The following is a 288,358-nucleotide window of genomic DNA, read 5'->3' as shown; positions in this document are numbered from 1 at the left end:
TGTCCCAGAAAGTCCTGTACCTGCCCGAGAGCGGCCCCTGTGTCCGTCGCCCCGCGCTCAGCAGGAGGGAGCGCTGTAAATCACCCCCACAATGGGGAGCTCTGTCCCAGCCGGGAGGAGAGCTGTCATAGGCAAACATCTCCTTCTTCACTTCACACAAAGCTGGTCTGACAGCCGCGGGGTGTGGACGCTATAAAATATATGTTTGTTTTTGTTTTATTTATTTTTTAAAGACGAGCGAGACATCCAACCCTCCTTTTCATTTTCTTTTTTCCCTTTTCATCCAGACAGGAAGAAAGCAGAGAGGGTGACGGACAGAGAAGAGATCACAGCTCGGAAGGTGCCATGGCGAGGGGGGTCACTCCACTGCCCGTGCAGGGGGGGGGGCTCATACATGGTCGCCCTACAGACTGTGCCACACGTCATGCCACTATAAAAACGTGTGTGTGTGTGCATCTGTGTGTCTGCACGTGTGTGTGCGTGTGAAAGAGAGAGTATGTCCGCATAGAGTACGGGAGAGAGAGAGGGCTAAAGTCCCCATACTTCATACTATAGAAATGACGCAAGAGATTATGTAGGATGGGAGTACCAGGTAAAACCAGCAGGTGGCAGCAGTGGACAGCAGAGTCCCTTCCCCAGCACACATGGGCTTAGCGTCGCACAATGGAGCGCTGTTCTGCTCTTTACACAAACTCCAGAGCACAAACACAGCTCTCTCACAGACAGAACAGACTGCAGTCTTGTTTTCCAGGGCAGCCTGTGGAATGAGATGAGGATAGGCTAACGTAAGAAGTGGCAGGGGGCAATGGCGGGGCGGGGGGGGGGTGCGGGGGTGCGGGGGCAGGGTGGCGGGAAGCACTTGTCAAGCCCTTCAGCCATGGACAACACACTCATGCCTAAGATTTAGCAGTGATATAATGGGTTAAATATTAGCAATAATGTGAAATATTTCAGTTTAAGGGTCAGGGTGTGTACAGCCATAGAGAATTCAACAGAAACCAAAAGCTGCTACATGGCCTTACCCTGTGTGAGTGAGTGAGAGAGAAAGAGAGAAAGAGAGAGAGGGGGGAGAGAGAAAGAGAGGGAGAGAGAAGGAGAGAGGAAGAGAGAGAGGAGGGAGAGAGATAGAGAGAGTGGGGGGAGAGAGAAAGAGAGAGAAGGAGAGAGAAGGAAGGGGAGAGAGAGCGTAGGAGTGATAGACAGTACTGTATGTTTCTGAGTGTGTGAGTGACTGAGTGAGGGAGTAAGTGTAAGAATAAGTTTTGAGTGAGTGAGTGAGTGAGTGGGAAGTGAGTGAGTGAGCAACTGCATTCGACACAGTCGCTGCTGCACAGTTGCTGCATTTGACACAGTCGCTGCACAGTCGCTGCTGCACAGTCGCTGCACAGTCGCTGCATTCGACACAGTCGCTGCATTCACCAGCTCTGGGTCTGCAGACGTACGGAACAGCAGAATGCCCTTTGAACAGAACCAGATCCTCGCGGGCAGAACTGAAAAACAAAAAAAAACAAACCCACAACGCTGTTCATTCCCAGCTGAGCCCACATACCTTCTCCCTGAACTCAGATTCCAACCAGTTCTCACACTCGTTGCATCGTGAAACATTTCTTATACCCTAATTACATACATATGTATCCCCCCAATTAAATTTTTTATACATTAACCAATTACATGATTAACAGTTAACAAGTGAACTGAATAACTCTGTCGAAGGGGCGCCGGAGTCTGATTGGATCACTGCAATTGAATTTGAGAGCAGTTGAAGAGTGGCCTTCTCAGCAAGGGAGCTAGCAGCCAGATAGACCCCCCGCTGCTCAGCACTGTCAAATCTGCAAAGATGCACCCAATCTGTGCAGCTTTAGAGCTGCAATTTTAAGTGCAATTTTACTTTTTTTTCCCCCCCAGAGTCAAGCTATTCACAGTCTGAACGATCTGCGCTGTGATTTGTAGATGAAAGGCGGTTTATCTAAGGTAGACATCAGACGGTCACATGACCTGGGGAAACGACAATGAAACGAATACGTGAAACGTGAAGGAAACGTGAAAGGACCCGCTCACGCGTGGAGCACACCGACCACACCCGGCGGGGGCGGGGCCACGGTCACAAACCTGTGATGTGAGAGTTCACACAGGCAGCCACACCTCCAACAGAAGGGGGCGTGGTTGTTTGTGTTGTCTGTGAGTTGGTGTGAGACCAATCAAAAACCTGGTCTCACACCAACTCATTCCATCAAATTATTTTTCTGAACCTTCATAGTACAGCCGTAATAGTACAATCAAACTGAAATAATTTAATACGAGCTGCCTACCACATTAGATGTAATCAAGCAAAAAAAGAAAAAGAAAACGCTCCTGTTTAATTACTGATCCTCATTTAAATCGGCAGGCTTGTCAATCATGCAAAACAACCAAAAGCAATTAAAACTGATTGAGGATCACGGTGGAATGCGAGGTGCGTTCTCTTCCGCCCCCCCCCCGCCAGAGAGCTTCGCCACGAAGGCGACAGCGCGGATCGGCGATAAGAACGATGCGCCCGGGGGTCACAGGTGTGTGTCCCAAACGTGCTCGTGCCACACGTTTAATTCAGAGATCCCTCCGGAAAACAATGACAAACCCCTGTCACACGCACGGGTTATGAGACGCATAGACTGATGAACCATCTGAGGTCGACTGGGATGACGACGCCCGCAAAACAAACTGATAAAGCTGTACTGCCCAGAGAATACGGGATTGGGGAGACTACCCCCACCCCCCTACGTCCTGCCTCCTCCCCCATCCCCCTGCCTCCTCCCCCATCCGCCCTCCCCCCCTCCCCGAAGCGTGACACCCCCACTCCAAAGCAGAGGTCACGGTGTTAACAGGCCGCCTGGACCCCGCTCTCTCCTCTGCCCTCTCATTGCAGAGTTCATTTAAACTTTGTCTCGGCCCGACCGGGTCCACAGAGAACCAGCTGCTCTAAAGAGGCAAACTTCTCAGAGGCATAAAAAGGCAGACGCCAGTGACTGAGTGGCCGGTCAGCCGTGGAGAGGATGATTAGCTGGTCTGGCTGAGAGAGACAGTCTCATGTATTACTTGGACAGGAACGACACCCCAGCTCTGATGAGTTCCAGCTGACCTTTGAACCTTAGATGATCGTGGAAGGTCAGTACCTTGGATTGTTATTACCTCTGCCAGTGGCCATACCACCACATATCCTTCTCATCAAAACCTTCTCATTACCTCATCAAAGGTGAACAGTGCACTTAGGGTTGGCAGATTTAGAATTTGTCAAAGCCAGACAACAATTGGAACTATCGAAAACCGACGGCAAACTAGGGGTAGGGTGGCCGCTGGCAACAAGTGTGCCTGATTTGTTCTGATGCAGCAGCAGGGAATGAATTCCACCGAAACACAGCGCACCCCTTACGAACTGATCAACGAAGATCCGACATCACACTTTTTAGGACCGTGAGCCAATGGAACCAAAGGAAGTTTAGCTGCGATTATTATATACTGTACGTGTCAGGCCAGGGAAGAATGTATCTGAGAGATTGTTTTTACGAGCCACGTGGCCTGTCAATCAAAGAGAGTCACTTCCTGTATGGGTCAAAAGAGTCTGCCATACCATGCTGTGCAAAACTTTTTTTTTTTTTTTTTTTGGTCCTTTTCTTCTCTCAGAGAAATATTTCCAAGGTACTGGTACCTCCGAATGACTCTTGCCTTTTGTGTAAGTTTGATGGCAATGCACACCTTCTCTTCTCCCCCACCCGCCCCTCCTCCCCGCCCCCGCCCCCCCCCCCCCCCCACCACCACCACCATCTGCAGCAGCCCCCTATTCGCCCAGAGGGAAGGTAATTATTTTCAATTGCATCCTGATAGCGGAATTATCCTCCGAATCATCTCCTGTTCTGGGCGGGGCCCTACCAGCTCTGATTAATCCTGGGTAATATCCACTTTGATCTATCCAAATTAAACGGGTCCTCTTCTTGTTTTTTTGTTCCCGTGATCTTCGGCTGAGTGGTAATTTTGCACTTTGAGTGGTTTTCATTACGGGGAAAAATGATTAAAGTTTCTCGTATGAGAGAGAGGGAAATGGCGGGCCTTGTGCCCTGCGGTAATGAGAGCAGGAACGTGCAGCTCAGCTTCGCACCTGGCCTTATTACTACACACACACTCGCCGTGGGTCCACTCATTATGCTGGCCACTCAATGGCACAGAGAACAGTACAGGTAATTGTAAACTAAAATTTTTCAGAATTCTTGCATTAAATGTGATATTCTTATTAGCGAACGCTACACAGTACAGCTCACTGGTATAGCACATCAGTGGTATTGTTAAGGTTTTTGGTTATGTTTTCATGGTTAAAAAAATTCCTTGTTTTCTGTCACAATCAGTTTTATGAGTCCAGCAATCCATCCATCCATCCAGTATCTATCCCCGCCTATCCTGAGCAGGGTCGCGGGAGGTGCTGGAGCCCATCCCAGCATACATTGAGCGAGAGGCAGGAATACACCCTGGACAGGCCGCCAATCTATCACAGGGCACACACACCATTCACTCACGCATTCATACCTATGGGCAATTTAGAGTCTCCAATTAGCCTAGCTGCATGTCTTTGAACTGTGGGGGGAAACCGGAGTACCCGGAGGAAACCCACGCGGACACGGGGAGATCATGCAAACTCCACACAGAAAGGCCCCAAGCCGAGATTCAACCCCACAACGTTTCATGCTGTGAAAAATAATTAAGCTGATAAAAAAAAAACTAAACCGTCAAAAAAAAAAGAAAAAGTTTTGCTTGAGAACAACCACAAAGGATGATATTTTGCAAACAATGAATCCTGTACTGGTTGATAACACTTTCATATTGATGCGCCTGCGTTCCATTACCATCCTTTAGAAAATCAAAGTAAAAGTAAAGTTCCTGTGCCTGACATAGGAATATATCATTCTGACGGCCCCAGGTTGTGAGCTGCAAAAGCATTTCTCCTTCTAAAAAAATGGAAAAAAGCTGACTGGATCAATGAAGCATTTAAATAAAATCCCTGCCGCACAGAGCTTCAAATTCTTCTACTCAACAGATCTGAGAGCACACTCAACAAGGCAAAACAGGAGCCTTCTCAACAGAATCAATATGACAGACCTTCACTGGTAAGGGAGAGTACCAATAACACTTACTGGCAGGAGATTTTTTTTCCTATTTGTAAGCTGTGAATGTCAAGAGCAATTAGACTAATATTAACAGAAATTCAGTCCAGCAAATGATAAGAACTGCAGACTAAGAAAGTCCATCAAAATTACAAAGCACATGGGGAAATTTATTTGAATCTGAATACAGTGACACCTTGTGGCTGTCATGAGCTACTTCCCCCAACCACAGTACCAGAGGGGGACCATTTCATTTCTAGGGCCGGTGTGTATGCTGGTTTAAGTCTAGATTAGATCACAATTAGAAGTTTCATGTTAGGACACAGGAACGGCCTTCAGTTGTCAACAAAGTTATCAAAAAGCGTGACTGGCGAATGATTGCGTTAATTCAATAATTAGGAGCAGAAGTTGACATGAAATTAAAAAAACGGAAATAGCCCACGTTGGACACCCCTGCTTTGGACATTTCAGGGGGGAAGCCTTTTGGCCAAAGGGGCTTTGCATTGCCAGCAGCTTAAACCACACGCAGTACTGCTGAGAAGAAATATCTTTGGAAACAATAGCTGATTACAAATATATTTACTGGCTGGAACCGCGCTCACGATTCCTTGCCCACGGAGACCAAACTAAATTTTTTTTTTTTTACTATTTTTTTCTTTTCTCCAATCTTTCATAATCCACCCACATGCAACACCTTCAAATTTCATGGAGGAGGTGCAATCAAAACAGAACAATATCTGCACCGCACACAACCCCATCACCGCTGAAACAAGTTTATTCCGAGTGTCACAAGACATGCAATGTTTAAAATGAGAGGGCTAATGAAAGCGCGGATTCTTTTTTAACTCGTTCTCACAACCTCTTACAAAAAAAAGAACAGGCGCAGTGCTGTGCCCTCCCGTCCTTGCACGAGTGTCATTTTTCACCCACGTCACCCCCGAGTGACCGCGAGGAGCGAGCCACGATTTATGTCCGGGGTACGAAGACAAAAACAAAAAAAGCCCTTGAACTATTTCTTCTTAAGCCCAAAACATCCATCTGCCGTTTCTCCCACCGTCGCCGGCCGTGCTCTTCACCCGACTGTGGCTCCCAGCCACAGGAAGGACAGACTCATTTCACAGGAAGGAGATTTACTCCAGCCTCCTTTAATACGTCTTTTCCCGGACAGCTTTAAGTATGTCTTGCGGACGCCTCGGGACCAGATTAGAGTCCGGAGCGCGGGCGCGCGGGAAGCGCGGCGGGACTCCGCGGAAAACGCTCGCCGCGCCTGGCGTCACCGGCTAACGGTTTTCATAAAACTCAAAAATGAGAAAGAAATTTAAAAAAAAAGATTTTACTTAATGAAACGAATGAAAAATTGAACTAATGGAAAATCAATCGTGAGCCATCCGAGACGGAGCTGAACCTCGGGTCACCCCCAGGGGCGCTGTGCAACATAGGAATCACTCCAGAGACAGACAGAAGGACACCGAGCTCTACTTTAACACGTACAGAAAAGTAGTGAGCAGCGAAACAAGGATTAGCATCCCTTTAATGTAATACAGCCCTCTGCATGACACAGAATGTACAAGCAGTGCTTCCAATAGTAGGATGACAATCCAGCCAGTCTCAGGCTGCAGGCACTTCACGGAGTTCGCAATGTCCATATTTTGCAAGATGCCATGAAGATTATCATCACTTTCTTCCATTTACACAACTGGATACTTACTGAACTAATTCAAATATTACCTTCAAACTGACCATGGCTCTCAAATCATTGGTCTTTACCTTACTAAGTGTTCCATTCCTTTCAATCAAACTCTTATTTAGCTTAATCACTGTCCTGCTCATCTGGCCTGCCTAGGTAACATACCCTCCTTTGCTTGGACAGTCTTTTTACAATCTTGTCTAATATTCCAGGCTGTAATCTACACTTTGTAATCAACCACTAGGATTATTTGCTCTGATATACTTTATCCATTGCGTCCCCATCATCATTTAGCCAAAGTAACTACAGACGTGGGGCTAGCCATGGGCCCCCTCTCTATAACCGGACTCCTCGTGCGATTTCTTTTCATTGGGCATTTTCTGCCTCCCTTTCAGTGATTTTGAGTGTGAAAGTCCAGGCTTTCCCATCTTCTCTAATTCCCCCCGCCCATTTCCTGCAAAGTATTTAACAGCTACTCTCCTCAAAAAGCGCAACAAAAATAAAACTGAACTGAATCGAGTTGAATTATCCATATCAATTAGAAACAAATTCTGATTTCTGAGGGGCCATGTTGTGATAGTATTATTTCCCTTTGATGATGTAAAGATGAGTGTTTTGGTGCCTATGCTTCGGTTCAAACGCTCGTAAAAAAGGACAGATTTTGCTGGAAACCCTTCAGCCATTCTTTCCCCCGCATTGCAACATGCCCTAGTGTGAGCTGGGGTCAACCCCTTAAAGCTTCACAATGGCTTATTTGCCTTTGCTAAATTGAACTCCATCACATAGTTTATTTTAATGACCTTGTACTATGTGAAGTAAGGGAACGCTATAGGCTTGAGACACTTGACAGAAACACCGTACACCATTCAACAGGCATGACTTAATGAAATGAATAGCAAGATCTGCAAAGAAAAGAAATGAAAAAAACAAGAGTGAAGAGTGTAAAGATTACATCCTCAGTGCCGTATATTTCCAGCACTGGAGTGTCACCAGGAGTGCCTGCATTTCCCTGGAGATGAAGGTATAATGAAGCCTTATGAAAAGGACTGATGAGTCTGTTATAATGTCTGTATAACCTGTCAATGTTGTTTAAGAAACACAATACCGTGACTTTCATTATAAACGAGACCCTCGGTCACAATTTTCTGCACCACAACATGATTTATGGGGTTTCTGTGTGAGGTTGAACCTCTGGCGCATTCATTACTGCAGTGTGTGTGCATGTGTGTGTATGTGTGTGTGCGTGGCACAATGTGTCGGTCTCTGCTAATGCAAGAGAAAGAGAACGAGAGAGATCAAATTTGTCAGACCAATTACCATTACTAGCATGACGAACAAACATTGCATTGCCAAAAAACTTTAGAGAGGTTTGAGAATAGTTGTTTGCATTGTTGTGTGTTTGCTTTGCCATTTTTAATCATAATTTGTTTAATGTCAAGCTCCATTTGAATATTAAATTGAGAAAGTGATAGTGTGTGTGTCTGTGTGTGTGTGTGTGTGTGTGTGTGTGCAAGAGAGAGAATCAGAGAAAGAAGAAAGAGAAACAGCTTGCAAAAGAAAAATAGGGAAGGTATTGTCAATGTGTGATGCACTGTCATCACTGATCGCCAAATTTAAAAAGCCATCCTCTATTTACCCAGTCGTCTTATTTATTTATTCAGAACCTACTCACTTCTGGATACGCGTACCCAGAGACAACTGAAAGACAACTAGCTCAAAATACGTAATGCAAACCGCAAACAGTACGGTCACTCACGGCCTCGTAATAATTACAGTTTTGTGGCATATGAGCGGTGTACGTAGCATGGTTGGTTGCCACAGGAAAAACGACGAGGGGAAAACAAAAGATAAACAGATAAATAAAGAGAAGAAAGCAGAGAGAGCAGAAGACAGAGCGGGGGGCTCACAACAGTCCTTCAGGCGCCGTAAACAGCGGCATCGTCGTCATAAACTCGACATTACCACCCGAAGGCCCGCCGCTGTCTGAAAAGTGATATACAAACTCCCGGGAAGTGCTGGGGAAAATATAACGGAACTAAAATGGGTAATGACACAGCGGAATCTCTGCCGTCGCCTGCTCCAGTGGCAGAGCCATTTCACTGCATGCAGGAGGATTTCCTGTTTCAGAATTTTACCACAATGGAGAAAAGGGCAGAGAAAAAAGGAGATTGACAGGGTGGTATAAATGTCTATTTTTTTTATAAAGAAAAGAAAAAAAATGCCACGAGAAAGTATTTGATCCTTTCCTGATATCATCTATTGTTGTATATGTGTCACACAGATTGGTTCTTAGACCAAATGCAAGACAAAATATAATTGCTCAGTGATTCCAAACTTTAGAAAGGTAGTGTATACATACATACATACATACATACATACATAGTATTGTTTCTCCTGATTAATTTTCCTGTTGAACTCAATGGAAAAAATATTCAGGAGAAAACAATGCTTGTAGTATCTACTGCATATCTGGCAGCAGCATGGTGGTTTGAGGCTCATTTGATACCTTGGACCCTTGATTACTTGATAGGTCACAGACATCAGGAAGTCATGGCATGCAAAGGATATGCAGCCAAATACAAAACATGACACTTTTATTTGACATTATGTTAATTTGTTTAAAACACTAAAATGGGGGACTATGTATAAAAAGTGCTGTAATTATACATGGTGAAACCAAAATGTATAAGAATACCCTTTAATACAAGCTCTGAGTCTGCGCTTTGACCACATGTGAATTGTTTGAGGATAAGGACAAGCGTAGAGTCAATACAGGCCAGTCATGATATGTGTAATTGGAGAGGGAAGACGGATTCGTACTTTTGGTTCGCTTGGCTGAGCGTATAAATAAATGATGAACAGTAAGCAACTGGCATAGGAACTTATCGCACTTGAACAACAGAACATCATAAAATATATATACTGGATGGGAAAAAGATAACCTTCACATAATGACTGCGGGCAGGAAAAATCTATAATGTTTCACGAAATGGATTACCCTCATAAATTAGATTTAGCTATTTAATAACTTTAACAGCATGATAACATTTACAGGCCTTGAAGTGAGAGTAGGTGTGGATGGGGGCATTGATAAGGGTTTGGTCAGGGGTCTTGAAAACAAATGCTTTTTTTTTTTTTTTTTAAATTGGTATACTCAATTACAAATCTAATTTCATTGATGGATTGCAGAACCTGCGAGATATGCAACTGAAAGGGAAGTGGCTCCATGTTTGGTAAGGGACTTTGCGGACAATGATTTTGTCATAATAATCACAATCATAATCCTGCTAACGCGGCAGTCGTGTTCTTCTGCGACGCACAGTTTTGGGGGAAGCCGAAGTCTAACGGCTCAAGGTCAGAACGCAGCTCCCCTCCTGGATGACCTGAAAAACAGCGCTCAGAGGCAATGCCTCCAGTGCATTCAGCGGGGCGTGTCTCATGTCTGGTGTGACGGAGTCAGAGAGGGCACCTGGGCTGGATATCAAACGACCTCAGGTGTTCGTGTGTTCGTGTGTGCCATTGCTATACGACGTCCTGAAGCTCTCTGAGGGTCCGAGAAGCGAAACCAACCAATAGCGACCGATAAGGAGGAGGATGTCTATGACAGCGAACAATACAGAGGGAGGGTGTCCGTGACAGCAGCCAATAAGGAGGAGGGTGCCCATGACAGTGATCAATAAGGAGGAGGGTGCCCATGACAATGACCAGTAAGGGGGAGGGTATCGGTCCTGAGGGCTGCTCATTACATACTGCCCCTGGGTGGACGTGGTGACTGACAGGTGTCCAGCCCAAGGTGCACTTAAGCCAATGCGTTTCATGCCACCAAAAAAAAATTACCCCAGCCAAATTAGCCATGGGGCCCGCTCATTGGCCGTCACACCTGGCGCCGAGACAGCCCCTCCCCCTTACAGTTTGAGAATGCCATCTCACCATCCATCTGCCCTCAAGGCACAGCCCTCTGCAAATCTGCTGCGTACCCCCCTTGGACAACTGAGCTCGACCAGTACATTTTGAGACCTCATCCCTCTCATAATGAACCAGATCAGATGAAGGTAGAATACAGGCAGCGTATCTTTTAAAATCTGTGTAATTCTGGGATCAGGTCACCTGACACCACACCTAGCACAGCACCCTACTTTTTTATTACAATACAATTATTTCAGTTTTTTACTTTTAACCGAATGAAGGATGAAAACTAAACTCTCTTAGCATTGACGGCAAAAAGCTGTTTAATTGAAAGAATGCCAGCTCCCTGACGAGTTCTCGCTGGAAAGACTACTTTTAACGGGGATTTGGTTGAAATCAACAATTAATTGGATCAGCATGTATTTAATTGCAGGCGCTGAACATTCCAAACCGGTACCCAAAAACCGAGAGAGAGAGGAGAGAGGAAACAGGATTTACACTGCATGAGTCTGCTGGAGGTAAACACACACACACACACACCTACACACATGCACACACACACACACACGCACACAGAAGGGCCAGTCGGATCCAATGCGACACCGAAGCTGTTGCCCATCAAAGCCAAAGGGTAATTGAGTCTGTGGGAAACTTTGTGTCCCAGGAAATTAGCTGTGCTGCAACAGACGATGTCGGCACCGGGGGCAGGGGGAAGCGCTCAAGGCGCGGCCGGCCCAAAACTGCGGGGGGAGGGCATCACGGGCCAGCGCCGCTGGCATTTAAAGGGGTGCTAATGAACGGCGCTTCATTTTTAATGGGCACCCCCCCCCCCCTCCTCCCCTCCCATTGTGAGTGACATTTGGCTCTGTGGACTGACAGGAAATCGCTCAGATGAATGACACAAATGACAGGAACATAAACTGCCCCCGGGGGGGGAGGGGGGGGGGGTCGAGGCGTTTTGACGGGTGGGGGGGGGTTTTGTCGTGGGGTCAGCCATTTTCCCTGTTATTCTTTTCACTCTGTTCAACAAAGGAGCGGTGTCTAATCTGAGGTGAAGCGTGAATTCCGCTGAAGGTTACACTACATTACCATACACGAGAGTCTAATGAAGTCATCTGCATCAATTACTCTGCAGCTGTCTTTAGGGAAAATGTGAGAATCTATTAAGGCTTCATACAGAAGGCAGGGTGCCGGCGGTCTGTGTAAATAATCAAAGCAATTAATTTAAACAAAAGAGGAGAGACTGAAAGAAAACGTTGATCTCTGTCAGTCCTTATCACACTTCAACAAATGCCCTTCATCCACGCACTTTCAAAGAAAACGGAGAATTAAGAAACTTACGCGCCATACGAGAAGGAATGATGTGAGGAATTAATCTTTGCGCTTGCTCATTACAAAAATTTTTTTAAAAATTAAAGACTAAAAAAAACAGTGCTTAGAATATAGTACAATAAAATTTACAATTCAAATGTAAAATTAGGCCAATAATCCGTAACAGCTACTGCTAAGATACCATGCATTTTGTGAGCAAATGAAATCGTTATATACTGGGGGAAATGTCGTAATGCACTGCATCGAGATACGGACCACTGTACGGTAACGGTCTCTGTCGTGGGCACTTCTGCCATCCTGGAATGCAACCTCAGCTCGGTGAGGCTACTGGGATGGCCTGCGGAAGGTTACCGGTTTAGCCCAAACCCTTTGGGTTGGTTCTTGGTTACCGGTTTAGCCCGGACCCTTTGGGTTGGCTCTTGGTTACTGGTTTAGCCCGGACCCTTTGGGTTGGTTCTTGGAAGGTTTCCGGTTTAGCCTGGACCCTTTGGGTTGGTTTTGGAAGGTTTCCGGTTTAGCCTGGACCCTTTGGGTTGGCTCTTGGTTACCGCTTTAGCCCGGACCCTTTGGGTTGGTTCTTGGTTACTGGTTTAGCCCGGACCCTTTGGGTTGGTTCTTGGTTACCGCTTTAGCCCGGACCCTTTGGGTTGGTTCTTGGTTACCGCTTTAGCCCGGACCCTTTGGGTTGGTTCTTGGTTACTGGTTTAGCCCGGACCCTTTGGGTTGGTTCTTGGTTACCGGTTTAGCCCAAACCCTTTGGGTTGGTTCTTGGTTACCGCTTTAGCCCAAACCCTTTGGGTTGGTTCTTGGTTACCGGTTTAGCCTGAACCCTTTGGGTTGGTTCTTGGTTACTGGTTTAGCCCGGACCCTTTGGGTTGGTTCTTGGTTACCGGTTTAGCCCGGACCCTTTGGGTTGGTTCTTGGTTACCGGTTTAGTCCGGACCCTTTGGGTTGGCTCTTGGTTACTGGTTTAGCCCGAACCCTTTGGGTTGGCTCTTGGAAGGTTTCCGGTTTAGCCCGGACCCAGTGGGGCCTGCCATTCCCAGGAATCCTGACGCGAGCCCAACTCTCTTTGCGTCGTTCCACGGAACATGGCTCACGGGAACAGCCCACCGGGAGACGGGCCTACGCAGTCCAGTTACGGCTAATGCGACAGAGAAAATGCTGGCTAAGGGCCCACCCTGCCGGCAAGGCATGCTAGAGTTCACCATAATATACACACTCTCCCATATAATGGGAAAAGAATGGCTCATCGCGACGCGGCTCCACAAGCACTTCCATTAGGAACGATGCTTTATCCGTCACCCGCCTTCCCCCTGCCGAAGGAGGAAAACAGAATTATGGGATATTGTTTTTTCCCCCCTCTTCGTAATGGCTGAAAGGGAAAGAGAGGAGCCATCAAACACAGGTGGCAGAGGGAGTGCGGGTGCTATTGACGCAACAGGGCGGGTATTGATTATAAATAACCATAGACGCCCTGGGAAAGCGGTGGATTGTTATGACCTTCGAGGTGTGCGTAGCCTGATGGGAGCCCAGTGGAATTGTAATGCCGGAGCCCCATGATGCCTCGCTTCTATGCGCCGCTACTGAAATCTCATTCCCACCATCTGAGAACATGTGATATAAGAGGACACACTGCATCACAATTTTCATGCACATCCTAAATAATGAGAGAACGCCCCCCCCCCCCCCCCGAACCCCCCCAACCCTCGATCTGAGCCCCACACACGCAGCTCTTTAACTAGCTACGGGCCTCAGTCAATCGAGGCAGCCAAACAACACCCGCGTCTCAGCTTCTGAGAACACAACAGCGACGGCAGGCCTGCCTTCAGAAGCGTGGGGACTTTTAACAAGCTCTTCTTTGTTTCTGTTCTTTGGGGACCCCCTTGAGAGCAAAGATAAACTTTTTTTCTTTTTTTTGCTTTGTTATGATTTATGCTGTGTTTCTGCTGCCTGCTGAGCTGTGAAAGCAAATGAAACTTAAAAAAAAAAAATTATATTCAACTGGAAATTAAATGTTTAAAATGAAAGTTAATCCTTGGAAAATAAGGTAAAATACATTTTAAAAAAATATCAAAAAAGAGAAAACTGAATGAAAAAGGGGCGGAGCAGCTCCAAGAGAGGAGGGAGTGCCTTTGGTACATTGTAGCGCGCACCGCGGAATACCCTGCGATCCCTAACCCAAACATGGAGAACGTACCTGAGCAACCGCCTCGGGCAAAATCGGGCGAACCGCTTTTTGGAGGTCAGACCCTAAGACCCAAACGCATAACCCGTTTATGCGAGGCTAAAGCAGGCAGACGGCGGATCGATTACGCCAACGCCTCTCATCAGCCGTCGGAGCCGCCGCGGCTTCACCCCGACACAACCTTTCAAACCGGCGGCCCCGGGGAAGGCTAACAGGCTAATAGGCTAATTAATGGCAGGACCTACCCGGCCTTTTCTGCTAACCTTTCCACAGGAGAATGTAAGGGGAGAGAGAGACAGTGAGAAAGAGATAAACAGAGTGAAAAAGAGAGAGAAGGACCTATTAGGAGAAGGACAAACAGTCCCAACTGCAGCTTAATATATTTCAGCTCACCATAACCTGAAGGACACTGAGTGACCATCCTAACAGACACAGGATTTAGTATTATTTATTATTATTTTTTCTTTAGATTATTTTTTCTCGTGTTGATTTAACATTAATATTGTTATTGTGCTGGGTTTTCTTTCCAGAATATTCACTGTTATTAGTATTTCACTGTGCAGATGTATTTCAGTTGATTTCTGATGCGTTGGCAATATTTACGGATGTATTTCCTACCAATAAGGCAACTTGAATTAGAATTTGGAAATTGAGAGAGAGAGAGAGAGAGGAAGCTGCATTTGCAAAAGTCTGTTAGACACACAAACGCATGCACACATACAAACATACCACGAGAGATATGGAGATATGATTTTGTCCCCACTGGAGTGCAGTATATTTGCTTTAGGCCACAGGTATATTATGGAAGCTGATGGAAAGTTCTGCTTAATTTGCACAAAACAGAGGGGGGGGGGCTGTTATTTAAACTGGAAATTGGCTGTCTTTGGTCCCTGTTGTCTCTGGGAGGCATACGGCAGCAGGCCTTCGCATTGGCCCATTATCATTATCCCCATAGTATCCTCCCCATATTTGCAGCATAGGAGGGAAGGAGAGAGGGATAGAGAGAAATGGATGGGAGAGAAAGAGAGGAGTCAAAGAGAGGTCAGGAGAAAGAGAGAGGGGGAGAGGATACAAAGAGAAAAACAGAGGTAGAGAAAGGAGGGGGGAGGATGGGGGTATAAAGAGAAAAGAATATACAGAGAGGGGGGAGGAGGGAGGGAGGGGATGAGACAGAGGTAAGGAGCTGAGCACCTGCGCTCGGAGGGAAAACACTTCTCAGATCTCCTGGGCAATGCTACATCACAACATAATTACCAGGAGGAGCCCTGCCTGCAGAAAAGGCCTCAGAGAGAGACAGGGGAGGGAGAATGAGGCCTGATCTCCTCAGAGGAGGCAGACGGCGGGCGGGGCGAGCGAGGTGGGCGGGGCGGGCGGAGGCGGGAGAGGAGCACGCTCAGATCGCAGCCGTCTGCGGCGCCCGGCGGACCGGAGCGCGCTCGCGCACTTCAGCGGGGCGCGGGCTGAGCCGCCGCCACCACAGCCGCCGCCACAGCCGTCTGGAGAGGCGATTCGCAGACCCCTCCTGGCTTTGAGCGCCGCACCTTTGATGTGGCTGATAAATATTGAAAGCGCGTGCTTTTCAAGGGAAGGAAAAAAAACAAGCATGGGGGGGGGGAGGAAAAAATTTCACGAGAACATATCGGTCTGGAAACAGATCAGCCCAGCCAACAGGTTAGCGAACACACACTTTGGCAACGTTTGGGAACATTCTGTCAGATTCCTCTCCGGTCTTGACATTGCATTTTGATGAGAATCTTCCCTGAACAGTCTTTGAACACAAAACAAGTTATTAAAATGTCACACTCTTTTAAAAAAGCAAGGAGGTGTTAATTATATTTTTAAAATGTTTAATGTTCCAAAGACAAGTACTGAAATGGCAGATTTGTTGAACTTTGATGAAATGTCCCAATAACATTTACATTAATTAATACTCCAATTATTTATTTTCAATTAAAACGATTTTGAAAGGACATCTTGGAGATATTTATTTTAAAATGTACACCTTGGAAACATTTACCCTAACATTCATGGAACGTTCTGGGAACGTTTTTTTTAACAGGGAGGTGAGACGAATAGACATATACACTCTAACAAAAAAAAAAGACTGGTGTAAGGTGAAAAGTCCACCTGTCACATTAGATAATCCATACTGAAAACTTGCACACTTAACTTGTCCTGAAAAACAAGACCAATATTTAATTAAACCGCGACAGGGAAGGTTTAGACCTGTAGGTGCAGACACTGCCCTTTCTGAGCGCTAAGTGGGACTGGCACATCTCACACACATTTTAATGGACGTTTATAAATGGAGCAACTTGCTCTGACGAAGACCTTTGGGTCGAAACATTAACTGTCCTGATTGAATAAAATATTACTCTTATTTTGGAGCATGAGCAAGTGTGCGAGTTTTGAAGGATGTTCTGTATGCGTGCCCTTCTCTGAAGTCCTTGACCAATAAAACCTGAGGGGGAAAAAAAATAAAAAAGTTCTAACCACAGTTAACCCAGATATGTCTCCAGAACAGAGAGGGGGATTACAGCCCTGACTAGCCACAGATATCCACTTCAGTTTTGAATCATTATGTGAAGGCGCTGCCATGTTGTTCCAGGTCCAAATCTGGCCACTGCTTTAAAAAAAAATGGCAAATGTGAACCAGTGGGCCCGGGGTTTAGATATTGGTGGAGAGGTTGGGACACAAAAAAACACGAAAAACCAACTCTGGCACGTCTATAGCTCTTCTGTAATCACCCAACGGCCACCTGTGCATCAGCAGTTGGTCCAGTAATGTCATTCTACATTTCTGCAACAGCCAGCACCCGACATTGATGCCACATCGAATTTCCATAAGACACTTTTAAGCATAGAGCCAAATGTGGCTGGCCGATGCCAGGGTCGAGCCGACCCACTGTCAACAACCACACTGATAAAACGGTGACCGTCAGTCAGCAGCCTACATCTGGCAAGGGATGGGGGCATCATGATGTGCCAACAATTAGGCACAGGCCGGTTTCCAACAAGCCACTTTTGGTCTAACTGAGGGCAGATATGGATGATTTTTGTTTGGATAACTGTTTGTGTGGGTGACTGTTGGGATAGCCAAACAGGAAGCCTATATTTGGTCCGCTGATGACACGAATACGTGCAGGTCTCCAGCACTCTCAAAGAACAAAAGGAAAGATCCCTCACCTAAAGCACAAACTGCATTGGGAAGTTATTCCTCCAAACTTTCAATGGCATTATTCCCTAAGAAAAAACACCATTGTGGCAAAAAATTTTTTACTTCAAATTCTTTGCAAGAGTGGCTTAAAGCGTAATAATGAGTAATAACATTTCTGCCGCAGACTAAACGAATAACAGCAGAGTGGATTGGCCGCTGCGCACAGCCCGAGTTTATTGGCCAGCGTGGGGAACATGCGGGCTGAGAGTCACATGCTTCTGGTCACAGACTTCCCGGACTCAGCGGGGAGCGTTCCCAGGAGGTCAGTTAAAGTGGGAAGAAGAGGGCAGTCACAGAGGGTGAGCGAACTGCATGATGGGAACACTCCCAGGGCGCTCAGCCAACAGATGGATGGTTTGGGGGGTAGGAGGGGCTGGATTGTGAGCGTGTGAGCGTGTGAGTGTGCGGGGGGGGGGGGGGGGGGGGGAGGGGTTTAACGGCAGATGAACAGAAAACACTACAGACACACAGAAGTCACAATATGAATCACTGGGACACCTTAATGACAAAGGCAATGCCTGATCAGAAGGAAAACATGGAGCTAAGCACTTTTCCATTGGTCTATCCACTTAAGCACCAGAGGGCAACATGGTACAAAATTGACACAAGATTATCAGAAGGAAAGAGGAAATGAAAAACCCAGAGCAACAGAGCAAATTTGAGACTGCCCAAGATCTGAAATTCAGCGAGTTTAAGTATCACTCAAAATGCAATAAAGGGCCCATAACACTGCATTCATGCTGACCACTGTCTCTCTACACTACAGGCCTCTCGGGGAAGGGGGTTCCTCGTCTGTCGAGGGAATCGTGAGAATGTTGCTTCTTTCTAAGCAATTAATCGTGAATAAAAGCTGTCCACTGTAAAACTGTCAGAATGCGCGAAATAAAATGAACTCAGCAGAGCTGCAAATTCCTGACCCGAGGGAATTTATTTTGAACCCGGTTAATTCAGCTGTCTGGTAGATTGTGTGATGGAAGACCATGAACTATACATTTAACACGTTTCATTTCGCTCTGTGCGGTCAAATGAAAATGCTAATGGAACGAATCAATTACTGGAAGCGAAGGGGGGGGGGGGGGGGGGGGAAGCAGAGGATGGAGTCAAAGTGACAAAGGGACTGAACCAATGCCATCTGTGCTGCCATCTCGTCTTCTCCACAGCCTCATCACTGAAAACACAACTGGCAGGCCAAAGCAGTGCTGAGCCACATATTCCGTCAGACTGACCTTTGACCTTTGTGCTGAAACGGCGAGTTTTTTAATTCAGCGTGCGGCAGCCTGGAGTACATGGACTGGATTCAAGCAATGTTCCCTCATAACTTTTATTCATAATCAAACACAAGTCCTATCTTTTTCATCGTATCTAACAAGTGACACTGCTTGGCAAGAGTAGCGAACAAAAAGATCACCTTGCCAGACTAAAACATTTGCATTTACTTGCATTTTTACGTTAAAAACGTAAGCATTGTTCATTGTATATCAACGTATATTTATCAACTCAATTTCACGTGTGTCATACAGAGCATAGTTAATTTATGTAGCCAACACCAGCTTTAAATCAACTTCAGTATAATAAAGAAATTATGATAAATCATGAGTAGCACGCTAAGTGCAGGGGTCTTGGGGTGTCTGAGCCCCTGTTGAACGGACTGACATTCCCCAGATGGCCAGTGATTCCAGATTCCGCTTCAGACCGGCAGATCCGTGCAGCAGCCGCAGGCGGTTTGAGTCGTGATCAGTCAGGAAGGGAGAATCTGACATGATTTTTGTGGGTCCACAGGCCCAGGCCAGATGCGGGTCGGACCGGAGTGCAACATTCACAATCTGGGCTGAAGGTGATCAGGTGTCCGTGCCAGAACCGGGGAGACTGAGCCGAGTCAGTGATCCAGCTCGGGCGTTGCCACGGAACTTGTCCGGACTCCATCCGGACCCGAGCCAGACTCATTTAGCTACCCGAGTCGTGTCCGGAGTGACAAACTTCTCACCTTCAGCATCGGCTCCAGCAGGTGCAGAGACCGAACGCAGGCGGGGCGCCGTACCGATGCCAGGATGTCGTCCGATCCGGGTCGACAGTTTTCCGGATTTATAACGTCAAGATACACGCCATTGCCTCAGTGTCTGAAACAAAGCCCGAAAAAAGCAGGAACCAATGAAAGCAGGTGAATCTAAATGCTGCAGTTTTTTTGTTTGTCCTCTAAAGAATACTTAATATGACAAGGTTCAGTCTGAAAATGCAACTTCATTTCTATTTGCCAGGGGCTGAAAATAGACCATGATAGGCTGCTGGACTTCTGATGTAAACAGTCAAGTCCAATGGCTTCTTTTTTTTTTATCAGAACCATCAGCTCAATCCCCCCTAACTTGAAATGAATCGAAAACCAATTCGGTGCTAAATATTTTGAAGCCAGCTACAATTCCCACTGAATAACAAATCCCTTCTCGGTGAACGGGTGGAGAGTTGATCTTGAGGCTGCGGGAGCAGACGATAAGGTCCTGTGCCCATTTCAAGATAGGTTCAGAGCTTTTTCCGATAAACCAAAATTCCCCCCTGTACGGAGCTGCACCCCCCCCCCCCCCAAAAAAAAAAAAAAAGAAAAAAACTAGCCAGGATGATGGACATGCCAGACTTCCACCTGCTTACAATGAGCATGGGAACAGCAACCTTAATTTCTGAGTAAGGCATTGTAATCTTGCTTGATCATACTACCCCGAACATGGATTTGTTTGACAGGTCCAGGTTCTCCATACAGCAGACTGAAGGTAAAGGCTTCAGAGCTTTCTGTCAGACTGAACCTCAGGAGACAGTTATGGGCACGAATCTCATCACACTTCTTACACCACCACAGCAAGCACGCAGCACAATGCTAATGCCATCAGTAGAGAAAGAAAGGGAATCAGTAAAACAGAAAAGCAGGACAGAGATAATGAGAAAGATGATAAACAAGAGAAAAGGGAGCGGGAACAAAAATACTACAAAGGCTGTTTGTACTTTGAAAACCATTTCATTTTTCCCCCATCACAAAGAGAGTTTTTGAGTTCAGCAGCCATCTTAAATTAACTTGCCAAACTGTGTTTGTGAAGGGAAAAATGAGTGATTGTATTGTCATGCATGACAAAATTAAGAATTGAGGAAAAATGCTGAATTTCTGAAACACTTGTCTGCAATGGCATGTTCAAAATTCCATTTTGTAGTTTTGCTTAAAATATAGCTTCCAGAAGCTGTTTTCGTATTTCATTTCTGGAGAAAGTATTCAATTTTTCCATTTTTTAAATCTAACTTTTCCTGAGAACAATCACTTTTATCATGTCCAATTTATTTGACCATTCATACATACTATCCTGTTTAAAAAGGCTTTGGCAGATAACAACTACATGAACCCCTGTGTCATTAATATACAGGAGGGAATAGGTTATAAACATGCAATAAATAATCAATAAATAAGTAACAAACCTGTTAATAGTGGCCAGGAGGTTGAGAGATTGCACAGGACAGTGCTTACAGAGAAATCCGTTCCATCGCCTTGCCAATGATGCAGCACAGCGAAATTAAATAAGATGAATGTTTATCGCTCACTCTCCTCAGTACGGGAGATATGCTGATGAAGCAAACAGCAGGAATCTGGACGTCACAGTGTCCTCGAGGGGGATTGGACGCGGCCGACCCAATGCCTTCAGTGAAATGGTGGATCACAGATTCAGGAGCCTATTGCTTTAGAGCGCCTGGTGCCCCTCCTGCAGGGCAGGAAACCTTAGGACATAACTTGCGTATCTTCTTTTGTTTTTTTTTTTTGTATGTTTTTACTATGAAACTTATATTTTTCTGCTGCCATCTTGACCAGGACTCCCTGGCAGAAGAGATATTGTATTTCAATGGGACCTTCCTGTTTAAATAAAGGATAATAAATAAATAAATAAATAATTTGATGGCACCACAAAAAAAAGACATGACTGTGATGACAATGTACAGTTTGCGCCTGTTCCACTATATGCCGTACATCTCCAAAAAAAAAACCTGGTCTTGAGAACAGTGAGCACTGGGAGGGGTTGACAGCACATTCTGAGGAGACAGTGAAGAAAATCTTCAGACTATATGGTGTGAAGCTGCATACAAAACCAAAACCCCTCGCCACTTCAAATGGCCCTGGTTACCGTTAGACAGCACCGAGTGTTCTGTGTCTGGACAGCCAACGACCACAGGGAGAACTAAAGCACAGCAGTGACGTCAGCAGAAGAAAGATGAACAAACAAGGTTGCGCAAAATAAAAGATACAGGTAATGTGGCATACTGTGCGCTCATAAAAGAGTAGGAGAATGTGGAGGGGGAGCTGTATCGCTGGTATGGGAAGGTTGTTAGCCAGGCCTGGTGCCATTGTTCATATAAATCAGAGGAAGATACTTATGCTTCTCCCACACTGTAGACTTACAGTTCAGGATAAGAGCATCTGAAGAATGAATATGTAATTTAGTTAGTCAGCTATGTGTCACAGGGAAGACTGCCACTCTCTCTCCCCTCTGTCTTTCTCGCTCTTCTTCTCTCCACCACTCACTTCCTCTGGCCTCCTCGGAGCTGGCTGATGCCATTGGAACCTCATGCTGATTGTCACTGCCCATCTGTCTGCATGTACACATCTTCGGCAACACCCACACACACACCCACGCATGCACACACACGCGCGCACGCCCACAGGCACACGCGCACACACACCCACATGCATGCACACACACACATACACACACACACATTCACAATGTCTGACTCCATTTTATGATGCTGAAGCTCTCTCTGTGTAACCAATGAAGGTGTTATGCAGCACGCACTGCTTTATTACACATATTTATCAATCTCACGCACACACTAACACACACCAGTGACATCCCAGGATATTGCTGATGCCCCAGCAGCCACAACTGAATAACCAGGTATGGCTCCAGCCTTTTCGATCTCATAGATATTAGATTTAGATATCAAGATATTAATTAAACTGCTGCATTGAGACAGTAAATTATGATATGGCTGGATACATCCATCCATCTTCAGTACATGTAACATTCAGGCATAGGATGCAGGACAGGGCTATGTGCTCAATGAGAAACCTGCCCAGCAAAGTGACCCATTTATTGATACCATCAAACGAGGATTCTTTTTTCCAATTCACAAATCCTTACACACCAGACTTATGAAAAGTACTCAAATTCACCTCATATACAGTAGTTGTATTATATAATATACCCTACAATAGTTTGTCAGCTGCAGCCTCAGCTAACTGTCAAAGCTCTCAGTAATTCTTAATTTTCCAATGAAGAGTCACACAGATGAACGTCCCCACAAAACTGCCTCTCCTGTACAGTGTAATTTTGCAACCAGCAGACAGATCGTCTGCTTCACACACACACACACAGAGTAATTCAGAGCTCAATTAGAGCTAGTTGCTTTAAGGCCAATCTTAAGTAACGAAACACCCGGTAAAATCTATTAACTGTCATAAGTAATCGCTTTCAGGCTGAGCTAATGGCATTCAAATTGGATCACATCAGATACTGTGACAGCTCTAAATGATTTGTACGCTTTGCTCCCAGTGGTGATTTAAATTTTTTTTTTTTGTAAAGCTGGCGTGTAATTAGCATGGCTAACACTTTCATTGACGTGAAAGACGGGGTCACTCCACAGACCAGCATCTGCAGCACCTGCCGTTCGGTCAGTCAGCGCCGGAACGTGCGATTCTGAGTGTTCTTGGACTTTTGCAATTCCAGTGCTGAAGCCACAAATGCCACAGGTCACAGATGGCAGCGCTGATGACAGCGGCTGAAAGGCCAGGCACGGACGTCCCAGGCGGAGGGGTCAAGAGGACAGGCAGATTACCCTCTCGGAATGGCAGGCTATGGACACAATACGATGCAGAGAGGTGAAAAGGGCAGGACAAGACTGGACGCTGACGGGAAATAAACTGTTCTGCAACACATCGACAGTCCCACAGCACCTCCACATTGCACCCTTGGTCACCTCAACACAGGGTCATGGGACAGCCCTAGCCATGGCCCAGGGGCATAATATGGGCTGTAATAAATAGAGTATAAGCATTATTTAATGAATGGATAATACAACAAAGAAATGTGCACGAATGTGGAACTGAACGTGAGAGAGAGGGCATGATCAAATACATATGGATAGGAATGAATGTGAGAATGTTGGTCTCAGAAGGAGAACTGTGGAAAATGAGCTTGCCTACATGAGTGTCTGGATCATAAAGGGGCCACCACTTGGACGCTCCATAGAAAAATATCTTGAGAAATGATAGGTACAATCATAAGATCACACACCATCATACAAAGCATCTTATTACTATCACTAGATTATGGGGGAGTATACTGTTCAATTTCTCTCTTCCGGGAGGAGTAAGAGGGTCTCTTGACGGAGGGGCAGTGCGTTATAGGCCTATGCCTGTCCAGACCTTATTTCAGCGAACAAAGGGAACTGTGGAATGTGGAATGCTTGCTCACGATTGTAATTTCAGCAAAAGAAGATAAGAGAGTCAATCTTGACGGAACATGCTTATACCTATGGTAGACATTAGTTTCAGCGAGCATGTCCTTGATAGTGGAATGCATTTGCCATACGGATTAGTACATTCTTGCAAATATAAGAAGAATAAAGTTCACAGTCTATCATGGTATAATATGCATAAATATTACTCTAGTTCATCAGTTCATGTTGTGATCTGCCTGTAGGCCAGCATCGTCATCCTGTGTTCGATATAGGTGTTGAATGTTCATTTTTGCTCTCAGTAACTTAACTGGTTATTGTGTTTATAAATAAACTTTTCACCTCATCTGCATCTTCTATCCAGCTCTTCTGCAGTTGCACAAATACTTAAAGTGCAGCTTATAAGACCCTACTATAGCCAGCGCATATGTCCTAGAGTGCTACGGTGTTCAAGACACTGTGGTGTGTATGCTTGGTTCTCAGAGTCGCAGCCTATACCTCACTCAGCATTAGATTCCAAGTCTTCAGGGGCCTCTGAGTACCGGGTTAGGTAACAAGTCTCAGGACTGAGTTTCTAGCAACAGATATCAAGTCTCAAGGGACCTCTGAGTACTGAATTAGGTGAGAAGTTTCAAGATTGAGTTTCTGAAAAGAGATTCCAAATCTTAAGGGACCTCTGAGTACCAAGCCAGATAACAAGTCTCAAGATTGAGTTTGTAGCAGCAGACACTGGTGCCAGGCATGGACTCTGAGATGCAGGTATGCTGCCCGGCACCAAAGCATACACACCAGGCTATCTCTGGGCATCTCATGTTTCTATAGCACCTTCCACCACTCTTCCTAACCAAATTTTCTGAACATTCTGGCTACAGGTCTTGAAAATCACATCACATAAATGTGTTTTTTCCTTTTTGCGATAAAATTCAAATACTTGCAGTGTGTACCAGGATGGTCAGCACACTAATGTCCAGAAACCGGCTGCCCATGGACACACTCAGCAGGCCTGGTGGTTGCCTGGACCTGATTGCTAATTGGTTGTGATGAGTAATTTCTGTTTCCGAGCAACCAGATATGCAGCTCTTCTGTTGAAAAGTCTCTGAGTGTTCTGAGGGACTTCGCTCAACAGTCCCCCACCTCTCCAGGGTGTGACATCACGTCCCCCTTGCTAGCACATACTGAAGATAGCACAGATCCAAGCCAAGGCATCCTCCATTTCATTCTCCTTCAGCAGCACCCAAAGCAGGCATCTGTTATGCTGCTGTACATTCATTTTACTGACCTTAATTTTACAGTATTTCCAATGAGCTCAAGTGTTCTGATCCTGAATGCTGGTAAATCTAAAGGAAGAAAAATCCAATGAACCGTTGTCAACTTAGGGCACGAAAGGAATAAAAACGAATAAAATAATATTTTTTATATTCCACAGATGAATATGAAGCAGAAAAACCCAACAGACCATGCCCTGAAGGTACATTCGTTTTTTTTTTCTTTTGCAGTAGTCTAGCACACTGTTAATAAATGAACAAATGCACTTGTAAACAGTGAAGCAGTGTGTCAAACACAAGAGTCAGGGCCATGGAGACTTTGCTGGATCCATCTGTGATAATGGTCGTATTTATATTCCAGGCAACAGACTGACGGCTTCTGAGGCGAATAAGGGCAGGAAGTCTGAAGGACAGGCTGACAGGGGGCCAGGCAAGGTCAGAACTGAAAGTTCTGCACATTTGTTTCTCAGGATTACAAAGGGGGCAACTGGTCCATTTAAACCCTTAGCTTGGCCCATAACCCCCCGCCCCCCCCACCCCCCCATTCCTTGGAAGAGTTGATGGGCGGAACACTCATCTGTCAATCACTCTGTGACAGATGATTTGACAAATGTGTGTGCAGGTTGGTTTAACGACATAATTGGGGGCTGTCTCAGCTGTCCTCCTGTCTTGTTTAAAGCACGGACAATTTTGGACAACCAGGCACTGTCAAGCAAAGGACAGTGACATCCCAACATTGGCCCTTGGATTTGATTGGCCAGCTCTTGTTTTTTTTTTTTTTTTTTGTATTTTTTAGAACAACAATGAGAACTTTTCTTTCAGCTCAGTGCTTAGATGGAATCCAGGGGATATGATGATGTAATTCTGTTGCAGATTATTATTATTTATTTTTATATATGTTTGCACTTACTTACTTCAATTAAAAATGATTTGCCGCTTAGACTCGGCCAAAACCTTTCTGCGGAAAGGCGGAAATGTGTTGCCTGTTTCCTGGCAACCAGCACACATCAGCAAATGACCCACAGGTGACCTCCTGAGCCAGTTTGAACCTACATGATTCACAAGCAGTCATAACTCATCAACATCAAAACGGGTAAAGAGGCATAACAACTTTCAGCAGAAGGATCAATAATCTGCACAGGAGGAGAGAGAGGCAAAACGGACGAAGCCGTGTTGGGCAAAGCGGATGAGATGGGGGTGAGAGCTCAGACAAACTGGCATAATATTACACTTTTCATATGTTTCAAGAAGGAATCTTGAGCTGGTTTGTCTTGGTGTGAATAGGGATAAACAAGGTATTCTTAAAGTAAATGAATATGGAGTCAGGGAACAAATAAAAGTGCACAAACCTCTGCAAATTGCAACAGAGGATCAGTATATAATTTTTCTTTTTTTAAGACGAAGGAAGCCAAGAACTGTAAAGAAGCCACAATGAACATCCCTGAATTTAATCAAATCCACCAAGCTTTCTTGGTTCTTGGCTGATTAAACAGCATTTTTGATAAAGGCAATTTAGTATTTTTTTTGTTTTGTTTTACTTGAGAGAACTCGAGGATGGATTTACAATAGACTGAACCTCCATAAAAGTTTCCATTTCACGCCTTAATCCAATACCAAAAACAGTTGCAGCTTAACACACTACACTGTCAGAAGAAAGGGTTGCAAAAGTGTCACCATAGAGGACTCCTCTTGAGTTCAAGGGCTCTTTGTCAGGGAAAAATTGTTCAATCTGGCAGCTTTCACACTTTTGTATCTACCAAGAGGGTTCCATAAAGAACTAAAAAGAGTTACCTCACGAAAACAAGTCAATGAGCTTAGTTGAGCTTAGTTGATGAAAGCACAGATTAAATCTGATTCCATTAAATCATGGAACAATATAATAATTAAAGAATAACAAAAATGTGGAAATAGTTCATTGGCAATACGGTGAGCTTCATAACATTTTGTACAAAAGATGTACTTTTTCTTGATTTGCATCTGTACTCCATAATTTTATATTTGTAATCAAACAATTCACGCATGGTCTGTACAATGCAAAAGATGATCGGCATTTTGGTACATATTCAATCACGGCACTGCTCTAACTGTCAGTTAGACTCAACTCAAACAGCCCGGACACAGTCAATATTTGCCTCAAACTTCTGTTTGTTTTTTCTTCTTCAACAACTGCTTCCACAGTCCACTCCATCATTATTTCAGCAGGTCCAGCCAAAATTTACTTGCTGATCTGTGGTTTTTTCCAATATCATCCTGCTTTTCTCCCTTAGCATTCTCTTCGATTCATCCTGCTGATGAGCTATCAGTCCTCTGGAGATGACAGTGCACAAATTAATTTGGTTAACTCGTGTTTTTTTTGTTTTTAATTTGCATTTTGGGGGTGCAAGTTACACTCAGAAGAAGTTGTTTTTGCATTTGGTTATATTTTGTTGAGGATTTTATCACCTTCCCAGATATTAAATCCTAGATATTAAATGTGATTTAATATTACATTCAGAAAAATGTTAATGTGTGTGTACACGCATACACACACATTGAAATATACCTACAGTACATTTACATATATATTAAATGTGGTCTTTGCCTCAATGCTATAGCACAGACTTTCCATAGAGCACGACAACATGTACGCACAGTGACATACCAGTGCACACGACACACACTGAAAAATGCATATATCAATGTATGGCATCAGAACTCACATACGGGGAAAGTGTGAAAACTGGTTCCCATTGGGATTCGTCGTATAAAGACAAGGAGGGAGGGAAAAGAATTCGGCTGAGAGAGAGAGCTGCAGCTGCTGTCTGGCCTCGAAGGCTTTGATACAAACACAGTCCTGCATCATTGATTGGCTCTGGCTGCCTGCTTTATGGATAGACGCTCCATTCTTGACAGTGCAAGACTGGTCTGTTATCGACCCAGCATGCAGCCACAGAATCTCAGTTTCAAGGCTGTGGACCTTTTTTATACATATATATATATATATATATATAAAGGGAATCATAAGCAACTGCCACTGTAAAATACGGTCCATTGTTGGGCTTTTTAAGTGTCTCCAGTTGCGAGTAAACACATTTTATCATGGGGCCAATGCACGCAAGCAGAATCGTCCAGGGTTCAGCTGGCAATGTGAAATGGTTTGTAGGAGGAAGACCCCCTTCACTCATACCACACAGAGGGAGAACCAGAGGATGGAATCTAATCTCAAACTTTGATCATTCATTTGCGCATTTCTTATGAGAGAAAGAGAGAGAGAGACAAGGAAAGGGAAAGAGAAAGATGGACGGGAGATAGAAAGAGAAAAAGATGGAGCGGGTCAGACAGATGGGGAGAGAGCGTGAGACATGAGGAGACAGAGAGAGAGCAAGAAAGAGAAAGAGGAGAAGAGAGAGAGAGAGAGGGGGGGGGCTTAGTGGACATCCATCATTTTAAGAGGATTACATCTGTGACTCACAGACGCCCATCTCGTTTCTGAATCGATATCCAGCGGAACATGAAAGCAAAAGCTCTCATTGAGCGCGGCGCTCGAGGGGGCCTTCAATCAGCCTGGCCGATCTCCCTATCGCGCAGCGGCTTGGGCCTGTCGTAATTAACCACGGGAAACTGAGATCGCTCGTAGAGCTCATTCCGCCGGGTCAAACCGACGCTGGAAACAGAATCTCAGGAGCCCGGCAAGAGCGCATTCTAAAGATTGGAACAGGTAAGACCCCCCCAACCATTCAACTAAGCTTTTTTTAATCTTGCAGATGTGGCATCAGATAAAGGATCTCCGCTTCGGAAGGAGCAAAACCGCCACGGACACTTCATCCTTTTCCTCAGGGGGGGAAACAAAAAACCCTTAATCTTCAGAGGCGCAACATCGGGTACTGCCTCTGCTGACCAGCTGGTCCGTCTCTCAGTGTGTTCTGATTGATTGCGATCGACGCGATGGAGAGGCGGTCCCGGATTACCCTCGACTCTTCTCCCGGATGAGAAGCCCAGCTGTTCAGCCAGGTTTGTGATGCAGTGAAGTGCACTTGAACTGATGAGAGCCTGCAAACAGTAAAATGAGAATTTCAGGAGGAGGCTGGCGTCCTGGGCACAGCTCTTCCACACTCCCCACTGTGAAAACCGCTGGAGAAGGGAGGAGGAGGAGGAGAAGGAGAAGGAGAAGGAGAAGAAGGAGAAGAAGGAGGAGGAGAAGAAGAAGAAGAAGAAGAAGAAGGATTATTTTCAGCTACATAAAAAATATCAAACTAAATAACACAGAATATTTATATCAGAGTGTAAAATGGGACAAGGCACCAATGGCTCACTACAGATAAGCAGCATCACACATTGTGTGTATATTACATGCGCCTGGTAATTTCTTCCACAAATACTCATTGCACGGCACTGACAAGTACAAAAGAAACACGGCCCGCGGCCAGACCGGAGCATGAGAGGCCCAACAAAGCCTTCAATACGTCTCAATAATTTATACATCAGAGAGAAACATCCTGTCCTTCAATTATGCATTAGCAATTCCCACAGATACCTCTCGACCGTTCCATAATTTTCAACGTCAACCCGTTCAAAGCGCACATAAATTAAGAAGAAAACACCGCGGGGGATAATTATGTCGCCCGCGGGGTAATTAGCGACCTCGGGAGACGATTAGCGGCTATCGGCGCGATGGGAGGAAAACAAACGACTGCTTGCCCGACGCGCGTCAGTACCCACAATGCACACAGAGAGAGAGAGAGAGGGAGAGGGAGAACGGCTGCGACTCGCACCGCTCGAGCGGGAATGATCAGCCGGCGGAACGCCAGCGAACGGGCGGGATGAACGGAGTCGCGCGCACGTGCGGAATTACGACGCGAAACGCCGCCGGGCTCCTGAGCAACGCCTCCACCTGACGTGTCAGCTCTGAGGAGAGCGACCGCGCTAAACTTCAACCCTGGGGAGGCGCACAGTCTTCACCGGATTTTGGCCACGACCGGCGGAAGTCCCGCTTAGAGTGAAAAGTAGACATTTAATGTGATGGAAGACTCTAGAACTGGGGGGGGGGGGGTGGGGTGCATAAGCAAAAAAAACAGCAGCTGTAATTTTAAAAGATTCACTGTAGCCAAAAAAAGGCCCTTTTGCTGTTTGAGGAAAGGGGGCACATGCTTCAGCTGGTATAACTGTGCATCCATGATGCTCTTACGACTGACAGTCTATAAAGCAACACTACAGTGCAGCAGCCTGAGTGTCAGTTCATTTACTGACAGGGAGAGGGAGGCTCAGTTTGACTGGCGGGTGACAATATTCGGGGAGGTAAGACAAATGTCCACCCGTCACCACTCAGACAAGGGAGGTTCACAGAGCAGTCAACCTAACATAAAAATAGGCGGACAGGTGACTTTTACCACCTTTTTCATCAAGGTGAGGAAAGAAAACGTGGCCACCCAGCGCCACCTCTCAGGACGGCAGGAGCTTTTTTTTTCAGAAATCTGCCTGTACTCATACCTGTGCCTTTTAACGAGCAGCCTAGCTCCTCACGAGGCCTGCTGCGACTGCACTTGAAAAGGGGGAGAAACTGCCTAACAGGAGCCTCGGCAACGGTCTCTGTCTCACTCACACTCTCTCTCTCTCTCTCCCTCTCTCTCTCCCTCACCACGGCAACAGGGATGGAGAAAAGGCTACTTTGATGTGCGCGGAAAGACAAAGGGTCCAGCGGTCCCGACGACGGGGACGAGGCCGCGTCTTGCAGAGCCAGACAAGCGGGGGCGCTGTGCTGACCCGGGATCCAGGACGCACACCCTAATTGCAGGCAGGAGCTGGCAGGAGGTCACGTTTAAAAGGGCCCATCCAAAAATAGACACGTTTTCTTTCCAGGGGAGGATGTTCTGACCGGTTTTGACAAATCTGAAGTGCAAAAGAACGGCGAAATAGAGTAGTTTTGGCTTAAATATTTTTTTAATAAAAAAAAAAGGGCGCTCAGCTACGCCCCTCATTTCCTAACCATGAGTAATCGCAGTTATGGGACAGACAGCAACACTTACTCACACTAAGAGGTAAATGCACACACATACTGTCCCACATCCACGAACACATATCCATACAAAAGAATACATAAACATATGCAGACAAACACAATAACAAGCAAGTGTTCACATACACACAATCATCTTTGTTACTTGCGCTTAGTGCTGTCTGCGAGTCACATTGTGCGAAACCACCTGACAAATGAAAAAAATGTGTAATATACGTAAAAGGCCTGACCTCACCGCGAAAAGGAATTATGGGTACATGATAGATTCGCAGTTTTATCTTGATGGTGAAACACACAGTTAGCGCAAAGGCCTACTGCAGCTTTTGGACCATGTAAAAATATACAGTGACATTCCAAGGTCATGCTTTGGAGGCTTTATACAAGGGCATTAGCAGTTTTTATGCCTATATTTAACAACAAGATATAATGACTACTTGCAGTTTCAGAGAGAGTGGCATGACAGCATGCGCAATGATTATCGTGTCCTGGAGTCAAGAAAAAAAAACTAAATGTGTTGCGAGTTAACAATACATTCTATCATTTGTTCCATTTTCATTTCCTTTAACAGGTATCAGACACACAGCTTCTGCTTCTGATATTGTTTGGCTGAATCCGGAAAGCTGTAATGAAACTCAATTTTAATACATGTATTTTTTCAGCCACCATTAATGCATAATTCCATTTTTTATTCATGTGTTTATTTGTATCTGTGTCTGAGCCATCCTAAAAACAGGGAAAAGAAGGATGTGATTATGTAACAACAAAGAAATACCATAAAATATATATATGTTAGTTTCTCCAATGAAGATGGCATGAATATTTCAACAGCTTGTTCTAAAACAGAAAATGGGATGTTTATTACCAGCCATTAAAGGGAGAAGCAAAAGAAAAATTGGCACCCTAAAGAAGCACATATCTCTGTTACAAAGCTTCTCCCTGTGTTTGCAAGCGATAAAGATTTCCATTTCCTCATTTTCAGAAGTGCGCAGTTTCCCCCTATCGGGAATGAAGCGATGACTCACTTCCATCGGTAACTGAACAGCCTATCAAAGGAGTTGATAAGGAGCCACCAAGACGTCTCACACCCAAGACGAGGTGAGGAGAACAGAGAGAGGAGTGGGCTCCAAATCCCAAAAAAAGCAATGAGGCAGGCAAACAAATATCTATAATTTCTGCTCGGATAAACACCCAGCTCGTTCTGCACCAGTCACATTTACCATTTTGCATGGTGTCTCCGTACACAGCGTGTGTTCTGAATGACTAGCCCCTGTTATGTGTATAACTCTGGTTGAGCACATGACGTTATGAGCAGTCATCAGCAGTTGACTATGTGTGCTTACTAATCCATGTCCATGCTCATTCAGCACAGTATTACACAGTATTCCATTATTATTATTATGCTTATACCGGTCATTTCCAGTAACCTAAATCAGATTTTTCAGATTTAAAAAGAAATTAGGGCAGGCGTATGTGTTCTCAGCTAAGCTGTGTATCAGGCCACAGCGCAACCACTAACACATCTAAAACTCACTAATCAGATATGAATATCAGAAAAATATTCATTAAAACTGAATAAAGATAAAAGCTGGATTCCAATTTCCAATTATGATTTTCATTTTTGTACCATTTTCACTTTTCGTGACTTAGATTTAAATAGATTTTTAATGAAAAAATTCACTTCAGAGGATACAGGAGCAGCATCTGTTGCACATCCCCCTCATGCCCAATGTGCACAGATCTCAGTAGGAGGGGCCACGGGTCGGACGGAATTAGGTCAGATTTAAGGCTGTGATGTAGGGCCGGGGAGATGGGTCTGTCAGTCTGGGGAGCCACGGTCAGGGGTACTGCAGCATGTCCCAGGCCAGCGGGTGCTCTGCCACCCTGCCAACCGCCATGCCGTCCACGCGGGGGGTCTGCAGTGGCTGCCAGTGTGCAAGGCCAGTATGCAGAACATCCCTCTCTCTCACCCTCTCCCGCTCTCTCTTCTGTCCATTCAGCCTACCTATCTGGAACACTGTCTATCCTTCTCTCTCACCCTCTCCCGCTCTCTCTACTGTCCATTAAGCCTACCTATCTGGAACACTATCTATCCTTCTCTCTCACCCTCTCCCGCTCTCTCTACTGTCCATTAAGCCTACCTATCTGGAACACTACCTATCCCTCTCTCTGACCCTCTTGCTCTTTCTCCTGTCTCTCTCTCCCCCCATATATCTAACTCTCTCTTCCCCCTCTCTCTCTCTTTCTCTCTCTCTCTCTGGTAGCTGGACTTAAGTAAAGTAAGTAAAGTGGAGCATGGCGATGGCAGCGTGGCCTATATACAGGGCACCTGCAGATTAAGCCCAAATCACGGCGTGCGGGACAGCAGCCTGAGCACCCAACACTGGGCACAGCTTAAGAGATGTGCGGACCGCAGAGTCACGACCCAGCCGCGACTTCAGAAGCAGCCTGAACCAGGGTCACCGCAGAGGAGGGACTGGCCTCTTTCCACCAGCCCAGAACTTCTTCATCCAACTACTCCCGGGGTTTAAAGGAAAAACTTGCCTCATTTCATTCAGTCTGTATGTCGCTACTCATATTTATTTGGCATTAATCTCACAAAACACAGCGTGGTTTGTTTTTCAAAACTATAAGATGCTCTTTTAAAATTTCCATCACGCTGGGCAAAATCTGTCTTCCATTTTGGCACAGCAATACAATTTTTTAATCAAAAGAAAAATCATGACAGGTAGCCGATATCGTGAATGCCAATGATGTAGCCTACGTGTTGCATTGTACAGAAAGGAGTTCGTTGTACAAACCTTGGTAGATACGTCTTGTGCAGCGCTACGCTCTGAGTGTTTGCGATATTATCTTCAGAGAGAAAAAATGATTCGATAACATTTTCAAGTCAATTATTCCGTAAAGAATGTTTCCCAGGTGTGAGGGTTTTTTTTTTTTACTGGAAAACAGGTGTGAAGCCAGCAGATGCCAAAAAGGAAACCTGGACCCTGATCCCACAGGTCCGCTGTACAAGCAGGGCTACTCAAACCTGAAGAAAGATAAGGGACTCGGATGCTGCCTCGCCGAACTATCGAGGTGTCTGGAGTGGAAAACGGTAGCAGCAAAGAGAAAAAAAACAAACACCAGCTACTCTCGAAGGAAAGAGTTGGGTGACGGCCCTGGTCAGCCCTGCTTAAACCTGGTCCTGAACGGTCAGCCCTGCTTAAACCTGGTTCTGAACGGTCACGGAGTTCGCAAGGCTGCACACTCCCAGTCCTGTAAGGCACTTGATCCACCTGATTCATCTGTCTGGCTTAAATCATCAGTTTAAATCACCTCCCCGGTGCTGAGAGTACTGGAAAGCCTAACAGCATCGTGCTCCCCACGCACCCATCGACCCTCCACCCCCAGACCTTCAGCTAAGTGGCCCTGATGAACACCATCACTCATGAGCAACGCCGATCCAAATAAAGCCTGACTAATTCCGCGGCCCGGCCTCGTCGAGGTGGAAATAAATTAATCTGCCGAGCCTTCCTGCCAGCGGGCGTGACAGCAGCCCCCGACGAACACAAAAGCTGTCCGTGTTCCAGCAGCAGTTTGGCGGGGTTCCCCCAGCACCCCGGTCCTGCAGCGTGATGTATTCAGAGATCCTGGCTATCGCAGATACACAGGGGGAGGGGGGCACCCCCAAGACCGAAGCCATTAGAACCAACCATACCCCCTTACCCCCGCCCCCCCCCCACCCCCCCACCCAGGGCCTCAGAACTCACACAACATACAGCTAACTAGTGCTAAAATATTACATTCTCTCACATTCCCATTAGGGTTTGTACCCACACAATAAACCGCTAGCTACCGCTAAAATATTCCCTTACAATTCCATCTACGTATAAATCCATACAATCATGCAGCAAGCCGCTGCTAAAATATTCCCTCTGTGCATGAACCCAGTGATGCATGATTACTGGCCCAGAGAATGGGACCCAAAACCAGCCGCCTACTCCGACGTGGCCCAGACCCTGGTACTGTTACAGCCCTGTGACAGATCACCAGTGCCCCACCCAGGTGAGCATAATGGCTTGGGACTGTGATTATAATGCCAAGGTTGTAGGTTCAATTCCCAGCAGCTGCTCTGCGGTTGTACCCTTGAGCAACGAGCTCAACCTGAACTGCTTCAGTAAATATCCAGTACACAGACATTGATTGTATATTTTTAAAAAGTAAGCTGTGTGGATCTCCATGGATCAGAGTATGTGTTAAACGCCTAAATGTAATGGGAAATGTATAGGCCTACTGTATGTAATGGGATGATACAGCTACAAACTGCTGGCCAAACCATGGCCTTTATCCTTGCTGTTCCTGTTGAAAGTGTGTGACTTTCTCGAAAGAATTTTAAGTCACTAATACAACTACGAGACAACATAAATATGGATCCTGGAGTATTTTACAAATTGAGGGAGATCTTCAGAGTATTCATTTGAATCTAGATGATGACTTCTGCTTTTTACTGGAAAAAAAAGTCATTTCGTTTCAATTTCCTAGTTCAAAAATTTCAAAAACCAATTATCCGCAACCGAGTAATTTCCCCAACCAAAAGCTTGCCTAATGCACTAGGCATGAATGCGCGGACCTGCAACACAGCACAAAGCTGATTTTAAAGCACGCACTCCACCTGCCTGGTTTTAAAAAGGCAATCAGTTCGGCAGGTTGAAAAAAAAAAGATAGTCATCTAAGACCTGCATCCATTCAGTGTGATAAGTCTGAAAAGAACAAGGGCCCCTAATTCCCAGGGGAGCAGTCAAAGGAGTGCTTTTTTTCATCAGCGCGTTCCCCCTTTTCCTCCTCAAACCGCTCCCTGCTTTTCTCTCGCAGGCTGTCGAATCACCATGACGACCGCGGGTGGAATTATTACGTGTCCCTGCATACTCGATAGCCTCGGCTTTGTTGCCATGACGGATAGGAAAGTGGAACATCTAACATTCCAATAAGGCTATTAATGTTGCACGCAATTCAGTCAGTAACAGTGTGTCCCCACGGTAAAAACCTGAAGATGACACACACTTTATTGCTCCCCCCCCCCCCTCTTTTTACACTTAATTTTACTTTTAAGATGACTTCTTAATTCCATTTTTTTTTTTTTATGTATTATTATTTACTTTCCTTTCAATTTGGAAAGCCCAGGTGAATTCACAGGGCCGTCTCTTTGGCTGCACCATCGCCAGTCGGCTCTGGAGACCGCAGCCAATCACCGGCTCTCCACTGAAGTACGTGCGGCCCGACTGCTGTCATTTTTCAACCAGCGGTCATTAGATTGGAGGAGTGCATTTCACTGACAAGACCGCACGCATCCAAACCACCGCAGGAATCGCTCTCTGTGGTGAGATCAAAGCCCCCGCTGCCCGTTCCCCTCCTCGCCTGGTGCATTATGGGGCTGCCGACCACAGCCTATACTCCTCGGGAGTTCAGTGCCCAACTGCGGAGTGCGTTCATGCACTGGAACCAGTCTTGACAAGATGAGCCACCGAACAGCACTTACTGCGGCATTAGTCTCTGCTCCTATTGCCATGGCAGGGAGGCCTAAGCCAAGATCAAGACTGGCACAGTATAGCCCACCTGCATTGCACCGAGAGTTTAGTAACTCCCAGTTTCCTTCAAAAGTAAAAAACCATCAACACAGACTGTCCTTACAAGCATTAATCTGCACACCTTCTGATCAATTAATTATGTAACAACCTAAAGTTCTAATAAATTACATGCAACACAAACACTTGTCAGGTCTAAAATCCTTGTTTTGGATATTTTCACAGTAATACTACGCTCAAATCTGGACTGAACTTGATCATTTTCTTTTGATCTGACAGATTGGTCGCGAGTGAACAAACAGCTTTTCCAGACGGCTGCTGAGGAATCCTTCAATAAGGTCTTCACCTCCAGCACAAAATCAGATAAAGGCCTACAGACCTATTGCAAAATGCACAAGTAGTAAACTGTCCAGCCATTTTACTGTGTCACCATGGCGACGGTAACAAACAGAACCACAGAATAATTATAACACAAAATTGCAGCTATCAGAGCTGACCCTCCAAGCCAAAATGTGAGCACAATTAAAAACGTAAACAGCAGTGAATAGCCACCGATTAATTTTCACAAAGTACCAATTATGGAAGGTAAAAGGAAAATGTGCTTGCAGACAGACACGGTTCGTTCTTTGTCTGTTTGGAGATAGGGCTCCTAAAAGCTTCAGCTCATTAACAAACCTTCAATCGTTTTGCGGCTTTTTAGGCAGCCGTGTGGTCACGCTGTGTTGAAGAGTGCGAATTCATTCATCCGACCGCTCCGGCGATGAAGAACGGGTACCAGGCGACCCGCGTTTCGCGAATTCTAACACGCCGTGTGACCGGTAATCAGCGCTGCTGTTTACACATGCGGTGCAAACTGAAGCACACGGAGCAGTGTTTTTATTGGAACGTGGCATGCGGCCGCATTCCCCGGTTTTAAAATACACTGGATACTGAAGGGCAGGGGTGGCGTCCCACTGGGAACGTGCTGTGCAGTCCCTGCTACGGGGTCTACAAAGAGCGATATGATTTCGGATGTCATCTCTTTTTCATTACTCTCCGGACCTCTCCGAGGGACCAGATGTTCATTGGATCGTTCTCCTCGTGGGGGGGGAGAGCAGAATATTTACAGCATCACTTCACATTATACCCACCCTCTTTGCCGTACCGTGCCGCGCCGCGCTGCGCCCACAATCAAACGCAGCTGCATTAATCAGTGAATTTATGGCTACAAAGCAGGAGCCACGTGGTGCATTTGTTCAATTTGAAAAGGTCTCATTTCTTTTACTGCGTTATAAAAATATGCTGCAAATGAATTCACGCGTGTGTGTTTATGCTAATGCAATGCCCGCATCTGGTATTAGCCCTACAGTAAACACAACGTTGAAGCTGTAATAGAACTCGTTCGCAGTGTTCGTTTGAAGTACTGCAGTACCACACTGACATGGAATTGCCTTGTGACAACTTATACTGGAGCCAACAACTTGATTGCTTTGCCAGTTCTGCTAAGAGGTTGGTTAACAGCACAAGAAGACTATGCAGAGTGCTGCTTAAACATAGCTCATCGTAGCTCTTGAACTGTTCTTCTCGGGCAATATTTAAGGTCCAGTTCGCCGTTGGAATTGTGAAAGGATGGTCTTTTCTAAAACTTTCCTAACTTGGAAGAAAAAGTATGAAATAAAGCTTGAATGGAGGCGCTGTTTTTAGACGGTGCCAACGACAAGCTTTCTCCATCTTCGAAACAAGTTCAGTATCATTTCATAATTTAAAACACAAACTGGATTTCTTTCATCGTCTTCACAGTCAAGTTCATCTTCAGCTGAAGAAGCCATGGCAGCAGTGAAGTTGGTTTGAACATAACGTGGAACATAAAATCCATAAAAATTCTAATTCAAGCAATTATCCACCATCTCCTCTAGTCAGACAGGTGAAGGAGTCTCCCACACACTTCATAAATAATCGGAATTCACTGTACAGTGCGTCAGCCTCATTTTATGGGACTGTCACTTTGTTTACACAAAAGGAACAATTATTCTGATTTACATTTACCGACCTACGCTAAAATACTCAACAAATAAAGATCATTTTAAAAACACATTTGCAAATCAAATTACAGTAAAATTAGTTCTGTTTCCTGGGATCCGTGAGTGGACCGTACTTAATGTCAGAGGTGTGGAACAGAGTATCACTTGATGCAAGTGATGCCGTTTTTTTCTTTTACTGCCTTTAAATATTTAATTTCACTCCTAAATTTCAAATGGAGTGCCCCCTGAGTTCCAAGAGAACACAAAATGCAAGTAGAAGTAAATAACAATATTAAATAGATTAAAGTGATTGTAGAAGTCTGGAATGACCTCACGTGACGGTACACTGGAATACAACTGATGGAAATGGAAACAGAAGTCAACTGGTGGGAGCCATGATTAACCCTAATTGAAGCCAATGGTAGCTTGGAAAACATCAGAAACCCCATTTAAAATTGATTAAAAATCAAGGTAAATATCACGAATACAATAATACAAATGAAAAATAATATGTTTCAGGTCATTTTAAAAAAAATCTTTCATTGAAAAAATATTAATATGTTTCTCATTTTTTAATGGCCTTAGGTACCCATGCTACAGTAGAAAATATTTGACTCATTCAAAATCATTAACAAACCTGTGTCCTAACCATTCTTCAAGCTGCTGAACACAGCTGTGAACTTGCCTTTTCCCTCAGACTTACCGTTTTCCTAACCCTAACCCTAGTTTGGGCCCTTAACCCTAATTGAAGCCAATGGTAGCTTGGAAAACATGCGAAAACCCATTTAAAATGTATTAAAAATCAAGGTAAATATCACGAATACAATAATACAAATGAAAAATAATATGTTTCAGGTCTTTTAAAAAAAAATTTTAATTGAAAAAATATTAATATATTGCACATTTTTTAATGGCCATAGGTACCCATGCTACAGTAGAAAATATTTGACTCATTCAAAATCATTAACAAACCTGTGTCCTAACCATTCTTCAAGCTGCTGAACACAGCTGTGAACTTGCCTTTTCCCTCAGACTTACCGTTTTCCTAACCCTAACCCTAGTTTGGGCCCTTAACCCTAATTGAAGCCAATGGTAGCTTGGAAAACATCAGAAAACCCATTTAAAATTGATTAAAAATCAAGGTAAATATCACGAATACAATAATACAAATGAAAAATAATATGTTTCAGGTCATTTTAAAAAAAAATTTTCATTGAAAAAATATTAATATGTTTCTCATTTTTTAATGGCCTTAGGTACCCATGCTACAGTAGAAAATATTTGACTCATTCAAAATCATTAACAAACCTGTGTCCTAACCATTCTTCAAGCTGCTGAACACAGCTGTGAACTTGCCTTTTCCCTCAGACTTACCGTTTTCCTAACCCTAACCCTAGTTTGGGCCCTTAACCCTAATTGAAGCCAATGGTAGCTTGGAAAACATCAGAAAACCCATTTAAAATTGATTAAAAATCAAGGTAAATATCACGAATACAATAATACAAATGAAAAATAATATGTTTCAGGTCATTTTAAAAAAAATCTTTCATTGAAAAAATATTAATATATTGCACATTTTGTAATGGCCATAGGTACCCATGCTACAGTAGAAAATATTTGACTCATTCAAAATCATTAACAAACCTGTGTCCTAACCATTCTTCAAGCTGCTGAACACAGCTGTGAACTTGCCTTTACCTCAAGACTTACCGTTTTCCTAACCCATAACCCTAAGTTTGGGCCCTTAACCCTAATTGAACCAATGGGCTTGGAAACTGAAACTTAAATTGATAAATCAGGTAATATAATACAATATACAAATGCAATATATGTTAGGTCTTTTAAAAATTTCATTGAAAATATAATATTTGCACATTTTTATGCCATAGGTACATGCTACAGTAGAAATATTGACTCATTCAAAATCATTAACAAACTGGTCCTAACCATTCTTCAAGTGCGAACACAGCTGTGAACTTGCTTCCTCAGCTACGTTTTCCTAACCTACCCTGTTGGCCTTAACTAATTGAGCCATGGTAGCTTGGAAAACTGAAAACCCATTAATTGATTAAAAATCAGGAATATACATACAATATACAAATGCAAAATAGTTCAGGTCTTAAAAATTTATGAAAAATTATATATTGCCATTTTATGGCCATAGTACCATGACAGTAGAAAATATTGACTCTTCAAACATAACAACTGTGTCTAACCATTCTTCAGCTGCGACACGTGTGAACTTGCCTTTTCCTCAGACTTCCGTTTTCTACCTAACCCTAGTTTGGGCCTTAACCCTATGAAGCCATGTAGCTTGGAAACTAGAAACCATTTAAAATTGATAAATCAAGTAATATACAAATACAATATACAAATGAATATTGTTTCAGTCTTTAAAAAAATTCATTGAAAATATTAATATATTCACATTATGGCCATAGTACCTCGAAATATTTGATCATCAAATCATAAACTTCTAACCTTCTTCAGTGCTAACACATGAACGTTCCTCAGAAAAAAATTTTCATTGAAAAAATATTAATATATTGCACATTTTTAATGGCCATAGGTACCCATGCTACAGTAGAAAATATTTGACTCATTCAAAATCATTAACAAACCTGTGTCCTAACCATTCTTCAAGCTGCGAACACAGCTGTGAACTTGCCTTTTCCCTCAGACTACCGTTTTCCTAACCCTAACCCTAGTTTGGGCCCTTAACCCTAATTGAAGCCAATGGTAGCTTGGAAAACATGAGAAAACCCATTTAAAATTGATTAAAAATCAAGGTAAATATCACAAATACAATTATACAAATGCATAATAATATGTTTCAGGTCTTTTAAAAAAAAATTTTCATTGAAAAAATATTAATATATTGCACATTTTGTAATGGCCATAGGTACCCATGCTACAGTAGAAAATATTTGACTCATTCAAAATCATTAACAAACCTGTGTCCTAACCATTCTTCAAGCTGCTGAACACAGCTGTGAACTTGCCTTTTCCCTCAGACTTACCGTTTTCCTAACCCTAACCCTAGTTTGGGCCCTTAACCCTAACTGAAGCCAATGGTAGCTTGGAAAACATCAGAAAACCCATTTAAAATTGATTAAAAATCAAGGTAAATATCACGAATACAATAATACAAATGCAAAATAATATGTTTCTGGTCTTTTAAAAAAAATTTTCATTGAAAAAATATTAATATATTGCACATTTTATAATGGCCATAGGTACCCATGCTACAGTAGAAAATATTTGACTCATTCAAAATCATTAACAAACCTGTGTCCTAACCATTCTTCAAGCTGCTGAACACAGCTGTGAACTTGCCTTTTCCCTCAGACTTACCGTTTTCCTAACCCTAACCCTAGTTTGGGCCCTTAACCCTAATTGAAGCCAATGGTAGCTTGGAAAACATCAGAAAACCCATTTAAAATTGATTAAAAATCAAGGTAAATATCACGAATACAATAATACAAATGCAAAATAATATGTTTCAGGTCTTTTAAAAAAAAATTTTCATTGAAAAAATATTAATATATTGCACATATTGTAATGGCCATAGGTACCCATGCTACAGTAGAAAATAATTGACTCATTCAAAATCATTAACAAACCTGTGTCCTAACCATTCTTCAAGCTGCTGAACACAGCTGTGAACTTGCCTTTTCCCTCAGACTTACCGTTTTCCTAACCCTAACCCTAGTTTGGGCCCTTAACCCTAATTGAAGCCAATGGTAGCTTGGAAAACATGCGAAAACCATTTAAAATTGATTAAAAATCAAGGTAAATATCACGAATACACTAATACAAATGCATAATAATATGTTTCAGGTCTTTTAAAAAAATTTTTCATTGAAAAAATATTAATATATTGCACATTTTGTAATGGCCATAGGTACCCATGCTACAGTAGAAAATATTTGACTCATTCAAAATCATTAACAAACCTGTGTCCTAACCATTCTTCAAGCTGCTGAACACAGCTGTGAACTTGCCTTTTCCCTCAGACTTACCGTTTTCCTAACCCTAACCCTAGTTTGGGCCCTTAACCCTAATTGAAGCCAATGGTAGCTTGGAAAACACAGAAAACCAATTTAAAATTGATTAAAAATCAAGGTAAATATCACAATACAATATACAAATGCAAAATATGTTTCAGGTCTTTTAAAAAAATTTTCATTGAAAAAATATTAATATATTGCACATTTTTAATGGCCATAGGTACCCATGCTACAGTAGAAAATATTTGACTCATTCAAAATCATTAACAAACCTGTGTCCTAACCATTCTTCAAGGTGCTGAACACAGCTGTGAACTTGCATTTTTCCCTCAGACTTACCGTTTTCCTAACCCTAACCCTAGTTTGGGCCCTTAACCCTAATTGAAGCCAATGGTAGATTGGAAAACATGAGAAAACCAATTTAAAATTGATTAAAAATCAAGGTAAATATCACAAATACAATAATTCAAATGCAAAATCATATGTTTCAGGTCTTTTAAAAAAATTTTTTCATTGAAAAAATATTAATATATTGCACATTTTGTAATGGCCATAGGTACCCATGCTACAGTAGAAAATATTTGACTCATTCAAAATCATTAACAAACCTGTGTCCTAACCATTCTTCAAGCTGCTGAACACAGCTGTGAACTTGCCTTTTCCCTCAGACTTACCGTTTTCCTAACCTAACCCTAGTTTGGGCCCTTAACCCTAATTGAAGCCAATGGTAGCTTGGAAAACATGAGAAAACCAATTTAAAATTGATTAAAAATCAAGGTAAATATCACGAATACAATAATACAAATGCAAAATAATATGTTTCGGTCTTTTAAAAAAATTTTCATTGAAAAAATATTAATATATTGCACATTTTTAATGGCCATAGGTACCCATGCTACAGTAGAAAATATTTGACTCATTCAAAATCATTAACAAACCTGTGTCCTAACCATTCTTCAAGCTGCTGAACACAGCTGTGAACTTGCCTTTTCCCTCAGACTTACCGTTTTCCTAACCCTAACCCTAGTTTGGGCCCTTAACCCTAATTGAAGCCAATGGTAGCTTGGAAAACATGAGAAAACCCATTTAAAATTGATTAAAAATCAAGGTAAATATCACGAATACAATAATACAAATGCATAATAATATGTTTCAGGTCTTTTAAAAAAAAATTTTCATTGAAAAAATATTAATATATTGCACATTTTGTAATGGCCATAGGTACCCATGCTACAGTAGAAAATATTTGACTCATTCAAAATCATTAACAAACCTGTGTCCTAACCATTCTTCAAGCTGCTGAACACAGCTGTGAACTTGCCTTTTCCCTCAGACTTACCGTTTTCCTAACCCTAACCCTAGTTTGGGCCCTTAACCCTAATTGAAGCCAATGGTAGCTTGGAAAACATGAGAAAACCAATTTAAAATTGATTAAACATCAAGGTAAATATCACGAATACAATAATACAAATGCAAAATAATATGTTTCAGGTCTTTTAAAAAAAATTTTCATTGAAAAAATATTAATATATTGCACATTTTGTAATGGCCATAGGTACCCATGCTACAGTAGAAAATATTTGACTCATTCAAAATCATTAACAAACCTGTGTCCTAACCATTCTTCAAGCTGCTGAACACAGCTGTGAACTTGCTTTTTCCCTCAGACTTACCGTTTTCCTAACCCTAACCCTAGTTTGGGCCCTTAACCCTAATTGAAGCCAATGGTAGCTTGGAAAACATGAGAAAACCAATTTAAAATTGATTAAAAATCAAGGTAAATATCACGAATACAATAATACAAATGCAAAATAATGTTTCTGGTCTTTTAAAAAAAAATTTTCTTTGAAAAAATATTAATATATTGCACATTTTTTAATGGCCATAGGTACCCATGCTACAGTAGAAAATATTTGACTCATTCAAAATCATTAACAAACCTGTGTCCTAACCATTCTTCAAGCTGCTGAACACAGCTGTGAACTTGCTTTTTCCCTCAGACTTACCGTTTTCCTAACCCTAACCCTAGTTTGGGCCCTTAACCCTAATTGAAGCCAATGGTAGCTTGGAAAACATGAGAAAACCCATTTAAAATTGATTAAAAATCAAGGTAAATATCACAAATACAATTATACAAATGCATAATAATATGTTTCAGGTCTTTTAAAAAAAAATTTTCATTGAAAAAATATTAATATATTGCACATTTTGTAATGGCCATAGGTACCCATGCTACAGTAGAAAATATTTGACTCATTCAAAATCATTAACAAACCTGTGTCCTAACCATTCTTCAAGCTGCTGAACACAGCTGTGAACTTGCCTTTTCCCTCAGACTTACCGTTTTCCTAACCCTAACCCTAGTTTGGGCCCTTAACCCTAATTGAAGCCAATGGTAGCTTGGAAAACATCAGAAAACCCATTTAAAATTGATTAAAAATCAAGGTAAATATCACAAATACAATTATACAAATGCATAATAATATGTTTCAGGTCTTTTAAAAAAAAATTTTCATTGAAAAAATATTAATATTTTCACATTTTTAATGGCCATAGGTACCCATGCTACAGTAGAAAATATTTGACTCATTCAAAATCATTAACAAACCTGTGTCCTAACCATTCTTCAAGCTGCTGAACACAGCTGTGAACTTGCCTTTTCCCTCAGACTTACCGTTTTCCTAACCCTAACCCTAGTTTGGGCCCTTAACCCTAATTGAAGCCAATTGGTAGCTTGGAAAACATAGAAAACCCATTTAAAATTGATTAAAAATCAAGGTAAATATGACAAATACCAATATACAATGCATATAATATGTTTCATGGGTCTTTTAAAAAAAAATTTTCATTGAAAAATATTAATATTTGCACATTTTTAATGGCCATAGGTACCCATGCTACATGAAAATATTTGACTCATTCAAAATCATTACAAACCTGTGTCCTAACCATTCTTCAAGCTGCTGAACAGCTGTGAACTTGCCTTTTCCCTCAGACTTACGTTTTCCTAACCCTAACCCTAGTTTGGGCCCTTAACCCTATTGAAGCCAATGGTAGCTTGGAAAACATCAGAAAACCCATTAAAATTGATTAAAATCAAGGTACAAATCACAAATACAATAACAAAGCAAAAATAGTTTCAGGTCTTTAAAAAAAATTTTCATTGAAAAATTAATATATCACATTTTAGGCATAGTACCCATGCTCAGTAGAAAATATTTGACCATTCAAAATCATTAACAAACCTGTGTCCTAACCATTCTTCAGCTGCTGAACACAGCTGTGAACTTGCCTTTTCCCTCAGACTCTATGTTTTCCTAACCTAACCCTAGTTGGGCCCTAACCCTAATTGAAGCCAATGGTAGCTTGGAAAACATCAGAAACCATTAAATGATTAAAAATCAAGGTAAATATCACGAATACAATATACAAATGAAATAATATATGTTTCAGGTCTTTTAAAAAAATTTTCATTGAAAAATAATAATATTTGCACATTTTGTAATGGCCATAGGTACCCATGCTGCAGTAGAAAATATTTGACTCATTCAAAATCATTAACAAACCTGTGTCCTAACCATTCTTCAAGCTGCTGAACACAGCTGTGAACTTGCTTTTTCCCTCAGACTTACCGTTTTCCTAACCCTAACCCTAGTTTGGGCCCTTAACCCTAATTGAAGCCAATGGTAGCTTGGAAAACATCAGAAACCCCATTTAAAATTGATTAAAAATCAAGGTAAATATCACGAATACAATAATACAAATGAAAAATAATATGTTTCAGGTCATTTTAAAAAAAATTTTCATTGAAAAATATTAATATTTTTCACATTTTTTAATGGCCATAGGTACCCATGCTACAGTAGAAAATATTTGACTCATTCAAAATCATTAACAAACCTGTGTCCTAACCATTCTTCAAGCTGCTGAACACAGCTGTGAACTTGCCTTTTCCCTCAGACTTACCGTTTTCCTAACCCTAACCCTAGTTTGGGCCCTTAACCCTAAGAAGCCAATGGTAGCTTGGAAAACATCAGAAAACCATTTAAAATTGATTAAAATCAAGGTAAATATGACAATACAATAATACAAATGCAAAATAATATGTTTCAGGTCTTTTAAAAAAAAAATTTTCATGAAAAATATTAATTTTGCATTTTTATGGCCATGGTACCCATGCTACAGTAGAAAATATTTGACTCATTCAAAATCATTAACAAACCTGTGTCCTAACCATTCTTCAAGCTGCTGAACACAGCTGTGAACTTGCCTTTTCCCTCAGACTCACCGTTTTCCTAACCCTAACCCTAGTTTGGGCCCTTAAAGGTCATGTGACAAGAGGTGTTGGGGGTTGGCTTGACCAATACTCAGTCAGAGGTTCAGCGTGTTAGCCGCTGATTCTTATGTGGCAATGAGGTGTTGTTGAAGCCTGAACTAGCCCCTCATCAGCGAACAGCATCCCTGACCCATTAGGCTTTGACAGGGGTGGGTAGGATTCCCGAAATCTCTGATCCCCCGCAGAGCGCGGTTCTGTCTGGGTAAGCACCCTACAGACCGCGGCCGATTTGTTAGAATCGATTTCACCAGCCACCAGTCAGCAAATTGATATTTCTTTCACTGGGCCTGCTTTGCGTATTTAGCCATTAGAGAAACATTCATCAGGATCAGACAGCCATGCTAAAACAGGCCTGGCTATAGGAAGCATTGCTCAGGACACTTATTTGCGGAAGGTTCTGAAGAGCTACACTTGACTAATCCCCAACACCAAACACCCCACCCCCTCACACGCAAACACAAACACACACACACACACACACACACACACCTCTGCTCTGCACTGCTCTGCTACAGCCCCGACCTGCAGGAGCCACTGGCTTCCACCCTGGATCACAAAGACAAGCCAGATGGGCAGCTTCACATCCTTAGCACTGATTGATCTGATCAGATTACTCTGGACCTCAATAAATATTTCAAAAGGAGATGGGATCAGTGGCAATGGAAGTTCTGTGCTTTGGAACAGCTTTTTCATGCATATTGAATGCATACTGACACACTGCAATACAGCATAAACTCCTACCAAAACAAAATCTCCGGGGGATAGGAAGTACAGAGGATGACAATTATGCAGGAGCAGTGTTTCTTGTTAAAATAGACAATCAGTGCATTTAATCCTCTTCACCCAGACAGAAAATATGATGGGGCCGTGCTTTGCAAGGGTGTCGGAAGAAGAGCAGCTATTTTTTAGTTTATTGCCAAGTGGAGGCTGTTGACAGGCCAAATAAATTAAGTTTTTTTTTATTTATTCAAATTAGGCCGAGGACATTATGCAAGCCATCAATCATTCTGACCCAGATCTCCAGAGACTTGTGGGAGGGTGGCATCTCCTGGGGAACTAAGGCATGCTGGGACTGGTTCTGTTCCCCCAGCATCCATTTGGACTCCGCCCCCTGCCACTCTGCGGCTTCCTCCACCACAGCCTGCAGCCCCCAGACCCCACCACCACAGCCTGCAGCCCCCAAACCCCACCACCACAGCCTGCAGCCCCCAGACCCCACCACCACAGCCTGCAGCCCCCAGACCCCACCACCACAGCCTGCAGCCCCCAAACCCCACCACCACAGCCTGCAGCCCCCAGACCCCACCACCACAGCCTGCAGCCCCCAGACCCCACCACCAATGCAATTACAGCCCTGCAACTGAATATCACTGGAACCAGGAAGCATCTTTCTCTCTCTCTCTCTCTCTCTCTCTCTCTCGCACACGCACACTCACTCACGCCAACCTTTCACTTGCTGGTAAAGTTTCTTTCATTTACTTAACACCAATCTTTTTGAGTGTGTGTGTGTGGAATAAACATACACACACACACACACACGCAAGCACGCAGAGTTCACTCACAGCTGGGTCTAACAGCACAGCGCAGACTGAGACACACCGCCCCCCTGACAGCGGGATGGATTTGCGCCCCGTCAGAATCCGCTCGCGTTCTTTTCACGCGGAGAGAGAAGGGGGCTAATCTATATTTATCCATAAAAAGAATCTCATTCCTGGCATTTAACTTCGCCCCCATTTGCTGGAGGCTTCCGGGAGGGAATGCCTCCAACAGCGGCACCTGCGCTCTTAGTGAGTTTATCTGTCATAAATGGCAAAATGTAAATGTGTGTCACGGGCGTACCTTCAGATTCCACTCAATGAACATGCCCAAAGTCAAACGCATTCCTCCACCAGCACAGTCCTCCCATTAAGTGAGACAATGCTAGCGACCAGTCTGCTATAAAATCTTCCCATTTCCTGTTTGTCTGTACAGTGTCTTTGTGATACTGTCTCTGAAAAAAATATAATTGAACCGAAGAAGAAATAAAAAATTGAAAAGCATAAACTTTTCACCATGTTGCAAACAAGAAAAGTAGTTTATTGGTGGTGGTGGGAGGGGGGTTCTAACTGACCCAAATTCTATGGTGACATATGCCAGAGTCTTGATCCAAATGAGATTCTAAACAGATTTATTTCAAACTGCATCTCTGTGACAGCAAATTAATTCTTAAAACCCCTTTCCGAAAAAGTCTGATTAAAATGAAAAACTTTCTTCTAAAGCTGCCTGGCCATCCCAGGTGGGAAAATAATCTCAGTCTTGCCATCAGCAGAATCCCTGGTGATCTTAATTTGATTCATTCCTTCATCTCGGTCTATTTCCAGCCCCATCAGATTGGGAAACAAGAGAGGATTCATCTCTCCCTTCACCTCAGCCGGCGCAGAACTCACAGATTTTTGCACTTGATAATTAAAACATCAAATCTGGGGGGGGAAAAGCTTTCTCTGCAGGAAATCAATATGTCCCTAGCCCAAGGGGCTTAGCTCTTAATTATTGTAACTGTGATCAAGGCAATAAGAATATCAAAAGCTTCATGAAAACGCAGACACCAGCGGTCATACCTTACCTTAGAATTCAGTGGGTGCCTGGGCTTTCTGCTTGGTCAGTTCCACAATGTAGCCATTCTCATGAGTTTTTTTTTCTCTCAAGCCGCTCAGCAAGGAAGTTAGCCACATCCACTGTCAGAGGAGGGTCCATGTCCTCACACTTGAAAATGACATATTTGACGTCTAAAACCATTAACATGAACAATGAATCTTGTGAACGGGAGTTATTTACACTATAAAGAATAAATAAAAACAGCAATTTGTGTCATCCTGCCGATAATTATGTTTTTTTTTTGTTTTGCAGTGCAGAGCAATTGCATTTCTGAGAAACCACAATATGAAGGCTATCACACCCTGGAGTTGTGGTTAAATCAAATTAGTTTTTCAGCAATCACTAACACCCACCCCCTTCGCTCCCTACACATACACACACACACACACACACTGAACCACAGCCTGTATAATATGCTGTCGCATAGCCACTCTCAAAATGTCACTGCCACTTGACGCTGGTCCATCATTGGTACAAGGAATGGGAACACCAGCACCCTAATGGACCCAGGGCAATTTGACTTAATGGCAACAATAAAAGCTGCAGAGCTCCTGGACATCCACAAGCACATGCAATCTGGCAGAGACCTCTGAGAGAACGACAACTATGCCCTGCATACCCGGAGGTGTGACGGTGGCCAGTGTGGGTCAATTCTATAGGTGTGGGAGGCTATGGACAAGTAAACATAAAGCCCAGCTATAGTGATGGATTAGTGCTGCACTTTTCGTCTGCTCTTTTCTATTTCTTTTTTTATTTTTTATTTATTTTTTTGTATCTTACATGCCAACAGTAGTTAACCAGAGATCGTAACCTGCACTTCCTTATTGGATTCATATCACTGTGTACTCAACTGTTGTGTGCTGGAGAGCTGCCAGCCGAGTTTCTCTTCGCTTATTGCCACTTGTAACTGATTGTCATGCGCCAGTGCGAAACGCGAGTATGATTAGGTGCTGGAGTGCATATTGTGTGCATGCGGGACAAATAAGCTTGAATGGAAGTGAGACAGGGAACATTCTGGAAACATGCCCCAGATAAACAGACATCCAAAGGCTGCCTTCATCTGCTGCCCCACATGCCTAAAACACCCACGTTCCATCTTGGAGCACTTAAGGAACGCTGCGGTCCTTTCTCAATAAAGACACAGTGGGGGGGGGGGGGGGGGAAGAGGACCGGAATGATCTTAATCAAAAGCCAACTGATATCTCTCTGTTATTTCAATTGCTATTGATCTCCTGTTCCATAAGCAATCTGAACCCGCCACAGGTCACCTGCTACAGGGTCTCATTGGCGATCGGTTGTGAAGAATTTCCCAGGTACGTCAGTTGGCCATATCAATACGGGCAACAGAGGGAGAGAGGGACGCAGCTGAGAGAGAGGGAATTTCATTATCCGTTTACCAAGCGTGCTGCATCGAGCAGCGCACCCTCCAGAGATGACAGATTTATTTTTTCCGCCAAATTATTTTCTGGAATGCCGCACCGCAACCGTCCGATTCCAACAGAAGAACGGTGCGGCTAATTCGGTGCGGGCTTTTCAATTTAATAACCCCGCCCCGAAGCCGCGGGTAGGAAGCGGTAACGATCAACAGCATCTTTCTATCCTTGTGGGGACATTTGGTTCTCACAAAGATAGTAACACGTGTCCACACACACACATACACCCGACTCTGTGTTTGCACAGCCTTTGAAGGTGAACACAACTGAAGATACAGGGACATCTATGGCAGCTGTTTCCCCACAGAAGTCCTGAATTGCATGATCACAGGGAAGTGGTTGCAAATCCCAAGTGGGTAAGCCACTTCTTCGCTGGGCAACAAGGAAGTACTGTGAAATAATAAAGTGAGTGAGTCAGCAGAAACGCTCCCTGTCTCTCTGAACTGAGTGGGTCAATTATGTAGGAAAATTTGATTGAAAGAAGAATGTATGTATATGTACATTAGTGTATGCATACATTCTGGAATAATGTATAAATGTATAAATTCAGGAAGAAGTAATATTAAGTTCATCTTGTATACATATGTGTGTGTGTGTGTGTGTGTGAGCAAGAGAGAGAGAGAGTGTGTGCACGCGTGTGTGTGTGTGTGAGAGAGAGAGAGAGAGAGAGAGACTCAACCAATTGAGAAAGGAATGTTCCAGTTTTTCATGTCCAAACTGCAGCCAGACAAAATTACTTCGCCCCCTGCTGGCAGTGGACTTCATTGCAAACTGTTTGTTTGTAACACGTCACTCACAGCATGGCTATTGCCAGAGCCTAAATTAAAACACCTCTCATCATAACAATAACAATAAAACAACAACAACAATAATAATAATAATAATAATAATAATACTTTTTTTCTGAAGCTGAAAAAGCTCAGCTAATGTTTTGTTGGACATTTTTTAATGGTAACTAGAAAATTCCTGCTGTGATTTCTTAAATAATGTCTTTCTTGACTGACTGATTCTCAACCACCACAATCATTGTTTTAGCAAGGATACATCATCCGCACTCTCCAACTCAAGTGACACCTTGGCCAGAAGCGGTTTTTTGATTGAAGAGGCACAGAATGGTGGGGCTCAGGGAGAGAGAGAGAGAGTCAGAAATCAGGCATTGTTCACACTCCAAAACTTAAGGCGATGGACAAACTGTGTGACACACAGTCTAAGGGCCCTGGGGGATCAAACACGGTACAGCGATAAACTCCGGTTTCCTTATGGGGGAAAGCACAAGCTCCGATTGGCTGAACTAGGGTCCTCCAAAGACAAAGCGGTTTGCTGATTGCTACCAACCCCCTACATTTTACAGTATTTAAATAGCTAATATTAGAAACATTAGCTATGTAAATGCCATGCTACCTTGTACGATTTAAACTCACGACACTGGAGGGGTGCCATTACATAAATACCCAAGTCCTAAAACTCGGCTCCGGCCGTTGGACAAATGGTGTGTTTGTGTGTTTAGAGTGGGGGTCCGGGGGGAACAGGGATCGCCAGGCAACACAGACCAGATCACCGCCTAACCAGCGCCTCAGGGCTATCAGCCTGAGCGGGCCGCTTCTTTACTCAGTCTACAGTCGATTAAGGAATGATTGGAACAGACAAAGCACTCAAATGCATTATATTCACACACCCACTCCGACACGAGAAGGTCTGAATGTTTTATGAAGCGGACGGGCGCGGCTGTCGGCTCGACGGCGGTTTAGCGTCCCCGGCCCGGTCTTGAAAAGCCCCTTTCGGCGCGACCGGTGCCAGAACTAATTTCGGTGGGCCGTTTGAGGCGTTAAATTTTAATGCAAAGATTCGCTGCGCGCGCTACGATGTCTCACCGGGCAAAAGTTTAATTTAAGAAAAAAAAGAAATATTTCCTAATGCCATAATAAAATTCGCTCAGACCTAATTTTTTGCACTCCCAGCAGAAGACATTCAGGTGAAATAAAGCAAAGCAAGCAGTTTGGGACAGGGGAACAGAACCAATTTGCTACACTGAGACCTTCCAACAGTCATAAGGATGTTCATCCCAAAAAAAAAGAAAGCATGCGGCCCCTTACTGCAACCTCAACCTCTCGCCGTAAAATGACCAGATTTTTTTTCAGATTTCCAATAGGCAGTCACAGCACTTTCATACCAGCTGAATTTTAACCACGCTATAAAGTTTGCCATTTACCTGAAACAAATTCAGATTCTCCCCCCCCCCAGCAAAATTCCAGAATGCTAAAGAATACATTTTGCCTTTACCCAACGTAGAGCGAGTTACGTAAGGGTCATTCATTTTCTGGAAAAAAATGCACTCGTGTCCAGCAGGCCGAATCATTGATGTTTATGCCACGCCATTCAGACCGAGCTGAAATAACGAGCATGCAAATTTGGAGTGCCATGTCGCCTTTTATGACCATATATTTAATTTGTCCATCCTGTAAATGAAGCAATCGCACTTTACAGCTGCACTGACAGAGCTAGCAGAGTCCATAAATCCCAAAGGTTCAAAATGACAACGTGTAGCCTTACGAGTGTCTGTGAGAACCCAACAGCACAAGGTCCCAGCTATCCGTTTGTAGTACAGATGCCAGTCAGGCTAACAAATGTGCTTAAATGGAAATAATAATTTAAGAACATTTATTGCAGAGGATTTGATTGGCTTTTGACCAAAGCAAAGTAAATTAGTTTTGAGGGGTGTCAAAGATGTACATCCCTTCATATCTCCCACAAGCATCACACACACAAGTACACACAAAACCAAAACCCTCCCATTGTGGTTTTTCCCAAAAAAATTTTTTTTTTTTTTTAAACGAAAAACTTGCAATTGCACACCTTGAGTAGACTATTGAATTGGAGGAGCACTCAGATTCAGTAGACATCTTAAACACAGCAACAGCAAGTACTACGGTGGCTTCTCTGTTTTTATTCAGTTCGTTGGTGTTCCTTTTTCATGGAATGCTGTTGGCTTCATTCAGGAACAGGCTTGCTTTTGTTTAAATGATTTAAAATTTCACAGAGGACAACTTGGCAGCTTTGACTGAATCCAGGGGTAAACCACCCACCGGCATAATTCCCAGACAAAGCGACCGTCTGTGAATCTTCAACAGTAAAAAAAAAAGAAAAAAAAAAAAAAATTCCATTTTGGGGAGCTGTTTTACTAAATTAATTATTTGCCAGAACCTGGACACCTGCCAATCAAGCACCTGCCTCTGGTGCGCTAGTCGGTCTCCAATGGCTGGTGATGTTTAGCAGGAGAGGAACGCCGGTGACTGCCAATTAACTCTGGGGTGAAAGCTGCGTGTGTGTCCCTATCCCCTGTATTAGTGCTCTAATGATGCAGAGGCGCTGTGTGCGTGTCTCTCTGGGGGGGAGGTTTGGTAAGACACCCTGATTAAATGTGCACTCAGCCATGTTAGCCTCCAAGTACAAATGAGGCTCAAGGGGGTGGGGAGGACTTGAAGGGGGGGGGGGGGGGGGGGGGGGCTGTGGTTGATCTATGAAGGCAAAAAAATGAAAAGGAGTCTTCAACCGTACGCAAAGCTGTTCATCAGGGGGCAGAACTAAGGCCTGGATTCAATCAAAACTTTTTGATTGAATCAAAAACAAACAAGTAAATAAACCACTAGTCTTTAATTACATTACATTACAGGCATTTGGTAGACGCTCTTATCGAGAGCGACGTACAACGAAGTGTGTAACTGTAACCGGGGACAAGTGTATTGAAAACCCTAGAGGTAAGATACCATTCATTAAATCATACCATTAGTCTTTTTAACGCTAAAAATAACTAGCCAATTTTAAAGGAATCTGACTGATGCCACAGTTTGGGAGGTGGCTTCTCGGCGACTAGATTTAATGTGCTTATTGAACAGTGTTTTTCTGTGTGACGGACAGTGGCTTTGAGTCAACTCAGGATGAAGCTCAGCACTGTGGTGCAGGAGGCTGGGAACAGTGGAAAAGCCAGGGTGATGCTCTGAGGCTCACAGCTGAATGGAGGACATGCTGGGGTTTGTGGAGATTTACTGTGAGCGCACGCCGGTTATCCCTGACTTGCTGTCTCAAACCTACCTTGCAGCTGTGACTCTGCAAACCTCCTTAAACTTTAGTGTATTAGTGTGTGGCTGCCTGTGTGCACATGGAGGGGGGGAGGGAGAGGAAGAGAACATGAGAAAGGGTGGGAGAGAGAGAGGGAGAGAGCAAGAGAGAGAGAGCGGGAGGCAGGGGAGAGGGGGAGAGAGAGGGGGACAGGAGAGAGAGAGAGAGAGAGGGAGAGAAAGAAATGTTCTGAATACTGATCTGAATTCAGAATCCAGCCACAGCAGACACCCAGACAGATAGATGGACAAAGCTGATGGAGAAATATAGAGAGACAGTTGAGTTGCAGACCGGTGGACTGAATGGAGAGGAGAGAGAGTACCGGTGTGTAGAAAAAATACACTTTCTTTCAAAGTCAAATATCAGACTATTTTTCTATACATCAGTCAAATGTTTACCTGCAATTAGCAACAAGAATAAAACATGAGACGATGCCAAGCAAAAGACAATCGAGGAAAGCATCTTTCACTAACGATGAAAGCGATCCTTTTCCTGCGATATGATGCTTGCCTAGTTTTGGGGGGATAGCTGGTTTCTCAGTTCTGTATTTGCCGTGAGTCTCATTTCTAAATTTCCATTATAAAAGCAGTTTTCACCTGGGCGGTCCAGTTCACAGATGCTCTTTAGCCAGGTTTAATTTGGGCCCCGTGGAGTGCCGCAAGGTTCTGTGCCCATTTGATATCCGCCTTAGCTGCGGGAGCAGACCCAGAAGGTGTCCGTTCCTCTCTATAGTGTCTCAGCCTGCCCGTAGCCTGTTAGCGAAGCAACAGAGCGCTCGGCTGCCGTTGAGAATCTGAAACGCGTGCATACTTTCTCTCTGGGATGTGAGTTCTCTCCCCCCCCTCCCGCCCCCTTCCCCTCCCCCCCGTCTGTGAGCGACTGATAACACAGTCACAGGAGACGTGGTGACTATCTCCGTCCCACACGGGCATCCTGAAAGGAAGGAGACGAGGCCAAGGAGGTCTCATGTGCCTACCTGAATCAAGAGGATCAGGTGCTTAAAAAGCAGCATCATTGTACCAGTATTATTATTATTATTATTATTATTATTACTACATTTTCCTCACGCGCAGACTTCACTCCTAATTGGGAGTCATGAGAAGAGCACATGCTCTGCGGACATCCACGTATCCACAGCAACCCCTGATTTCCGCATCCATGCACTCGGACCATACCCTCCCCCCTCTGTAGGACAGGCACGGCCCACCCTGGAGTTCATTGGGGTTTTCTCCTGCGGAAACATCAGCAAAGAATCCCAGAATGCACCGGCAGAAGACTCATTACTCTGGGTCCGAGAACAATCCCGGCGTGCAGCATCAAAAGACTCACGATTCTGGTCCTGAGGACAGTCCCGACACAACATCAAAAGACTCATGGCTTCAGCATGCGCCATCAAAACATTCTCAACCCCAAAGCTGAAAACAATCCCAGCATGCACCACCAAAATCCTACTCCCTCCTGTCTCCACTCTGACAGTAGTGCGCACAAAGCTCTTGACTTACAGGATTTGGAACTAGCACTCTCTTCCTAGAATTCGCCCAAACACAGAGAGTGGCCAGGCAGAGGCGGAGGCAGAACCGTTGTTGCTTTGCAGATAGCAGATGCAGGTGTGGTTCCGAGACACCATACAGAACTTTAGGCCATTAAATTAGGAGGGGCAGATATTTAAAACAATTCAAATTCAGTTCAAAATGGCATTATTATTATTATTATCAGCACTGTTGACTGTGGTCTATCTGACAGGGTAACATGAATAAAGGAACAAATAAAGACAGATGGAAATCAGTACACGGTATAAAATGAACTGAGCAGCCCTGCCCCCGTCCGCCCAAGGATGCCGAAATATTCTCAGCCTTTCAAAGAGACGAGCAGGCGCGGAGCTCTCCGGCTTCCGCGTGAGACCCGACTGCTGAGTCACTCTGACCCCCAGCGCCAAAGCCCTCAGCAAGACCTCTCATTTGGGCCTAAATGAGCTCTCTCCCACCGGCGCAAAGACAGCAGACACCCACACAAACACAGGACCGATAACAACCCCTCTGAAGCAGGAGAAGGCTTTGGTCATTTAGAAACGCTGTACGTGTTGCCGAAACGCAGCGGTGCCATGGGAACGAAGCGGCTATGCCCTCACAGCCTCAGAAGCAGGTTAATGAATCTCCCTCACCACCTTTGGGGTCTCCAGTCGCAGCAGACGCAAACCTCATTGCTTACAGTGTGATATTAATTAACTAATTAGGAGACACCCCCCCCTACCCCCATCCCCCTGGGGTGAAGAGCGTCCTACTGTGTGCACTCTCTTGGCAAGTCGCGCATCACTGCACTGCTCCCATGTGGCCTTGCTTCCGTCTCCGATTCAGCTGCAAAACTCTGCAATCTGTCTGGCTGTCTCGCAAAAGTGGACTATTTTCTTACCAATTACCCCTGCCCCTTTGTTTCTCTCCACCATTTTGAATTGCCAACTGTGCCTCTCGAGCTTGTGCTATGTCACCAGCACCCAGGAGCACCAGTGATTATTTTACATCCTAAAGTCCACACAGTACTACAAGATAGCCAGCGAATATTTTGCACCCTACAGTCCACACAGTACTACAGGCCAGCCAGCAACTATTTTGCACCCTACAGTCCACGCAGTACTACAGGAGAATGAGGTAGAGAGGCAAATCTCTCACTGACAGCTCGCGGCGTGCCGTAACTGGCATCCCTCAGAAACCTGGCCAACACAAACCGACCGTACAAATCGGATCCACTAGCACTGACTCACGGTCTGAATCAGCTGATGAATGAAGCTTTTACTTGAAAGGTCACAGAAATCAACGCGACATCGCCGGAAGAAACGGCTCCGCACACAGACCCGCGGTCACAAAACCCTTTTGTGGTTACTGAGCTCGCCGGGACGTCACGCGATTAAGAGCTTAATTCGCTTTTTTTCTCTGCGCAAATGATACCTTTCAGGAGGATTGGGCTGTTCCGCATTAGTCTCTCTGTGGAAATGGCCCCAGTTTAAGAGCAGGTACTGCGCCCGTTGCCCCTGGAGATCGCAGAGGGGGGTCTTAAGGAAAATCGAGCAAAATGCTAATTCTGGCACGCGTCTCGTCTTCCCCTGGCTCTGTCTGCCCGCACGCATTAATACGTCAATAACCCTCCCCCACGCTGAGCTAACAGCCGAAAGAAAGGAGCCTAAAGAAGAGATGAAAGGAGTTGGGGAGGGGGTTCAAACAATACAAGGACAAATCCATACAAGGACCTCCAGCAACATGGGCCTCTTTTCCTCTGGCTAATGACTGCTTTTAAGGGTGAGATGTGCCCCATCGCTGCCTTGAATCAGGCCACGTGTAGAGGAACCGGAAAAAAAAACAGGCAGTATGCAGCATTGTTTCATTTAATGGTTTTTGCCATTACAGAAACATCTTGCCATTTCACAAAAGTCACTAAAGTGTCAGCTTTGGACCCATTTCAGTATTTTTTCTCTTTGGGTGAAACAACTAAATGTTTCTAGATGGCAATTCATTTTCCTTGAATTCACATTTTCCGATGATGTAGCTTGGACTTAAAATTAAGCGAAAACATTAAGAGATCAAATAACTGTGCCAAACTGTGCTGGTGAGGAAATGTCAAACATTCAAGCATCAGATTTAAGGACAAACACAGTGTCTCCAAGCCTTCATGAGTCCAGTTCAGGAGGTCCAGGAGGCTACTCTGAGATGCAAGCCAAATGTATCCCTACACTTCTGCACAACACTAAGAAAAATGACATTCTTACAGATGTTTTCTCATTGGTTTCCAGGCCATAATAAACTGCACAATATAAACAAATTTCACAATTTATTCCTTTCCTTTCTCTTAACATTTAACACGTCAATGTTCCACATCCATTTTTCCTGTCAGTACCTGAACTGTAGACCTTGAATACTCAAAAATACCTGCATGAGAGCTGTAGAACCATGAATAAATAGCACTGAACCCCAACTGGAGACGTGGACATGATGTCAGGGTTACAGACGGGCGGTGGGTCCCATCCAGCAGGGTTACAGCTGGGCGGTGGGTCCCATCCAGCAGGGTTACAGCCGGGCGGTGGGTCCCATCCAGCGGGGTTACAGCTGGGCGGTGGGTCCCATCCAGCAGGATTACAGCCGGGCGGTGGGTCCCATCCAACAGGGGTAACAGCCGGGCGGTGGGTCCCATCCAACGGGGGTTACAGCCGGGCGGTGGGTCCCATCCAACGGGGGTTACAGCCGGGCGGTGGGTCCCATCCAGCGGGGTTACAGCCTAGCAGTGGGTCCCATCCAGCGGGGTTACAGCCGGGCGGTGGGTCCCATCCAGCGGGGTTACAGCCGGGCGGTGGGTCCCATCCAGCGGGGTTACAGCCGGGCGGTGGGTCCCATCCAGCAGGGTTACAGCCAAGCAGTGGGTCCCATCCAGCAGGGTTACAGCCGAGCGGTGGGGTCCCATCCAGCAGGGTTACAGCCGGGCGGTGGGTCCCATCCAGCAGGATTACAGCCGGGCGGTGGGTCCCATCCAGCGGGGTTACAGCCGAGCGGTGGGTCCCATCCAGCAGGGTTACAGCCGGGCGGTGGGTCCCATCCAGCAGGGTTACAGCCGGGCGGTGGGTCCCATCCAGCAGGGTTACAGCAGCGCAGCGTCTCCGCCCTCGCCCACGCCGGCGGTTTCCACACCCCGGGACTCCAGCCAGCCATTATATTAACACCGCTGCACCGTAATGACCCTCCCAGCCCTGCGAGGGACGGAGCCAGCCGGCTCCATCCGACGGTTTTTAACTTGTTACCGACGCGGGGATTCATTCGATTGAAGCCCGCTTCAGGTATTAAGATTCTCCGCAGACCGCTCCGGTTCTTAATTCCGCGTGTTTTCACGGCACCGAAAAGCACAAATGTAACAAACAAAGGGTACGCTGAGCCCCGACACACACAGGCTGTTATCAGGTCCGTTAAACACTTAATCTCTCTGTCCTTGCAGAGACAATGCACCTGATGCAGAACCTCAAGGGAAAGCATCTCACCTGATTCTGTGTTGCTGTAAATCAGCTGAAGTACTTCCCCTTGAGACCTCACCTACTGATGACTTCATTTTAAGGTCCCCTTCTCGTGAGAAGTATTGCACTATGTTACCTGTTGACAGCAGGCATGGGGTATTTATTTATTCATATGTTTATTACCATCTTTTCAACCAAGATGCATTTTTGTCTGTACAAAACCTGTGCAGCTGCATCCCGTAAATCCAGGAGTGTGAAGATAAGAGCAGAGCCGGCCGTTTCAGACTCTGCAGCGCAGTTGGGCTGCGCAGTTACTGCACAGCAGGAGGTCACATGCGCATGCGCAGCTGATGCAGCCAGACTGTAGGTATCCGACTCCCCAGAGGACATCACTGGTACACAATGAGACGTGATGCAACCCAGATTTCATTGGGTGCCACTACAGCCAATCACAAAGTTCCCTGTGCGGCTGCCAGTCAGGCAGCACTGCTGTGCGCTGGATTTCACAGCAAAGGCAGGAAACGTGACAGAACTGGGCGAGCCATCCAGCAGCACCCTTATGAAGGATTATTAACAACACACGCATTTATTCATAATAGTTGGGTTAAGCACTGGTAAAATTCAGAGCGTATTCAGAGCGTGTTTTTTTTTTTCTGACCTCTCGACCGGTTTCTATAGCTACAGACAGGTAAACGTGGAAAAACAGGGACCCAATTTGCACCGAAGGTCTCCAAACACGATGTTAAATCCAGCATTGCCTTCAACAGAGCGGATGCAACAGACCCATAAATTACACCGGGACAGAAAGACACAGCCGTATTGTCAGAGGAAAGCTTCTAAACACTTAACTTGGTGAGGACGCAGGCAGCAGGGAGCGTTTGCAAAGCTGAAGTGAGAATTCATGCAGATTCCACTCAGGGCAGGGGATTGTTTTCTGACAGTGTGGCATAACTGCAGAGGGACAGGCAGGCAACAAGACAATTAAAATGAAGGGAGGACAGAGGGTGACTCACAACACACACACACACTCACACACTACACGCGCACACGCACACTACACACGCACGCGCATACACACACACACTCACACACTACACACGCACGCACACGCAAACACACTCACACACTACACACGCACATTCACACACTACACATGCACACACGCACACACACTACACACACACACTACACAGGCACATGCACACACACACTCACACACTACACACACACACATGCACGCTCACATATACACACACACACACACACACACACACGTGTACGCTCACATATATACACACACACACACAGGTATGCACACACACACACAAAAACCCACACACGCACAGAGGCTATCATGTAGGCCCATTCTGCTTTGCAAACAGTCAAGATACCCCCTGTGTATTGAATGTGTTAAGACCAGTTTAAAAGCTCCTTTCTGTTTCTCCAAAAAAACTCAGATTAAATGCTCCCTGGAAATTACTAAAATAAATAACCCTTATAACATGAAGGGAATAACATCTCCATATCAAGTGCTAGTCGCAAACAAATTTTTCATTCATTTCGGTGATCGCTGAACTCATCAAACCATGTCAAAGACAAATTTTTACATTTTACTGTCATATTAAAATGTTTTTAGAAATATATATATATATATATGTTATTCACTCTGGAGATGCAGCCATAGATAATATAACAGCAAAGCAAACTACAAGGTTAACAGAGTTAAGATGAACTTCAAATCGATGGCACTGTTTATCAGCAGGCACATACATTCGTACACTTCTTCCTGGACTGGCTTCAATACCTAGATACGTCATAGTCTATTTACACAACCCAGCAATCGCACAATTGCCACATAAATTTGCTAAGAAAAAGTTCAAAGTTTAAAGGCCGGGATTACAGTTGCTGGTGTTCTCACCCACCTCTCTCCTGTCCCACCTTCCCATTTTCCCTCCCTCCTTCCTTCCACTCCATTAGATCTAACGTTGACCAATCAAGTCTAGAACAATCAAAGACACACCAAAGCATAAATAAAAACCAAGCAACTCTAAAGACTCCAAAGCGGAGTGACAGGACAATAGGGTCAGATTTGAGTTAGGTTCTTACATTATGAAAAGGGATTTATAAATTGAAGTACAGAAGATACTTTAGGTTCTTCCAGCAAAACCAGGGTGCTTGGGGGAAATGAGTTTGTGAGACTCTGTTTGCATTGCGTCATTTTTGCCCATGCGTGCTCAAAGCAGAAGCATCACTGTCTGTTTAAACAACCCCGACGAACCCGCAGTTGCCACACACAAACCGCAGGAGGAGAGTCTAGGTTTAAAGGTTGGGAGAGCAATGACCGCGAAACCGCAGTTAGCGTAGCTGTGCTCGAAACAGCGTGCTGAATGAGAGCACAGGACAGAATTCTGTCCGTCGTGTTTTCGTTTTTTTTTGTGTGTGTTCTCGTTTTTTTTTTGTTTTTTTTCTGTGCTCCCAGGCAACTCAATTAAATTAAGGCTCAACACCTGCTTCTGGTCCGGGCCGCATTCGCAGATCATAAAACCGATCATTTCTTCGCCGTCCATGCTCTCGGAGGTAATAAGGGGGTGGGGGGGTAATGAGCACACGGGCTCTACCCCAGATTTAAAACTAAATAGGCCTGCTGGCGCGTCGCGGACGCCGTGTCCTGAACGGCGTGGCGAACAGCTGCGCGCACCGCGCGGGACGATCGGGCGCGGTCGATGGGACGCACCGCTACGCGCTCAGCGTCTCAGGGACGGCTAATTAGATCAGAGACAGACTGCCAGACGGCTCTGCGGTGCCACGCAGGGGCCTCAAACCTACAAGCCAACCCGAAAAGAACAGAAAAGCGCTGAGACTTCATAGAAATGATGTTATAACTATGGTTATAGTATAATATAGTTATAATTATGGATAATTATATTCATGTGTACATGTTATTACAGTAAAAGGCTACAGTAGCTACAACAGAAATAATGTTATAATTATGAATAATTATATTCATGTGTATATGTTATTACAGTAAAAGGCTACAGTAGCTACAACAGAAATAACTTTTGCTCTTTTTAAAATATGTATCAAAATAGATATAGTGTGCGCACGGTCAATTACGTGAAGGTTATTTCAGGATTATATTGCATGCATCACATACAAAAATACATGCATTTGTTTAATAAAATGTATGCTACATCCTAACAATGTTACACCTATGAAACTGAAGATTACAGAATAAAAATTGCAATGTGCTGTTCATGTGTACCACACAACTCAACATACTGTACATGTTAAGTAAATTACTTTGAAACGTGTTAGAAATGCTACATTTTCCAGTCTGCTTTTTGAATCTCTGTACATGGTTTATTCATAAGTCACACATGCAGTACAAACAGGCACAACATTCATATTTAATGTGCTACACAAGAGAGGACTACTACAGGCTGGCTGTTGGACAGAGGGTTGGTCTTTCTTCAGTGAAAACACATAAACACACTCCAGGAAAACCGAAGAAAGGGAGAAAAGTATTGTGCAGATTCCTTTCTTTTTCTGAAGGTAGACGGGGAAGGGATTTGAAAGTCAATCCCTGAGGACTTCCAGGCTCAATGGTCTGGTACTGAATCCGGACCGTGCCAGTGCCGACTGTGGCCGCCAGTCCTGCAGGCCAATACAGCTGGCACAAGCGTCATCCAGGGATGGGAGGATTTCAGTCACCTCAGTGCGTCATCTGAGCCAGCGACCCCTGCTGGTCGACCGGGTGCCTGCAAGTCCACCTGCTGAGCGTCTTCCTCTCACTCGTGTCTGTGCGAGACTAACTTGCCATATTCGTTGCGATAAGAAGCCGCAGCTAGCATCACGCGTTTCGGAGAAGAGCACATGCTTGTCGGCACTCTCCCAAATAAAGAGCGGAAGTTGCAAATGAAATTAGGAGAAAAATGGGGGAAAGCTTTTTTATGTATGTAATGTCCATCTAAACTGACTTTATGTCACATTAGCCTTCCTTCACGTGATGAACATGCACAGAAAATAACCCGAAGGGACACACACTTTCAATGTGCAGTGTGTGTGGCTCAACAATAGAGAAGTACCTGAGGTCTGCACACAATAAATGTAATCTAAAGGAACAGCAGTTTATTTATTTTTTTAAAAAGGCTTCTAAGGCTTGCTCCTAGATGAGCACAAAACGTTCTCACAGTGTTGCTGTAATGTAGGGACAATTGCAATTACAAATACAAGGGGTCATCACATTGACAAAACATTTCAGTAACACTGTGAGAACATTTTTTCGTTAGCTGGCCAGCAGCCAAAACGATCGCGCAGACCGCCATTTCACTTGAAAGCTGCGGGTTCCTGCTCTTTTCAAAGATAAACTGCCATAATTGACATGGGCAACTGCGCCAATATCATGCCGACGACATACACCACCAAATCATGGCCCCCATCCAGAAAACCCAACCTCACGGAAATGGCAACTTTTGATGTCTTAATTGACAGTCTGCAGCTGTTCCTCATTTGCATAATTACTTATTAACTTGGGTACGCCACAAGCCCAAGAATGAGAAAACACTTTCGCAAAACATGCAGCAATTTATAGCCTTTTAACATCTCTCTTAGTTAATTACCCACGGAGAAACAGTGCAGAAGGCAACTGAGTCATTCAGACCCCCCAACGGTCGCCGGCCACAGGCTGCAAGCACGGACGGGACACAGGAGATACCAACACAGCGAGGAAGGAACTTGTGGAACTGGTTCCACCAATCACAGAGCAGCTTGGTATGTGGCTGCCAGGAGGTTCAGCCTTTCAGCAGTGTAGCTGCTGGGAGTACACTTGCTAAGATCTCAGGCGAAATCCAACCACCGCCGAGCACAACACTGCATACAAGTGCGTGCGTACTCCTTTTGGCTACGGACTGTTTGTTTAATAACAGAGTTCATAGTGGGGGGGGGGGCGGGGGGCACTGATTCAGATTGCGCAGCTGAGATAGCCACAGGAAACACGGATATGACAACATCCGCCACACCAAACACAGAAAACAACAACGGCTGGAGCAGAAACTTCAATAAAGGAGCAGAAACTTCAATAAAGGAGCAGAAACTTCAATAAAGGAGCAGAAACTTCAAAGGATGGATGTTGATGATTTCAAAGGCGCTTTAGTTTACTTAGGTCCGCAGAAAAAAGAAAAGAAACAGAAGCTGGTGTGTTCATCCGTTAAATTACACGAGGAGGCAGGCTAACACACAACCACCCATGTGATGTTTTTGACTAATTGCAGGCAGTCTCCGCATTTATGTTGGTTTGCGAGCGTCTTGGCTAGTCCGGCCAGCAGGGATGTGTACACGATGCGGATTTTCTCCACGAAAGCATCATTTTACATCATTGATGCTTTCGTGGAGAAAGAGTGTCTGGATAAGAGTGTCTGCTGAACTGATAAATGCAAATGTAAGATATGCTTTAGGATGACAGCCCAGGGCCTGGAAACCTGATGTTGTAGGCTACAGCCCACAACAACCCTTCCCCCAATCCACAATGCCCCCCCACCCCCCACGCCCCCAGTAACTTCACTGAATATCTCTGCCTCTGCCAATTGCACATGAAGTATACAAAAAAATCTAACCAGAAGAGATGGTGTACTGATTAAAAAATCAACACTTACATATCACCTTACATTTTATCTGTAGAAATGAAAAATGTGCTAATGTGTTATACAAGAAAAACTATATATCCAGTACAAGCAATGTAATTTGTAACTGACACTGTTAATCACTCAGCAAATAAATAAAATAGAAAATAAAATACACAGAGCTGCTGCAGAGTCAGAGTAAGAGAGGTGGTTCCTTTAGAACATAATCCCACTCACACCTTTAACTGTATCCAGCAGAACCGCTCCATCTCTCCAACACCGCCTGCCTGGAAACCCGCTCCACCTTCTGACATCACCTTGTCTGCAAAAACCAAACTTTCAACATCCCTTTGTCTCCAAAACCACTCAAACTTTCAACACCTCCTACCTCGCCTCCCCCCCCGTCAAAAATGACAGTCTGAAGCTCTCCCGAAATGTGCGGAAGTGTGTCTTCAGACGGGGCTGCTGCCGTCTCTCCGAAAAAACGTCTCGGGGACTGACTGGCAGCCCGGAGCGGGTCGGCTCGCTCCTGACGACACGCCTAGAATAACTTCACCTGCCCCCGCTGCGGAGAGCCCCATCTCCTCACCCAAGCCAGCCCCCGCTGCGGAGAGCCCCATCTCCTCACCCAAGCCAGCCCCCGCTGCGGAGAGCCCCATCTCCTCACCCAAGCTAGCCCCGCTGCGGAGAGCCCCATCTCCTCACCAAGCTAGCCCCGCTGCGGAGAGCCCCATCTCCTCACCCAAGCTAGCCCCCGCTGCGGAGAGCCCCATCTCCTCACCCAAGCTAGCCCCCGCTGCGGAGAGCCCCATCTCCTCACCCAAGCCAGCCCCGCTGCGGAGAGCCCCATCTCCTCACCCAAGCCAGCCCCCGCTGCGGAGAGCCCCATCTCCTCACCCAAGCCAGCCCCCGCTGCGCAGAGCCCCATCTCCTCACCCAAGCTAGCCCCCGCTGCGGAGAGCCCCATCTCCTCACCCAAGCAAGCCCCCGCTGCGGAGAGCCCCATCTCCTCACCCAAGCCAGCCCCCGCTGCGGAGAGCCCCATCTCCTCACCCAAGCCAGCCCCCGCTGCGGAGAGCCCCATCTCCTCACCCAAGCCAGCCCCCGCTGCGGAGAGCCCCATCTCCTCACCCAAGCCAGCCCTCGCCACGGAGAGCCCCATCTCCTCACCCAAGCCAGCCCCGCCGCGGAGAGCCCCATCTCCTCACCCAAGCCAGCCCCGCTGCGGAGAGCCCCATCTCCTCACCCAAGCCAGCCCCGCTGCGGAGAGCCCCATCTCCTCACCCAAGCCAGCCCCCGCTGCGGAGAGCCCCATCTCCTCACCCAAGCCAGCCCCCGCTGCGGAGAGCCCCATCTCCTCACCCAAGCCAGCCCCCGCTGCGGAGAGCCCCATCTCCTCACCCAAGCCAGCCCCGCTGCGGAGAGCCCCATCTCCTCACCCAAGCCAGCCCCGCTGCGGAGAGCCCCATCTCCTCACCCAAGCCAGCCCCCGCTGCGGAGAGCCCCATCTCCTCACCCAAGCCAGCCCCCGCTGCGGAGAGCCCCATCTCCTCACCCAAGCCAGCCCCCGCTGCGGAGAGCCCCATCTCCTCACCCAAGCCAGCCCCGCTGCGGAGAGCCCCATCTCCTCACCCAAGCCAGCCCCCGCTGCGGAGAGCCCCATCTCCTCACCCAAGCCAGCCCCCGCTGCGGAGAGCCCCATCTCCTCACCCAAGCCAGCCCCCGCTGCGGAGAGCCCCATCTCCTCACCCAAGCTAGCCCCCGCTGCGGAGAGCCCCATCTCCTCACCCAAGCCAGCCCCCGCTGCGGAGAGCCCCATCTCCTCACCCAAGCCAGCCCCGCTGCGGAGAGCCCCATCTCCTCACCCAAGCCAGCCCCGCTGCGGAGAGCCCCATCTCCTCACCCAAGCTAGCCTTCGCTGCGGAGAGCCCCATCTCCTCACCCAAGCCAGCCCCCGCTGCGCAGAGCCCCATCTCCTCACCCAGGCAAGCCCCCGCTGCGCAGAGCCCCATCTCCTCACCCAAGCTAGCCCCCGCTGCGGAGAGCCCCATCTCCTCACCCAAGCTAGCCCCCGCTGCGGAGAGCCCCATCTCCTCACCCAAGCCAGCCCCCGCTGCAGAGAGCCCCATCTCCTCACCCAAGCTAACTGTAATCATTACAGTTAAGTCACTGTTACAAACCAGTCCCCCAACTGCACATAATATATATACCTATTATACATATCCTAAAAGGCCTTACTACTTAATTTTATTATTTTGGCTTTCCCTGCATTGCTATGCAAAAACTTTTTGGATTGTTGCCGGTGTAATCTACGGGTATTTTGAATATTTAAATAAAATCTCCTGGAAACATCAGGAAACGTTTCAGATCTGGCTTTATACCAGGTGCTTACTCAAAGGAGGCTTAACAGAGAAAACGATAATTATGTACCGCTGGTCTGGTTGTTTTCCAGTTTTATATGGAGACTAAAATATAGCGGCTATATCCCAGCATGCCTGCAGCACCGTGGCAACCAGAGCGCTCTGCTTATCGTCTCTCTGCAACGATCGGCACCACCGCAAATCCCAGGGGGGGGGGGAGGCCGTCGGACCTGGAGGAGCCCAGCGGCGGCGGCGGCGGCGGCAGGCTGGGCGAGTGGCGGGGGGCCGAGCCGAAATGAGGCCAGGGTGATACCATCAGATTACACCTCCATCTAACGCGCCCGGCGGGCGTGTCGGGGCGTGCGCCGCGCCACGACGCTCTGGGACGGATCCGCACGCCGCGGGCTGTCACTCGCGGTCGCGGCGGGAAAAACCGCTTCGATTATCGCCGTGCCGCTTCTTCCATCTCAACAGCCCTTCCGTCGGGCTGATAACGGAGTCAGACAGACGGAGAAACGCTGAACTTTCAACCTTCTCCAATTACACTGAAGAGCCGAGAGATCGAGCTCCACCTGTTTGGGTTTAGGGGTAGGGGGGGTTCGTTAAACGGGGAAAATAACAAAATAACGAATCGGAGTCTCCAGAGAGATAGACATAAAAAGCAATCACGGGGAGGTGGGGGCTGGGGGGGGGGGGGGGGCACCTCGTGTGATGTATCGTCATCCTCCATTTTTTTTCGTGCACACGCCAGCATGTCAGTGTAGTGCCAACATCTGCCAAACAGCATACGGCAAACCGGCGTCAAGATGAGAGAGGACAAGGCTGCAGAGGTGTCCCACGGCGTATGCTAATGCCCACGCAACCCTGAGGTGGAGGGGCCGGGGTCAATTTCCGAAAAACAGCGCACAGTCACATCTGCTGGCTGTGAGAGCGTGTGCGATATCCCCGCTGACTTTCGGTGCGTTAATTGAATTTACACTTCCTTAAATTTGTTACACGGCGCTTTGCGCCAGGGCCAGCCCGATGGATGCCGTTGCTATGGAAACTGACAGACGGCGGAGAAGTCTTTCGTCCCCAGAGCTTCGGTCTTAATGCCAACCTGTTGTGTGCAGCTTTTATACAAGCCATTAATCAACCAATCAATTACGCAATCAAACAATTATACCTGTCAATTAATCGATTAATCTGGTCAATAAGCAAACAAACATGTCCAAGAACCAGAATCATAAAATCAACTGCCCGGTCCACCCACTATGGTAAAGCTGCAGGTCCAACCTGCTTACTCTAAGTGCTCACAAATAACAAGGAAAAGCACTTCTAATAATGAAACACAACTAGCCAGCGAACACGGTTTTAAACCACTAGTGAGGACACACTGTTCTAATAGGGTAAAGCAACCAGCTAGGGAAACCGTTTGAATAGTGTGACAGAACTAGCCAGGAAAAATGGTTTGAATAGTGTAATACAACCAGCTAGGACACAGGCTTTGAAAACTGCAACAAAACTAGCCAGGACACACTCTTCAAACAGATTTAACACTGACTGACTTTCCAGGCTCGGCCATTTAAGGTGATACCGTCAGCTGCGCAAACAGGAAGACCCGCAGAGTCAATGCTTCACCAATGATGAGCTGGACCTACTAGGCCTCACCCGCTCACAGATCCGGCATTACAGCATAATGGTCTCGTGACTAAGAGGCCGCAGGTTCGGAACACCAGGCAAAGCAGTGCCACTGCACCCCTGGGCAAGGTACACAGGTTGAGACAGATCTGCAAAGAACGTCTACACAAGTGAAGGTGACTGGTGCACAGAACACGGAGGAGGGCAACATCAGGGGTGTAGACATGGAGAAAGCGGTCAGGGGGTGAAGGGACCAATGGAAGCGAGCAGCTCCCAGGAGGCAAAATTCTTTGAAGGGTGGGGGGGGGGTGAAGGGGGGGAGGGGGGAGGGGGCTGGGTAGAGGGAGGCAGAGTGGAATAAATCTTTCAATTTGTTGCACAATAAAAAATGATGCACAGGCCTCAAGGAAGACTGAGCTCCAGCGCCTGTGGGAAGGGGTGATGGAGCTCCACAGCCTGTGGGAAGGGGTGATGGAGCTCCACAGCCTGTGGGAAGGGGTGATGGAGCTCCAGCGCCTGTGGGAAGGGGTGATGGAGCTCCACAGCCTGTGGGAAGGGGTGATGGAGCTCCACAGCCTGTGGGAAGGGGTGATGGAGCTCCACAGCCTGTGGGAAGGGGTGATGCAGCTCCAGCGCCTGTGGGAAGGGGGGATGGAGCTCCACAGCCTGTGGGAAGGGGTGATGGAGCTCCACAGCCTGTGGGAAGGGGGGATGGAGCTCCAGCGCCTGTGGGAAGGGGGGATGGAGCTCCAGCGCCTGTGGGAAGGGGTGATGGAGCTCCAGCGCCTGTGGGAATGGGCTGATGGAGCTCCACAGTCCGTGGGAATGGGGGGATGGAGCTCCACAGCCTGTGGGAAGGGTGATGGAGCTCCAGCGCCTGTGGGAAGGGGGATGGAGCTCCACAGCCTGTGGGAAGGGGTGATGGAGCTCCACAGCCTGTGGGAAGGGTTGATGGAGCTCCACAGCCTGTGGGAAGGGGTGATGGAGCTCCAGCGCCTGTGGGAAGGGGGGATGGAGCTCCACAGCCTGTGGGAAGGGGTGATGGAGCTCTACAGCCTGTGGGAAGGGTTGATGGAGCTCCACAGCCTGTGGGAAGGGGTGATGGAGCTCCAGCGCCTGTGGGAATGGGGGGATGGAGAGAGGGTGAGAGGGCACAGGTGGCAGGATTCGGACACTCCCCCACGGCTGAGAGAGAGCAGGGGACGGGCCGGTGGCAGACAAGGCCCAACACCTCCACGTCTCGCGCTGATTTTGTTAGCATGTCGCTAAAGCCGATCGCAAAGGATAAACTGAAGAGGGATAGTTCACTCTCCGGATTGAAAAATAAAAAAATAATGAAAATTCCATCGTACTGCATCGTACTTACATTTAGCCTAGATGGTTTTTGTTCACGATGAATATTTTAGATACTTTCAGGAGGCTTTGTAATGGCTAGTCAAACTCCAAAGCAGATTGCACAGCACTGTTATATTTCCAGGGACTGCACATATAAACACATTAATATCGTGTTTATTCACTATTTCAAAGAAATTTCACAGAAATATCAGGTTTTAGATCATGCTGGCAACCCTTTCCTTGAGCACAGCGGTCTCAAGTTGCTTGTGCCATAACAAACAACTGAAATTCAACTGAAAATGAATATAAAAAGAATCACACAGGTATATCACACATACAACCTTAGGAGGCATAACATCCCTCTACAAGCTGCTGTGCAGTTACTTTAAGTGAATTTCTGGCTTTAAGCCACCCAAGGCCAGGCATTATAAAGCCAGCAAATATTCAGAAACAAGCATGTAAAATATCCACTGCTCGCAAAAACTGACTGGGCCAATTGAAATAGCATACACTTAAAATGATATGAAAAAACTCCAGAAAGTGAACTATCCCTTAAGCGAGAGTGGTCCAAATAGTATAAAGATATACGGTTTTGATAAAACATGGCAGCAATTTAATTCACCCAGGGTGTGTGGAAACAAACATATATTGGAGTAGTGGGTGGTGCTTTTATTTATTTATGAATGCATTTTGACGCAAAATGCAGAAAGCAAATTCCAAATGTAATTCACTTCTGAGACAGAACTCTAATCTGAGCTAGGTACACTCGCAATGCTAAAGATAAAAGATGTGTTCTTCTTCTTGTTCTTGTTTTTGTTTTTTTGGCCCACCACACATACCGGCATGTTTGCACCTAGTCTTGAGACGACAGAAATGGAAGCGATGTCACTGCCATGTCCAAACTCCTGCGATATTATTATGTTCTCATAAGCAAACCCTGTCTTTGAGCACCAAAGCTTTCCCCCATAACGCAGTGAGCACATCCCGCCTTGTTCATTTCCCCAAGAATCAGACTCGCAGTTCACACTCAATGTTCACATGTTTCACACTCTCAATCATACATGAATCATTGTAGGCTGCCCATGCCCATATTCAAATCATTAATTTTTGCATCTGATGGTGGTTTTTTTTTTTTTTTTTTTTTTTTGCATGTTCTATCCTGTCATCACACAGCTTCAACAATTGTGATTTTGAAGAGCACAGCCTCAAAGTGATCTATTTAAACACTGACCCCTCCAGTGGCCATATGCCTTCCAGAGGAAATGCCATATATACAGACTCTCTTCTACATCTTTGTTGTTTCATTTGATTATGTATGTCCTTGTATGTTTGTGTCAGGCTAATGTTTCATAAATAAATAAATAAATAAACTGTGGCTTGGATTTACTTTAGATTTGCTGTTTAAAGCAAGTGCAGGTTTCTGTCTTGATAAGGTCAGTTTGGGAAGTTGCTCTTGGTAACAGTTGAAGTCAAATCTGACTTTGTGAAGATGGTGAAACAGCATGCTTGGTCATGTGATAAAGGCAAGGACACTCGGGGGCTCAGGTCCAGGTGTGATGCAGTGCTGCATACTCTCCAGTTTGCAGGTAAATGGTGAGCTGAAATGGGCTGAAGGCCTGTTCTCCTCATTATCTGTTCTCTTGTTTTTATATTAAGGGGTAAAAAAAAAATAACAATTTGGAATAATTTGCAATTTAAGGTAACTGAAGTTGAGGGCAAATGCTAACGCGTCTCAGGTCTGTCAAAGTTTTTTGATAAGAAACGAAAGTGCTTTCATTTATCACGGTTTCATCAATGTGGAAATGTGCGCGCATTAGTCTTTGTATCATTTCCAGATCTGGAAGCCTTTGTTCATCCTTCTTTCGTGCCGCTGAATGCCATGATCCATTTCAGACTGCTGCTCCTTTTTTCATTCTGATTTAACTGGCAGAGCATTAGGGGGAAAAAAACTGCTCATCCTTCTGCTCAAAACTGGGGCTCATCCAAGCCCGGTAGAATAGCAGTACCATCCCCCTTACTCCCACCACAACACACACACACACACACACACACACACACCACGCATACACGAGCTTGCACACACGGACACACGGACACACGCACACCCAAACACGCACACACATGCACGCGCACACACACACAAGCTTGCACACACATGCACACACGGACACACGCACACACACAAGCCTAATAACATCTCTGGTATCCGGCTTGACCCGTCCAGTTTTCTGGTGGCCGGTGAATACTCAAATCAGATGATAATGCAAAAATCAGCAACGTGAGGCTGTGCAGCCTCTACACCCACTGAAGACTGCATTCCCATGGCACTTCTCACTCACTGACCAATCTCTCTGCACTTAAAAAATCTATAAAAGTTCATCTTAGAAAGCAACAGTGCCATCTCTGCTTATTAACTCTGCTCATTCCTTCCTCCATTCATTATTTGACACTTAGTAGCAATTTGTTAATTAGCATGACTTGTTTTCAGGGATGAGCAATGTAAAATGACTCCTTTTTTTTTTTTAATTTAAATTTGGCATCTCCAATCCCTCCAAAATTTGGAATGTCCAATTCGCGAACTATGTACAACAATGCTCTCATACCCCCCCTGTTGTCGGCTTGAGAGAGTGAAGAAAACTCGCGGTCCTCCTCTTTTCATGCTGCAGCCACAAGCCATGCACGCGCAAAGCAGGGGTGGAGGAGACCCAATCATACACACGAGCAAGTAATGGGCACCCGGACAGCCAGCAGGGGTCACTCAAGCGATAAACACCGCTATCACCACTGAATCCTTCCCATATACCTCTTGGGCGATGTGAAGCCAATTTGTGCACCGTCCCCACAGGGCTGTTGGCACTGGTGCGATTCAATCCGAGACCATGGTGCTCACTCATGCCCTGCAAATGGCACTTTTAACCGAGCGAGTTACCCAGCAACCAAGAATTGTGGTTTTTTAACTGATCGCTCTCCATTCATATTTTTTTGCCTTTATTCGGACAGGTGGAAAGCAGATAGGTTTATCCCTTTTTTGTCTGTTGCCCTGATAAGGTGCCATGGTGGGGGGGATGAACCACCCGCCTCCACGGGGGACCAATCACAAGCTTTCCTTGAGTTGTCTTATTTTTTTCAACCATAATCCAAGAAGCCCACGGATTTACTGGCCAAAATGACAGTTTGACCGTGTTCAAACAGGAACCTCCGAACACGGGATAAATAATCTGTTGAAAAAAACAACACCTCTCGTTCCGCGTTTGTTCACGGCGACAAGCCGTACAGCCGAGAGGACGGCAGAACAAAGGCAGGCTCGCCCGGCTTATCTCTCTCCGCACAGCTGGACGCAGCGCGCGCGCGGTCCGAGTGAAAATGCTAAGGGCCCCGCCCGCGCCTCTATTACCCCCCCCACCCACCACCGCACCCCACCCCGCCCCGCACTCACGTGGATGAAATTTAAAATGCACAATAGCGGAAGGGCGGCCGTGCGCCAGCAGAGCGAAGACGAGCACGCTGAGCCGTTTCGCAGCTGTTCCGCACTTCCTATTCCTTTCGGGAGCCGGAGCAGGTGACGCCAGCGAACGCGGAACGACAAAAAAAAACCGCCATAAATACACAGAAATGAGAATCAACTGCCAACTGACGAAGGGCTAGAAGTTAGTTACATTTGCGCTCTCAAATGTTTTCGGGGTGAACCTTGAGCTGGAGCCCAAGAGGGCTGGCGCCTGTAGCGCAGACACAGGTACGTCCAGAGGCCATTTTAGCAGCGCTGCTTAATGTAGGAATCATGGGAGCGGGAGGCCTTATGAGCTGTAAAAATGAGTTGCCGTCGGCGACCGGCTCACTTGAACCAATCAAAAGGCTTTCCTCTCCACAGCAAAATGCTACGATTGGTTCACATAAAAGAATATGGTGCTACAGCCTCAAGATTGAATGACATTACATTTTGGAATTTAGCAGATGTTCTTATACAAAGCGACTTACACAGACTACCCCTTTGCATATTATTTGTACAGCTGCCTACTTACTGGAACAATTCAGGTAAATTGCATTGCTGAAGAGTATGACACCAATACAATACCAATTGTAGAGGGGAAAATTCACAGATTACTGATAAATTAGCCAATATAGTGAATCTGTGAGCTGGATGAAATGAAAATATACCTTTCTTTGTGGACTGTGCACTGATTTTGCACTAATGCATTACCCAAAATGTACATTTACTCAAAAGGCTGATTTCCTAAATAACTCATTGAAGAATATTTCAATTTTACATGGAACGGCGTGACCTAAGTGAACATTAGTGTGTCGAACATCAATTACTGACCATCAATATTGCCAGTCAATTAGTGGCCCGTTATAAAACAGGAAGCAGAGCTTCTCTGCTCTTCCACTTAGCAGGGAGCTTTTCTTGTCCTCACAGATGTTTCCTATTGTGCTGGGAAATTACTTTCACAAAAGCAATGCTTTCTGTGTTAAGAAATGCATTCAACTGCAGGCTATGAATAAGATGAAAATGAGCGAGGCCCGAGGGTAGCCAGCACTGCGGACTATAATCTGCAATCAGCAAGCAGCAAATGAGGGGTCATCTGTCTGAAATAGGCTCTGAATACTCCAGCGAGCTGCTGGAAAAAAGAACGAGTAAAAAAAAAATGCCAGTGAGCCGTTGGCTGTTTCTGGAAATGGGGCCACTAATGAATTCAGCATGGCTGGGGTGTCCACACGGGCGTCAACTCCTTTGCGGACATGTGGACCACTTGTAACTCACTCGTTCTCTGCTATCTAGTGCTATTAGCTTGCTAACCAGAGTCAGAGTTCACCATAAAAACTCAGCTGGCTACTTATTAAGATTAATATAAAAGAACTGGCAATTAGATTTATTTCAACGTAGTTAAATTCTGTATGTTTCACCATTTTACAGAAACAGTTACATAAATATTAGTCCTCTATATCTAACACAGTGTCCTTGATTACCGATATAGATATGGTTCAAAATGTGATTATTGGCCCAATATATTGCTTATTTCATATATCAATCATCCAATATATTGATCAATATATTATGCTGTAAGCGCAAGCACAGTACTTGAGGAAATTGGAACAACAGCACCACTTTCCTATGAGAGGAAATCAGCAGGAAGCACTTAATGTTCACATCTTACATTATAGCCACCGGCTCCCAGCTGATTCTGCAGCCCTGGGCAGATCAGCCACGCTTAATGCCGGGCTTCACAGTTTTGGAGCAGCTCTTGTGTTTCTCGATGGGCTGCGATCTTTGCTTCTTGTGATGATGATTAGGCAGGAAATCACACCCTCCGGCCTCTCACTGGGCTGCTGTAACTGCCCCTGCAGCGAGATAACAGCATGGAAAAGAGTCACAGGAGCCCAGCGCTTCTCAGGAGCTCCCACTGCCTGTACAGGTGTGTGTGCGCGTGTGTGTGTGTGTGTGTGCGCATGTGCGTGTGTGTGCGCCCATGTGTGTGTGTGTGTGTGTGTGTGTGTGACTTCAATTTTCTGTTTCTCTCCATGAGGAAAAATGATTGTTTAAATCCCATAGAGAGGAGGGGGGGGGAGTGCAGAACTACGAGGAACCCCACCCCCACCCCACACAAAAAACAGCAGACATCTCAAATCACCGGCTGTGAGAAAGATCCTCGCTGCCTGTTCCTCGGATAGCAGCTGAAGCCAAGCACAATAAATCTTTCATGCTGCGAGCGTGGAGCACTTCTCCTTCCCGAGCTCTTTCCCACCATTTCAAAGCAAACCTGCCGTGTCACACCTTTTCACCCCTGGTACCGCTCACTTCAGTACCTCCACGTCCCAACGCAGTGATGGGATTCCACTCTGCAGGTCAGTGCACGTGTCGCCAAACCACAAACCTGCTAACGGTAGCGCACGCAGCTCCAGCGGTTTCTACTCACTTTCCCACTCTGCCATTTACACTGATTTCTGGGAAATGCTGATACAAAAATAAATAAACAAGTAAAATGTTCAATTAACTCCTTTAAATCGTCAAATACTGTGAAAAACAGCCCAGGATTCATGTTTACATGTTTGCTTTTATATTTATCCATCATTTATCAAGAGATGGTCCCTTCTTTTTCTAGCACCCCCTGGTAATGAAAGTAGCATTCACAAATAAAAACACACTAGTATACAGAGCACAACATAAAAATGGCAATGAAATAAAACTGTGATGCTAAAACGAGTCCTTAAAAAACCAGGCACACTCTACAGTTGTCATTCTACAAATGAAACTTGAACATTGCAAATAGCATAAACATGTCTAATTTTATTTGTCCCTGTAACTTGTCCCAACACCAAGGTGCAAAATAATGAAAAGCTGTCGCTGAAGCAAAATTAATATTTAACCTTTGGGATACAATGTTTTTTCTTCTTCTTTTAGCCATTTTCCAAGGACATGGTTTACTGAACCCAAGCCTGAGTTTGTGTGTTCCTGTCTTTGATGTGTGTAATGAACACGGTTGTTTTCCGAGTGAAACCGTGTGTCTCTGTGGCTGTGTACACTCGCACAGAGAGCAAAAGGCCAGCCAATCAGAGCTCCCGTGTGACTGCACCAGGTTTAAGAGCTGCCATTCATAACGATGTAAGATAATGAGATCCCCTGGCACTCAATGCAAGACTTCGGGCAGATATGATTTAGGCTTATTGCGCTTAGCCGACTGCGCTGATGACAAGCGATTTAAAATGACCCTAAATTGTCCAAGGTAACATTGAAACGACAGCCATTGTGTGTCCATCTACATATCCATCTGTCTATTTAGCCATCTGTCTGTTCACATATCTACATGTATGACATGCCAGGCAGACAGAACAAAAGTACCACACAAGAACACAGAACTTAAAAATTCAGCTTCTGTTGACTTTTGATTCTAAGAGATGCAAATGTTCGCAGAATATTGTTCCGTGCAGGGCTTCACAAACCTCAAAAGGGGTGGAGCTAAGGTGTGCCGTCAATCTCTCTCCTGAACACAAAAATCAAAAGCGAAGGCGAAATTTGCCAAAAATCGATGGCAAGCTCCGCCCATTTAAGGATTTGTGAAGCCCCATTCACCAATTGCTACACGCAGGGTGTCAACTGGACATCCTGGAGGGCGGAACGGTGAAGGGGGCGTCATGACAGCCAAGCACGCAGTCGCCATCGACATCACTACAGCGGCAAAGCAGGCTTCGCAGCAGCTACAGCGGAGCGACGCGCCCAATGCTGACGCGAACACTTCCCGAGCGCTCTCTTGCTCGCACTCTCTCGCAGACGCGCTTCCCGCATCAAAGGCCAACGTTCCATTATTATTCGTGTGACAACGATCTGATCTTATTATTCCAGCGAACTTAACAGCACCGCGAGGGGGGGGAACGAAGGTTGAAGGCGTGAGCACGAGCCGCCACCCCCCCCCCCCCCGCCACCCCACCCCCCACCCCCCATTGTGAGCATGCGGCGTGCTTCCTGTCCAAACCCATTTTAATAATTCATGCACATGCGGCGTCGCATGTCATCTCCAAAAGGCTGCACCGCATGACTAAAATGATGAAAACACACAGACGAAGGGGCCGATCCACTGCGCGGTAACGGACTGCATACGTACCGCAGAACGTTTGATCATTCGCAAAAAAAAAATAAAAATCAGTGAACATACCATGTGACTTCATTCGGGACATGCAGTTCTCCGTTGAGAGCATCTAAAAGGAAGAATCTAAAACACAGCTCTCCGTCGAACCATCGGTACACGTGCGCCATGTCAGTTTCATTAAAAAAATATCCAATAATGTAAGGTTCTGAATGAGGGCAAACAGAACTATATCACAATACTACACTACACAATGGTGCTTGACAATGATGGTGAACTGCTAATAATACATTTTTCGTGTTTACTTAAATGCTCTCATCATCAGGACAATGCCATATGTCGCACTTACCCAACATCTGTGGATTAAAAATGATTTAAAAAACAAGCTTTATATTTCTCTGATTCTGATGTACAAACACTTCAGCACCTCATTGTCTACACAGTTTCTGTGAGTACTGATGACATTTAGGTGTGACCTCAGTGATGCTTAAAGAAAGCTCACAGGCCAGGAGGGGGACTAGTACACACACACACACACACACACACACACAAACGCACATATACTGCACACCCGCACACAGACAATAACACAGTTATGTTGAAACCACAAAGGTTCACATGAAAGTGTCCTATTCTTGTTATTCAGCCTGTCGACAATGGCCACAATGGTGCCTGCTGAAAACCACAAGCTCTCAAGGAAACAAGTGGTAGGACTTCAGTACCAAGGACAGCGACAGTCCCTCCGACAGTCTGCTCTCAGCAATCACGCAAAACAGCCCTTTAAAAGCCTGTATTGGGTCATACGCAGTCTGCAGGGCAATCGACTCTCAGTCCATAATGAATCCCCCGTGGCTGAGAGTTTGATTCTCTGCCAGGCCACTTTCAGCACTGTGATCTCATCCCTCTCTGTAACCCTCTCTGCTTTCCCCCTGTCTGGGTAAAGTTAAAAAATACTTACGTAGGGTGCACTGTCAGATCTCCTTAAAAAATAATAATAATAAAAATCTATAGGGTGGCACCACAATCCAGGCCATCAGAGAGGAAGGACTGGGTTCTTGGTTCTTTGTCTGTTTGGCTTGAATACACTGCTAGTTTAAAAATATATATTTTTTCCACCCTGTTATGCCTGGGAAAGGGTAAATTAGGCCCGACCAATCAGAAACCAGTTAACTGACTGATCAATTGAGTCTGAGTAACAAAGGTCTTCCCTTATGGAATCATGATCCTTGCCTCTCCAATACAATCAGCATGTTCATTGTGCAGCCTTTGGTTTGTCATGCTCATGGGTAAAATATGTATGGGTACTTCGGTACTTCCTATAGCTATGTGTGTGCCCCATGTTTTTAGGTTTGCTTTGTATTTCTCTCAGCTCTGAACCCGTGTGTTAAAACCACACACAACATTCTCACCCCGTTCATTTCCAAGAGGACTTCTGTGAAGCTGGCAGGCATCTTCCCTGTGAGGCGCATCATCCCTACTTAGCATTGAAGTCAGGAAAACATGGTTCTGCCAAATATCGATTTGGGAATTCACGCAAAATCTTTGCCACTATAATCTTTTCTCCTATAATGGACACAGATGAGGTGATGAATGGATTAAATCAGCATCCAGCTGTATAAGTGGACTGTATGAAAAATAATGTAAGCTGCGCAAGTTATTTTGGATAAGATTGTCTGATACATGCCTAAAACGTAATATAAATGCATCCAATCATAAACAGTTGCCACAGGGCTAGAAGGGTAAAAGACCGAAACCAACTGAACTGGGAACTAGCCAATGGAAATTCTCTGTGATGGGGAGAAAGAATATAAAATAGACCCAACTTTTTTTTTTTTTTAAATCACTAAAAAGCCAAAGGGAAAAAATATTCAAAGCTTAAAGTGAAAAGGATACAAAAACACAGGAGGGTTACACACACACGCACACACACACACACACACACACACACACACACACGCATAACTTTGGCTTTGTTCAGAGGCCAGGCGAGGGCAATAAGGCATGGCCAGGCCGACACCAGCCAGACAGAGATGCATATTATGACCGCAGGCGAGGCGGCGCTGTCCGTGGTCCTGAATTTAATTCACCTCCCATTCATCACGTTCGGAAATGAAAATGGAGGCCGGTGTCTCAGAGCAACAAGTCGCAACCTATAATTAAACTCTTACCCTAATAAGAAAACAATCTGCCTTCAGACTAAAATGTGAATCCGACAAAGATCACGTGCAGTTGCTTGTCTGAATAACTCCTATTTAAATCTATTTGAATGCGACGGATTTTTAAAACCATTCGGATATCTGCTCAATCTGCCAGCATTGTGATTTCCTGATTGTTATATGGAGTGTAGAAGAAAAACGAACCCTGATTTTTTCCCCCAGTCTTTAATATCCGCCCATTATATCTCCGGACAGAGTTCAGAGTTCACACGGTGAATGCCATGTAACTTGAAAGCTGCAAGGTATTTTGTGTACTATTTTCAAATATTCACAGGGTGAATGCCATGGAACTTGAAAGCTTTTACAATTTTAATTGAGTGCACACGTTATCTAGAGCAGGACGGCTTACAGCATTTATTGGTTTTTAAAATGATACAAGGGAACAGAGAAGTTCTGAGAGAAATCTCTCCTCCACAGCCCACACACAATCCATGCAACCCCTGCCAACACCAGACTGTGGTCTGTAATTTAACTGTGGTCTGTAATTAAATATATAATGTTCAGTATGTTGCCCATCTACCCTGCATGCTACCCGCTCAATAATCATGGACTGAATGTTTCATTAACATTGCCTCCATCACTGCACTGTATTTTATGCAAACAATGCTGTCTCTTAACTGTTATTGTTCGCCGTTTTTTTCCAGGTCATTATTGTAGAGAACTTTTTGCATATTATTCATGTCCACGGTGTTATATTATTTGCATGATAAACGCTGGCGCTGTACACATGAACGGTTCGGAAACAAAAGGACAGGGCACGGTTCCACACAGAGGATAAATGCTGGAGAGAAGCTAGAGCACAGCATCGCAAAGGGCTACAGCGGTCTGTGCCGATATTGCACTGATGTACAATAACGGCAGGCTTGAACACATTCACAAACAAGAGGGCAAGGTCACAAACCTTGCAAAACCACAGTCTTTTTTTCCCAGCTGTTGTTTACTGCGACCTGTCTGCTGGTCAGCAGTTCAAAGGAAAACGCTTGCAAAGAGTCGTCATGCCAACCCAGAATAAAAGCTGTCGTTTTGTGTGAAAATCTCGTCTGGTTTTTCTCTTTTTTTATTGGGGATAGTTTTATGTTGTGGCGTTATGGAAATCAAGCGTGAAGTGAATGTCAATTACTGAGTAAATGACAGAACGATGAGAAGAGCACAGGAATGCTTTAGAGAGAGCTACTGTTGACTCACATATCCGGGCTCCTGGGCTCAAATCAGCTTTTTCCCCATTCAGTTCCTGCCAAAGCGTCCAAAGGTACCCTGCCTCAGCAAAATGGTGCCTCTGTTGAGGATACCCGCCCCCCCACCATCCATTGGAGATGGGCGGTTGGGAGCAGGGGTGTGGTGGGGGTTCTACCCAGCAAATTCATCCCTGTTCCACATGAAATCTGAAACAGTGATGGTCCAAAGGAGGCAATGACACAATGAACTGATAACATACACCCTATAACTGACCATGTGCCCAACACTCAAACACTGCAAAGCATCTTGGGAAATGCAGCAGTGTACATTTAGACTGCCAAATTCCAGGAGCTGACTAATTAAGCCGGTGAGATTGGATGTAACGAGACCAAGCAAGGTTCCAGAAATAGAGTTCTTCTTCCTGTTGCAGGATGCTATCGACCTGACAGGCATTTTCATCTTTTCATCAGTCGCAAATGATTTAATTTCGCAATGATTTTCCACAGGACCCTTAACAGGCTCCGTAACAGAAATATATTCGTCCTTAAGATCGGCCCAAGATACACTGCAGGTACAGGGAACTATGAGAGCGATGTTATGCGTGTTATTTACCCTATCACCGATGCTGTTCCAGTGAATCAAAGCCAGTGGTATTACTGGCAATGACCTGCTTAAATCTCAATCTAAATCGCTGACTGACTGTATGAACTGGTGAGAATTTAGCAAAAAAAATAGCGATTCTGGTATGGGTTCTGTAAAAAAAAAACGGGTATTTCCAACTAGCATTTGAGTAAGCTGCAAAAGTTAAAAATGTACAAGCAATTTAATCCAACCCCTGGGTTCAATCAAAACATGTGTGTCATTAATTTCACAAAACAGTCCCTTTGGATGAGTCCAGTGCCCAATCAGAAACAGTCATCCTGTCCAACTGAAACCCTTCCATGCCTGGGAGACAATAGAGCCAATTGTGTGTCACCCTGCGGGGCTACCGGCCACAGTTGACGACGGGCCATTCCAGAGTTCACACCAGAATGCAGGGCCATCCATGTGCTTAGAACCAGGCCTCAGTCGAATGCCCTCACTCCTCCTTATTCCAAAGCGTTCAAAAGAAGCAGAACCTCCATTTCAAACCTGTGCAGAATCCACCAAATCTCACCTTGATCCTTTCTGCAAGCCAACCTACAGACCAATGACCAATACTTGAAGATATATTTGTGTAACCATGTATGCATCGATGTATGAAGATACAGATTATCCTCATTTATATATCGTACGCAATTTTTGATAGATGGCACATATTTGTATGATCGTATACTGCTATTCTAATCTCAGATAATACCAAAGATAAGCGAGTATGTTATTCTTTCTGTTCCCCGTTTCTTTTTTCCCTGGGGATGCAACTTTCCTCTCTACTACATTAATTCTCAAAAAGAATATTTATTTTTACCCACACTTTGTTCCTTCTTCTTCTTGCATGTGCCTGGAATGAAATGCGATGAAACGTAGAATGAACTGTGCTCGCAATACCACTCTACTGCACGATGGCAACAGGTTATAATTAAGAAGAGAGACAAAGGTTTAAAAAACCAATCAGTCAAATCATTTTAGTCAGCTGCGCTCTCCGGCATTGTCATGCAAAGTATATGTCTTGGATGACATAACTGACTCATTATGGCAATGCTGAAACTCTGGCAGTAAAATCCGATGGAGCGATTCCTGTCAATTTTCCTTTGGAGTCATTCCTCGAGAAAGTCAAAAGTTAACTCAGCCAGAACTGCAGTAAGTAGAAAAATTACTTTTTTTGTGGGAAAATGGCAGACTACAGACACGTCTCACGGGGGGAAAGGGTGTCGGCTGGTGCTTGTAGACGTGTCAGATAATTGATGACACCAGTACACGATGACATTTCAGGTGCAACACACATGTACTACGGTAGCATGTCACTCAGAGAGAGGAAGCAATACAACATAAAATTCACAACTAAAAAAAAAAAAAAAAAAACTGTCAATAGAGTCTGCAGTCTCTCTCTCAACCAAAGAAACATAAAAGATGATCTGGGTAACAGTGACAGGAATTTGTTAAAAAGTCTCATGGCAGCAAGCAAAAAAGGCAATAAGAAAAGGAACCCCTCACCTTGAAACAATGGATAGAAAATATTCAGTTTGGAAAGCATGACATTCACCCCAATATTGGGAAAAAGAAAAAGGAGAGAGGGACTGAGACAAATGGGTGACATGCATGACCCCAGACAGAGAGACTGACAAGTCATAATGGTCCTAGTCACAGCAGGACAGTACTGTGACTGTGAAGCATCACTGTGAATATCAATGTGAACATAATGTATGCAATTAACCTAATCAATGTGACAGTGAATGTTATTGAATGGCCTCATGTCTGCCCATTTTTAAAAATGAAAAATATTGTTTTTTCCATTCAAAAACGTCTCACTCTACAGCATCTGACCGGCAGCCCTGCTTCTTCTCTACACTCCATTAGATTTGCTCAAGACAGCCCAGCCCTGCAGAAAGGCGAAAATTGGGTCTATAAAATGCAATCGCACTGGTCAATACTAGACAACCCCCCAAAACTCCAAAGGAAAAACCACATTATAGAATATTAGAGAGTGAAGAAACGGGCCAGTCAAGTAGGCCTATCAGTAGTGTTGGAGTTAAACCGTGCCAGGAAGTGATGAAACTGTGCTTAACTGCAGAGACAGGCGCTATACCGTGCAGTGCGCTGTCCTGAAAGGCTTTACACGGTGAGCGAGGCCCTCCGGCTGGAAGCCCTGCAGTCACGCGTGATGACAAGCCGCGGCTGAGCGTCGCGGTCGAGTGCCGTCTCCGCCGATTTCCCCGCGTGTGCTGACACGACGTGTTGAGAGGCGCAATTAAACCGGCTCACAATGGCTGACGAAAAAGCCGCGATCCGGTCAACGCGCGGAAGCGTTTCTGTTGCCTTCCGGTGCGGTGTGTAAAAATCTGGACTCCAGGAAGTGGGTCCAGCGTTCCAGTCAAACGGCGCACATCGGGCAACGTTGCTAGCGCTCAGTGGCGCTATCGCTAGGGGGTACCGTATCGCAGCCTGCGCCAACGGATCCCCAGGCCGACTGCGAGGAGGTAAACCGATGCTAATTTAGCAGGGCTCTTGACCTGGACGAAGGCTGAACTTTATCCAAAGGATCAAAAAAAGTGCAGACAGACTTTCGTCACGGAGGGGGGGCTGGGTTTTTTTGAAAGAGCCGGTTTTGATCTCACACACCATTGCTTTCAGACAGCCTCCACAATTGGAGCCCATCTCCCGGAACCCAGAAGGCAGAAAGAGCGATTAAGTGTATGAAATACATAGAAAACCGGGCCCTGTCCCTATGCTCACCTGCAGGGTTTTCAAATGATACGGGACTGCCTGCGCTCTGAACCTGTAAAAGGCTGCAAGTTGAAAGAATTGACTCTGAATTTGTTGAGCGTTTCACTGGGTGACAAAAGAGACTATTCTCAGCTGACCTCTCTCCACAAGCCAGAGTGTCACTGACCAGCATCTCAATAAGACTGACAGTCTCCATAGGCACAGAGGAGCCCAGATAATGACAAAATACACCCACTGAAATATGCTTATTTTTCTTTCTTATTCGTGTCCCAGCATCAAATGCGATTGGCTGATTTTGCACGCGCACATAAAACCTGCAGATTAATTCAGTGAGCTTGTGAGATGGGAGAAAACGGCTAAATCAAGCACGGGGTTACGAGACTTCAGCCTAAGGCAGGAAAGATTAATCATTCTGCTTTGACAAAAAAAAAAAAAAAAAACAGCGCAAAAGAAACCAGAGATCACTAAACTCTAAAGCAGATGGCTGGTCAGCCAATCAGGGCAAGAATCAAGTAGATCACACCTGGAAGAATGCTGATCCATTTCTGCCACAGAAAACACCCACAATAAACACAAACGGGACAACAGACCGAAAAAATAGTGAACAAAATCACAAGGGTCACAGAATATACAACAAGTGAGGTCAGGCCTATTAGCTGTCTTGCAATTAAGTAATGTTGCATCGCTCAAATCTGCAGAAATATCTAAATACAGAAGAAGATATACATGATATGTACAGTATATATATGAATTCTGCGCAAATTGTATGGTTGTCAGAGGTGGTGATCAGGGTAAAGGCCAACCAAAATATACATAGGCTTAGATCATGTATGATAGTGAGGGAATTTGAGGAAAACGTTCACATTACAGTACATTCACGTAAAGCAAATGCAAATTAGAACAGTGTTTTTGCATGTGCTCTGATACACTCACATGAAAAGGAAACACTTGTGGAAAAACAGGCTTAAACTTTGCTTTTTTACAACAAATATATTAAAAATGTACCAAAGTACAAATACAAAAACAAAGAAAACAGTTCATTTCCACATCAACGCATTTCACAAAAATCAGCACAAGTGCTGTGTTACTACATCATGAGTACTGTACGGGTTTAAGTGATTCTTGTAACAGATACTCTAATACATTCATCCACTATTGATGACTGCTTTCCATTTATCTATCCTGGACATAATCAATACCTCCAATTTAGGAGGCTGAAGAAGGGACAGTTGATCAAACAGGAGGAATGAGCTAGAAAATGAAGTCCTTCTAGCTGGGTATTCCTTCATTTTCTCAGCCACTCTCAATTATCCTCTGTCACTTATAATAAACCTTGAAGCATGCTGTGATTGGCTCCTCTCGATTAGCCAAAGTATATGATTAATCATACATTGACAACTGCATGCTGTTCCTCAACAATTTCATATCGGGTTCTGTTCCGTTAAGCCTAAAGCACCATAAATTAAAAAAAAAAAAAGACTTAGCTACCCACAATTTCAAGGTTCTGTTAAATCTAAAGGATGATTTAAAAATCAAGCCTTTGTTATCCACTAATTTTGCATGTCAACACCAGAATCAACATTTGTGAAACTCTGAATAAACACATCCTTGCTGTCAGGACATTAAACGCATCTTTTTTGCTTTTAGTTTTTCAGGGGTTTAGGGCAGTAGTCCAGAACATGTTTTTAATTTGAGGCTGAAATGAATCTCATCCTGCTTCATTAAATTGCTTTTGTTTTTCCTCATGATTTGAAAGAGAAAGGTCTTCAGCAGGCCTGTTGTCTGAAGAACCCTCCCAATGAAAGGTTCGTTTGAAGAGAGCAGCAGAGACTGCTTCAGACACAGAATGAATAATATAGCAGCAAGCCATTTTCACCTCAGTTAACTGAGGCACCAAGACAGCATGTAACCAATAAACAACTGCAAAAATCCAGTGATCAAAATGCCTATTTACATTACGATTAGCTTTTAAAAAATGTATAGCCTACATAAACATACTTCTAGATGCAATGCTCTGAAGAATAATTTATACCTTTAATAAAAGGCTGAAAATTTGATAACAATAATAATCAATTTTGTTTAATGATGACACCGTTGCGTTATCCTTGGGAAGGAAAGGTGTACAAAGTACTCAAGCAAGGGTGTGAGTAATTGTGATATCTTTTTTTTTTGGGGGGGGGGGGGGGTGCTGGAGTTCTCCATTCTCTGAGCAATTGTATTGATAAACATTTCCATTTTTATATAATATACAGTACACATACAAAATGGCATGTATAGGTTTTTCCCCAAAGTATAGAAATGATTAATTGTGGGATTTCTATGTTGCAGATATCGCTGCATGAACGGCACCGGTTTCAGGAGGGTGCGTGCGTGACGTATGCAGCCCTCCATAAGCGTGGAGGATGGCACCGCAATGGGACGCGCACATTTTGCAGTTGGGCGTGCATTTCATTTTCCCCCAGCCAATAACCTCCTCCAAACTATAACGCGCCATGCTATCCGCTACTAGTACACACATTTACTACGAATCAACCGTTGAACGTGCTGTATGTAGCCTGCAACGACTTTGTTATCGGCAATGTGATTTGTATAACACCGCATAAACGTCAAGTCTTTAAAATCAATTTGTTTCCTAAAATGTGTTCAGAAATATGCCTACCTCTTCAGCAACTTGCGTCTCCCTGGTGATTCAGCTGCCTTTCCTCTCTTAGGCAGGGCTTCGGTCTGCATCACTCTGGTTTGGAATCACACGTCCGTGCTGCATATCCTTCTCTGTTATTGTAGTGAAATCAACATAGCAGCAGTTATATTAACGTCGCATTTAGTATCCGTGACGCATTAAAGCACTTCGAAAATGGTTGTGCATTAAGTGGCTTATTCGGTATTATTGAATGGTGTATACAGATAAATTTAAGTATCCACCATTAGGGCCATGTATACTATTCGTGCAGTGATTCATATATTTTCATGTTCATATCATCAACGCCTTTTTTCTTTTTGCTGTTGTTGCCTTGTCGATGATGCTTTAACAGTTTTAATTGTTCATTTGCAGCGTGATCCCTGTCAGCCTATCTATGCTATCCTTTTCACGCAATCCCTGGAGGTAAATCGCTTCACCTGTTGCTTCGCTAATTGAAAAACGGCGCACCTTCCGAGATCGTTGTCTTTCCTGCTTATTACATCCCCTCAAATATCTCCAGGCACATTTCTGAAAACGTTGAGGGGCATTTGCTGATTACATTAAACGTACGAACCAACCTCATCAGTTGATTGACACTATCTATGGAAGCGGCTTCCGCACCACTGAACACTGTCATTCTAACAGAGGGTCAGGAGAGATCAGCCTCTCCGCATCGGTTAGATTTTAATTTCCTTTCCTAGCTTTCCGATGGCTAATTAATTCCAGTCCTGCGCTCTGTTGGTCCTCTTCGCTAAAGGGACCAGACAGAGAGGGTGAAGATGGAGTAGAAATGTTCTACCGGTATTTATAGGCGAGACACTTGTTTTATTTCAGCGGCTCTGCCGTTTGCACCCCTCCCGTCTGCACGCGTCAGCTTCAATAACACTGTAAGGGGAAGGGGTAGAAGGGTAGGACGGGTCTTTGATTAAATGTCTCTTTGAAAAGGTTAGGCAGGTCCAATCACGTGTTCTCTGTGGCCGAAAGATTGTCCCGTAACCATCGCCGTCGATCAAGCAGCCTAAAGGAAAATGAGTAGGCTCTTCGGTGTGAGCAGAGACCCAGAGAAGTTCACTTCCAGATTAAACATGGTCACAATAGTTTACCGTTTCAGTCAGAAAGAAAGGTCTGTCAAACCACGTATCTTCGCGCGAATCATTAGAAATAGAATAGCTAATGGGAATATACTTTATTCTTAACAGTACGCCTGCAGGCAAGGAACTCATGAGACTCGCGAGACAAATTTAAAAAAAAAAAAAAAAAAAATTGAAAATCAGGATGGTATGCGCGAGCAATGGCCAGGACTCCATAAAGGCGCTAATTTGACTACAGACACAATGGAGCAGATGCTCCGCTCCGACGGCAGGGAAACAGGGCAGGCCACCAGCTGCCATTAATCACGGAAGCTTTACTGCATTTGAAAAGGTCATAGCGATAAACAGATACTTCGGAGCTGGTATTGCTTTCACTCCAAACTGACATTGATTTTCCTTAATGATTCCCTTTAAACGGCCCGTAGGCCTTCCCTACATGCCTAGCTATGCTCACAGCAGCAAACTATAGACACAAAAGACAACCCCCCCCCCCCCCAAAAAAAAAATAAGGAATTGCTAAATGCATGATGCACCACACAAAACTACTTTCAAAAGGCCAAATTTTTGCTGTACTGTTTCACACCAAAATGTCCCCAATGTCCAGCACAGCCTTCGATAAACTTACTGAATCTGAATTGAGACCAGTTTTCCTTTCTAATCTGAAAAAGCCAGTGTTGGTTGTTGGCCTGTTTTCCATCTCAGTACTAAAACACCTCAAAAAGATTTCACCCACAACCCTTTTCAGACTGGACATTTCATTAGAATAGACCATGAGATGTGAACAAGGGGCAAGTTTTGCAGTCCAAAAGTCACCCAAGAGCCTAATACACTTTTAAATATTAAACATACATCAGACACTCTTATCCAGAGCAATGAACACATATTACATTCGTTATACATACAATCATTTATACAGTTGGGTATTTGTCAAATCTAATCAGATTAAGGACCTTGGTCCAAGAGTACAATGGCAGTGCCCGAGCTGGGAACTGAACCTTTGAGTTATAAGGCCCAGTTTCCGATCCATTGTGCAATGGCGGAAGATATGGTGAAATGCCTAAAATCCAACTCTGTTTTGGTGCGGCAGAGGAAATGGACAGGAATGAGATTAAACCCCACGGATTCTAAAATAAGGACCCAGGGAGGGAAAAAACAGTCCCCCCCCCACCTAGACTGAACATTACATTACACTACAGGTATTTAGCAGACGACTTACACAACTTTTACATAGCATTTTTACATTGTATCCATTTATACAGCTGGATATATACTGAAGCAATTTCGGTTAAGTACCTTGCTCAAGGGTACAACGGCAGTGTCCTTACCCGGGAATCGAACCTGCGACCTTTCGGTTACAAGCCCAGTTCCTTACCCACTGCGCTACGCCCCGTCCGAGCAAATAATGAGTAACCTCTCCTCAGTGTCCACAGTGTTTGGGTACACAGAGGCTCAGGAACACGTTTGTTTGAGCGAAGTTTCAGGCTGGGGGCTGACTCTCAGCTCGTTCTCATTGCTCACTTTTTGTTTATCTTCTTGGCGGTCGCCCAATGTGGACCCAACGCTCAGCGGTGGGCGGCAACGCTCGCTGCGACAAACCAGAAACGAGTCAATTTAGAAGGCGTCGCCTGCAGCGAGCAAGAGCAGCCGCAAGGGTATCGGAAAATGGCACCTGAGTCCAGATCTAGTCCATTGCAAGTGGTTGCGTGTAGAAGCTCACACTTATTAAAGGGAGGAATTCTCCTGGTGAAGGTTTTCATGTTACGGTGACTGATTTTTATTTGTTTAGAAATTTTCAAGAAAGCCTGCCCTGTACAGGGGATCAGGGGAGTGATTGCAGGCAAAAAAAAAGACTTTAAATGAGAGCGAAGAAGCTGAAAATAACAACAACAAAAAAAAAAACATGAATATTTTCGCTCTTTCGTATGAAAACTCTCGCAGTCTCTAAGACCAACATGTTTTCTGCTTTTGCAGTACCTGTGGTCCTCAGGTGTGATAAATTTGAATTCAGCAGCGAGCTGGTCGACCACTTCCTGAAGGAATCTTAATGGGTATAACTAATTCAGGAACAGTGCCAGAGGGGAAAAAAAATAATCTCAAAACGCATCACATTCTCACTCTGATAGCTGCAGACCCTGGAGAGGGAACTGTGTGTCAGACACCCTGCAAAACTGATGCAAATGGTATAATTTATACTAAAACACCCCTCGATCCGGTATCCAGTCTCACCGGAACATTACAGTTGTAGTTCAGAACAGGCCATTCAATCTATTTTGACTCACATTTGCCTAGATTTATTTTATTTTTTTTAAAAGAAAAAACACAACAGCATTTGAAAAGAGTAAAAGCGCTGGAATGATTAAAGTAATGAAAACATTAACCACAAATGTAGCAAGGGATCATTTGCAGGTAATTAAAAAAGATTTAATAATAAAAAACAAGAAATAAAAACAGCAGTAAATGTGTCCAGGGAAATTGTTAATTAATATAAATACAAGCATATTTGGATAAGACAACTGGAATGCGATCCCAACTCCAGATTAGACTCATATCCAGATTAGTCTTTAGTGATTCTAGAATTTTTCTAGTTTACACGCTGGAACTAGTACTATGGACCCTGTGATCGAAAGTGAAGCTCATGTATCATGAAATTGACTATTTCTAAAAAACTTCCAGATCAGTTTGATTGCATTCACTCAAATTTTAATTCCTGTTCACACTTTTTAAGACCGTTGGCATACATATCCAACACTCAGTGTACAGCTTTAAAAATAATCTTAAAACTGTACATTTTTTGAATCTGCCTATTTTTGAAAATGTCAAACTGCAATTGTTTGCTGGCCATACTCATATCTCACTTGTGAAAACCCAAACTTCAATTATCAATCAAGTCCAAGGCACTCTTCTTAGAATAAAAAGCCTTTAATGAAGGGCTAGTTCATACAGAAACATTTAAAAACTACACCAACATGTTTCGGCCTCACACGGCCCTTTCCGGAAGCGTCGAAGCCATCTTCCTGCTCTTTTGGATCATCAGTCAGGGCTTTAGGATGCACAAAACTGGCCAAGGGTGAGCTGAGTTGGAAAGCAATGGAAGAGCATGGCACACAGAGAGGGGGGAAGCAGTGTTTTGTATGAAATTCATGCAACAATTGTTGGTCAGCCATGGGTTGAGTGTGAGGTAGGCCAGCAGTGTGTCCAACCCAGTTTGAGCTGCCGGGTCTGGCCCGTGGAGTGGGTGAGGCACAGTGAGGTACACGGGCATGAACCGCCATAAGGCCTCCGTCACCATGACAACCCAGCGTCGAAGGCCTTTACAGCACTATCCATCTGCTTGCATTTCTCGACTGGCTCCTAAAACATCTCACCCAATCGAGAAGGAGGGAAGGAGGGAGGGAGGGAGAGAGAGAGAGAGAGAGAAGGAGGGAGGGAGAGTTTGAGAGAGAGAGAGAGCAAGACAGTGAGAGAGAACGAGACAGAGAGAGAGAACGCATTTGAAATTCAACGTTTCTCTTTGCACTAAAATAGTGGAGGGAGGTCCATGTCAAGAGGCAAAAAAAAGTTCAGCTTTACCATAAGGATAAAGAGAATGATCAATAGGAACATGTTCAGAGGTCCGTCTGTTGTCCCTGCCACCCTCACCACAAAGCCCACGGTCCCATCTGCTATCTAGGGAAAAAAAAGGCAGCATTGACACTCACCCACTGTACACAGTTTTCTGTTATGAAAAGTGCATTCAGTTCTACATACCGCAATGCTGTCATATCCCTGCTGTAAGACAGCTGTTTATCACCCAGGACCAGAAATATGAAAGAGAGAGGATCTTAAGGACTTAAAATCACAGCTCTCATTCTTTTCTTAGGTCTTTTGTTGTAAAGTTATAAGCTGGCAGTGGCAGCTCAAGTGAAGGCTTTTAACTTTGAGATCCTTATCACACATTTAAAAAAATCTGAACCTGTTCCAAAATCATACTCAACCTAGGGCCACTGTCTGAACATCATCACTGTGTTCTATCTTCACCAGAGGCGAGGATCCTGTTTGTAATCTGCCCATTAGATGGTGGAACCCAAAGCAGGGCAGGCGTAGTGACACCATGACTAAATGTAATGGGCTCCCAAAACATAACACTACGGGTGCCAAAAATAGAATCCACTGTATCTAGATGCACTGAATTTACACACACTGCATTAAAACACATTCCATCTACACACACTGCATCTACACACACATTCCATCTATACACACTGCATCTACACACTCTTCACCTGCACACACTGCATCTACACACTTTGTCTAAAACACTGAATCGAGGTACAGCGCATCTGCAATTAATTCCAGCTGTCCTTGGTGCCAGTGTCTGGCAATAGGATGCCAGCGCTCAAATCTGAGTCTGTATTTGGGGTAAATGAGGAAGAATAAAAAAATTCTAGCAACAAGCCCCACCACACACACACACGCATGCACGCACGCACACACACACACACGCATACACACACACACACACACATGCACACACGCACGCACACACATACACACATACGCACATACACACACACACACACACACACACACACACACACACACACACCAATAAACAGCCCTTAGGTTCCCAGGCACAGCCAGTTAACACTTAGTGATTTTGTGCTATTTCTGCTCTGCAGGCCGGAGACGTGTTTGTGGCCTCTCCTGTCACAGGGAAACTGCGAGACGCTTGATGCCGTTTACTGGCCGGGTGACTCATCGGCGGAGCTCGGACTCAGACTCTCCTCCGGGACCTGACTGCGGCCCAGCGGACAGGCCGCGCGCGGAGAAGGAACGCCGCGGGGTCACCGCGGGGTCGCCGCGGGTTTGAGCGACCGCCGCCCCCCCCCCCACGCCACGCTTCTCCACAGAGCTCGTCCAAAGACCGCGTGGCCCAGAGTCACGAGCTTCCGGCCCGCCGCTCAGCGCCCCCTTTCTCTCGCTCTCAGCACCTGGTAGCCCGCGAGCACCTGGCGTGTCGTTGGGAGGAACAGATGTACGCCCGCTCGCTGTGGCCCCCCCCGGCCAACTTAAAACCCTCCCCCCTTACGCCCGGCGGGAACGCGGCCAGCCGGCGCCCCGCCGCTGCCGCCGAGCCCCGGTAACAGCCGGCTAACGACAGGGCCGAGGCCAAAGCTCCAGCCCGCAGCCTGGGGGGGGGGGGGGGGCACCGAGGTGCGCAGGGCTGTTTAACTGTTCGGTTCCCTGCTGTAGAGGCTGAGGTCGAGGAGCAGAGGAAACTTTTCAGGGCCCCACGTACGCAGGAGACTACACGTGCAGTACAGCGGGGAACGTGTCGACTACTCCGACGTGTCTACGTATACATTACGCGTAGACAGAAAAGAATACCCCTTGAGCTGTGTCGTCATGGCAACCAACCAGCAGTTGCCTTGGAGTATTTATTTTTTTTATTATTAAGGTGCATAAAGGTTTCATTAAGGTGCATTGCAGGAATAAACAAAAAAAAAGAATAATACATTTCATTGTTTTGTTTAGATTATTCTGTTTTCCTTCTTTCTCGCACAGGTGGCATTAAATGATTCAGGCCGGGTGTAGCGGTAGAGAAGGGAGGAGAGTCGGTACCAGAAAAACCATAAATACACGATAGACCCGATTGGATTCTGTCTTCCTTCATTTTATTGAGCAGCCGAGCAGCCTCAGAATATAAAACTGTGAAACGGCTGCAGTTAGGGGCATCCGTGGCCCTTTTAAAGACTTAAAGCCTTAAAACTTTTTTAGACATCTCATCTTGCTGACGGCATCCATTCCTATTGTTCGTTTGACTTACTTAAATTAACCGCAAGTAAACATTTCTTACGCAGTTTACTCCAAGTTGTCTGTCAGTAACGCAAGCAGAAGAAAACAAAAACTAACGAGACAAAACAGGTCAAAACCTAGTATGTGGCTGGACCTCTCCGGCCGACCAATGGTGTAACTTCATCACTCAGTCACTCAGTCAGTCACAGACATTCCTGTTTTTAGGGCTGGCCCCGCTGTTCTGGTCCAGCCAAAAAGAAAGTGTTATGATAAGGAAAAGCCATTCTATCATTCTAGGAACTATTCAGGGGAATTTGGAGGTGAACTGAAAGAACAGCAATTCGAGGATAACTGTGGCAAAGTCTCTCAGGGAAAGGCACAGCAAAAGGTTGCTGCTATGAAAGATTCTTAATGTTATATTTCAGCGTACATTACTTTAGTGCAAAAGGTCTTTTAGGGAACAATCTCCAATCTCCAATGACTTAATGCAGCCTGAGGCCACTGCAAATGTCAAAAAGTAATCAAACTGTAATGGGGAAAGCATTAAAAAAAAAAGCCACTTCCTGTGCTTGCTTTTTTTAAATTGACCTATTAAACTGTAAACCAAGAGAGCCTGCTGGCCATCAATCTGGCTGTTCTTCTGCACACTGTGAGGCTGTTGTTCCGCTTAGGCCTGGACCAATACATGGGCAAACGCACAAGTACAAGCATGACTGCTTTCAGATATTACAGTATGTTTTCTTTTTTTAAGGAATGCAATGCTGGAAATATATTTATGATATTTTACAAAAAAATTTAAATGTTTACGATACATTGCAGAATATTTAACTTCAGTGAGGTCTGGATATTTACATTTAGACAGACTTTCGCTTTCCTTGCGGTTCCTGTAGTACGACGATGTATGCCGTTCGTATGTTTACCAGATCAAAAGAATGTGGAGATCTCTTTTATGTTTTAATACTTGAGCAGCAACTGAAGAGCAAGACATCAAAATCAATTTAGAGCTCTTTCAAGGTAGAAAGACCCATAAATATTTAGTGGTTAACATGAAATAAAAAATTTTTTTTTAAATGTTGATATTTCAAAACTGTGTTGTCGGGGAAAAAAAAGAATACAAAATAGACGTCTCGTACCTTAATACAAAAAAGAAATCACGTCACAGGTGATGCACTCGCAATGTCACGCGATGAGGTTCTGCTTGATGTTGTTCTCATCTTCGAGGCAAATTGAATGGCGAACCAGGAGACAGTCTGGCTCTTCTAGGCGCGTACCTTGCGCACCAAACTCAGAATTTGCCAACTTTGTGGCTGATCGCAGTCCCCTGCGGGTGCCTAATTGGCCGCAGCAGCACACGCATCGGGGGGACAGCCGACGCCTCTTTGCACTCCAAATGATGTCTGTCGCTCAGTGTAGAACAGGCAGGCTGTGCAGAGACATCTTTTTAGCCTGCAGGAAAGAAATGCACGGATTGTATTCCAGAACCGTTGCCATGGGCAACCAAAACTGCCCCCTATTTGTCCGGCAGAAGACGCAAAAACAACTAGGGATCCTCGGTTAGATTAGTCAAAATTTTCCCATCTCAAGATCCCCTAAAAATGACCAAGATGTGGTCTGGAAGGAGAAAAGGATGACATCGATGTCAGAAGAAAAACAGATCATCAGTAAGATCCAATAATCATGAAAAACCAATGGGGAACTACTGCCCCCCCTCCCCCCTACCCCCCCACCACCAGCCCAGGGTGTAGGAACACAGCTGATGGCAAATCAAGAAGATCAAAGTCCAGACACATGATTCCTGACCCTCTGATGCAAACACAAACTTTGCACTGACGATCGATTCAATTCTGTACACGCATTCGCTACAAGGAGGAGCCGCCCAGCCCAGCGAACCCGGCAGGCAGGCTACTGCAGGCTGAGATCCCTGGGGCCTCGTAGTGCTGGTACGCTCGTGCTAACAAAAGAGTGTGAACCCGTGTCCTTCCTGTGGTCGGGGTTTCCCGGGCCCTTCCACTACAAACACGCTGTAACTGAGCCCGGTTCGGAAGCCCCAGATGAAACAGAGTGTGTGGTAGGCCCCGCGGGCTGTCTGGCTGCTCCTGGATCGCAGGAACGGGGTCCAGACGGCAGTGCCAGAAGGTCATCGGGTCTGTGGCACTGAACGCATAAATCATATTTCATAATTCATTACTGTTATATCCAGTTACAGCCAGTTACCCTCTGCCTGCTATCCAAAACCAGGGTGTCCTCACAAAGAAAAAAAAAATTACTTGTTTGATTGCAAATCTATAATTCTGGAGTACGGAGCCAAATAAAATAAAAAATATGCTTTTGTCCCAAACATTAAGAAGCTCACTGTATATATGCGTGTGAGAGGGAGATAGTAACATGCACCTCTGATGTTCCCATTGTATCTAATTGCCCTTAATTTTCTTTTTAAAAAATGTTAATAATAAAAGTTAAAATAATCAAATAAATGCACTAAACTGAGTACAAAAAATGGACATTTGGGATGAATTGACTGAAGGCCTGTCTGTGTCCCTCAGGAGAGGGTATTCGGTATAGACCACAAGCTCCCAGACAAGATAAAAGCCCAGACAAACCAGCCTGAGAATAGAGACTATGAACTGATGATATTGGTGTTCAGAGAACTGTGAGGACCAAGATGTTTAATTTTCAAGACAGATCTTTGACATATTTACCTATTGTACGCGTTGCAAAAGCTATGGCTTTATCAATTCCCCTTCATGAATATTAATTCAGAACTCTTTCATGTTCAACCAGGGTAGGCACCTGAATAAGGAACTTTGACCTGATGATGTCACAATCAGGATATCAATTTTTTTTAGATTCCAAGGGCTAAAACATTTTTTAATTCCAGCCAAAAACATTCTGTTCCCCTCCAATGAATAAAAGGAAAATCCGCATGTCGGAAGGCACGTTAAATTATATAAAAGTGATCTGTGAACTTTACATGCAGCCTAAAGTTCTCTGAAGAACAAATGCTCAAAATGAATGATTATCTGTGCCTGTGGATGCCCTGAGCAATTTCTGTAAAGAGTTATTATGCTTCTGACTGCGTAGATGGGATGGGGTGTTATTTCAGTCGTGGGTTCTTAATAGTTCTCTAGAGTGAATCACGTACTGCCTGTAAAGAGAGAGAGGGGGGGTGAGAGAGAGGGAGAGAGAGAGAGGGAGAGAGAGAGAGAGAGAGAGAGAGAGGAGAGAGAGAGAGAAAATACCACTCATGGAAAATCAGACCTAATCGCAGTGCCCTTAAGTCCCGACAGGCAGACAATGAACAGCCCTCAGAGGTCCCAGTCCAGATTGATACACAGGAACAAATTGAGCACTACAGAAGAGGGCTGACGTGATGGAACGTTTCATGGGCAATACACTTTTAAGCAAAGCGTCATTTTAACTCAGAACATGTTTCACGGCAGCAGCAAATCGACAAGCAGTTGATTTTTTTGTCGAGGCACTTCACTGAGTTAACCCAGTATGGTTAAACATAGAAGCACGGGTCTTCGTGTTCCGTTCAGTAACACCTTCCTCTTTCTAATTTGTGTTAAATCGTGACCGTTAGTTTCCTTTAAAATGAACAAATATAAACCATGTTGAAGATGGTTCACAGCTGAAACATTGATGCAATAAATTCAACACTGCAGTCTAGAGATCTGTGAAGGCCTTTATTATTATTTATTTTTTTTTTTTTTTTGTGCTTTAAAATCAAATCAATGTGATTAAAGGCACAAACGCTTTTTGAAAAGTGGAGTGATTCATCATATTCTTTTTCAGCGTTTCCACAGCGGTAGAGGTTGACACCAGAAGGTTCATCCTTATACAAATTCATAACCATTGGTCACAGGGCTATTTTTTAACATTACCGTGACCACCTGTTCTACTGATGGAACAGTCTCACTTTCACCTTTGTACGTCATTAAAGCACTCTATAAAACGAAAACACAACTGTATAAATACCACCCACTCCTCTGTGTTCTGAGGCAGATGGTACAATTCGCTATTAATTCTGACGATCACTATTAAAATGTCCGGTCTGTGCAGCTATATTGAAATGTGATTAATCGATGATACTGTGCTTTCTCATTCCCAGTCATATCTTATCTTATTCTTAGGAACAACAAAAGGTTTTTTTTCTTTTCTTTCTGTGGAGCCATTATGACATCACACACTCAAACCGTTATTGGCAATTATGTCATTGTGAGATATAAAAATAGGTTCGGCAGAATTTTTTTCCCACACATTATTAGGATGAGTTCCCACCCACCTTTTCTCACTATACTAAATTCCGCGGCAGAGAATTCAGTCTTTCTTCGCGCTCTTTCATTCCGTGATTGCTACGATCTATTGTCCTGGCAAAGCTGATTGCCGTCGGTACGTCTCAGCTTTAGAACACCTCAAAATGGATTAACAAAAAATAGCCTGGGCCTGCACCACTGCAACGCAACAATGCAATTTATGTATGTCGTTCTGTTGGCGGTTGTCACCTGCATGTTAATGTACCCTGAGGAATAAAGCGTACAACAAACCGCCGCCGTCGCCGTAATCATTTAAATTGTGACAAGCTGAAGTGCCACCGGCACCTTCGGAGAATAACCCAGATTGCGCCTCTACCTCCGTGCCCAGGACTGTCTGTCTATTTGTACTCACCGGTCTCTTAGAAGTAAGCCGTGGAAGAGTGCGATCAGAGAGGTGTTTTTTTCCCCCAAGTGGAACATTCGGTGGTGTCCACAGAACGTGTGAATTTCGCTCATTTTCTCTCCCCTCGGTGCTGAGCCATTTCATCTGTAGCCTGAGCTGGAAACACAGATAAATAACACATTTTTTCATCTCCGTTACGAGGAATTTTTGGTTTTTGCTTTTTGTGCACAGTTGATGTCAAAATTAATGAAAATAGAAATCCATTTATACTTTCCATATTTTAAAGGTCACTTAAGTGCAGGAGTATGAAGTCTCTGGTTTATTTAATCCCTGCAAAAGTTTTAGCCAAGGGGTATCCCTTTTCCCCCTTCTCCCCCTTTTCCCAGAGGGCAGTGCGTGTGCAGGCCTTGCTGGAAACAAAAACTGCGACCTTTTAAGATTCCGTAAATTATACATCACATCTCAGTTGTTGCTGTGTTTTTGAACTATTCTTAAACTAATTAGACCAATTAAATTAAATCTGAGCCCTTCTGAATCTTGGCCAGCCAGGAGCAGAGTTCGAACTTTGACCTCCCCTAAACAGTCTTCAAATGAGCTTTGGGGGTATTGTCCACAGACAGGTCTCAGGTGCAGTGGCAGGGGCTAGTGTGTCTCAGCACCTGGAAGATTTGCAGTTGGCTGGCCGGGTGAGCCATCCAAATACAGTGATTGAATGGAGTATAACTGTTCCTCATCACGTTCACCAAAAACAGGACGCTTGAGAAAACAAAGATAAATCCAAGTTTCAGAGATAACTCTCAGCCCTCAGCTTCCTGAATAGGTGGATCTACTGTATATATAATCTATGGTGAACTTACAGGGATGCAAGCTCTCATCCGATCAATGGCTCCACTTAAGTGATTACTTTTTCAGCGTTGGAATGACCACATAATGCAAAGAGACCACTGGGACACCACTCTAAGGAAGATTCACTCCCATTCTTTCATTTATGAATGGGCCATTGCTACGATCCAATTTCCATGCGCCGTATAAAGGGAAATTATGAAAAATGGAAAAAGCATGTTCTAAATTTAAAGCTGTATATTTAAAAAAAACTGACTTATTTAAGCTGTGCTCCCTGAGTCCACAGTAAAGCTGAATGTTGAATCCAAAGTGAAATCAGATTTCACGCTTTTGTTTCTCCTTTTCCATTCGCTGAACGACAAAAAGCAAAAAAAAAAACAAACCGCCAAGCGACTGTGGACACGGGCAACAGAAGCACGGCCTCCTGGGACAAACCGGAGATCAATGAGGAGCGAGTGAAATGTTGTTATATCCCTCATGTTAGACTCTACTGTACACCAGCAACACACACACACCACTTACCCCTCCAGTACTACCGCTATTCAAATACTACCACTATTTCTACTGCTCTCTACCCATGGCTCCTACAAGCAGTTACATCAACCTGTTGAACGCTCCAACAGAATTGCAATAAGTGGATATATATAAGTGGATATATATATACACAGTGCAGTCCATAGGTATTTGGACAGTGATATAATTTTTGTTGTTTTTTGGCTCTGTTCTCCAGCACATTGGCAGCCAATATTTTTGTAAATAGCCCCCCAATGTTAGCAGACCAAAAGTAATTAGGCAATTGGCTGCTCAGCTGTTTCTCCGGCAGCTCTGTGTTGTGCATCATTAGCTCAAGCGCAAGAAAGCTAACAAAAGGTCTAGAGTTGATTCTAGGCTTGGATTTTGCATTTGGATTCTGTTGCTGTCAACATTGCAAATCCAAAGTGCTGGTGTACACTGCCAAAACAACAATGTACTGTATATATTTCTGATAGCAGATCATTGATCGTGGGTGCAGGCCTCACCCTGGATCTCCATTGCCCTGTACGGAAAAGCTGCTGTTTATTGAGCTGACAGAACAGAGATAACAGCCCAGCTCTCGCCCGTGACTCTCTGCGCCCAAACTGCCCATGCAACATGGATCAACCCCCCACCCCCCCCCCCCCGCTCCAGGGCGACCCGTGTTTGTCACCCGAAACTGCAGGACACACAAAAGAGCGTCGAGCCGCCAAACCTTTCACTATTCAGCCCCGTCTATCTGTACATTCGCACCGCTGCCAGAACACATTTTCACCGAGGCGCGAGATTAATATGTAACGTGTAACAGGCGATGTGAAAACAAGCTGGGGGGAGGGCGGGGCTCGATGTCTGCACCTTAAGAGCAGAACACCTGAGTCAATCTCATGGTCCCTCGTTTCCCAGCGCACCGCGTGCCAGAAAGAAGGCTCTCTGATACGGTTACCATGTATTATTCCATTCTGTGTCGGGCGAGCGGATTTTTTTTGGGGGATGACAAAAATAAATAAAACATGTCGCAATTACGTTGAGAGAGAGAGAGAGGGGGGAGGGAAGCGAGATAGAGAGGGGAAAGAGAGTGAAGGGCAGTCAGAAACAGACACAGACCGACAGACAGACAGACAGACAAATGTACAGACATATAAAACTGCAATGAATATTCACAGACAGACAGACAGACAGTCAGACAGACAGGCACAAAGGAGCCTGCTGCTGTGTAGATGAAACCGATCTCATGAGCGTGCTCAGAAAGCACCATCAGCAGACCCATTAGCAGAGTCATTAAGACACACACTGCGTAACACTCTGCCCAAAATCTTCAGTCGAAAACAAATCACTTTGCAAATTTACAGAGAAAAAAAAAATAATAATGAAAGAAACAAACAACTGGATATGAACACTGGCTCTGTTTCAACGTGTACCATACTCAGCGGTACATTCCAGGGGCAAAATCATGGGGCTGCCAGATACAAATACAGTTATTATCTTAAATAACATTTGCACTGCATAATACACACCCACACACACACACACACACACACACACACACACACGACTCCAAACATCAGCATAATGGGTACGAGACTGTCAGGGTGCAGTGAGATGAAACGTCGACAAGAAAATACCACTATTAAAGTTTTTTGTCATGAAAAGCAACAACCGAGATAAAGATGATCTCCATATCCCATTATTCTCAGGCTGTGGGTGTTGCATGGCCTGTGGATAGGGTCCACTGCAGGACCGCAAGTGGGATTAGGGAGAGGACGTTTTCAACAGAATTCAAAGATCTGTTGAGACCCCAGTGAAATAATTAAATAACATTTAAATAACAGTTAAGTTAAATGACATTTTAGCCGTGAAGAATTCTTGCAGGCCGACCTGAAGAAACATTTATTTTCAATTCAGAACAAAATTCTTCTCCCATAGTATTGTAAATGTTGGGTAATGGTATGTTTTCAAAGCAACCCATTTTGTCAGTTAAAAATCCTTGTTAGTCAATTTAGACTAAGGGTACCAGAGAATGAATATATTCCTGAAACACAATGTTTGCACTACCTTGAGGAACTGTAACGAGATAGATCACCCTGTCAGTACTTTCAGTTTTCCAGTGTGCCTCTTAAACTTGTCAGTTCAGACCCGTGTCATAGAAACATCCTGGCTCGGCTGGGGTCCGCGACGGTCACGGGGGATCCCTCCCCCTTCTCCTTAAAACGGCAACCATAGCAATAACGGTAATGTATAAACATTTTGTGAGTGTCCATGTCCTTTTGGTGGCATGCAAGGTCACATGACGACCTGTGGGTGTGTATGTATGTGCGTGCCATGCGAGTGTGTGTACGCACGCGCGAGCGTGCGTGCGCACGTGTGTGTGTGTGTGTGTGTGTGCGTGCCATGCGAGTGTGTGTACACGCGAGCATGCGCACGTGTGTGTGTGTGTGTGTGTGTATGTGTGTGCCATGTGAGTGTATGTATGCGCGAGCATGCATGTGAGTGTGTGTACGCGCGAGCATGCGCACATGTGTGTGTGTATGTATGTATGTGTGTGCCATGTGAGTGTGTGTACGCGTGAGCATGCGCATGTGTGTGTGTGTGTGTATGTATGTATGTATGTGTGTGCCATATGAGTGTGTATGCGCGAGCATGCGCACGTATGTGTGTGTGTATGTGTGTGCCATGTGAGTGTGTGTACGCGTGAGCATGCGCATGTGTGTGTGTGTGTGTATGTATGTATGTATGTGTGTGCCGTATGAGTGTGTATGCGCGAGCATGCGCATGTGTGTGTGTGTGTGTATGTGTGTGCCATGTGAGTGTGTGTACGCGCGAGCATGCGCACTTGTGTGTGTGTGTGTGTATCTATGTGTGTGCCATGTGAGTGTGTGAGTGTGTGTGTGTGTGTGTGCATGCGTTTGTGCGCGTGCACGTGCGTGTGTTTGGGAAAATCACATCGTAATACTTCTCACAGGTAGACGAGGGTGAAAGCCATTTTCCAGGCTGATTTGACGGCACTTACAGGTGGCGGGGCACAGAACACTCCACCAAGAGACATTCTGCTCTTTCCTGCCTTGCCTCCCACGTACCTTTAAATAATAGAAAAGGCATAAATATATGTACCTTTATGATCATTGCCTCCACAGGGATCATTTACTCCAAACAAATGGCTGTTTTCAAGGCTCCTGACACGTCTTTGAGAATTCTGATAATAGAAAAAACAAGCCATTCACAGACGTCAGTACATTTGGAGAAAAAGAGCGAAGTAGCTCAAATCAAATCTTTTTTTAAAGTTTTATTTAATCATTTTATATATTTTTTTTTTATTCCTTATAGCAATTCATGCAAGGCTGCCCTTGAGAATCATTGGCTGGCTTTTCTAACCAAAAGACGAAATGAAACGGACAAAATGAAAGAAGCTTTTTTGAGTGTGTCCCTGTTTTTCTCTGACCCCGCTGAATGAGATTTTGGCACTCTTGAAGCCTCAAAGTCTTTTTTCTCCATCAGCTTAGATCAAACTGTTGGAACTGTTTGGAACAGCACAGTCAATGCATCGCCACGTACGACAAAAATGATTATACACGATGAAATATGTGCCCAGTTTGACCCCAGATTCACAGCAGTGGAATGGTTTGTAGAAAAATCACAGCCCCTTCTGCAAGTTACAAGTCTATTGAAAATAAGGTATACCAAAGAGTACTGCTTATAAAACCCTATAGCGGGGCCCATATAGAGGCAATACCCAGAGCCTACAGTGGGTGCGAAGTCAGAAGCCCAAACTGTAAGGGCACAGAAACCCAGTAAGCCTTTTTATCAGCCTCTTGACTTAATAGATATATATGTTTTAATGTAGTGTGATGACTGTGCTTTCTGCAACGCATGCTCAGAACACATAAGAGAGTGACAACTTCTCACGTGATGTCGTCCGCTGTTTGCTCTACCTCTGTTTACCAAGCGCTTAATTGATGCCTCTATTCGCCAGAAGCGTAGGGGTAGGTAGGGTCTGCTCAGGAACTTACGACAATTGCCAGGGTGGGGTTTGAACCGGCAACTCATTGCCAGACCGGTCTTACCTCTGGGTTGCGCGAAAGACCGATGGTTATTCTGGCATGGCGGCACCATCGGGTTACAGAGGGCACAGGTCACTAATGTGTGCATCACTGTGGTTGCAGAGCACGGAGAGCCAGTAGCAGTGCGGTTTGGTCATTAAAGAGAGCTTGGGCTTGTGATCCAGAGGCTGCAGGTTCAAATCACCGGTCGAACGCTACCATTGAGCAAGGCCCCACGGTACGTACCAATGACTTCAGTAAACATCATTCTACATAAATGGATATTCGTGTGCCGTGCTAGATCTGTGATAAATGTCATAGATCTATAAGATGAGAACAGAAATAACGCGATGGGCATGATGCACCCGTGAGCTATTGCGATTAGCGGTTCTGCATAGCGCCCGTTCTGAAGCGCACCAGCAATCTTTTTTTCCAAACTGGGCCAGCAGCTAGGCGGCATGATTTGTCAGGAGGAGGCAAAATGAGACATAGCTGCTGGCAGTCAGTCAGTCCCACAAGCTGGCAAGCGGCTGAGAAGCAGACATTCAGCTTCAACGTGTGTCGCGCGTACACGATAATGGACTTTGGTGCCTCTATGACCGCAGAACACATTCAAGCGTGTTTTAACCCACGAGCCAACGAACAGAAACCCCAACGCCTCCGATCCTACAGGAACAAAGTCGTCTCGTCTGGCCTTTAAAATGCAGCAGGCTCATTAAAAAATACAAGAGCAAATCAACACAGAGACCGTGCTCCCTGCCTGCAGCGGACATAATGAAGTGAAAGTGGGTATTTAACAGATAAAACGTTTGCATTTGGTCTGTTGTCAGAAGCGCCTGCTGGACACAACTGCAGACAGGGAAGGCAGAGACCTTGGCTCTATATAACTGTGCTAAACCAGCCCTCCATTGTTCTGAATATATAACAATAATGCTTATCTGAATAAAGGCCACCCATTGGGCTGACTCATTTTCATATGATAATATCTGTGGTCGTGTTGATCTTGTGCCATTCACATGAAATAATTTTAGCTATCTGCAATAAGAAATGAATCACATTGCGTTCGTTCTGGTCTCCCATTTATCCATTCTAATTAAACCCCTTTATTATTGAAATTATGTAAGGCAATGTGCACTATAATGCTACATAAAATTAGCCGCTAGTAATCTGGGCAGTTTAATGAAGACAATAAAAAATAGAAATCACCATAAATTCATTACAATCCAGTAGCCTAATTGCATTATCATTTTTACACACATACACATATGGTACGTGGTAAATGTGTGTGTGTGTGGGGGGGGGGAGAGGGAGAGGGGGGAGTGAGAGAGTGTGAGAGAGAGTGTGTGTGTGTGTGTGAGAGAGAGAGAGAGAGAGAGAGAGAGAGAGAGAGAGAGAGAGAGATCATTTAATCAAAGTGTCTGCAACACTTATCAATTTACTGTGACAGACACGCATTTTCTTTGCATAACCAAACAGGATTTATAACCAGGGGAACGGCGGTAAACCCTGCAGTAACACCGACTGCGCTCAGCTCTAAAAACTGACAACCCAGCCCCCCCCCCCTCCCCCCCCAAACGCGCGCGCGAGAGTTCTGCCGATGGCATAGCCCAATCCTTCGGACGAACGGAGCACTCCTGCGCACTAACTTCAGCAATGCCCGCGTCCCCTCCCTCAGCAGAGGCGCTCTTACAGACTTGTGGACAGCACGCCGTCGAATCTAGTGCGCTTCTTTCAACAGCAACTAAAGCAAAAAAGCGGCAATAATTTTCACATATCCTTACAGTATTTATTGATTTCACATCCTGCAAGATAAAATCGCAATCGAAAACGGCAAATCCACAAGGGAATTTTGGTGTGTGTTCATTGCCGTCAGTCTGGACCAGTGAGGAAACGCACGGACTTGTAGTTGACCGCAACTGAATGCAGTTCGGTACGCATTCGGCGAACAGGTGTCTGAGAGGTGAAAGATTTCTTACAGGTTTCAAGGCACTGGGCTGCAACTGATTTTTGGAATTTTCCTAGCTCGTTTACAATGCATACCAACGGAATTATCCTTTATAATTGAAGGTAAGACATGACATTTTAAAAACCAACAATCTACAATTTAATATGTTATTCCCGTACACATCATGATGGAAAAAATCAAGGTGTTTGCTGCGCTTTCTGTATGGTTTAGACCAAATAAATCATCGTTCATGGTTTTTTCTAAAGTTCATTTAAAAATTATTGCACACTTAATGAAAGATCCAAGACAAAAATGAAATTTATTAAATGTTTTTTTTTTTTTTTAAGTAATTAAGTGTTTCTGCAGAGGCAACCCAACCTTTTCAGAGCGTATAGGAACAGTATTGCGACAGACGATAGCAAACACCTGTTAATTAGCTTTACCACTTGTCAAATGATCCATCTGTTATCCTGTGTGTATCCATTTATTTATTATACGGCAGTAGTGCTTTCAGGTTTTCTGAGTGAAGATTTCTAATTGTAAATGCACTGCACGTACACTGCTTGTGAAGTAGCCTACATTGCAGGGCAATATATGGTATTTTAATACGCTTTTAAAAGTCCTCTGTAAATCTTATATTCACTTTATCGTCCGCTGAACATCTTAACTGTCAAATAACGTGCAATTAACAACTCGCCAGGGGGCTACACATGTCCTGGTGTCTTCCAACTATATTTTCGAAGAAACTGCCGTGCATATTCGCTATATGTAAAACGCCACATCTCGAAACTCTCTAGAGAAGTTTTAAATGGTGAAACAAGGCCATGCTACGGAATGATGCAAAGCAAATTAGGGCACCAATGCGTCTGCTATATATTTTTTTTTTGACATTTAATTTTTTATCTGCCCCATACAGAACACTGCCATCCCGTTTCCATTGGCCTGTTTCCTCGGCACACTTCCAGGTAACGGGATGATAAAATCTGTTCTGATGGGACGTCGTAAATCAAACAGTGAAATACTACTGCAAAGTGACGGTGTCCCGTGACTTCCCGACGTTCGTTTACTCGAAACCCTTACAAGTGACGCAGGCGGCTGGTGCTCGAGAGGCCGGGGGACTCTGCTCTTGCCAGATAGCGCATAGCAGAATGCAATTTGAGGGCTCGTCCTTCGCGTCCGCGTGAAGACAGTGACACTTATCGCAGAACACCGAGGCGGGCGGAAGGGGAGGGGGAGGGGGAGGGGGAGGGGGGGAGGGCTGTAATCGAAACCTTCCCACTGACGTTTACAGTCATTGATATCATACAGGTCTCAGTCTGCAATTGCAAATGGTCGGTATGAGCTCTTTCAGATGAGGTCCGTTTTATAGGCGCAGGTCCACAATACGGTCCGTTTCAAAGAGCTAGGACGAAGCTTCACTTGAGATGATACTTTTCCGTCACAGTTGGTTTTCTTTAGGTTGCAGCCTATCAATGGGACAATCAAATCAATCTGATAAAACACTTTACAGTAATAATATACTGGTTACTATTCACTCATTTTTAACGCATTGATGCGTAAGGCGAAGTAGGCATCTAAACACACAATTTATAAATTGACGCGTTATTTTGAAACCATCTTCGATATGAATAATTTATCTTTCCTGTATGGAGTGATTCCATGCAAATTAATTCAAATTAATACGTACTTTTTCATCAAAACGTTTTTTTACAGTTAGTATTTGCTTGTAATGTAACGTATTTCTTTGTACGGTTACTCAGGGAACTTGGCTGCTACTATCATTATATGATATAGTCCCTTCAATGGTTAACCTTTTTAGGAACTGTTAATCATTATTATAATGTAACGCCATTTTAATATTAACACGTGATTATTCGACGTGCAACACCTCCAATTGAATATCTTTTGTAAGCGTTAAGATTTGCAAGTAGATACATGGGATTCAACGTTGTTTCAGCAAATTTAACCAAATTAAACATTGTTTTAAAGTATTTAAGGGGAACTATGAAGAAAATCAACGGAGAAAATACATAACTATAAATTAAATGTGTCTGTAGTTCGATCGAGCTTGAATCACAGCTTGATGGCACATATATTTTATTAAAATATGATTTTATTAAATACATGTAATGCAAACCACAGCAGAATCCCTGCTAATAACAACATAGTCTCTGTACCTGTTTGTTGGTCCAAATTAAAAATAAGGAAGATTAGTTCCCAGGTCTATGAGCTGTGAAATACTGAATTACTACCCTGTTTCTGTGCTGTAGGATTGAGTCCCCTTGAGTTACCCTCTTGAGTTATTGAGTCACTGTTAAGATGTCGCCTCTTTGCAATTCCTATTTTTCACAATACCCAGCAATGTGTCATTGATGTCAGGGCTCTGGACTTGTGGCCAGGCGGTCATAGGTTCAAATCTGTACGGTGTTAGCCTTGCGCAAGGCACTCAACCTGAACTGTTTGGGTAAATATCCAGTCGCATGTAATGTAAGCGATGCAGGTTTCACCAGATAAGGGTGCATTTCCCTGCAAATGAATATGGTTCAGTGCGGTATCCCTAGCAGGACTGAACAGGTTGAATGCTTACATAAGCACGTACGTAAACACACCTGCCGCGTGAAAAAGCAGGCCGTCTGCCATGCCATATGATACCCCTGCATTCTTACATGATCAGTGACTGTTAGTTTTCCATCATGAAAATACAAAAAAAAAAAAAAAAACTGTGAAACCTCATCCATTGATTTGATTTGGATAAACTAAGTCAACTCTAGTCACCACAGCACAGGAAGAGATGCTAGTTTATGGTGGCCTTGGAGGCGCCTGCTAGAGTGTTAAAGCTGCGTTGTGTCGAGAATCAGGTCAACAAGCACTTTAGGCCCAACAACCTGTTTAGAAGTCAGGAAAAATCACACTCAGGATGACACACCCACCCTTACAAGGAATATCAGGGAGTGACTTGGTTTTAATGAGGAGTAATTCTAAAAAGCTGGGATAGCTTATGAGTGCAAGCGTTCAACACAGTTCTGTTACCTCTGCTGTTGTGTGTTGTGTGACGTTGCATTGGCTTGACCCGTTTCCGATGCCTGTCCTAGGTGAAACCGCATTCTGGGCCGGCCATATTTGAGAGTGACTCGTCGCCATGGACAACTGGATATTTCCCTCCACCCCACCAAACCTGTCTGAGCCCCTCATGTACGACAGCTACATCCTGGGCAACGAGACGGACCCGAGGCACAACCCCAATGTCACCGACCACAAGTTCGACAAGACCACCACGGTGGTCATCACCTTCCTGTACTTCATGGTTTGCGCAGTGGGACTCTGCGGCAACACGCTGGTCATCTACGTCATCCTGCGCTACGCCAAGATGAAGACCGTCACCAACATCTACATCCTCAATCTGGCGGTGGCCGACGAGCTCTTCATCCTGGGTCTCCCCTTCATCGCCATCCAGCTGGCGCTGGTCCACTGGCCCTTCGGCCTGGTGCTCTGCCGCGTGGTCATGACCGTTGACTCCCTCAACCAGTTCACCAGCATCTTCTGCTTGATGGTCATGAGCATCGACCGCTACCTGGCCGTGGTGCACCCCATCAAGTCCACCAAGTGGAGGAAGCCGCGCATGGCCAAGACCATCAACCTGGCTGTCTGGGGGATCTCGCTGCTGGTCAACCTGCCCATCGTCATCTACACCGGCCTGATCACCAAGAACGAAAGCTGCTTCTGCACCATCGTGTGGCCGGAGCCCCAGGAGGCCTACCAGACCGCCTTCATGTTCTACACCTTCCTTCTGGGATTTTTCCTGCCGCTGGCTGTCATCTGCCTCTGCTACCTGTTCATCATCATCAAGGTGAAGTCATCGGGGATCCGGGTGGGCTCGTCCAAGCGCAAGCGGTCGGAACGCAAGGTGACGCGCATGGTCTCCATCGTGGTGGCGGTCTTCGTCCTCTGCTGGCTGCCCTTCTACGTCTTCAACGTCACCTCGGTGACGGGCACCATCAGCACCACGCCCGCGTGGAAGAGCACCTTCTACTTTGTGGTGGTGCTGGGCTACGCCAACAGCTGCGCCAACCCCATCCTCTACGCGTTCCTCTCGGAGAACTTCAAGAAGAGCTTCCAGAACGTCCTGTGCCTGAAGAAGGTGGGCGGGCTGGACGAGGTGGAGCGCAGCGACAGCCGGCAGGACAAGTCGCGCATGATGAACGACGCCACGGAAACGCAGAGCACGCTGCTCAACGGCGACCTGCAGACCAGCATCTAAGCCACGAGGGGGACTAAGGGGGTGTCCAGAGACGGTCAGCGGTCCACCTCCTGGTTCCATCCTAAAAACTGAGCCGCTAGGACTATCTGTGGACACCCGGGTCAAATGTGTTTTCTTTCTCTCCTTATCTTATCACCAAGAGCACCATCTTAGGGGAGTGGGGCCCTCCAGAATAGAGTGGCCCCATTCCCTTCACACTAACAATACAGGAGTCGGGTTCGGCCCATTAGACTGATGTTAATGGCCCATCATCTCTAACCCCATCTCTGAGTGATGTGATGGACAAATGGGATGGGGGGGTTGTCCATGGGACAGCAACCCACACCCTCATCCCCATGGCAGGGAGTTCCTATTTCAGTGGTAAGCCAAGAGGTCAGGTGTGGAACCCCTTTCTCTCTGACCCAAAAGCATTAAATACTGTAGAGCGAACAAGGATCCTTCTAAAGACCCCAGTTCAGATACATGGAAACACCACCTCCTTCCTACATCTCTGGCGATGTCACCTGCCTCCCCCAACCCCTTCATGTTTCTCAGCTCATGTTTTTTTGGAGCAGTGAATGGAGCTCGTCTCAAGACAAGGTGGCATTTACTCATGAAAAAATATTGAAAGGATCACTGACCCAGATTGCTTTGATTTCTGTGGGAGGTCTTCTGGTCTGGATTCATTTTAATTGGACCCATCGGGGCTGCAGAGATGAAGAAGTCTCCTCCTCCTCCCTTTCAAGGCAGTGCTCATTGTGAAAGGTGAAAAAAAAACAAAGGAACCATGAGAAGTGGACATCTTAGCTACATTTCAAGTGTATAATTTCTGTTTGGTGTTTACTTCTGATTAGTCAACTGAAGGTTCGGTCAATGGCTTAGAAATCACAAATATATATGTATTTCGATAAACGCTTGAATATGATATGACTGAGATATATTCGTATTTCAGATAGGCACACACATGATATTACAGCGACATACATGCATCTCAGTTTAGTTCTTTAAACATTCCATGAAAATGGTGCCTGTTTTAGGAACAAAATTCATAAAGGAAGTGCACTCAGTGTTTTTTTTTGGCTGAGACTAAAGATTCAGATGTTTCGTGGTATGCTGCCTTCAAAGTTAGTTGGTTTTACTTTCTTTCAATAGAAAAAGGTAACATCTTTCATCTGTGGTTTGGATGTTCTCGCTCTTGCTACACAGACCCAGTCTATGTTTTATGCTCTACTATTATCCGTGATCATGCAGCTTTGCTTCGTTCTCCTGCCCAAGAGTATTTGCCGAGATGACTTCTGATTGGACAGACATCCCACTGGAGCCCTGATACAGAGCAAACAAGCCTCAGCAGCTGTTTTACACAAACTTTAAGACATGTTTTTGGATTTCCGCAGACATTGCCTGTCACCCTTTTTAATTATGTTTTTAAATCTTGCCGAGATGGAAGTGAAGTTTTCACATGTAATTACAAGATGACAAGTGTTTTAGTGGCTTTCCGTTCGGTCCCTTCAACAACAGCAGTGCTATAACGAACCACGAATATTAATTTGCGTTTGAGAGGCGTTAGAACCATCTGTGTCACATCTTTCCCACAGCACAGCTTGTAATTTCGAGGCAGTGACTGTTAGCAGTACCAGCCAGTAGGCTTGTTCCAGACATGGACCTGTCTTTTGCAAGACCGCACAGCTGTCTATTAGTGGTCCTCACTGTTACGTGGACTCTGAATATGCGCATGGCATTCAATGTTTCTACGGCAGCACGCCATTTGCTGAAACATGTTTGACATAAATCAAGATTTGCAGGTTCACCATTTACGTTCCCCCTGGTGGAACTAACCTGACGTGATCAGGTTGTGAAATACACCCCGCACCCCCTCTCTGAGAGACAGTGCCATGGAATTCTGGGAAGTGAGATGTACATCAACCACTCTCTCACGAGTACATTGTGAATGTGTTATTTTTAGAATGTGCGTGTATTTCTACGAGCGAGGAAGTTGATGCGCGTGCTCACACTGGTGGGAGTGTGTTTGTGTGTTTACTCAAGCGGGAGAGCGTATACGTTTGTGCATCCGTGTGTACGTGTTCACGCCAGTTGGGAGAGGGTGCATGTGCGCTTGTGCTCAAAATAGCACACTATCCCTGGCAATGCGTAGAACTGGGGCTACAGCGTTTCACTGCAGCACAATGAAAATTCAGACCGGCAGTGCCCAGTCGTGCCGTGGAGGACCGAGAGTGCGCTGGTCACCAGGTGAATCGATTGGTCGGAATGAAAGCCTGCATATTCTCAGCAGTCGATGGCAGGATTGGGCACCACTGATTCAGACCATAACGCTGTAACTTGCAGTCCTGTCACAGCATTGCCACAGGCACTTACCAAACTGCTGCTAGTGTATAGATCTTGGTTGTTTTATAGAGACCTCTCTTGTATCCAGTTGTTGTAAATGGACGTGTGAAATATGTTGTTTATTTAGCAGTGAAAAACATAATTTAACTTTGATGACACAAATAACTATTTCCTTTCTCCATTTTCCAGGACAGTAGCCAAGATTATCTGTTAATATAAATACTGCTACCATTATTATTCTATATTAATAATAATTTAATCAGTGTCATTATAAATACAAATAGTTATTGTATTTAAGAAAGCAGTGCATTTTTTATAAGATACTGTTTGTATTTGCAATTTGTAAGAATGAAGCACAGATGAAATGTTTGTCGTGTATATTTTGCGAGCAGATTCTGTAAGTGGAAAGAGGAAGTGATCTGCAAACCGGGGAGAGGCGAAACCGGTCAGAACCATGCAGTGTGTTCGGTCTGCCACATCCGCTGAATCTGCAGCACGGATGGGACATCCCGGACCTTGTGTGTGGTGCTGATCTGAGGCAGGAAAAATGGTGACCACCTTCCCCCTCCCCTCCTTTTGGGAAGGGTCTGAAACGCTGTGGTCTCCGTGGTAACCTGTGAGGTGTTCCTCTAAATTATACATTTGTGAAGGGCTAGAACACGCACCCATTTGGGTGAAGCGTTCCTAATTACACCCCCCCCCCCCCCCAAACACACACACAGATATATTCAGCTGGTTCCGTTGGACCACGGCCAGGTAATTGTGTTGCCATGGTGTAGAACATGCTGGCTCCCTGCCAGGCTGAATCCCTTGACAAGGACAGAGGAGCTGTCTATAGTGCCTTTAAGCACTGCTGGGACCCTGGAGGGGTCCAAATGCAGGTGCATTATGGGAGGTTATATCCTGCCTAACTGCTAGAAAAATCACACACAGATGAAGCATTCTGTGTATATTTCTCTCTCTCTCGCTCGTAGATGTGATTGCCACGTACGGTGCAATGCTTTACCTGTTGCAAAGACAAAAATAGCATTCTGAGCAATTTCCTTCTGTTTGTACGTACTTGTACGTGTTTGTTTATTGTCCAACACACTGCTTCGATCTTCAGAAACTCTTGAGACGCTGTTCTGTAGGTGGACTCGTGCTTCGGTGGAACACAGTTGGGGACCTGCAAAATGTGGCAGGAGGGAATCCCTGTTCTGGCGCAAGCCTCTTTGTGACAGCCACTGTTGCCATGGGAAGGAGGCGAGCACATGAAATTCAGTACGGCAGCGCGATCACACCGGTGACCGAGCTGACGATTCATTAACACTGCTATTTACCTACGGGCTCTGAAGACAGCTGGACTGGGCTGAATAAATAAAACTCCCGATTGGACGGTTCACTCCACAAACACAGCAGCGCTCGAACCCTGGGAGCTTCAGACTGTGCTCGAACCCTGGGAGCTTCAGACTGTGCTCGAACCCTGGGAGCTTCAGACTGTGCTCGAACCCTGGGAGCTTCAGACTGTGCTCGAACCCTGGGAGCTTCAGACTGTGCTCGAACCCTGGGAGCTTCAGACTGTGCTCGACCCCTGGGAGCTTCAGACTGTGCTCGAACCCTGGGAGCTTCAGACTGTGCTCGAACCCTGGGAGCTTCAGACTGTGCTCGAACCCTGGGAGCTTCAGACTGTGCTCGAACCCTGGGAGCTTCAGACTGTGCTCGAACCCTGGGAGCTTCAGACTGTGCTCGAACCCTGGGAGCTTCAGACTGTGCTCGACCCCTGGGAGCTTCAGACTGTCCTTGAACCCTGGGAGCTTCAGACTGTGCTCGAACCCTGGGAGCTTCAGACTGTGCTCGAACCCTGGGAGCTTCAGACTGTGCTCGAACCCTGGGAGCTTCAGACTGTGCTCGACCCCTGGGACCTTCAGACTGTGCTCGAACCCTGGGAGCTTCAGACTGTGCTCGACCCCTGGGAGCTTCAGACTGTGCTCGAACCCTGGGAGCTTCAGACTGTGCTCGAACCCTGGGAGCTTCAGACTGTGCTCGACCCCTGGGAGCTTCAGACTGTGCTCGAACCACTGGGAGCTTCAGGACTGTGCTCGAACCCTGGAGCTTCAGACTGTGCTCGAACCCTGGGAGCTTCAGACGTGCTCGAACCCTGGGAGCTTCAGACTGTGCTCGAACCCTGGGAGCTTCAGACTGTGCTCGAACCCTGGGAGCTTCAGACTGTGCTCGACCCCTGGGAGCTTCAGACTGTGCTCGACCCCTGGGAGCTTCAGACTGTGCTCGACCCCTGGGAGCTTCAGACTGTGCTCGACCCCTGGGAGCTTCAGACTGTGCTCGACCCCTGGGAGCTTCAGACTGTGCTCGACCCCTGGGAGCTTCAGACTGTGCTCGACCCCTGGGAGCTTCAGACTGTGCTCGAACCCTGGGAGCTTCAGACTGTGCTCGACCCCTGGGAGCTTCACCGTGACTAGCAGCAGCCAGGAGAGGATGTATGCAGGCAGGCATGTATGCAAGATTTCCCAAGTCAAGGCTACTCTGGTCCCGGGGGAAATTCCAATTCTGCAGCTCAGTCAGCGGAGCGTGGCTCGCTAAATCATTCATTTACACGTGTTTACTTTCCTATTTATTATTTTATTCCGTTCCCATTTTCTCCCTCCTTATTATTAGAGACGCTGAATTCCCTCGTGTTGCTCCTGTACCCCAACTCTGTCCGTAGAAGGCATGTCATTTCCACAGGTGTTCACAGGCAGAAGGTAGTGGGCCAAAAAAAGGTTTTAAATTTCAGAGCATCTGACATGATCAGTACTGAAAGGTCTATATGTCTCTGAATAGCACCTAAATACACCTAAATGCATGTATACATGCATACACTGTAAAATGTTCAGTGTTAAATCAACTCTTACAGGGCCCAGATGGTCCCTATTGGACTTGCATGTACTCTTGTCAGAGTTGAATTATCACTGAACATTTTACTGTGTACATGCACACACGCATGCATGAAGACATTTCTCTCACATACACAGCCATCCACTCTTTTACAATGAGAGACTGTAAGACTTCAAGTTCAGGTCAGTTATGTTGTCTTATTCAAACACAATACAACAAACATGCATTAAAACAAGATTTATAATGAGCCAGTTATGTGTATAAACAAAAACGCTCAGATTGTTACATCAATTCTAATGACTGACTTTCCAATAATCTTAGGCATTCTCAATGCACTGGAACTTCAGGCGAAAAAAATAGCTGTATGTGTCCCTCTAGTGGTCATATGTATTTTACTGTGAATCGTCTTTGCAGGAACACATTTGCATTTTACCAAAAAAAAAAAAAAAAAAGATAAATGTTACATACTTATTTCTTTAGCAATACAACTTTCTTCAATGAAATACTATACATAGTATGACATGCTCGTTTCTTTTTAAATTTTGGGTTCAAAGCGTTTCCCTTTGTGTAAATACCAGACGCGTCCTAAGTTTGTGTGAAGCATCAAGAGATACGAGCACAAATAATGTTGAGCAACATGTTCCTATTGATATTAACAGCGATGCGTTTTAAGAAAGGCTGAGACCGAAGACGTTGTCAAATTAAATTACATTCATTTGGACAGCAACAACGATCCCGCTGAGATCAAAGCGGCGTCTCACGTAATCGCGAGCAACAAAACAGCAGATCAATGGCTAGCCGATTGTGAAAGAAAGGTTTCTGTCATTCATTCAACACAAGCTCAAGGGTGCAGACAGCGCAATTGTCAAACGCCGGGATCGTGAGTCCTTTCCATGTTGCCCCGAACTACGGAACGGTAAAGAATGTACACGTAATGTGAAAGCATTTCTCTGCGGCATTGTCGACAAACGTCTGCTTCTGTAAATATTCGACATTACCACGAGAACTCTATTATTATTATTATTTGGAAATATGTTGCTATTAAATACTGCATATTAAAAAATGGGCCTGTATTTTATTCTGAAATCCATACTACATAAAAAGAGCTACAGTAAACAGAAATGTTGGAGAGAATGTCGTGAGTAATGTATATTGCTTGGTTCTGACATGTGAAAATAAAAAAGCAGGAATTGTGAAACGTTTTCACATCTGATGTGAGTATTAAAACTGCCACAGAAGACAGAAGGAGATTATAAAAGGTCTCCAAACAACCACAGCAACATTTCTGTCCTGTGACTCACTGTTGACATGACAGTCTTACAACAGAACCTACAAGACAGACTTTGACCAGACAAGCAACCTCAGACTAAACAGTACACGAATGGTATATTAATGTATGCATTCATGGTGTAAACATCATACTGTACACCGAATGAGATTGCCAGTGTTGTTGCCGTCCTGGAAGTTTAACCAGAATAACAAACCAAAGTAGAAACAGAATATAATAGAAACACTGAAGAATCCTGTTTTACGGGTTTCTTTTTCACGGGGGGGGGGGGGGGGAAAGGCGGCTCGCTCGTGGCTACCACAGCGGTGGACTTGAACCTGCAGCCCTCCCACTGCTACACGCCCACTGCGCTGTGATTTTGGTGAGGGTGAGGGCACAGCCTGCGCTCTTACCAATCACACGGTAAACAAACCTGAGGACACCCAAGCCCTCTCAGGGGCAAAGTGACAGGTTTGGTCAGAGAGGGGGTAATGCCCCACGAGTCACACTCCAGCAGCAGGCAGCGAAGCGCAGAATTACTGTGCAATATGAACTGTCCGCTTCAGGTCACTGGGATTCATTTACAAAACCTGTCTTAAATTCTTCTTCGCTTTGTCCTTAGTGTCCTCCTATGAAAAACCAGCGTGGGAGGCATGACACGTGCACAGACCTTCCATTTTGTCCGTGTCCAAGGTGTATGAGAGGATGAATGCCAACTGTTCATAAATCAACTGTGCGTGCCTGTTCATGTTGATTTGCATAGGGAAACACCCCAGCAATCTCATAAAAGGCATGTCGCCAGCAGGGTCGTGTGCAAAAATCAGCTATTCATTGCTCTCCACAAACGTATCTGCGCCTCATATGCATGGTCCCTAAACGCCCAAGGCATGATTAGCCGAAAAATCCAAAAGCTACAGCGTTGGGTTGAATTGCACGTTTGTGGGTTTTTATACATCGTTATCAACGATCATAAATCACTTTTATCAGTAAAATAAATTAACTACATGCATTACCAACAAGGTTATTATTGCAAAATAAAATTAAGAGGATAAGTGAGTGATTGGAACATTAAAAATACATTATCATTAACTGAAATAAAAAAATCAAAATAATAAACAAAAGCTACCACACCTGCTCTTAAAACTAAATAAAGCTAAAGTGAAACTGAAATCAAAATCTAATGAAAAATTTGAGGTTATTTTAATGTAGTTAAAATCAACAGCATATTTAATATTAGTACATATATTATTGCATTGATATACTTGTACTGATAAACAGTTGCTGTTAACATGAGATCTGTAACTACTTAAAATGACTTTGCATGAATAATAAAGCATTCTGAATATAAACATCTTCTGTGTATGCCTTTACGCGTGTTTCCAAACACACACAGATTTTGATCTCATCAAAGAACAAACTTAGACTTACAATAAATAAATCAATTCAAAAAAAATATGAATGCCGAATTGTTCGTGGAAACGTTTGTGAGCACAGTTAAAGGCGTACTATGCAGGATTATTTAGCCTTGCTGTGGTCCTCTGCTTACAATCAAAGAAGTTTGATTGGCGAGGAAAGGCAATTCCCAAGGTGAACTGCAGTTTTTGACCGAGCCCTGTTTCGGGCCTATTACATGTTGCCTCAATTCCTCAGTTCCCTTATCTCGTCTTCGCACCTCTTCTGTATGCTCGGTGGAGCTAAGGAGCGAGGAAAGGACACAAGGACGCAAGGAAACGGGGCCTCGACATTAACTTCTTGGCTCGCCAGCCACGGTTGCTAGTGGTTTTCCAAAGTCACAAGCCACTCCGCATTTCTCACGGGCCAAAAGTGGCACACGTACAGTGTGCACCCAGTGCTCATGGGAGTTGTAGTATCACCTCAGATTGACCGAATTATTTCAGATGCCTTTTGTAAATTAAAAATATTATGAAATACTACCAAAAGTTGCATGCCACTGCATCTATGAGCATTTGGCAGGTGTTAATGTCAAGCCCAGAAAAGAAGAGATAAGAGGACTGAAAATAAGCAATTGGAATGAACCCGTCAGCTACGCACAAAGGTAAAAAAGGCAGGTATCAACCGTCTAGAAGGGTGTGCTGAACCATTTCAGATGACCCGCGCTTGAAGAGGAGGAAAATCAGGAAGGCACTGCGCGTGTCTGTGTATCTATGGTAACAGATTTGAGTCTGAGCCCTCATTAGCCCCTGGGCATCACTGCATTGACTTCTGTTCACACACAGGGTGCCAGCTGTCGTCTGGGAGACCTCCCTCTCTCCCACTGTAAAGATGCGCTGCATGTAACATGTAAAATCGTCACTGTTATTTCACAATGCTAACACACGACTGCTCTCCTAATAATAATAATAATAATAATAATATCAATTACTATAATGAATGTATTCCTAACACTGATTTTTTTCTACTTCAGTAGTTCTGGAAGAGCATCTGCTAAATGATTAGTAATGACATAACTACTATACCAAGACAATCACGAAAAAGAGAAATAACCATGGAGCTTTTTTCTAGAACATTGATATTTTTTAAGGTGCACATTGCACAGTAAGTACACACATCTATTTGAACATTAATATATTTGTTTTGCATAAATGATTGATCTCTGGTTGCCATTTCTGAACAGGGTATTTGGTGAAATAGTGCCATCTACTGGTAGATCCTATTACTCAACTGCACTTAAATTATATTCGGGAATTCCCTGATTTTCTGAATATATAAATCTTAGAAGACTGCATTAGAGATTTATAGATATATTTATAGATCTACACACACACACACTCCAGTGTTTAGAAAATGGTGCGATAAACAAAAAACACCCAGAGAGCAGCGGGTTTGTGGCAGAGAACAAAGCCTCAAATGCTTCAATAATAGCTTTTTTAAAAAAAAAAAAAAAATAGTGGTGTACAGAAGGGCCGCTCTAAACAACGTGTCAAATCTTAAAGTGGATGAGCTACAGCAGCAGAGAACAGGAAGACACACGATCACCAAAACTGGATGACTGAAGATTGGGAAAAACGTCCCCTGGTCTTACAAATCTCGATTTCTGCTGCGACTTGCAGATGATAGGGTCAGTATTTGACGTACATAGCATGAATCTATGGAGAGCCTTGCTTCAACAATGCAGGTTGTTGTTGCTGGAGTAACGGTATGGGGAACATGTTCTTGGCACGCACAAGCTCCTTGATACCAACCATGTACCAATACCAGTCATACCTAAGCATTGTGGCTAACGATGCACATCGCGCTTTAAGGCCAGTCTACCCTTTTTCAAATGGGAACTTTCAGCAGGGAAACACGCCACGTCACAAAGCACACATCATCTCAAGCTGGTTCCATGAACGTGACAGTGACAGTTCACTCCTGCGGCTGGCACAGCCCCCAGGTCTCAACCCAACCGAGCACCTTTGGGATGAGGTGGAATGGGAGGTTCACAGTACGAATGTGTGGCCTGAACAATCTGCAGGAACTGCGTGATGCTATCAAGTCAGCGCAGACCAAAATCCTGAAGGAATGTTTCCAACAACAACAAAGAATTCAGGCTGTTCAGGTGGCAAACAGGGGCCTTACCAAGTATCATATAGGTGTACCTAAACCCAATGGGTAATGAGGTGGGTGACATTCTATTCATATTATTTATTGACCACACCCTCACGATCTTTGGCCAAAAAAAAAATCGACTTCTTTGCCCTTACATCCTCTCCACTTACCTTCCAATAGGATCTGGTCTCTCGACATCCCGTATTAACTTGTGGCACTGGGAACATGACGGTGACCCCCTCCTCTGCAATGAAAAAAGTCTGACTGAAGCCTCTGGACTGTAATCCAGGAGAACGCTCTGCTGCGATGCAGCCAGGGGGATCTAAAACAAGGAGACCGTGTTAAGTAAGGGTGGTGGCACAGGGATAGGCTTTCTTTCATCGGGCCAAGAAGGTCAGAGGTCACAGAGCACTGCAGCACTGACCTCGTGTGTGAACGTTATCCTTTAACATTTCCTGATGCCAATAAATAGGACTTAATGCTGCTGCTGTCGCTGCTTACTTCCAGATTACTTGCTGACAGGGAGGCTGGAGAAGCATGAACAGCAGCCTGGGGAGCAAAAGTGGGGGGGGGGCAGGATGGAGGGAGACCGAGAAAACACAGGACCCAGAGCAGGTTTGTTCTGTTTGTCTTTTTAATCACTGAAACAGATGAAGCTTTCTCCTCGAAACGTTTCAGCTCTGTCCCTGAATGTCCGAAGGTGGCGCTGTCTCTCTCTCTCTCTCTCTCTCTCTCCCCGTCTCCGCCATGACGCATCGAAAGCCTCGGCACGTTTGTTCACAAGGTTCTATGTGTTTTTTTTTTTTTTTAATTCCCCATTTTTCTCCGGTTTAAAGTAATAAAAATAAATATCTGCAGCAGACTGGAGGACGTAGATATACTTCTGTTTAGTCCCCAACCGGCTCCTCCTCCAATCCCCTGGGTCGGTGGCAGCAATGCGATGTAATTAACAACATCACGGCTCTTGGCCTCTTCTAGCAATACACAGAAGTAATACAAAAGAAAAAGAAAAAGAAAAATGAAACCAAAAAAATAAACAATTATGCCAAGGTTCAAAGCACAGTTTGCTCTGTCCGTAAGTAATGCGCTTAGCCAAGACGTTCGTATTCTCGCTGCACGTTTGGCGGTTGCTGATATTATAAGAAACGCGTAGCCTAGCATGTTAGCGTTAACCGTCGCTGCGCTTAGGTGGGCGAAGCGGAAAGCAGCGCGAGGCGAAGTCGGCGGCCATGTTGCGCACAGCCTGCTGAATCCAGCTCAAGCTGCCCGCTGGGCTCGCAGGCACTGACCACCCCCCACCCCCGCGCCGCACGACGTCACACCTGAAGCTGCTGTACTGCATACGGTCAGGACGGGCACAACGTTGCCACGGGTAATACTAAATCTGACACGGCGCTGCCGTCCACAGACCCCGCAGATACATGAAGCTTCCTGTCAGGTCAGGGCCCGGCAGTTAAACGGGTAAGGTGCTTTGCGAACGTATACCACCCCACAGACGTCCAACTAGTCTGCCCCCCCCCACCCCCCCAAACCCACCCCCGTCCCCCCCTCCCACAAAGACACACTCGGGCGTACGTGCAGCTCCAACCCTAAACCGCTGTGAGTCTTTGGTACAACTCGGCTGAGGTTCGAACCAACAACCTTCTGGTATCGGTGGAGGCGAGCCACCATTTAAATAACGGTGGGAACGGCTATGTTGCGATTCCGGACTGTGCTACAGTTTTGAGCATCGACACGTTTCGGCTCCGACGCGAACCACACTGAAATCATGCGTACTTAATGTTGCCGCGAGACGTCCATAGCTATTCTCACTCATTTCCACGACCAACTGAGTTAATGCGACCATCGTAATATCAAAAACAGCTCCACAATATTTAGAAAAGGCAAAAAAGAAAAAAAAAAAGGAAAAAATATACGCTCAAAAACAACATCTGTACCATGACAACAAGATACATGACAGCAAAGTAATTCAACAAGTGTTTTTTAAAAAAATAGATCTTCCAGCCCGCAGCCCGGAGGAAAGGACGGAGAGACGGGACAGAGGCGTGGACCTGTAGCCATGGTGACGCTGGAACGATGGTACAGGCGTGTTCCACGGGGCGTTCCCCACACAAAGACCCTGCCCACGCTCTGTCCCATCTCTGCCTCCATCCTCATGAGCTGGGGTTTTCTGGGTTTTTTAATAGATTTTTTTACTAGATTCATACAGTATTCCAGAACTAATGTCACAAATAATACAATACATAAAAAACGTTCTTGCAAAGTTCACAACATCATACTCGTGGGTTTTTTTTTTTGTTTTTACTTTTTGCATTCAGACTTTTCTGCATATATAGGAGAAAATAACAGAAAAACAAAAACGAAAAAATAAAAGTGAGGTCTTCCTCCCAGCGTGATGTCAAAATGCTTGGTCAGTTTGGACCCAGAGCACCATGGGTACTGATGATGAAAACATCAATAGAATTTGAGATGTGCCCTCTGTCTGGCTCCTCCTCCCAGAAAAAGACGGGCGCCACCCACCTCACCAGCCAAGTTTTCGGAGCCAAGCGTGGGCCGCCCCCCCTCCCCCACCTCAATGTGGATGCATATTCCATCTGACCCCTACACCCCGCCCCCCTCCCCCAGTTTGTTGTCAAGTAGATACTGGTAGCTCAGTGCTGAATTTTCTTCTAAGTTTGCATGATGTACTCGTCATTTTTCGCTTTTGTTCATTGGGAAAAATGATCTTAAGTAAGAGTTTCAGGTAGGTTTGTGTGTCGCGTCTCGCTTTCTCATTTCTCCTTCCTTCGGCTCCGTTACAGTTTGTTTGTTTTTTCTTCTCTCTCCTTTTTCTCTTTCGTCTCCTGAAGGCTGCACGTGTCTCTCAGAGTCCTCTGGGTAAGGCTACTCGTATTCCAGGAACTGCTTGTGATAGAACAACAGATACCTGCCAGAGAGAAGAGGGGGAGGAGTCAGACCCGCCAATCTGCTCAACAGGAAACCGCTGCAACCCGACACTCCGACATCACTTCCTCACGACTCGCGAACGGCCATACCTAAAGACTTCACAGCTCAAACTCAGGCCGAGGAACCTGCTGACTGGTACAATGTTTTCAAAGCGAAATGCACGTCTGACTTATTACTGATAGCATTTCAGCGCAATTGGAACTGAAGGTCCCTTTTGGGGAAAGAGATTAAACCGCTTGTCTGTAGGCATTATTTAGCTACATCCTGTTATCTTGACTGCTCCTTATAATGAGCACTAAGACTAAATGAACCCTTCTGCCATATTTCTGTTGCTCTCGTTCTAAAAGCAACCGAGATAGACGCTTCCATTTTGATTTAAGTTACTGAGGAAAATGGAATGTTGTGATTATAGCTCAGGTTGACATATGAATTAGACGATTAGGAAAGATATTTGCAGGCAGTGATCATATATTGTGCATGTGGCCCATACACCTATTGGAAATAGAAAATAATAAAGATAAAAAATAAATAAATGAGTAAAAAATAAGGAGTTTGATGAGATTCTGAGCACATATTTTAAGAAGAAAGTACATTTCCAAACCCCTCTAGTCTGGCCTTTATTTCATTCTCTATCAGGGTTTACTCTTTATTTGAAGGCATGTAATGTAGGGGTTTGAGGGCATGTAATGTAGGGGTTTGAGGGCATGTAATGTAGGGGTTTGAGGGCATGTAATGTTGAAATAACAGTTAAATGTAATACATGTTTAGACTAAAGGAGGTGAGTCCTTATTTACTGTTCACCAGTTACCAGTGCGCAGGTTATGATGCAATGCTACTTCCTGTTCTGTGCAAATGCCCAAGTGTGCCATTGCTCTTATGACGGGAACTTCCTGTATCAGGCCTTAATGGAGTGTTGTCTCTATAAATAAGTGAATCTTTTTTTTAAAAATTCATAATCATAAGGAACTGATGAAAGGGCATGAAAAGGGAGGGCACCCTTCGCTGTCCAGCACGTCCTTGATGCTGGCCTTGGTGATGATGGCGTCGTCGCACTTGAACCACTGGTCTTTGTGCTGGCGGATGAAGCTGGTGTAGTGGCCGCTCTCCAGCGTCCCCTGGTGGTTCACCACCGCGAACAGGGAGTACCTGGGGGGGGGGGGGGGGCAGACGGCGGCGAGGGGGGATCAGAACCGCGTGCGCTGACAGAAATCACGCCACGTGCGCCGAGTTAGGTCACACGGCTGGGGTGACATCACCACGGCAGCTGCACCTGTACTGCTATTCTAATCCAATCTGGCACAGTTTATTAAAAAAAGTCAACCCCGCCCGCTCCCACACCAGCGGCTCCCGATTGGTCCGTTCTCACGCGGGGGCGGTGCTTACTTGTTGTCGTTGTTGAGCGGGTCCACTGGCTGCAGGTACTGCCCGTTGACTCTGCTCTCTTTACTGTGGGATGGGGGGGGGGGGGCGGGGGCAGGAGACAGGAATGCTCAAAACACACTCAGCTCAAAAAGCACCCCCAACCCCCTCCCGGGGAACATCAGGATTCTATTCTCCAATAAGCAACGGGGACTGTAACTCCAGCACTGATCCTCTGCTCAGTAGGTTTACACTGTTCAGTGTTCAGTGGCCTTCACAGACAGGCTGCCACACACAGCTGCACAGAGCAAGCTCTCCAGAGGAAACCAGAACACACAGGAAGACTCAAAGTGTCTCAAACACTCCGGGGGCTGGGGTATCAGAGCATATTTGGGTGGTATCAGATTTACGGAAGAGAGAAGGTGATGAGCACTGGTTTTGGAGGGGAGTGGGGTTTCGGGGGGGGGTACAGTGATGGGCACTCACCTGGAGGCCATGAAGGGGGTCATGTCCAGCTCCAGAGGAAAGGACACGTACGTGGTGATCTTCCTCCTCAGCTTGGCCGAGTGCTCAAACCGCTGCCAGAGAGAGAGAGAGAGAGAGAGAGAGAGAGAGAGAGAGAGAGAGAGGAGAGAGAGAGAGAGGATGGGGGGAGAGAGGGGGAGGGAGAGAGAGAGGAGGAGGGGAGAGAGAGAGCGAGAGGGAGAGAGAGAGAGAGAGAGAGAGGGATGGGGGGAGAGAGAGAGCGAGAGGGAGAGAGAGAGAGAGAGAGGGATGGGGGGAGAGAGAATGAGGAAATGAAGCACAGGGGACAGAGAGAGATGGAGGGGTAGAGAGAGATGGAATGGGAATGTGAGTAGTGGTTCCAAGCGGGAGAGAAATTACCAGCTAAATAACTTGTCACTTATTTTGTGATCTTCCCTGTGGAACGGATCAGGACCTTCAGATCCCAACGACTGAACCACCAATTTTAAAACATCAACTCTTCCACAGACTGAGCATGCTCAAGCCACAGCGACACGCAGGGACAATACAACAGCACCGGGGTCAGAGGTCACAGTGTTCCTTGCGCACAGCCATGTCTCCGCATCGCGTTTTCAGGGGTTGGGGGCAGGGGGGGGTGGGTGGCGGGGTCTGGCTGGAGGGCTCACCTTTAGATGAAAACATGCCACGATTGGCAGCTTCTTCATTGTCAGCTGTTTGGTGGATTCCTGGTAACTATGGCAACCACCGCACTTAATTTTGGCACTGCTTCCTAAATGCTCTGGTCGTGTAAACCTGCAGCACAGAGAGAGAGAGAGAGAGAGAGAGAGAGAGAGAGAGAGAGAGAGAGAGAGAGAGAGAGAGAGAGAGAGAGAGAGAGAGAGAGAGAGAGGGTATAGAGTAGGTAAGAGAGATGTGATGATTGAGAGAAAGGTAGAGGGGGAAAAATAACAAGGAGAGAGAAGAAAGGAGGCCGGGAGAGTCAGGTGAGTCAGAAACAGAACACACACCTGCTCAGACCCAGGTGAGTCAGAAACAGAACACACACCTGCACAGACCCAGGTGAGTCAGAAACAGAACACACACCTGCTCAGACCCAGCTGAGTCAGAAACAGAACACACACCTGCTCAGACCCAGGTGAGTCAGAAACAGAACACACACCTGCACAGACCCAGGTGAGTCAGAAACAGAACACACACCTGCTCAGACCCAGCTGAGTCAGAAACAGAACACACACCTGCACAGACCCAGGTGAGTCAGAAACAGAACACACACCTGCTCAGACCCAGCTGAGTCAGAAACAGAACACACACCTGCACAGACCCAGGTGAGTCAGAAACAGAACACACACCTGCTCAGACCCAGGTGAGTCAGAAACAGAACACACACCTGCTCAGACTCAGGTGAGTCAGAAACAGAACACACACCTGCTCAGACTCAGGTGAGTCAGAAACAGAACACACACCTGCTCAGACTCAGGTGAGTCAGAAACAGAACACACACCTGCTCAGACTCAGGTGAGTCAGAAACAGAACACACACCTACACAGACTCAGGTGAGTCAGAAACAGAACACACACCTACACAGACTCAGGAGTGTCAGAAACAGAACACACACCTGCTCAGACCCAGGTGAGTCAGAAACAGAACACACACCTGCTCAGACCCAGGTGAGTCAGAAACAGAACACACACCTGCTCAGGTGAGTCAGAAACAGAACACACACCTGCTCAGACCCAGGTGAGTCAGAAACAGAACACACACTTGCTCAGACTCAGGTGAGTCAGAAACAGAACACACACTTGCTCAGGTGAGTCAGAAACAGAACACACACCTGCTCAGGTGAGTCAGAAACAGAACACACACCTGCTCAGGTGAGTCAGAAACAGAACACACACCTGCTCAGGTGAGTCAGAAACAGAACACACACCTGCTCAGACCCAGGTGAGTCAGAAACAGAACACACACCTGCTCAGGTGAGTCAGAAAGACACTGGTCAGCTGGCTCACAGCACACAGTCTATCAGGGGAAAGTTTCTGCTTTCATGAGTGGTTACTGTTCATTTGTTTCTAGCCTCTGGTATCATATTAGATGAATGATTTGTTTACCGTATGCTTTGGCAGTACAAATGTAGTGTTTCGCAATGCCAATAAAGCAAACTGAACTGAACTCAGAGAGCGGAGGAGTGGCAGTCAGTGTTAACAGAGAGACGGACGGAGGGAGCAGGGGACAGAGAGAAGGGAGGAGCGGAGAGAATGAGAGACGGAAAGAGAAAGCAGAGCGAGGGGGGCGGTACCTTCGTAAACAGTCCGTCAGCGTGGTGGCCCCTGATTGGTGGCTCTCCCCGTTGACCACGCCGCAGTCCCCCCCGGGGCTGAGGGGCCAGAAGGGGGTGGAGGAGCCGGGCAGGTCCAGACTGATGTCCCAGAACGGGTCTATGGTCGTAGACACCCCGCTGCAAACCCACAGGGGAGGGGTCAGCCGAGTGTGTGTGTGTGAGTGTGCGTGTGTGTGTGTGCGTGTGTGTGTGTGTGTGTGTGTGTGTGTGTGTGTGTGTGAGAGAGGGTGTGTGTGTGTGTGTGTGTGTGTGTGTCTGTGTGTGTGTGTGTGAGAGAGGGTGCATGTGCATGCGAGGGTCAGTGTGTGTGCGAGAGGGTGAATATGTGTGTGTATGCGTGCATGTGTGCGTATGTGAAGACGAATGTGTGTGTGTGCACGCGCGTGCGTGTGTGAGGGTGAACGTGTGTTTGTGTGTGGTGTATGTGTTGTGTGTGTGCCTGTATGAGAGAGCACAAGTGTGCGTGCATTTGTGTGCGTGTGTGTGTGTGTGAGAGGGTAAATGCGTGTGTGTGAGCGTGCGCACGTGTGTGTCTGTATGAGTAAGGGTGTGCGCGTGCATGCGTGAGTGCATGTGTGTGTGTCTGTATACACAGGTTGGCACTTTATTAAACATTAAAGCATTATTTGTTACACTGTTAGTGTCTCACAGTGTTAATTTCCCCTTCAGGTTTACTGCTCTCTGTGAGAGCACTTCTGCAGTTAGTACTGGAAGTCGCTCTGCCTTAAAGCATCTGCTTAATGGATGCAACGCAATGTAATGTGCAGCATTTTTCTGTAAGACCGCAACAACAGCCGGCTGTCTTCTTTAATAGATGACAGGTCCAGAAGCATCATTTCAAAATATAACCGCTCCTACAGCAATAAACGTCTGAAGGGTTTACTAAATTTAAAAAATAATAAAAATGACTTAATGATAACAGTCTAAGCACAACAACTCCCAACTACCAACATGGGACGCTGGCACGGAACAGCCGACAAATAAAATTCAATTTAAAAGGAGGAAAAAAAAAAAAAAAGAGCGTATTTCATGTTTGGGGAGATGAGTCATTGTGTTGTAATGCATGATGTTGTCCACAAGGTGGCATGGGAGAGCCCACTGCACAGCCAGGCGGGGAGAGGAGTGGAGAGGAGAGGGGAGGGGAAGGGGCAGACTTTTCAGGGCTGCTTTCAGGGGCATTGTGGGTAAGGGCGTCATGAGCGAGCGAGCGAGCGCCTTCAGGTCGCCCCCCCCCTGGGAAAATGAGTTTTAAAAACGGGCCGCAGCGCGACACCCCCTCTCCTGTGAGGCTTTCAGCCCGGGACTGAGCGAGCCTTTCTGGGTTACTGATCCAGCTCCGGAGAGAGCCAGAATACAGGAGAGGGGGAGAGGGAGAGAGGGAGGGAAATGGGGGAGAAATCACAAACTTCCTAGGGTGAGGGTATGAGCCTCAAGCTCCAGTATTTGATACACGCACACGCGCACACACACACACACACACACACACACACTCACTGGCAGACTTGGCAGGTGACGTCCGACTGCAGCCCCCCAGTGAAGATTTGGTCGATAATGCAGTTGCAGTGGTTCGGGTTGTTGGCCTTCTTCCCGTTGTCATCGCCTTTGTTACCAAGGACAGAGAAAGAAAGCCAAAGAAGAGAGGGGTGGGGGGGGGGTCTCATCAGGACAACGCCTCAAAATACTGCAGCACCCAGCTCCCCTCTGCCCAAACTCCTCCCACACAAAAGAGCAAAAATGGCCCTGGCTCAAAGAGCAGCAGTGCAAACACCAGCGGTAATCAGGGTGTGTCCTGGAGAGCCCCGCCCCAGGCCCCGCCCCTAGCCCCTCCCCCCGGAGACGCTCACCCTTGCAGTGGCGGTGCAGCACGTCCAGCGCGGCGATGAGGAACTCGTGGGCGTCCTGCTGCTCGTAGCCGGCCAGGTGGCGCGCGTGCGTCCACACCAGGTGCAGCAGCCGGAACGGAATGTGTGGGGAGCGGTGTCCGGAGTAGAACTGACCCCACACGGGAAAGGGACGGGACCAAGGGAGGAGGAGGAGGAGGAGGAGGAGGAGGAGGAGGACGAAGAGGAGAGGAAGGTGAGCTTGCGCACCAAGCCAAACGAACCTGGCAGTAACGACGCCCACGCCGTGCGAGAGCCAATCGGCATCATTCAGACGCAAGCCCCGCCTCCCGCACACTCACCTCCTGGAAGAGCTGGGCCATCTCGCAGACCAGGCAGGAGTTGGACTGCATCTCGCACTTGTGCCGGTCGGACAGGAAGAAGTCGCGCAGGAGGGGCGTGTGGGTGAGCGCCTGCACGATGCAGTTCATGAAGCAGGTGTTCCCCAGGTTAATGAGCCCCCGCAGGCCTGCCATGGGGGGGGGGAGGGAGGGTGGTCCCAGGACGGAGGGGAAGACAGACAAAGCATGGGTTAGGAGTGCCACACACACACACACCGCTTTAGACAGCCTCTGCTGCTACCACAGAAACAGGTAACATCCAGCATATGTGTGCGCATGTGTGGGTTTAAGTCCAGTACTGCTGTGCCCCCTTCACCCAAGTCCCAGGCGAGGAACCCAGCACTACTCCGGTTCTGACACTAGGGGGCGACGGCGTCATGGCATGCCTTTGGAGCACCAGCACCCGAGGACACAGAGTGAGGTGAGCAGGACTCCTGGGGACAGGTAAGGCAGGAGAGGGGGAGAAGCTCACCGATGGTGCAGTTTGTGGTGATTTTCCTGCGCTTGGGATTGTGTCTTAGCAGCTCCAGCTCTCTCTTGGTTGGTTCCCATGTTGAATACTTCTCTCCCACGCCTAGGGAACAGACAGACAGGCAGACAGACAGACAGACAGAGGCCAGAGGATGAGCATGGGTGTGTGTGTATATTGCCCAACCATATAAACAGTCTTGGATTGTACAGGCAGAACCTGACTTTATACCGAACTCATAGATACCTTCGCATGAATTTTGAGCTCCAGTTAAGCACGCCAGACGCGAAGTGAAAACTGAGTCGCGAGGCGAAACGCTACCTTGCAACTTCCAGGCCTTCCTCTGCTCCTCTTTGGCGATCTGTTCCATGTCTTTGTCGTAAATGTAGTCCTGACACACGAAGCAGTATATGCCTCCGTATAACAAGTCTATAGCTGGGGAAGGGAGAGAGAGAGAGAGAGAGAGAGGGTCAGAACGATTTGCTGTCGATTGGCTGTGGTGCGCTGGTTTGTTTCGCTGCTCTCTGTATCTGAGTGCTTTCGATGTGACGGTCAGGAGGGGGGAGGGGGAGGGGGGGGGGGGGGCGAAACGTAGCCGGTGATGACGATGATGTAACAGGCCACAGGGTCTCCCGTTCTCCCTTTGCATCCCTCATCTTCTCAAACTCCACGGCAACAATACCTGAGTTCTGTTGCCGTGACAACCTATTTATAGGCATACAAGAACCCCCCGACCCCCCCCCTCCCGACCCTGCACATCTTGACACAAAGGCATTCCCCTGGCTACATGGTCAGGAGCCAGGCCAGAGTGTGTGTGCGCACGCGTGCGTGTGTGTGTGCGCGTGTGTCTGTGTGTGTGACTGCATACTGCATACGACGCTGAAAGGTAAATGAGAGGAAGTGACTACTTGTCATGGTGTGCACAGGGGAGGGATGAGGGTCAGGCCGCTCGTGCTCTGGGGAGGCCGGGAGGGAACCCCAGGCTTCCTTCTAGGGCCTTCTGCCAGCCACACGGACTCACACACCAGCGACGCGCGCTCACACGCACTCACACGCACTCACACGCACTCACACGCGCTCACACGCACTCACACGCCAGCCACACGCACTCACACGCCAGCGACGCACGCTCACACGGCAGCGATGTGCGCTCACACGCAGTCACACGCATACACACGCCACTCACGCGCCGCTGCAGAGAAGCCCCGCGCGCGCACGGTGTGTTTGGAGGGGTTGCCACGGCAACGGAACCGATGAGACTTGGGAGGGCGGGAGACGGTTTCGGACCCCGGACCCGCCCGTCTCTTTTTGGCCGTGGGCGGGCGCGCTGCACAACGCGGCGAGATGCAGCCGGAGACGCCCCGGCTACAGTTACCATGGGAACCGGCAGGGAATGGGGCGATGGCGGGGACCCTTCGGATATTATACCGCAAATTAAAAAGCATACATCACCGATAAACAAATAAACAGAGAAAAGAAGTCTTAAAAGAGCAATGAAACAAGAGAAGGAAACGAGTGAAATATCAGGGATGTGACATTTCATTTTGCGGCGCTGCGTGTAGCTTGCACCCCGCCCATCTAGATCTCTCTCCCCATAAAGAGCAAGCCCGTAACCCAATCAGAGCGCCGGTGTCCTCCGCTCCCGGGGAGAGGGAAGAGAGAAAGAGCGATTCGATAAGAGGGGCGGAGAGCGATCGGCGTGCCGTGAGGGGCTCCCCCGGCCCATCCCGTCACCCGTAGACCATCACCGCCGCCGTTACCGCGGTTATTACCGTATTAACAACCGGTCGCTCTCCGCGCACACGCCCCACACTAACGAGCGCGCGTTAGGAGCCGTAATTAAAGTTTGTGTGAAACCGCTGAAATGAGACCGGCAGACATCTTCCCCAGACACGGAGCTAGCCCTTAAAGTCACACAGCCGCCCACTTTCAGTGTGTGCGTGTGTGTGTGCGTGCGTGTGTGTGTGTGTGTGTGTGTGTGTGTGTGGGTGTGTGTGTGTGCGTGTGTGTGTGTGTGCGTGTGTGTGTGTGTGTGTGTGTGCGCGTTTGTGTGTGCGTGCGTGCGTGTGTGTACACGTGACTGTGACCGTGTGTCTAGATTGTGCAGTATACATAGTGTGATATTGTGTTGTCACCATCTCTCAGTAATAATAGGGTACATTATTAGTGTTTATACTCCACTCTCTCAGTAATAATAGGGTACATTATTAGTGTTTATACACCCACTCTCTCAGTAATAATAGGGTACATTATTAGTGTTTATACACCCACTCTCTCAGTAATAATAGGGTACATTATTAGTGTTTATACACCCACTCTCTCAGTAATAATAGGGTACATTATTAGTGTTTATACACCCACTCTCTCAGTAATAATAGGGTACATTATTAGTGTTTATACACTCACTCTCAGTAATAATAGGGTACATTATTAGTGTTTATACACCCACTCTCTCAGTAATAATAGGGTACATTATTAGTGTTTATACACCCACTCTCTCAGTAATAATAGGGTACATTATTAGTGTTTATACACTCACTCTCTCAGTAATAATAGGGTACATTATTAGTGTTTATACACCCACTCTCTCAGTAATAATAGGGTACATTATTAGTGTTTATACACTCACTCTCTCAGTAATAATAGGGTACATTATTAGTGTTTATACACCACTTCTCAGTAATAATAGGGTACACTATTAGTGTTTATACACCACTCTCAGTAATAATAGGGTACATTATTAGTGTTTATACACCCACTGTCTCAGTAATAATAGGGTACATTATTAGTGTTTATACACTCACTCTCTCAGTAATAATAGGGTACATTATTAGTGTTTATACACCCACTCTCTCAGTAATAATAGGGTACATTATTAGTGTTTATACACCCACTGTCTCAGTAATAATAGGGTACATTATTAGTGTTTATACACCCACTCTCTCAGTAATAATAGGGTACATTATTAGTGTTTATACACTCACACTCTCAGTAATAATAGGGTACATTATTAGTGTTTATACACTCACACTCTCAGTAATAATAGGGTACATTATTAGTGTTTATACACTCACACTCTCAGTAATAATAGGGTACATTATTAGTGTTTATACACCCACTCTCTCAGTAATAATAGGGTACATTATTAGTGTTTATACACTCACACTCTCAGTAATAATAGGGTACATTATTAGTGTTTATACACCCACTGTCTCAGTAATAATAGGGTACATTATTAGTGTTTATACACCCACTCTCTCAGTAATAATAGGGTACATTATTAGTGTTTATACACCCACTCTCTCAGTAATAATGGTAATTTCATGTTCACACCACCCGCCCCCACGCCTCCCAACCCTCCCCAGCACACCTGATTAATGCACAGGAGCTAATTAAACCCTGGTCTCTGCTGTTCCGGGAGAGGACTGGTCCTCTCTAAACGAGGTCCAGCCTTGCCCCGCCCCCTCATGGCCTCAGAGTGTCTGTGTGTCCTTACCCAGGTTGCATGTATATGGCATGTTGTGTGTTGTTGTGTGTGTGTGTGTGGTCCTTACCCAGGTTGTGGCGCTTGTTCTGGCATGTGTGTGTGTGTGTGTGTGTGTCCTTACCCAGGTTGTGGCACTTGTTCTTGGCATGTGTGTGTGTGTGTGTGTGTGTGTGTGTGTGTCCTTACCCAGGTTGTGGCGCTTGTTCTTGGCATGTGTGTGTGTCCTTACCCAGGTTGTGGCGCTTGTTCTTGGCGTGTGTGTGTGTGTGTGTCCTTACCCAGGTTGTGGCGCTTGTTCTTGGCGTGCTCGTGGATGTGCTTCTTGGTGAAGCAGCCGAAGAAGACGCAGTACAGGCAGGAGTGGAGCCGGCTGAGGTGGGCGCCGCACATGTGACACATACACGACTTGGCCTGCAGAGGGCGACAGAGAGGAGGGGGAAACACGTGCAAGAGACATCAGAAAGGAGAAAAATAGAACAATAACCAGAGAGAGAGAGACAGAGGGAGAGAGAGTGAGATAGAGAGAGAAACAGAGGGAGAGGATGAGAGACTACTGATACGAGAGCCCGTGATTGGCTCATCCTGTTCAGCCAGCGTTCTCTTATGACAGCCTGGTCAGGTGATCAAATGGCTGCGTGTGAGAACGGGGTGAGAGGTCAGAGCACTTTTCCTTTCCACCCTCTCTCTGGCCCTGCTTTACATTCACATTCCATATTCCTTCCATCTTATAACCCTTCCTTCTAAATCCCTCTCTCCTCTGGGAACCACATACCAGCTTTTTTCCCACTCCCTCCTTTTAATTATTTAAAAATTTTTTTAAACAAGTAGTACATACAGCGCAAGAAAGCAGCGGAACATGTAGTAACAGTACAGTTCCTCTCCATCTAACCTACGACTGCCTCCTTTTCCATACCTCCCTCTCGCTCCGTCCTTTCTCTCTCTCTGTCCTACTCGCTACCCCAATCCCCTCCGTATCCTCTCCCTCTCCCAGATGCTGCAAGCTGAGCCTCAGAAAGAGCAGTGGCTTCACAGGGAGGGAGAGAGGGAGGGAGAGAGAAGAAAAGAGAGGGAGTGAGGGAATGAGGAGGGAGAGGGGCGAGGAGAGAGAGGGAAGGCAGGAGGGAAAGAGGGAAGATAGAAGGAGGATGGAGGGAGAGGGACAACAGAAGGATAAAAGGAGAGAGAAGGACAGGAAGAGAGGAAGAGAGAGGGAAAGAGAGAAGGAGGGAATGGGGGAGAGAGGGAGAAAGAGAGGGAGGAGAAAGGAAGAGAGAGACTGAGGGAGGGAGGAAAAGAGAGGGATCTGAAAGGGTTATGGTTAGTATGGTTAAGAAGCACAAGGGCAAGTGAGGCAGACATTCCTGTGGAGGAACATGATACTCTAGGTATGAAAATGTGTGTGTGTGTGTGTGTGTGTGTGTGTGCGCGAGCGTGCTCCCGCGCATGTTTCCTACTCTGTCTGAGATTACCTCTGGTGCCTGTGTGTCTGTGTGTGCATGTACTGTATGCATGTGTGTGTATACACCCACACATCTCCTACTCTTTAACTGTCTGAGATTACCCCTGGTGCCTGTGTGTCTGTGTGTGTCTGTCTGTGTGCATGTACGTGTGTGTGTGTGCCAGAGACATAAACAAGATGCTAAAAACAGCTGGAATGCTGAACTTCCACAGCTGCAGTGTCCAGAAACAAACACTGAATGTCAGTACTGCAGGAGACTGGGGCCTGTTAGGCTTTAAGGGGCAGGTCAGTACTGCAGCAGACTGGGGCCTGTTAGGCTTTAAGGGGCAGATCAGTACTGCAGCAGACTGGGGCCTGTTAGGCTTTAAGGGGCAGGTCAGTACTGCAGCAGACTGGGGCCTGTTAGGCTTTAAGGGGCAGGTCAGTACTGCAGCAGACTGGGGCCTGTTAGGCTTTAAGGAGCAGGTCAGTGCTGCATTCATGCCGATAGACAGACAGAAAATGACTCCACAGGACAGCAAACTCCTCGCCCCATCAGTGACAGACACGCAGTGACCGTTAGCAAAGCGCACGCTCCCTTCCTGTACCTCCAACACATTTCCTGTGGATCTCTCACTGAAACAAATCAGCAGGTCAAATACAGGCTGCACCACGCTTACGGCAGGGAGCCCTGCCACTGATGCAATCACCACCACCACCACCCTCTTCCTCCTCCTCTTCCTCCTCCTCCTAAGAGCGAGGAAGCTCATGGAGAACTCTCTGCTCCTGGCAGGAACAATTATCACCATCAAAACACCCCCTCCTCGCTGTAACTGCCCTGTCAGGATAGGCGGTCTATGAGCGCGCTCAGTCACTCTTTACTCCACTACTCCAGGCCTTTGGCAGGCACTGTAAGAGCGCAGAGCCCACGCCGAGCCCACCGGGTCACAGCAGAGAGGGGCAGGGCCCCCGTCTGTCACCAGAACCGTCACCACCATCCTCCACTGGGGCGGCAGCGTTCAGGATGCCCGGGGGAATGGCGTTCAGGACGCAGGGGGAACAGTGTTCAGGACACAGGGGGGCGGCGTTCAGGATCCAGTGGGGCTGCGTTCAGAGCACAGAGGGGCTGCGTTCAAAATACCCGGAGGAACTGCATTCAGGACAGGGGGGGCGGTGTTCTGGATGCAGGGGAATGGTTTTCAGGATGCGGGGGGGGGCGGTGTTCAGGACGCAGGGGTGCGGTGTTCAGGACGCAGGGGGGCGGTGTTCAGGACGCAGGGGGGCGGTGTTCAGGACGCAGGGGGGGGGGGGTGGTGTTCCGGATGCAGCGGTATGGTTTTTAGGATGCTGGGGGCGGTGTTCAGGACACAGGGGTGCGGTGTTCAGGACGCAGGGGGAACAGTGTTCAGGACGACAGTGTGCCTGTCCGTGCTCTCAGGCAGGCTGGCAACACTAACCAGGACTTGCCATTTTCACAGTCTATTTTTAAGCTCCAAATGTAGTCCACCCACATTCAGCCCAACACCCAGCCAAAGCCTGGACTAAAAAGGCAGAGTTAGTCACGATTACAGGAGAGAGGAGTCTACTGCAGCAGTACCTGTGTTACTAACCACTGAGAGAGAGAGAGAGAGAGATGCATAACAAGCATGGAAAGAGGAAGGCAGAGAAAGGGATGAAGAGAGAATGCGGAAAGCCAATCGGAAACAGACGAGAGAAAGGGACAGAAAAGCAAGCGGTAGTGTTAGAGAAAGACGGGCATTGAGGGAAAGAGAGAAAGTGAAACCAAACCACAGCAGTCATTCCGCCCTCGGAGTGAGAGTCTGCTACATGACTCAGCGGCTGTGAGAGAGAGAGAGAGAGAGAGAGCGAGAGAGAGGCACCAGGCGAACAAAGCCCTGCTATACCTGCTGCAAACCGAGGGACAAGCTCTAATGCACGCACGCACGCGCACACACGCACGCGCACGCACGCACGCGCACACACACACACACAATCTCTCACTCACAGACAAGACGCATCAGCTTCAGAATAGATACTGGTACACAGACAACAACAAATGAGGACACAGACGGGCTTGCGCGGGTACACACACTCACACTCACACACACACTCAGACTCACACACACACACACTCACACTCACACACACACACACACTCAGACTCACACACACACACACTCACACTCACACACACACACACTCACACTCACACTCACACTCACACTCACACTTCTGACTGACACCCGCCCGCACACAAACGCGAGACCACACCTGCTGCAACCCCACAACTGAGAGCCAGGAGGAGGAGGAGGAGGAAGAGGATAAACGCCTTCGCTCCAGGGGACACGTTCTGGGACACTCCAGGGCTCAGCACCAGGGCAGTGGGCACACACTGATACTTTCCTCATTCATCCATTTCTACACCTCCATGTTCATGTGAAGCATCTACGCAAAGGCACCTCAGGCCAATGCAAGAGCTGGGACTCAAAGCACAAGCACAGACCCCTGAACAGCACTCTGGAATACGACAGTGGTGAACAGGCAAACTGTGTGTGTGTGTGTGTGTGTGTGCGTGAGTGTGTGTGTGTGTGTGTGTGTGCATGTGTTCGTGAGTGTGCATGTGTGTGTGTGTGTGTGTGTGTGTGCATGTGTTCGTGAGTGTGCATGTGTGTGTGTGTGTGTGTGTGTGCGTGTTCTTACCGAGGTTGCGGTGCTTGTTCTTGGCGTGCTCGTGGATATGTGTCTCGTCTGTGTGTGTGTGCCTGTGTGTGTGTGTGTGTGTGTGTGTGTCAGACATCCTGAGGTGGAAAATCCAGATTCAGAAAGTAAAACTCTCGCCCAGTGTGTTGTTTCAATCACCCGTATTTGCTAATTAGCACAATTCGTCAGCCAGGAGGCAGAACTAATTAGAGAAGCCGGCTGGCGGAGTTCATGTGTGGAAGAAACACATGACAGGACTTCAGAGACGTTCCACCTGTGCAGAGAAAACCACCGCACAGAAAAGCACTTCCAAACCCTAACACTGCCCCTCACACCTGCCCGTGCCTCCTAACCCTAACACCGCCCCTCACACCTGCCTATGCCTCCTAACCCTAACACTGCTCCTCACACCAGCCTGTGCCTCCTAACCCTAACACCGCCCCTCACACCTTTATGTGCCTCCTAACCCTAACACCGCCCCTCACACCTGCCCGTGCCTCCTAACCCTAACACTGCCCCTCACGCCTGCCTGGGCCTCCTAACCCTAACACTGCTCCTCACACCTGCCCGTGCCTCCTAACCCTAACACTGCCCCTCGCACCAGCCTGTGCCTCCTAACCCTAACACCGCCCCTCACACCTGCTTGTGCCTCCTAACCCTAACACCGCCCCTCGCACCTGCCCGTGCCTCCTAACCCTAACTGCCTAATCTGTGTGGCTCTGCAGTGAGGGGAGTCCCTGCAAACAGCCTGCCGTCATGACAGAGCAAGCCCCGCCCTCCAGCCCCGTTCCTCCGCCTCTTTCCCCATTCGCCGCATCGGCACCGTGTCCCGCTAGGTTCAGCACCCCGCAAGGCGCCCCTGCAACCTCACCCACCCCCTTCGTCCCCAGCTCACCCTCCAACGGTACTTACAGCGTACCCGGAGAGGGCAGGACGCTTGGAACGGGGGATCGGCCAATGAGCAACCTGCACATGGCGTCAACGTCGCTGGAGGGGCTGCGGAACAGAAAACGCGCCGCGGAGAAGCAGCTCGAGACACGGAAGAGCGTTCTGCAGCCCGTCTCACGAGCAAGGCTGCCGCGCTCCGGCTTTTGGTTCAGGTTCGGTCCGTCAGGGGAGCAGTGAAGATCCATCGCTCATCAGGGACACAGTGCCCTCTGTCTCCGTGACCAATGGCGGCGATTCATGCGAATCCAGCCGCACACGAGGGAGCCACAGACGTGAACGCCGGGGGGCGCGTGCAAAAAATCGCCATCCGTTCTTACCTTACCGCCATTTAGCGGCCGCTCTTATCCAGAGCGACTTCCGCAACTCGCACAGCACCCGTTTACACAGATGGATTACCTGAAGCAGTCCAGGTAAGATTCTGATTGGACGGTCACCTGTCAGGGTGCAGCTACAGCACGTTTGACAGCGACGCCTCCCACGGGCCAAAGAGAGCGGCCCGAAACAGCGTCCACGTGACCGCCAGCGAGCTGAGAAGGCATCGGGCCACAGGGCGAGCCAAAAAAAACCCCCCCTCTTACATAAGGGATGAATCACGAATGTGCCATTTCACATCTAATCAGCCGCCAAACCGGCGCGGGAGAGAACGGGCGCGGGAGGCGGAGAATCACCAAACAAGCACGACCCCTTTCCTCCTCCCCCTCTCCGCTCTCTCTTCGCCCGACCCCGCCCCGTCCTCTCTCTCTGCCCCCTCTTCTTTTTAATATCTCTGGCGCCTCCGGACGCTGGACTGACAGAAAGCGCGTCTGCATAGCGCGGCTCAGCGGGGCGAGGACGGCGCTGTGCGCTCCGGGACACAGCCGTCACAGAGCGGCTCGCACGGTCGCAGAGCGGACGCCGCTCCTGCAGGACACGCGTGGAAACGAGGCGGGGAAGAGAAAGAGGGAGGAGAAACGAGGCGGGGAAGAGAAAGAGGGAGGAGAAACGAGGCGGGGAAGAGAAAGAGGGAGGAGAAACGAGGCGGGGAAGAGAAAGAGGGAGGAGAAACGAGACGGGAAGAGAAAGGGGGAGGAGAAACGAGGCGGGGAAGAGAAAGAGGGAGGAGAAACGAGGCGGGGAAGAGAAAGAGGGAGGAGAAACGAGAGTCCCGGGGCACGCAGGGGTGGGGCCAAATGTGGGGTGGCCCCGAGCCCCAGCAGATCAAACGGAATCACACACATCAGCATGACAATCACTCATACTCGCACACACACACACACACACACACACACTCACACACACACACTCTCACACACACACACTCACACTCACACTCACACACACACACACGCACTCACACTCACACACACACACACACACACGCACTCACACTCACACACACACACACACTCACACACGCACACGCACACACACACACACGCACACGCACACTCACACTCACACACGCACACTCACACGCGCACACGCACTCTCACACACACTCACACACACACGCGCACGCGCACGCACACGCACACTCGCACGCACACACACACACACACACACACAAACGCACGCACCCACACTGACTGATTCTCAATGACTCAACAGAAAGGAATAGCACTAACCGGGTGGAGGAGGATCAGAGAGAATCAGAAAGTGAATCAGAGAGAGACAGAGAGAGAATCAGAGAGAGAAGCAGAAAGAATCAGAGGTAGAAACAGAGAGAATCAGAGAGAGAAACAGAGAGAATCAGAGAGAGAATCAGAGAGAGAATCAGAGAGAGAAGCAGAAAGAATCAGAGAGAGAATCAGAGAGAGAAGCAGAAAGAATCAGAGAGAGAGAGAGAGAGAGAGAAACAGAGAGAGAAACAGAGAGAGAAACAGAGAGAGAGAGAGAGAGAGAAACAGAGAGAGAAACAGGGGTACAAGGCAGAGGGAAGAGAGAGAAAAGCAAGTCTCAGGTTAAGACTAAAGGAAGCTTTACAAGGAAAGAGGAATCAGTGATGAATGAAACTGAGCCGAGCTCTACAGGAAGCAGGAGGCAGAGGAACAGGAGCAGGAGGCAGAGGAACAGGAGCAGGAGGCAGAGGAACAGGAGCAGGAGGCTGAGGAACAGGAGCAGGAGGTTGGGGAGCAGGAGCAGAATGCTCCTGCTCCTCAAGGGGAAGAGAGGAGGAAGAGAGGAGGCAGAAGGGGAAGAGAGGAGGCAACAGGGGAGGACAGGGAGGAGGATAAAGGCAGACGACTGGAGCTGACGGACAGAGAGAATTCAGCCTGTCTGCGTCGCACACTGAAATCAAAAACAACTGCTAACTGTGACAAGGCCCTGACACAGGGAGGGAGGGAGGGAGGGGGCGGGGGGGAGAGAGAGAGAGAGAGAGGAGCTGATGGAGGGCGAGAGCAGGCAACAGAGAACTGAAAGAGGAAGGGGACAGACAGCGGAAAAGTTTTACTATTTCTATCCAACTGTGGTACCACAAACCCGTGTGTGTGTGTGTGTGTGTGTGTGTGTATGCGTGTGCATGTGAATGAGACAGTCTGCAAGCCAAATTCCACTCTCCTCCCATCTTTTTCCTCTCTCCTTTCCCATCATGCACTAGGGGCTGAATGAGTGGCTCATCCCTCCCTCCGGCCATGTGACCTCACACATCCTGACGTGCGCCTGGCTGTGTGATTCCGCCAGTGATGTCATACACCTTTAATCTGCAGCAAAGAAGAGAAACGCTGGGCTCTACACCCACCCACTCATCCATCCATCCATCCATCCATCCTCTGCCCCTCAATCTCTCACTTCCTGAACTGCTCAAGTGTATTTAAACAGGGCCGCTACCCGCGAACGCAAACGCTTTTCTCACTTCCTTCTCCACATTTATAAAGCGGCTTGCAAAACAAAAAACAACTGAAAGCTGAAACATAAAAATGTGAAATGCAGGCTAAGTACATGTAAAAGCTTCTCCCATATTCAAGCTGCAGCTCAGCCCATTCAAGCGTTCATAAATAACTGTAAATAATGAATACCTTATGAAAAATGCACAAAGCAAGCAGGCTTTAAAGAGAAGCTTCTGCACTATGCACGCTTTCCGCTTGGTAGGCCTATATAAGGGCTAATAAACTCCACATTCCCACACCTCTGTGCTAAATTCAACCCAACGCATGTCCTTCACCTTGGGAAGCAGTGCTCGTAGCATGCAGCCCTGCTCGTTAAATGTCACTGCGCAGAGCCAGACCTTCACTGCGCTGAGGGCGGGGCACTTCATGTTGACGCCACATCAAAAACTGAGAGGCTCCATGAACTACCCCCACACCACCCACTCCTCCCAAACTGCACCCCAAAAAGATTTGAGCCAATTACAGCGCTTCGCCGCAGATGGCAAAACCATGACGCCAAATGACGCCATCCACCGAATACTTTCAGCTCCCCACATTAATCACTTCTACAGCTTTCACAGAACTGTGCTATAAATGTTCTTTATCCACTGATCTATCATTATTATTATTTATTATTATTAAAACACATGACAGCCCACAATAAAAAATAAACTCATGAACAAATCACAAAGGACTAGCCCAGCGGCTAGCTGCACAGCTGTGTTCATGTGCAGCAAGCTTCAAAGTGGCTTCACCACTGGTCACAAAGCAGGAACGCTCAAATCTGCCCCCGGCCCCGCCCCCGCCCTCCCTGAGTCAGGGACAGGATAAGACCTGGGAGAGTGTGACGACCGGCCAATCAGCGACATTAATCAATTAACCAATCGGGTAGAACTGGAAAAACAGCAGCGCTACTGGCCACCAGGGGCAGATTTGAGCACATCTTTAAGGAGCCAAAGCAGAGCACTTTACAGGCTCAGCACACAGGGTACCCACGGAATATCAATCCGGATCTGAGGCAGTGACTGACACCACCGCCTCCGGCGGAATTCACCGGCATGCGGGGGGGGGGGGTGGGGGGGGGGTGTAAAGCGGAAAAAAAATCAAAAGTGGAAGCTGTACGGGAAGCGCCTGTGGATTCCGCGTAGCGGTGGAGCCGCGATTTAACCCCGGCTGTACGCCGTAACCACGGGAGCCTGCGGGCCTTCTCACAACACCGCTGCAGCCAATCAGCCCCCAGACAGCCGCCGAACAGCCAATCAGCCGCCAGCAGCCAATCAGCCGCCAGCAGCCAAGCCCCTGTACAGAATGCCAAATCTGCTCATGTTCCCCTGCCCACGTTCTCTCGAAAAAAAAGGCCATTGGCTAAGCGCTAACAAAACTTCCTCCAGTCAAAACTACCCTGTAGAATTCCAAAAGAAAAGAAAAGACAAACCTTGAGGAAAGGATATCCACTAAGCTGCCTGTTGCAGGGCGGGGTCCCTCCACTTCCTCACCGCCCCTTCCTCGCTCGTCCAATCCCATGTGACCCCCCCCCCCCCAACCTCAAACGCGGGGGTCGGGGACCCGGCCGCCGACAGAAGCGCCCGAGGTGCCGGCCCGAAAGCAGAGAGGAGGAGAGGGAGCGGCAGGCGGGCCGGTGCAGATTAATTAGCCGCTCGCTCGGCAGTGGTTAGCGCAGCGCTGGAAGGGAGGATCTTGGGAGCGCTCGGTTTTTTCCGCAGCGCTCCCCCAACGCGGGATTTTCCCGCCGTCGCTCAATTTGCTTTAATTGTTCCCTCTACAGGGCCGCCGCCAACTCCGCCGGCACCAGGGGGGTATTAAGACGTGATTAAACGTGTCGGGATCTGAGCGTCGCGGCCGACGATGGGTAAGAGAGGAGGGGCTCCCGACCTCGGGGATTCCTGGGCTGTGAAACCGCGGCTCGCCATCCCATCAGCCACTGCAGGCGAAACCAGGAGCGCCACGGTACGGAGCGTGTGAATTTTGAGGGGGGGCGGGGGGGGTCCAGCAGAGCTGGCCCTTTTCTATACTGTTAGAGGAAAGCAGTGGGCGGAGCATCGGACTGTGGGAGGGGCGTGGCTCCTGGCCCGCTGTGACAGGCAGTGACCGTCGCTGGTCTCAGCGAATGCCGCGGCTCAGCAGCTGGTCCTCGGCTCTGACCGGAGCACCGCGTCAGGGAGCTGGGGCCATCAGGGTGGACCAGGAGGGGGCGCTACCGCTCTGGCCTCAGCTGCAGCAGGTAATTAAGGAAAGACCTCAGCTTCACAGTAGTAAAGTTGCTCCTGTCTGAATGAGGTTCACCGGGTCAAGCAAACAACAAACAATCATTTCACCTATAACAGCAACTAGAACTTACCATTTGGAAAACCACAATAATTCAAACTACAACTCACTACAAAGAATGAAAAAAAACACAGCAGCAGCATTTGTGCAGTGGCACCCCAGGGGATCAGAGGGGAGGGGCTGCGACGGTTGAGCAGCCAATCGGATGCAGGCGGGGGTGATTAGACTGTCAGATGTGGAGAGCCAGTTTCGACCAGCTCCCTATCAAGTGCCACATCTGCCCTGCTAACAGCTCACAACCCAGGAGGCGAGCTGAGATGCATTTCACCTGGACATGCTAATCACACTCCCGATCACAGCAACACGCACGTACACACACTCGGACACACAGACACACGAACGCACGCACGCACGCACACAGTGCTCATACACCACCCGCCCCCTCAGGGCAAAAACCCGCCATTAGCTCCCCCTCACCTCCATATTACACAAGACACCTTGTGTAAGAGGAGAAGAAATAAAAGAGGGAACGGTTTTGTGAAACAGACGAACGTTCTGACCGAGCGAGGGGGGGGGGGGGGGGCGCGGGATGAGCTCACCAAACCCGGGACGCCAGCGGCTCACTTCTTCTGTTCAGAGCGGCAGAACCGCTCGACGCGCTCGCCCCCGCGTCTCAGCTTCACAGACACTCTGATTCGCATTCCACGCGTGGACCAAAGTCCCACCAAGGTCAGAACGGAACCTTTCTGTTTTTGTCCCCAGAAGGGCCTGGGGGACAGGTGCACTCAGTCTCACACCCGCCCTCGCCTCACGGTCCTTCAGAGCCCAGACGCTCCGACAGGAAACGGCCCCGAACCCTCCGACAGGAAACGGCCCGGCACGCTTTGACAGGAAACGGCCCCACGCCCTCCGACAGGAAACGGCCCCAAACCCTCCGACAGGAAACGGCCCCGTTCCATTCACTATTCCATCCTCCTCCGATTGACTGCGTTCTTCTGTTCCTTTCTAATAAACGAATAAAGATGGACCCATCGATAACCATCCGTTATAATAATGTAGGGACCATGAACGCATTAGTTAGAAATGCTTTAACACATTCCAGTGTGTACAAAACATAGTCCTTTAGTCTCAACTTTTGGAAAGAAAACTGCTCAACATCAAATGTGTTTTTTTTTTGTTGATTCTCCAGATGAAACGGTTTCGGCAGAACTGCGAGGGAGGACAGCTCTGTCTGAACCTACACTCATCCTCTGATTTTCCTTCTTCACAGAAGAAAGGCTGAGAGACAGAGCAGACTCACACACATTAAAGCGGCACCGTGTGCTGTAATACACGCTGCAGGTGTAGCCTACCTCCGTAACCAAGGATCAGGTTCACAGGCCACGGTTAGCCCCAGGCCACCCACCCAGCTCCACCCTGACAGGGAGGGAACCACTCTGAGCTACTGGGGTAAATCAGAGAAAAAATAGGGGCTCTTCCACCCACCTGGCCACACAGTACTACAGGAGAGCCAGCAACTATTTATTACCCTACAGTCCACACAGTACTACAGGAGAGCCAGCAACTATTTATTACCCTACAGTCCACACAGTACTACAGGAGAGCCAGCAACTATTTATTACCCTACAGTCCACACAGTACTACAGGAGAGCCAGCAACTATTCATTACCCTACAGTCCACACAGTACTACCAGAGAGCCAGCGACTACACACGCAGGTGCACATGCACGCACACACACACACAAGTGCGCGCACACACACACACACACACACACACGCACACACACAAACACACATACTCACTCACAGTCACAGTCACACACACACACACAAGCACACACACTCACTCACAGTCACAGTCACACACACACACACACACACGAACGCACACTCACACACAGTCACGCACACAAATACACACACTCACGCACAGTCACAGACGCACACACGCGCACACACACACACACACGCGCACACGCACACACACACGCACGCGCGCACACACAAGCACACATACTCACTCACAGTCACACACACACACACACACACAGTCACGCACACACACACGCACACAAATACACACACTCACTCACAGTCACAGACGCACACACGCGCACACACACACGCACGCGCACACACACACTCACACACACACACAGCTCGGCAGGGCCGGCGGTCGGACAGGCGTGACAGATCGGGCCTCAATGCCGCGGCGGGGAGGGGAGGAGCCCCCGGGAACACCGGGCCATCTGCCGCGGGAGGCGGCAAGGTCTCCGTGGAAACCGGCAGACGGAGGAGAGAACTCCGCACCGCTGCGCGGGATCCCTTTCAGCCCCCTCCCCCATCCCCGCCCCCTTTGCCCCGGCCTGCCAATCAAAGACAAAGCGGCGGCGGTGACAATGTCATCGCGCTCCAGACCGCGCGCGACCCAGGGGCCTGTCTGAAGCAGAGGACACGAGGACGTGTACCCAGGGGCCTGTCTGAAGCAGTGGGCAGGGAGGATGTGTACCCAGGGGCCTGTCTGAAGCAGAGGACAGGGAAGATGTGTACCCAGGGGCCTGTCTGAAGCAGAGGACAGGGAGGATGTGTACCCAGGGGCCTGTCTGAAGCAGAGGGCAGGGAGGAGGTATACCCAGGGGCCTGTCTGAAGCAGAGGACAGGGAGGATGTGTACCCAGGGGCCTGTCTGAAGCAGAGGGCAGGGAGGACGTGTACCCAGGGGCCTGTCTGAAGCAGAGGGCAGGGAGGACGTGTACCCAGGGGCCTGTCTGAAGCAGAGGGCACGGAGGACGTGTACCCAGGGGCCTGTCTGAAGCAGTGGGCACGGAGGACGTGTACCCAGGGGCCTGTCTGAAGCAGAGGGCAGGGAGGACGTGTACCCAGGGGCCTGTCTGAAGCAGAGGGCAGGGAGGACGTGTACCCAGGGGCCTGTCTGAAGCAGAGGGCAGGGAGGACGTGTACCCAGGGGCCTGTCTGAAGCAGAGGGCAGGGAGGACGTGTACCCAGGGGCCTGTCTGAAGCAGAGGGCAGGGAGGACGTGTACCCAGGGGCCTGTCTGAAGCAGAGGACAGGGAGGACGTGTACCCAGGGGCCTGTCTGAAGCAGAGGGCAGGGAGGACGTGTACCCAGGGGCCTGTCTGAAGCAGTGGGCAGGGAGGACGTGTACCCAGGAGCCTGTCTGAAGCAGAGGGCAGGGAGGACGTGTACCCAGGAGCCTGTCTGAAGCAGAGGGCAGGGGGACGTGTACCCAGGGGCCTGTCTGAAGCAGAGGGCAGGGAGGGCGTGTACCCAGGGGTCTGTCTGAAGCAGTGGGCACGGAGGACGTGTACCCAGGGGCCTGTCTGAAGCAGAGGGCAGGGAGGACGTGTACCCAGGGGTCTGTCTGAAGCAGTGGGCAGAGAGGACAGGGAGGACGTGTACCCAGGGGCCTGTCTGAAGCAGAGGGCAGGGAGGACGTGTACCCAGGGGCCTGTCTGAAGCAGAGGGCAGGGAGGACGTGTACCCAGGGGCCGGTCTGAAGCAGTGGGCACGGAGGACGTGTACCCAGGAGCCTGTCTGAAGCAGTGGGCAGGGAGGACATGTACCCAGAGGCCTGTCTGAAGCAGAGGGCAGAGAGGACGTGTACCCAGGGGTCTGTCTGAAGCAGTGGGCAGAGAGGACAGGGAGGACGTGTACCCAGGGGCCTGTCTGAAGCAGAAGGCAGGGAGGACGTGTACCCAGGGGCCTGTCTGAAGCAGAGGGCAGGGAGGACGTGTACCCAGGGACCAGTCTGAAGCAGAGGGGTGGGAGGACGTGTACCCAGGGGCCTGTCTGAAGCAGAGGGCAGGGAGGACGTGTACCCAGGGGCCTGTCTGAAGCAGTGGGCAGACAGGACAGGGAGGACGTGTACCCAGAGGTTTCATTCACCCAACGGTGGCCATGGGCACTTAAACTGTTAAACCTGTTAAGCTGTTTAAGCAAATATTCAGCTACATAAAAAGTACCATACTAATGAATGGGCTCCCTGGCCGGGCTTCACACCCTGTGTGTGCAGCAGACTGACACCTTGCTCCTGGAGGTGACCTGGCCTTGATGACTTCCAGGAGTACCTGCACCTGACTGGGAGGTGGGCAGCTATGGTTCCTTCATGAGCTGAGAGCATGCTACCCGAGAGCAGTCACCGCAGCTCTAACGTTAGCATGCATTCAACCAGCATTCGTCCTCAACTTTGATCCTGTTAAAAAGATCCTCCCCTTCCCCTTAACAGTTCAGCAATCTCCAAAGTTAAATGGGAAATCTGTGTTTATGAAGGAAAAACTATCACTGGGATTCACTTACAGGCTAAAGTTAAACGCTGTATAAAGTTAATGCTGAAATTATCCATGGACCCGGTAGATACATTCATAGCCTCTCTCACTTCAGTTTTTTATACCTGGTCACAGGTGCAGAAACACGTTTAAATCTTGCCCACGTCTCTGCACCCAGAAAACACTCCAGCTTTGGCTCGGTGCAAATGCATGAATAGAGAACTGCAGGACAGCTGGTCAGAATGGCACAACCATACAGATATTCTGTATATTTTATACACTGCCTGGCCAAAAAAAAAGTCGCCGTTTGGATTTTGTTGGACAGTGCCCACTGTACAAGCCTCTATAGGCAGTGTTATGATCTGGGCTTGCTTCAATTGGTCAGGTCTAGGCTCAGCAACGTTATGCGGCAATAAAATGAAGTCAGCTGAGTACCTGAATGCACTGAATGATCAGGTTATCCCATCAATGGATTTTTTCTTCCCTGACGGCACGGGCATATTCCAGGACGACAATGCCAAGATTCATCGGGCTCAAATTGTGAAAGAGTGGTTCTGGGAGCATGAGGAATCATTTTCACATGAATTGGCCACCACAGAGTCCTGACCTTAACCCCATTGAAAGTCTTTGGGATGTGCTGGAGAAGACTATATGGAGTGGTTCGACTCTCCCGTCATCAATACAAGATAATGCAATTCTGGATGGAAATAAATGTTGTGACGCTGCATAAGGTTGTCGAAACAATGCCACAATGAATGCACGCCGTAATCAAAGCTAATGGCGGTCCAACGAAATATTAGTGTGCAACCTTTTTTTTTTTTGGCCAGGCAGTGTAATTGCCTTCAGCTGGGCGTGACATCACAGAACATACCTTTTGGCTAAATAAATGGCAAGGTCTCCGTGGTAACAGATATTCAGTTACTGGGCAGCCAGGGCTCAGAAGGATGCTTTGAGGCAGTGATTCCTCATCCTAACAGATTACACTGTAACAAGGCCAGAGGTGTAAATGACATTTCAAATGGGTAGCGCTATGATCCATTCCAGGTCCAATTGGAAGCAGGCTAGTGCACTGAAGGGAATCCACCAAAAGGAAGAGTCCTGGCTGGCATGCCTCCAGCAAAACCTGGAGTGGCTCAAACGGCGATGGACTGGGGGGGCTACAGTATTACATGGAGTTACTAAGATTACAGTGTGTATATCACATGCTCATTGGCAGCGCTGAATTTTGCGGGGTTGTGGGTTTGAATCCCGAATGGGACGCTCTGCGACACTGCTGGGGCAGTATTCGGCAAAGCCAGTGTGCTTCCCCTCTGCAGTCCCACATACAAAACCAGCTATTACGAGTTCATCCCAGGACTGAGAGGGACACTGTAACATGGGAATCTGCTCAGCCCCCAAAAACACACAAACATGTGTTTCTGTGTCTGAGCGCACACGTATATATCTATATATACACAAATATAAATATGCATGTGTGTGTGTGTGTGTGTACACATACACACATTTTTGTGTATAGGCACAGACAGTATATATACTATGTCTATGTAACAGTACATAACGTCTGTTAAAGCAGAGCATCACCCAACATCACTCCTCATTCAAATCGTATCTGTGCAGCTTCAAAGCACCCATGTGCATTAACCTTTAATTAATTTTTACCAGGAAAAAAAAGAGGCTGAGTTACTATTAATACTTCTGATTAAAAGAGAACTCAGAGGTCAGGTTTAACTTGCAATCGGTTCTTTTTTCAAACAAGGTCTTTGTCTTTGTGCAGGCTGCAACAGAAAAAAACAACGCTTGTTGGCGATCATCAAACGCCGGCAAGTTCACTACCTCCCCTTACATTCCTTTCCAAGGTCAAACACTCTGTCTGTGGTCAGACTCTAAGACTAACATGTTTAACCAAACACTAGAGCCCTGGTTCGACACAAGACACCTAGTGTGTCCTGTCATTCGATCAGTGTTTCACACCGAAGTTATCTAACACACTTATAGGGTTATCTGTGGAGAAACCAGCGACCGTCTGGCAATTACAGTTCCACTTCCTGTTTCATGCTACAAACATCATGTTTGTGACCCAGTTTGGTGACATTCAAGAATGCAGACCTGACACCCACTTGTATACAAGGGTTCGCAGAACCCCAACATAAAAAGGTACGACCTAAAAATAAGCAAGGACATTAATATGATTAGAAGGCATTCAACATGTTTTGTGAAGGGGCTGAGAGCACACTCCAGGGTTCATAAAACATATAAAATCTCAGGCTGTTGAACTTGAACTCCAGGCCCCGGATTTGAGCGTCCATTACGCACTTTAGTGGCATTTTTTTTCTTACGCGATGCAGCCCTGAGCTGAACCATCACCCCGACTGCCCCGTTTAGACTCGCTGGCTGTGGAAGAGGATGAGCTCAACCCCTGCAGAAGCTGGCGCTACGTACAGAGCTCGAAAACTTGCTGAGTTTTACATTCTGAGGGCCAGAAATTGTAACCACCCCACACACACACACACAAGCACACACACTATATCTAAATCTCACTGAGCCAATGCAGCTAAGCAACCGGTGCCAACGCTCGAACAGTGAACCCACGCGACCTTCCCTGCAGTGGATTTTGGGAGACGAAGTCCGCAGCACAAGCTCGGTGGAATAATAAGTTTAGGCTTTGCCCTGCTGCACCCCCCTGCCACGCCATGTGCAAAGCTACACTGCGGCCCCCCAGACAAGCACACCCCTGGGGTCTGGCCCCCGCCACAAATGCACCTCTTATAAAAACAAAATGTAATTTGTGAAACTGACAAGCCATTAACAACAACACTTTACTGCATTAGTAGGAACTGTTAGGTTGCAAGACTAATTAATATTAAGCCTCATTCATAGCATTGTAATTATGATGATCATATTTAGCTCGCTTGAGAATTTCTGGGACACATAATATTTGGAGTGCTGCTTGAGAGGTTGATGGGGTTAGGAGAGGTTGTGCTAATTCCTTAGTTACAGTGCTGACTGTTCGAGCTGCACACATTACAAGCTCAGGGCAAAGTGTTCCTGTTAATCACCGTGGAAACCGACACTACCGAAGGGAGCTGTAAAGTTAATTGTGATGGTGAATGCCACAGGGAAGCAGGTGCCTGGGTTAACTGCGAGGCCCAGCAGACACCTCGCTGTACAAACAGCAGGTATCTGACCTTTGTGAAGAGAACTGTTTGTCTTGTGCATCTGTGTCTCGCCAGAAAAACCGGCGACGTCAGTGTGAGGACACCGCTTACGCAACGAGCGCGGGTCCTGCCGTTCTCGCCGCTGGCCAGACCACCTTTCTGCCTCGCCCTGCCGTCTACTGGCAAGCCAGACTAGCGATTCAGCAAGGGGCCATTAGGTCTCATAAGCAGTTCGGTTAGCGTACGGTCACTGGCACGACGTGTGGGGGAAGCTAGAGACAGTTACAGAGCATTTTGATTGGCTTATGCATCTCAAGCAGGCCTCTAATGATGTCAGTGCATGAGGAGGGGTTTTGACTCACCAATGAAGTCCATCCCACATCATTCTGTAGTACCTATTATATCAACAACGAAATAAAAATGTATGACATATGTAAGCCATGCTGCGATTGCCTTGATAGAACAAACATGTCTACAGAAACAACATATATACATTACAGTCATTCATAAAAATGTTTTTAAAAATGCATAGTTACATTACAGCATACAGAAAAGACACCATAAATACAGGACTACATACTAATATTGAGTCCAGAGTTCTAAACCCCAAAGCACAAGAAGTTTTTAAATGGCCATAAAGGTAATGGTGAATATACAAACTCAGTGAAATACAAAACTACAGTGAGAATCCGCATAGAGGTTTGGCTTTTGTGAATCTCAATTTTCGCCAGTTTCAATAGCTCTGACCAATTTAACCATGTGTTTAAGTATTCTGGCGCCAGTGCCAGATTAATCAAAGCCCTAGAAATCTATATAGCCAAATGCAAAGAGCCTTATGAAAGTCATGCACATATTACCTTATGTGCCTCCAACAATCCATTAATTTACAATTCAAGTGACATATCTGTGTATCATATATGGATTCATTTTTTAAAGCCTGCACGAAAGCGATAAATATGTATGTTGAGCGCTGTGAAATGCCAAAGCCACGAATTTACGGAAGTATATTGCATCTGTGAGAGGTGGCCAACAGCTGGCTACGCACTGTGTCATAGAGCCGGGTGAGATGAGCGCAGATGGCGTGACAAAAAAAAAAGAAGAGTGGAGTGTGCTGGCCCTCGTGTGTCCCCACATTAAAATTCTGACTGAATGGAGGGGTAGGGTGGAGGGATGGAGGGACAGAGGGGGTGGCTTTGCGTGTTTCTCTCTGAACAATACAGGCGTGCGGGAGGGAAACTGGCTAGATAGACATCTGCTGCACAGGCACACCTTGTCGGCTTCGTGTTTTAACGTTTCCCCCCCACGCATCTTCCTGGATTTAGATCTGGAACGGTGTTTAAGGTGGTGATTTGCCAATTTTGTATCCAGGTAGCTAGCTAGTCAGCGAGACCCATTCTTGCCTCGTCACTTTAGCCAGAAAAGAAGGAAACGGAACATGCCAGGCGAACACACTGGGTGTGAAAGGATGTTCAAATTGATCCGATGTGGAGCTAGCTAACTAGCACGTTGGCTAGTCGATGTGCTCTTTAAATACGTCCTTCTCTTTCTTTCCCCTCCAAATGCAAGCCATCAACTTCGTATGACAACGATCAGAGAATATGATGCGATAAAAAAGGCTTAAATATTCGGCAGCCAGCATTAGCTAACAGACCCTTAGTCAGCTAGCTAGATAGCATTCTTTGCATAAACTTGGGTATCTTTCTAGGACACTGACATCTGCTAGCTGAGGTTGTTGCCTGTACTATACAAATGGTTGTTTGTTACCTCGAGTACGCTAGCTTACAGCATGCATTTTCGTTGCAGATATTGCTTAGCTGCCACCAACTGCAGTTTTATAACTAGCCAAGATTAGCCACATTACCAAACTCACTGGCTGCCTGATTTGTTTCTTCGCTCCGTCGAAGGTGTTGATGTTGCCTTAGTTAAAACACTGCTGTTTTCCATGGTTAGCCAGCTAACTGTTCACAGTACAAGTAACAAAGCTAATTTGCCTAGTGAGCAAGCTAAACATCCAAAAAGACACTTGAAAGAGCTGTATCTTGTCATGCTGGTGATACCAGGGTTTGCAACTAATGGCTTGTTTACGAATTTTAGTTTAATGGCTTGTTATGTACATACTCGGCTGTTGTTTGGAACCATGTTTTGAATTATAAATACGTTGCTAACTCACTTGCTGAGATGCTACAAACTAGATACCCATTGTAGAGCCATCAATTTCAACACTGGCCATACAGTAGGTACCTGGTTTTCGATTTAGCTAGCACTACATAACTATCTACATAACCACTGCTCTGCCCAGTCTGGTGCAGTTTATATGGATTGAAATTGATATCCCAGCAAATGGTGTGTGCGTGTAACGTTATGCGAGTTGTGCTATGTGCTTCAAACTGTGTGGAGTGGCGTGTGTACAGCGCCTACATCTATATGAAAGCATGCCATTTTCTTGCTTGAGGTTTGGAGTTTCGTTTATAGCCTGCTATTTTTTTCTTGCTCGTTTTATCTTCTTTTTTTGCATTTTATTTTATTTTTTTACCTTGCGTCTCCTGGTTTCAGCAGTCCCACTCCACACAAAGCACTGGTATATGACTCGTAGATTCTGCTTCCAGTTCTCCACCTTAAAACCGTTCACATGAGCGCAGCCGGCCGGACTCATGACAGAAACAACATTCAATTTAGCCCGCTATGTAGTGTTTTTAAACGATGAAACGTGTCCGAGAGAAAATGAATGTAGCTAGCCAGTCAGCTAGCCAGCCGCACAGAAACGGTCCGGATTTAAAATGAGACAGCCAAACCAAAATCCAAGGGTCAGTAATAAAGACCATCAAATTACTGATGTTTCGTTTTCTTGTTGAGAATAGCCACCGGTCCCTTTAAATACAGCCCTGTCTGTATGTCTGTCGCGTTACCCCTGGTTCTTCTACTTCCACTCTCCCGATTATTATTTTTTTTAATGGTCGGCAATAGAATTCAACAGAACACGGCGAGCTTTGTGGAGCCCGCCCAATGCCTCGCAGTGATTGGTCACCAGAGGAGAGTTTCGCCCTCTATTGGCGGGGGTAGGTGTCGTTTCCTGTAGAACTCACGCCCCCTCCCGGTCTGCTAAAACAGGGTTCCGATTGGTGTATTGAAACGCAGCTCGCCTTTAGTAGGCGTTTCCAGCCGCACGAAAACTCCAATTGGCTGGTTAGAGAGCGCGAGCTGGTGGTGTCAATCAAAAACAAAAAGAAACCCTCCAGTATCTTTGCCCCTTTCCTGAAACCACAATTTGCCTTTCTAGGTGAGATCACGAATAAGTAAAGGGAAACACTTCCGATTAGCAGCATGCACAGAACCTGGTGAATATCCTTTAATAAACAGAGGCGGGGCACAGCTTGTTTGTATTCCATTGAGCTCTGAAGTGCTGCACTGCCCTGCGTCACTTCCGATTCTAGCTGTGTTTTCTAATTATCCGAACGAAAGACGCTTCAAACGCCGGTCTTTCAAAAACAATGTCACTGGGCGTGCCAAATTGTCACATTTTGAGACAGACTGGCTCGCCAAAGAATGCCAGAAAAACGCCTCGTAGCCACATACAGCTAGACTTTACAATGTCTGTAGTAGCACAATTTGCGTTAGTTGAGCTATTCTCCAGTTCAGGTCCAAATCGCTAAGGTCATGCCACAAGTCAAATAAAAATAAAAACTTATAAGACACAGCCTAAAGCGTAAATAAAACCAAATACATTTGGTAATCTGATAGCAATTTAACGCTGAATGCCGCATTCCCCTCAGTCTCCACTGAAGAAATATACATTCAATAAATCAGCGAATATTAGCGTTATTGTTCCTACCATCACCAGAATTTTCAATCAAATCGATCAAGCCCAATTGTACCAGCACAAAAATACACGTGTTGCGTTTACAAAAATCATCAGACAATTTGTAAATGGAGTGTGACACCTTGTGGTTGGACACTACATTGCAACATTGCACTACATTGAACATTCCTTAATTCTATAAAGAAATAGGTCTGTAGTGCACGAATTACCAACTAATTATTCAAATGCCATATAATAAAATAAAACGCAAAAAAAATCACTTATTTACTTATTGTGAACAAAGTCCAGTTTTTCCTTTTATTTCTGTTAATGCAGCAAACGGCTCTTCCATCTGAACATTGATAAATAAAACAAGTTTTTTTTTTTCCTTTTTTGTTTAGTTTCCTCCAGGCATTGTGTGAAAGCAATAAATTAGTTCACACACTCAGATTTTCTTGAACAATGTCCAGGCTTTTTTTTTTTTTTTTCCTCCTTTAAAAAAAACATCTTCCAAAGAGAGCCTGACTTGAGGCTCGATATTTCCCAGGGGCTTCAGGAGTAACTCGACGTCTTGCTTCCTACGTCATCGTCCTGCGATCCCATGCTCTGAAAGGCACAGTTTAAGAAGACGCATTACTCCTCTCCGTCACAGTTTACCTCGGTACTGCGCGACCAAATTTCCCAGAGGATCTGCTGCGAGCAGTTTTTCAGTTCCAACCAATTACCCTCGGCTTAATTGGTCAAATCAGTAACCTGGCTTTATAGATTTTTATACCCAGATTCATTTCCCATGGCCCTTGTCTTTGCAGACTTGTCAAAAAACAGGACACAATTACCGTTAGAAATAAAGACAAATAAACATACTCCAACATACAGACCTTCAGAATGAAGTCAGACGGGTCTGCTTGGCATAAAGTACGCTCCAATAACACTATTTTTTGCTAGATTAATCTCACTTCAAGAAAGCTCAGTTAATGCTGCTGAAGTACATACTAAAACTACATAACATCAGGGGTTTTTGGTATTTGGAGAGCCACAGGGTCTGACGGGTTTTCTTTTCACTAAAATCAGCAACCATTACATTGGCCAAAAGTAACCAAGTAAAAAGGTATGCTAACAGCAAGCTACTGCTTTAGAGGATTGATTAAGTGCAGAAAGACACTGCAGACCTGCACACACTGTAGCCCTCCAGGGCCCACGAGGCCGGGGACAGAGGTTCACCGGTCTCCTCTCTGGCCAGTGTGCCGAGTAGCAGGGTGACATGAGGCCATTACAGATTTAATTCTCCGAGCTGCCGGCCGGCTCGCGCCGCTAACGCTGTTCGACAGCGTGGACGGGTCTGACGGACCAATCAAATCTGGACCCCGCCAGCGCTGACATCACACGCTTCCGACGGCAGCGCACGCCTGTCTGCTTTCTCCCAAATCGAGAGCAGAGGCTGCAGCCGTGAGTGCTAACCAACATGACTGGCCACTCCCAAGTGTAAGGGTCAGAGCATACCTTCTGTACAAACTGTGGATTTACTGTGATCTCCTGATCCATGGACTTTAGCTTTTCGTCTAGTTCTATACATTTCAGCATCTGCGGAGGAGAGAAAGCACACAGGGTCACACAGCAGTCTGCCAGCATACTGGGTAGCTGACACTGGGACTTTGCTATGGGGGAAAAACAAAAACATTGTTAATTAGTAATGTATGCTGGGGAGTGCACCGCAAACTTTTAACAAAGGAACACCATTTCATTCATGTGGCACAGGACATTTCTGTAATGCAGAGTACATACACAGTAGAGCCTCTCATACAAGCACATCGGGATTGGTGGTTATTAGGGCTCTGAACTGTCCTGAGTCTGTTGGTGAACTTTTAAAGTGACATGAAAATACACCATTAAAAACTAATCCTTCACCGATTTGAACAGTTAAATTACCGTAGCCTTATCTTTTATATGAATCACTAGAAATTACACTAATACTCAAATCAGCAGTAGCCAGGATTAAATTAGAATGTTCATTATTATTCTAATCAACATCAGCTTTGTGAATAATGCATCCGCTTTCAGAAGCACTCTGCCGTCCGTTTCCTCTGCCACTTATTTCTATTAAACATTGTAGATTTTTCCATGCTGTGTTCTTTAGAGACTGTCCTAAGACCCGCCCCTTTGTCTCATTTACAGTGTTTTGCTAATGCTTTCTCTGGTTTCATACTGCAGTCCCTCAAGGTCAGGCCATAAACCGAAGGTCGTTGTGAATACGGCTGTTACTGCTCTCAAAGACAGTATTCCAGCACGAGGAGAAAGAACATAGCAGAACACTGCAGAGAGCACTACGGGTAAGTGGCACTGGGTTTCACGTGTTGGTGGCCTGGGGTCTGGGACAGAAGGTGGGTAGGGACCGGATTTGAGCGGGATGTGAAACACGCCCACCCCTCTAGGTACCAACTGCACCAGCTGTTTGTGTGTGTGAGACAAGTCTGCAGCCTTGGTCATAGTGCATATGCCATTTTGTGTCCATGGCACACAATACAAAAATCGGTGTTCTTATGTCAAAACCTTAATGTTTTCAGCAAAAAGAGCCACATTTGAGCCGTAGAACATTCCCCTACTCCGAACCTTCTGTGATGCAGGGTTGCAACAACACAGCAAGCCTGTTTCCGGTTTAGCAGAACCCAGACTAATGCAGGATTCTTATAATGTAGCCTGTTTGTTCAATGGAATCCAGGCTAATGCAGGACTGATATAATGTAGAAAGTTTGTATAATGGAGCCAGTGTTTTTTCCTTTAATGAAACTCACAGTCATGCAGAGTTCATGTGATTTTTAATGGAAACCACATTAAGCCAGGTTGGATAAAATGTACTGAGCGTTTTTTTAGGGAACCTGCCACCCAGAGGACATCTGTGACGCAGAAAATGTGCACATTAAAATTTTTCTGCATTAGTGAACATTATTATACATACAAAGAGGGCCCCGTATCCAAATGTCCAGAACATACGTCCTACCTCTTGGTCAATTTTGTGGAGCATCGCAGGGTTGTTGTATTTCTCTGGGTTGTCGTGGAAACTGACCATGCCGTCTTTCTGGTTGATACTGGCGTAGATCTCACCATTCTCTATCTGCAAACACAGAGAGAACTTTCGGTTCAGAATCAGTTCTTTTTAGGCATCATTCTCCATGCATGACCGATACAGCACCTTGGGCTATCCACTTGATTTAGACACAAACGGACTTTACTTTGTTTCATAAAATAGTTCGGGAACCGGGTGTGTAACCCAGAGGTTGCAGGTTTGATTCGCAGGTGGTGTGTGAGCATTGTCCCGTTGAGCAAGGTACTTAACCCAAACTGCTTCAGTAAATATACTGTTGTATAAATGGACAGTATGTAAAAATGTATACTGCTTAAGTGGACTGGGAGTATGTGTTAAATGCCCAGACAGGTGACTGAGTGTCTAGAGTGTCATCCTACAGTATATAATCTATAGGTGTAGCTGTAACCGCAAGCAGGCTGTTATTCTCTCACCATGTGCAGAACGTATTTCTCTGCCTCTTGCGCACTGGAGAGCTGCACCCTGTTCGCCATGTCTTGTAAGGAGAGCGTGAGAAACGTCTGCCAAGCGGAGACAACAACAGGGAGAGAGGGAGGGAGAGATAGAGAAGAGAGAGAGACAATGAGAGAGAGAGAGAGAGAGAGAGACTTTGACTTCTGATGTTCCTTAATTGAAACACAAACGCGTCCTACAATTACCTTAAAACCTACCTCATATATATTACCTATTACATATATTGCATATTTACAAACCCAAAAATCACCCCTGCCTACCCCCCCCTCCCAAAAAAAGAACAATAAAACTATCAAGATGCTAGCTAATTCTGTGAATTCTGCAGCTTTAATAGCAATACATAGACAACCTGTGGTCACATAAATAGCTCTAGCACAAAAGCTGGTGGTAAAGAGCTGGCAATATAGAAGTTAATTGCTAAAATATTTAGCTTGCCAGCTAACACGCTTCTCAAGGAAAATGAACGGATGTAAATGGCAAACTAATTATGTGGCATTTTCCGTTTGTTTACAATGCTAATTTTTTAGTAGGTTTGTCTGGTTCATCAGATCACTTGATTATAAAAGGGCCTTTATAATCCTCTGTGCCTGCATGGTGATAATGCACTTGTGTATTCCTGAGAGTAACCCTGATGTTCTCTACTTTCATAAGTCGGACTTTTCTATGAGCATCTGCTAAGTGACTGTAATGTTTTTTTTTTTTTTTGCACCGCTCATTTCCACCATTTATGCAGTTACAGCATCCATATCTTTATGTTCCCATGTGGCGGCAGTGCCTAGTCAGGGACTCTAGAAGTCGTTCCATGTCAGAGAATGGCCGAGAGGAAAAGATTAACAGGAACAAGACGGCCAATAGTTCTGCTGTCCTGACCTCCACCCCTGTAGGGCCAGTACGGGGGCCACGGTGACCGAGACGAGCGACCAATCGGGGAGGGCGTGGCCAGATGCCCCCGAGGTCGCCGGGCAGAGGGGGTCTGGTCGGTAAGTACGGGGTGAAGACAGACGGAGGGAACCGTGGATGGATCCTGACCTTGGTTAGCCGCTGGATGTTCTTCTTGTAGAGGGAGGAGACGCACTGCTTGACCAGGCCCGTGTTGCTGTCGCGGGAGAAGGCGTCGCCGTGCTTGCTCACCACGCTGCGCAGCTCCCCCGGGTTGTTGCTGGCGTACACCTGCGCCAGCTCGTGGTAGGCGTTGCTCAGCGGCTGGGGACACGTTTAAAAAAAACAAAGGTTTTTTTTCAAAAAACGTAAAAAAACGAGAACAGCAGCATTCCTACTGAACTTTGTGGTTTCCTCCCATGTGGAACCCTCCCATAACCTGGATTCAATACTTATACTCTGGATTCAGTTCAAGACCATGGAACTCATCCTTGCACAACAGTGAGGTGCCTTACCTGAATGAGCCACCCAGCAGCCTCAGTTGTGAGGATTCTTTGGCCAATCAGTGACTTAAATCAGCAGTGCTGTAAAACACTGAAACTCAGCAGGGACCACAGCACTCCATGACTGGATCCTGTCACCCACGTTTCACGCATTAAAGGATAACTGTCCGGCGTTATCTGGCCCACATTAACGGCGTTACGCGGGTTTCTTCAACTCTACCATTTGAAAACTTGATTTGATTGGCCGGCTCACAGAAATGAGGCAACCCTGTTCCAATCATGTGTCCCCATCTCTGCAATACCCGGGACCTTTCTTGTGACAGGGGAGACCAGCGAATGGCTTAAGACGAGTGGCTGTCAACATAAGGCCCGGAGGCCAGTTTCCATAATTACGTACTGCAATTTACACATTATTATGCTGTCAGTACAGAAGAACAAGAAAGAAAGCATAAATCAGATGACTATCAGGGTAATTCTTGTTTTTTTGCACTGACAGGAAAACAAATGGATTGAGAACAACTGACAGACACTCAGCATACTTCAGATATAAGCGCGTGTAGGCAGTACTCCATCTCTGCTCACAGTGCGTGTGATACTCACATTTCATTACTACCTACACGCAACTGTGTGGGTACAATGCCACAGGCAGCAAAGGTAAGCTGTGATTAATCAAAGATTCATACATCAAAACGAAAAAACATTGTGTCTGCAGGAGGGGGTGGGTCCTGGTTACAAAAATGTTTTTAATCAATTTGTTAATAAGACTTTAAAAAAAAAATTTTTAATTAAATTTTTTTTAAGCATTTGAATATCTAAGAAACAGAAACAGAATGTGCAGGTAAGGTACAAAAAAAATCCCAGAATGGCCGAAACAGAGACTGCACCATTACAATCAGCTTCCCTGCATGACGTCGTCAAACGGACGCATTTCGGCTTCCATAGCAACGGCCTCACCTTTATGAAGCGCCCCACTATCTGGGAGGTGTACTTGGGGAGCGGCTGCACTTTGCCGTGCAGGATCAGGGAGACCAGGATGTACTTCTTGTAGGCCTCCAGCATGATGTGGCTGACGACCATGGCGGGAGTGGTGATGGCCTGGCGGGAAAAAGGAGGGGGGCGGGGAGGGGGGGGGGCGTCACGGGCTAGCACACCGAGAGCATACCGACAAACGAAAACCACACGCAAACCGTTTACTAAAAAAAAGTGTGTGTGTTCGCAGCCTCAGGGCTTTTCATCAATTTCAAAAATACCCGATTGCGCAAACACCGTACGCCAAAAGCCGCTCAATTCACAGGGCAGGGAAATCGTTTCAATGGGTGGTGAGATGTCTCTAAATGAACCTGGCTCCAGGATTAAAAACTGTGCGCGGAATGCAGCTCATAAACACAACTGCTCCTCGCAAAAGTACACAGCGTCCTTGTTTTGCTTTAAAATGAAAGTGGTAATGCCACTGGTTTGGTTTGGCAAATTCAACAGACCTTTTGACACTTGTTGAGTCATCACACATACAAAAGGTGGCGATTGATTGACGGGTTTACAGGTAAAATGTTTCCAATACCCTGAAGCTGTAAATCTTAAATGAACAACACGGCTAACGTAAAATATTACAACATCCCCACTACACGGCAGCACCACCGTGAGAACGTGTTGTGTTAGCGGGGGGAGTCATCTTTTTGTTGTTTACAAAAACGTGTTCCAGCACGTTCTACGTCTGTTGAGAACATGACGGCCTCATATTCCCAGTAAACATTCCACTGCAAGCATTGCGTAAACAGTGCCGGAATTCGGCCCCGGGTACGATTCTGGCGGGAAAAACACGAAAGCGTCCCTGTTCAACGTGACCGCCAGTACCACGAGGCATGCGTTTAGGAGCAGTGATTTCACCTGTTCGTAAAAATACAGTGCTCTCTCAAAGTTCTTCAGTCCTGAGTAGATCATGCCTCCGTAATAGTAGTAACACAGAAAGTGCTTGGCGTCGTAGGCCCCGTTCTCCTTGCAGATGTCCGTCATGTCCAGCTCCAGGTACGGAAGGGCGGGCTTGAAGCACTTGGCTAACAAGCACAGCTGTAGGCGAGTTTCAACAAAGGTTTCAGACCCCAGTCTTACATCACCTACCGGATCAAATTACACCAGGATACAGGCCGAAACTTTCATTCATACAAAGGTTCTTTATACTTCAGTTGCATTTTACATAATCAAAGATTTTTTTTAAAACGAACTAAATAAGATCAATGTGGTCAACCCCATAACCCAGTGGTAAGAAATGTAGTTCCCTTCTGCACTCGTTTTGCCTAATCCCAAATTCTACAGGCAGCGACAACACTGGAGTAGAGCTACGATCACTTGGGAATTGAAGAAACAACAGAAATTCCTAACATAAAAATGAGCCCCAGTTTTGTCAGTCAATGGCTGGTACATTAAGACCAAAGAGGCACATATAAAATAAAAAAACACACATTCTAAATGTCAATCAAGGAGGGCTGCCTGAGAACAAATATTCAGTGACCTGCTCCATGAGGACAGCTTTCCTGGTTTGTTTACCTGACACAGGTCTGCATGAATTGAGGTAAGCTGGTTTGAATTCATCTGCATTTTGTCCATTGCCTGTTTTAGGATACCAACCCCTCTTAACGGCTGTAACAAAAGAGATATACCAAGAGTTAGTCTCTCTCTCACTCTCTCACACACTCTCACACTCTCTCACACACACACACACACACACACACACACAATGATTGCCACACAATGATCTGTTTGAGCAGATAGATAGATAAATCAGGGCTGCTTGCAGTGGCCCATAAAGAATAATGAACCAGGACGAAGGGATCTCTTGCCTGTTTTCGTTCTACCAGGGCGTTCGTCAGCTGATGGCAAAGGCCAGCGACTGTAATCACAGAAAGAGAGAGACGTTTAGAGCGCGTTTCTCCGCCTGGTGAGAGTTCACACTCACAGGAAGCCGAACCACGGTACTCACAGGTGTCTGTTGCATATCGGATGTGCTCTCCGTTGCAGGTGCTGATGAACAGCTGGACTTGGGAAAACAGGGTTTCAAAGTCTGGGATGTTTGGCATGGAAAACTTCACAAACCTGTGCACAGGTGAAGATAAGACGGTTTAAAAAAATACAGGTCCTGCTTGGGAAACATTCTCCAGAGCATAATTCTTCAAGCTAAATTAGTGACGCAAGTCTTAGCCACACACACTACCCCGCAGAATGGCTGGAAAGCGCGATGAATTTTTAGAGTGCAAAGAAAGCAGTTACGGTTTACAGTGACTGGTTCTCTCAACTCTGACTGGTGTACGTTAAACATGGCCATGCTATAGATCCAGTCGTATCACCGTCTCCAATTGGAGCCCCACATGGAGGACGTCGTAACTCACCACCGCCCTATTAGCAAGACATGTCCGCAGAAGTCAGGCAGACTTCAATTTACAGTCAAACTGGCCAGGTTCATAGTGTCAAAGGATTACGAGACAGACAAATTTAGACAACTCTGATACTGGAAAACACTTTTGGGGTGGCAGTACTGTATACTGATAGGGAATAGGGGTGGTAACTCAAAGGTTTTGGGCTCAATTCAGAGCTGTGGAGTTGCGCTTGTACCCTACAGCAAGGCACAGAACCTGAACTGCTTTGGTAAAATATCTCGCCGTACAAATGTACAGTATTTAAAATGTTTCACTGTGTGAGTCACTCTGGATATGCGTAAAATGCAATACACTGTCTTCACTGAGGAGGTCTAGTACCACATGCATATGCAACAAAAGGCCAGCCACATTTTTTGAGTGTTTTCATGCAATTTTTGGGGCAGCCTCCCAATACTCTCTGATAAACTTTACTTAAAGAGTTAGCCATTTAGCAGAGCCTCCCAGAGCCCAACCGATTGGGGCAGACTTACAGCACAGCCAGAACCCCCAGGGAGTGCTCCTGCACATCCAAGGCCCCCAGCACGGTGTCCAGGTGAGACAGGTTCTTGGCCAGCAGCTCTCCGCTCTTGTTTATGAGCTCACAGAGCTGAGTCATTTGACCTGAGACCAGGGGACAGACACACAGTTCAAAAAGGCCAGATTTACAAAGCAGAATTACTAGCCTGCCCACTGAGCTATGGTATGTTCCACTATTGAGAGTATGAGACACGTTAAACACCCATGGTTAAGGAATGCTGATTTTGTCGATATGTTATACATGGTTAAGCTTAGACTTTCATAGATTATTCGACCTGATTTTTCCGATGAATAATTCAAAATTTGTATTTCCTAGACTATCGACATGATTCACTTAACTTAGGGTTGTTAGCATCGATAACCAGAGCTACCATACGCTAGCATTTTAGCGAAAAGTTGGCTATCTGCATTACCGTTTTTAATATTAAAACACGAATGAGGTACGGGTCAATCATTGTACACTACATGACTCGCTTTGTGGTTCACTTTTGGCCTATACCTGACCAGTTAGAGGCCAGGACTTGTATGTCAAGCTACCAGCAGGTAAACATTAGCCACTGTCAAGGCCTGGCTGCACATTTTCCATTTTCACAGGAAGTGTAACCGAAATTTTGTAGCCGACTAAACTAGATTGACAGGCGTATTAGCTAGTAACACTTGTTCTTGAAAAGCTTTAGCCAATCAGAGGAAGATGGGGGGTGGGATTACCGACAAGCCGACATTCCCCCAGAAATATTTTCTGGAAGAAAACAAAAGTCAATTATCTTGCCAGATGTCAATTCCGTGCTAGTTCTGCAAACACAACATATGTACAGCATGATTAAATAACGTGGCTCTCTAATATTAACTCTGAACACAGTAGGACCTGCAATGGTAAGGCAAGGGTTTGTTTACATGACATAACAAAAATGCTGCCAAGAACCGGGGCGTTTAATTTAGCATTAGCATCCGGTTGCTAATCTTGTTAGCTAGCAGTTCAAATCGATCAAAAAGCCGCTGCGTTCAGCTAGTACACACCTTGGGCGGAGAGTTGCCGTACATTGTTCACGAACTGCTCCAAAGCCGACGCCATCCTTTCTTATGTTGTGTGAGTTCGTAGTTTTTCAGACTGCTTTCATTCAAATGTCAGATACAAGTCCGGAGTTGAGTGAGGGGGCCAGACAGCCGCCACTGACTGAAAGTATCGTGAGATTTCCTTATGTACGCGCTGCATCCGACGAGATTTTATGACAGGAACGGACTGCTTTTTAACCCTATAATGTCCACATAGCTTCAGCTACACAGAAACGTACTTTTTCAGAATATCAGACTTTTTCATAGAACATTTATTTTCTTTTTTTCTCTTTTTTGTAGGGGACCACTTCATTATTTTCAATACACATGATACTGCATATGTCTTTAAGTAAATCTGCTCGATCCTATTGGTTGCTGTTGACAAATGTATAGTTTCCCATCAATAAAATAGCCATATTAAAATAGCCTACATAAATTGCATTGTAAATTTAAAACAAAACTAAACTGTATTCACTTTAGGTCTGTTTAATGATCCAAATATGGATCCGCACTTTATAACTAATTTTTATTTTTTTAAAAACGCTGAACAAGAAATGTGGGAGGATTAAACAGAAATAAGTAAAGATCTGGGGGAAAAAAATTATTAATCGGGAAATCGATCGTTAAATATTTAACTGATGTCCCGGCTATTTGCAACTCATTCATTTGGAAGAATGGGACAAGCCTCCAATTCGTCTCATGTTTAATCGCAACCCGCAGTCAAAATATAACGCTCATCTCGTTATCGGGCTTGGTTCCTGCACAAACAGACCAAATGCCACCCACTGAATTTTCCAGTCTACCAGTTAAAGCGTGTTGTTCCGCTGTATGCCTAGCCAGGTCCGAGGTGCACCAGCGGGCAAACAGTCACGTTTTACATTTTAATAACATCATCAAAATAAGCCACAAATGATGGAGCACCAGAGAACTTTAAATTCGTGTGGTTGTACTCCAGTGTAGTCTAAATATTTGCATAGTCTATCGCCACCCCCGATTTTGTTTAAATCAGACAGTGTCAATACTGGTCAGATTGCTCATCTAAAATAATGAACGATTTTATGACATCCTGTACTGGACTAGGTTGGTATACAGATGGGTGACAAAGTAAAGGAAAAACCAACATAAAGTGTCTTAGTAAGGTGTTGGGCCTCCACAAGCCACCAGAACAGGTGCAATGTGCCTTGGCATAGATTCTACAAGTCCCTGGAACTCTACTGGAGGAATGGAACACCATTCTTCAAAAATATATTCCCTTACTTGGTGTTTTCATGATGGTGGTGGAGTGCTGTCTAGCACGTCGGTCCAAAATCTCCCATAACAGGTGAAGTCCCTGCCGTTCGTGGCCCACGTCTGTGTCACCCATCTGTATATTCCATTGCTACACGTGCATGGACACCAGTAAGTAGCCTACACAAGATTTTGTTTGTTCTTTCTCATACACACACATAATCTTCATTGATTTTCTTCTTTAAAATGTATTATGTGCAAAACACGTTTCCAGATGTCTGTGGATTTTACTTAATAAAAGATAAACATAATTTTCTTTCATTGTGTTCACCTTATTTTCCACAGCACAGGCTATTGTCTGCCCTGCCTTGTCTTTTTCTCACAATTTAGAATTCCTATTTTGCATCTGTAGGCGCATATGCTGCATCTTCCAGCAATAATTTACGATCAAGCACTCTGATTGATTGACACCTCTTGCGTGATGACACGTGCGGCACCCTCTCTAGTAAAACCCTGGGAAATCAGGATTTGGCTGTATGCACCGCCCTGCTGGGCGGCTGGCCACAGGCAGCGCTGGCACGGCCATGTCATGATTCTGGGTGATGGGGCACGATGATACACTGAGGAACACAGACCGGGCCGTCCGACAGCCCCTATCGCCTCTCGTTAAAAACAGGTTTAGTGTGCTGTCGTGGATGGTTGTACTGTATGGTTTATGAATGGGTCTCACACACACACACACACACACACACACATAGACTTCTTCGCACATCCGTTCGGAAGTTTGGTGTGTACACTTTTGTGTATTGCCAAAATTCCACTCCAGGTAATGCGGGCCAATGAGGATGTATTTACTGTACACAGAATGTTTGAAGGATTATCCTGGTGACAGGCCATACGTGGAAATAAGCACTTTGAGCACCATGATACTGCTGAAAATAAGCCTTTCCTTAAGTAGCATTTGGCAAGTATGTGACATCACTTACATTCACTTTCCATTTGATTCATTTTCTGTGTTTGATAGGTGTCTTTAAAGCCAAAACTTGATGACGCGGAAAATCTGCTTCCTGGATTAAGGTTCTGTTTGTGAATGACTTAATGTAATCCAAAGGACACCACTGAATTTCCAGCGAAGTCTTCCGACGGTCAACAAATCATAGTAAAACTGTTTGTTATGTGTTCTGTTTCACTTTTATTTTTAAACCGCTTAGTCATCTTTTTTCCACAACACCTGACTTACCAATATATATTTTGCTACTTTATCAGTGAACACAGGCAATAAAATGATAGGATGAATGAAAAAAAGGGAACAAAAAAGAAAACGGAAGCATGCTATCTGTGGGAAAACTTGTTATCTTCAGTTCTTTTTCCACAACACCTCTCGTTTATCATTTTCCTTAATCATGTTAGCATTATGAGTGTACACAGACAGCCCGGCCAACGATAGGAAAAGGAAAAACAGAAGGAAGGGAAGGGGAGAGCATGTTATCCTCGGCGGCGTGTTTTGTATTTGAACAGGGAACAGCGAGGGCTTGTGTAACAGTCCTTCTCCGCTGTATGGACCTCGGCAATATCCCCTTCCTGTCTCGGGGGAGCAGGAAGTCTGCATGGCGCGGACCGCGACCGCGGCGGTGTTTGTGCGCTTTTGATCGCCCGCCGCACCTGGAAGAGGGCTCCGCGCGGACCGCGCGCTTTACCGCCGTCCGGTACCTGCTCTCTCGGCCGCAGTCCGGCAGTCCAGCTCACCAAACTCAGCCCGCTGGTACGAACAGGCCTCGTGGTATTAGCTGCCGGTGATATCCTATCCTGATATGGTACACATTTTTGAACCCCCGTTTTGTTTTGTGTCCAGAGAAGAGGCCCCCAAAAACCCTTGTCTCGGGGAGGTCCAGGGTCCCAGTCCCGGTATTTCCCTTAAAAACAGGAACCCGTTCAAACCTAAGAAATCTGGCATGGGAATGTAACCATGCAGTCAGCGGCTCATTCATTAAGCACTGTGTGACAGTGAAACCCAGTGGAGCCCGCGGCTCTCTAGGACCAGGGTAGGGGGTGTCAGGTCTCATTATATGTGTCCATATAATGGACGGGCCTAAGGGTAGGGGAAATGGTGTAGAAATCAGGGGGTTGCAGATTCAAATCGGCTGTAACCACCTGTTGCAAGAAAATTCCGGTCCTGGAGGGCTGGCGTTAACACAAGTTTTCGTTTCCGCCAATTACCCTGGCTAAATTTGCTAAATTTTAGCTAGTTTGCTGTGCACACCAACAATGGTTCACTCAGTTAAATCACAGCAAAACATTTCACAGTCACACGAGACCAGTCTTCGGCTGTCATTCATGCGTTTATCAAGAAATGTAGCTAGAATGTCAGGTGGCATGAATGTTAGGGCTAAATAAATTATTAAGACCAGAAGTTGGCATGAAATCCAGATACAGATACGGCCCTCCTTGCTCTATCCACCATTGGAATCCACTGGTACTGCTGTTTATTTTCCAGCAGAGGGCACTGCTGTACAGCTATAGATCAAAGTCAGACTCAAGTGTATTTCATGTTGATAATGCACTGCACATGTACTTTGTATTATTTGCAACTCTTTTGCGTAAAACCCATTTTCAATGTATCTTGAAAATATTACAAAAAAAAAAAGACAATATACATGCCCTCACTGATGAGTAGTTTCTGTGTGAATATGTTTCTCAAATTACTGTCTGGAAATCTATCGAAGTTTACCCGGCAGCACACAATCTGAGCTTTTTACTGTGGGTGCAAGTGAATTATGAGCAGTTGTTCTTGGTGACTCATGTATGGAATGGCATTCTTTTTATTTAAGTGCATGCAATTTCAGCCTAAGCTTAATAAATAAGCTTAATCAGCACACTAAATTAAAAAGCCTTTTTAACCTTTCTCTTCTTTGGGGTGGTTTTCTTTTAGTCTGTACAGCAGGGATAATATACAAAGATCTTACTTTAATGGAGATTGTGCCATTTGAGATGCATCTGCCTACGACCCTGATATTGATCCACCTTCTGCCTTGTGGTGGATGAAGTAACACTTCAACCCACAATGAGCTGTATGACAGGATAATACAGCTTGGGGCATTTTCCAATATAACCGATGGTCCACTCGACATTTGAACACATTTTAGATTGAAAAATGTCTCGGTCTGAGAGACAGAAGATGGAGACAGAACATTGTATAATACCTCTGCTATGGATGATTGTCACAAGCACAGCTTGCAGTAGGGTTGGGAGAGTCTAAATAGTACAGTGGTATTGCTGTTATAGCACCTTTTACCAATAATATTGTGGGTATTTTTTATTTTTTATGTTCATCTATAATGCTGTAAAATACCTGTATTTACACAGAACGCACTATTTCCCTGTATTTGTAGGCAGCTTTGGAGGAACAGAAAGAATAGATTAGAGGTAAAAAATAAATACCAAGAAATGTCCTATCCCTTATTAATGTTCCTCAGTGTTCTATTAATGTCCTCTCTCTCTCTCTCTCTCTCTCTCCTATTCTCTGCACTTGGAAGCTGGAGACCAACAAGCACTGCACCCAGGAGCTGTTGTCTTTTGAAATAATAATAATAATAATTATTATTATTATTATTATAATTATTATTATTTATTTTCTTTAAAAGACCTATTCCACGATGTTCTTTACTATATGCGCACAAAATGAAATATTCAAATGAACATTTAAGATATGTTTCTTAAACGATTTTAAATCAGGTAAATAAAAAACAATTTTACATTTTGCATTTATTGCATTATATATAGAACATATATTAATATTCACCAGGTATAGGTCAGTGATATGGGTTGGTGATTGTTTTATGACAAGTGAGAAGTGTGACAGTGGGGACCAGATATTACAATTCCATAGGGAAAGGGTAATGGGTCATTCTTTCTTTCTGTCTTTCTTTTTTCCAGACTACAAGACGACAGCTGCGCTGTTTTGTCCTTCCTCTTGAATTGTTAGCGAAGAGCCCTTGAGGTTGGAACCCTTGTCTTGTTGGCTGACTTCATGATGAAAGTGCTTCACGCACTGTGGGTGAAAAAGACACGGCACAGATGAGCTGAATCCAAATTGCCGGGTGAAAAAAGGAAAATCTCTTTTCTGAGAGGATGTGTGGGGAAGGTAGAAAGGCACGAGTGCGGGGGTGAAGCCTGTCCTTTGGCTTGGACTTGAGGCATGCAGAGAAATGTGCTTCGAGTTTCACGTGGACCGTGTGTGGGCACTGCGTGATCTCTACTGCATTGCAGATGCGAGACGCTTGAACAACACGGCTATAGTTTTAAAGCACCAATACCAGCTTTCAGGTTTTGTATACAGTCTCATTTTTTTGTGTCTCCCCGCATAACCACGCTTCATGAGCATGGCAGTGCCCAGCGTGCCTGGAAGTCACTCAGGTGATGCATTACTGGACTGTACCATTGCCCAGGGAGGGGTGATTTTAGTTTACAAGGCATTCCCCCTTTTATTGCAAAATATCACAGAAATAAAACATACACACAAATGCACATACGCAAGTACACATGTGCCTACACAAGCACATACGGAGACATAAATGCACATCTCAAACACAAGCTCACCAATGAGCAAGCACATACACATACAAATGCACACGAACACACACACACACATTAACTCACAATCTGCTCGGAATGTAAATAGGTGTGCCAACCTTGCTAAGGGCGAACGCTATGCAATTTTATAATGCAACAGAAGTTCAGTACACTGGGTCCTATCCATTTAAGCTGCGTCAAAAGTGTTTCCCATAAGAGGAGAGTGACTTGATGACTAGGAAGCCACGTCATCGAATGTTTGCTGACATTATTATTATTACTTCTATTCCGTAGCTGTGACCTTTCGCAGTCTGGCGTGTTTGGTGCAACCACACTTGCTAAATAAGTTCTCTAATGATCAATGTTCTGAGACTCTACTCCCAGAGCTCTTGCGCTGAAATGCCTTAGAACATTGTGTCGTCTTGCCCAGTGCTTGTTCTTCCTTGCCACGGTGACGTGTACAGAGTGCTCTAGAAACTACGTCCGGGAAGGCTCTCTGTACAAGAAGTGCTCTGGCCACAGTGACTCCCTGGTGTATACATATATTAGATATATACAGGAGATTACATAGACAGCATGTAGCCGAATAACTGATTGGTTCTCTTGTAATAATAGCATCATAGAACCAATCAGGTGGGGACCACCCCCCAGGAAAATAAACCTGTTAAATCTGTACAAAAGAGAACAAAAAACGCGCATGCATTCCCGTCCAGCTGGGTATTTAAACTTTCCCATCTTCTGTTATGAGTGTCTATTTCGTCTCTTCATCAACATGGAGATTGTTTTACTCCTTCCAGTGTACTGGACTGACCAACATCATCTACCTCACGTCAAGCATGGTTTTCTATTGCTGTAATGAGTACCAGACCTGTACTGACTGTGGTGCATGTGCAGCTGCATGCACGCACTGGTGCCTGTACGTCCGTGTGCCGATTGCCTTGCTTGTGCTCTCTGGCACATAGCCCAGTATGGAACTGGAGAATTTTCATTTAGTCTTGTGCAATCCTCCGGTAAGAGTCACAGAGAGGGTGAGTCAGAGGTACACCTCCCGTACATTTCGGCCGTCGTGGAAAGAAGGAACGTGGTGGGGATCACATCCGTCCTTCAAACGGTCCATCCCCTCCCCCGTCACGCTCTCCGTACTTCATAAATTCATGCGGACAGGCTGTACCAACACGGTCTGACCCCCACCCCCAGATCAATAACACCGGCTGTAATATAATATCAGCAGCAAACACAGCGCTCACCTGTGGAAACAAAAGGCTCTGCTACGAAAACACAAAATCTCACACAGATTTTCAGTCCCGGACAGCATATGTACATTTCAGCCCAGTGACAGAATTTCTGTTCTAAAGCCCCCCCCACCCCCCCCCCCCCCCATCCTGAGAAGAACCACGGACCAGAATGTTCCCCCATGAGGGTTGAGAGAAGAGTGTGGGTTCATGAACCCAATGGTGGGTGGAGCTACAAGGAGCTGTCAATCACTGCTTTGTTTGAGCCAATGAAAAAGTTCTGCTTCCTGCCACAAAACACATTGACTGCATCAGTGCTAGCATACGATAGCATGAAGTATCTCCACAAACTTTGGTTTTAATGAAACAAAAATCACACATGTATTCAGGATATATGTCACTTGTACTAGCAGTCCCCAACCTGGGCCCCGTCGAGGAACACAACCAGTTGTTTTTTTTTTTTCACCGTATGCTAACCAACATGCAACCGGATTAGGCCAGGTGAGGCCGGTCATCTGCTAACCAAATGCTTTAAGCGGTTAATTATGTCCCGACTAACAACGGAGACCAGCAGACCCCGTGGCTCTCAGGACCACAGCTGGATACCCTTGACTTCCTCCCCGGGTTCTGTGTTTTTCTAGTTCTCCGCACAGTGGCATGCGCTGTTCTCTCTTTGTTTTGCTACACGAGGGCCGCGGCGGAGGTCAGGGAAACGCCGGCGTACCTCCCACTCCCGCCCAGCTGCGCGCCTCAGTCAGGGCGCTCCGACACGGCGAGAGGCGCAGGAGGAAAAGGAGCAGGTGAGTCACAGCGCCCGTGAGGCGTGGGTTCGGGTTCAAGCTCAGACCCGAGGCCCAGGACACTGAATTGTTTCATTTCGTAGGCATGCGACGGCGAGGCCGCGGGGAAACTTGAGCGAGACTCTCTCGTCAAAGATTCCCTGACAGCGCGGCTGCCACCGAGCGCGAGCAGCGTGCTGCGGCCGACATGTTTGTTCCCTGACCCCGCCCACTCCTCAGCCCTGCGATAGCCCCTGTTGCTCAGCTCCCGTGAAGAGAGAGCATCGTTCGCTTTTTAAAAATGAGAATGAAGGTCCTAGTACAGTTCATTTCAACTCAATCAAAGATTTTTAAGAAGAAAAAGCAGGTGATCTCATTATTGTTTGGCCGTCGTTAGAGCCGCTGGATTTACCGTTTGGCCTTTTCGGTTTCCAGGGGCGTCTGACTTGATTGTGTGGGACCGTCGGCGCGGAAAAACGAAAAACAAAGAAACACGATGACGCATCGATGTCAACGGTAACAGACGAAACACAAACTATTACAACACCTCAACTCGCTTTACAGGACGTGGAGCTGCGAGGAAGTAAGAGTCAAATTAGAAAGGAAAAGGCTCATATCTTAGAGCCACTGAGAAGAGGCCAGGAGTCAGGTCCACAGGCGCTCTGAGGGAGAAAGCCACTCCCCAGAGATTCTGCTCGAGTTAATGTCCGGATTCTCTGGAATCCTAAAGAGCTCATGTAATTCTGCGGAATATTAAAAGCGGTTTATTTCTGAACGGTTGGACGTGAGCAGGGCTGCAGATATGGCACGGCAGCCGGGATAAAAAATTAAACGGAGCCATTAACAGAGAAAGAGAAAAAAGCAGACCAGGCGCTCGAGACGTGCGTTCCCACGAATGAGGAGGACGATCCCGGGAAAGCTGGCGGGGCAGGGCTCATAGGAAAATTCTAACCAGTTTTGGAAGCATTAATTACTTTAAAATTTATTCTGAAAACACAAACGCTTCTCAGCAGCGTCATGTGGCATTTGGCAGGGGTGGTTCCAGGGTGTGGAACACCGACTGGTTAACAAACATCTCCTTCTGGGAATACCCCTTGGTACCCTTTTAAACACGCATTTGGTGGCTTCCAAAACATCTCCTGGATAATTTTACTTCCAAACAGGCATCCGGCTGAACTGCGGAAATGCGACTGCAGGACGCGCGCGTGCAAAAGGAAAAGAATGCTTTGATGCAAGCAACGCACCAGAACTTAACTTAATCGAAGGTCACAAGGTCACTTCTCTCATATTTAAAACCTCTTTTCCACTCGGAGGAAACTGAAACGGGAAGTTTCAGGAAGTAGGAAGAAAAAAAAAAAAGACACACAAACAGCCTGGTGCCTCAGTCACCCCAAAGTTTCCGGCCCCAGCCCCCAGCCCCTTGCTTTCAAGATGCCCAGAACACAAGATCTATTAACAACTGTGAAAAAGCTGCAGATTATACAGCGTTATGCAAGCGAAAGGGGAAAGGGGGACACAACAGGAAGGTTATGCCGGAATTACAGCAGGAGCGGAGCGCGTGCGTAGTGCGTTGCCTTTTAGGTTTTTAACGTGGAAACGGCTACATCTCTGCGCCGGACCACGGCCGGTATCAGAGCAACGATCCGCCGGCGGGGGCGCTGAAAGGAAGCGGCCTGCCTCCTTCCCGTCCCTGCTGTGATTCCGGCCGAACGCGGCCTGGGCTTCCTGGCGCTTCAGACGGGTTCCCGCCGGACACGGCACGTTTCACACGGCACGAGGGCACTCCGCTGCTCACCCACAGCGGTCACTCAGACACCTTAATTACCGCAGCGGCTTTTAGCCAGCACAGCCCGTTTAGTCATTCCAGGTATTTTTAGAGACGGCGGACCACACGTCCGAGGCAGGAGGCCTCTTCACCTGAGCTGGTTTGAACCAGCAGGGGCTACCGGCTGAACTCGCGGCCAGATGAGGACACGGCAATCGTTTTTTTCAAGGGCCTTGTAAACACGACATTTGCGTCAACGGCGCACGGACGTGCGTCTTAAATTCCCCCTGCGCCTGTCTGTTTTGGAGCAACCCACTTCCATCGCCCAGAACTGGCAACTGCAACTTGAGTCCGGTGGCTTCTGGGAAAAAGACGGTGCAAACCAGCAGGTGCCGGTCAGGAAATTCTGGAGCCAAGCCCAAGGAAGGTGCAGATTGGTCCACCGGTCTGAGGCAGCAGGGGGAAAAAAATGTACACGCCCACGTGCGATATTTCCCTCAAACATACCCTCACTTCTGACACCGTGGAGGAGAATGATTTGCATATAATTTCATGCATTTCATGAGCTGAAACTCATAATTCATGAAGCTTATTCATAAAGCTTGCCTTCGTACAGTGTTAGAGATCAGTGGGCACATAAGTAAATGAAGTCTTCCGCAGATTTGAATTTTCCATCATGTACTTGAACGTATGCATAACTCACTTCCGTTGTCACATGTTCTGATATACCTATATCACATTTTGCCATATCCTTCTAGAGAACAATGACCCTCTTCTTACGCGGTTTCTGGTCAGGGGCATTATCTGAAATAATCCAGCGCTGATTATTTCTCCGGTTTCAGTCAAAATGAGTTCCTCCCCCACAGGTTCCTCTGTATTAAGTAATAAGGCACTATAATCCCTGACTGCTGCCCTCCCATCACCACACACCCTGCCCCCACCCACTTCAAAAACCCCACACACGTTTAAAACTCCACTCGTACTCCAACATTCATACACATTGCTGTGTAACGCAGCAACGTCCAAAACAACAAGGCACTGACAGCACACACTTACTCTTACCCGCCCCCCCCCCTCATCGGTTATATACTAAACCCTGTATCGAAGTATCATAAAAATGTATCGTATTCCTGGGTGCAAAAGCAAAGCCTCAGTCAAGGTTAGAAATTCTTTTTAATGATCTTCTTCTTCTTCTTGGAGGATTGTTGAAATATTTCAGACCGTCTGGATGGCCGGGTGATCTTCACTTGTTTCTGTTTTTAACATTATCAATCATTTTCATTTATTTCCTATCGTTATGCATCACAGCACACAAGGCAAGACAATGAGTACCTCAATTTGACCCCCACAAAATGCATACTGTGCTGCTGGGCAGGTGGGGGGGCAGTTAAAACACAGTGAGCACCCACTGGCCAGAGGGACAGCTGTCCCAAGGCCGGGCGTAGAGACAGGCCCCCCGGGAGGGGAAGGGGCGGGGCAAAGAGCGTGAGAGAGGAGAGAGAGAGGACAATGTGGAGGAACGAGGAGCAGATGGTTTGGTTTAGAATCTGGCCCTGGCACCTGTGTCATACCCATACAGGCACACACCCACAGCGCCATGGCAACAAAGCAGTAGCAACAGCACAACCAGTCGTGAGTCTTGAACTTCCTTGATTTTAAATAATCAGGAGACACAACAGCATTTACACAAAGACTAGGATACAGTTCAATCCATGTTATTGATGAAACTGCTCACTGTGTTAACAAATTACAGCATACCAAGGTTATCCTTCTACCCAGATTAATTGAAATCATACAACTCCATCAATTCTGCATAAACACCTTTATCAAAAAGGCTTGCAGGTTTGAATCTCAGCTGAGGCATTCATCTTTCTGGCAGTCGGTCCGCCTGAGAGGCGGATTGGTCTCGGCTGAGCCGGCTGGTGGAGAGAGCACACGCACCTGGGCTGCGTTGGCTAATCAGCCCAGGTGCTTAAAGGTGTGCTGCTCTCCACAGTTCGGGGCCGAGACCGGGAGCTAACACCGAGAGCGCAATTATGATTTTCGTTTAGTTTTTGTTTGAGCACTAAAGACCAAGAAAGCAATCCTCAGCTGGGATGCTGGAGGAGCTGGCCACTGGCCGGGAAGGTGGGTCAGCTACAGAGCAGGCAAACTGAAAAGTTGCTGCTCTGTTTTACTTTCTTTTGTCTGTTATTTTAGCTTGTTGTTTTAGTTTATTGTTTTTGCCCGGAACCCATGAGGGGGAAGGGTGAAGTGGTCCGTTTATTTGATTTTGTGTTTCTCTCTCCATGCGTCAGACACGGTGTTCCCCGGTACTGTCGCATCTCCCTGCCCGGTGTGTCACGCTTGGCGCGTGACAGTCTTATACCCACAAACACGTCAATTTTTTGTCACGTCAATGGCTCTAGTGAAAACGAGAATAAATGCGTACAAGAACAGTACAAGAAGCGTAACGTCCGCACGCTGAAAGTGTTGATTTAAGTGTGGAGACGGTTTCTCAGTCTGCCGGGAGCATGTGACAGTTAGTGACCCCCGAACAGCATCGTGACGTTCCGCGAGGTGCACATCTGTTCTGCGTGATGCCAGGGAGAGATTGTGCCGATTTGGTCTCTGAACACAGCTCGTCTGTTCCCAGCTAATCGTTTTCGATTCATGCCGAAATGAGAGACAGAGATTTCCTGGTGCGTGTCCTTCACCTCTGATGAGAGCGAAGATGGTGACGACATCAAACGAATATTATCATAATTTTACATTCAATCTCACTTTGTAATAACACAGAACGAAAAGAACAGGCAAACTAGTAAGATAGGCCTATTGTTCAGCGCTGAAATTGCAAAGAGAGAGAGCATCGGAGCCACCATTATCTTTAAATGATTTTGTTTTTTCTTTTTTGTCAATGCCAGATATCATTTTTTCAAAAAATCTATTTACTTTTTTTTTTTTTTTTTTTGTAAGATAGGCACAGACTATCACCATTTGTCACTTTGTTTATCAGTTCAGAATCACCGGCATTCACAGAAATAATTGGCTCCGCAATAGGGGATATTAACCTAGAAACTTTCACAAAGGTAACAATGCAACACTCATGAGTACAGAATTGAATATTATTTAATTTGACATTATTTTATTCTCTTGCAATATTTAATACAAAGGTTTTTGGGCTCGGTTGTTTTGTTGGATTCTATGTGTGTGTTGCGTGCCAGCACAAATGTTATTTGTCAAATTTTTAGTAGGTTAATAGGGCCTAATTAAAATTTCCATGAATAGAGTTTGCTAATGAGCAGCAATAACGAGCAAGAGATTTACACAGTTCATCTCATGATGGTCTTGAACACATCATCAGTGATGTCACGCCATGGGTCTTTCTGCCGCATACGCCCTCTCCCAGGCAACTCCGGTGACCCAGCTGGGGCGGATCACACTCCGGTTCGGGTTTAAGTGGCATCCTGCGTCATGGCGTTCCCCTTGGACCTTCTCTCCTGATCCGCAGCCATCTTGAGGCTCTCTCTGCTGCCTTGGTGGTTTTGTGGGTCTCCTCCTCGGTTCACTGAAACTTAGTTCAGCGTAGGCTCTGTCGAGGGACAGCCCCATGAGATACCAGCGGCTTGCTTCAACAGGCACGCACCGTGCCTTCCAGGTCCGCTCCCAACAGTCGATGACCGGATCTTCAGACCTGGCCCTCTTCCTTTTGCAGGCCTCCTCCGGAAGGTTCAGCCCACAGCACCCACCGTCAGCTCCAGGAAGGGTGATGTTCTTCATGGGTTCTGGTGTATGATTGTCTGGTGTCAGGGTTGTGCTGACGAGGTGCTGTGGGAATCCGAGTTGATTCTCCAGGCCGGCTGTAAGCTGTCGGTCCTTAGCCTCCAGCAGGACTCTGTGCTCAGAACCTTCAGCAGTGAGGCACAGGAAACAGCCCACTGCCAATCACTCGCAGCGATACAGACAGGCAGGAAACCAGAAGGAAAGATCAGAAGAGGGACGGATGAACAGAGGGGCTTATTGTAACCGGTGTAAAAGACAGACACTGCATTTGAAATAAACTTGATTCAATTGTCAGTGTTCCAGATGGTGCATTCGTTGTCATCGCTTATTAAACATTCACAGCTCAAGCCTTTGTAGGTCTGTTCTTTTTCCTTGCATGTCTAAATTTAATCTGTTCACATTTTGTATTACACAGATAGACAGACAGGCAAATATATGAATAAAAGGTCAAAATATGGAAAGATGGGTAGATATAAATATGGCCCTAAACACTAAAGGAAAAAAATATATTTATTTATTTATTAACCAATCACACAGGGCTTCTGGGGATTCCCATTCAGCAGTGGCTTAGCATGCAGCAATAATACAAAGCATCCCTGCACCCTTTGGTTGCTCAGCAACATAACCCCCTGACCCCGGCAGTCATAGTGATTGTCATTCAGATTTGAACTCACCAGATCTTCCGAAGAGCCACTGTGTAGAAGTGTGCAATTTATCACAGACATGCAGTGTCGAGGTCTGGGTGGGGGCTGGGGCGTGGGGGTGTGGGAAAGGAGGGTAGTCTCCGCAGCTGATTCACGACACGAAAATACAGAAGCTAAGAAAAGGGGGCCGGAGGTCAATGTCTATTCAGAATGCGAGCGGCCATTGTGGCTTGGCAAGTTCGGCAGCGTTGGAATGCGCGTCCCTCCAGCACGTGACCTCATGATGCTAGGGAAAAGCCTTGGGGACGTCCCCCCGAAATAAACCTCTGAGACATCTGCCCACTCCTGCTCTTCTCTTTCCCTTGTTTTTCACCACAGTTTTGCATCACGTCCACATTACGCTGCCATCTGGCCATAGAGACAAGCGCCATCACTGATGTGAACAGACACGGGCGCTGAGAAGTGCTCAAACTCAAACCTCACGTTCTCACACAAGCCAACAAAAAGAACCGGCAGAGATAAGATATCGCGTTGAGTCCAACCATTTTGAATATACACAGAGTGTATTCCCATTAAGCAATTAAGACACACGTAACATACACACATAAACACAATCATATATAACTGAAGCCCTCCCGTAGAAATCTGCCGATCTTTGCTTGACCAGATTCTAGATGGGAATATTTTGACATTCACACAGCTCCAGCACAGGCGGACGAACGCATCTGAATCGAGCACAAGCAGACCCTTGCCTCTCATGACGTCAGTAAACTATCTCAGCTGTGGGCTCTCTTTGTGTTCTCAGCGCGTGTGGGTGACCAGGGGGAGAGATCTTAAGACAGGGCTCTTGGAATCGGGCCTAAGTATCCAAAGGTTACGTAAGAGGATGAAATTACCAATTTTCAGGAGTTTGCTCTTCCACACGCACCGGACTGGTGGTTTGGAGACGTGCCATCTCCCCCCCCCCCCCCTTGCGTCAAAGCCAGATAAATGCCTGACAGCGGTTTTCAGCACGAGGAATGCTCTGTACGGGTGATTGGGGGGGGGGGGGTGGTGGGGAGGGAATTTTAACCTTGGGCATAGCAGAGTCCAGCGCAATCTCGCTAAATTCGAGCGAGCGCGTTCGTTCTCACTCATGCGGCTAGCGAGCGGACGCCGAGCAGCCTTGCGGAAAGGGGGAGAGAAAAACAAAAAAAAACGGAAGTTGCAAAAAGAAGCGGAACAAACAAAACGGCGGATCCCAGTGGAATCGGATTCGACCTTTGGCCCGAAGAGCATCCGGTCGAGCCCGGCCCATTATCACATCGGTGGTCAGACAGGACGCGAACGCAACACAATAATGATGAGAATGCGCATGTGGAGTGCCTTCCACGTCCTCTCTCATAAACTCCCCTTTAATCCAATGGCAAACTGAGGTTGGCACTAAGTCAACGTTTGCGTTCGGCGAGTTTGGCAACCAACAAAACAAATTCTGACTGAACTGAGTTTGTCAAGAAAAAAGGGCGGCGCTTGCATTTACTTCAAGTTCATAACAAATGTTGACTGATTGAATACAGGTCACAGTGGCCCACCGGCTGAGTGTGAATGAGCAGGCTTAGTGTTCTGGGGCCTCATTTATAAAAATGCTCTTAGATTTATACTTGAACTTAAGTCTTAAGATCATTTCCGACGGTGTGCTTAAATTCGATTTCAAAAAGATACTGAGCATAAAAAACCTTGCTTACGCAGGTTCTGTGAAGCCCATTTGTAACTTACGTACCTGTGATCTATACATCTCAAATTAACCTGAACGTGCCTTACAATCAGCGATTTCCCCTTATACAATGCTAGTACAAATGAGGGTTTAGTCAGGAATAGCCATGGACCAAAAGAGAAAAGCAAACTTTTTGGAAGACGAGATCACGGCGATGGTAGAGGAGATTGAAGACACGTATTATTCGGTGAACTAAATAGTGGGTTGACAAACAAAGCCAAACAGGTAGCTTGGCAGTGTGTTGCCACTGCAGTGAACAAATTATTCTTAAAGCTAATGCAAAGTTCACCACAGGCTTGGATGCATATGCGTCCCAAACTGCAATACCCCTACATAGCCAGCAGGAAAATCACTTAAGTCAAGTCAAGACTTTGCATAGAGATAAGATCATTTCCACATCAAAGTAAGGTTTTATAAATAACGTATATGTGATTTTCTGCGCAAGTCATACTGCAGATCGAAATTGATCGTTCTGTAACTGAGGCCCCTGAGCTGTTCTCAAAAGTGTATTTGGGCTCTGTCAGTGAGCTTTTAAGTCTGCGAGGTGAAACAGTAAGACCAGAAAAATGCCCATATCTTAATAATAGCCTAACAGTGCTAATGGTGCAGCCCTAAGTCCACATTTAAAAATAAATCTGATTTGTGACTCACATATCCGTGTGTGTGTGACTGTTATGTATATATACGGCTTGTGGGGTGAAATAATAGAAGTACAAATGTGTGAGACATATGGTTTAGAATATGGAACAGGGACAGTGTAAATGGATATGTTTGGTATTACGCTACGACAAAGGAGGTGATTAAGGTGGAGGGTCAACTGTTCTGCTGGAACGTTCACAGAAGCTCCACGGTGTTCCCGTTCCTGTTGCTGGACTTATGAGGCTAATTTTTAACCCAACACTGTGAACATTTACATTATGTTCTGATAATAGTTTTTTTTTTTTGTTTGTTTGTTTTTTAACGACATGGAAAAGGTTAGGTGATCCATTTTTTTTCCTCGAGCAAAGTGCCTGCAGAGGAAATGTTAATAAATTTACTCTCAGCAGTGAGTGGATAATTCATTAATACTTCAGTGCTTGCAATTTAAGCCACAAGAGTTATAATCACACTGTGCTGTTTTGTATATCTTTCCTTTAACTGTAACGGTAAAAAAAAAAAATTATATTAAAAGGGGAGTGGATAGTCATTTTTTATTGCTTTATTTAGACAGATAGAAAGCAGAGAGAGCAACAGAAGGGATCACATGTCAGAAGATCAGGTTCTGTCAACATCAATTTCATTTACAGAACTCAAATATTATAAATCTGACACAGGGTCCAGTTTCGCCACCACCAAAGCTGTCTTTTGTGGGCCCGCAAGAACAGCGGCCGTTCCTCTACTCAAAAAACATTTGTAGAAAAACTGAAAAAAGTGTTTCTTCACAAAAGTGAGTCCCACGATCAGGTGGTGCGTTCTTTCTTTTTTCTTCACTCAGTAATGATTAATGAAATTGCTCATTAGCACAGGCCGCGCAGCTCGGCTTCCTGTCTTGTGCAACTTGCCCGTTAGACGTTGTGTTATTGTGTTCAGCTGTTAATGAAATGCAAAAGAACAAAAGGTATGGATCGGTGCCCAGATGCTGAAATCAGCAGAAGCCCTTTCTGGTGACCCAGATTTGCGCACGCTCTCTCTCTCTCTCTCTCTCTCTGGCATCTCTCCGATTCTCTTTCATAGAGGAATGGGCGGCGCATTCAGATATATTTTCCTGTGAGGATTCTGGGTAATCGCAGGGATAATTCGCACAGACGGGACTGCAGGGTGTCCCCGCCACCAAGCTCCAGGGTGTCGAGCGTACACCGGGACACCCCCTAAAAGCCGCCGTAGGAACCATCACGCAGAACGGCCTCACGTTTTGAGCCTGGCCCGCCCCTTGCTTTGCACTGCCACTGATCTCACATCCTGTCCACTCTTTCTATCCACTCCAAATTTCTCCCTCCGTTAAATGCCTGCCACTACAACAATACCAGATGGAAATTCTGTTGACTTAACACGCTGCTGACTTGCCGACTTCCAAGTCCTGCTACCTTCACAATGTAGAGGGTTATGCAACCTGCGGAGGATCCTCTATAGGGGTCAGGAAACAGTGTGCAATAGTCAAAGCTCAGGACAGCGAAAGACAGCTGTGCCTGGGCTTGCCTTTTTAAACATCTAACAGCTATAGTGCACTCTACCACATTACCTGTACACACAACATCTCAGCCATTACACACAGCATTACCTGCTATCTAGACCAATGGTTCCTAAACTCGGTCCTGGAGGCCCCTGTGTATGCTGGTTTTCTTTCCAACCACAATTGCAATCACATCAGTTTAACAAGCAGTTCATTTATCTTAATTGGCTGCATTTCATGTTTTAGAGGGATTATTTACTCTCTTAAACCACATTATGTCAGAAATAGCTATGCATGCATGACATGTTCACATTGTGCTATATTGAGCTATACTGCAAACAATTATGTAAAAACTGGTATTTTTTTATCAGATGAAAGACTGAGGTTAATTGATAAGTTCCTAATTTGCTTGTTGAACTCATGCTTAATTTCTTTAAAATTTTCCTAAACTTATAAGCACAGTGCAGGTTTAGCACGTCATTATTCTGTTTGTCTTTGAATTCTTCATTGTCTTCCAGATGGTTCTTTTTAGTGGTCAGGTGTCCACTTTCACCAATTAGGAGCCAACCGATTCACCTCAATCTTTAATTTTTACAACTCGGTTAATCTATTTAATAGTGTGCAAGCTGCAGCAACGTGTAGGTTTGTGTTGTAATCGTTCGTGTGCCTGTGTGTGTGTAAACGGTTCCGGTGCATATGCGTGTGTCTGTGTGTTCACAGTGTATGCACGTGTGTTCCCAGACCCGTGCTGAGAATGGGTTCCAAACGGCCATCCTTCCAAACGGGCGAAGGCCGGGGGGGCGACGAGAGCAGGAAGCCAGGCTCGGAGGTCACCCCACCCCCGCTACACGTCACACGCCACAGGCCGAAACGCCAGAAGACGGTCGCGTGCTGCGTGGCCGGGGGGGGGGTTCATTGACAATCGTGCTCGTTGTCCCAGATGCCGGCTCCTGCGTCAGTCCACCGCGGAGCAGCGCGACTGAAGTGGTCCAGACCCAGGAAGTGCGCCGTGTCTCTTCGGCGTGAACTGACAACATCAGAACATCAGAGCGGGCGACCGTGTGAGAGCCATCATTCCAGTCATGAGTGTGAGTGTGTGTGTGTGTGTGTGTGTGTGTGAGTGTGTGTGTGTGTGTGTGTGAGTGTGTGTGTGTGTGTGAGTGTGTGTGTGTGTGTGCGTGTGCGTGTGTGTGAGTGTGAGTGTGTGTGTGTGAGTGTGTGTGTGTGAGTGTGTGTGTGTGTGTGTGTGTGTGTGTGTGTGAGTGTGTGTGAGTGTGTGTGTGTGTGTGAGTGTGTGTGTGTGTGAGTGTGAGTGTGTGTGTGTGTGTGAGTGTGTGTGTGTGTGTGCGTGTGCGTGTGTGTGTGTGCGTGTGTGTAATGTGTGTGTGTGTGTGTGTGTGAGTGTGTGTGCGTGTTGTGCATGCATAGTGCGTGTGGTGTGAGGTGTGTGTGTGTGTGTGAGTGTGTGTGTGTGTGTGTGTGCGTGGGGTGGTGTGTGTGTGTGTGTGTGTGTGTGTGTGTGTGTGTGTGTGTGTGTGTGTGTGTGTGTGTGTGTGTGTGTGTAGTGTGTGTGTGTGTGTGTGTGTGTGTGTGTGTGTGGTGTGTGAGTGTGTGTCGTGTTGTGTGTGTGGTGGTGTTGTGTGTGTGTGTGTGTGTGTGTGTGCGTGTGTGATGGGTGTTGTGTGTGTGTGTGAGTGTGTGTGTGTGTGTGTGTGTGTGTGTGTGTGTGTGTGTTGGGGTGTGTGGTGTTGTGTGCATGTGGCCGTGTTGTGTGTGTGTGTGTGTGTGTGTGTGTGTGTGTGTGCGTGCGTGTTGTGTGAGTGTGTGTGTGTGTTGTGTGCATGCATGAGCGCGTGTTGTGTGTGTGTGTGTGTGTGTGTGTGTGCGTCGTGTGGTGCATGCATGAGTGCGTGTTGTGTGTGTGTGTGTGTGTGCTGTGTGTGTGCTGCTGGCGTGTTGTGTGCATGCATGAGTGCGTGTGTGTGTGTGTGTGCGTGTTGTGTGAGTGTGTGTGTGTGTTGTGTGCATGCATGAGCGCGTGTTGTGTGTGTGTGTGTGTGTGTGTGTGTGCGTGCGTGCATGAGCGCGTGTTGTGTGTGTGTGTGTGTGTGTGCGTGTGTGTGCGTGCGTGCATGAGCGCGTGTTGTGTGTGTGTGTGTGTGTGTGTGTGTGTGTGCGTGCGTGTTGTGTGCATGCATGAGCGGAAATCAAAAGTAAGGGTGAAAAGTGGATGGAATCGAGGCCTGAGACCCATGGTGTCAGATAGCATACAGTAGGGATGGGGGCTGATACACAAAGCTGAACATAACTGAGTGTTAGATAACACAAAGAAGTTTCTGTCCTTTGGATAACCACCCATGATGCAACATTTCCTGCCTGGAGATGTTCAAGCAGAAAAGCAGAGTGCCTAACTGAAAATAGGTCACATCTGAAGCTGTTAATAGGTCACATCAGATGGCTGACAGTTTTGTTCAACCAGCTGAAACCAAAGTTGTGTCAAATACGAAAACTGTGTCATAATCCTGAATAAATAACAGCCAGACATGGTGGTGTTAAATGGTTTGAACAGCTGTCTGTGTCATGGGATTATTATTTTGGGATCCCTACTCTATATCCCTACTCTATTACCTGTTCTTGTTTCTTTTAAGCTGAAATTCAGTTTCCTTTGCAGTAATTGTTCATTTCAATGGAATTTTTAAGGCACTGTTTAAGTATGTGGATGAGACCCAAGGTCTGGTATCAAATTCAGATAATGCCAGAGTCAAACAGTAGGTAGCAGTGGTGCAAAATCGACTATAATGTAAACTACATTATTAGGGAGACATGTCAGGCAAGTTGTTTCTTTTGTTAAATGGACCATAGAGAGCAATTCAACTTTATTAGTGTGTACTCAACAAATAAACATTACACAATGTCACAGTAATGCAAATATCGGCCAGGTGTCCCACAATGCCCATGTCCCATGACCATAGCCAGCTAACAATAAAGTGTACAGTAAATGTTCAAAGCAGCACTGCTGTGGTGTTATTCCTGTAAGGTTTCAAAAAAAAATGTAGAGTATTGACAGTGTTGGCCAGTCTGTTCATCCTTAAATAAACAGATCTAAACACTTTCACACCATAACTGTAAAATGTAACCGTGTAAAACAACGCTATTTGTGGTGTCATTCCTGTAGCACTTCAGATGAACACCGAGCACTGACATTACTGGACACTGTCTGTTCATCCTTAACAGACCTGGGTCAAATACGTATTTGTTTTAGATTCAAATACTTTTCTGTGCTCTATTGGTCTTTTCTGGTGCAATTGAGCCTGCCAATATGACCAGAAGGTGGGGTTTGCACTTTTTGAGAGTATTTAATTGGTTCCAATACACTAGACAAGATAAGTAAAGTGTAGAAAAGTATTTGAATCCAAAACAAATATGTATTTGACCCAGGTCTGATCCATAAATAAATAACTCTAAAGAGTAAAACACAACAGTTCTTTGAGCATGAACACTTGATTTTTTCCATTTGAAGCATTGCTGTGTATCATTTGCCATAATTATTATGATGACATAATTATGATGACATCATTATGGTGACATCATCTTTCTCAATGTCTGAGGGGCGAATGAAGAGCCAGGCGCTGCTGAAGGTCATGACCCAGACTGATTCTGATCTTTCAGGAAATTAAGAACAGGTATTAGTCGTCTGCTTCCACAGTTCGAGCCAATCACATCTCATCATGACTAGCCAATGGGCATATTCTGGATCAAGAGATATTAAGAGAACAATACTTAATAATTCTACACAACTGAAAAATCAGAGAAAAGCACAGCCCAGAGGGAGAGAGATCTAACCACTTATACTGACTGCAACTCCATGCACAAGCATCGCTAAATGCTTTAAACTGTATTCTTGTGTGCGTCCATTTCTGCTTTTTAATTATTTTCCATGTAACTAAGTTAATCCTCAGTTATTTCTGATAGCAGATAGGGTCGTGGATTTAATTTCCTTCTCGAATGCTTGTGTTTGTACAGTATACTCGCCTTCGCAACGTCTGCTTAAAAACAAACAGAAAAGGCAACTGAATTACACTTCCTGTCATCATTTTCCAATATTCCATTACATTTTTATATAAAATAAACAGGAAATGGCTGAAGTGTCTTTTCTTTTTCTTTTCTTTTTTACCATGGAAAAAAAAAACCAGCACTGCGTTTCTCATGAGCTATCGCGATAAAATATATAGATAGATTTTAAGTATCCGTTACAATCGGGGGCAACAGCATGTAAGAGGGATTAGGCTGAACACGAAACCTTGAAACCTGCCGAACCCGCTTCTGCACCAGTGCAGTATTTCAGTACATATCCAGCTGCGAGCGGCTGCGCAACACGTCCACTGTAAGTTATATAAGCTGCTCAGGAGCTCCACCGGATGGCGTTTACGTTCGATATCGCATCTCCCCACATCTCAGTGCTTCCCTGACTCAAACCTCGCTGAATTAGACGCACTTTCAGTCTGACAGGCGTCAGGCTCCTCTTGGCTTGTGGCTCGAGGGAACGGGGCAGTCAATGGAATTATTTCCGAGGCTTTTTGGAGGATTATAAAAACCGGAACCTTTGCGGCATGACCTGGACCTCAAACCCAACGCGACTTGCATCGCCGCCCCGAAGTAAAAGATCCAAACACAAAGCCTTTCACACCTTGCATGGGGAAGAGCATAATTATGTTACAGATAACCATTGGTTGTGCAAACCTAAAAATGACTTGAGTGCACTCTTTCTGGGTCATCACACAGTTCTTGCAACCTATTTCTTAAATCGCACCACAGGTTGTGTACATCAATACTATATTTGTCTTATATCATACAAGCTCTAAAACCAACTCTCTCTCTCACTCACACACACACACACACACACACACCCCTCGTGACCTTTCAGGAGGACTAGGGTCACCTTGGCGTGAGACCAGTGGTGAAAGGTTTACATAGACTTTCCCAGCTGTTGTGGCTTGCAGGCTGTGCTCCTCTGGGTCAGTGTACTGCTTTCCAGAGCAAACCAGTTTGGAAAACAAACATGTCTGCCAAACCTGCTATTGTACATTAAATCAGATTGCGGTTTTATTTCACAATTCGGTCGTTTTATGCTGGGCCGCATTCATACGATGCTGTAGACGCAGAAAACAGCCCACAGTACGTTATTCAAATGAAGGAATATAAACGAGGCAACGTGGAAACTAGGTCAGGGGCAGAGTGAGCAGGTAAGGACAATTTCCTTTCTTTATAGGCCAACTTCCTGTCTTTAGAGGTCCCCAGAGAGACAGAGGAGGTAAGGTAACAGATCCCAGCTATGGTATTATTATGACCATGGCGGGTGGCCCTATCTTACATCATGATATCGGCGGTGAGACGCGTTTGGTGTCATTCAGAGCAAAGCGGGCTGACGCCGTTCGAACAGAGTGACTCACGCTGACCCATCTTTCCTCGCCACTGCCTGCTGTTCCCGTAAGTAGGGCAAGTCAGCGGTTTTGGGTTTATAGGTGGAATCGAAAGGTGAGTGCGCAATTCTGCAGAAACAGGCAGGAAGCCGGCGTCGCCTCATGACACAACCATTCCCACTCCTCTCTTCCTCCTTCTCTCCCTGAGCAATAAAAAAATACAACTAGCGATCCGTTTGCCTGCCCCCCCTTTTTTTTTTTTTTTTGCAGGTTTCCCTTCCCTCTATTGTACACAGTAAAATGTACAGTGTACATTCAACTCAAACAAAAATAAGTTCAATAGGAACCATATGTATGTATTCTGTAAGAGTACTTGCAGAGAAAAAGTATTTGCTGTGATATAATTACCAATTTTTTTGCACAATCTTTAGGTGAGTCATGACCTGTGTGTCATATGGCACATCGGTTAAGGAGAATGGTTTTCTTTTAACCAACCAGGTTTGAGTTCCAAGTACTGAACTGCTTTTGAACCCTTGAGAAAGAACCCTTGAAGAAAAGCTGAGAGGTATCAATAAGGTTCAGCCATAAGAACCAAAATGTGCTGAGTAAGCCGTTTTTAAATTGGCCTGAAAAGGGGAATCTCCCAAGCCAAAAAAAAAACACAATGTTTGAGTAATTTCTTGTAAAAAAAAATAACCTTCACTGTTTGTGGTGGTTGGTCCAAGTCTTTCCTGTTTCTGTTATGGATACTGGACTTTTTTTGAAGACAGCATTGTTTACTGTACACTCTCTCAATCGGGGTGGGCGTGGCAGTTCATGTTTCGCTCGAAATGAGAGGATGTTGAATGGGGAGCAGCACTTATTCTGTTCATTGTTGTCAGACACACACACACACACACACACTCACACACAGACAATAATTCATATATAGTGAGGATGAAAGAAAGTTCTGAGGTTCTACTACATTCGTTCTACAAGTGTCAGCAACTACTTTTCCCATGCCCACATATTTTCCAAATGTAATAATGCTGTCTGAGGCCAACCTCAGAGTGTTGCCAAATTAAAGCAGAAAATATCACAAAAGAGGCAGACCAGTTGACTGCACCTTTACCTGAACAGCGGCCTCTGTCAAATCAACATTTGTGCTTAAATTTTATTTTCAGCTGAAATGAATGTGTTCACATCTAATTTTGGCAGTTCATTTTGGTGATTACTGAACTTGTCAAGCTGTTGGTGAAGGTAAAGACTAACATTTGCATTCGGCTGAGACCAAGTTTATGGCAAATATTGATAGGTTCCAGGTTAGCATATTACTGTGCGTACTAAGACTATTACTTCAGTTAATGGCGTTTCGGTGATGAAGACATTCAATCTTCGCATTCAAATTGGAGGTGACAGGATACTGAATAAATTTGTAGACTGTTTGATTTGTACACTCTTTTAAAGTTATAGCATTGCAATTTGCGCTTGGACAGAGAGTGTTAGTCAGGCCCAAAAAACAAAATGCTTTCTAAAAATATCATAAACTTGTCCAACATAGCTACACATACAACAAATTTAGCTTTAATTGAGCTGCTACAGTCTCTTCTATCTTTTATATACACTAATAGTTGTATTGTTATATTTTAAAAATGTAAGTGCAAACAGGGCTATTCAGTTGCTTTTCTTCTGAAATGCAGCAAGAATAAACTATTGTATTTTTTTCCACTATTGTATCCACATGCTTTGCATGTGCATGCATGCATGCAGCGGCGCATGTCTGTGTTGCAATTCAAGATAGCATCTCAAAAGACATCTGGAGAAGCACAATTTTCATCCTACGTCAGAGCCTATCAGTCAGAGAACATTCCCACCCAACGTGGAAAGCGCTTTGGAGATCACTTTGTGATCTACGAGCGCATTCTCACCCTGTGAGAAGCACTACCATTGTATGCCCCCTTTGTTTGGTTTACCATGAACCGGGAGTGTGCAGAGCAGACACGTCTCTCGTGCCTTTTCTCAGGGTGATGTGAATGTAACGTGTGACGCGGGAAAAAGTTTTAAAAGATTTACGGGGGGGTTGCATGTTAGGTCAGTCATTGATTAATTTGGCGGAATATGTGGGATTGATTTATGGCACCAAACTCTCACCATTTTCAGTGGTTGCAGATGAGCTCTCTACATATGCACTCTTTGAAAATAACTTTTATAAATGTATGCTGTATGTAAACTATTGCAACTGAAAATCAGTATGACCTGATTGGTGGTTACAAAGCCTATTTTCCGTTATTCTGGAATAAGTACTCAGGATTCGACAAGACATTAGCAATATGTTGTGTGTTAGCAGTTTGCCATTCATTTATAACATATCACGCATGCACACAGAAACAGGAGGCAAGGGTTACGTTTTAGGATTTCTTTTTTAATACTTTTCTTTTTTCTCGAAAACGTAAACGCTGACGTGATAATAAATATACATTCACAATATAATTTGTTCATTTCAAAACAAACATTCAAAATGATCTGTTATAAAATATAACAAAATGTAAACATCAGTAGGTCTATTCCTCCCCACAGCTCGAATGTCTTTTCCACCTTTCTGCAAAGTACTCTTAAACACAGACTTCTTAGCGTGTTGTTGAAATGAACAGCTCAGTCCCGGTTCTCTGAAGACACATCACTATGTATGTAGTGCTAAGACGCCGCAGAAAAAAGGTCGCAAACATAACATGTTTCCTCGTCGCGAAGCCTCACGATTCAGGACCGTGACGAACAGCTCCTGTCAAAGCTCTCAGGGTCTCTTGCCGCTGGACTTCCACGCAGGGCGACGAGCAACAACTGCAGTTGCGCTCACATGTCATTGTAGTAGTTCTCCTGCACACTCGCAGAACAGTTCTTAGCAGATGACACAGCGCTCTTTATCTTTCGCCTGGCCACCGCCGATGGCCTTTTCTCTTATGTACATCAAGTCACTGTGCACGCTTGGACGCCTGGCGAACGGCGCAACGATGCCGTATGCATCTCCGTCTTTAAGCTTCTTGCTTCTGAAAGACTTTCTGTGCAGCATGTCGGAGTACTGCACCGAAACTTTCCGGTGCAAGTCTGGGCTCATTTCGTTCGGCAGTTTCGCCATGGTGAAAAGTGTCTGAAACATGCGGTCCACGTTAGTGTTCCTTTTCGCCGAGATCTCGAAGTAGGCGCACTGGTCGTCGCCTGCCACTAGCTGCTGGATCTCATCCTCTTGGACCTCTCTGTAGAACTCACGGTCGCCTTTGTTTCCACAGATCACCAAGGGAACGTCTACGTTCTCTTTGGTCTTGTTTTTCAGGCAGGATTTGGTCTCGAAGATCTGTTGCTTCAGACGCTGGACCTCCTGGAAGGAGTCTCTGTTGTCCAGGCTGAATACCAGGATAAAGACATCACCTGCAAGACAGAAAGCGAATACATTTTAGTGTCAAATAAATATTAGGTGGTTATAAAGGCTACACATGTTCAAATAAGACAGAACGCTCGTGCATTTTTACTTGTTCACAGTAGAATTGCGAAGTGTTATTTTAACCGCGCACGAGCAATTACGGTTCAAGAAAATAATTTAGGCTACTTTGCTTTATCTGTCTAAAATGCATTGTTTCGTTTAAAACTCAGCTCACCTGTTAGAATGGACAGCCTCCTCATTGCAGGGAAAGGGTGATTTCCAGAAGTGTCCAGAATGTCCAATTGGTAAACGTCTCCCCTGATGCTGTAGAATTTCCTGTGGAAGTCTTCAATGGTCGGTGTGTACTGGTCGTCGAACCTTTCGTTCAGGAACCGGGAGATGATCGCCGTTTTACCGACTTTGGTTGAACCCAGAATTACCATCCTGTAACAGTTTTTTGCTGGGATGTCGAACTCGTTCTCCGAAGGCGTCATTTTCTTGATCATATTTGCAAGATGTGCCTTGGGGCTAAAACTTCGTAATGTAAATGCTGCGAGAGATTGACGATGTGAAAGTTGGTATCGCGTTTAATTCACTGGGCTTCTGTGACAAGTAGCTGTCGAGCACTGTTGCTTTCCTGAGTCTGTGTTGTGAGACGGATGGGTTTATATAGGGAATGTAGGGCTCCGTGGCCACTCCTCCCCAGCGCGTCAGAGAGTTGAGGTGGGGGGTGTTGTGGATGGACAGTAGTTAGCAGGTGCTCACTTTTGCGTCAGCCCCTGTGAAAACTGGGCTGGATTACTATTCCACAGAAACACGAAGATGAAAACACTGGAAATAAAGACCTTTTAGTCTGTACAGAGCGTTTTGAAAAGCCGACCAACTCCTAAAAGCACGGATTAAAAATACTCTATTGCGAATAAAAAAGGCTTCTGTATATGCGTAACTGAATTTATTCCTAACATAAATTAATATTTTAACAGTGGAAATGTTTTTGGGCAAACCTAAAGTAAAAAAATTTTAATCAGTGATCAGTTGTCAGTCACGATGCCAGTAGGCTACAAGTTATCGAAAAGCCTATAGAGAAATGCTGAAGTGAAGCTAAACGAGGTTAACATTCCATTTCAATTAACAATTCACAACATAAAACAACACTAAACTTAATAATCCGAAGAAAAAGTACATTTCAATCTACTCTTTTCCTGTTTAACTAAAATTACTGGGGCCACGTTTGAGAATACTGTTCGACTGAAAACGCGAACAGCGACATAGACAATGATCATGATGCGGTTGTTGTTGATGATCATCATCCATCATCATGATACTAATGCTAGCCTACTATGACTACTACTACTAACAACAACGACAATAATAATAATAATAATAATAATAATAACAAAAACAATAATAATAATAATAACAAAAACGACAACAACAACAACAATAATAATAATAATAATAATAATAATAATAATAATGAAGAGAAGGAGAAGATTACGTATGTGGTGTATGCATGTTAATGATAATTATGTTCGTTTGTACACACGTACTCGCATTAAAACATAAGACTGATCTTTGACCAGCCTTCGTGACTTCATTAGGTAGGCTATGCAGAACAATACAGCAGACCTACGTCCTTTCAACAGAACAGAAACGCATTTCCTTCGAGATGCAGCTCCCATTATAAAGCATAGAAAGTTTCTTTGTTCGCCTCTCGACGCTTGTCCAGCAGTTGAGTTTCTGTATTCACCCTGAAACAGTTTCGAGTAGCAGCTCTCAGCCGTTGAAGCCCGCTACGAAAACGAGCGCAACAGATGTCGGGTGTTTTTTCTATCCGCAAGAGGGCGCTCCTGTTTCGATTCAGACGAACTGCTACATGAGCGGACAGTTGTAACCGAGAGCCGTTGTAGGCTACATTACGGTCGGAAATTTGTTGCGCGTGTATTTGTAAACGATTCAAAAGCAGCATACTTCTTTTGGGTTAAAGTAGCCCTGCAGCAAAACCAATCCCAGAAATCACATACAATTTTACATACATTTATTAGAGTTTAGTCCTCCAGACTTCGTGTACTGATCATTTATTGATGTGTGCACACGCAATACACAATGTTTGCGTTGAAAATGCGAGACCTACTTGACACATTCAAAGCGTAACCTTACGTATATGTATTGCAGAAAAACTTCTGTGCTTGTCCGCACTGACAAGAAACAAACGCAATGACCGCGAATGTTGGGAAATGAACAGAGGAAAGGGTATGACCGTTATATTTACACGTATTGCAATGATCTTTAAAATATGTAAAAAAGTGTTTCTATGCTATTGCAATCATCCTAATGTAGATCGCACTCATTACTCATTACGCATCACTTTTAAAGCCTTAGTTCCCTGCAGGCAGATGTTATGATTTGCAGCATTTTACAATCTAGTGAGATTTCGCCTGTCAATCAATCGTAAAACTAATCAGCTAATTACATGCATGTTTTTGTAAATTGAACGGCAGTTCAGTTAACTTGGGTTTGGGGATTTGAGAATTAATTGAACAGGATGTTATGCAATTGAAGCATAATTTTAAAAGAAAATGATAAAGGTAAGAACAGACCACTCAACCCATCTGAGTTTGTCATTTGCCTGTACTGGGCAGCAGAGGCCCAGTCAGAATAACGTGGGCAGCCAGCCATATTCCAGGAGGACAAAGAGGCAGGAACCGAAAAGCCCACTCACGGGTGTAGGAGGCAGTGATGACAGACACCAGCCGATACTGTCCCCCTCAATCTGGGACTGTTTACAAACCCCACCCCCACACCCCAACCGCACCACAATGTCCAACGCCCTCGAACACCCGTGTGCCCACTAACCTCCACTTATCAACAACCCTCCATTTAACAGACACAAAAAGCAACCTTTTAAAGAATTTTATCCCTGCCACAAGTAGACACAAGATAAGATGGTATCATTCACATGTTAGTCCTAGATAATAAACAGAACTAAAAATAGGTCACTTCATTAAACATAATAAAAACAAAAATGACATCAGCCTGATTTTTGCCCCAATTATCCGATGAGTCTCTATGTTAGAGCTCTCCTCATACCCTCCAATGTACAATGAAGACAATCTTGCGTTTCCCTCAAGTAGCACAAAGACCTTATTTAAACTTTTTACAACCTTGCAGCAAGGTTGAAAACAAAGCTTCAAGCTAAGCTTTCCCACTGTGTTGCAAACAGGTCCATGATCACTCCTTTTTTTCTGCAAGAAAATGTTTTTGCAACCTGAAAAAAAAAAATCTAACAAACAATGTTGCCTTGTTCACCACATAGAAAGAAACATTCTTAAAAACATATTTAGCAAGCAGGGATTGCAGGCCTATTAAAATATTTTTGCTATCTAGTGAGATCTTATTTCTTCTACACCTGAGTGAGTTTCCTATATGAATAAGTCAACACTGAAAAGCTTCAGTCAGAACAGGTCAGTACAGCCATGTGTCTCAGATTCTTTGAAGTAGCTGACAGGCCTACACTTCATGAATTATGGTCAATTAGCTTGCTAACTACATAGAGTTGCCAGGTATCAGGTGTCCTTCAGTACAGCTGTCTGTTTATTTACAATTTATTTATTAATACGTTCATTAATCATACTTATTTTACACAGTGCTGTGACAATTTTATATTTCAAATTGTAACAACTGCTCAGTTGGCTGATGCATTAAATACAGTAGTTACTGATTGTATTTAAATACTACTCTATAAAAAATGTATTCATTTCCATGTGTTGTATCTTGTATATCTATATATAGATATCTGTCTAAATATATCTTGTATCTTTGTGTGTATATATATATATATCTCAGTAGCAATCAAACTGGAACTTGTGGACAACAAAAATGGATTGATTGATGGATTCATTGATTGATTCATTCATAGATATAAAATGGCAGTTAGCGGAACGTGAGAAAGAGCTTTGCTAAGCCACACAAAATGCACTCTTTTGAAAATTAGTTGATGAATTTGGAAGAGCCGCTATTAGTTTCTTCTGGCTGAGAGCCTTCCCATTACGGGGCAGCGTTAGGGTTAAACCTGCAGCACCCTGCGAGGTCCCCAGGCGCAGTCTCAGTACCGTACGCTAGAACCCAACCCCCCAGCAGACAGAGTGACCCAGCGGCTCCATTAATGTCTGTTTAATGTGTGTGAGGCGACAGCTTGCTCTCCCCCTGGAGAGGGTGAGCGTGTGAGCGCTCGGGCCGCAGTTCGGACGCTTTGCCCAGGGGGAAACAGCCGATGAAATAAGCATCGATTTTCTCCCGCCTGGATCGAAAGACCCCGTCAGGCTTTAATAGGAGATGCTAAAATAGAGGGTGGTGGCGAGACAGCGATGCAGGAGCCAGGTACACGGCCTAACCCACCCGACATTAAACAGCATATACAGTGCACTGTCACCTACCCAGAGCAGAAAGCAGGGCTGGGGTCAACTTAAACTCAATTCAGTCAAAAAGAGAACTGAAATTCAATTGAAAATCTAATTCAATAAGATAATCATGAATTCCTGACTGAACAGAAACTATGCTCCACAGACTCTGTCCACCACGTCGGTTCAGAAATTCGTTTAAACCAGATCTGGGTCTTATGATCACAGACGATGGGTAAGTAGGTCATCTGCAGTGAATGCTGGGAGTACTGAGGTGGTCATTAGGGGTGTGTGTGTGTGTGTGTGTGTTACCTGGCTTCAAAACCTGTGACCTCCAACACACCGGGCCTGTCTCGAACCCCGCACCGTTCCTCTTTATGCCCAAGCCCTGGGAAGCCATAATGGAGACCGGCTTCATTACAGGTAATAACGGCTGAGGCCTCTTCACCAGCACTTAGGCCTTGCACTCATTTTAGAAACAGCCAACTGCGCTGAACACCCTGCTTTGCTGATGTATTTGTGTGGAGGAGTAGCATGACCTGCACATAATGTCGATGGCGATGGGGGGGGGGGGGCGGACATTATGACACATACACTAACCCATATTTACTGTGCTTAAGCGGTAGGGGTGAGAGGCGAGCAGCTTTTTCGATGAGTCAGTTCAACATTTACACGGAGAGCGACTTTCTACCATTTATTTATTTAGAAGGAACAGGGTGCAGCTCATTATCTCAGACGACAGTTAGCCAAGAAATTGACCATCATCTGCATCTGCTCGGCGATGCTTATTTATTTATTTATTTATTTATTTATTTATTCGCAGAAAGGTCACACCTCTCAGGGATCTGGCGGTACGCCGGAACCTTTCCAACCGCGGCTCGTCGCGCACCAAATGACTCACGGCTCCCCGCCGGGGTCACGCCAGGGGTGCCCGCGGCCGCCAGGCCGGTGCGCGCCCGGGTCATGTCCTCTGGGGAGGACGCCCGGGTGCCTCTGACGTGTCGTCGCGCGTTGCGGTGCGCGAACGCGACGGTCCCCCTACACGCCAAGCGAGGCGCGGGGTACAGGGTGGGGGCGCTGAGGGTGGAGAGGCTGTTCAGAAGCGTCGCTCGTGTTGTCGTGCTAATCAGATTAACAGGGTCCAAGTTAAACTACGCGGTCCTTCCCTGCACTTTGAACTGTGCTTCCCTCCAGGGTTTTCAACACGCCTGTTCCTGGTTATGGTTTATACACTTTGTTGTACGTCGCTCTGGATAAGAGCGTATGCCAAATGCCTGTAATGTAATGTAATGTAATGTAATGTGTTCTCCATCCGAACTGGAGTGCAGTGCATCGCACGCCATCCCGCTGGATTACTGAAACACATCAAACCATAGCTGGTCACTGGAGGCAGCACTGCATCCCGTATGGACGGTTCCTGTGGGCCTGTCTTTGTGTCTGGGCAATAAGTGTTGCCCTAAGCTGGTTATTTAGGGAGAGCCATATAGCAGGCTGTGGGGAGCTGGTTATTTAGGGAGAGCCTTATAGCAGGCTGTGGGGAGCTGGTTATTTAGGGAGAGCCTTATAGCAGGCTGTGGGGAGCTGGTTATTTAGGGAGAGCCTTATAGCAGGCTGTGGGGAGCTGGTTATTTAGGGAGAGCCTTATAGCAGGCTGTGGGGAGCTGGTTATTTAGAGAGAGCCACATAGCAGGCTGTGGGGAGCTGGTTATTTAGAGAGAGCCACATAGCAAGCTGTGGGCAGCTGGTTACGGTGATGACTCTATGTCACGGACCCTCACAGAATCTTCAGCTGACGTAACACTGAACACTGAACCGTGTACACGCAGTGCTGAAAGGTCGATTAAATCTGACCAAATGAAGCAGTCTCAGCTGAAAAACGGGAAAGGTCATTAGAGAAGGAGCGTGCGGCCGTGTTTGTGTAACACCGGGGCAGTGTGAGAGGACCTGAGGGATCGCCAGCGCCGCACTGAGCTCGCGTAACCAGGGAGGCGTGCGCATGCGCCCAACGGGCCGAGCTGATTGGTCCAGCCCGGGCCTGCGTGTTCTGAGGCGCGACACGTGCCCCGCTGTTTCGGCACGACGCCGCGACCGTATCGCGTTGCGCTCCGAACAAAGACCCCGGTGGGGGGAGGGCGCTGTTCTCGCCCTGTTCTAGGAAAAAGTGCTTTTTTTTTGTTTTCGCGACTCGCTCTGAAACGTTCTGCCGTCGTCGTGTCCCCGTCCCTCCGGCTCCAGGTTTGGAAAAAAAAAACAAAAAAACAAACAGAACAGGGAGTCCCGCCGCGACGGTTTCGCCCCGCCCCGCACATCTCAGAGCAGAACGGCTCAGTTAGGGTTAGGGTTAGGGTTAGGGTTAGCGTCCCGCCGCGACGGTTTCGCCCCGCCCAGCACATCTCAGAGCAGAACGGCTCAGTTCAGCCGAGCTCAGCCCAGAGCTGCCCAGATACAGCCATTACCACCTCTGCGACTGTGCGAGAGAGATACTGGCCAGGACAATGGGGCTATATTAATGTGACCCCGCTTTCGCCTCCCAACCCCCCAGCACGAAAACAGCTTCACCTGAAGGGTTACTCCTCCAGAAAGCAATTAGCACTGGAAAGAAACAAACACAGACATAAACACAGAACAAAAGCAGTGCCTAACAACGATAAACTGCTGAGCTGGCAAAGGCAACAAAACAAACAACGAAGCAGAAAAGTATAAAACAAAAGTACCTTGCTCAAGGGTAGAAAGTCATTGGCCCACCTGTCCACTGAACGTGCCATGATGCAAAAGCACATTCTTAGCCATGCCACCCTGCCACCCTGCCATGCCAGGGTCCGAACCATTCTTAACCATGCCACCCTGCCACCCCAGGTTCTGAACCATTCTTAACCATGCCACCTTGCCACCCCAGGGTCTTAACCATGCCACCCTGCCACCCTGCCACCCCAGGTCATCAACAACATTGTTGCACCATTGATCTCTGGAGCGATGGCAGGCATGCTTCACCACAGAGCTATAAATCTTATCTTAACTTTGGAAATGTATTCATTTATTTTGATATTTATTTTCATATATTTCGATGATTGCATGCATGATCAGGCTTGGTTAGGAGTCGGTTTAATTGGTCAAGCTCGCAGGCGAGATTTTTCGCTGTTAAATCTCCAGAAATGAATTTGCTGAGGTGGTGTGTAATGCGTGCTATTCTGAGCTTGCACTAATGCATCCTCGACTAAAAGGCTACTCTTGACCTGGGCCAAACCCTGCATAAAAGGACACATTGCATCCAGTACACATCAGACACAGTTCAGAGCCGTCTTGTTTTGCTGGCCCCAAAACATTTTCAACAGGAACAACCTCCTCAATACAGAGAGAAGCACTCAGAGGACACGGCGGTGACAATGGCGCTAGCACTACGCAAGCCTAAACACAGGAAGACAGTCATTCTGATTTAATGATTGCAAAAATTAATGCTCTCGACTCCACCGAGCCATCCAGCAAGAATCACATTACAGCCCCATCGCTCCAGGCACCTATTATAGGAAAGTGGGTTAATGCAAGGATGGGTGCCAGAAATTCACTTTTGGCGACATTAAGGCCACAATTAGGACCCGTCCAGGTTTCATAACAGGCGCAGCCAAGCAGGAGGAGCATGTCCTAGATCCCCCCCCCCCCCCCCCCGCCCCCCTACCACACGACAACACTTTCGGTGCTGAAACAACACGGTCGCCATTCAGCATCGCCATCGAGCAGCACTGCTCATCTGAATGAGGCTATATTTCGAGGTAGCTTGCTTTGTTACATCGAGTTGCAGAATGGTGAGACCGTGTCGTAACCACGCCTGGGTGACAAGCTCACTGTTTGAATGACAGTGCACTGAGGTAAAAGTGGGGGTGGGTGGGGTGGGGGGGGGGGCCGGGGGGGCGTTGGAACAGAACGTAGACGTGGCCTTAGTACAAGCACAAATCATCGGACCAGCTTGCTCTTCATTGGCTTATTACCATTACCGTGTTCGTTCGTCGGTGCGACCTGTAGCACACAGTGTGCTTTTTCAGACTGTCAGACATTAGCTGAACCAATGAAGGGGACCTGACTCAAGTGGACTCCTGGGGAATCAAACCAGAAACTTTCTGATGAAAACCCCGTCCCGCTGTTTCCCCGTGGGGGGTGGGATTATTTTGTTACACCCGCAGTCGCCGGTGGGTGCGAAATCACATCAGAAATGACGATTCGGGCCCAGCCCTTGACCTAGTTCCATGCAGAAACCAATGCCACTTAAGCAAATAATTCAGACCCTAATTTACCGCCGAATACAAAATGTGCCTTTATGCATGACAGTCACGCCCACACTGTGACAGGCTATTTAACCCACTTTCAACATGATGCATTTGCCCTCTTCAGCACTGATGTACAGTAATCAGCTCCCTTGGCCAACATGAGTCGACTGCGATCTTACAGTAGCTGAGAGGCCGCCGAACCAACGGCCAAAACAAAAATAAAAACAATAATAAATGAATTAAAATTCAGCAAACGCTCCTTGTACCCCCTGTTCAGACCCAACTCCACTCAGCTAGCGCCGGTCGTCTCTCCTCCCTCGTCTGTCTGCATCTCCATCTGCGCGGTTCTGCCGCACCGTCTGCTCGCCCGCAGCGGGTACCGACGAGGGTCCACGCACATTTTTGGACTAACTGGGTTAATGTGATACGAGGGGGGGGGGGGGGTGTTGCGTTGCGTTGGCGGACGGGGATCGAGGGAGAGAAGGAGGGGGCGGGTGTGAGAATTTAGGCCGCCGTTAAGAAGGTGTGCGTTCTGCGAAACGCGCTAATGGAAAGGGAGCTGCCACCAAGCGGTTTTCCCATTAGCCCGCCGAAGACCTGGATGACCGACACAGAAGCGCTAGGCTAAGGGGGGGAAATTGGCTGCTAACTACATCACTCGGGGCCTTGGATTACAACTTGCAGCCACACTACGCCTACATAAGTATTCATTGCTACAGTAGCCGTAAATCAAGTGAAGGCGTGTAAAACTTAAGGGCAGCGGTTGCCTGGGGAGATTCCTGGTAAGGACGAAAACAGCCACCGATGCCCCTGGTGGGGATTAGAAAGGTTAGGCAAGCCACTGACCACATTTCCCTCCCACCTCAGGAATTAGAATCGTCTTCTAATTCGAAATACACACAATCATCACCTCCGCTCCAGTGAGGTGATGTGCTTCTTCGTCCCTCTGCTGAATTTGGAAAGATGGGTTTCGGATATTTTGCACCTTACAGTTGGAACGATCTTCAAAAAAATCTTAAACTTAAACTTAAAATTGAAATTACTTTCAATTCCTGACATCAAACATGCAATTCATGAGTCCTGTGACTGAAATATGCGCCTGTTTTTAACCTCTGCACTGGTTTTAATTACTGTTACACTGCCGTCTCTTTCTCCATTTGACATCTGTAACTTGTTTGTCTACTGTCTTGTGTAACATAGTAACTTTGTGTTTTATGTCAGGTCCCCCTTTCAAAAGAGATTTCGTTGCTGGTTCAAAACACTGGGCAAGCATGCAGTCACACACTTTGGAGTACTTCAGGTACTTAACCTGAATTTCATCAGTAGCATACAGCTGTGAAAACAGATGTATGCCATCTACATGCAATGCACATTTTACAGTCATTAGCTTCAGTTAATAAAAGGCAAAATATCAGAACTATAAGAATGATATTCATTTGAGCACTTAAACAGAGTGTTTTTCTTCTCACCACTGTTTGAGTGCTTTCTCTTCCAGCTACAGAAGGGATATTTTTTTATACCTCATTTGCTGGATTTTTGAGGGTTCAGGATCAGTCTTGCTTAGTTTTTCCTATTTCATGTGTCTGTAAAGTATCTGTGTGACATTGTCTCTGCAAAAAGCACTATATGGACTGGACATTTTTGAAAACACCTTCTTGATATATGTCTAAGTTAACCATTGTGTCTGAAGCAGCTTTGGAGTAATATTCCCTTCTAGATGTACAATCATAAAGCTCATAAATCTCTTACAGAAATAATGTCATTACTACAGATATTGAAAGATAATTTTGGCATTAAAAATTATGACACACACACACACCACCCTGCAAATCTATTTTATATCAGGATTATGTGTGGTGATACAAGCCACAATGGGCTATCTCCATGGCAACTTTATACAAAGCTGACAGAGAAAAGCACAGATGTCACCAAAAGCAAAAAAAACAGAAAAAAAACATAAAAATGGGAGGATGAATATTACAGCAGCCACTGAGGTGTTTTATTCTGACTGTCCCGATTGGTCTCCTCTAAATGCTGTTTCGCAGGCGGTTGCTATGACGGTGGGGAGGGGCGGGGCCATCAATAATCCTCCCAGCAGTGATACAACATCAGGGGAGATGGAGCCGTCTCACCTGAACAACTAATAGCCATCTACAGGAAACACACAGCACACACGCGCACACGCGCACACACACACACACACACACGCACACATACATGCATGCACACACACACATGCGTGCACTCACACACACATACATACACACACACACATAAACAAAAGAATGCTAGCTCAGCTACCTTTGCTCTCATCATTCATGACTCCTCATGTAGAGCCCACCCCTACCACTGCAGCCTCATCGGTTATATCACGCCCGGCACCGTAGCGCTGGCACCGTAGCGCTTCCTCCCAACCGCATGTTCTGCCAGCAGCCCTTTCACCTCTGCTGCGCCGTGCCACGGCTGAGCCACAGTCATCGCTCCACAGGCCGCGTGCGCAGTGGCCGGTCGGGTAACCCAGCGGGCACCCGAACCGCCGGAGGAGCGCCTCCCACGGGGCGAGGAGGAGGAGGAGACCCCCCCCCCCCCCTCTCCGCAGGTGTCCCGGATACCGCCTCCGCTGCGGCCCCCGTCGGGGCACGTCCCCACATGGAGAGACAGCTCATCCTAATCGCTCGCCCGTCGCTGCGATTTCCTCCTCCAGGGCGCAGACGGCCAGCACCGGCCCCCCCTCGACCCCGGCCGGCTGCAGCTGGTGCATGTGGAGGCAAGCGGGCCGCCCGCCAGCACAGCATGGCCCGTCACGGCTGACGTCTCTCCCTCAGACCCCAAAAGCCACATTGAGCCATTGAGCTGACGCACTGATCCAGAGCCACTTAAACAAGTTACACTCCAGATATACAGCTGGATGCCGACTTTTTTTGTGTTTCAGGTTAAGTACCTTGTTCAAGGTGTGCAACCGCGGTCCTGCAGCAGGGAATCGAATCCCAAAACCTGGCCACCTGACTATTATGCTACACTAGCGCCTTCGCTAGGGAGCATCTGCCTTTAGCTGAATGGGCTAACGCATTTTTTCAGATTGGTGTGCAGAAAGATCGGTGCTTGATACCCCTTGCCTGATCTTGTGCGTATTACAAACACCGGCCGCAAACGTCCGATTAACAAGCTGTCGGTTGGCGATAAGACGCTGACGAACCCACTGACCACGAACCCTCCCTCCCCTTGTTCCTGAAGATTCCCTGGGCACAGGCCAGGTTGGCACAGCTGGCACTGGCACAGTTAGTTCCAGAGCACGGTGTGTGTGCGTGATTATGCCTAAATCTAGTGCGTTAGCAGCCCCACTTTATGTTTCTACCTTGAACAAAGTTCCTTATCTCATCGCAAAAAAAAAAAAAAAAAGTGTGCACTGCGCAACTCCCAGCATCGCATACCCGAAGCGGCGCACAGCGGGAGAAGATTGAGTTTCATTGTTGCAGCCTCGATAATACAGGAAGCGCATCATAAAGGGGACGAATGTCATCAATCAAAATATCAGCCCTGCAGATGTGCGCTCTGGCACAGCCTCTGGCTGAGCAGCAATTTACCCATTGCGCATGCAGCCTGACTGACAGCATCTCATCTCAATGGCAGAAAGCACCGGGAGTTAGATTATTTTGAAAGTCACATGAGCCCCTTGTTGTTTTGGTCTTTTTTTTTAATCGTTGCTGGGGAACAAGAGTTCTGCTGCTCAATGTGACACACATTATAATTATATAATTGTAATTATCTCGTGATTGTCTTCTCGTGAGCGCGCCAAACCACGACTCATAGCGTCTGTACAGTACAAGCCATCTGAATACAGAATATGACAGAACACGCTGCGTGTTATTTAGAACTATAAATAGGGTGGGTTCTCACCACAATGATACAGGACTCAAAATTATTTCGCTGAATCCAGATAGTTACGACTTAAAAATGCATTTTTATTTGTGGTCGCACAGCACAACTGCAGTTACGTGTTACCAGATGAAAATAAAGCCTTCTTCATTTCTACTTTTTCCTATTTCCAGTTCCCTTAAATAATCATTAAATAGTAAGTAAAACTGTCTACTCCTTTATTATTTCTTTATACACCCCAGGTTATATTCTTGCAAAAGTTTATTTTTATGTGTCTAGGGGATGTATAGGACTGGACAGTGAATTCTGACAGTCCAAGAAAATATTTAATTGAAGCTTTCAAAACCAGCTCATAAATTGAGATGTTTGTGTTATAGAACATTTTTCATGTTTTCACTCAAAGTGACCTAATACTGAAAACAAACCAATATTGCATATCACCTGCAAACAGACAGTATCCCTTTTTCCTAGAGAAAACGTAATCCAAGAAATTAAATACTGAAAAATAGTATTTAATATAGTCACAGGTCTATTGCAGTGTAACATCCTCTATCGATTCTTCCCCATGCTAGCCACAGTCTCTCATTGGCCCATTTACCTGAGGAACTGGCGGGATGGCCACAGGATTACTCTCACTGTGAGCACGCCTTAACAGTGTTTCAGATTAGTATTACCGCAATTATCATTATTATAATGAGGGGGAGAAGGAGACGAATCAGAACAAGGAGAAGAAAAGAAGCAGGAGAAGAGGGAGAAGAGGAATAGGAAGAGGGACAAATACGAAGATGAATAAGAAAAGGAAACGAAGAAGATGATGAAGACGAAGAAGAAAAACAAGAAGAAGGAGCACTTATTTCATGCTTTTCATCTCATGATCTAAAAATTCTTCACAGTGAAGAAACTCAGGGGTGAATTGTGACAGCCATTTTGTGCAGGAAGGGTCACCCCACACTGGCTTTTTAGTCTGGTGTTAGTTTGAGATGTGGGGACTCGTGAACCCCGACAAGTGCTGTCAGTCACTGACCCCTGACCCCTGTGAAAGATGATTGCATAAAAAAAATTATGCATTCCTCTTTCACCCCTTCTCCTCTCCTTTTCTATATTCCCGCCATTTGAAAGCACATGGACAGCAAGATGAAAACAAGAAAAAAAAAGGGGGGGTGATACATAGCAACAGCACACAGCAACCACCAGCACCTCGGCCACTGTCGCCACAGCTTGTCTACACCACACACGCTTTCAGCTGTTTTTCCACACAAACCCATTTTCATCTTTCTGTCAGTCGCAATTATGAGACCCATGATCTGTCTGCATTAGCCGCATGCACGCTACCGAAGGCACCTGCAATCGTAAAGAGAGCACAGCCAATCTGTGGCCTGAGCCATGGCGAGAATTCCCGACCTTTAACTGCTGCAATGTAAACTTTCCTGCATTTTGAATTGCGTGATTAAAAAGGCGTGAACAAGATTAAGATTTTGTGTCGCCTTCCCATACTGTTGCCTGGCTGTAGAAAATGGCTTGACAGATACAGTTAATTTTCTAAATTAAATTGAAGGGCAGAATCAAAAACTTATACATTAATATTAATATATATATTAAGCCACTCATTGGCCATTCAAAAGATGCTCTAATCCAGAGCAATTTACTTAGATTACACCTTTGATATACAATCAATTTATGCAGCTGGATATTCACGGGAGAAATTCAGGCAAAATACCTCGCTCAAGGGTACGATGGCCCATCACTCAGGCATTTTATTTAATACAGGTTACAACCTCAGAGATGTTCCCTATCAAGCCCAGTTCCCTAACCACGATACCACACAGTCGATATAAGGTCTGCGATATCCATCTCCAGTCCAGGAGTGCAATGGGATCTGCTGGTTTTTTTTTTTTCGTTTTAATCCTAAAATCCCAAATTGAGATCAAGGCAGAAGTCAATTACCACCAGCGGAAGTCTGTTAGGTCCATAATCGATTATTTTAATCGATCGATTAAGTGCTGAGTAACAGCAGGAGAAAAAAAAGCAGCCCCAATAGCCGAGCGGGACGAAATCTGAGAGAACCGCGAATGTGAACCAGCACTCGTGCGACGCAGGAAGTGAGGCGACGGTCCATTCCGCGGTCAGCGGCGCGCGGATGATGCAGCCGTCCCGCCCCGCTGTGCACAGAGAGCCGCCACTGGCTGATTCCGCCTGTTCCCGTAATGACGTTCGCGGCAGGGCGGCTCGCTCGGGGGATCCGCAAGGCTCTTTCCAAAAAGCCTTTCTGAGCAACGCCTCAGCTGTTCTCTGAAAATACAAAAATACACCTGCGTGTGATTCAAAAGTCTTTTGTTGCTTTTTTTTTCTTCTTTCTTTTTTCTTTGTGTCGGGAAAAAGAGAAAGGAACCCGTATATCTGGGCGAGCCACATGACCGAAGGAGTGGGCATGACCGAAGGGTCACGCAGAAATGACTTGTTCCCCGTCCGTGTGCAGGCCCCCCGCTCCAGCCGGTGTCCCGCGTAAGGAGCTGCCGAGCCGATGCTCTGCGTCTGCATCTGCGTCTGCGTCTGCGTCTGCGTCTGCCCTGTTAGCATGCGGCTAGCCCATCACCGCGGCACGGCGCGGTCGCCCGCGGCTCTGTCCGCACACCGCGGCGAAAACAGGAAGGCTTGAGCAGGGCCCCGAACTCTCCCGCAGACACAGAACCACGCGGCGGCGATCGCTGAGGCGTGGGCGGGCGTTCTGTGCTGCGCACGCGGAGCGGTGCGGCGATCGGGCTGGCGCACGCGGCTGGTGCGGTTGGCTGGGTCGGCGTGTCGGGCCTGTGGCTGGCGCATGCGGCGCTGGTGCACGTTCGGCCGAGGAAAGCCCAGCGCTTTCGATAGCGTGGCTGACCGAGCACATGAGCGCATCTGTGTTCAGTATTCAGCGACCTCTCTTGATATCGGCTGACCTTTGAGGCCCTGTTAAAGTGACCGTTGTCCTGCCTGTCTTTAATATGTCACATTCTGTACAAATCATATTCGCCTGGATATTCTGTAAAAATCATATTCGCCTGGATATTCTGTACAAATCATATTCGCCTGGATATTCTGTACAAATCATATTCGCCTGGATATTCTGTACAAAATCATATTCGCCTGGATATTCTGTAAAAATCATATTCGCCTGGATATTCTGTACAAATAATATTCTCCTGGATATTTTGTACAGTTCACATTGGCCTGGATATTCTCCTGGACATTCTGCACAAATCGCATTGGCCTGGATGCCTGGAGCATGAGTGTTAGCTTCGGCAGAAGAAGAGTGAGTCAACATCGAGTAGCATCTGGTCGGCGAGACGTCGGCAGTCCGTCGGGCGGCCGACGCTGAAGCCATACGCGAGCCTGTTGCCTTCTCCTTCTCCAAGTTCGACTTATCTGAGTAATCTGAGGACAAAAATCTGAAAGGAGGGCAAACAGTCTTCTCTCTTCCAAAAGAAAAAGAGTAGAATGCAGCCTTTAGCCAAAGAGCCTGCCCTGCCCGGTATGGCAGTGATCGCTCACTTAAAAAAAAAAGTAAATTAGTTAAAGATAAGATATAAGATATAAGATATACTTTTATCGAACCCCGTGGGGTAATTTGTCCACTGCATTTGACCCATCCCAGTTACTTAGGAGCAGTGGGCAGCCGCAGTGCAGCGCCCGGGGACCAACTCCAGTCCTGAGGCCAGTGCCTTGGTCAAGGGCAACTGCAGGAGCAGGAGTAAATTAGTTAAATGCATCCCAGTCAGGTTTACAAAGTTTTCATTTGCCACTAAGGTGATGTAGCTGCTTTAAACAATGTAGCACACCCCACACGCACAATTTATTTTTCATAATGCTGCAGTTTAAACAATTCCCGGCACCTAGAAATCCTGAGAAATAAAGGTGAGGAAAAGAGTTTATGATGTGCTGTTGGCTGTACAAGTACTGGTCAATCCCAGTGAACCTCGCCACCACCACCTCTGGAATAGGACCTCTAAGCTGACAGTCAGGGAAAATCAGAATGGAAACTAATGTTCACTGTCTGAGAAGCAGTCTAGGATAGCAAGCTATTGCGATCTGCCAATTCAGTTTGTAATCAAGTGTTCTATCACATTTTTTAAAATGTTACATATCTTTAGACAAACAGACAGCCAGACAGATAGACAGATAGGTGAAGAATCTTCTATAAATCACCTTGTTAATCATGACAGAAATAAGGTCTTCAAAAGTTGTTCAGATCATTCCTAGGCTGCAGCTGTTGTACCCTTGGGCAAGAATACTAAACCTGACTTCTATCTTTTACTGTTACCTGCCCAGGAACAACAGTTAAAATTTAGCTCGATAGCTAATTCTGGGACAGCCAAGTGGCTGCCCACTGTCCCAGTCAAATAAGTAAATAAATAAACAAACAAACATATGCAGTTGTACAAATTGATACAATGTAAAAATACATGTTATGTAAGTCATCTGGATAAAAGCAGCTATGTATTCCGCAATTCACATCAGTCACACTGGATAACAACATTGAATTCTGCACTGTCAATGGAGTGACTGCCTGATTTTATGATATTTCTTTTCTTTTCTTTGTTTATATGTAACTGTTAAAAATGGCATGTGTACAGTACGTTTTAAATCGCACAGGGTATTTAAATGAGTAATACTTTAAGTTGTGGATCCCCATCCATCTTTTAACGGGAGATATGGAGTTTACGGGACTAAGAGAAGGGAACGCCGACGGCAAGGAGACGCGCTGCTGACAATGTAGGTTACAACCCCTGCGAGCCGGCTGGCCTAATTTGGCCTTTCGACAAAAGCTCAGTGACAAAGGATAACCCACATTCACACCCTGAGAAATTAAACTTGGCGAATGGCGCGCAGTCGGACTTTGGGAAGGAAGCGCTCTTACATCGTGGGGTGAGTCATTTGGTTATATAATGAAAGCTGAGCAATTTACAGGCACATGTAGATTGTTTTTTTTTGTCTGTTCTTGTTCTCTCCGTGAAACTTAAACAAAACACCTTTCCAGGACAAAGCCCCTGACAGAGCAAATTGCACTGTGGCATACATTGATTTGCCCAAAGTGCAAGTTACAGTGGCAAAAACGTGACGTCTTTCTCGAACCTCTTGATTTATCGGCTAACGTCTGAGCCGGTTGCTGCCGGTGTGGAGATGGCCCCTGCCTAGCACCATCGCCGAATCAGAGGCCTCGTTAAGGCACCAAATTGGACGTCTCCGAGCCCTTCTCTCTCTCTGCTGTTCATTCACCGCCATCCTCCTCCAGACCCCTTAGCGCCGTTAAGGAAGGCCTCACCTCACATCGCCGATGAGGTCATTAACCGAACAGCGCCGGATCCCGAACACAAAGGCGCCATTATCGCCGCGTCGCACGAGCCGCGTTTTCGGCGCTCCGCGATCGACCCCGCACAAGAGAGAGAGGACAATGAGCCCGTTCGTCACTGCCGCCCCAGTCTGTCCGGAAGAAAACCCTTTTATACTCTACGTTTCTTCTTAATGGCGCGTTATTGGTCCCTGTTAACGCACCTGGCCCGGGGTCGGCGCGGGGTCTCCTCCTGGCGCTCTGCGTACGGAATCTCGTCCCTGAAACACGTCTGCGTCCTGCCTGTGTCACCATGGGCCACGGTCCCTGCGCCGTCTCAACGGCTAAAAGATCAATCGGTCTAACTGACGCTGAGAGTAACTGCCTTACTGGCCCACATTCATGCAGGTCAAAGGTCAAAGGTCAAATGCTGGGTTTGACCTGGATTCATGGCAAAACGTCCTCAGCCCAACCAAAGGAGCTACACGCAGCCAAACTGCTGGCAGACTTCCATCAATATTTGTCCTTAAATTCATATTAAAAAGACTTCTTTTTCTTTTGCCAAAGACATATGTTAAAGTTGATATGTTCAGTTCAGTTAGGGCTGAACTTTTTGCTCAATTTAAATCTCTTCAATTAGATGAGTAATGTAAAATGGCTTTCTTTAACGTTTTTTTCAGTTTGATTTTGTACTGATGGCTATTATCCTGTATTTGCATTAAATACGGTGTCATCAAAGCCCATCGGGGGACCCACTTTATTAAAAACTGTATTACACTGCCCCCCAAAAACATGTACATTTTTGACACAAAACAAAATACTCAGTTTTCTTCCTTTCCCAGAAGTTGGAGTTTTGAGAACCTCTGATATTTATTTTGAGGGCGCAAACAAGCACACCACTTCTGATTCCTTCGCAATTCAAAAGGCAGGCCAAGGTGGAGGCAGCTACTGCATTCGACCAGTAGGAGTCACTAGAGAGCAGTGAGAGGCGACCAAGTGTTACCTCCCTAAGCCTGAGCGATGCTCCACGAATCAATCATGCCTTGCCCCGCGGGGCTACCAGCCACAGCTGGCGCCGGCACGGTCCGAATTTGATCCCGGCCCACTGGGCACATCCATACACCAGCACGGGGCCTTAACAGGAAGAGCCCCTCTGTCGCCCTCTGAGGACAGATGGCGATTAAATCCAGGTCAAGGCGTGGAAGAGATGCACTGACGTACGCGCTACATCCGCTGCGCCCGCTAAACAGCCCGGCCTTCTGGGACAGGCCCAGCATGGCGGCTTTGACAAAGTTGTGTCGCTCTGCTGGTGACAAGAACTGCACTTACCTAACCCAATTATGTAAAAGCGCATACACACACACAGACACACCCGCACACACACACACAGACACACACACGCACACACACACACACATATATACACCCCACTGCCAGGATAATGCTTTTGTGATTGTTAGCCACGCTCCGCAGTCGTGGGCTCTATGGTGAAAGCATGACAGAGCACTGCTACCCTCCTGCTCCCTGGGTGCAGCCCCCTGGGGCGACCAGCTTCTGTGCATGTGCAGCAGATGCCCCCCGCCCCCCCGCCCCCCCGCCGCATCACCACCCCCACCGCCATTGGATCTGGAGCACAGCCCCTCCGCCATATCCCACTGAAACAGCCATTCCACAGCCAATGTGCATCACTATTACCGGAGACTGTGGAGGAAACAGCAAGATATAGCGCGTTATATTGCGAGTCAATGCTTAATGGCTTCTGGAAGTAGTCAGAAGTCAGATATGTAGTCCATCCTGGAACTCACTGGATCTGCGTTGGGATCAAGCAATCTTAATGAACGAAGTGGATATTGAAGTAGCACGTGGGCATTAAGCAAAGCAATAGTCCTGAAAGAAAGCTTTTCAGCTGGTCAGCCAGTTAATGTGTTGGCTGTATTGGAAAGTGTGACCGCTTTAAAAAAATTAAACAAGTTATTCAATCCACCAAGACAACTTCCTGAAAAAATGCTGAACTGAATTGTTTTAAATATTCGTGATGAAACACCCTACAGAACCCTGACTTAAAATGACCGACACATCCTCTGTAAAGTATTGAGTGCACTGAACTGTTGCTCAGCAGAACACAATACAACAGTGACAAACTAAGCTCTAAGCCTTTAGCATACATTCAGTGACCTTTGACCTCCCGACCTCTGAACACCTATACAGTGCCTGCTCAAGAGCTTTCACAAAATAGAAGGGGAGATGGCATTACGAAGCATTGCATTCAACCAGTACCAAAAAATAAAGACTCTGGGCCTTTAAAATCATTCTATAGTCATATAATAAAAACAAAGAAAGGATGAACTACAGGCCCCCCACAAAAAAAAACTGGGTTAAGGGTGTCACATAATGACATAATGTCACATTTTAAGTGCATTTTGGGTACTGTTGCAGCTGAAGTGCTTCATAATTGGACCGGAATTGCACAAGCACCACTCTGGTATAATGCGAAACGCCCTTCTCCCAGAACAGCAAGCGAGCCATTGCACCTTTACTATTAGCAACAACATTAGCAGCTAATACACCCATTCTTCAGAGTACATTGCTCTATATATAATCCATTTGTACAGCTGGGAATTTACAGAAGAAATTCAGGTTTGTTACCATGCTGATGTCTACAACAGCAGCGCCCCAGCCGGGAATTAACTGTAGAACCCGGGAGTTGCAAACACAGTCACCTGACCATTATACTACAGTGATGTTGCAGTTGTAGTAGCAGTAGCATTAGCAGCAGTAGCAATAATAGCAGCAGCAGCACCAGCAGTAGTATTATCAGTCATGAATTAGTAGTAATAATTAACATTATCATCATCATCATCCTCATCATCATCATCTTCTTCATCCTTGCCATTCCTTATTTTCTTGGTGCTTAAAGCGTTTTCAAATCACCAAAAGACGAATTCATAAAGACGTACAGACGGTGAGGAAAATGGCAGAAAATGCTTCCTGCTTCAGTGCTCTGTCTGTCTGTCTGTCCGTAGTCTGATCAAAGGCCGGTCTAATAAGAGGACGGGGAACTTCTTATTTTTCCTGCAGTCCTCTGAGTGTTAAGTGTCTGCGAGTGTTAAGGGCTTCTGACCCAGAAACGTAAGACAAGGCTCCTGAGTGTGTGTCAAGTGACCCCGTCAAGCCTTCGAGCTGAAAACGTCCTGACGTCTCGTAGGACAAGGGCCGATTCACACAGAAACACAGTGACCTTCAGACTGAATCAACAGAAAGTGTATCCAGGACCCGAAGCTTTGACCGGCATTCAATCAATTACATGCATCTTATTTGTTTTTTTAACACAGTTGCATTTATTTGTATTTAAAAATGTAACCAAAATTTTAGTTGAATCCAGACCTTTATCATTGTCAGCCATTCTGTTTTTGTTTGGGCTCAATTATTATCAGTTTTTTTTTATCTTCTGACTACAATTACTTTAATATAAAATATATTTTTTATAAAAGCCTCCCCATTCTCACAGAGAATAAACATCACAGATAAGCATACTGATACAAACTTGGACCACCATTGAGCCTTTCTGCTTGAAATTAAGAATTAAGAATGAATGATTATAAATATTATAATTGTGCTTCATGCAAAATATATCTCCACCCCCTCCATGTGTTTTACGTTTCAATTCAACTTCTATAGCAGTTTCTATTCTTCTATCCGTGTGTTGTTTTGGTGTTATGCCAGTATTTGTTATCTCATGGTTTGGTGACATGGCTAATTGACAATTTTGCTAATTCATACTCTACCAAGTGGGAGGTAAACACGTAACACTAGTGTCCATTTAAGCGTGAGTTTCTACCATTTCCTGTGTGACTCTGATGAAGTGTGTCGAAAACGTTAGTCCATTTGCAATAAAAGCCAAAAATCCATGCCGTCCCAGAGTGATTCCTCTGTAATATATTTTTTGTTTGTTGCCGAAGCTGTTATTGAATTGTGAAGCATTATCCCCGGGGGTGCTGTGGCACTGTAAACACATATCCATTTCACTCACAAAATTCAACGTTTGCCAATCATTTATTTTTATGACACCGCACGACGGTTGTTGCTGATTGACAGTAATTTAAAAAGAAAAAGAAAAAAACCCCCAGCAGTGTTACGAAACAAACGGGGGAAAGAAATTGGGTGAGGCTGTTCATAAATGAATGCGAGACGTGAACATTAAATCAAATGAATACTTCATGAGCTGAACCCAGCATCTTAGCAGCACGTCCCACCAATGCGATCAGTCTTTGCAGTGCTCAGCCATCAAATTTATTATTGAGTAATACCCAGTGCGAGTAGTTCTGCTTCTATGCAGGGCCTTTTTTTTTTTTTTTGGTCATTATTTTCATGTGTGCCAGATGCTTCAAAAAAAAACCCCTTCCTGTTTATGTGGTACTCTCAAACAAACTAGTGAAGTCCGGAGGCCTTCGACAAAAAAAGACAACGGTAGGGTGAAGGTCAAAGCGACGGATGGGGGTGGGGGGGGGGTTGCGGATGGGGGCTGGGGGGCAAGAAAGACCAGAGGAAGACAAGACACCCTCATCCTTAACCCAATTCCCTCCCTGTGCAAACAATCTTTCGAAGCCTTGTTATCTTTCTTATATAAGCGCAATAGCGTCAAGCTGTGCCACAGGCCCCAGGCCCATTCATCCCGTGATTCTCCACTCAGCGTTTCTTTAAAAGCCATCAGGAGAACCGGCATTGTAATGCTCTGGCGGTTACGCTCCAGGTCCTGAACGAGCCCACCCCGCGCTCCACGACACCCGAAAACAGGCCAGCTGCGTTATCTCACCTGAGCGCGGCCATTTTCTTTCTCTTCTGCAGCGGGCGGGGCAGCGGAGGGGGCGGTTGGAAGTGCGTGTCCATTAGGGCAGTACTCAAAATATGAGTAAAAGCAATATATTGTAGCTGACCTCTTGACAAGCCATTTATCCATACAGTCCATACAGTGATTGCAGTGATCGTTTGTATGTTATTCATTTTTTAAAATTCAATTTGCTAAAACATGCGCATTTGTGTTCCAAACGAGGTGCTCATTTAGGCGCCAGTGTTTAAGACCTTAAAACAAGGCGTTCAAAACTGTTTTTTCTATTTATAATGTGTTTTGGTCTTCAAAGGCCTGTGTATTTTTTGTTCTTGGCTGGGGTCATGCCGTTTCTTCATGCTACTTTTACGGTTCTCAATAAACTGCTGTTGTATTCAGTGGATGTTTTTGATGAGACTGTATTTTGATGAGCCTTATGTATCAGGGCAGGGTGCTGTATTGCAACACCTATATGGGGATATGTATTACTGTGTATCATGACACCCATATTGGGACGGGATTGGGATGCACATCGTATCACAGCGAGGCACCCGACACTACGCAGGCCACTGTCATTCTGTGAATGAAGCACCACGTGTGCGTGTTTTTTTTTTGTTCTTTTTTTGTGTGACACAAACTAAAGATCGTCCGTGACAAAGCATTTTCTGTTGACATGCTGCATCCCCGCTGTCCGGCTTCTAAAGACATCCGTAAGGGGCAATTACATCTATCTGCACCGCAAAAACATGAGTCAGTTCACACTGCCCACCATCATTCACCTTCCTTTTCTTTACTTAATTCCAGTTCCGCTCCTTTCAGCCCACAAAGGGAAACGGACTGGAAGCAAAGAGATGCCACACAAAAAAACTGAACGTGACTTCTAAAAAAGAATAATAAAAAAAGGAGTAAGTCACACGTGTAAATTAAGTATAGCTAAGAAATCCACTGATACACCAGAATTTTCCAGCAAGGAACACACTAGCACTGATAGGTCAATATTGAAAGGCAGAGTGCACTTGTTACAGAGCACAATGCCACATTATGATTTTATATAAAGACATCCAAATGACTCATGTGCTTCTATAAAGACAGATATATAGACATTCACACACAGGCTTCGGCCCCAAATGTAGTATTGTATGCCTTTAATATCCTCTGCAAAAAGGAATTCTATAGCCACCATTGGTACCACTACAACCACCACTGTTATTGTTACATTAATGAATAATTCTAATTCCCTCCTAGCCTGCTATGTTATGGGCTAATATCCCCCCCTGGTTTGAGGGGACGATGCAGTGATGAGCAAAATTGGCTGTGTTGGTCTGGAGGCACATGCCAGGCACTGACACTGCACTGGCGTAGGCTGCAGCCTCAGGGTTGCCAGGCAAGAAAGCGCCAGGGCCATGTTAGAACACCCGGCCGGGTCCCGTCTCAGAGCCGATTCCCTCACACCGTTTCCTCTGCCTGGGAATGGAGGACATGCCTCACCTCACACATTCATACACACACGCACACACAGACACACACACACACATACGCACACACACACACACACACACTCATACGCACACGCACACATACACATGCGCACACACTCATACGCACACGCACACATACACATGCGCACACACTCATACACACACACACACACGCATGCACAGCCACACACACACACACACACGCACACACACACGCACAGACACACACACACATGCACACACACTCATACGCACACGCACACATACACATGTGCACACACTCATACACACACGCACACACACACACATACACACACGCACACTACAACACATGCATCACAAGCCACACACACACACATTCACATATCACACACCATACACACACACACACACGCACATAATGTGAGTTTGTGTAAAAATATGAGTTTTAAAGTCACCTATATCTAGTCACCTAAGATAGTAGGTAGGCAACAAATTCCATATAAGGACAATTATTTTCCACAATACGTACATTTAAGGTTAAACTGATATTTTATTCACAATATTAATATTGATTTCCAAAAAAACATTTTTGGATGTCTGCCTACATTGTCACGTGGGCAACATTAAAGGCGTGAGTTTCTACTGATATTTTACACATTGAGTTGGAGGTCCTTCATGGAGGCATTTTGGGAGATCTCGCGTGCCATTGGCCAGACGGACGCAACGTAACACGCAAGATGTGTTCGCCAATCACATGACGCTGGAAGGGCCCTACCAGGAGCTTGCAGCACGTGCAACCCAGAGTGGACACCATGCCATGGGGGCCATCCTCTCATTGAAAAATATATCTTAGCAGGACAGATCTCCTCAGGCAACACCCAATGACACACATGCATCCAAAAATATATTAAGAAATTAGAAATAATCAAAACCTAATAATGAAAATTTTTTACCAGAAAATTTTTTTTTTTTTTTTTAAATAATGAAAAAAAACCTATTAAAACCGTTTGAGGAATTGACTTTTTTTTATTTTTAAAAATTGCCGAGAGGAGAGACGCTCTTGCGTCTCCGATAGCCGCGGGGAGCCGGTTCTCCCCGGAAACAGGCAGGGCTGGAGTGGACACAGCTGGCTCGGCCCGGCCCCCTTTTGCCAGCCATGAACGGCGAACGCGGAGAGCGTGACGGTGACTCAGGAAAGCTGCAGCAAAGAGAGAAGATGAGTGTGATGGGTCCCAGCGGGGGCCCGGGGGGCCCCACGCCGGCACTCCTTTGTCCGCGAGGGATGATTATCGGCAGAGCGGCGGCGGCGGAGGCTGTCTTTTCTCCAGCCGATCCGCAGCTCCTCCGGCTCCTTAATTCAAAATTTCTATTCTGGGAAAAATCGTCGTTTCGGACGGCCGGCAAAGGATTTGCGTACGGGGCTACGCCAACGTTCAGACTCAGTGCCATTGTGTTTAATGGAAATATAAAGGAGGAGAGGGGACAAAAATGAAATGAGAAATAGCTTGTGTAAGGGGGGGCGTGAAATAGACCAGAGTGTTGATCTGATGCATGAGAGATGACAGGATTGTCAAAGAAATGCTGGTTCTTCTGTTCTGTGAGGTGTGTGTGTGTGTAAGTTTCTTAAATAGAACAGTTGTTTATTGTAACCAGTAAAACTCAAAACTATATAATACTAGTGAAGAACAACAAAAAAACACAAGGGCTTTGAAGTCCAAAGAACTCCCAATACATCAAATTATTAATTCAATGCTTTAAAATCAAAATACATTGCAAATAAAGAAAACAGCTATGAATGGCTATAAATCCTTGGTTTTATTCTTAAACATTTGCATACATACATACTCAGGAATATAAATGCAAATTTTATGGAAACTGATTTTTTTTTAAACTATCAACGTATCAATACAGCAATTGCTGTACAGAAACATGGATCATGAAGAGGTGCGCTATGATATGTTTCCACCTCGATATTTTGCGCCTGACCGAAGCATACATCGGCTTAGGGTGGAAAAATAAACATGAAACGATTGGCTGAGAGTGCGGGCTGCCCAGCGCTGTGTCCCTGTGGCTCGCGCGTTTGAATGCTTTCCCTCCCGCAATAATGGGCAGCTGAAACATATTTTCCCCCATTAATGCAAGCCGCAAACCAGCCACATTAAGAAAACAGGACAGAAGAGAACAGAGCCTACTGTGATCAAGCTCCTAGCCTCTTTAATTTAGCTCCGCTTAGTCCATATTCATTCCCTCGGCACCAATTTATATTTTAACTTCTCCTTTGATTGGAACCAGGTGTTATGGTGAGATGAGAGCAAAATGTAGCTTTTTGGCTAAAAACAATTACATGAAAAAAACACAAAAAATATGTTCAGGAGCACATATGAATGCACACACACATATGCGGACTCACATGCACACACATGCACCACGCACGCGCGCGCGAGCACACACACACGCACACACGCACACACAGGGTGTTTTGTTTCATTGAAGATGCAGATAGACATCCACAGTACACTGTTCTCACTGTCAGCACACTATCAGAGTCAAAGATGAATCTAACTCCGCCTTCATATGCCAAGTACAGGGGGAAGATATCATTTGTAATAAATGTGACTAATTGAAATTATTTTTGTATTGCCTCTGCCGTATTTTCTCCCCAGCCTGTAATGACCAGTCATGCTCAGGCTGCAACACTCATTGCGACTCTTTGTTGTTGATTCTGGAGAACGTAGAACGTAGACAACCATCTCTGCTCTCCTCCGGAGCAGGAGATATAAGCTGTTGGTTTTCACCACACTGCAGTTGGCAAGTTTGGTTCCATCAGAAATGGAAGGCACTTCATGCGCAGCCGAACAGGCGGACTTACAGGTCACCCCAATCGACCAGCAGGGGGTGCTGGTGAGAGGCGGTCGTCTTGACCAAATGAACCCACCTTACGGGACAAAGCCAGAGCCAATTTCGTATGGCCCTACGGGGCTGCCGGCCACAGTAGGCGCTGGTGAGGTCCGGATTCAGCACCAGAACGCGGGGCTAATCCATGCACAAGAACAGTGCCTTAACAGGATGAGCCACACAGCAGCCCTTATTGAAACTTTAAACGCAACCATCACAGTATTTTATAGGCGGAAGGACTGAAGGGACATATTACATTTATGCCTATGTTTATCCACATCAGCCGTCCAAATCTTAGGTTAGCTATTAAAAGTACAAATTCATAATTCACTACAGTACAGCACAGCATGCATGCAATCTGCGAGTAACAGAAATGAATAAACATCAATTCAATTATATGTGTACGATTATACGGACGTGCATCTGCGGCAATCTGCATAGTATGTAGGCTGCTTAAATGACGTATCCTAGCGTAATAGTCATTTGATGGCTACGTAGTGGGACCTTAATGAATGCAGTAACAGAGTGAGAAAGCATAACACACAATAATGCCACCATTTCCTTGTTGATGGGGAAATGTAGGTCTGTTATATCTGAATATGATAGCAATGGCACAGAATAGAGGGCAGAAATTAGGCCAGTGCCTCAATGAGTCACTAAAAACAGCAGCAGCCACAAAAACCATTCGATCCGTCATACTGCAATGACCCATGCAGGGAGGCGACACAGATTTCATGGAAACTCTGTTCACACTTCTGTCGATGGCAGTAAAAAAAAAAGAGGGAAAAAAACCCTAACACTAATCTCTCTAACAAGCCCTTCTAGACTGATCAGAAAGCCTCTGGGCCTGATTCAGGTCCATGCAGGTAGTGTGCCTCCAGGCACAACTGGAGTGGTGTTGCTTTTCAAATCCTCAATTAGACAGATTTGTTAATGATTTCAGAAATCACAGCTGAAAGTACTGCTGTTAATGTCCTCCGCTCAGGAAATGCGCTGCCATTGTGCATTCTGTAGAAATGTAGGCCACAATTCTATTAACATTAGCCCTTTACAAACGAGTAAAAACAAGAATAATTTTAGTTTGCTGTAATAATTTTACAGTTTGCCCAGAGTTCAGCAATCACAGAAACTAAGTTTCAAAATTGAGGGCCTGATTGGCTAAGACATTTAGCACGTGCAAACTTCAACACGTGCAAAACTAATAACATGAGCAGGGATGGTTGTGTCATTGGTTTTAGCATATGATAAAGGCCTTAGTAAATCAGGCCTTGAATTGGTAAAGAAAGTATAAAGCTTGCATTTACTTGTAAGTCAATATTAAGAACAAATCTTATGAAAAAAATTATGTGTGAAATTTGCCTTTTCACAATGTTAAATGTGAATTAAACATTTTAAATGAAAGAAAATTGTACATTTGAACTGGACATTCATTTTTATAGTTCACACACGTACTCTTCACATGTTGGGTGTTCACATGTGGTTTTCACCACATGTGGTTTTTGAACACGCGATTTGTTCATAAGGGCACAGCCAGCAGAAATGCACACAGGACAATCAGATAATCAGGAATAACATAACCACGGGAGACCAGAACTGGTTCCCGAAAGAAATTCAGTATGACACTGGTAGTAACCAGGCATAGAGAGAAAACGCTGACTATACATTAAAAGAGGCTGTTACTGCGCAATTAAGCATTTGCATATTAATCTCAGCTTTCGGCTTTTCACGACTAGCTTCCACGCTAGCAATCCAAACGGGATCTATTTCCTACGAAACGGGTTCCCGCCCCGTGTGACCACAGCTACCAGCTGCTCACCCAGGGCCATTTCTCTGGCATCAGGAGGCTCATAGGTCCAGGGGATGTTCAGGCCCATTGCTGAATGTTCAGCCGCCTATCTGAAGACACTGCCAGAAAACACCCAGTATAAATGGATCATTTAGAATAATAATACTGGATAATTTAAGTGAGGGTTATGTAAGCCTTCTCTGGTTAATTTCGACCCCAGCCGTCCATTTATATGAACGTAAACACCGGAGAGTTCCATTCTTGGGGGGGGAAGGGGGGGGGTAACTGAGGTTAGGTACGGCCTGTGAAGGCAAACAAGATAATATAAGAAAGCGTCTCTTCTATAATCGCTCGTGCACCTTTCACTCGATCATTGCTCAGAAAAATCCACCAAAGTTAACATCCCTGGTGTTAGATCCGAGACGGCAAATATCACGGCAAGGCACCGCAGGCCAGTGGAGTTCAGAACGTTCCCCGGACAGCTTGTTTTATTAATGACGGGTTGTTTATCGAGTTATTCGCATTTACCGAAAAAAACAAGAAAATGTACGATAGCCTCGTTTGGCACCGTTCCGGGGGTAGAACTGATCCAGCAACCCAGCTCTGGCGCAACGCGAACAGGGAAAAAAACAAACACGAAGAAAACAAGTCGCAACGTAAACAGCAGCAAAAGCAACCAAAACACGGCATTAAAGAATCTGAAGTCCAAGCGACAGACGGCAGCCCGGGGACCCTCGTGTAAAAGATGAGAAGGGACGGAAGAGATACGATCAGAGCCGGACGGGTCAGCCTGGAACCAGCAGGTGTCCTTAAGTCCAGGTCACCTGCATCCGTTACGTTCAGCATAAATATGCACAGCCGGGCCCTTCCGTCTTTTTCCCCACCCGGAGCAGTTCGGGTCAAGCACCTCGGTTCAGGTGTGCTGTGTGAGGGCAGGTGCAGCGCCTACCGCACCTCGCACGTCAAAATTCCCCGTTTTTTTTTATTAAGCCAATTAACAAAAGAGCTCGGAATATGTGTTTTTGTTTTTTTGTTTTTGCACACAGGGTCTCATTGTCACTGAAACATCTCTCTCTCTCTCTCTCTGCCTTTCACAGCAAAATGGCCAGAGTTAAATAAGCTCTAAATGGGTACATTTTATTTTTACATTTTCGCTAGAGCACATCAGTACTCCCTGTTGGACTCACATAAACTCAGGGCCAGATTTACGGAGGAAATAGTCGCTCATTTGCGATGCTGCGGCTCTGTTGTGGTCACAGATACCGACATATTAACAAGAATTTACCAAGACTTGTTCTGTTTACGCAATCAAATAAATTCAAAGATCTCATTCGCAATTTTGCGGTAGGAGGCACCCACAAAAAGGGTCAGAAACAATATGGAATCCTTACACGTCCCGATTACAAGGCACAAGTAGCAAGGGAGCCACAAGAAAAAGAGAACAAATTAACAGATCAGAAAGTATAGGCGATGGTACACGTCAACAAAGTACAGCATCACAACGTTGTAATAGAAGCAGCTTTTTGGTGAGTTTTACATGGCAGTTGCTGGTAATAAATGGGCCTCTGTGAAACCACATTTTTTGTATTCCTGAGAGTAACACTGCTGTTCTCCACTGCTGCATGTCGCTGTAAAACTCAGCATCTGCTAAGCGACTGTAATGCAAATGTAATATGCTGCTGTAGTTCAGACAGGTCAAATTTTAGACTCTCATCGTTTTCTCATTCCTGTGCCGTCCCATTACCTTACCGTGCCCCTCACTCCACATATCAACCGAACACACGGCCGGGACCAGCTCGGGTGACTCTGCATAAATGCACATTTCAGTTTTCTTTAGTTTTTTTTTTTTGGCTTGTCCTTTTGCAACCCAGAGCAGAGAGGTACAGTATCACAGTTGTGCAACTCATAATGGATAACTGACCACCTGTCACCCAGTCATACATAAGAATCATGGGAAAGCATCTCATTGTTTCATCACAATGGCTGGTTTTGTGTCAGCTCCAGAATGGAAGTGCTAGCCTTAAGGCAACAGCGGTTCGGTACGTGCGTCGCTGCATTTCATCACTGCGCATGAAGTGCCTGTGCTACTGAAACGCACTAAAAACATGCGCTTTGCAGCGGGTCACATGACGCCGAGTGCTATCATGTGACCGTGGGGATGTGCTTGTGAAAGTGTAATTTGTCGCAACGTTTAATGGTTTAGAAAAGGTCAGTTTGCAGAGTGACATTCGTGTTTTGCGCGCATCAGTAGGACACTGACTGGGGTATTTCACAGGTATTTCAGTACCTTCCTCATGGGAACGGCAGCACATACCCCTACATTAAGAGTGTGGCTGTGTTTCTGCATATGCCCTGTGTGTGTGTGTGTGTGTTTTCATACATATTCCTGTGTGTGTGTGTGTGTGAGTACATATGCCTGCCTGTGTGTGTGTGCGCGTGTGAGTCCATATGTCTGTGTGTGTGCGTGAGTACATATGCCTGCGTGTGTGTGTCTATGCATGCCTGTGAGTACATGTGCATGTGTTCATGAGTTTGTATGTTTGGGTGAGTCCAAATGCCTGTGTGTGTGTGTGTGTGTGAGTCCACATGCCTGTGTGTGCGTGTGTGTGCGTGTGCGTATGCGTGTGTGTGTGTGTGTGTGTGTGTGTGAGTCTGTATGCGAGTGTGTTCATGTATACGTGGGTGGCAAAATGGAAGATTACAGGATAAACGTAAACAAGCTCCCTGCAAGTGTTGTTTCACATTTATTACTCTGTAATTACCATTACTTAAAGTGTAATTACCATGTAATTACCACGGAAAATGCCTGCTCAATATAAAGACCAACACATATTAAAAGAAACGAAAGGCAGATTTATGCCAAAAGAAAATGCATGTCAGAAGGCTGTTCCTGTGTGCTGTGATGCTTCCCTGTACATTACAACACAAATATTCAAGTTATGTCTTTGCGTTTGGCTCTGGCTGTTTGGGATCCCATTGATAACACGCCATATGGCCAGGGTATATTAAAGGGGAATTCCACCACAAATTGTTCTTTTATTTGTAGAGGTGGAAGCTGTCCTCCTGATTAAAATGAGCTCTTAGCCAGCTCTCTGCCTGTAGTGAGTGCAGATATATAGCCCCAAACTACCGAGTATGGTCCAGGTACCTGCTTTACTAAAGACAGCAATGAGCGAGCTCTTACAGTCTATGGACGGGTGCTAGACAGCGCCAGTCACAGGTTGCCACGTCTACTGAATACAAACAATAGGGGCGGGGCATTACTACATGGCCTAGAAGCAGCTCTAGATTAAAAGCTGGCAGTTCACGCAGTTTCAGAGCCAAGGCAGTTGAATGCAACTTAAATGGAATGGGGTGGTGGGGGGGGGCGAGTAGGATTCACTGAGAGAAATCTTGCTTGGACACACACACACACACACACACACACACACACAGATGCGCACATGCACACATATGCTAAGACACACACACACACACACGGATGCACACACGCACACATATGCTAAGACACACACACACACACACACACACACAAATACGTACATATAATAGGCCTCTGAGATGTGTTCCTGCTCAGAAAATAGACTGCGTTCTACACCTGATACCCAGCGTGGACACTAACGCCAGCTGCTCTTTAGAGAGATGAAAGGGACCAGGGAAGACGCTTGCACTCGGTAACTCAACACCTCATCACAGGAATGTGACAACAAGCAAAAAAAGAAAAAATAAAAGACAGGGAGGGAGGGAGGGAGGGGGGGGGGAAAGGGAAAATAAATAAATAAACGACAAAACGTTCCGTTTTAATAAGCTCAGTGGGACAGATGTGAACTTGGGCGCCAAGAATATCACACGCAGCATCTAATTAAAGAGGGAGAACATTACCCACGCTGCCGTTAAACAAAAAAAGGAAAAGATCATTTATGGGTGGCGTCCTGGGAGTATTAAAGATTAAAGGAGCGACAGACGAGTACGCGCCGCTCCCCGCGGTGGGTCACCGCGCGTTTCGAACACCGCGTTCCGACTCTCCGCCGCGGACGCGCAGAGGAATAGCCGTTCGGTGGCTTGGTGTGCGGTGCGCATCGCTATTGCCCCTGCAGGGAAATCCACAGCACTTCAGCGCAAGCCAATCCGCTGGTCTGCCGCTCGAGCCGCTGATGCGCGCGGGCAGCCTGCAGCTCCGCATTTCACTGAAGCCGCTCGGATCACGTTCACATTTCAGTATACGGTAGATGTTATCTAGTCTGACACCGGTGGATGTTTTCCATAGTCCACAAAGTCCGTAATTTTACATTCTCAGGTTTGTCCGGTGTGCAGTGTTCCAGAATTCACCATTCTTATCGCTGCCCACTGCGCAGAATGTTCCAGAATGTGCCATTCTTTTTTCTGTGCAATGTGCAGGGTGTTAACCAGAATTAACCATTATTTTTTTTTCCTGTCCATTTCTGCGCCAAAGTGGTATTTTATGAATCGCGTTCCAACGCCACACCACCAGCCCAGCCTCCACAAGCATTCCCACTGAGAGCTTTTTATTCATAATTACAGGTTTCATTTTAGATTCTCAGCCTTTAGGGCCTAATCAGCTGGAAACTCTTTCAATTAATTTCTTATTTAAAAACACAAGGGGGCGGTGCAAATACCACATGTTGAAAGATGTGAATACAGCATGCATAATGCACACAGTCCACATTAGAACACTTCTCCATAATCTGGGATCATAAAACTAACTCCTTGCTATAAATTTGCCTTCATCAGTGAGAAAACTTCAGTGTCAGGAAGGCAAAATTTTAGAGCTAGCATTTGTCCTTCACTTATACATGCTATACATTTATGCAAGTGTATTTTGTAACACAAATACAGATCAGCAAGTTCAACATGGAATTCAATTAACTCAAAGTGCTTACACACCCATCTCTCTAATCTACTTTTTTTTTTGCCCCTCCCTCCTTTTCTCCCCAGTTCGGAATGCCCATTGGTATTTTTATCAGAACTCATTGCCTCATTCTCCCCTATCGGTTTGGGGAGAACACAGAAAAAGCAGGTGATCTCCCTGGAAGCATGCACTCCTTATCACACCCCAGTTCGCAGGTCGGGCTCGCACAGACATGGTTTGGAGGAAGACTTTCAAGTACAGCACAATGAATGAATGAATTAATTAATTAATTAATTAATTTTATTATCGTGTCATGCATCACACCGATGCACAGCACAACAGAGAATCTTGCAGGTGCCCGATCGACCAGAGGGGGCCGCTGGCGCACGATGAGATAATGCCCCCCAACCGAAGCCCTCCCATCCCTGGCTGATGTCGAACCCGATCACACGTCCTCCCAGGCATTCATTCAGGCCACACAGTACGCTGGATATCGCCCTGACCGTGCGGGTCTTTTCCCATTACTCCACAAAAGAACGAGGGCAGGTTGGGTCAAGCACAACCCACAGAATGGAAAAATGTAGCAATTTAAACCGGGTGCTCCCCGTTTTAAGAACACGGTGTACCAACAAACAAGGCTCAAACAGGAACGGGGGGGGGGGGGGGGGGTTCAGGGAAACGCGGATGTCGGCCAGTATCTACCTGAGTATTGGGCCTAAAGGGAGGGGGATGGAACAGCTGCTTCACAAAGCCATCAATCCTCAAACACTACAACCCAGAATCCAAAGCCGACGGTCATCTCCTCCTTCGGAAGTCGCTTCATTCTACACTGGTCACTCAGTGGTGGAATGAGCTTCCCGAGAAGGTGAGGACACCAGACGTCTTGGCGGTGTTCTAACGCAGACTGAAGACCCACCACTACAGAGTGCATCTTGATTTCCCTCCCAACCCCACTGCCCAGCACTCCCACGCTTTATAACACTTTATGGTATTTATAACACTTTATGATACAAATACAAATGTGCTACAAATACAATGAGACAAGTTTTTTTTTTTTAAATACGGTCTTACTAGTGCAGTCTTGAACTTAGTTGGAAAGAAGCCAGATTGCAATGACTGGATAATAATCTATAGTGATTCATCAGAAAGGCAGGTAAACATCTTAAACTGGTAGGGATGGGATACAGGGCACAGCATGAAGGCTTTAGTTTAGATATTACTCCACTCTAAATAACCGATCAGCATCTATGGCACCGAAGCTGCTGAGGGCGTGAGCGGCAGGGTGGGGCACAGGACCGGCCATTGCCCTCTGCCATCTTTGCGGCGGGGGGGGGGAGGGGCTGATCGTACGAGGGCAAGACTCCGGCACGTGTGGCACGCACGCCAGCGCTGACGTCCATGTTTACCTTCAGCTCACGCTTCCAGACACGTGCGCTGCCCGCTGCCCGCTCCCCCCCCCCCTCCCCCCATCCTGCATTCTCCATCCTCTAACTTATCGCTTAATGTTCGGGGTGACCAAGATGGGCAGGCAAGTCTGACTGGAAACAGGACTACAGCACTACACACACACACACACACACTCATGCATGCACGCACACACAAAATTGTACATGCCAGGGCAGACATCTGAGAAACAGAGAGTGAGTGAGGGGAGTGAAAATGCAGGTGAATAGCTCTATAATCTGTTGTTTTTGCCTAAATCATTTTCCATTATCCAAAAACAGCAGGTTATAGAGCCATTCACCTGCATTTTCACTTTGAACTGCATTTACTTGCATGAAAGGTGCTATATAAATAAAGGTTGATTGATTGATTGATTGATTGATATTATTATTTGCTATTTTAATAGCTTTCTTTTATATTTCTTCCAAAGCTATTAAAAATAGCAAAAAATAATATCAATCAATCAATCAATCAACCTTTATTTATATAGCACCTTTCATGTAAGTAAAGGCAGTTCAAAGTGCTTTTCATGACAAGAAACAATGTAAAACTACAAAAAACAATAAAACAATGGAGACTAGTGCATACCAAAATGTAAGATAAAATTTGGGATAAAAATTCTCAAATAAAATAAAATAAAGATAACGCCCAAGATAAAAATGTGAAAATAAGCTAAAAGCCAAACTAAAAAGATATGTTTTGCGCTTTAAGCTGGCCTCTGAGCCTTAGGAAGGCCATTCCAGCGACTAGGAGCATAACAGCCAAATGGTGCCTCACCAAAGGCTATATAGCAGGGCTTCATGACTGTACATACATATACATATCACCATGGTCACACTTCTGATTTGATTACCATGTTGCCATGGAGCACAGTGGCTCCGCCCTCGTCAGTGCCCACGCTGGTTTGACAACCTGAGCCATGCTGTTGCATTCACTTATCCAATAAAAGTTCAGTTGTTTTTTTTCTTGAGTTCAACCAATATTTTTTTTTTTTTTTTTAAGCAAAAGAAGGCCTGGCTGACAGACCTGGTGGGTGGACTGATTTTCCACTGTGCACCCCGCTACCTCCCTCCCACCCCTCTAACTCCCTCCGGCCCCTCCAGGTGAACACCTATGGGAGATTTTGGACCGACGTGTTGGACAGCACTCTCCACCACCATTGTCAAAACACTAAATAAGGGAATATCTTTTGTAAGAATGGTGTTCCGTCCCTCCAGTAGAGTTCCAGAGACATGTAGAATCTATGCCAAAGTGGAATATATATATTTTCTCTCTCTCGCTCTCGCTCTGTATATATATATATACAGCAAAGCAAGAGAGAGAGAGAAATAGGGAAAAAGAGAAAGGGATACTGAACCAAAACAATGAAAATGTCTACATGACAAAACTACATGACTGAATAATGATTGGTTTTCATGACATCCCCTGGTGAAAAGACCTGCCTCAGCTGTGGGCAAGCACACCCAGTGAAAGGCAAAAAAAAGACAGGAGCGAAACAGCGAAAAGGTGGAATGGCAAAATCCATTTTCCCTGTCAGCGTGTCACCCATTTTATCCCAACCCTTCTTCGCAATGGAGGTCTTTATTTATTGAATTATTTATTTTTTCCTATTCAGAGCGAGCCTACTAATCATGTAGTCTCCGGTTGGCATGGAAACGCTTAGCAGTGACTTCATCATCAATAGTACCAGCTGGATTGGGGCACCTGGGCCACTATAGAGACCGCTGTGGGACCCAGGTGGAGGTTGCGGGCGAACGGTCTTGACGACACATGATGACATCGTCTTTTCTGGGCAGGGGGTCAAGGAAAGTCAAACCCAAGTGAAATGCAAGGCCGGACGTTCATTTTCTGTAAGAATTACCACAAAAGGCCACTATGACTATCTTTCTTTCTTCCTCTCTCATTCATATTCACATTTGCTTATGTACATGGTGTGGTTTATTTTTAGGACACCGGACACCCCGCCTGGTGTCATCGATCAGAGGACGACCTTTTAATCAAACAGCATGGCTTATGGGTTAGCAGTGGTTCAGGTGGACGGGGGTCTGCTGTATTGGTTAATTAAAACCACACAGCTGTGCAGAGGGGAAAGAACAGCTGCCGCTGACCTTAAGATGATCAAGCCCCTGAAATCCTCCCAAAGGCAGAGAGAACTAATAACACAAATGCATTTTCTATACACACAAAGACACACACAGGCCCACGCACACACACCCATGCACACACACAGACACAAACACACACACACACACACACACACACGCACACCCATGCACACACACAGATAAAAGCACAAACACACACACGCACGCGCGCGCACGCACACGCACACACACGCACGCACACGTAGGCACACGCGCACACACACACGAAACACACACGCGTATACCCATGCACACACACAAGCACAAACATACACAGGCACACACACACAAACACTGGCCTTGTTAACCATCCCAACATTTTAATTAAAAACCACCACCCTTCATTCACGCTGTATATTTCATTGTAAATCCCCCCCCCCCCCTTTTTCATGACAATTGTTACATGTTGCCCCATCCCAGCACTTTTTGGTAATTTGTATTTGTCCTAATACTGTAGCTTATTCTTCTGCCTAGTTGGCTTTGCAGAGGTTAGGTCTGAATAGTGTTCACTGTGTGAACTAAACTGTGTTCTTGGCTAGAAATAGCTGTACAAAATAAGTATTGTACCTTACTGAACCTGTGTTTAGCAGTTGTCTGACCATGAAATGCACTTTTTGTACATCGCTTTGGATAAAAGCGTCTGCCTAATAAATGTAATTCATTTTCTCAGAAGTCCAGAACAAGTTAAACTTTTAAATGTGCCCCAGAAAAGTAACGCATGTTGCAGCAGTTCTAAGTGCTAGTCTTCCATCTAGTACCAATTAAACGTACCAATTGCCTGTTACAACCGTCCAACCATGCATTGTCTCAGCCCATGCATTCTGTCTATTATTAGCTTATTACTGAACAGTTATGAAATTACCACGGACGTATTCAGGTATAACATCACATTAAAAACTATTCCGTTTGAAGCCGTTTTTTCAGTTCAGAAAGGTGACTTGTGACTGGTGGAGAGAGCACGCGCACCTGGGTTGCGTTAACCAATCGGCCCAGGTGCTTAAAAGTGTGTTCCCCTTTGTGTGTGTGTTTGGGGCCGAGACCGGGGGCGCACATCGAGAGAGCGAGCGTTTTGAGGTTCTCTTTGTCGGAGCACAGAGCGAAAGCAAACCCACCGCTGAAAAGCTGGAAGAGCTGGTCGGCTGAAAAGCAGGCTAGCCAAGAGCGGCGTGCTGAAAAGCTGCCGCTCAGTTTTGCTTTGTTATTTTAGTTTGTTGTTTTAGTTTATTGTTGTTGCCTAGAACCCATGAGGGGGAAGGGTGTAAAAAAGTATGTAGAACATTATATAATTATATATAAAACGTAGATGGATAACAGCATGTTCAAATAACACAAGCCAAATACACCCATAAAAAAATAAACAGTTTTTCCTTAGGTTCTTGTGATATGCTTGTGCAAGATCTGGGTACCATTGACAGCAGTTTGTCTTCTGTTAGGAACACCAAGACACACACTGACCTACATTGTGGACTGAGGACTGCATTGACGCCCATTTGTGTCACCTCCTGAGTGGTGCGAACAAGCCCATAAACCAGGTCACCCTTTTCTTTAAAGGGTCATTCATTTCTGAATTCACAAGAACTCCAGGAGAGAACGAGGGGAGCATATCACACAAAGCATTCCAATGACCATCTGCAGTTAGGTTCTCATAGAGTCTGTGTCAGAGACCAAGGCACCTGTTTGTAAGGCCCTACAGTGATCAGAGCTTTGATCATGCAATCAGCTTGACCGTAATGAAAGGTGTTTCTGTGTAAAAATGCAGTTTCAAGAAAGGTCACTGGGTCAATCACTTGTGGTGGAGATTCTTTGCTTTGTTAGGTCGGTGAAATGCATTGCATCTAGACCATGTTCTATATCGCTGTATTGCAGGCCAAACCATGAGCATGGTCTAGAGGCAATGCACAATTTCACCAACCTGAGAAAGTACACAGGCTCTCCACGGGCACTCACAAAAAGAGTATTACTTTTAATTTTGTATTACTTCTCCATAGGGCAGAGACAGCTCGGAATTACAAGTCCAGTTCGCAAATATAATAACTGGTATTTTGTAAGCACTTGGCCTGGGTGTTTGTGTACCTCACTTTTTTTTATGAATGAATGTATCTCTTTTTTTGACCAACCGCTGTGCTGCGAGGACAGACGTCATCGTTCCTGAGTGCTGTAATTAAGTGAAAGTTGATTCGGTTGCAGGCGAGCACAGCTTGATTGAAATAAGTGAAAAATGAACAGCATTCAAAACAGGAAAAAAACAGGCTCAAGAAGAGCAGATCGAGCATTATAAAATATGCTAACTGACAGGTGGAAAGGGACAGTATGAATAGTGAAATCTCGGGAATAAAGCAATCATTGTGAATGGCACTCAACAGCAGATTCATCTTTGAATCTGATGACGAAATTACTGCCGGCATACATTACAACCACTTTGCCTTACCTTAGTGGGGCAAAAGGAAAGGTTTTGCAAAAATGACGTAAATCTGCCCCGAAAGCAAGCACAAACCTACACAGCCCAGGTTTGTGTAACCAGAACATACATCGGCAGGGCAGCCATTGAAATGGCTAAAGCATATCTCTGTTATACAATACGTATCGCCGCGTCACAACCAGACAGGCTGACGTGTTACGATCACTGCTCCATCCTCTTACAACAACCAGCAGCTGGCATACAGGGAAAATTGAGATTTAAAAAAAAAAAGCAAACTGATCTAAGCAGACCTCACAGACTGTGTCACACTAGTTTGCTTTCGCTTCTTAGTTTAATTCCTGCCTTGGCTAAGATTTCAAAAATGCAGAGTGCATTTATTGATTGCAATTATAGTGAACACAGTAGTATGGAATTTTGCACGCAGCACCTAGAATTATTAAAAGCCAAAGCAAAGTGGAACAGTTATGAACTTGTACTGGTGACCTTTGCAGGTGATTACAAGTTCAAATCCTTGGTGGGCGCCTTTGTTGTAGGAATAAAACCACACGTCTGTTTGGGGCAATGCCTGCCTTGACTTGCTACAGTTTATATTTACTCCTGAATACAGAAACCTTCTCAGATATGTAATGTGTGCTCCTAGGCAACCAAAATACAAGTACGAAAAGAATTGACATTTAATAATTTGTTTGCTTGCTATTAAAAAGAGATGATTGTTTTTTTTTTACATTTATCCTTTACACTTACCACTTACCACCATTTTGGGTGGGTCAAAAGAAAAAACAGTCGTTACAAGAGGGATAAAATAAATGATAAGAGAGAAAAAGTAAAACTGAATGTATGGTGGTCTCGGAAGCAACGGAAGAATGCAGGAATGAAACAATAGGTGTTGCTGCATGCAGTAATGACTGTAGCCTGCCGCCCCTCAGTGCTCTTGCAGGCAGATGGGGTACGGCTAGCAGGGAACGAGAGTGAGCAGCAGACGTATGCAGTATGAGCAGCAGGACATAGGCAGTAGTGGCTAGCAGACATGCAGTAGTGAGCTAGCAGGACCGTATGCAGTAGTGAGCTAGCAGGACCGTAGCTAGTGGCTAGCGACGTATCAGTATGAGCAGCGGACCTTCAGTAGTGCTGCAGACCGTAGCAGTATGCTAGCGACGTATCAGTGTGAGTAGCGGACGTATGCAGAGGACTAGCAGGCGCGAATGCAGTAGTCAGTGGTGCAGGCGGTCAGTAAACAACAGGGCCACAGAGTCACATGAGCAGGATGACACAAATGGGGGGCGGGGGGGGTAGACATGCACACGTGCACAGCTGTCGGCCATCTGGCAGCCACAGGTAAAGAAAGAGATGGGAAGGCAAGAGGTAGCGGAGAGGACTTACCAAAGAGCTGTTAATCACATACTGAAGCACATACGCGCACACACACACACACACACAAACCTGCACGTGCACATGCACACACACACCTACATGCATGCACAAACGCACACACACACACACACACACACACACACAAACCTGCACGTGCACATGCACACACACACCTACATGCATGCACAAACGCACACACACACACACACACACACACACAAACCTGCACGTGCACATGCACACACACACCTACATGCATGCACAAACGCGCACACACACACACACACACACACACACACACACACAAACCTGCACGTGCACATGCACACACATATATACACGCATGCACAAAGGCACACACACACACACAAACCTGCATGTGCACACACACACATACACCCACACGCATGCACAAAGGCACACACACACAAACCTGCACATGCACACACACACACACACATACACCACACGTATGCACAGACGCACACACACACAAACACACAAACCTGCACGTGCACATGCACACACACACCTACATGCATGCACAAATGTGCACAGATACACACACAAACCCGCACGTGCACATGCAAGCACACGCACACACGTGCATACACGCTCACACACATGCACACGCACACCCACACACATCCAGTCAGGTTCACACACGTGTACATACACTAACACACACATATGCACTCAGACACACAAGCGCGCATGCACGCACGTGCATACTTATTGAACAGAACAGAATGACATCAACCTAATTATCAGTAACAAACCCCAAGCAAATGTCAGACTAATGTCATTAGCGATTTAATTCTCTGACTGCTCCCCCGTATGTAGAGCGATGAGCTGCTCCATATAGCCCTGCTAACAGCGGATCACAACACAGGATCCAAGGGTCCGAGCTCACGTGCTCTCCTGAAAGGACATCTAATTTGCGCACCATCACGGCTTTCATTGGTCTCATTGCTGCCATTACCAGGACCAGCTGTGCGTTTTCCCCTCCAGGGCAGCAGGCCCCGCCCACAGTCAATGCACTCTTTAAAGCTGTGCTCCCACAAGGCCACGGCACGCCTGACTGAGAACAAATGACACCTGGGCAAACAGAGCCGCCTGAGGTGGGAGCCGGGGGGGGGGACCGTGTCACGAGACAAAGAGACAGGGCAAAACATAAACACCGAACACGCAAAGTCTGGGGAGTGGAGGGGGGGGTGGGGGAGGGGCGGCACAACGTGGAGAGAGCGCAAGAGAGATTCTCATTCCGTTTTAACGACAACATGTTGCCATGTATCGTCATGCTAATGAAATATATCTGAACTGGAGACAGAGCAAAAGAAAGAGAGAGAGAGAGAGAGCGAGAGAGAGAGAACATCATCATGGTTCTGTTTTTGTTGGTTTGGTCAAGGGCTTCTCTGCCCACCCAGTCCGCCAACGCTGTTTTCCGTGCTATTGGAAGAGCAAATAAAAGGCCTGTTCCCGCGAAACTGCAAGCCTGCAAACACTGCTTTCCAGGCAAGAGCGGCTGTTTATGGAACACGCACCGATTGCCCTCATACATCAGGCAGAGGTGGAAAAAGATCAGGACACAGGGTTTTTCAGCTATCCAAGATGATGAGGGAAGACAAATAAAGCCTAATGCTCTCTCCCTCTCTCTCTCTCTCTCTCTCTATTTCTCTCAGAGACAGAAAAACAGAGTGCCAGGGGCATTCAAGCACACTACCATGGAAGAGAGACTATTTACTCCCTCCATACACGGCATTGAAGAGGTGCTTTTTCGCTTTATGACCCCCTCCCCCCCCACCCCCCACCCCTCCTCCATGGACTGTTTACAGTGGGATTGGGAGATAAACCAGACAGATGACTTGTCCCCATCAGTCAGATCCCCACCGAGAGCAAAACAAAGGCAGCGTTCGCAGATTTCGTTTCCCCGAGGGCTACCCGTCACGCAGGCGAGAGCTTCCTCTGCCCGGCTTCAAAATGTCGAAACGTTACGCGTTCCCGTCCGAGGTACCCCTCACCGTAACACGCCCTGTTTACCCCCGCGCGCTGAAGCGATCAGCTGCCACGGCGGCCCAAAGCAAGGCCTTCAGCCCGAGGGCCATATTCACCAGGGATCTGCAGGGCCTTCAGCCCGAGGGCCATATTCACCAGGGATCTGCAGGGCCTTCAGCCCGAGGGCCATATTCACCAGGGATCTGCAGGGCCTTCAGCCCGAGGGCCATATTCACCAGGGATCTGCAGGGCCTTCAGCCTGAGGGCCATATTCACCAGGGATCTGCAGGGCCTTCAGCCCGAGGGCCATATTCACCAGGGATCTGCAGGGCCTTCAGCCTGAGGGCCATATTCACCAGGGATCTGCAGGGCCTTCAGCCTGAGGGCCGTATTCACCAGGGATCTGCAGGGCCTTCAGCCCGAGGGCCATATTCACCAGAGATCTGCAGGGCCTTCAGCCCGAGGGCCATATTCACCAGGGATCTGCAGGGCCTTCAGCCTGAGGGCCATATTCACCAGGGATCTGCAGGGCCTTCAGCCCGAGGGCCATATTCACCAGGGATCTGCAGGGCCTTCAGCCCGAGGGCCATATTCACCAGGGATCTGCAGGGCTTTCAGCCTGAGGGCCATATTCACCAGGGATCTGCAGGGCTTTCAGCCTGAGGGCCATATTCACCAGGGATCTGCAGGGCCTTCAGCCTGAGGGCCATATTCACCAGGGATCTGCAGGGCTTTCAGCCTGAGGGCCATATTCACCAGGGATCTGCAGGGCCTTCAGCCTGAGGGCCATATTCACCAGGGATCTGCAGGGCCTTCAGCCTGAGGGCCATATTCACCAGGGATCTGCAGGGTCTTCAGCCCGAGGGCCATATTCACCAGGGATCTGCAGGGCCTTCAGCCTGAGGGCCATATTCACCAGGGATCTGCAGGGTCTTCAGCCCGAGGGCCATATTCACCAGGGATCTGCAGGGCCTTCAGCCTGAGGGCCATATTCACCAGGGATCTGCAGGGCTTTCAGCCTGAGGGCCATATTCACCAGGGATCTGCAGGGCTTTCACAGACGCTAACGAGGCAAAAAGCCTTTGTCCGTACTTAGTACGGCGCCACACTGGAGTTCTTGTGCCGGTAAGAGAAAAGGGGCATCCCTGAACTTTGCGGGTTTGGGTTAATGCATATGTATCCTAGGGTGTTCTAAAGTTTCTCTTCCTTTCTCTTCCTGCTCTCAACGAAGGCGGACGCTTTTTCCTCTGCTCCCTCCCTGCCCTTATCTGCCCCTGCTTGCTGCTCTCTTGTCTTGTGCTGCGTCTGTCTGAACTATCCGGAGCCTCTCTCTGCATTTCTCTCCGAAACCTAAAAGCATGGATCTGATCAACTGGTCTCTCAACGCAATTGATAGTATTTTCTCGACGAGAAGAACGGGTCAGGGAGAGCCCTCTTGCCCTGACGGAACGTTTGCAGCCGGATACACGATGGACTCCTGGAACGAGTGGAGGGTCGTGTGCCTGTCGATTCTTTCCGTTGAGGATGTTGAAGACGTTTACTTGATTGGAATTATGATAACAGGCTTTCTGCTGTTTGGAGCTGGCAGCATCCTGATTTATCGCAAAATGCCGAAGGCGTTGGCAGCACTAATTGGGAAGCTGCCCGCCATTGAGGGAACGGGCAGGGCTGTCAACACTCAGACTCAAGCGATTTGTGAGCTCAATCGCAAACTGGATGCGATTGGATCGCAAATTCGCATGACGGATACCAACTTGGAGAAGTTGTCGGTTCGGCTCACTGAAATGGGCCACTAATTCGGATGATTGGAACAACGCTGAGAGAACCACAGGACTAAAGGTAGACGAAAAATGCAGAAGTCTGCCTGAACCCAAAACAATCCTTATCCTCATTGGCTCCCCCACATCGGCCTTGGAAGGCTGATATCTCTCCACTCTCCTGGATTGTTATGCAGCCAGATGCTCGGCCCTACCCCCACCTCCCTGCTCCTATGGAACTTTGTCTCTGGATCAGGACTCTTCGAGGTTATCTCCACGGCAACGGCCGTGTCCTCGTCATCAGTATCAGACGGCAGAGACAATGTTGAGACTGTGGTGGAGATGAAGTCCATGGACTTACACACACACGCACATGAAGACAACACACACACCACCTCCTACTCAACGCCTTCTTGGCTCCCACCCCCCCTCCCTCCCCCGTTACAGTGCAGTCTGCTGAGGGTTGATGCGCTGCGCCTGAGCGGCTGCGCGCTCCCCCAGTGTCTGTGCTGCGACACTTCCCCTCCCCGACACCCTACCCCCTACCACATGTGCAAGTCTTCGAGTTTTTGTTGTAATGTTTGTAAGGTTTGTAATGTTTTTATGATGTTGCTATGTGCTGAGGTTTTTTCTTCGTTTCAATGAAACGAGTGCCCTCTCGTTTCATTGAAAGGACTGTTTTTCTTCCTCCTCCTTCCTCCTGTCCTCTCATTTCTCATCTAATAAGTTGGCGCCGCAGATGGCTGCCTCGGTGTGTTGACCAAAGCAAATTCCTCGTATGTGTAAATGTACTTGGCAATAAATTCGATTCTGATTCTGATTCTGATTCTGAGTTAGACCGCAAAAGTACAACAGGAGAGAATGGATCTTTATGCATGTGACCTGCTAAAGCTGATTTTAAAGTGGCTGGTGGTCATTGCAGAAAAGGTAATGTGTCTGTTATGTAACGCCTGCAAAAAGCAGACTCCCCTTCACCCATCCACCCACCACCCTCCTCCCAAATTTACCGATTAGTTTATTTGTCCCCGGATGGACCCTGAGTTTGATAAATGAGGCGAAAAATGTCATCATGACCCGCGTGACTTACGGATGATAAATGAATGACTTGGGTGACCAGCGTGCATGCAAAGGTCGTTCCGGACGTCACCATGAGACACGGCTTCAGTTGCGACTAGTTCGCTCGCGAAAGACTGAACTGTTCAAATGGCATGAGAATGCCACGGGTATGCATGACAAATCCGGCAGTGTGGCTTCCCCTGTCCCCATCTCCAGAATCCATTCCACCCCGCTCCTCTGCAGATAATTGGATTCTCGAAATTAATCCAAGTGGCGTGAGTCACAATCATCTGGATATTTCGTGTGGTGAATAGGTTTGTCAACCATTCAAACCACCAAAATGGGAGAAACTCAGTGATGCCATATCATTTCATACTTTAATAGGACATGTATGAATCTTTATTATTATTATTATTATTATTATCATTATTATCATCATCATTATTATTATTATTATTTTTATTATTATTAGTAGTAGTAGTAGTATTAGTATTACTACTACTATTATTATTATTATTATTATTACAAGAGATGGACAGAAACTGGAGTAAGGAGATCCCAAGAGGCCAATGAAGATTAATTATCTGAAGGGGCAAGCCACACAAGCCACACAAGTGGATATGGGCTCGGGATTCTTGGAAGAGGCTTCAGGGTAATAAATTCAAATGAAAATGAATCTCAGATCTCAGTGTGGGCCTCCACACACAATGCCGGAAGGAGGGTTCACTTGGGGCAGAAAAGACAAAGTCACAGCAAGCCCCCCTCCCCACCGCCACCCCCCCCCCCCCCCCCCCCCCCTGCTTTAGTTCTCACACCGGATTTTCTGGGAAAGGAGCTCAGAGCATCAAATGGCCTATCTGGAACATGCCTTCCGAGTACTCAATGCAATCTGTAAATCACACTCTCCTTTGCCTTTTCCTTCGGAAAGGAAGCCACACCTGTCCTTGGTAGCTAAACCCACAGGGTTGCACCACGTTCATTAATCTAATATTTTTTAATGATAAGATTTTTGAAAAAAAGTACCTATCTAAGGCAGTACACGAAGCACACGCTAACCCCCTGTGTGATGCAGAGGAAAGATTAATGATGTGTGCCGTGTCCAACCGAACACTTTCCCTGGGTTTACTTTTCCTCACAGCAGTAATTAGTCCCGCCACTGGCCCCATCTGACCTCACTTAGCAGTCTCAGATACCTGCTCACCTGTTGCACCATGGGAATAAAAACCAGCCCACGCAACAACAAAAAAATAATCCAACCTTAATGCCTAATCTGGAAAAAAGATTTATAAAAAACAATAACACGGAAACAAAAAGGGCAGGGGTGAGGATGGGGTGACTCCAGTACGGATATAACCCCCGGAAAAACAGAAATGATGGAAAAGTCATCTCGGGAGATAATCAGGTAATCTTCACAGCGAAAGCCAGGCAACACCTCAGAGATTAAAATGGGAGATCAATGCGGCGAAGAGAGAGGCTGTTTAAATCAGGCCCCAGCTCCAGGAAGGAAACCGCTAGGCTCATTAGCCCCAATTTCCTCTGCTCGATAAAACTGCGAGTCGGCGCGGCTGGATTCTGTGCCCTTTCTCTTTCCACAGAGCCTGTGCGCCATTACACCGCCATTAGAGGCCCCGGTCTGGAAGCCGGTGATGATGAGGAAACGTGCAGGCACCATTTCTCCCAAACCGAGAGAGCAGCCAATCCACACCTCGCGGGAGACCATTTTCCAACCATTTTCAGGAAGCGGGTGGAAATATCGATGAGTCGTGGATTTGACTCAGTAACACCGTTTCGCCATGGCGAGCAAGGCTTTCCGATTGGTTCATATCAGCTGGTGACTGATTGGCAGTATCGTTTGAGCAAGTGAAAATATTGCAGGATCCTTTTTTTTTTTTCGATTTACGTAAAAATCCCAAGGCGTGTGAGGAAAGAAAAATGCATTTAATTGTTATTAATTAATGCATTTAAAAACACTTGCACATAATTGCGATTTGGGCACGCGTTTCTTGCAGACCTGTGCCAGGAAAGCAGCATTTTTATATTAGTGCCTCCGAACAGCAACTGTGTGTTACCATGGCGAGCTGCCACATGCCATATTAAAGTTTATTGGGTAATTACGTGACATTTAAAAAGAGGCCATTCTGAAAGATGAGAGCGCACAAATTTGTGATCTCTGTTACTTCATGCCATGATGTAACTTAGTTGCCAAGAGACCATTTAAGTCAGTGCTTAATTTAACTTTAAAAAAAAAAAACAACAAAGAGTGAAAAGTGCAACAAAAAAAGGGGATGTCATAAGATTCAGGAACACTTACAGGCGTTGGATTTACTTTCAAACTCAGTAAATGTCATTCATTCTGGTTATAATGGTCATTTTCCCCCTGAGTTCTAAGACTGACATTTGACTGCCGGGACTGTGTTTGTGCAGAGTTAGCACTCCTCCCGTTCACACACGAAAGCCTTCAATCCAACGTGCGTTTAATTACAGGGGAGGCTGACCAAGAAGACGACAGCACGCGGGACGACTGACAGCACGTGGGACGACTGACAGCACGCGGGACGACTGACAGCACGCGGGACGACTGACAGCACGCGGGACGACTGACTCACACTCCCGGTTCGAGACGTGCGGGTCGGTGCTCACTGCAGGCATGTGTCTCAGGCATCTACAGCGTGTTTAAGGATTCGACAGCAGTGCCCGCATAGTGCGATTCAAACACACAACCGCCTGAGTTCAGTCCCAAACCACTAACTGAGGGTGATGTGAAAGGGTGTTTCAGTCCATTTTAACAACTCCTTTGCCAGCAGTCCAAATGTACCAGGAGCACAGAAAATCCCACATACAGCACTATAGGAGAGGGTAAAGAATCCAAAAGTGTGCCCAAAACACACACTCGAATACACACACACACACACACACACACACGCATGCACACACACACACACGCACATATATACACACACACACACACATGCACAAGCACACACACACACGCACATAATTAAGTAGCCAGGAGGTCTGTGGCTGTTTAAAGCTTGTCCTTTTTTACATGCTGTAATGGGTTTTGAGATATGAGATTGTTAGTTGTGCGTGCAAACTCCCCTTGCCTAATCCAGTACCCACTAACAACACTGAACATGGCGATGTGAACATACGTGCAGTTCCCCCACCAAATCGGTCACATCCCTGTGGGTCAACATGACAAAGCAGCCCACTCACCGCATTGACCACAACCAGCCGGAAAACACTGACAAATCCAGGAAATGCCCAAGGCTGGTCAAGTGCACCAGCGTGGGTTGACAGCAGCACCACGGACACTGAGTCCTCCCCTCCCGTTTCTGAGCCGATCGGCCCACATGTGGGCCAGTGTGACACTCATCCGCTGTTTTTAAATTTTCATCTTCTCATATTGCTCCTGCGCGCAGCTGCGCCAGGATCCTTTACAATTATGAGTTCATCTTTATCAGCGACAACGCAATTACTGGCAAAATAATTCCCGAAAGAGGAAGATGTGCCAAGGAGTTTCAAATGGACTTTTTTAAACTTCCCATTTCCATTTGAAGATTCTTAAAACCCGGCCATCACGTTGGGTGTCGACACATCTTGACCTGAAGCGGAAACAAACAGTTCCCTCATAATATTTTTCTGCATCTCAGCGATAAACAGGTTGGAGGTATTCCCCCAGGCGAAGAGCTCACATTCGGTATTACCTCGCTGGGCAGCGTTAAAGACGCGGCTCCTCGGACCTGCCCAGAGCGCTGACCTGTGGGGGGGCCCGAAACGCGACCAGCGTTAGGTTAGGTCTGGAAGAGCTTATGACTAGCCAGCATTAGGTAGGTTAGGTTAGGTCTGGAAAGAGGCTTTATGACTAGTCCAGCATTAGGGTTAGGGTTAGGGTTAGGGTCTGGAAAGAGGCTTTATGACTAGCCCAGTGTTAGGGTTAGGGTTAGGGTTAGGGTTAGGGTCTGGAAAGAGGCTTTATGACTAGTCCAGCATTAGGGTTAGGGTTAGGGTTAGGGTTAGGGTCTGGAAAGAGGCTTTATGACTAGCCCAGCACCGTTTCCGTTCTCAGGCGTGTCCAGGGGGAGACGCATGAACGGGTTTTAATCACAGGAGCTCTCGGCTCACCAGAGCTCATAATTACATCACCCGGCGTGTCGCACGCGCTCTCCTCCCAAAGAGCTGCTTGACGGCGCCGGAGAAAACGCCAGCGCGTCGTCAAGGCGATGAGCTGGCTAGCCTGACGGACCCGCTCGTTTGTCGATCAAGCGGACGGACGTGCGTTTTTTTTGGTGCCGTGAGGGACACGCGCGGGGCCCCGCGTCTGACGGAAGCCGAACACGTGGCGTCTCGTCGAGGGCCACGCGAGCCCCAGCTGAGTGTTCGGGGGGAGTGGGCGGGGGGGGCGGGGACCGCACGGGGAACATGGCGCTCCTCTGGGGAAGGCCTCCAGCAATGCATCTATAAGCCAACCCGCAAGCCTAATATTCACCCCGAATGCACCAAACGAGCACTGAAATGAACTAAATAAAGCAGTATTCTCCTCTGGGGAAGGTTAGCCTCCAGCAAAGCATCACTTCACCACCCATAAGCCTAACATTCACCCCAAATGCACCAAACAACCACTGAACTGAACTAAATAAAACAGCAACGCAGTGGAACCTTCTGAGCATGGGACTGGAGGGGGGGGGGGGGGGTGGAGAGAGAGAGATGGGAACTGAAACATCTAAATTGATGAAGGGCTGAAGAGAACAGCACGATGCTAACCAAACGAGCACTGAACAGACTAAATAGCAGCACTCTACGGGGAGACCTCCAGCAGCACATTAAGCCAAGAACAGCCAGCGAGTTACAGCACGAGCCTCACATGGGCAGTGCAAAGAGTGACGCTCTTAAGGGCTAAGAACAGCAGTCCCTTGTCGCGAACGCGCACAAGCCAGAGCGAATCGTCATATGCAGCAGGTCAGCGAGTTCACGGCTCCAGCCAAAGTGCGCGGCGTGCTCTTCGGGGACAAGCAGAGCGGACTCTCGGCTCAGAAAAACCAGCTCGGCTTTCACAAAGCCTAAACCAGAGCGTCCGCCGGTCTCCCATCCCGAACCTACTGACCCGTAGTCTGAGAACCCTATGTGCACTCGCAACACAAGGATCATTCACCTGGCCTGGCATCGAGTGTCCCCTGGCCCCGTCTCAACGCACTACACTAAATATAATTAAATGATACAGTATATAAGTAACACAGCACAACTGCATATCTACTAAATGGAAACGATATCATGTCACGTAAAGTGAGATCTATATTATATTATTAAAAAAATTTGGTTGAAATATACGACTTGGTGGCATTTCAAACCGACTGATGCCCTGCCACAGTGACAAGCTTTTTTTTTTTTGCTTTATTCGGACACGTGGAAAGCAGAAAAAGGGTAACAGACAGAGACGGACCTACAGCTGAGAAAGTGTCACGTTGGGGACCGAACCCCCATAATGCACATGGCCCGAGAGTCGGCCCGCCCCGCGTACCCCCGCCACACGTCCCGGCGAGCGGCGAGCGTTCGCTCCGCCCCCCCAGTCCCGCGCATCTGAGAGGCCGGAAGCTTCCGCTGAGACGCTCAGAGAGGGGCCCATTACATAACCCTAATTACACAGCTGACAAACAGGCCCGGTTTGAAATGAGCTCTTTTAATGAGTCCCTGTGGCAGGTGCTATTTGACGGAAAGGGAAGAACCACTGGCTCCATCGCCAACACCTCCATTTCCAAGATGCTTTCTCCCCCCCCCCCAGAATGTCCTTCATCTAATGTGCTCTTCAAACCTCAACACCAACCCCTGCAAATAGGGTGCCCTTAGAAGTTCTCATTTATCTTTTGGCTAACTGGAGAAAAAAACCTATTTGGGAGCGACAGAACCAGCTTCCGTGTTTCAGAAAACCTGCCTCATCAGAAGAGAATATGAAAAATCATTCTGGACAGCAGAATATTATTAGTCAAAAGTCAAAAACACTTCTGCAGATCCCAGATCATTTTTCAACAAAACTTGAGCTTAACCCCAAAATGTGTGACCATATGGAGGACTAATAATTCTGTTCTGAATATTGGTGAATATTTGAATAGTGAATTATCAATAATTACCAGCAATGTGCAGTAATTTTATTTGAAGTGAGCTTTAAATAAAGTCAGATTTGACCCAGGCCTGAGCGTGTCCATTACATCTGTGACAGTGTCTCTGTGAAATAAAATTTTATGTCGATTAACATGTCTGTCTGTCCGTCTTGTTATGTCCTTGACAGGCTTGTCCTACTCCGTCTGCCTAGTCTCAGGTTTCTTGTGTACCTATGTGGGTTTGGCCAATCAACTGTGATTCTCTCTCTCTCTCTCTGAAAGGGCACTGTCCTACCAACCCGCTTTTTCCTTGCATTGTCATACTTTAATTAATAAACCCATTTGTAATCAATCCCATTTTGTGATTGGCTCCCTTACGTTCTGGCCCTTTCGAGCCGGGGTGGAAGCGTCCGTCCACCTCCCTCTGCCTGAAGCCGTATTTCTATGGCTGTCGCCGTGTCCATCTCCACCAGCTCTTCTCCAGCTCAGCCCTGGGGCCGCCCTGACTGTCACCCAAGACGTACTTTCGGTTGGGTTACTGTTCCGAATGCGTCATCCCGCTACACCCAGATGGATGGAGCAGTACATCTACACCACTCCCCCCCCCCCCCCCCGAACTGATTCGCCTCAGTTTACTCTTCTAAATAAAACAACGTGCCCGTGTGAAACACGACACCCCCTCACCGGCAGCGCAGTTCACCGGAACGCAGTTCAACTGAGCCAAGGTTCACCCGAACGCGGTTCACCCGAACGCGGCGACCGAGGCCGCCCCCAGACCAGACATGCCGCGACCTCGGGAAGGAGAGGGGGGGTGGGGGTGGTCCTCTGACGTTAAAGGAAAAAACTGAAGCGCAGGACCCTTCCTCGAGCCGGCCGACCCCCCACCCGCCCTCCCACCCAGCGCCCCGCCTCCCCACCCCCCCCCCCCCCCCGATCCCGTTTCCCTGACGGTGACACCACAGGAGGACCCGGCCGATCCCAGCAGCCCCGGACAGAGCCGGCGTCCGCGTGGCTAATGAGATGTGAAATGTGCGTGCGCCCAGAGGCCAGCTTGTGCAAATAACCTGCGGGACACCTCCTGCCCGCCCGCCCGCCTCCCAGGCCCTGCGTTTGTTCCGCTCCGCTAACGCGCGGGTTTGGTGGTGCGCGGGTTTGGCGGCGCGCTGCCTGGGACTGCCTGGAGGGTGCTGGGACGGCCGCGGCAGAGGGGAGCTGAGGCAGCGCTCATTGGTGGGGCTCGGGGCGGGAGAATCCTGGCGGTAACAGCTGTGTGTATGGGGGGGGAGGGGGGGTTATTAAGTTCAGGCCCGGTGGTGATGGGGCTGCAGGGCAGCGGGTGCAGCCTCTCGCTGCTGTTACCCAGCAGGACTCAACAGGCGTGTGATGAGATGCGGAGTGCAATGGCGTGGAGAGGAGGGTAGTGACCAGCGTGAGGACGTGGTGAACAGTGTGATGATGTGAACAGTGTGATGATGTGGTGAGGAGTGTGATGATGTGAACAGTGTGATGATGTGGTGAACAGTGTGATGACGTGAACAGTGTGATGATGTGGTGAGGAGTGTGATGTCATCATGAACAGTGTGATGATGTGGTGAGGAGTGTGGTGAACAGTGTGATGACATGGTGAACAGTGTGGTGAACACAGATGGCATGTGAACAGTGTGATGATGTAGTGAGGAGTGTGATGTCATCATGAACAGTGTGATGTGGTGAACAGTGTGATGATGTGGTGAGGAGTGTGATGTCATCATGAACAGTGTGATGATGTGGTGAGGAGTGTGGTGAACAGTGTGATGACATGGTGAACAGTGTGGTGAACACAGATGGCATGGCGAACAGTGTGATGATGTAGTGAGGAGTGTGATGTGATGTCATCATGAACAGTGTGATGTGGTGAACAGTGTGATGATGTGGTGAACAGAGATTACATGGTGAACAGTGATGATGTGGTGAGGAGTGTGAGAATGTGGTGAACAGTTTAATCATGTGATGAGATCTATAATGTGAACAATGGCATCAGGCAGAGGTGCCAAACCAACACCAGTCCAACCCGCCCCCCCACCCCCCACCCCACCCAACCCCAACCCCAACCCCAACCCGAGGTCCAGGATGTGTGATCATCGGTCTACTTAATGCCTGCTCCTACCTGACTCACACAGTCCTTGTAATTGTGCAGCCAGTTTAATACCCAACTGAGCCAAAAGCACCCGTCTGGCCCTTTATTCTACACCCTTCATCCCGCGATGCGCCGGCTGACTCATCATGACCCAATCTCCGCAGGGGATCCACTTCTGATTGGCCAGTAGCTACATCCTGCCACAAACTCTCCACCGCACAAGAACAACACTGAGATGGGGGGGGGGGGGGGGCTGCGAGCATGTCACACAGTCTATGTAACCAATCAATCAAGCTCATTCAGCTGCCTTCACAATTACAGTAATTAGACCAGTCATAGTTGAGCTCCATTTTATTTGCACGGAGAATTTTAGAGACACTGCCACAAAAACAAGAAACAGGAAAAATTAGGCAAGACCGAGCCTGACGAGAGGCACAAAAACTCCCCAGTAGGAAGAACGTCAATTATTTTTTTTAGCTGTTGTTTTGTCCGTTGTTCCAAGGTATAACTAATAATCAAATTTCGCATCCGGTCCTGTAATTTCACATATGAACTGAATTTCCATTTAGCCTCAAAACACCAGCTACGTGCGAAGACAAAAAAATAAACGATGCGTTGTCAGGGTTAGAACACGTCTGAAATTGAACGACACGGCGTACACAGAAGCAGCCGCCACCGGTTGGACAGGAACTCTGTCATCATGACAAACACCGTGTGTGTCATACAGGGGAGCTCAAGCCTCCTGCTCTGTAGGCAGGCATATTAGGTACTTACAAAGACACAAGCACGCATGCACGAGGACACATGCTCTCACGCGAGCACACATGTATATTCGCACGTCCGCACATGCACGCATGTGCACGCGCACACAGTGCACGCCCGCCAGAACCCAGAAATGCCCTCGAACATGCGCGCACATACATACACACCGACACACAAACATCGCGCATCAAGCACAGAAACATCCCTCCCAAGGCAACATCACGCTGATACCTCCTGTTTGCAGGCTCTCTCTTTCTCTATCTCTCCCTCCCCCCCCCCTCCTTCCTCCACCATGGTGGACTTTAGCCTCTGAGCTAACAAGCACAGCACTGGGCAAACTGTGTGGATCAGCTGGAAAGAGTGAGTAAGTGAAGGGCTAGTGAGTCAGGGTGGAAGCACAGCCTCACAGTGCATGCACTCCAGGCTCACAGGGAGATGATGCAGGAAAGTCTTACTCAGTGAATCTGACCGACCCCGCCACGACCTCGGAGAGGCTGACGCTTCCATTCCGGAAGGCTTTCTTTCGACCGAGCGAGCTAACTCGTTAAGGAGAAAGGCCCGCCTGCGATCCGTTCATGCACCTGGATAAGTTCACTTCGGCAGTTCAGGTTCAATACCCCACTCAAGGGTACAACAGCACAGACACAAGGGTGGCAAGCCCAGGTCACAAACCTTCACGCTGCGCCGGGAGTTAATAGTAAAGTAGTGAACGAAGGGAGCGGAGAGGGTGGGGGGGGGTGTAGGAGGAGAAAGAAAAAGCTAAACAAACCCAGAGGAGCTGCGTTTCGAAACGGGGAAAACAGGCAGGGGACAGAACACACCATGAGAAATGTACTATGCCAGCACGAGACGTGCTCCTGCATACGCTCAACGCATTCCGCAGATTTTTTTTAACCGCCACGCTCCGCCCCCCCCCGCCCCCCCGCCCCGCCGCCGTACCTTCGGCGTACGCCTCGGCGCATTAGCCGCGCGGGGAGAGGAACAGGAAACAAAACAGCGCGAGCGGGACACAAACAGCGGAACGAGGAGCGGGGAACGGGGTAATTGCATTAGCGCCCGCGTGCGTACACATGCATTTCGTTCGGCGTTAAAAAAAAAAATAATAAAAAAAAAAAACGCGTGCGGTAACGTTTCGAAGCGCGTTCCCTGTTCCTGTGTTCCTTGTTTCGCGGTGTACAAAATCGCGCGAAACTCCTCTTCCGCGGCAGCGTCAACGGTATTTTGTAACCCGGTGAGCAAGAGACAAAACACACCGCGAGAGTAAAAGAACGTAACTTAGCCGATGTTAAGCTAGGGCAGCCATTCAGCAGTTCCGACAATCATTTTGCCTTTTGTGTGCATCTGGCACTGGGATGAGCCTGGTCCTGCACATAATAACAATAATACGCTAGCTATCCGGACCGCTGCAACTGACCATAAAACTTACGTCCCTTTATCACAGCTGTTTTGTTTACACTAATTGCATTTTTTTTTTTTTTTTTTAACGTCCAGGTTACCTAACAAGTGCGTGCGGGCGTGCGTGCGTGGGCGTGAGAGTGAGTCCAGGACGTGCCATCCAGACAAGCTTGTCCAACAGGGTGTGCCTTCCAGATCCATTGATTACGACAGACCGACTCCTTTCAGGGACAGCACTGATCACTCCCTGGCAGGACAAACCTGCTGGCCCAAACCCACCCTAAAAAAGGGCCAGTGATTGGTCAGGATCTTGATAAAAAAAATACTGGCCAGCTTTCTGGGACTGGACGATCAGGACCAGCTCTGAATAACAATTTTTACATAAGGGTCTTTTCGGGTTCCGAGAACACATCCTTCCCTCCAAAGCCCCTGCTACTGGGAAACACACCAAGAATGATCATCCGAAAAAAGAAAAAAAAAACATTTTAAACTGAATCCTAACAGAGTTGGAAGTTGCCAGCACGATTGGCCAAGAACAATGAAACGCCCCGCTGAATATAAAATATTACGAATGTTTAAATGTGTTACGCCACAGCTGGATTCAAATCCATGACCGTTTTTTTTTTTTTTTTTTTTTAATATCTCATTCAGCATGGAGTAGTTTGAGCTGCAAAAGCACAAATTAAGTATTAAGAATTATATAAATGTGAATGGGAATTACACAACCAAACACATCAGTAATGGAGAGTCCCTATTTGTGCATAGATGTACTTAGAGCTCATTTAGTTCTGATCTGTTAAATGAGGGTTGATTGTAATTAGTGTCATGAAAAATGATTTGCCCCCTTCCGGATTTCCTTGATTATTGCATATTTGTCACATTAAAGTTTTCAGATCTTCAGAAAAAAATGTAATATTAGACAAAGGGAAACAAAGAAGGTTATCAAACCATATCACCCATGTGAAAAAAAATAATTGTCCCCATAAGCTGAATAACAGTTTGCATCAACTCTAACCACAATAACTGCAACCAAACACTTTCTATAATGTGATATCAGTCTTTCACACTGTGGTGGAGGAATTTTAGCCCGCTCTTCCTTGCAGAACTGATTTGAGACAAATTGGTTGTTTTTCTGAGCACGACTTGCTGTCTTCAGATCCAGGCACAGCATCTCTGTGATTTTGTGATTAGGCCACCCCAAAACCTTCGTTTTGTTCCTTTTCAGCCACTCAAACGTGGACTTGCTTTTGTGATCTGGATCGCTGTCGCGCTGCATAATCCAGTTACTTCGCTTCAGGTTTCAGCTCGCGGACAGATGACCGGACATTCTCCTTGAGAAGTTTCTGGTACAGAGCAGAATTCATGGCTCCTTCGATAATGGCAAGACGTCCAGGCAGAAAAGCATCCCCACACCATCACACTACCACCACCACGTTTGACTGCTGGTACGATGTTCTCACTGTGCAATGCTGTATCTGCTTTACGCCAGTCATAATGGGACCCGTGTCACCCGAAACGTTTCACTTTTGACTTGTAGGTTTGTAGAACACTATTCCAAAAGGCTTGAGGATTAGAGTTTTTGCACATGTGAGATGAGCATTAAATGCTTCTCTTCGTCAGTAGCAGTTTCCAGTACTCTTGTATGAATCCCGCTTATGTCCAGTCACGTTCTCATTGTGGAGTCATGAATGCTGACCGCAGCTGAGGCTAGAAAGGCCTGCAGTCTCTTCCGGGATCTTTTGTGACTTCCTGGATGAGTTTCTGCTGCGCCCTTGGAGAAACTTTGGCAGGTGGCCCACTCCAGGGAAGATTCACCGCTGTTCCAAGTGTTCTTCTTCTGGAGATAATGACTGATTCGGTGGAGTCCCAGAGCCTTTGTAAATGGCTTCATAACCCTTTACAGTCTGAAACTGTATATATAACTTTTTTCCAAGTGTTCTTGTAAAAACTTTGTTGTAACTACTTTACTCTGATGGTAAGGTTCAGAGTTTCAGCGTGCCTGGCTGCAATCAAGCCTGGTAGCAAACTGCTGAATGTAATCATCAATTAAATTTGGTTAAATTGCCTGATTGAGTAACTAAGGGGTAATTACCTTCTCAAGTGGGTGACTTGGGTGTTTGATAACTTCTTTTTTTTTTCATTTAAAAAAAATTAATTTAAAAAAATGTTTTGTGTTTACTCAGATTCCCTTCTCTAATATAACATTTTGCATGAAGATTTGAAACACTGCTGTGTGACAAATAGGCAATAATACAGGAAATCAGGAAGGGAATAAATGTTTTTTCACGGCACTGTGTATGCAGTAGTAATCATATGCATGTTTCCAGACTCCCGTTTTCATGGATCCATACCAACGGCAGCGATACTGAAGAATTTGCTTTAAAAATATGGAAGGAAGTGTAGAAATGATTCATTTCAGGATTAATGGAAATCAGCCCTGCAAAGGAAGTCCTTGACAAGACATTCTTAACACACTTCATACCAGTTTGCATGCAATTTAACGCAAGCTCTTTTGTGAAATAATTCCACAATTAACATTTACATGAATGAACTTCCTGGATTTCATTTTTTTTTTTGGTGAACAGATGATCTATGTAATTGGCTATGATGTAATGTTTTCAAATGAAATACAAAGTGAAAGCATGATTGCACGAGCACAGGGTCGGAGTTCAGGAAGCACAAGAACTCTGGCATGACTTTTCTTGGCGCGATGTTGACGAACGTGACCAAAGCAGATGCCTTGATGATGTCATAAGAGGTTGCCACCCACAGCTGTAGATCCTGTGGGCTGTTTGGCATAATGCACCTGTGCCCACAGACAATGCCATTCTCCCATGCTTGTGTACTGTCGTCCTCTACTTCAGGTCTAATGAGGCGGGGCGCTCTCTGTCACGGTCCCCTCATCAAATCAGCTGATCCATTACCTGCTCACCTGCCCCCGGGTTAATGAGTTCACCCCCTGCAATCCAGGCCCTCGCACCGGCAGGGCGACTGTTTTCCAGACACACACACACACATGCGCACACACACACACACATGCGCACACACACACACCTACTAATGCGTGCACACACACATGCTCGCACGCATGCACGCAGACCTAGAAATGTAGGCGCACACACACACACACACACCTAGAAACACACACACACACGTGCACACGCACGCAAGCCTACGAATGCACGTGCACACACAAACATATGCATATTACTTCATACTGGTTCCTATTTCAATCTTTTTGTTTTGGCTATATACACACGTACAGAACACTGGATGCCACTGTTGTATTGACATCATTCAAATAAAGCCCCCTTTCAAATAAACCAATAAAATGTAGGAAGTTTGTTTTCTTGTTCTCTCACAAGGAAAGGCTGGCCTGTATCCTTTTATCACTGTTTGAACTGCACCTCCTCTGTTCTGCACATGGAGCAGGTACACAGCTGATGTTTCAGCAGAAGAAACTGAGGATTATGGACTGATTGTTGTTATTATGAATGGTACATTAGCCTCGTCCACGCCTGGGATTCAGACTGGGGACGTGCTATTTACCCATCGAGCTGTCTGGCCCTCGTTCTACATTATCAACACCACTGTCGGGTGTAAACAGAGACTGGGGTGTAAACAGTGACTGAGGCAGTCGGTCGTTCTGATGACCATTTCCTGTTATTTATCAAAAGGCGTGGCATCTCCCCTCGAGAAATACATGCGAATTCAATTGAGACTACTACAATGTTATCAAAATAAACCTCGATGCGGCACGGAACTACGCCCGCTTTTTTTTATTATTAGTTTTTGCTTTACGGGAATTTTTTTTTTTTTTTTTTTTTGGACCCAACTTCTGTAAATAATTGGTTCATGGACACGCTCGAGTGTTGTTTGGGCTTCTGACTGAAACGAAACCACCCCCGCTACACATGCACGCCTCGCCTGCTCAGACAAAACAGGAAGGTTAAAAGCGTATCGCACACGCCCATCGATCCCTGATCAAAATCCTTCCTTGAGAAATTAAATTGAGCAACCGGACAACAACTGCATTTCTGTTCCGCCATATTGAAACGTCAAGGCAAAATGATTCATCCGATTAATCCTGACGCTTGTCCGCCACTGTCTGCCCCGTGCAATAGCCCTACCTCCCCTCTCAGTCAGCTGTGCTCAGAACGTATCGCACGTGATGATGTCACAAACTTCTCAAACAGGCCCAACTCTCAGAATGTTCCAGCACCTGGGGGGGAGCCCACTCCAGTCACAACACAGCCTTATGTCTTATGCCCCCCCCCAGCCCCCCCAGCCCCCCCATTGCAAGTGTAAACATTCCCCTCGCAATGTTTCAACAGGACAGGAGGAGCCGTAGGTGTGGGGAAACTGAAAAACATACATTTTTTTTGTGGGAGGGGACTTGTGTGTGGAAGACCATTTAAGTTTACCAGATAGCATTTCATAGCCGGCTCGTCACTGGAGAGGGCCGTGGAAAGAGGTTATTTGTTTATACAGGTTACTCTGCGTTTTTATTGGACACAGAGTGGGTATGGCTGTGTGGAAACACAAACACTGGCCTCCCCATGCAATGATTACCTTTTTTGTTTTGTTTTTTTGTTTTTTTTTGCCAATGTGAACGTGGTGAAAGGGAGGAAATGAGCGTAACCAGGCGGGGCTCTCTGCGGGCTCTGAGCGCGCTCAGAAGCCACTGCTCTGGGCAAACAAGACAAGAGAGACGAGACACCGCTTCTGCAGCATTAACACAGACGTCACATCACCGTTTACCGCTTGAGAGAGAGAGAGTGAGAGTGAGTGAGAGGCAGAGAGAGACAGAGAGAGTGAGTGAGTGAGTGAGTGAGTGAGAGAGTGAGTGTGAGTGAGAGTGAGAGAGTGAGTGAGAGAAAGAAAGAGAAAGAGTTGAAAAGTGAAGTGAAGGGTGGGGTATTGGGTAGGTTCAAATATGTCACTTATAAAGGAAACAGACAGCTTTTATTGATTTCTGGTGTAATTATCTGTCAATCAGTGAAATGTGTGCATGCGTGTGTGTACACACCAGTGAAAAACATCAACATAGAAAGCATGTGGTTGTGTGCTTCAGAGGAAAATCAAACACCTGTGTGTGTGTGTGTGTGTGTGTGTGTGTGTGTGTGTGTGTGTGTGTGTGTTATGGAGACTCAGTATTGGCCGTTGGCTAGGAGAGGTAGGTAACAGGGCTGCCACTCTGGGGCTGATTCGCGAGGAGGGGGCCAATCACATTTATGAGAGGGTTAGCCCCTCCCCGGCACAAACAAACAGAGCAGTGCACAGTGAAACACACCTCCCAGAGTGCATACACATACTCTACACACCAAGCTCTGACTTCTCCATGGAAATACTGGCTAAAGTGTTTTATGGGGCTTAGTTTTGTTCCAGAGGCATTGTGGGTAAAAAAAACACCTTTTTTTAATACACCTTTGGAGTTTAGACCACTACAGCAGTCTCTAATGAATCACTGCTCACACAGAGGCAAGTCGCGGTTTCTGCCCTCTTGTTAAGAGCATCGCAGGAACGTTATTTTAACTGGTTTAAATAGCAAAGACACGTTTTTATTTATTTTGCCAGTCGACCACCACACTTATCCCAGTTTAAGACACTCAGCTTTGCCACAGTGCAAATGTCCAGCAGGGGGTTTCTTACGCTGCTGGTGGGCTTTATGAACACTGGCGTAGAAATCTATCGCCAGTCACCACACAGCCCTCACACCTGCCCTCACACAGCCCTCACACAGCCCTCACACCTGCCCTCACACCTGCCCTCACACAGCCCTCACACCTGCCCTCACACAGCCCTCACACAGCCCTCACACCTGCTCTCACACCTGCCCTCAGAACAGGCACTGGTACGCCGTTCTGATACGGGCATACAGCGTAATCACAGGTCTTGTAAAAGTACGACGGCAGGTGAGCTGCACTTTTGTACATCGCTATTGGATAAAAGCGTCCGCTAAATAAATGTAATGTAATGTGAGTTTTGTGGGGGTTTTTTTTAGGCAGGAGAGTCAATAGACAGATCCTGAGTTAAGAAGGCGGTCTGCTGCAAAGGGGGGGGGGGGGGGGGTGGGAGACAGGTAAGTGAAACAGACGGGTGCGTCGTGGCACACAGCGTTAAGACGAGCGGACAGACAGACGGACACCCCCTCCGCTGACAGGCCTCAGAAGCTAAGAGCAGTGAGAGCGGCCCTGGCTTTATCTAATGGGCCAGGTGCTGCGGTTACCTAACGCCACTGAAGAAGCCTGTCTGTGCCCCCCACAGTACTTCGCAACAGCCATTGAATGGGGGGGGGGGGTCCTTTAATGACACTCCTCGATAGGCCAGCAGGCTGGCTTGTCAAATGGCCCTTCAGAAACAGATGTCCAGCTCGCTCATCCTTACACGCATAGAACAAAATCAACTGCACCACGCAAGGATGCGAGCAAATACAAACACGGAGAGAGAGAGAGAGAGAGAGAGAGAGAGAGAGAGAGAGAGAGAGAGAGAGAGAGAGAGAGAGAGAGAGAGAGAGAGAGAGAGAGAGAGAGAGAGAGAGAAGAGAGAGAGGAGAGAGAGAGAGAGAGAGGGAGAGGGAGAGGGAGAGGGAGAGGGAGAGAGAGGGAGAGAGAGAGAGAGAGAGAGAGTAAATACTTGGCACTCCTAGAGAAGCTCCTCTCTGCTCGTGTAAAAAAAAAAGAGGTTTTTAGAGAGGTTGTGTACTGTTCTCAGGACACACAATAACACGATCCCCCACGCTCTTCATTTCCAGCAGCCGATGCAGAATTCCTCTTCGTTATTTTACATATGAAATTATTCGCCCACTTGCTTAGCAGGCACCGTTGTTAACTAGCGGAGCTTACATTTCCAATACATTTCAATGGTTAAAACAGATTGATACACACAGAAAACGTGCCTGAAAACAATGTCACAACAGCAGTATCTAACCTCTGTTTAAATCTTCCAGCCTGGCATACAGGCTCACCAGTCAAACCATTGCGCTCTACACTGCCCACTATTGGCCAATGCAGCACCAAGCTGCCTATCACAGAGCGGGGCAAGGCGGAGGAGGACTATCATCCGAGTTCTTGGAAACCCTGGCTCCCTGTGAAAAAAAAAAAAAGGTGGACTCTCATGGGCCACTGACCAGCTCCAGCTGTTCGGTGCCAGGGTACCATACCTCTACCCAAATCCGTCAGCAACCCTTCTGGGGAACAGACGGGATGTACAACCACATAATCGGACCCTGGTTCCTGTCTGGTATCGGCTAATGATCAATTGATGACGACAGATGATGATGGGGGGGGGGCGGGGGGGGGGGGGGCAATAATGGAAGGGCCCCTTTAGCACTCCGATGCTAAACTTACTCATCCCAAGGGCAATGGTACTCATCCCATGGCACAGGCATGTCCATAGGTCATTTATAATGGATTGCACATACTGATTAAAATATAGCTTGGTAAGCAACAGCTGGCTCTGCAGTCTCTGGGAACTTGAATTGGAGGAGACAGCTAGTCGATTCACACAGTAAGCCTGCCCCCTGCTGGTTTAAGTGAGGAATTGAATGTTTCGAGCAAAGTAGAGCACAAAATTGGATTTCGTTCCCTGGTGCACTTGTATGGTTTTACTGTTCTAGACTTCATTAATAGAATCTGAATACGAAAGATTGAAAAAAAATTTAAAAAACTATTGAATTGGGTTGGGACATTGCAGGTGGTACTGTATGATAAAATAAAAAGGAATCGGCCACATCGAATTTGCTATTCCCGTCTGAACGAACAGAAAAGACAAACAGTGACAAAAGAATAAGAAACGGGATCCGTCTCTGCGGGTGTTGGTGATGTGTCTAGACGACGGCATTTTCTCATATAAAAGGCTTGAAGCATGTGCCAGTAATGTTACAATACGAACACAGACCACATGCCGTGTGGGCGGAGGGGTGGGGTGTGTACGTGTCTATTTTTAGCATGGGTATGTGTGTCACTGCCGCATCTTGGACTGGTCCTGATGCAAACAGCCGCAAAACGCGCTAAATTGAGCAAGTCAGGCTCCTTGTTCGGTTATTTTAGGACCGGAATTGCGCCCAGTTCCCAAAGGACAGCGTCGTGTCTCAAAGATGTCGATAAGTCAGGCCTTAGTGTCTCTTACCGTAAGCAGTTACAGGAATAGCTCCGCTACTCCAGGTCAGACACGCTTACCTAGACCACGGAGAGCGGGCACGCCCTTCGCGCAGTCATCTACTGGGAGCTGGAGGTGTGGGGGAACAGCGGGAGAACTGTTTAAAGAGAGAGGAGGAACAACATTGATTGCCGTATTTCTGCAGCCCGGTACATAACGAAAGCAAGTCGCATCAACCATCTGTCTTGGAAACACAAACACAGAGAAAGGCTGGGTAATGATGTCGTGGTTGGGGGGAGGGGGGAAGGGGGGGGGGGTTGTAATATGGACACCCGCCCTGAACCCAAAACCATCCCTCACACAACCTTCTTCCAAAAGCACATACTATTGTTAAGCAGAAATTCCCGGAGTAAAACTCTCTAATCAAATCCCACAGCTAATAATAGCTATGTTCCCATTAGAATACTGTAGCAAATTTACCTTGGTGCGCAGCAGCCCTTCATACAGACGCCAAGAAATATTTTTTTACAAATTTCACTTTGATGCATCACGTGAAATGAGCCACGCTTGTTGCATCGGTAATGAGCGAATCGCATGACTGGTAATTCAATGGAGCCACGCTTCCTACGCAGTTTCCATTTGCGCTAATGCACGTGTCTACTTTCGGCGCAACATCTGCCGTGTTCTGTGCAGTCGTACCCCTTTAATTTTAGTGGCCACAATTGCATTAGGCACATCGCACAAATTTAGCCGTCTGCACCCTCTAAAGTTACATAATTTCGCTCAAATGGAAGTGCAGCAACTGAAGCAGAGCACGATAACACGACATAAAGCTCTTTAACAAATCAAACGCGCACACTGAAATAGGCACATTACTGGTCGTGATCAGCTAGCAAAGCAGCCCTCCAGGCTTAAGCCAAAACCAAAACAAAAGGTCACGAAGCAGTTTCACGCGCAGGTGCAGCTGAAAGTCATAAATACACCAGGTGATACGCCGTGTACCGCTCAGTCACCAAAGGATTCTAACATGGATTCACTCAAAATTAGTCCTTAACATTGAGGAGTAATAGATACACATAAATACATGTGTTGGTTTTTTTGTTTTTCAACAAAAAAAAGATATTGTTGAGTTCGTTTTTTTACGAAATGGAGAGAAAAAAAAACTATTGCATTTAATCTTGAGGCAACGTTTACAAGCGTTGATTGAATCTAGGTCCGATTAATTGTTTCAGCGCGCGCGCAAAATGGATTGTAACCGGAGCATGCGTGGATTTGGATTTGAGTTTGATTCGATGCCTTTTTCCTTTCGGGCCAAATAATGATTTTTTTATCTTACGTTAATTGCTCACTAGTAATTTATATGCTGTGAGGGCAATAAAAATATCTTATAAAATGACATAGACTGATTGTTCCATATCAATCAGTTTTTGTTGGAGTTGGTGAAGGGGCGACTACTATGGGCGTTTCAGAAATTTAGGTTGGAGAGCATCCTTTTTTGTCTCTACGAGTAGGCTTTTTAGTGTATTGTGAAAAGGTATTTAGCAGAAATCACCATTATATTTGTATTTGTTGTGGGTGTGGAAATGGTATTGTGTGAGTGACATGAACAGTACTCATAACTCAAAATGGCCGCCTTTCCCATCATGTCTATATATGGTAAAAACTGACAAACAAAAGGACAGCCAATGTCTGTTGATTAATTAGATGTATGTGAATCAAAAAGTAATGACTGGTCATCAGTGATCTCAGGATAGAGGGAATAATTACTTCTCTGTGGATTAAAGAAATCCCAGGGTGCACTGGGTCCTCTCATTAGGAGCATGATCAATCCTACCCTAATCACCTCTGAGACACACCAGGAGGCACTTTACAGTAGAATTATCTCACTAAGACCAGCCTTAAGAGGATGGTTTCAGGAGGGGATCAGGTGGAATTAAAATTCTACTTCGTCATACTTTATGCATGGGTGGGACACAACAAATATAAAATCATGTTTGTTCTAATCTGATGCCAACCTGACGCATTATGATTATGCTTGAGAAACATGACTCTTATAAATGATGTTTGAAATGATACACACACACACACACACACATTTAATAAATAGTAAATTCTTGGAATAATGGCTTGTGCTCATGTATTATAAAGACAAATACAGAAACAAGCTTTCTACTGATTGTATGTATTTTCTCTCACAAGTGAGTATGGAAAAAATGACTTGCAAAAGTGTGTTTAGCTGAACTTATTTCCTGCTTGCAAACCCTGGTAAGATAAGGTGGTGTTATGTGAGCTAGCAATTTTTTGTTAGGGGACTGAAAGGTGGTTCAATTTAGGGGAGTAGTGGTTGGGTGCAGTGAAGCTTCTGGTTTTTCTGATGTCTTCACTGCGACTGTGTTTCACCAGCAGTTGATGTTAATGCCCTGTTTCTTACTATGATCCTGCATTTGTGGGGAGATTGGGAGAGACGGTAACAGTATCATGGATACACACAGTGTGGAAGCACACTGAGCAGTACCCGCCGCACAGCAAATCCCCTACGGCCTTGTGAAACGCATCTTGCGGAGGATCGTGTTTTATGCGCCAATCGTACGAACCACGTGACATGTTCCTTTTTTTTTTTTTTGCGCGTAGCAGTTGTTTTACTATGCATCGTTCAAACTGAATGGAAAGATACAGTGTGGGGGAGGCCGTGTGGCGCGGTATGTAGGGCAGACCGCGCTCAGCCGGTACGAATCTCGCCGTTCAGTGGGAGGTTCGGTTCCCCGCCATGGCTCCTGCTGTACTGTGATCCCGTCCCTGTCTGCAGCCCCCTCTGCTTTCCCGCCATCTGGATAAAGTGGAAAAAAATGCATGAGGGTGGGCTCTCCTTTAAAAAAAAAAAAAAAAGAATTTGAAATGTAATATTGGCCTTATGACATTATCATTACCGTAACAAAAGGCTAGTTTGTTCATGACCACGGTTTTACTTGCAGTGAAATTTTCCTGGCACTAGATGGTGCCAAAAGTTAAAGAATAGCCAACCTCAGCCAACTATGCACAGAAATTATATTGCATTTATATTTCAATCAGTTGGCAAACAATATTATCCAGAACAACCTAAAAAGTGGCTATTGCCATTGAATGCCTCTGAGGATAGGTGGGGGAGGTTGCAGCAAAAGTGATGATAAATCTATTATTGGGAGAGAAGAAAGAAAGTATTTTAAAAAGTAACATAACATACCTGTGGTGTTTCAACATGCCAAAACATCTGCAGGATAAGAGGAGCAGGTCTCCCCTCTATCTGACCCACATCCACTCTACTGCCCCATCATCCACTCTACTGCCCCACCATCCACTCTACTGCCATCTCACCACTCACATCTCACTCACACTGCCCCACCATCCACTCTACTGCCACCATCACTCTCTATGCCGTCCAATCTACTGACGCACCATGCCATTTTATGCCCCACCATTCACTCTACTGCCCCACCATCTACTTTACTGCCCCACTATCTGCTCTATGGCCCTACCATCCAATCCATTGCCCCACTATCTGCTCCACTGCCCCACCATTCCCTCTACTGTTCCACCAGGCAGCAGGTGGGGGGAGGGGGCAGAGAGACCCCACTGTACGCAAACACACACATACACACACGCACACACACACACATACACGCACACACACACCCACACACAGTCCACCTGTGAGGCATCTGTCTTGTAGGGGCTGCCCAGTCTGACAGACAGAATTCCCCAGCTCCAGGGGAGAGATAGAGATTCCGTATGTTTCTGTCTTCCCCAGTCAGAGAGCGGAAACAGGCGGGCAGCTGCAAAGTGTGTGTCTGTCTGTGTGTGTGTGTGTGTGTCTGCATGTGTGTGTGTGCAAGTGCATGCGTCTGTGTGTGTGTATGAGCACGTGTGTCTGCATGCCTGCGTGTGCAATTGCGTGAGTCTCAGTGTGTGTATGAGCATGTGTGTCTGCATGCCTGTGTGTGCAAGTGTGTGTCTCTGTTGTAAGTGTCTCTGTTGTATGCGTGTCTGTGTGTGTGTCAGCGTGTGTGTGTGCAACTGTGTGTGTCTCTGTGTGTGTTGGGGGTGGATGTTTGTGCATCAGTCAGACCCACTTGTCGGATAGTTTGTAAAGGCATGATTAGAAACACTGCTGGTCTTTACTTTTCTGGTATTTTGGGGGGCAAAGGGGGAGGGTAAATTTTGGTGAGTGCGTGTGTGTGCGTGTGTGTGTGTGCGTGTGTGTGTGTTTGGTGGGTCGGGGGAGGGGGTACAGCTGTTGTTATGGAAGAGAGCCTCGGCTGGCTGAACAGCTGCAGGCAGAGGCCAGGTTAGTGAAAGAGAGGCAGTGGGCCGTTTGCCCCCTTAAAAAGTGAGGGCTGACCAGCCCCAAATTTTGGAGGGTGGTGAGGGGCGAGGAAAGCAGAGGAGCAGACGCAGGTATCGGGTACACCAGACCTTCCCCCTCCCTGCCCGCACCCCCACTCCTCACCCACTCCCCTCCCCCACACAAGAGAGCCAGCTGAGCTCAGCAGGAAGTGATACCTTTGACCTCTGCCCCTTGTGTCAAACAGAAATCTACGCAGTGCTAAAAATCAAGTTCCTTCAGTTGCCGCGTCTGAGACCCGTAACCAGGAGCTTGCGTGGGTCCTGCCTGCTCTACTTCATCACTTTACAAGTGGCGAGAATTAAAAGGCTCGAGCAGACCCCGATCCAGCATTTGATTCAGTGAAGCCATTCAGCCGTAACGACGCTGGACACATTCCATACCCAGCCATGTTTACAACCTGACTGAGTTAAACACTTGGAGAGGCTCCTGGTGTAATTTTAAAGCCAGCATTATGCCCACGGTGTAAATATAGACTCGGCAGTCTTTGCAGCTGATAAGAATTGACCGCCTGGGGAAGAAACACAGGCTTTGCAATGTCCACACTGTAAATTTCTCCCCAGCCCGCGTGTTTCACCCACTTCGTGTCTTCATCCAGCACTCTCAACTCCCCATAGCTCAGTTTAATCGCATGGTTTTTAGAAAAAAAGATTGCCTGAAGCCATTCTATTCAAGTACTCATTGGTTGAAACCCACTGTTTATTTTTTTACTCTTTGAGTTAAGTGGGTTGCTCGATTTTTAAAAGGTGAGACTGCACAATTGATTTAGTAAGACTGGAATTTGGGTTTAGCAGAGTGTGAAAACAACAAAATACCCCTCCCACATCCATAAAACATTCCTGCAGTCATGTCAGTGGGGTGATGGGTGGGGCAATAGTGGGGGGCAGGTGAGGCCTGGGAGGGTACCAGGGAGAGCACCCGATCGTGGGGACGTTGGAGCAGGACAGCACGAGAGTCGCACCAACAGAATGGGAGATAACACGTCCAAAGTGTCTGGAGCCTGGATTCCAGCTGATTGGCTCATGTTTCAGCCTAGCAGCCAGTTTGGTGCCACCAGGTACATCCACAGGTAAGGCTACATGTAAAGGTACAGGTACAGTTACTGCTACAGGTAAAGGTGTAGGTACAGGTAAAGCTACAGGTATAGATATAGGTGCAGTTCCTGCTCCAAGTAATGATATGGGTAAAGGTAAAACTACAGGTAAAAGTATAGTTATACAGTAGGTACAGCTAAAGGTATAAGTACAGGTGCATGTAAAGGTATAGGTACAAGTACAGTTACTGCTACAGGTAAAGGTATAGGTACAGGTGCGGGGTAGAGATATAGGTACAGATACAGGTACAGGTTTAAATAAAGCATCAGTCACAGACAGCGCATTAGAATTGGTGCCCTCTGGGCCATAAAGACTGAGCTCTACAATGTTTTGACTGAATACTGACAGGCCTCCCCACGTAACCTCGGATCTTTTGGAAATCTGCCCATCGTGTTGGTGGGTTTACAGCTGAGTGCAGCAGTTACCCTGCAGCAGGGGAGAACAGACGTGGCCTTTGTGTTGCCTTCACGATCTGGGACCCGGACCAAATGCACCTCATGTCTCTATTACCAAATCCAACGAAAACCCCCCGTCCCAACCGCACCCCCTGATGTCTTACACAAATCGGTGCTGTTGGGCGGGGGGGATTCCCAGGTCGACCAAGAAATGGATTTGTGCCCGCTCCAATTTACCTGAAAATCAGCTCTGTGGGACAGTCCTAGCCCTGTTTTGGCTTTTCCAGCGATTGACAGTCAGAGTTAGGGTAAAGCCCCGGGGTCTGTTTGGGGGTGGGGTAAGGAAGTGGGGGTGGGGGGGGGGGGGGCGGCAGGGGGGGCAGGCTCCAGGATGCAAGACAAGCCTCGAATTATGAGAGATTAAAAGCTTTTCTGGAACAGGTTCAAGAAGTGCTGACAGGGCAAGACCAAACCTCACACCAGCAGCTGAAAGATCCGTGTGGTTCTGGCGCTCTCTCTCTCTCTCTCTCTCTTTTCCCCTCATTTTTCTTGCTCAATTTCTCTCCCTGCCTCCCCCCCCACCCCCCCCCCCCCCCGCCTTCTCTCACTCTTTCTCCCCATAAGGGAATTCATATTGGGTTTTATGGATATTTTCATGTTTTCTTACACAAGGTGGGGCGAGAGAGAGAGCAAGCAGAGGGTTCAGTAATGTCACCCCTCCCCCGACCCTTTCAGACGTCCGCCAACCAGGCGCAGCGGCAGGTATGAGCCGATCCCATCTCGCCCCCACGCCCCCACTCCCACTCGGACGTCTCCAGCGACTCAGATCCGACTCAGGAAGGGTCACGCTTCTGGATCTGGTTCGATTTGCCCTCTAAAAAAAATACTGGAGAGCAGAAACGCCCTCGCTGCAGCATAGACACAACAGGCCGTAGTGCAGAGCCTCTCTCCTCCTGCTGCACCACCAGCATGGCAGCAGAGTCTGCATCTGCGTCTGCCAGGGCTGCGGAACCCTGGGCTGCCTGCTGTTGCCATGGTGCCCTGCCTTGGCTGTGATTGCCACTCCCCGACACCCTCCCTCAACACCCCCAAAACCCCCACCCCAACCCCCCCGGAGCAGGGACAGTAGCACCTGTGGCAAGATTGCCACTGGATCCTCCATCTTCCCTCCTCCCCTACTGAAGATCAACATTGGGTGTCATAGCAACTCTGGATAGTCATGTAATTTTTTTTTAATTTTTTTATTTTACAAAAGAAAATATTTATATGGAAACAGTAACTTCCACACACCCACACAGCAAAATAAACACACACACGCAGACACACACACCCACACAAACACACACACACTCCTTCTCAGGGATATCAGAGAGCAGTGAAAGGACTGTTCTAATAAAAAGCCACCCGCCCCAGACCAGATCACTTCACACACTGAAGCACATAATCCCCCTTCCCATCTCAGCCTGCCTAACGCTGGGCCTGCCAGTGAGTGAAACAATACCTACTGGGCCCTGTGTGTGTGCGTGTGTGTGTGTGTGTGTGTGTGTGTGCACACGTGTGTGCGTGTGTGTGTGTGTGCACACGTGTGTGTGTGTGTGTGCACACGTGTGTGTGTGTGTGTGTGTGTGTGTGTGTGTGTGTGCACACTTGTGTGTGTGTGTGTGTGTGTGTGTGTCTGTGCACACGTGTGTGTGTGTGTGTGTCTGTTTGTGTGCACTTGTACGTGTGTGTGTCTGTCAGCGTGCACTTGTGTGTGTATGTGTGTGTGTATATGCACATGCACTTGTATGTGTGTGTGTATGTGAATGCGCTTGAGCCTCTACACGTGTGTGTGTGTATTCACGTGCACTTGTGCTTGTGTGTCTGCACGTGTGTGTGTGTGTGTGCGTGCATGTGCACACAGCATTACATCACCGTCAGTCACAGCCGCAGACAGGACTGCGCAGCCCCAGCTGCGCAGGTGCAGGTGGACGCCTGCTGGCGCGCTGACTGCAGCCTACTCCCCAGGCGGAGCTCCTATTTCCAGACAGCGTATAAAACAGGACACGGGCAGCCAGGCCGCTCGCCCGCAAGAAAAACCCTCGCCTTGGCTCCGAGCACTGCTGGAGGGGGCGAGACCGGGGGGCGGAGGGGGGGTGGAGGGGGGAGGGCGACAGTGAGCCCTGAACAAAACTGTGCTGAACACACTGCTGATCTCCGACACACACGAGCCCGTTACATTACATTACATTATAGGCATTTAGCAGACGCTCTTATCCAGAGCGACTTACACAACTTTTTTACATAGCACTTTACATTGTATCCATTTATACAGCTGGATATATACTGAAGCAATGCAGGTTAAGTACCTTGCTCAAGGGTACAACGGTAGTGTCCTTACCCGGGATTCGAACCTACGACCTTTCGGTTACAAGCGCAGTTCCTTACCCACTGTGCCACACTCCGTTAGGGAACTTTTCTCTGTCGAAGAACGTCAGGACTCGTTCAGATCAAAGACTCGTAACAGGTGATAGCTCTGCCCCTTTGGGGGTTCATGAAGCCTCACACCTGCTTGACTGCGATGTGGATACACGTCCATAACGGCATGTTTGGATTCCTGTCTGCCCGGCCCGATCTGACGTGTGTTTGGTCTGGCGCAGCAATGAGCCACATACACCACTAGGGGCACTGTTCCACCGCAAGGATTTCAATGCATTCAACTGGCAAAGCAGGGTTTTTTTTCCACATTATAAAAATTTAGCATTCAGAAGCATACCGCATCATCCGAGACAGTAAGAAAGACTAAATCTGTTTGTTTTTCATAAAATGGAAAAAAAGCAGACTGCTGTGTGTGTGTCTGCATGTATGCATGCATCCGTGCGCGCATGGTGCATGCGTGTGTTTGTGAGTGCATGCATGCATATTTATGTGTGCACGTGCAAATGCTATCAGAACAAGAGCGTGTTCTCCACATTCTGCCACTCTCTCCACTTTCTCTCCTATTCCCTCCCTCCATCCTCAACTCGCTTCTCATTCTCTGCTTTTTCTGTTTCCCTTTTTTCCTTCTCTATGCCTGTTCATCCATCCATTGCTCCTTGTTTGTGTCATTGTCCTCTTTCTCACACTCTGTCTCTCTTGTAATTCTCTTCTCATTAGATCTTTTAAACAATCAGTCCCTCCTCTATTCAATCTCTATCCTAGATTTTCTCCTCTCTCTCTCTCTTGCTCTATCTCTCCCTCTCATCCCCTCCCTCGCTCTCCCAGTGTCTCTCTCTAGTTAAACTTTTACAGCAGCCAGTCTGCACCAGGGACAGCCTGTCACGTCCCCCCCCCCCCCACCCCCCAAGTCCTGGGACCAAGTTCAAGCTCATTAGCACTTTTAATGAATGGCTGACCATCGCACAACAGGAAGAAAACACACAAAACACACACACACACACACACACAATGTGTACAAAACACACATACCAACATACGGACACACACACACATACATGTACCATGTCCAAAACATACTAGCACACACACACACAAACAACCCTGGCTGAAGCTGTGTGCTTGTCAATCAACAGAGGGCTAGGACATCAGTGACATCATGGACAATGACATGATTTTTTATCTGTGTGGGCAAAACAAAATTCCATCCATTGCATACTTCACATCCCATGTATGTGGTTCTCATAGGCTCAGATGGGTCACACATCTTTTTTTTTACTTCTAAGAAATGTTCATTGTTGTTGGCTTTCAGTTGTTACAGTTAAGTATTTTTGTATGTATATCCTATATGTATTTATGTTTTATAAAAACACAAACACATAATTATAAAAACACTAAAACATAATTTACCATAATGTTTCATTGCTCCATTGCAGGAGTTCCCGTCAACCGTTTTCTTCCAAATAGAGAGAGACAGACCACAGAGAAAGACACCACAAACACCATGAGCTTCCTCACCCAGCAGGGCATGCTGGGATACCGAGGTCAGGACACACACTCTGATACACAAATCTCTCTCTCTCTCTCTCTCTCACACACACACACACACACACACACACACAAATATACACACACCAGCAGGTCCCTAACAGTGTGGGAGAAAAGTGTGTGTGCCATAAATCAGTGGGTTGCAGACATGGCCGACAGTAATGGCACCCCTTCCCCTTCTTCTGCTCTTCAAGGATGGGGTGGTGATGATTCTTCCATCTGCACCCCAACCCCCATCCTTCCAGGACCGCAGACCCTCAATCCACATCCCCGTGCATACAGAATTCACCCCGGAAAACTGACACTGTCATCATGGCATGGCAAAAATGCCCCATGCTAAAGATTGGTGCAGTACAGTGCTGGGCCTGGGACATGACACCATTGGTTATCGTGGCCTGCATTTTATAGGATCAATCCATAAAGCTGGACAGTTACTGACACGATTCCCTTTAATTATGAATGACCAAATATTTAAGAGTACGACATCTTGCACTGCACAGGGATTCCAAAAACAGCTCCTTAATGCGAATGCTATCGTTCTACCTTGGTCCTGATTTAGGGCTCTAGGGCCGTCGCGCTCTGGGATCAGTAAGATGCACGTAGCGCACCGCTGAACTCCAAAGCCAGGGGAGAGGCCACTCTAAATCAGGAATATTGTACACAAACAGCCAATTTTCTCTATGCAGCTGTGCCTGAGGGGGGATTCTGTATTCCCGCTCTCGACGTGCGGAGGCATCCCCGGCGAAAAAAAGTCCGGGGGAGTTTTTTTTTTCTTTCTCTCTTTTTTTTTTTTTTTTTAATTTGAGCGTTGGCTTTCGAGCGCCTGTCGCCATCGGCCGTCTGCGACAGCGGAAAGGGAGACGCTGCGCCGGAGCGCGGCGCCAGGGCGGCGTGCCGCGGGCGACCTCGGTTACCGCGCGGGGGTTTTGGCGGCCGCCGTAATGGCCTCCAGCACGCCGCGGAGAGCCAAACGTTTCCTCCTCCCCGCTCCTCTCCGCTCCTCTCCGCTCCTCTCCCTGGTGTTCTAGTGTGGACAAACTGAGGTCAGCACAGTCCGTCGCCATCTTTTTTTAATCTTGGGAGGGGCTGTGGACCCCGAGTCTTCGGGTTCTTCCTCAGTTCTGCCTCCCAAACAAACATCCTCATCCCACGGGAAGGACAGCAAGGTGAAACGGAGGTCAAGGTCATGGTTAAGGATAATGTCTTTATGTTCACGCCCATGACCCCGACATCTGGGCTTGCGGTCCACTGAGACTGACCTAAACACTCACTCTCATGGTCACCAGTCGCCGTACCGCTGGTCTGCTGGCCCCTAAGCTTTGCAGACACGGGGCAAAGCCTGCTGAGACCATAGCCTCGCAACGGCTAATGACGGACAGAGATTAGGCTAGGCGGTTCACCCGGTTCAAGGCTCCACTGGACTCAGGGCTTTGCTCCTCCCAAACTCATCCATCCGCCACCCTCCACCAGGACCCCTCTTTGTTTAATTCACTGACAATAGAACGAGCTTGCATAACGGACGCACTGCACATCGGAACGGGGACCGGGGGGAGACTGGAGAAGCTCCAGGCTCAGTGGAGCGGGGCTCTTATTTTTACTGCTACACCACAAGGTGTGGGAGCTGTGGGTACAGCGCATATGGTGTTTATCATATGCAAATCAACAACTTGCTTTTTTTACCCAGGCAAGTTGTGAGACTGTCCAGGTAGCAAGCACATGCACACACACACACACACATACACACATACACACATGCGTGCATGCATGCACACACACACACACACACACACACACACACACACACATACACACATACACACATGCATGCATGCCACACACACACACACACACACACACATACACACATGCGTGCATGCACACACACACACACACACACACACACACACACACATACACACATGCGTGCATGCACAGACACACTCACACACGCAGCAGTAGAGAGAAAAGACAAAGCAATTGTGAGAAAATGAGTGAGACTTGGTTACATAATGTTTCTGATCTACTGAACCACTGATTCTGGGGGATACTGGGGAAGTTTTGGGTTTTGGTTTTGGGAAAATTTGTCAAGGCGGCCTTAATGGTTTGTGATGGGCGCTTTTTTATAATGTTACCATGTGTTCCTCCTACCTGTGTGTGAACGAGGTGGAGCATGCCAGATTCATCAAGAACCCCAGTCATGACAATTCTGTTGCCACACAAGTCACTGAGTTTGAGAGATTTTTGCCTCACTCCCTCTCTTTCTCTCTCTCTCTCTGTCTCTGTCTTTTTTTCCCATCTACTTGTTGCCAGAAGCACTAGGGAGAAGGAGAAGGAGAGGGAGAGAGCCTGACAAAAAAAAAAAAAAAAAAAAAATCTCAGCAAATGTTCCTCCCACTCTCGACATTCCGGGAGAGCGCACGGACTCGCATGCCGCCGGCATTCTAAGGAAACAGAAGCGTGGCGTGGGCGAGCGAGCGAGCGGGCGAGCGGGCGGGCGAACGCACGTACACACCGGCGGTGCACTCGTCCCACGGAAAAAGGGCACAGCGGCCACCCCACGCCTCCCAGGACGATTCGCTCCGCTAATCTCATCAGCTCGGAGACCTCGGCTTAATACCCCCCCCCGCCCCCCTCGCCAAAAAAAAGTAGCCATCTTAATCTAATGACAGCCTCGAGCCGCCGTCACAAAGGATGCCTTTCAGCTCCACGGTCTGAGCATTAAGGGCTAAAACCAGTTTGGGCGACTCCACCCCATTAATGCCATAATGAACTAAATACGAGCAATTCCACCCCTATAACCTTGTTTAAGATTAATACGAAATATGTGAGTTAGCTGACAAACGTATTGTGGACGGATAGCCGAAGCACTGATGAACAGCAATCAGACGAGAATCTGGGAATGAATCACATCAACAAAATTGCAAGTTAACTGAACGCGGTTTGAGAACATTGGCTGCGTAGCCTGTTTACTTCAGCCTACCGATTCGCAATGAGACGTAATTTGCACCAAGGCTGGCGGCTCTCCAGACAGCATAACCGTCCTGCTGTCTGGACATGCACCACACTGACCATGTGCACTGCTCAGTTTCTACCGAAGTACAGAGATTTTCTATGAGGTTCAGCTTCTCCCGACATGTGCCAATGAGACTTCTCCGAAGAAAAGAAGGTGCTAGAACAGGGGGTCTCAAAGCCTTGGAGGGCCACAGTCCGCTAGTTCTTTTGTGATTTCTTTTTAATCAGCAGCTAATTTAGGTCTTGGAAACAAGGTGCGCAGCCTCATAAGCCAATCAACGAAGTTACATTAAGCACGAAAGTGCAGGAACACATCAGACACAGCGGCTCTCCAAGATTTGACTTTGAGATCCCTGTTCTAGGATGTCACATTTCTTCTGAATAGCAGACGTTCTGGAATGTTCAGCTTCTTCTGAATTGCAGAGATGAGTTTTAGACAAAACAATTCTGACAGTTATGCATAGAAGGAGGAGACCGCTTTCCACAAGTAGTGTGACCCTATAGAGATTGCTACCTATCTTGTAAGACGAGGACATGCCTCTGGCAGCTGTAGCCTGCATAGATACGATTACAGAATTATCTACAGAATATTCAGGTCAAAAGTAAAGACATTCATGGGTGCCGTTTCTTCTGAAGTGCACAGATTTTCTCGACAGTTCAACTTCTATTAGTGACAGACTTACAGACTGTTAAAGAGAGAATGAACATTAGATCACATTTGTGTAGCAAATGCTCTTATCCAGAGTGACTTACAGTAAAGACTTAATTTTGATAACAATGCCTGAGGATATAAACGATGTTGATGGTAATATTAATAAACGATTCATTCATTATCACATTCCCCAAAGCAAAAAATCTGTGCGCATTCATTTACAAAACTAAAGCACCAAGAGAGAAAGAGACAAAAGAGGGAGAGTCGCCATAGTTACAACAGTGGCAGCCAGTAAAATAAAATGGACGAATGAATATTCACATGGAGCTCTACCACAAGAGCCAAGAAGCAAAAAAAAAATTTTTTTAAAGGGGGGGGGGGGGATGGCGAACAGACCACTGACCACCTCTCAAATGAAAGAATTTGTCACAAAGAACAGATCCTATGACGACATAAACAGGACTTTTGAGGAAAACCAACACTCATTCACTCTGAAATGGAGAAATCACATAGGGCCCACACATCAAACTTCACTGCACTGCAAGGCTCCTTAAGACAATGTGAGGACCGGGGTGACCCTGATCCAAAGAGCAGAAGGGTTTAAGCCCTGTATCCTGCGTCAATTATATTCAGAAATAAGGTCAAATACTTCGAAAAATGTTATTTGAGAGACGTTTTTTGCACAATAAATGGCCACTTCTGTTTACACAGCTTCTGGCAAACAAGTGGGAGGGGGCTCGTCAAGGTGGGACGTGTGACTGACCAACCAAACAGGGGCGGCCTTGGAGGAGCCCGTCCCAATTTAGCGTTGCGTTCGGAGGCGGGGGTGGCGACTTTAGGGTGGTTTGCGATGAATTCCTCCTCTTCATCCAGGTCCCCGCGGAACGGGGAAAGTCAATGTTGGTTCTGTCTGGACGGCTGTTTGCCTTGGCCCGGGTGGAACCGCATGGCGATGGAGCCACCAACGCCAACATGCAGGCTTTCACCCGCCAACAAGTCCTCTTCAGGAAGTCAGTAAATTAGAGCGGAGCAGCAAGCTTACAGCAGACTGGCCATGGCATTCGCTAAAGAACCGAGGAGGCAGAACACAGGAGGTGTTGTTTTTCATGTTTTCAGGTAAGGGGGGTTGGGAGGGGGGGGGGTGTTGTTGGTTGTAAGCTAGGCGTCAACCAGTCCCTGTACTGGACCACAATCACCCCAGGAGGCTAACATCTACCTAAACTGTCACAGCGTAACCCACTCTTAATACGAAAAAAAAAAAAAACGGGGAAAAGGTGATGTTCCAAAATGTAAACATAAGGGCGCGCTGAGGGAGCGCCAACCGTCGCCACGCAAACAGCGGCCGCGGCGCGAAGCAGGCGGCGGCGGAAAGCTGGTCAACACAAACACGGCGAAGGCAAACAGAGCTCCCATCGGCCCCGGAGGCCACGGGCCCTTTATCAGGAAATCGAAGATACAAACTGTAAGCAGAGCTTGCGGTGGGCACAACGGCCGGTGGACCCAACCGTTTTATTCACAGCTCATTTCCATTGCAAATCAGCCCCAGTTCCCAGCACAGTCACCCACACACCCAACCCCCGCCCTCTTTCCCTTTAACTTTCCCTTTCCCGGCTGCCCATGCCCCTGCCCTCCCCAGCACAGAGAGCCAGAGGCTCATTAAAAGGGTGAAACTATAATAGTTAACCGTTCCAGTTTCTAAAACAATAGGTGACCGAGGTAGTAACTACAGCTAGCGTTAGCACCCACACCCAGCCACCCTGCTCATTCAGTTTTCTTATGCAGCTTGGCTTCTTCTCTGTCTCAGCCTGGTCTTTCACCTACCCAGCATGCACCCTGACCCACACCCCCACCCCCTTTCCTCCCTCCCTCCCTCCCTCCCAGACCAGCGGTTAACTGGCCAACTGAATCCAACATCATGGGACAGCTGCCCGTGTTGAGAACTTCCCCATTCGTGCCCCAGAAGATTCACCAATAGCACGGTTTACTTTCAGCCCCTTCCATTTTTTCGATACCCAAAGGCTGTCCCTGTCCCTCTGACACATTCCAGCCAAGGATTAAATTTCACTGGCAGTTTGCACTGACTGTTCTCTTTTCTCCCCTACTTTGGATGCAGTGAGAAACGTTATTCCCCCGTGACCTCTGGGACCTTCCGGTAAACTTCCTCAGCCCATACGGCCACACCACTTCCTTGCTTAGAAATTTGAAGGGAAAATGCATTCAGACATTAATTGTGTTTAGAAATGCCCCCCCCCCCCCCTTTTTTTGTTTTGTTTGTTTAAATAAACGGTTTGAATGAGATCTGGTAGCTTTAATGAAGATGTCTCTGTGAATGTTCTGCTGTGGTGTTAAATTTCACTTCTTTGTGAGAGCCAAAACACATGCAGTACCCATGCAGTTATTTAACTTGGTGGAAAATTCTATCACATAAACTGGAATGGCTTTTATTTTTTATTTTTTAAGACTGTTACATGTGTTTTACACATACTTTGCACGCTATGTAGATTAATGACAGTAGTATTTTAGATTGAATGCTCATTTGGGTGAATATGGGTCATAAATTTGGTGTGTCTTTATAACATGCCAGAATTAACCAGTATATTAATGGACACCTGAATAACTGACTGTCTTTACAAAAGGTCTAATGGCTCACATTTTCTGTTGTAAATTATAAACAAGTTAAAATATTCAAGTACACTCTATTAGGTAAACTTCAGCTAACACATAAATACACAGATTAATACATGCAAGCATGCATACATATGTACGCACATTCATATTCATATTTGAAGTCACGCTTCTGTAATTAGTCCCGGTGCAGCCGATGTCTGGGTTAAAAAGTGGGACTGCAGACTGTGCTGGGAAGGAAGTGTGAATCTGCACGACGAGGGGAAACTAGAGCTGAGCCGGAGATGGAAAAACACAGAACCGGAGTGAGGTTCCGTTCTCTCCACCCTCGGGCCGCACCAAGAGCCCAAACTATGCACGAGGTACAGCAAAACCGACGTCTAAACCCCGACGGCAAACCTTCACGTGGTAGATCAGGGAAACCGCGGCTCGCTGCTCAAATGCTGAGGATGCGTTCCAAGCATGGGGGCTGCAGCTGTACACCTTGAGCCACGTTCTTAACCGGAACTGCTGCAGAACTTATCGAGCTGCGTAAATGGACTGTGTGCACAAATGCAACGGACAAGAGCCCAAATGCCTGAAATGTAGACGCAAACACCAAAGCCCAACACCAACACCAGTGTGAAATGAGGAGGGGGGGCAGGTCTCAGACTAGCAGCCCTACGAACAGTTAAATTTCTCCAGTTCTGTCCATTCTCAAGAGGTTCTGACTAAAACAGCTTGCGGGACAATGATGGCAGAGACCACATTTAAAGAAGAGAAGCAGCATGGTTCTGTATCGCCCACATCCCATCTGTTTTCACCTCATCTTTCTCATTTTTTATTGTTTTTTCTTTTTTTTTTACTTTGCTTACATTCTGTTCATTGGTCGCTCTGACTGTAGTTACTCTCGTCCTTGTATTTTTTTTTTCTCGCTGTTGCTAGTGGTGCTGTTGTTGTTTGCAGAACTCTGCGATATGAAACGGGGGGGGGAGGAAAAGAAAGAGAGAGAGAAAAATTCCTCCCCCATGTGCGTCTAATCGTCCATTCAAGTCCCTCTTAATGACTTGTCAGTTCTTTTGCCCCTCCATTTTCTGTCCAATTAATTCTTTTCTCGGTACCCGGATAAAAGGAGACAAAGGAGCCCCTTCCACTAAATAATGAATCATTAAAATTCAGCAGCTCTGCGCACTGGCACTGGATGTGCCCCCCCCCCACCCCCCCACCCCCACTCCCAGGCCAGGCCAGGAAGGCCTGCTTGGCATGCACGCCCTAGCCTTGCTTTAAAATTCCACACCACAGACCACAGGACTGGACACTTCACCAGCAACCCCCGTTACAGACACACACACATACACACACACACACACTCACACTCCCCACACACACATGCGCACATACACACATACACGCGTACGCGCACCGATACATACACACACATACACGCATGCACATACTCCTCGGCTGAAGGGTAATAATAATAATATTAAAATAATAAAATTGTAAAATGACCATAAATTGGGTCTTTAAGTTTCAGACTACACTGTATATTAAATTTGTCAAATTTAAATTCAATTTGATATAAAATCAATGTGGTGAACCTGTAATTAAGCCGTCCAGCCTTTTTTGCAGTGACTTCCTTACGTGTTATCTGATATGTGCCCATTGTGGACTGAGACGTGTGGTGTAATGCGTAGCGGCAGTCTGTGTCGGCTTACTCCACACTTCATGTTTGTTGTGCCCCTGAGTGTTGGGCTGTGATAGGGCCTCGGAGCTCTCTGGTGAGTCAGCATAGCTGCGGTTCAGTTCTTATCCCTCCGGAGAACCCGATATCTCAACACAATGAATGACTCCCATAGAAAGCCCTATCAATGTTTTTCAGATACGATTTCAACCACATGGGTGCTAATCGTGTCAAAGTAAGCCAAAGTAAGACAATCCCATTGTGTTTTATTCAAATCAGGGGGACGGGGTAGGCTTCAGCACTGATTTAGAGAATGATGTTGACTGGATTGCCACAGACACAGGGACGTGTTTCAACCGTGTGCGAGTTGAAAAGAGCTGAAAACAACAGACACTGCAGTGACCTCTGCTTTAAAGAGAGAGAAAGAGAGAATGGGTAGGGAGAATAGACAGAAGAAAATGTAGTGATAGATAGAAAAGCAAAAAGAGGGAGACATCGAGTGGGAACAGACATATAGGCCAACAGGAAGAGAGCCACAGAGAGTGCGCGCTGCCTGGCATTCGTGGAAAGAGGCTGAAGACTCCTACCTTCTGCTTTCCCCTGAATGAGCAGATTCGCAGCATTTGACAACGTATAGCCTCCTACAAATACACAACAGTTCGTTTATCGGACCAAATTTGAGCTTAATTGTATTGGCCTACTTTTTCAGCCTTACGTCCGAAGTAGGCCCACTGTGCGATTTGTTTTATGGCTCGAGGTCGCCATTATTTAACTGACACTGATACTGTACTTACACTGGCTGCTGTGGGAATATTGTTAGCTAGGACTAACACTGTTGCTCGTGCAACTCGCGGTTGCTCGTTGGATGCACTTATTTTCTCTTACATTGCCACTGTATGTATGTATGTATGTATGTTAATTAGTCTACATAAAGAAGTGAAAGAGCACTCAACATCAATACAAATTTTATTTTTTCCTTGAAAATGGCCGGCAGAAAATATGAACTGTGTTTGTGATCAATATTTTGAAAACAACACCTTTCTGCAAACAATTCGTTTAAAATACAATGTTAAAGGTAAAACAAATAAAAAGAAACATGATTTTCATTTATACATTTTATGAGGCGTTATACTCCGAAACTTTACACATAATTAAGGTGTTCAAACGACCATTGAAATATAATTGGTTTAAATGGTTGAATTGTACCAGTTTCAACATTTCAAGTTTGAACGTTTTCTTTTTTCGTTAGTTTTTAAAGTGTATTGGAGGAGATTGGCCGTATGTATCATGAAACTCTTTTTTATTTAACAAGGAGTTCAACAAGAAAAGAAAGTTTAGAAAAATAAGCATTTGAAGGCACGAGTTAGTGTTAAATGTATATAAAGTTATCATATGCCCGGCATACAATATATCTAATATAAATGTATACAGTACTGACACGCAGACACATACAAACTTGTAAAAAATAAAAAATAAAAATTAAGCGATTCCAATGTCCATAATATTCGCCTTTTAAACGTTACGCTTTTCTTCCCCTCGTGTTCGGTGGGAATTTGTGCCGCAACTGCCATCTGCGAAAGTTAGCTCATTTACACAAGGGGACTTGAAAGCTGAGATCGCAGAAGCAAGCACCTGTGCTGGTGCTTGGGTCTGCTTTCCACGTAAACGGAGGGGGGCACAGACATTGGGACACCTCGTGCGTCTTCCGGTTCACTTAAGCGCCAGCTTCAGCTGGCCCATCACTCAAGTGCGCGCGCGCGCATTATGTTACCCATTTCCTTAAACCCTGGCATCGTGACTAATCGCAATTGGATAAGCGGTGCATTTGACAGCTGCTGTATCTCAGGGCATTTCGCTGGTTTCCGTGAGGTTTCAACATATTTAAGAATATGAAATGGAGATACGCGTTGACCTCTGGTGGGGAGTTTGGTAAAAAAACAAAAAAAACAAGTGGTTATGGCGCACAGAACTACTTTAGTAATTCATGCTCTAATACGAAAATATGACTGTAGATTTCGTGAACCTCTTTCCGAAATGCGATATGATTATGCAATTAATTAAAAGAACAAGAACGGCAATGCAATGAAATACATAAGCTACGCAAGTTTTTAAATCAAACAACACCAATAAACATCCAAAAAATACAACCAAAGCATGGTTTGGTGGGACTGAAAATTAAACGACTGGTCGTGCCTAGACTGTATGTCAAGTGCTGGTTGCCACTGTTCTGCATGAGAATGACTTTGAAATAATTTGAATTGGTCCCAGTGCAGGAGGAATTATGAGTGCGTGTTTACCACCGGTTTCAGTATCTTGTTGCGCACCCGACTGACCTCAACCGCCTTCAATTTTCACAAAACGTAAAAGCTCCGTTAAAAAGTAAACGCAGAAGCGCTGGCCTGCACAAGCGCTCGCGCCTGCGTGTTGATTTCGTTCAGATGACCCTCGCAGAAGAGTCCAGCTTTAACAATCGCAGGCCTGACGATTTCTTCCGAGATGTCCGTGGTAAAGTGAGAACAGCCGAAAAACAATGGCACATCTTCTTCACCAAATGATCGACCTTTACAAAGGCTAAAATCAGCAGGCACTTTTATTTATGTATATAGGCATGCGTATATATATTTATTTTCCTTATCATATGGCACAGCGCCCCCCATCTAAGTCTAGGCTATTCCTTCGTTAGTGCAGAAAATTTCCGTAACACTTAGTTAGCGATCAATGGAAAGTCTTTATGCAGTGCAGGTGCTCAGGGTCTGGACAGTGTGGTATATACCGGTTGTTCCCAGCTGGTAGGACTGTGAGACGGCGGAATTGACAGGCTGTTGAGTATGGGACTGCTGTACGGCCGGCGGGAGGAATGGAAGTAAGGATACTGGTAAATGCTTGACGGATACCCGGGGTAGGGACTATAGTAATTGGAGCTCTGGAGGTCTGTATAGTCACACTGCGAGCTGGAGAACGAGGCAGCCGCCGTGGCTGAGGCGGCCGAGGTGACGCAGGTTTGAGCGCTATAAGATGCGTAGTCAGAATGAGAAGGGGAGCCGTGGGAGTGCTCGCTGTAATGGCTGGGACTCAGCTGCTCCGTTTTGATGTGCGGCCGTTGGGGCCCCGTTTCGCCGCCGGCGGGGGAGGAGGAAGAGGACGCTGCGCTCTTGCGACTCCAGACTCCTCCGTTAGCGCCTGGGTGACCGTACGAGGAGCTGTACGCGCTGCCCGCCGTCGGATTCTGCCCGTGGTTGTGGTCAGAGGATAAGGCGGTGGCAGCGTTGACCGGCAAGTACTGGTCAAACTCGTGAACGTCAAAGGTTTCCATGTTGCTGATGACGTCGGTGCTGATCTCCGAGATGTCAACGTTGCTGAAGTCGATGTTCTGCCTCCCGCTGTCCAGCAAACGCCTGCCTTCGTGTTTAAGGTCTTGCTTTCCGCTGTGGTGCAGGTCTGTTTTAGGCGTGGTAGGGGGAGTTGGCGGGCCGTGAGGCTGGCCTGTGAGAGAGGGATTGAGATGATGAAGGTTCTAAATACACCTCGTTTAAAACATACAACGAGCAGCAACAAAAAAGCTTACATGAAATGTGTGTTTAGCAAGTGGTCTCTCCATTACCGGCTCTGGTAAGGAACGACTGTATGATAAGCTGCTTTGTGTTCAACATTTTTATCGCAGATTAATGTAAATTTCGAACATAGTTTTTATAGCACTTTTATTGCGTTGTTGTTTTATCATAGCCTATCTTTTTTATATTTGAAAGTTAAATCCGTGGTCGATTGCCCTTTAAAATGGGCTAGACTACATCTCAGACGCTCCTGTGCGGTGAAATTCTCTCACCTGCGTGTTCCGGGTGATGGTGGGGGTGATGCCCGTCTCCCATGACTGCCAAACCGCCCATTCCCGGTTCGGCCTTGTACATTTGATGACTGAGCTCGGCTCCAGAGTCGGAATCACTTTGACCAGGCTTCACGCTTTTCCGCCTCCTCGGTTGATATTTGTAATCCGGGTGATCTTTCTTGTGTTGGACCCTCAGCCTCTCGGCTTCCTCCACAAATGGTCTTTTTTCGTTCTCCGACAGCAATCTGTAATAATAATAATAATAATAATAATAATATGAGGCTACAAAACGCTGTGGTTATTCTCATTCAAATAGCATCAGTTTGTTCGCATAAGCTTTGGAAAAATAAAAGCATCCAACGGAATGTACCTGTGGCGCACATTCCAGGAAGAATGCAGTTATCTTTGGTCTAAACCCATATCTTATAGTTACGACAAAGCAGTCAATTTTCTCAGCAAAACAGTTGCTTTGTATTTATTTAAATTAATTAAAATAAAACGGACCTCATTACGATGAATAAACTCTCACAGTGACAGATTTAGCCCTGAATCACAGATGATTAAAAAACGGCAAAAGGGAGGACTTGCAATCGAGGGCAATATGACCAGTTTGAAAGATGCCAGAGTTGGCATGCGAGTTAAATAACCTACCGCCATAGCTTCCCCAAAGTCTTGCTCAGCTCGGCATTGTGGAGGTGGGGGTATTGGTCCGCTAATTTTCTGCGAGCCGCCTGTGCCCACACCATAAAGGCATTCATTGGTCTTTTCACGTGGGGCTTGTTTTTCAGCGTTCCGTTCCCCCGCACGGGCATGGGCACGAGCGACCAGTCGTATCCCTTCAGGACCTGTGACACCGCATCTCGGATGCAGGCGGGGAACCGGTCATCTTCTTCGCTGTCCAATTTTTTCCCCATCGCAGGCAGGAGCATAGAACCGTGTCCGTCGGACCCCGTCGGAGAAGACGGGGCGTCCGAATCTGAATCGTCTTGCGACATCGAGCTTGTGGTCCCAGTCGGGCTGCAAGGAGGCTCGTTGAGGGATTTTTCGTGTTCCTCTGTCATTTTTAACATTGGATGGGAGTGACTCCGAACAAAACAAGTGGTTCGGCTGATTAAATCAATCTTCCTTAGAAAACAAAATGCGATTATAACTTTGCAAGTAAATGGTCTTGTAAATTAATAAGAACGCGCATTTTATGCACCGCTTAACATATTTAGTCGAGGTTGCCTTTTACACCAAAATGTCAAACTAAATCCCGGAGTTTTCCTTGCTTGTTTGTTTTTTTGTTGTTCTCTCTTCTGGTTTTCCCCTTGCGTTAAAGGTTAACTGTAGTCTGTGGTCTCAGTTCCGTTCTGTGGTCCAGCGACTATATGTTCGTCGAACTTTGTCAGAGTTTCGTCCCCTCACTCCACCTACCCAAGTGTGATTGGCCAGACCATATTACAGTCCGTCTTTCCGATTGGTTTCTTTTTTATGTAGGTTGGTCATTTCATAAGCGTCTCGAGGTGTTCGTACTTTAGTTTGATGTTTAGCCTACAATAGGCTATGACTTTCTTATGACATACACTGCTTATGGCAACGCAATTGCAATACAACCAGGAATTAATAGAACCATCGGTATTGGACTAGAGCATAGCAATTTGACGGCAGTGTATCATACTGGATAGGGCACTGGGCTTGTAACTCCAGGTTACTGGGCTTGTTGGTTACATTCCCACACGGGGCACTTCTGTTGAACCCTTGAGCAAGGTACATCACCTGTATTGCTTTAGTTATATAGCCAGCTGCGTTAAAAAAAAAATTAAAAAATAAAATAAAATAAAAATAAATAATAATAATAAGTTTCAGAGTTTACGTTAATACAAAAATGTAAAATCCTGCAAATAAATCAGAGATGTGAATTATGACGTGACCTGTAACATTATCCGTGTATGTAAAAGCAATACACTGACAGTATTAAGTAGTTTTTGAAATTTGAAAGGATTAAAAAGTGTCTAACAATTCTGTAACAATTAATTAGTAAATATTAGACATTATGACGACTTTGGGAATAAGGTTGTAAGAAAAACTGGGCTTCATTAGCTTTACCTGACTACATTTCTTATATTTTGAGTGGAACAGCACACAGACGGCACCGATTTGCAACAGATGTTATTAACTTCTAAAAGGCCATAGCCCTCAAAGAAAGTAAGTTATTTTAAAGTGTAAAATTTAAAAGAGGAATGGCTAGGCTACACCTAAATGCCGCTATATACAAGGACATGCTAACCCACACTTCATGGATTAAGTTTATTAAGATAGTGTATATTACAGATTACACAATATATTATTTCTTAATGCATGTGCTATTTGGAAACGTGTGCAATAGTTTTTTTTGTAGTAGTATATTTTTAAATTCACGGACTGGCAAACTATTATAAAATTGTTTGTGTCAATCTGTAATTTTGTTGCCGCGTATAACAACTAAATGCATGTTTAAAACCGACCTCGTTCTTAATGGAATCGGTTCAGATTAGTATAGTATAGTAAGTATAGCCCCAAACGGCATATGACAAGCACCTCAAAAATAATACCACAAGCATGTGTGTGTGTGTGTGTGTGTGTGTGTATGACACCATAACGGCCAAAAATGACTGAATAGCCTAATCTTTCGAAAATTGTCAATTTGGGTAACTAGCCAACCCTATAAAAGTGGGTTTCATTTCCCTAACACTATATGAAAAAGAATTCAGCATAATTTCACATTTATTTTTAATCTTCCGTACATCTGTAAAATTTGCACAAATCTCCGTCCAAATGTCAACAAAACGGTCTAAGATGTTTTACCTTTTCAACTGTACATTTAAAATATACATTATGCAACGCAAATCGAGCGTGTTTGGGTTATATTATGAGCTTTTCTCATATCAAACTCATAATATTACTCATAACATAATATAACTCATATCAAAAACGTCTATTATACGTTAAAAAAAAGTTCAAATGAATCCTTTTAACGCAATACGCATTGATTAGTCGGCCTAGTATTTAAAATGACAGTATTTTGACAGAAACGAGTGAATAGCAGACTAAGTTCTTATTTATCTTTCAGCAGTTATGTGCTGTGTAAACACTGAAAAACCACAGTGCGCATGGTCTGAGCAATATACAGAACATTAACATGGTTAAATAAATGTTTTCAAATGGCCTAAATTTATTTAAGTATTCAGACGTATTAAAATTTGGCTTCATGTGCGCTGACTATGTGCGGGGACAGGGTACAGTTCTTCTGCATAGCCTACCATATACAACTTATAATGAGGCCATTCGTCTACCAGTCTCCTCATTACGTTCCCCACTGGCGCAATTCTATTTGAATGGCCTCTCATATGCGCTAAATGTACAATTACACTTTTAATCATAATTTGATCTTGCACACGTTTCGGTCGCATACGTCCTGACTACATAGGAAAAAAACTCAGCACAGGACATACATATATTCTGCAAAAATATAATTTTACACTATGTGCGTAAATTCAAAATCTAAACGTTTTTTAACCACTGAGGCAACAACCAAATGCATATCTGCGTGCAGGTTCTTTGTGGTATGTATGCATCTGTGCACGATTGTTTCGTTCTGAAACTATAGCCAACAGTGACTTGTAAATAACACCGAAGCACTTGACGCCCCGCGGAAAAGTAACGTTAAGAATCTTAACGTGATATTGTTTCATTTTTACATGTAGCCTTTATACGCGTTCCTTTCCTCAGTGCAAGCCTTCTACATACGTATATCATCACATAGACTTCAAAATTGGCATCAATAAACTCATATACCTCATACGATGCTCAGGCATGCTTAGAAAAAGTGATCAATATAAAATTACATATAAACAGAGAACAGTCAGAGCTCCACGGTGCGCGGTCGTGCTGTGCTCACTGTACGCAGATTTTATTACCCGCGTGAGCTGTTCGCAACTCCTGAAATGCGCCCTAGTGTCCACGGGACATTTAGAATTTTGCCTTTGTGCCTGGTGTCGGCGCGAGAAGTATCTCCAGCGGCATTTTACGATTAAAAATGACCAGGTTTGATCTGTTCGAATTTAAAGACATTATTCGTAATTTTGTCTGCAATTATTGCAATATTTTACTCGCTTATTTCGTGAGGTCGTTTGTTCAGAGGGCTGAATCTGAATCATACTGACTCTTTGCCCCGACAATATTTAGCGCTGCCTACGCCGAGCCTTACATGAGTTGCAAATGCTTATTTTCACTTCATTTTTTTAAAAATGGAAATGTGTACAATATTACGTTTACCCAACTCTAACCCGTGCCGGGACCACATTGCTGGCCGGTCACGCACAATTACATTTAAAGCACGATCTGCCTTTGGAAGTGTAAGGAGCGCCTCCCTTCCCACGTGCTTTTGTTTAATCCTGAGGGCTGTGGCACGGCCGCCTTGTCTGGTTTGCTTGTTAGGGAGGGCATCCAGGCCACCTGCTAGATTGAGCTCTCGTGGCCCATGAATGCCCCAGTGTGAACTAAACTGAAGCCAAATGATGTTGGTGGTAAGTACAGGAGTCCCCCCCACAAAAGATTCTGGGATTCTACAAAACACTAAAGCAGAAAGTCCACTGCCCAGTACAGTCAGAGCTATTATGAGGGCACTGAATGTCAGCAGCCTGCAGTGGCTGAAAAGGGGAAGTTATCTGGAGCCAAATGCAGGTTTGAATAGTGACAGTTACTGGTCCCTAATAAGGCCACACGTGTCAGAGTTCATTAAAAAGATATAAAAGAGTTTTTTTTTACTGCACCACAAATACAATGCGTTGTTATTTCAGCGAACACAACTGTGTGCAACGACAGTTTTAAACTTAATCAACACCGCGTCCCTACGCCTAGCTGAGAGCAAGCAATGTTTTCTTAAACTGACGTTCATTACTCGACCCCAGACAAAGGAAAGGAAAGGAAAGGAAAGGAAAGGGTGGGGTGGAATGAAAACTGGATTGTAATTTCGAATCTTGTATGTTTGAATCATAAATAAAAAGTTGATCACAAAAAAGAAAGAAAGGAAAGGAGAGCAGAAACGGCTAAATGTCAGCGGCGAGCGAGAGGAGCGGGAGCCAGCGTTGCGCGCTCACATTGGGTCCCCGCGATAAACCCAGAGGCACAGGGGCCCGTGTCCAGCCTTGGTGGGTCCGAGACCTGAACTGGAAAAACTGCCCCGATATTTATTGACACACGCCGCACACAATGGCTTCCTTTTGCTCTGCAGCAAGAGTCCTGTTAATGTTTGATGTGATAGCGGCGCAGAGAGAGAAAAAAAAGCCAGCGTGTAAAGGTCCTATTGTCAACGTTATCATCGCAGGTCTCCCCAGTCAGAAAAGGAAGAGCCTTTCTGACAGAGGCCTGTTTGTTTGCGAGAAGGGGGGGGGGGGGTCACTTTTACTTAAAGGACACAGGCCTATTAATATGGGATACTGGATTGGGGAGAGGGGGGGGTGGTGAGAGAGCGTGAGAGATAAAAGACAGATTGAATCGATGTCTTTATGAAGGATTCTTTGTGTTCATTCATTGCAAGTTTGATTTCCATCACCATCCATCGTATGAAAGAAAAGGTATGTACACTGTTATTTGGCAGGCATTTCAGTGTGCTAGTGCCTGGGGTAGGCAGTTAGAGCTGCAGCAGTGGACTGACCTGTGGATATGCCTGTGTACTCAAACAATGGGGAAAATAACATTTCATTTTTCCGAAAGGAAATTGACTTCATTTGTGCTTCTGCGCGGTTTTTTCGTGATGACAGGAGATCCTGCTGTTCACTGTGGGGGGATAAAAAGGTAAGAGTTCATGATTTATTTATTTATTTATTTTACATTTTTCAGTGTGGCGCTCAACCAGGGAGAAAGTTGGATCGATCGGAGAGCGAGGATGAACGATGCTTCGTGATGTTTTATTCTAAAATAATCATTTTACTGTTGTCGATGGAAGGGGCGGGAGGTTGGCCAGGGAACAGCGCGGGGATCAATGCATTTCTCTATCTGAGGGTCGTAAGTTTCGCACTACGAGTTAAAGGAGGCGCTTGTACACTGAAGCGCTGAATCTTCGGTTTTTACAAACATTAGAGTCCCACAAAAGGGCCACTGTTGGGAGGGCGATCTCAGGGGCAGGAGATTTAGGACAGGCTGGCTGCATCTCCCATTTCTGCTGCAGCTGCAGGGTGTGGGGATGGCACAGCACATTTAAATGGCATTTTAAATGTTTTAGCAAACGGCTCGTATCCAGAGCCACCTTACACAGCTTACTTTATTTCCACACGTGATCCATTTACAGAGCTGGATATTTGGTGCCTGAGCGGTTCAGGTTAATTCTCTTGCGCAGGGGCACAACAGCAGGTCCCCCTAACCGCCGTGCCACCCTGCCACCCTGCTCATGAGCGAGATCGGGGCGAGTTGACCCGGGCACCGGAGCGCCTCCAGTGTTTCTGGGCCTCGGTTCAGTCCGATTCGCTACGGCCGCGCAGAGCGTTTTCAGCCTGGGACTGAATATTGCATACGTGAGTGTCTGAGTGCCAAAATGATGCATACCTCCAGCTGATTTATGTGAGCGCGTTAAGACTAGTAATTCATCCAGTTAAGAGAGGAGTTTGGGTGGAGCATAAATCCACTGACGAGGTTGCCAATCCATAGAATGGGATGAGGACTGAGCAGGGCTGGCCCTTACTTTTGAGGGGCCCTAAGCAGGACTTGATTTCCCCCCCCCCCAACCTCCCCCGCAACCCAACATTATGCTGTAATGAATTATATATTTTGGTATAATTAGGGGGGGACCTCTGGCGGGCAGGGGTGTAAGAAACACCAAACAGCCGAAGTATCTGAGGGGCGAAGGACTACGTGCAGTGTTACCTGGTGCCACTGGAACAGGACTCGTTTAATGTTACCTCCGTTATCTGATGCCAAAATAATGTTTTAACCCTTCCTCTGTGCTAACACTTACGCATAGAATGAGACTGCAGGTGATCCAACAGTAGTGTGGCTCCATACGGATCGCTATCCATCGTGGCAGACGTGGACATGGCTCTGGCACGTGTAGCCTGCATAGACACAATTGTGTGTCTTGCTACGGCGCTAGTGCATAGGCTAGTGAGTACGGGGTGCAGATATCCTGAGTTTTGCGTTCATGTTAGGACCCTGAAACTGCTAGGAGTGCAGCGGTAACATTTAAATATGAATGTCAGCTTAAAGTGAATGCAGTTTATTGTACAGTATGTTAATAATGGCAATATACAGTAGTGCATGTGTGTGTGGGTGGTTGAATGGCTGTGCGCATTCGATGCGTTGGAGACCGTGTTGACAAGTCACCTCGACCTATTCTACTTTCCCCTTTATATACCCAAAGATCAAAGCAAAACCCGAAGTCATAAAATAACGGCACAATAATAACAAAACAATAAAAGTACATCAATGATCCTGCTTGTGCTATTTCTGTAAGCATACCGCACCGGGTCAACCTTTGTATCTTGCTGGACGCTGACCCATAGGTATCAAGATATTTAATCAGCACCCCACCACCTAAGACATCAACTTGTTCCCCGTTACATCAGCTTTCCAACAATACCAAACAAGATTACACTGTATTATGGAGCAGCCTACCCAAGTTTAACATAATGCTGATTCAGCAGGATGCTCTGCAACTGAGCACTGTCTGTTTGTCATACCTGCCGACCCCCTGTGGACACAGTCTGCTTTCCTTTGGGGGCCCGATACCGAGGGCACTTCTGTAAACCGCCCTACACGGGGCCCCAATCAGCCGCTCCTGTTGCTTACTGGGTCAGGCCGGCTCTGGGCCCGAGAGCTCAGATGGAGAGGTATTAACCAAAGCTTTCCTCTCCCACCATGTTGGTGTCAGTAGAGAGGGACTGCATGGGCAAGAGACTTGTGGAATAGATGTGAGCGTGGATGTGAGTGTGGATGTGAGCGTGGATGTGAGCGTGGATGTGAGTGTGGATGTGAGTGTACATGTGAGCGTGGATGTGAGCGTGGATGTGAGTGTGGATGTGAGGGTACATGTGAGTGTGGATGTGAGCGTGGATGTGAGTGTAGATGTGAGCGTGGATGTGAGTGTAGATGTGACTGTGAATGTGAGCGTGGAGGTGAGAGTACATGTGAGTGTGGATGTGAGCGTGGATGTGAGTGTAGATGTGACTGTGAATGTGAGCGTGGAGGTGAGAGTACATGTGAGTGTGGATGTGAGCGTGGATGTGAGTGTGGATGTGAGCGTGGATGAGAGTGTGGATGTGAGCATGGATGTGAGTGACAGGGAGGCTGGCGGTGCGTTGTGGAAACGCGCGGTCGTGGCAGGAGAGAGGGGGACTCACGGCTCAGCGCGGGGACTCCGACGGGCCCCTCCCCCTCAGCTCCGTAAAGCGTTTCAGATGTTCTCTCTAGAGCGGCGCGGAGCGTTCTGCTACGATCCTCTCCTCCGCTGCCACAGAGGGGACGGGAGTCCAGGACAAGGGTGAGGTGTGGGGGAGGGGGGCGGCCAGGAACTGAGAAAAAATAGGAAAAAAAAAAAAGTCACAGAAAAGAAGAGGGAAGAAAGCTCTTGCTCAGCAGGAACGAAGGAGAGCCGCGCTACAGTTTGTAATTAATGTGAGGAAGCGTCCTTTCCCCGAAAGACAGCGAGGAACCGTAACGTCGGCTGACAGCTGGTTTCGGGCGCTGCCAAGCGGCGGGCTGGGGCTGCGGTTTCGGTGGGGTCTGGTGTGGAGTACTGGGGACCGGTTGGGGGGGGGGGGTGGAAGAGAGAATTGGGGATGGCGACAGGCACTGGAGACCGGCGCTTGGCCCGGGCTGGTCTCTGTGTTGTGGTGAGGGACGGTCCATGCCGGGAGCTCCGGGCCCTGTAATCACAACATCCTTTCTGCCGCAGGAGAGGGGGAGAGGGGGAGAGGGGGAGACGGAGGGAGACAAGCCGCCAGGGAGAGGACAGCGGGTCATGCGAGAAGAGAGAAAGCGGGAAGCGGAGGGAGAGAGGGATCGGGAAGGAAAAAGGGATATGCAGAAGGAAAGGAAGAAAGAAGTCAGGAGGTAGAAGGGGAAGAGGAGGGATCGAAAAAAGGGAGGGAAAAGGGAGAGAGGACGAGAGAAGTAATGAGAGCAAAAAAACGGAAGGAGAGGGAAAGACAAATGAAAAAAGGGATAGAGGGAGGGAGAAATAGAAGACAAGAGGTCATGAGAAAGTATGAAGGAAAGAAGGAGGGAGAGAAGGATTGAGAGAGAAAGAAATTCCACAGGAAAGAGAAGAAGTGATGGAAAAGGAGAGGGCCAGGCATGGACTCGCAGTAGCACCGGGAGCTTCGTTCAGCTCCTCTGAAGGAGAGACTGTGCGGCTTGTATTTGACCATTTAAATCCCTGGAAACCCCTTACGAGTGCTAACCAGGTTTCAAAAACCCAGGGTAGCACAGGTCAACGGTACTCCTCTGGCTGAATTCACACATTGAAAAAATATACTTTTTTTTAAAAAAGGGAACCATGCCCCGCCTCCTCTATTTTCACACTCCCCGTTTTTTATTCACTTAGACCACTCCAGTTACATTCACTCTAATCGCATTTGCCAACGTCTGTGTGTCTGCAGGGGTGCCTGTGTGTGGGTGCAGCAGGTTGGGTGCCTGTGTGTGGGTGCAGCAGGTTTGGGGCCTGTGTGTGGGTGCCTGTGTGTG

The 288,358-nt window shown here is 46.3% G+C and overlaps 5 protein-coding genes and 3 long non-coding RNA genes across 14 annotated transcripts; 1 reads left to right on the top strand and 7 right to left on the bottom strand.

Moving 5' to 3' along the window:
• Positions 1-76,057: 76,057 nt before the first annotated feature.
• LOC135243733 (uncharacterized) lies at positions 76,058-89,368 on the bottom strand. The gene is made up of 2 exons (XR_010326768.1): positions 88,195-89,368; positions 76,058-76,540 (listed from the first exon to the last, which is right to left on the bottom strand). It is a non-coding gene; the product is annotated as an uncharacterized LOC135243733 (long non-coding RNA).
• A 2,407-nt stretch (positions 89,369-91,775) lies between these two features.
• Positions 91,776-104,289, bottom strand: LOC135243932 (uncharacterized). The gene is made up of 4 exons (XR_010326849.1): positions 104,205-104,289; positions 99,750-99,896; positions 92,877-92,972; positions 91,776-92,657 (listed from the first exon to the last, which is right to left on the bottom strand). It is a non-coding gene; the product is annotated as an uncharacterized LOC135243932 (long non-coding RNA).
• Positions 104,290-106,709: 2,420 nt separating this feature from the next.
• Positions 106,710-114,024, top strand: LOC135243415 (somatostatin receptor type 2-like). 2 transcript variants are annotated; one of them, XM_064315217.1, is made up of 3 exons: positions 106,710-107,197; positions 107,992-108,040; positions 110,168-114,024. In XM_064315217.1, the coding sequence occupies exon 3, from the start codon at positions 110,215-110,217 to the stop codon at positions 111,331-111,333; it is 1,119 nt and encodes a 372-aa protein (XP_064171287.1). In that variant the 5' UTR covers positions 106,710-107,197; positions 107,992-108,040; positions 110,168-110,214; the 3' UTR covers positions 111,334-114,024. The 2 variants fall into 2 exon arrangements, with proteins under 2 accessions (XP_064171287.1, XP_064171288.1); XM_064315218.1 differs by lacking the exon at positions 107,992-108,040 and having other exon boundaries at positions 106,711-107,197.
• A 7,930-nt stretch (positions 114,025-121,954) lies between these two features.
• Positions 121,955-156,262, bottom strand: LOC135244184 (ubiquitin carboxyl-terminal hydrolase 22-like). 4 transcript variants are annotated; one of them, XM_064316444.1, is made up of 14 exons: positions 154,837-156,262; positions 152,666-152,698; positions 134,924-135,056; positions 131,405-131,593; positions 131,162-131,263; positions 130,651-130,817; positions 130,313-130,460; positions 129,963-130,068; positions 128,427-128,585; positions 126,799-126,925; positions 126,134-126,225; positions 125,672-125,734; positions 125,285-125,434; positions 121,955-124,268 (listed from the first exon to the last, which is right to left on the bottom strand). In XM_064316444.1, the coding sequence occupies exons 1-14, from the start codon at positions 154,954-154,956 to the stop codon at positions 124,226-124,228; spliced, it is 1,632 nt and encodes a 543-aa protein (XP_064172514.1). In that variant the 5' UTR covers positions 154,957-156,262; the 3' UTR covers positions 121,955-124,225. The 4 variants fall into 4 exon arrangements, with proteins under 4 accessions (XP_064172514.1, XP_064172516.1, XP_064172515.1 ...); XM_064316446.1 differs by having other exon boundaries at positions 131,480-131,593; XM_064316445.1 differs by lacking the exon at positions 152,666-152,698.
• Positions 156,263-156,403: 141 nt separating this feature from the next.
• On the bottom strand, positions 156,404-166,168 carry LOC135244185 (COP9 signalosome complex subunit 3). The gene is made up of 12 exons (XM_064316449.1): positions 165,996-166,168; positions 164,933-165,062; positions 164,009-164,121; positions 163,869-163,918; positions 163,576-163,668; positions 162,919-163,098; positions 161,989-162,129; positions 160,682-160,855; positions 159,613-159,699; positions 159,095-159,208; positions 157,600-157,680; positions 156,404-156,705 (listed from the first exon to the last, which is right to left on the bottom strand). The coding sequence occupies exons 1-12, from the start codon at positions 166,048-166,050 to the stop codon at positions 156,652-156,654; spliced, it is 1,272 nt and encodes a 423-aa protein (XP_064172519.1). The 5' UTR covers positions 166,051-166,168; the 3' UTR covers positions 156,404-156,651.
• A 13,847-nt stretch (positions 166,169-180,015) lies between these two features.
• LOC135242861 (uncharacterized) lies at positions 180,016-258,269 on the bottom strand. 3 transcript variants are annotated; one of them, XR_010326487.1, is made up of 3 exons: positions 257,535-258,269; positions 257,085-257,211; positions 180,016-180,155 (listed from the first exon to the last, which is right to left on the bottom strand). It is a non-coding gene; the product is annotated as an uncharacterized LOC135242861 (long non-coding RNA). The 3 variants fall into 3 exon arrangements; XR_010326489.1 differs by lacking the exon at positions 180,016-180,155 and adding an exon at positions 217,865-218,048 and having other exon boundaries at positions 257,135-257,211; positions 257,535-258,266; XR_010326488.1 differs by lacking the exon at positions 180,016-180,155 and adding an exon at positions 253,305-256,041 and having other exon boundaries at positions 257,135-257,211; positions 257,535-258,266.
• LOC135243714 (dexamethasone-induced Ras-related protein 1-like) lies at positions 191,712-193,382 on the bottom strand. Its single transcript, XM_064315708.1, has 2 exons — positions 192,961-193,382; positions 191,712-192,733 (listed from the first exon to the last, which is right to left on the bottom strand). Exons 1-2 carry the CDS (start codon positions 193,229-193,231, stop codon positions 192,207-192,209), a joined length of 798 nt encoding a protein of 265 aa, XP_064171778.1. The 5' UTR covers positions 193,232-193,382; the 3' UTR covers positions 191,712-192,206.
• Positions 258,270-275,784: 17,515 nt separating the features above from the next.
• LOC135242857 (transcription factor Sox-8-like) lies at positions 275,785-280,035 on the bottom strand. The gene is made up of 3 exons (XM_064314123.1): positions 279,311-280,035; positions 278,660-278,904; positions 275,785-278,319 (listed from the first exon to the last, which is right to left on the bottom strand). Exons 1-3 carry the CDS (start codon positions 279,727-279,729, stop codon positions 277,583-277,585), a joined length of 1,401 nt encoding a protein of 466 aa, XP_064170193.1. The 5' UTR covers positions 279,730-280,035; the 3' UTR covers positions 275,785-277,582.
• Positions 280,036-288,358: the final 8,323 nt, after the last annotated feature.

Source organism: Anguilla rostrata, chromosome 17 (genome assembly GCF_018555375.3).
Source record: "Anguilla rostrata isolate EN2019 chromosome 17, ASM1855537v3, whole genome shotgun sequence".
NCBI classification, from domain to species: Eukaryota; Metazoa; Chordata; class Actinopteri; order Anguilliformes; family Anguillidae; genus Anguilla; species Anguilla rostrata.
This window is presented reverse-complemented; position numbering and strand designations above follow the sequence as displayed.

Excerpts from the sequence above, each read along its gene's own strand:
- LOC135243415 (XM_064315217.1), top strand. The coding sequence starts at position 110,215 with ATGGACAACTGGATATTTCCCTCCACCCCACCAAACCTGTCTGAGCCC.
- LOC135244184 (XM_064316444.1), bottom strand. The coding sequence starts at position 154,956 with ATGAGTCCGGCCGGCTGCGCTCATGTGAACGGTTTTAAGGTGGAGAAC. Across the intron at positions 131,264-131,404 it reads AGCTCAAAATTCATGCGAAG|GCGTGGGAGAGAAGTATTCA; the intron begins GTATCTATGAGT and ends TCTGTTCCCTAG. Across the intron at positions 125,735-126,133 it reads ACCCCCTTCATGGCCTCCAG|TAAAGAGAGCAGAGTCAACG; the intron begins GTGAGTGCCCAT and ends CCCATCCCACAG.
- LOC135244185 (XM_064316449.1), bottom strand. The coding sequence starts at position 166,050 with ATGGCGTCGGCTTTGGAGCAGTTCGTGAACAATGTACGGCAACTCTCC. Across the intron at positions 163,919-164,008 it reads CCGATATGCAACAGACACCT|TCGCTGGCCTTTGCCATCAG; the intron begins GTGAGTACCGTG and ends CTGTGATTACAG. Across the intron at positions 162,130-162,918 it reads CACTGTATTTTTACGAACAG|GCCATCACCACTCCCGCCAT; the intron begins GTGAAATCACTG and ends TTTTCCCGCCAG.
- LOC135243714 (XM_064315708.1), bottom strand. The coding sequence starts at position 193,231 with ATGATCAAGAAAATGACGCCTTCGGAGAACGAGTTCGACATCCCAGCA. Across the intron at positions 192,734-192,960 it reads GAGGCTGTCCATTCTAACAG|GTGATGTCTTTATCCTGGTA; the intron begins GTGAGCTGAGTT and ends TCTGTCTTGCAG.
- LOC135242857 (XM_064314123.1), bottom strand. The coding sequence starts at position 279,729 with ATGTTAAAAATGACAGAGGAACACGAAAAATCCCTCAACGAGCCTCCT. Across the intron at positions 278,905-279,310 it reads ACTTTGGGGAAGCTATGGCG|ATTGCTGTCGGAGAACGAAA; the intron begins GTAGGTTATTTA and ends TTATTATTACAG. Across the intron at positions 278,320-278,659 it reads CCATCACCCGGAACACGCAG|GCCAGCCTCACGGCCCGCCA; the intron begins GTGAGAGAATTT and ends CCTCTCTCACAG.